This window comes from Acinonyx jubatus, chromosome C1, assembly GCF_027475565.1.
Source record: "Acinonyx jubatus isolate Ajub_Pintada_27869175 chromosome C1, VMU_Ajub_asm_v1.0, whole genome shotgun sequence".
NCBI classification, from domain to species: Eukaryota; Metazoa; Chordata; class Mammalia; order Carnivora; family Felidae; genus Acinonyx; species Acinonyx jubatus.
In genome coordinates this window covers 109,437,696-109,726,053 of record NC_069381.1, presented here as the reverse complement: position 1 = coordinate 109,726,053, position 288,358 = coordinate 109,437,696, and the positions used below count along the sequence as shown (strand labels likewise).

The window sequence follows — 288,358 nt, the reverse complement described above, 5'->3', positions numbered from 1 at the left end:
TATCAACAGAAAATTATGAGGAAATCCTAAAAGACAAAAAACACTTTGAAGAGACAGAGCCACATCAGAACCAGACTCAGGTATGGCAGAGATGTAGAAATTATCAGACTATGAATATAAAATAACTATGATTAATATGCTAAGGGCTGTAATGGAAAAAAGTAGACAACATGAAAGAAGAGATACACAATGTAAACAGAGAGATGGAAACTCTAAGAAAGAATTGGAAGTTAATGCTAGGAATCAAAATCACTGTAAAGAAATGAAGAATGCCAGGTTTACCAATAGACTGGTCACAGCCCAGGAAAGAATCAGTGAGCTTGAAGAAAGGTCAATAGATACTTCCAAAACTGAAATATAAACAGAAATAAGAATGACAAAGAACAGAATAAGAACTATGGGACGATTTTAAAAGGTATAACATATGCATAATGAAAATGCAGGGGAAAAGAAGAAATATTTGAAGCGATAATGACAGAGAACTTTCCAAAATTCATGACAGACACAAAACTACTGATCCGGAGGCTCAGAAAACATCAAGCAGGATAAATACCAAAAAAAAAAAAAAAAAATCTATACCTAGACATATCTTATTCAAACTGCAAAAAATCAAAGACAAAAAGAAAATCTTGAATGAGACAGAGGGGGAAAAACACTTTACCTATAGAGAAGCAAAGATAAGAATTATATCAGACCTCTCTTGAGAAACCATGCAAGCAAGAGGAGTGGTGTGAAACATTTATGGCATTGAAGAAAAAAAAAAGAAACAAAAAACAAGACAACCCACCAACCTGGCTGGCACAGTCAGAGAAGTGTGGGTCATGAGTTCTCACGGGTTGTGAGTGTGAGCCCCACATGGGGTGTAGAGATTACTTACATAAATAAAACCTTTAAAAAAAAGTGAAAGAGAAATAAAGACTTTCTCAGAAAAAAAAAAAATAGAGAATTTGTCACCAGTTGATCTACTTTGCAAAAATCAGTAAACAAAATTCTTCTTCAGAAAGAAAATGATGTAGGTCAGGAACTTGTATCTACATAAAGGAAGAACATTAGAAAAGGGATAAATGAAGATAGAATAAAATATTTTATTTGTATTATTCTGAATTGATCTAATAGATAAATTTATTCAAAAAAAATAGCAACAAAATATCCAGTGGTCACAATTTATAGAGAAGTGAAATAAATGACCGCAATGCTATAAGGGGCAGGAGGGATGATTTAGGAATCCGCAATTATAAAGTACTCTCACTGCCTGTGAATTGGTAGTGTTATTTGAAAAAGACTTGAATTACTTGTAAATGTATATTGCAGATTAAAGGGCAACCACTACAAAAAGTAAATAAAGAACTATGATGATATGCTAAGAAAAGGGAGAAAATGGAATTCTATAAAATGCTCAGTTAAAACCAGAGACATTAGAAAAAAAGTAGAAAAGGAAGAAAGAAAGAAAGAAAGAAAGAAAGAAACTAGGAAGAAAGAAAGAAACAAACTAGGAAGGAAGAAAAAGAGAAAGAAAGAAAAGAAAGAAAGAGAAAGAAAGAAAGAAAGAAAGAAAGAAAGAAAGAAAGAAAGAAAGAAAGAAAAGAAGGAAAAGGAAGGAAGGAAGGAAGGAAGGAAGGAAGGAAGGAAGGAAGGAAGAACAGGGCAAGGAATAGAAGATGGCAGCACACTCCGTAAGACAATACCCCAACCGTAGTTGCTAAATGATGATCACTTAAACATCTATGATCTAACACATCAGGTAAAAGACAGATACATGAGAGTGGATAAAAAGCCACTGCATGTTGTACACAGAAAACTCACATTTAGTGAGTTATCTATCACAATATAGATAGATTGAACTAAAGGGGATGGAGAAAGATATACCATGCTAACACTCAAAAAAGAAAAAAAAAGAGCTGGAGCTATCATATTAATTTCAGACAAAACAGTTCAGAGCAAGAAAAAACTATCAGGAATAAAGAGGAGCATTACATAATAATAAAGGGATCAATTCTCTAAGAAGACAATGATCCTTACTGTGTATGTGCCTAACAACAGAGCATCAAAATACACAAGGTGAAAACTGATAGAACTGCAAGCAGAGACAAATGAACTATTATAGTTGGAGATTTCAACACCCCTCTATCAGTAATTGACAGATCCAACAGACAGAAAGTCAGTAGGGACAGAGTTGAAGTTAAACAGCACCATCAATCAAATTGCAATCTAATTGACATCTTTGGGTGACTTCATCCAACAAGAGAAGAATACACGTTTTTCTCAAACTTACATGGAATATTTACAAAGATAGATATATTCTGGGCTATAAAACACACCTTAATAAATGCAAAAGAATGGAAATAATACAAAGTACACCATCAGACCACAGCAGGATTAAATTAGAAATCAGTACTAGAAAACCCCCCAAATACTCGGAGATTAAACAACACACTTCTAAATAATTCATGGACCAAAATAGTCTCAAGATAAATTTAAAGCTAAATGAAAATAAGCATACAACTCATCAAAAGTTGTGGGACACTGTGAAAGTATGGCATAGAAGGAAATGTATAGCATTGGATTCACATATCAGAAAAGAAAGATTTAAAATCAATACTCTAAGTTTCCACCTTAGGAAACTAGAAAAGCACATTAAATACAAAGCAAGCAGAAGAAAAGAAATAATAAAAATTAGAGCAGAGGGGTGCCTGGCTGGCTTAGTCAGTAGAACATCCAATTGTTATCTCAGGGTCAAGAGTTTGAGCCCCATGTTGAGTGTAGAGATTAGAGCAGAAATTAATGCAATTGAAACCAGGAAATCAATAGAGAAAAGAAACAAAACCAAGAGCTTTGGAAATATCAATAAAATTAATAAACCTCTAGTCATGTTGACTGATAAGTAGAAAGAAGACACAAATTACTAATATCAGGAATAAGGGGGGCCTGGGTGGTTCAATCAGTTAAGCCACCGACTCTTGATTTCAACAGCTCAGGTCATGATGTCATGGTTCGTGAGATCAAGCCCCGTGTCAGGCTCTGTGCTAACAGCATAGATTCTCTCTCCCTCCCTCCCTCCCTCTCTCTCTCTCTCTTTCAGCCCCTCCCCTGCTCACACTCTCTCTCCATCTACACTTAAAAAAAAAGAAGAAACAAAAGAGGAGCCATGGACATGAACAGGACAATAAAGGACTCTTACAAACAATTCTATGCCCATAAACTTGATAACCTGGATGAAATGGACCAATTCCTTGAAAGACACAACCTACCAAATTCACATGAGGAGAAATAGATAATCTAAAGAGGACTATATCTATTAAATAAATTGAATCAATAATTAATAACCTTCAAAAACAGAAAGCACCAGGCCCAGATGGGTCCACTGGTGAATTCTACCAAACATTAAGGAAGAAATCATACCAATATTTTGTAAACTCTGCCAGAAAATAGAAGCAAAGAGAATACATTCTAACTCATTCTCTGAAACAGCATTACCCTAATATAAAAACCAGAAAAACTCATTACAAGAAAAGACATTACTAGAGACCAGGGGCGCCTGGGTGGTGCAGTCGGTTGAGCGTCCGACTTCGGCCAGGTCACGATCTCGCGGTTCGTGAGTTCGAGCCCCGCGTCGGGCTCTGGGCTGATGGCTCAGAGCCTGGAGCCTGTTTCCGATTCTGTGTCTCCCTCTCTCTCTGCCCCTCCCCCGTTCATGCTCTGTCTCTCTCTGTCCCAAAAAAAAAAAAAAGTTGAAAAAAAAAATACCTTATCTTTAAAAAAAAGAAAACTAGAGACCAGTATCTTTCATGAACATAGAAGCAAAAATTCTTAATAAAATATTAATGAATTGATTCTAAGCAATCAAAGAATTATACACCGTAATCAAGGGAGAATGATTCCAGGTATATAAGGCTGGTTCAAGATTTGAAAATCAATTAATGTAATCCATCACATCAACAGGCTAAAGAAGAAAACTCATTATCATATCAATAGGAACATAAAAAGCAGTAGACAATATCCAACACCCATTCATGATAAAAACTTTCAACACTGGAATAGAGGGGGAACTCCTCAGTTTGATAAAGGACATCCACAGCCAACATCATACTTAATAGTGAGAAACTAAATGTTTTGCTGCTAAGATCAGGAATAAGGGAAGGATGCCTGCTCTCGCCACTCCTATTCAACATCATACTAGAAATCCAAGCTAATGCAATATGGTAAGAAAAGGAAATAAAAGGCATAGGGATTGGGAAAGAAGAAATAAACCTGTCTTTGTTTGTAGAGGTCATGACTGTCCATATAGAAAATACCAAAGGATCAAAAGAAACAAACTCCTGGAATGAATAAGAAATTATAGTGGGGTTGCAAGATACAAGGTTAATATATAAGTCTGTTTTCTTATATACGGTTTTCTTATATATACTATAGTATTTCTTATATACTAGCAATGAAGAGTTGGAACTTGAAATTAAAACTCAATACCATTTACATTAGCAAATGAAATATTAAGTATACATCTAATAAAATATGTACAAGATCTATATGAAGAAAACTTACAAAACTCTGATGAAAGCAATCAAAGATCTAAATAAATGGAGAGATATTCCATTACATGGATACGAAGACCCAATATTGTCAATATGTCAGTTCCTCCCAACTTGATCTATAGATTCAGTTCCAATAAAAATCATAGCAAGTTATTTTGTGGCTATTGACAAACTGATTCTAAAGTTTCATGGTGATGCAAAAGACCTGGAATAGCCAATGAAATAGTGAAGAAGAACAAAATTAGAGGAATGGCGCTACCCAACTTTAATACCTACGTAAAGCTACAATAATCAAAACAGTAGGATATTGGTGAAAGAGTAGACAAGTATTTTGATGAAACAGAATGGAGTGCCCAGAAACGGATCCTTACAAAATCCATTGACCTTTGACAGAAGAGCAAAAGCAATACTGGAGAAAGTCTTTCCACAAATGGTGCTGGAACATAAGAACAAGAAATTACTACCAGCAATTTTTTAAAAGGCCCTTCCACCTGGAAATTAAATAACCTATCAAACTCCTTGAGCAAAGGGGAAAATACAAACCAAAATTCTGAAATTTCTTTTTTTTTAATGTTTAATATTTTTGAGACAGAGAGAGACAGAGCATGAGCAGGGAGGGGCAGAAAGAGAGGGAGACACAGAATCCAAAGCAGGCTCCGGGCTCTGAACTGTCAGCACAGAGCCTGATGCAGGGCTCAAACTCACGAACTGTGAGATCATGACCTGATCTGAAGTCGGATGCTTAACCGACTGAGCCACCCAGGTGCCCCCAAAATTCTGAAATTTCTAAAAAAAAAAATTGATAATGAAAACTAAAAGCATACTCCATCAAATTCATTTAAAGCAGTGAGCAGAGGAAAATTTGTAGCCCTGAACATTTTTGTCAATAAAAATGAAAGAATTTCAGTTTGCAGCTCAGAAAGCTGAGAAAGAAGAAGGGAAATAATAAAAGTGAAAGCAGAAATTAATGAGGCAAAGATCCAAGAAACAATAGATCCAATTAGAAAATCCAAAGCCTAGTTTCTTGGGAAAAAATTAACAAAACAGACCAACTGTTATCTATATTTACATAAGAAAAAAAGAAGAAAGAGCAAATACACAAAAATAAGAACTATTAAGTGGGGAATTAGCCATTGAGACAAAAGATATTTTTAAAATACTAAAAGACCATTTCTCAGAATCTCTATGAAAATATTGAAAACCTATATGAAATGTATAACTTCCTATGAAAATACAATTAATCAAAATTGACCCCATTACAGGCAGGCAGTTTAAACGGACTAATTTCCCTAGAAGTACACAAAATTATCAAGGAACTTCCACATTAAGAAAGAACCAAGGGGGTGCCTGGGTGGCTCAGTCGGTTAAACATCTGACTTCAACTCAGGTCATGATCTCACAGCTTGTGAGTTCAAGCTCTGTGCTGACAGCTCGGAGCCTGGAGCCTGCTTCGGATTCTGTGTCTCCCCCTCTCTCTGCCCTCCCATGCTCATGCTCTGTCTCTTTCTATCTCTCAATAATAAATAAACGTTAAAAAAAAGAACAAAGAACAAAGTTTCACAGGGTTATTCTACCAAATCTTCAGCTAGTCCCAGTGCTTTACCAACTTTTCCAGAGCACTGAAAATGAAGGGAAATTTCTTAGCTCTTTTTATAAAAGAGGAATACTGTAAAAACCCAATTAAGATAGTATAAAAAGATTATAAATATCATTCATGAATATTCATGAAAACATTCTAAATAAAATGCTAGTGAATAGAATTCAACACCGCATTATGAAAATAATAATACAACATAACCAAGTGGGATTTATTTCAGGAATACAAGGTTGATTAAATATTAATAAATGAACACACCATATTTATAGATCGATCTAAGGAGACAAATTGCATTTATTTCCACAGCTGCTGAAAAAGTCTTTTACAAAATTCATCACCCAAAATTCATTAAAAAGACTTAAGAAAATAGAAACTTATGGGTACTTTCTTAAGATGTAAGTTGACACATGTGCATGGACACACACACAACTTTTGTGCTACAACCAGGATCTCATTTAGCGGGCAAATGCTAGGAACATTCCATGAAGATCAGGAACAAGGCAACTTTGCCCATGGTCTCCACTGCCACTCAACATTTTACTAGTGATGTTAGCCAGTAAGACAAGACACTCAAGTACAGACATGAGATTTGGAAAAGAAAAATAAAACTATCTCTATTTTGCAGATGATATAAATGTACACAGAAAACCCTGGGGAATCAGTGATAAAACTACCATTTCGATAATTTAGCAGGCCATCATATTATCATATAGAAATCAATAGACTTCAACTATACAAATAATAAGTGGTATCGATATATAATACAGAAAAATCTAATGTATATGTCAAGAAAATTAACAATTCAGGAATAAATATAATAAGAAATAGTTAAAAACTACATGAGGAAAAATTTTAAAACAAGTAGACTTGAACAAATGGAAAGACATTTCTGGTTCTTGAACAAAATGACTCGGTATTATAAAAATGTCAGGTCTCCCAAATAAATAAACATTGAAAAAAATTAAAATAAATAAAAGGGGGCACCTGGGTGGCTCAGTCGGTTAAGCCTCTGACATCGGCTGAGGTCATGATCTCATAGTTTGTGAGTTCGAGCCCCACGTTGGGCTTTGTGCTGACAGCTTGGAGCCTGGAGTCTGCTTTGGATTCTGTGGCGTCTCCTTCTCTCTCTCTGCCCCTCCCATGCTCACACTCTGTCTCTATCTCTCTCAAAAATAAATAAACATTAAAAAAATTGATAAAAATATCAGGTCTCCCTAAATTAATTTATAAATTTAATGCAATCCCAAGAAAGATACTAATAAGTTTTTTTTTAATTTTTTTAATGTTTTTATTTATTGTTGAGACAGAGAGAGACACAGCATGAGCAGGGGAGGGGCACAGAGAGAGGGAGACACAGAATGTGAAGCAGGCTCCAGGCTCTGAGCTGTCAGCACAGAGCCTGATGCGGGGCTCAAACTCACAGACTGTGAGATCATGACTGTGGATGCTTAAGCAACTGAGCCACCCAGGCGCCCCAATAAGTTTTTTTTTAATGGAACTGTATAAGTTGATGCTAAATTTCATATGGAAAAATATATACGTAATTTAAGAATAGCAAGGAAAACACTAAAAGGAAAAGATATAAGGTGACTAGCCCTATAAGTCATTAAAACATGCTGTAAAATTTTTATAATTAGAAAAGTGTAGTGCTAACACATGAATAGACAAGCAAGTCTATCAAAGTTTATCAAGTCTATCATGGAAAAACCAGAAATAATGTCAAGTACATATGGAGCTTTAGTATATGATAAAGGTAGCAACTCAAATCTCTATGGCAAAACCAGGCTTTTTAATAAATGATGTTGGCACAAATAGCCATTTGGAGAAAAAGAGAAGATTGAGTTTTACCCCACATCATATTCAAGAATAAATTCCAGATGGTCAGGATCTAAACGTAAACTAAATCCATACAAGTATTAGAAGAAAAATAAGTGAATTTCTCTTTAGCCTGCATATGGGGAAAGGCTTCTAACTATGACTTGAAATCCAAATACACTAAATCCACTAAAAGATTGATAAATTTGATTAAAACAAAAAACTGTGGTTTTGTATGGCAATGTCACCATAAACGAAGTCATAAGACCATCAATATCCTGGGAGAAAATATTTGCAATATATATTACAGAGTAAGGACCAATATGCCAATATATATAAGTAACTCAAAAATTGAGGAGACAGAAAGGGGGGGGGACAAGGAAAAACTGGCAGAAGACGAGAACAGACCATTAAAAATTTTATATGTGAAAATGAAAAGATTTTCAACCTCATTCCTAAGAGAAAAGTAATTTAAAGCTACACTAAAATACTGCTTCTCACCTATCACATTGACAAAATTTTAAAATTACAATACATTCTGATAGTGAGGCCGTGGATAAAGAAGCATCTCATAGACTGCTGGAGGGAATGTGAATTAGAACAACCATCATAGAGAGTAATTTGGCAGTCTCTAAAAAAACTACACTTGCATTTACCTTTTGAATTAGCAATCCCGATTCTAAGAATTTACCACGTTGATATACTTCCAATGATAAGAAAATACATTGCACAATGTTTATTAGAAGCAATGTTTGCAGCTGTAGAATATTTTTAATAATCTAAATGCCACACATAAGACTGTTGTCTTAGTCTGCTCTGGCTGTTATAAGGAAATACCGTAGACTGGTGGCTCACAGTTCTGGAAGTTGGGAGGGCCAAGATCATGGCGCCAGTGGATTTGATGTCTAGTGAGGACCCACTTGCTGGCTTGCAGATGGCAGCTTCCTGTCTGTATAGTCACACCGCCTTGCCTCTGTGCAAGCTTGTGGAGAGAGGGAGAAAGCGCCTGTGTCTTGCTCTTCTAATAGGGCACTGATCCCATTAGGGGACTCCACCCCCATCTAAATCTAATCATCTCCTAAAGGCCCCACCTTCTAATACCATCACAATGGGGGTTAGGACTTCAATATGAGCATTTTGAGAGGATACAAACATTCAGTCCATAGTATCAGTGGTTAAAAGAACATGGTACCTTCACAAAATAGATTACTGTCAGTTGTTTAAAAAAAAGAGGGGGGGGGATCTCTATGAATTGATATGGTTTTCCAGAATTTATTAAGTTAAAAAAAACAAAAAAGCAGGGGCACCTGGTTGGCTCAGTCGATAGAGAATGTGACTCTTAATCTCAGGATCATGAGTTCAAGCTCCATGTTGGATATAGAAATTACTAAAATAAAAACTGTAAAAAGCAAAGGGCAGAAGATGATCTACAGTATACTACCTATTGTATAAGAAAGAACAAATAATAATAAAGAAGGAAAAAATAAGAAAATATACATGTATTTACTCATTTGAGCAGAAGGAAACACAGCCAAGCTAAAAAGAAAGCTTAGATCAGATGCCTGTTGGACATAGGATGCCTGCATTTTTATATCTGCAGAATTTGTAGCAATGTCCCCTCTCTCATTCCTGGTACTGGTAATTTGTGTCTTCTGCATTTTTTTTTTAATCAGTCTGGCTAACGGTTTATCAATTTTACTGATTTTTTCAAGGAACATGTTTTCAGTTTTGTTGCCTTTCTGCATTGCTTTGTTTCCCATCACATGGATTTTCTGCTTTAAAAAAAATCTTTGTTTTGCTTAGTCTTTTGCTCTTCCTTTTCTAGTTTCTTAAACTGGAAGCTGAGGTCACTGAGTTAAGATCTTTCTTCTTTTCTCTTATAGGTTAATACTATACATTTCCCTCTAAGGACAGGACGGGCTGCATGTCCCAATTTTTGATAGGCTGGCTTCTGTTCTATGTTCTTTTATGTTATGGTCAGTCAGGTGTAGCTACAAGAGAAGACACAGGAGAGGTTCAGGAAGACAAGTTTATGATACTCACAAGTCCTAGACACCTGAGGCACAACATAGCACACCACACAGGGCCATGGGGGGACGTCTTGGTGTGCTCAGCAGGCAGAAAGCGGGGTGGAGGGAGAAGGCTGGGGCTAGAACTCCAGTAAAGGAGTTTCTGTGGGACAGGCAAAGAAGGGCAGGATGAACACTTTAGGAGTGTCCAGTTTGAATAATTTCAGTGGGCTCTGAACTAGAGGGTTGGTCCCTAGTTGCCCACACCTCTACTAAGGTGGCAGAATCTTGCTTCTTGGGGAGTATGAACCAGATAGAGGAGGCCTGGTTCTGGATTGGTTAGTTTGCAAATCAGAGACAGGCTCCTGGCTGGACCTCTTCTGCCTCCAGAACTGGCTAGCCCTAGGAGGGTCAGTCTCTCCCCAGCCAGAAAGGTTTTTAAGACACCAAAACACTGTAATTTAGAGAAATAAAAAATATATAAACAACATGGTTTTCATTTTCACTCAATTCAAAAATACTAAATTCCCTTTTGAGGTTTTAGATTTAGAATTGTTTTACTTGGTTTTCAAATAGCACAGGGGTGGGGAGGTTTCCCAAAGATCATTCTTTTATCGATTTTCAATTTAATTCCACTGTGGTCACAGAACATAGTTGGTATGACTTGAATCGTTTTAAATTAATGGGGACCTGCTGTATGGCCCAGAATTGAATCTGTCCTGGCAAACGGTCTGTCTGTCCTGGCAAACGGTCTGTCTGACCTGGAGAAGAATGTGTATTCTGATCTTAGTGGGTGGCGTTCCAGAAGCGTCAATTAAGTCAACCAGGTGGATGGCGTTGTCTTCTGTCTTAACTGATTTTTGGTCTACTTACTCTATTAATTATTGAGAGAAAGGTATTAACATTTCTGAATACGAGTGTCTTATTCCTGCTTGCGGGTGTATCAGTTTTTGCTCTGTGTATTTAAAAAAAATTTTTTTAATGTTTATTTTTAAGAGAGAGAGAGAGAGACACAGGGTGTGAGCAGAAGAGGGTCAGAGAGAGAGGGAGTCCGAAGCAGGCACCAGGCTCTGAGCTGTCAGCACAGAGCCCAACGTGGGGCTCAAACTCATGAACGGTGAAATCATGACCTGAGCTAAAGTCAGACGCTCAACTGACTAAGCCACCCAGGCGTCCCACCCCATATATTTTTAAACTGTTACTGGGGACCTAAATGTTTAGAGTTATTCCCACTTTATCATTATAGAATGACACTCTTTATCCCGGGTCATAATAGTCTATGCTCTGAAATCCACTTCACCCAATAGTATAGCTACTCCAGCTTTCTTTTGCTTAGTGTTAAGACAATATATATTTTTTTCTCCTTCTTTTACTTTTAACCTATTTGCATCCTAATATTTCAACTTGTAGGCAGCATAGTTGGGTCCTTGTTCTCAGAATCTGACAATGTCTACCTTTTAATTGAGGGCGTTCAGATCATTTTCTGTTTACTCTAGATTTTCCCATCTGCCTCTTATTCCCTTTATCCACTTTTCTTAGGGTGTAGTATTTTTCATGATTCCGTTTTATCTCCTGTGTTGGATTAGAAGCCATAATCCTTTGCCGTGCTATTTTCATGGTTGCTTAAGAGGTTTTTTAACTAATCACAGACTACTTTCAAGTCATATTGTACCACATTATATATAATACAGAAACCTTACAATAGCATATTTCCATCTCTACTCTCCTGGCTTTTGTGCTATTGTTACACATTTTCCTTTGTAAACTCCACAATACATTAGCCTTGCTTTAAACAGTTATTTTTTTATTGTGGTGATAGATAACAAAATTTACCACCTTAACCACATTTAAGTATACAGTTCAATGGCATTAATCACAGTCATGTTGTTGTGCAAGAATGACCATGATCCATCTTTCCAGAACTCGGCAATAAATTCTTTACAAAAAGAGGTGTGAATAATAAGAAAATCTTTTCTATTTACCAATGTCGTTTGCAGTCATGACCTCGCGATTTCATGAGTTCAAGCCCCGCGTTGGGCTCTGTGCTGACAGTGTAGAGACTGCCGGGGATTCTCTCTCTCCCTCCCCCACTCACGCTGTCTCTGTCTCTCTCAAAATAAATAAATAAACTTAAAAAAAGAAAGAACTTCCCTAAACCTGACTCAGAGGCAGGTCAGCTAGTGATAAATTCTTTCTGCTGATATCTTTATCCATGTTCCCTGTACACAAAATGTCCTCTGGTTCCTTTTCGATTTTCTCTTTATCACTGGTTTTAAGCAATTTGCTTTTGATGTATCCTTGGTGTTATTTCCTGTGCTTGGAGTTCATTTTGTTTCTTGGAACTGGGGGCTTACAGTTTTCATCAAGCTTAGAAAAATTTCAGCCATTATTTCTCCAACACTTTTTTTTTTCCTATCTTCCCTTCTCCCACTTCTGCTTCAAGGATTCCAAACGCACGCATATCCGGCTACCTAAAGTCGCCCCACAGCTCACTAATGGCTCTACTCATTTTGTTTCAGTCTTTTTTTTTGTTTCATTTCATTTAAATTAATGTGTTTTCAAGTGCACCAATCTTTCCTTCCACAATATCTGATCTCCAATAATCGCACTGTTTTAGTTGTCAGTTGCAGTTGGGAGAGGCTGAGAATTTTTTAAACCATCAAGAAATGGCTCCTTTTTAAAAACAGTTCTGCCCTCCATTTGCATTTTACTACTTCAGCAGCAAGAAGAAATCAGGCGGCACCTTGAACACTGCTTGCAAATCTTGCAAGCCTAGATCACAAAGTTCGTTAGAACGTCCTGCTCTCCACAAAACCTCAGTTGATAGTGCCACTAAGTTTTGCCACCGTGTAAGAGACCCCCCAATACCTAGCTTCAGGTCATGATCTCGCGGTCAGTAGGTTCAAGCCCCGTGTCGGGCTCTGTGCTGACAACTCGGAGCCTGGAGCCTGCTTCGGATTCTGTCTCCCTCTCTCTCTGCCTGTCCTCTGCTCGCATTCTGTGTCTCTCTCTCTCAAAAATAAACATTAAAAAAAGATATGTAACCAATAGGAAATTTTTTAAATTTAAAATTCAGCGGCTTCAAATGACATTTACTATCTCATACTTTCTGTACCTCAGGAATCCAGGGCCTTAGCTGGGTCCTCTGGCTCAGGGTCTCTCACAGGCTGCCATCAGGGGTAGGTTAGGGCTGTGGTCATCTCAAGGCTCGACTGGTGGAGGATCCATTTCCAAGCTCACTCATACGGTAGTTGGTAGGATTCAGTCCCTCATGGCTCACTGGACTGAGTCCCTCCACTGACCTTCCCACTCAGTTCCATGCCATGTGGAACTCTCCACGGAGCAGCTCGCTTGGTCAGAGCAAACAACCAAGAGGTGCCAGAGACAGTATGGGAACAAGAAAAAGTCAAAGTCTTTTGTCACCTGATCTTGGAAGCAATAGCCGTCTCTTTTGATGGATTTTTTCCATTAGAAGCAAATCTACTTCCAGCTCACATTTAAGGGAGGGGATTGATTACACCCATAGTTTTGTTTTGTTTTTTTCATTTTAGACACTGTAGTTTTAATCTCTAGAAGTTTTCCATGGGATTTTGTTTTATTTTTGAGAGAGGAGAGAGAGAGAGAGAGAGAGAGAGAGAGAGAGATGGCGTGAGTGGAGGAGGGGCAGAGAGAGGGAGACACAGAATCCAAAGCGGGCTCCAGGCTGAGCTGTCAGCACAGAGCCCGATGTGGGGCTTGAACTCACAAACCGTGAGATCATGACCTGAGCCAAAGTCGGGCGCCTAACCAACTGAGCCACCCTAGCGCCCTGCTATTGGATTTTTATATCTTCTGTGTTAACACATTCCATCTTTCTTCTGGCTTTGTGAGCATCTACAGTTACAACTTTTAATGGCCTGTGTCCTAATTGTATCATCTGGGTCATTTCTGGATCCATTTTATTTTCCTTTTCATTAGGGATGTTATTTTATTTGCTCTTTGCTTGCCTGGTAGATTCTGATTGGATGTCAGACATCATGAGTTTTATCAGTTGCAAGGTATTTTTGTATTGCAACAATTAGCTTTGTTCTGGGACTGCCGTTAGGTATGTGCACTTTGATCATTTTGGGTCTCGGTTTTAAACTTTGTTAGGATGGAGGAAGTGTGAATTTGGGTCTAACTTCACACACTACTGAGGCAGAGCCCGGCTGAATGTTCTACTAGATGCCCTGTGATTATGAGGTTTCTCACCCTGGCTGATGGGAACACAAACAACCAGGTCCTGGGTAAAGCTCCCCCAACCCATTCATGTGGTTCCTTATATGTGTATGCTGACCAGTGGTCAGTGGAAGGTCAGGGAACCCTAAGCAAACCTCTCTAGTTCTTTGTGCAGCTGTCCTCTCCGGTTTTGTCCTGCGAATCCCATTTCCCGGGGCTGTGAGAGCTGGCTCAGGGCAAAGGCAGGAGGAAGGCACAGCAGCGTAGGTAGTTGCCAGTAGGTAGTTCACTCACAACTCCCCTCAGGGCACAAGCAGGCAGGGTCACAGTGTTACTTTTAAGTCCATGAACATGAACCCTTTTTTAAAGTTCTCAAGGATTTTTTTTTTTTTTAACTTTTTTAAAGTCCATAAACACTTTTCAGAATCCCATTCAGTACTCCCTGGGCACCTGCCATACACCAGTTACGGAGGAACAGACAGAGTTCAGACATGTAAAAAACAAAGAAAAAAACCACCATAAAGGACATAGCACAGCGGTGGCAAAAAATGGGAGTGGGGAAGATGTGTCTGGCCTTGTCACAGGTAAACAAAGGGTAAACAAGACAAGTCTTGTCTACATCATGTGTGGAAGGGTGGTTCTCTGCTGTAAGCAGTTTTCCAGAACATAAAGGATGGATTTCTTTAACAGTCCCCATTTTCCGGGATCACAGGGCTTGGGGTCAAGGTCCACATTACCAGTAGACATGTTACGGAAAAAGAAAACAGCACCAAGGACAGAAATGTGCAAATACAAGAAGTGCTTGGTATCAGTTGAGTATCTCAAGCATAAAGGTGTGACCAGAGAGAAGAATTTGGAAATAGGCAGTCAGGTTTGATGATCAGGTTTGAGACATCTGGGTGCCAGCCCATCAGGGTGAGTAATTAGCAGGTGTACAGGCCTCAGCACACACAGGCCTGAGCGCAGGCCTCATGTCTGGCTGCTATGGGCCATTTCTGGGGTTTGCGCAGAGCAGCTGGCTGCTGACCAGACTATGAGTGTTTGTCCCCAAAAGGTCAGCTCAGAAAAGTGGAACTCCGGAAAGGTGGCTCTCGCTTCAAAGCACTCCTGACCAAAGACGTATGGTCTTCCCAGGCCCGGCCTGCAGCCGCTTCACAGAGCAGCCACAGCAAAGAGCGCTGCTGCTAAGCCAGAGGTGGGACAGGGACTCCTAATTTAGAGGCCTTTTGTAGCACAGGGTTTCAACACTTCCCAGAGGTGAGCACTGTCACCTATTAGGATGAGCCTCCTTCTCAAATTAACAAGTTTTTCTTCATGACCTATGCATGCCTTGTGTGTGTGTTTTTAATGGAACAATCCTGCTTTTTTTGTCCTTCCTGCTTTTCCTTCATACCAGGAACAAGAGACAAGACATTTCTCGGAAGAAAGAAACTAGCAATTAAAGACCCAAGGGCATTAAACTGCTATAAGAAGAGGTATAAAAATAAGGAGGGGGACAAACCATAAGACACTCTTAAAATGCAAAACTGAGGGCTACTGGAGGGGGTGTGGGTGGGGGGATGAGCTAAATGGACAAGGGGCATTAAGGAGGGCACTTGTTGGGATGAGCACTGGGTGTTATACATAGGGAATGAATCACTGGAACTACTCCTGAAATTGTTATTGTACTATATGCTAACCTGGATGTAAATTAAAAATAGCAACATAACAAAACATAAAAATAATAAAATAAAATAAATTAAATTAAATTTAAATTTAAATTTAAATTAAAACTGCTATTAGAAGAGGAATCCAGCCTACCAACAATATCAAAAGTGGATTTGGGAGAGAAATAAGAGACCCACCAGAGAAGCCGTGTGCACGGTGGCTCCCTAAACATGTGATGGCCCCCGGGTGACCTAGAGGACCTGTACACAGGGGCGCCAAGTGTGGAAGGCACAGAGGCCAAACAGTGACCAGGCAGCACTGCAGCCCACGTGAGCTCCTCCCTCTCTCTGGGCCTCTCCCCTGTCAACACCTCAACACCAAGGAGCAAGTCTTCTGTATCTTGGGATGTGTCTCCCAGTAGCTCCTCAGGGATGCGCCCCATTTTACTCCCTGGTGCCTATTACAAAGGGGGCCTTGATGGAGGTTTGTCACCTAGACATAGCCCCTGCCTGTGACAAGGCATAAGAACACCTGTAATAAAGAATGCTTGGGGCACCTGGGTGGCTGAGTCGGTCAAGCATCTGACTCCTGATTTTGGCTCAGGTCGTGATCTCACCAACCGGGAGACTGAGCCCTGCACTGGGCTCTGCACTGACAGCATGGAGCCTGCTTGGGATTCTCTCTCTCCTCTCCTCTCTCTCTCTCTCTCTCTCTCTCTCTCTCTGCCCCTCCCCTGCTCTTGCTCATGCACTCTCTCAAAATAAATAAATGTCAAAAAAAAAAAAAAAAGAGTTGTTAAATGTTCCATTTATACACCTTAAACATTACAAAGATTTATATACAGAAATGACCACTCGCCAAGATTGAAAAATGGTCTAGGAACCCCCAAAAATATAGTCTCCCAACTTTTTCAAAAAGCCCTGCATGATTCACAAAGACAGAGCCAAGCTCTCGATGCATTTTCCTCAATACAGTTAACAAACACTGCATCTAGATCATGTTGGCCAATGCCAGAGGAAAGATTATGATATGGAAAATCCCTCTCCAGCATTGGTGCTGAGCACCCTGGCTTGACCTGGGTGACCTTGTGGCCATCATTTCCTGAATCGCTTGAAGAGTGGGTGCACGTGCTTCGTGGAAGTCTTGCCCCGTGACGAGTGGTACTCCATGTACACGGTGTCGTCGGCCCCAGACATAGAGCTCATTGTGCCAAAGCGCCGAGACACCTGCGGGAGGACCCAGCCCAAAGTTAGTTTACAAGGGGAAAGACACTCCTTTTAGAACATTTATAATTGTAGTAAGTTTTTCAAAGTTTTGAATATTTTTTTTAGAACATTTATTGACTACTTACTATGTCTCAGGCATTATACTAAACAGTTCACATGCATTTACATGTTATTAACTCATCCAATCCTCCCAATCATTATAATCCTCATTTTACAGATGAAGAAACTGAGGCACAGAGAGATTAAGTAACTTGTCCAAGATTACACAGCTCTTAAAGAGACGGGATTTCAACTCTGGCAGCCAGCTTCAGATTCCCTATTCTTAACCATAATGCTATTCTGCCTCTCTTACTAACAATTTATGAACAGAATTTTTTAACAGTGAGAACAGTGGTCCCCCAACAGCTCAAGACTCCACCATAAGGTTTTGAATCAAGTGGAAAGCCAGAAAGCCCTGGGCTTGAATCTTGGATCTACCTCTCACTGTGGACAAATACTGAATGTCTGCACCTCAATGAACTCATCTATAAAATGGGGACAGCCACATCTGTCTTGACATACATGGTGTGAACAGAAATCATACAGGCAGGGTTTGACCCAGAGCCTTGCACACCACTTGCACCAGATTATAAGCCTGAGGACATACAGGCACCAAGCAATGCCAGCCTGACCTTAGGTGACTCCCTGGTTGGTGGGATTGACCAGGCATTCCAAGGACACAGTGAGAGGCAAGAAGTTTCCCTGAAGCATCCATGAGGGAAGGCTCAGACACCTCCGAGCTGGTCTGGTCCCCTAGTCTCAGGCTAGAGGAAGTGCAGCACCTCCCGGGGGACAGTGTATTTCTTCCTTTACCCCAACCACTGCTCACGTCTTAGCTCTAATATCAATATAGTTTCCAATGTACCTGACTACACCGTACTTTTCTCTTGGAAGAGCCGGATAAGAACTCCCCATAATGGTACTTTCATTAGTTATACCATATTATATAGGGCTGGGCATAGGCAGGCATTCAGTAACTATTTGTAGAATAAATGGAAAGTGCACTATTTTCAGAGAACTCTACATATTTTAATTAATTTTATCTTAGAGGCAGAGACAGAGCACTAGCTGAGGAGAGGGGTGGGGGGGGACAGAGAATCTCAAGCAGGCTCCATGCTCAGCGTGAAGCCTCTATAGGGCTTTGACTTGAGCTAAAATTAAAAGTCAGACGCTCAACCAACCCAGCCACCCAGGTGCTCCTTTTTAATTTTTTTTTATTTAAATTTTCTTTTTATAATGTGAGAGAGAGAGAGAGACAGAGAGACAGAGAGACAGAACTCTACATTTTTCAAGATAAATACTGAAACTAGCTGGGAGAGGATCCTTAGACCCACCTTACTGGACAGCTTACTGGACTAGACCCACCTAAGCTGGACAGCTTAGCTCTATTACTGAGGAGGAAGCCAGAGTTGAATTGGCCTGTGTGCAAGGCCCTGGACAGCGGGCCCAGGCCTGCAACACCCCCTCCTGCAGCCACCTGGGAGCCGGCCTGGGGCCACATTTGCCATCCTGGGCTCCCCCATTCTGTGCACAGAGCAGGGGGCCAGCCACAGACTATGGGCGTGGCCACATGAAACAGCGTGTCTAGAAGGAAGGATGCACCGAAAGGTTAACGGGGGCAATTTCTGTTATTTTCTTTTCCACAGCTTCCTGGTCTTTCCAAGTCTTTATGGAGGTCACACAGGTGTGCACGCGCACCTGCACACGCACAGGGGACGCAGTGCATGTGGGCGCATAAGAACTCTGTCCTTGGGGAGAACTGGCAGGTGGGGCCTCACCCGCTCACTCACCTGGCTGGACCTGGAGCCAAATTCTCCTGCCACCACCTCTTCCTCTGCATCCAGGTCAGTGGCTGCCAGGACCTTCTGTAGGAGCTGTTGTTGCTCTTCCCTCGTGGAAAACGCCAGCTCTTCGTCCTCCATACCAGCCAGCTTTGTGATCACCTATAAAGCCGAAATCAGCAGGCCACATGGCCCCTTCTGTTTTGCTTCCCTCGAACCCAGCTGAGCAGGTGGCTAAAAACGGAGAGCTCCTCTCTGGCATTGCAGAGACCAGCTTCAGAGCCATCTGTAACAGGGAGCTTAACTGATGACTGCGGGGCAGGAGATGGGAAGGAAATTCCAGAGACACCTACTCCCAGAACAGCAAATCCATAATCACTTACAGACGACCAACGGGACCTTGACAACTCTAATGCGCCCCCATGGCAGTATTCCACCTTGCACCAGGTAAAGGAAGGGACCAAAGATGGAGGGCACAGCCTGCCGCCCTCAGGAAGGGTCTTCAGCCCCCTGGGCTTGGCCCATAGGACTTCCAGCAGGACGGCACTTAGAAATGAGAGCATGTTGGGGCGCCTGGGTGGCTTAGTCGGTTGAGCCTCTGACTTCGGCTCAGCTCATGATCTCAGTCTGTCAGTTCGAGTTCCGTGTCAGGCTCTGTGCTGACAGCTCAGAGCCTGGAGCCTGCTTCAGATTCTGTGTCTCCCTCTCTCTCTGCCCCTCCCCTGCTCATGCTCTGTCTCTGTCTCAAAAATAAGTAAAAACATTAAAAAAAAAAAAAAAAAAAAGAAATGAGAGCATGTCAAGGTGGGTTTGCAGCACTTTCTTCTAAGACAGCAAGAGAACGGCATGTAGAGATGTGGTTTTCCCTTCTTTGGAGGTGACTCACTATGAGGCCTACCAATTCCTGAAGAAAGCCAGGACTGATGACGTAGAGAATCTCCCCGCCCCCCCCCCCCCCAAATCTTCTCATAATTTTAATGAGAAAAAAAGGCCTAGAAGTAGGGATCTGGCTGAGCCCTTCAGGAGGCCACAGGCCCAGAGCATAAACATCGGGCGTTTCTGCCCTGGCCTGACCACCCCTCTGGGAAGTCCAGGGTCATGATCACAGGAGCTCTAACCGGGCTGCTCTCAGCAGGCAGCTCTGAAGGCAAGCGGGGCAAAGGCCCCTCCGACCAGCAGACAATCGCAGGTCCAGGTGCCTTTCTGCCAAGGGCACCTTCCAAAAAGCCCAGGACATGACCTGATTTGGCACATGTTCTCTCACTGGACTCTCCAGGGATCAGGACGTATGAACGTTACTATCACCACCTACTTTTCACAGACACATAAAAAGGTCATAATGCAAATCCTTCAAAATACACTCAAGCATCCTGTCCTCTAGCCCAGCATGAGAAATCTGAAATTCTCACTGCTTCCAGCTAAAAAAGGAGGGGTCAGACGGCCCTGACCTCTTATCTACGGTTAATGACAGAAACTGGCCAACCTGAAAAAGACACAAGCGAAAGGATCTGAAAAGGCAGCCTGCAGTCTTCTGAGAACCAAGAATCTGGGAACCTACATGTTCTAGGGGTGTCCTTTTAGTCCCCAGCTTCCAGCACCCTCCATCCACCCCCACAAACAAAAACCTTTAGGGGCACAAAATCGTGACATAACCTTTCCACTTGTGTCAACAGAAGAGAACACAAACATGGCAGCCGGTGGAAGTCAGCCAAAACGTTAGCACCTCCCAAACTGCACAACCGTGGGTTCATAGCGCATGGACACCTGTGCCGTGAGGCCCCTGAGGCTGACTGACAGCACAGCTCGCCCAGTACCCGGCGGGGCGCCCCACTGGAGCCGACCTTGTATCACAAATCAGGTGTGTGAACAACCTGGGAAACCCTGAGCTCCAGTGGACAGCCACTGCTGGTGCAGGAAAGTAATCCCAAGGGGCTCAGGGTGGCACAGTGACGGCCGTAGCTCTGAGGTGTCCCGAGTCCTGCCAGGAAGCACATCTTCCTGCTGACAGCTAACATTCTTCTTCCAAGACAACTGTAAAATCTGAACAAGTAGACACTCCAGACCCCTCACTTCGGAGGCCCCATTCTTTAACCATTCACTGTGGGAAGCCCGGGGCAGGAAGGGATCCTGCACAATATTTTCCCTCAAAGTCCCCGGCAATTCGTGCAGAGATACAGGGAACGTGAGGCGGGGTTTCCAATGCCCTCATGCTCTGTGCCTGCCTAAGCTGTCCCCCAGTGGTGCCGATGGCGGCTCCCCCTTCTCCTGGAGGTGTGGGCACAAAGCAAGCCTCGGTTCTATTCTCACCACGCATTTAATGAATACATACCTTAAAGCTATAACCCTGGTCTACCAAGAACCTCTGCCGCTTGGTTGAGTAAGCCATTTCCTGTGTGTCCTGGGACACCAACGAGTAGAAGAAGGCATTGTACTCCTCTGCCACCATTCCTTAAGGGAGGCAAGGAAAAGACAAACTTCATATGACTTCACTCATGTGGAATTTAAGATACAAAACAGGTGAACATAAGGGAAGGGAAGCAAAAATAAAAACAGGGAGGGGGACAAAACGTAAAAGATTATTAAATATACAGAACACACAGAAGGTTGCTGGAGGGGCTGTGGGAGGGGCGATGGGCTAAATGGACAAGGGGCATTAAGGAGGACACTTGTTGGGATGAGCACTGGGGTTATACATAGGGGATGAATCACTGGAATCTACTCCTGAAATCATTTTTGCACTATATGCTAGCTAACTTGGATGTAATTAATAAAATATATATATATAATAATTAATATTATATATATGTTATATATAAACATAAATAAAATATATTTCTTATAATTAATACTATTTATATATATTATTATTTCATACACACACACATACGCACATATGTTAACATATATAAAAAGAGAGAGGGAAGGAAAAAGGACAACATTAGCTGTTACGATGCCTGGAAGCAAGGCTCCAGGGCTCAAAAGTACGCTGACCCCGCACAATGTGAGAGTTAGGGCGCTGAACCCCTAACCCTGCAGAGCTGAAAACCCACATAATGTCTAATTCCCCCAAAACTTAACTACTAATAGCCTACTGCTGACCAGAAGGTTTACCAGTAATATGGAATACTTGATGAATACGTATTTTGCATGTTATACATATTACATACTATTTTTAGTATAAAGTAAACCAGAGAAAAGAACACATTATTAAGAAAATCGTGAACAAAAGTACACTCCCAGTACTGTAGTTACCCCCACAGCTCAAACTACAGTTCAAGGGCCAACCACAATGCAGTGGGAGAGCTTTGCAGTCAAGGGGCTAATGGCCTGGACTCTGTGTGGGCACTTGCTTCATCAAAATTAAAAATGTTTGGTTAAAGAACACCATTAAGAAAGTGAAAAACAACCCACAGAATGGGAGAAAATATTTACAGAGCATGTATCTGATAAGGAATTTATATCTGGACTATATAAAGAACTATTACAAGCCAATAATGAAAAGACAAATGACCCAATTATAAGAAGAGCAAAGGATCTGAACTGACATTTCTTTTTAAAGAAATTTTAATTGTTTGTTTATTTATTTATTTTGAGAGAGAGAGAGAAAGAGTTCAAGCAGGGGAGGGGCAGAGAGAGAGGGAGAGAGAATCCTAAGCAGACTCCGCACTGATAGCAGAGAGCCCGATGTGGGGCTTGAACCCATGAACCACAAGATCGTTACCTGAGGTGAATTAAGAGTCGGAGGCTTAACTAAGCCACCCACGTGCCCCTGAACAGACCTTTCTCCAAAGAAAACATACAAATGACCAATGAGCCCATGAAAAGCATTGAACATATTAGTCATCAGGAAAATGCAAACCACAACCACAATGAGGTACCACCTGCCACTCCCTCGGATGGCTAGAATCAAAAAAGATCAGGGTGCCTGTGTGGCTCAGAAGGTTTAAGCGTCTGACTTGGCTCAGGCCATGATCTCATGGTTCATGAGTTCAAGTCCCACGTTGGGCTCTGTGCTGACAGCTTGGAGCCTGGGGCCTGCTTGCGATTCTGTCTCCTTCTCTCTGCCCCTCCCCAACTTGCACATGCTCTCTCTCCCTCTCTCTCTCAAAAATAAACAAACATTTAAATAAAAAAAAGTTTTAAAGAAAGGTTATTACAGCTACTGTCAAGGATGTAGAGAAACTGGATTCCTCACACATTGCTGCTAAGAGTGTCAAATGGTGCAGCCGTTCTGGAGGATAGTCTGGTAGTTTACTAAGATGTTCAACAGAGTTACCACATGACTCAACAATCTACTCCTAGTTATACCCAACAGACCTGAAAACATACGCCCACACAAATTTGCACATGACTTTCATAGCAGCAGTATTCCTAAGAGCCAAAAGTGGAAACAACCCAAGTGTCTGTCAATAGAAGAATAAATAAGACATACAATGGAATATTATTCAGCATTAAAAAGGAAGGAAATACTGATACATACTACAATAAAGATGATTCTTGTGAAAACATCATGCTAGTGAAAAAGGCAGTCACAGAAGACCCAGACTGCATGATTCCATACATATGAAATGTCTAGAATGAGCACAATTATCAAGGTAAAAATAGTCGTGATTGCCTGCAGGTGGGGCTGGGAGGCAAGAAGAAAGGAAGAGTTACTGCCAATGGGAAAGGGTTTCTTTCCTGCAGCGATGAGAATATTCTAAACACAGACTGTGGTGATGGTTATACACTTTGCAATTATATTAAGAACCAATGGGGGCGCCTGGGTGGCTCAGTTGGTTAAGCATACAACTTCAGCTCAGGTCGTGATCTCAAGGTTCGTGGGCTCAAGCCCTGTGTCAGGCTCTGTGCTGACAGCTCGGAACCTGGAACCTGCTTCAGATTCTGTGTCTCCCTCTCTCTCTGCCCCTTGCCCACTCACACTCTGTCTCTTCCTCAAAAATAAACGTTTAAAAAAAAAAAAGAACCAATGAACTGGGGCACCTGGGTGGCTCAGTTAAAGTGTCTGACTTCAGCTCAGGTCATGATCTCACAGTTTGTGAGTTTGAGTCCCACGTTGGACTCTCTGCTGTTAGCTCAGAGCCCACTTCGGATCCTCTGTCCCCTTCTCTCTCTACCCCTTCCCTGCTCTCATTCGCTCTCTGTATCTCTCTCTCAAGAATAAACATTAAGAAACAACAAATTAATGAACTATACACTTCCAGTGGACCGACTATACGGTATGTGAATTCTGTCTCAATACAGTTGCTTGAGAAAAAAAAACCCCAAAAAAACAAAAACCCAGGTCAGAAAAAAAACCTAGAGCAGAAGAATGATCACAGAAACTAGGACAGAAAATACTGAAGCCTGTAAAACCTGATCCTTCTGGAAAATCTGCACATTTTGCTTCACAGTCCAAATGTCAGCAGGTTCAATATCTGTGTACTGCCTCTGAATTCAATTGTTTCTTAGTCTTACAAGAGCTCACAGATGCAAAGATAGCAGCCAAATACGTTACATCAAATAGTATTTTTAAAAAAACAAATTCTACTCAAATTCAAAGGGGCTTTAAATTTAGATTTGTTTCTTTTGGGGGGAGGTAATGGGTAAGGCATAAGTTAATGAGATACATTCACATATACTAGCCAGATGATATTCCTGTCAATTTATAAAAGCTATCGTTTCTCCAGCAGCCTTTTACACTGTTCTATTATATATGGCTCCCTCCTCACAAGAGTCCTTCAAGAGTCCTTCAAGAGGACTGTCACTCCCACTCTGGATGGGAAAGCAAGGCTCAGACCGGCAAACTACCTGCCCAAGGTCACCAGGGTGGTCTGGTGCTCAAGTTCATGCTATTTCTACTAACATGCCCTGTCTCCAGTTTAAATACAATCAGCCACCTCTTAAACACATTCTACAACAGTACGATTCCAACATATGCCCCTACCCTTGTTTCCAGTCACCCTAGCAGTCCAGCTGCCCCTAAGGAAAGTGAATTCCCTGAGGACAGGGCCTGTGTCCTGGTCTTAGGGCCTGCCTGGTCCCAGGAGGAGAGACGCGGCCACTCTAAGCGTCAGTCCCTGCCACACCCACCGTTAGGGTCAGGGCCCTCTCACCACAGGTAACAAGCAGAGACTCCGGCCTTGCACCCTCATTCACTAAGCACGACACCCCTGCTGCGAGCTGCCGCCCAAGGCAGGACTCTTCACAGGGTGCGCGCAAAGTATCCCCATGTGGCTGCCGGAGCTGCTCTTTCCAAAGCCCTCCCCAACTCCTGACTCAAGGCCCAGGGTTCAGTTCCAGCTCCCACATGGCACTGGCGGCCCAGTTCTGCTTCCTGCCTTTTATGTCCACAGCACTGCACACTCACACCGCTTCCCTGGCCCCTGATGGCCTACCAACGCGACAGCTCGGCTTTGAGGACACCCAACGCGGAGCAGGCAGCTGCCACGGAGAACGCCCACATAGGAACTCCGAGGCCAGAGAAAGAACATGAGCCACGCTGATCTTGGTCGTTGCTTTGGGACCCCTCCCTGTGGCATCTACTTAGCCGGGTCCCGGCATCCCGGGGTGCCTGCTCACCACCACGGGCACGCAGGCAGCACAGCCCTACCCTCTTCTGAGTCCAAGTGGCTCAAAAGGAAAGACTTGCTGGAGCAGAAGGCGTAAGGCCGCCTTTACCTTTTTTGGCTCGGAGCACTCGCCCCAGCCTCTGGGCCTCCTGCCGCCGGGAGCCACCATGAGATGAGATCTGAATGAGAACATTTGCTTCTGGCAGATCAAACGATGTGTCACCCACCTACAGAAATGAAACAGCGTTGAGTTTGACAAATTTTTTGTTTGTTTGTTTTTTATCTGGGACAAAAAGAAAACAATCAGTTGACCTGGAATTTAAATAAGCTCTAAAGGTAATTGAGAGAGACAAACCCATCCTCTTCCCTCTGCACCAGGGTCCTGTGGATGCAGGCAGGCCTCTAGGACCTTCTGTGAACTCTCCTGAGAGCTGTCCTAAAGAAGCGGGTCAGGACTCCCAGTCCCCACCGGCCATCTCATTTATGCTCCCAGGCCAGGCTGCTAGGGACCAGAGACAAGAGGGCCTATCGACAGAGATTCTTTGTAAAGGATTACTCTTCTTTTTTGCTACAGAAACACGTATGCACAAAACCATCTACACTCGTGACTGGAGGCCAATGAAACCATCAGCACATGTTGGGACACAGGACCTGTCAGGGCCCACTGCCCACACCAGGCTAGATCTGGTCAGGGTAGCGGCCTTGGCTTGAGGGTTCCAACCATGGAGGTTCCCAGCACATATCTAAGTGTGGTACTTACTAACCCAGCTGTGATCAACTTTATTGGCAAACCGCATTTATTTTGAGCTTTGGGCCTGTTCTAATCTGAATGCCTGCTCTACACTGTTCAGCCACAGCTTCCAACAGTATCACCGAGCTGGGCCTTTGTGCATTCGCACCGTGCCTACATCCACCGCCCACCACACCACGGCACACGAACAGCCAGGATGAAGGTTGCCCACAGCCCACAGGAGGCAAAAACTCCACAAAGAGAACCTCATCTAAATGTCCACTTCTGCCAGAATAGGTAATGAAAATTTTCCCCTGGGATAGAGAAAATACAATTTAAAATTCCTATATCCCCAAAAGAAGTGGGGAAAACCTCAGTCAAGCAAAGAGACTTTATAAATTGTCCACAACACATTCAACCCCACAAGTGCTCCTTCTGCTACCCATCAGAAAGCATTCCTGTCACCAGACACTGGAAACATGGGAATGAGAAGTGACACATGACGTCCCTTCAACAAACATGAATTCATGGCCCTCGCAATCACCCAGTGTCCCCTCTAGCCCTGGGCGTGCTGAGGCCTCACCACCACCCTGCAGGGCACACAGACCTTGGATATGAAGATGGTGTTGATTTTGGGGTTGTGCTTGAAATTCTGGAGAATCTGCATCCTCTCTCCCTGGGATGTAGGACCATAGATATAGGGTCTAAAGAAGAATGAGGTGTGTTAGGAGGACCACAGAATCACCCCCCAATTAACATCAGTGGGAAAAGGAATTCTTGCAAGGTTGTTCCCTCCCGGGAAGCCCTCCACCATGCAAGAATATCAGAAGGAGGCCCATAAAAATGAGGGGCTATAGACCCTCAGCCAAGGTTCTGGTCACCACTCTCTTCAGGATTTCCTCCTTCACTTTTTTCCTTGTTTCTGGACTGTGCTTTTTCCTGAATCCATGTCCCTCAATCTAAGCTTAGTGTCTACACAAGCAGTGCTAACACAGCATCCAGGTGGGACTAGGGGCCACTGAGGACACCGCTGGTGTTTCCTGAGAAGCTCTGTCTAGATGCAGGGCTGGCTGGGATGCTGGCCCAGCCAGCCTTGCCTTCCTGTCCCCTGTACAGTCTGACCTCAGCTCCACCAGAGTGCTCACTCGGCCTGCCATTCCAGATACCAACTTGTGCCCACCTTCGGAGCCCAGCTCATAGATGGAGCCCCACCAAAGCAGCATGACTCTGGCCCCTGACCCCTGGGCTGAGGGTGACCAGGCTGCTGCAGAACCAGACCTTCAGACCCTAAGAGAATTTTGAGAGGCAAAGAAGGAAAACCAGGCACCTTCTGCACTTGGGTTTGGGGGAAGATTAAGCTGCCTTGGGGCAACTCCAACTCTTCACTTCTTACTTGTTCAGCCTAATGGCATATTCTTTCAGGGCAAACACATTGTCGGCAAAGACAATAATCTTGTCATTCCTCCTTTCATGAAACTTGATCAGAAACTGGCAAGCTCTGAATTTGTTGGGGTTCATGGTATACAGCAAGATTCGTTTCTTGGTTTTGATTGCCACATACTCCCGGTAAAACTCAGGAGACATCGGGCACCAAACCTGCAACACAGTAAGAATCAAGGGTCAGTTTGCAAATTTAAACATCACACAACTGGAAATTTTTAAAGACCATTAATTTAGCAGAACTAGCTTTAAAACAAATCAAAACAAAATCAAGTACCTAATGTTGAACAAGGACACTCTCATATTTATCTCTTAACACATAGATATAATAATAATAATTATTATTACTATTATTATTAATGTTTTATTTATTTTCGAGAGAGCACAGCAGGGCAGGAGCAGAGAGAGAGAGGGACAGAGGATCTGAAGCAGGCTGTGCACTGACAGCAGCAAGCCCAATGTGAGGCTTTAACTCACAAACCTCGAGATCATGACCTGAGCTGGTCAGATGTTCAACCGACTGAGCCACCCAGGCACCCCAAACACATGGATTTTTAAATGCATCGATATCTGGGGAATTACTTTCACACCAGCTCCAAGTAAGTAAAGGAAACCAGATTCTCAACCAGTGGTCCAAGTAATCCCTCCCGTTTAGACCACACCTCCACACACAAGTCTACACACAGCACTGCTATGGAGAAGCGCACACATACCTCCTAGCTCTGTCTGTTGAATTAGCCAAGCAATGACATCCTAGGAGTAATGAACACACCTAGCACCTAGATCTTGGTTTGTAAATTCCATTCTTTGCTAAAAGGGCACCTTGGAGAAATGGCTGATTTCCAGGGCCAGAATAGGTAGGGAAAGTACCAGATAAACCTAAAATACCTTGCTGTGCCAGAAAGCAAGGAAGTGCTCAAAGAATGGGGACGTGTCAAATGGATACAGGAGCCAGGCTGAAGGGGTCCCACTGGTCACATCTGAGACAATTAGATCCTTCAAATAAGAATGACAGGAACACTCTTTGGGGCCTCCTCTGTGCTAGACCCTTGTGCATGGGCTACTGGCAAGCTTAAGGAAACTCAGACAAATATACTCAAGTGCCATGGGTTTTAAAGGTCTCAAGGCTGTGAACACGCAAAAATGACCCTCTGGAAACTTTGCACTTAACAGGCCACAAAGCCTATCCTGACAGGCTCTGAATTCTGGGGTGTGACCAGTGCCACTTTTGTGTGATCACCACAGACCATTTCTTCATGCTGCAACCACTGTGGACTCAGCTGCTGTCGCTCCATGCCTACCACTGGCCTGAACTTGAATTCATAGGTTTTGCTGCTGTTTTCTGGTTCCCCCTGGGCTGTGTACTGTTACGACTCCGTTAGGATTTCTAGTTCTTTATAGCCAAAGCAATTCTTTTTCCACAGTAAAATCTTTAAAATCGTGCATTTCACAGAACATGAATGGTCCACAGACATAGGAAGCAATACTCAAGGTCATTAGTAAACAGGAAAATACAAATTAAGGTCATAAGGAATACCATTTTCATACTTAGTATGTCAGCAAACAATTAAAAGAAAATAAAACTCAGTATTATGTACTAGAGAAGATGTGGAGTAATCTCACTCACCCGTGATGAGAGTGTCAGCCAGTCCAATACTTTGGAAAACAGTGTTTTCTAGGACACAACTAGTGAAGAGAACAGCCACACAGCCTTTGACCCAGATATGCTACCTCTGGGTGTATGTGCCAGAGCAGTGGCCTTCACAGTTGGATCATTTTAGGCCACAAACTAAACATTCATATGCATGAACAGAGTTGTATTAAACAACATATACTCAAGAACAAAAACAAAAAACAACATCTACCCTTAATGTACTTATGCATTTTGGCAGATTCTATTCTTTCCTGATAATGACCCAATAAAGTAATGTCACTGCCTACTATGGGACCACAGTCCACAGTACAAACAACACTGCTTTAGAAAAAAATGACCCAAGGCCCCAGAAAACAGATATAAAAATATTTGCAGCAACACTATCACAACAGCAAAAAAAAACAGAAACAAAAACAAAACACTAAGCTCCAAATTTATGAAGAATAAATCAGTGGCTTCCTAGGGCTGGGAGCAGAAGCAGGGATTCATGGCAAATGGGCATGAGGGAAATTTCTGGGGTGGTGATGGGGTGGTGGGAAATGCAATTCGAAACTGGAGGGTGAGGACAGCTACATAATTCCTTACACTGACTAAAATCACAGAATTTACTTACTTACAACAGGTGGATGTTATGAAACATCAACTTAACACCTCAATAAAGCTGTTACAAAGACAAACTTAGCAACCCAAGTGTCTGTCAACATTATTTTTAGTGTTGTGTAGTATTTCATCATATATCCTGTTGTGGTATATTTGTACAATGGAATACTGCAGAGCACAGCTACCTGCATCATCAAAAAAGTAATACATTACACAAGGGATAAAAGTACCAAGCAAGGGACAGAAGTCATATGAGAACACACAAAACTAGGTTCTATTTTCATATACAGGAAAACTTTTTTTGAAGGCAACGCTAAACAAAGTAGGTGATGGAAATATACACAAGAGGTAAAATAATAAAGGGAGAGGATGACAAGTTCTGTCGTGGGACAGTGAATCCCCTGGCGGGGGAGGGGAGACACAACTGGAGAGGATTAGGGCCCTCAGAGATTCCAGCAATGCTCTGTTTCGTAGGATGCGTGTTGATTATGAAGAGGCAACTACAGGGTAAGGAAGTTTTCAGCAGAGCAAGTCTACCTGCACAGGTTCCTCACACTCACCGTTACCGAAGAGGCCCCCTTCTGCCCTTGTGGGACAGAGGCCACCTGACCCTAGCCAGTGAGTGACAGTCATTTCAAGTTGCCAGGAAGGATGTTTGCAATTGTTCCTTCTGAGAAGACTTACCTTTGAATGCGTATTTTCAACATTTACCTGTGCAGGTATTCACTGTGGAACAAGACTGGGACAATGTGTTTCCCAATGTGTTTAGAAATGATGTAGGCCACAGGTGCCTTCTGGGGACACCAAAACCAAGAGGCTTTGACCCTGGGGTGGCCTGGATGGTGGCCCACACAGGAGCACCCAGGAACTCCTCAAAGGTGAGGGTGGGCAGGACCATCCAGAGGTGCTCACTCCCAGGGAAAAGGAGGAGTGGATTTGGAGGTCAAACTAGCCTGGATTACCATCCCAACTTGAGCACTTACTGACTGTGTGCCCCTGGAAAGGGGTTTTGTTTCACAAGTCTTTGGAGTGGGTAGAACACTGCCCACCTCACAGGGGGACTGAGGGAACAATATAAAGTGGCAACACTTCTGCTCAAGTCCTGACTGTGTATCTGCCCATGGGGAGGGGACCTGAACCATTTCCCCTTAACCATGGGTGGAATCCCTCTCTCGAGGCCATACCAGGAAGGGGAAAGCTACCTCGGCACACTGGACTTTGGCGATGTAGCCATTGTTCTGCAGCTCCATCCAATTGGCTTCGTAGAGCTTGGGGCCAATCAGAAAATTTAAGTCGACAATTTTGTCATCTTCCCGGACGAGGGTGGCGGTCAAACCCAGCTTGCAGTGGGCCTGCACGATGGTAAGCACCCGTCGGAACATCCTGGCTAGGGAAACAACCAATGCATTCACACTGTCACTTTTTTTAACATTTTTTAAAATGTTTACTTATTTACTTTGAAAAAGAGCACAAGCAGAGGAGAAGTAGAAAGAGACGGAGAGAGAGAAACCCAAGCAGGCTCTGCACTGTCAGCACAAAGTCCAATGTGGGGCTCCATCTCACAAATCATGAGATCATGACTTGGGCCAAAATCAACAGCCAGAGGTTTAACCGACTGAGCCACCCAGGTGCCTCAACACTGTCACTTTTTTAAATGCTCAAGTACCACACACAGCCTTGCGACTTTACACGGGCCTGTGACACTAAGTGGGCTAACCCCGGGTTTCTGAATCATAGGAACCTGGCTCTAGACCAGAATGACTAGGCAAGAACACTTAATCATCACTTTCAGACCTGTCCAAAAGAAGGAAGAAAAAGAGAACAAAAGGGAGAAATGGCTTTAGGGAAGCTCCAAATCAGTGAGCCCCAGGATCCTTCCTTGTAACAGCTAAGCTACCAACAGGAGTGCAAATGGCGATCTGAAACACGATGTAACACTTAAAACACCAGTGAGCTCCAAATGATGCAAGGAATGCATTCATCCCAAAACTTGTACCCAGGATACCAGGAAGATGGCTGGGTGACCATGCGATCAGAGAAACAAAAGGAGCCGGGTCTGCTGGACTTCCTACCATCTTCCCAGAAAGCAGGAGACAACAGGGAGACATGAAACCCCAGGCACCCTCCTTAGGAAACTCCCTTCTCTGAGCTTTCCAATTAGATTCATCTGGTCCACCAGCAACCTCCTGTCTCTGTCTGGAATGTTCTAATTCTGGTTTATCAAATTAAATAAACACATAAATGGGATTAAGATACTAATTTCAAAAAGAACCAATTAATGGATTTCCATGGGCTCATCCTCTAAAAATACTAATACTCCCGGGGCGCCTGGGTGGCTCAGTCAGTTAAGCATCTGACTTCGGCTAAGGTCATGATCTCGCGTTCCTGAGTTCGAGCCCCAAGGTCAGGCTCTGTGCTGACAGCTCAGAGCCTAGAACTTGCTTCAGATTCTGTGTCTCCCTCTCTCTCTGACCCTCCTCTGCTTGCGATCTGTCTCTCTCTCTCTCAAAAATAAGTAATAAAACATTAAAAATTTTTAAAAAATACTAATATTCCAAAAAAAGGTTAAAATGTTTGTGTTTCGCTTATCTTATAATACAATTAAAAGTGAGGTTAGTGATACTGCAGAAACAGAGGTTAACAATCTGAGGAAGGAAGGGTCAGACTGCACCAGAACACAAACCAAAAACGTAAGAACAGTGAGATAGCAGAGGACTGTCTGGGCCCCTAGTAAGTGTCCAGGTCTTCCAAGCTTAAGGTGGTTTGCACATACACTTGAAGACAAAGACCAGCAGCATCGTTATCTCCAAGGACTGTGCTGCTCCAAAAAAAGGGGAGCCAAGAACCGCAGACCAGGCTCCTCGTGTCAGAAGGGCATGGCAGCCAAGGCAATGGAGACAGCAACCTCATGCGAGTGCCAGGGAGGCAGCGCTGGGGACAGCCCAGAGATGCTATCAACCCAAGGGAAGCATGAGTCCACTCCCTGCCTGGATACTCTGCAGCCAGAAAGAAGCCCCCGCTGTGGCTTCTGCCCTACAGACCAGCCACGTCCCACTACCACATTCTCCAACAGCCATAGGGCTGTCAGGAGGAGGAACCCACATATGACACAGTGTACAGATGGTTAAGCTTTTACACAGCTATGTCCCTGTGAAATCACCCAGGTCAAGACAAGTGTTCCTAGCACCTAGAAGCCTCTCCTCTGACCCCGCCTGTCAATACCAACACTCCCCCCTCAAAGGAATCACCATCTCACTTGTCATCCAAACTTTGTATTAATAGAATCACAATACATATTCTGTGGATGTGATTTGTTTTGCTGTACATGTCACAGGTGTCAGTTGTCTCCCACTTCGTCCCTAGTCCAAGCACAGTGCTTGATACATAGTGGGTTCTTAATAAATACTTCCTAAAATAATGAAAGTGGCACAGTGCAGTAAACACTTAATACATGCAAGTCTGCAGTTACCGATATTTTATCAATACAGTGAGTGACACGATAGGACTCTTTTTGGACGATATCTAAAAGAAAACAGCCATCTTTACCTCTTGAGATAAATCTCAAAGATTTATCATTCTACCTCATCCAACGTGGTATACTTGTTTAACAATCAAGAATCTTGCTGTGATTTATTAGAATTCCCTAATTTAACATTGGCTCTCTGGCCCAGTGAGCATGGCCAGGCCAAAGAGCTCACAAGAACACAACTGAACTCAGAATTCTATTTAGAGCTGTTTGGTTTTACTCTCCTACCCAGCCAGAGACAAACTGACCCAGTGAATCAGGAAGAGAAAACACACAGATGGCAAGCATGAAATTTTGTGGGGTACACCCTGTATCCTCATCACCAGACAACCAATCTCAAGCCTGGCTGCCGCCCTCTGAAACCTGGGACCTAGGCTAAAAATGAACATCAACATAAACTAAGTACATACTCAGGTTTCCCAAGTTTCAAACACAGACTCCAAATGAACCACTGCACAGCACTTCCAAACTCATTTGTAGGATGTGATTCTCTAGGTCATCGATTTCCAATCCAATCAGAGCCAGTAACCTCCTGCTCCTTAAATTTTTTTTTTGGAGTTTAGTTTTTAAATTAGCACACAGTAAAAAGTGACCTTTTGCTGTGGGTGGATGGCATTGGTACTCTAAATTTTAACACATGTGAAGATCTGTGTAACCACCACCATGATCAGGATACAGACAAACCCATTACCCCCAAAACACTCCCTCCTGTTCTCCCTTTACAGCCACACCCTGGCACCCACTGATCTGTTCTCCATCACTAGTTTTGTCTTTTCAAAGGCACTATACACCATATAACCTTCCAAGATGGGCTGATTTCGCTCAGCAAGTACCTCTGAGATTTCTCCAAGTTGTTGCATGTAGCAACAGTGTGTTGTTTTGTGGCTGAAAAGAGTTCCAGGGGAGGGACCTTCCCATTTGTCTATCCAGTCACCCGCTGTTGGGCATTTTGGTTGTTTCCAGGTTTTGGAGACTCTGACTAAAGCCCCTATGAACATTCATGTACAGGTTTTTGTGTGAACCTGAGTTTTCATTCTCTAGGACAGATGCCCAGGGGTGGGCCTGATGAGTCACATGGCAATTTTCTAAGAAACTGCCCAACTTTCCACAGTGACTGTACATTTGTACATTTTGTGATTCCTCTGGCGGTGCATGCCAGCTGCTCTGTACTCTCGTCAGTTATTGTCAGTATTTTCCATCGTGGCCACTCTGATGGGTGTGTGGCAGCATCTCGTCGCATGGTATTAATGTGCACTTCCCTCAGGGCTAATGACGCGGAATATCTTTTCAAAGGCTCCTAGGCATCTGTATATTCTCTTTGGTGAAATGTCTACTCTTGTCTTTTGCCCATTTTCTAACATCTCTGCCACCGCCAGAATGTCTAACTGGCAATCAAATGAACGTGCCTAAAGCCGAACCCCTGCACTCTGCAAACCTGTTCCTTCTACAGCTTTCCCCAGTTCTGTAGCTTTCCTTCCAGTTGCTCAAGCCAAAACCCATATGGTCACTTGATTTCTCTTTCTTTCAGGTCTCATGGCCAGCCTGTCAGCTCTGCCCTCACAACACATCCAGAAGTAGATTACCTTTATTCTTAGTGGTTCAAGCCTCTTGGTTGGGCCCATCCAGCTGCTTCCACCCTTGCCTCCTTCTGTTTATTCTCAGCACAGCAGCCAGGGTGGTACTTTCATAGTACATGACAATCAGATCATGTCACCCTTTGCTCAAATCCCTCAAATGGCTTCCCACCCACTCATATAGTACAAGCCCAACACCCTACAGTGACCTACATATAGGATTTGGCCCACACTCTATCCTGCCTGGCCCTCTCTAACCTTGGCTTTGGCTGCTCTCCTCTATGTCCCTCCTGCTGCATAGTCATCTTGCTGCTGTCGGACCGTGTCAAGTACTCTCCCACCTTGGGACTAATGCTGCCCTGTTCCTTCAACCTGAACGACCCCCAATCCCTACGTGGCTTGCTGTGAACATCGATAGGTACCCTCAGACATGCAGGAGGGCTGGAGGGGTTCTCATTAACTGAAAAGAATGATGCTAGGGCCACCTAGGCAGTATTTTGAACACTACGTGAAAATGCCTCTGATTTCATTTCATGCAGAGAAATCCCTAATTTACATTTAACTTACCAGAGCTTCCCCTTCATTTGTTTTATCAATGAATACTGGAATACTATGTGCCAATAAAAGGGCAGATACTACCAATACAATGTTATATGGGTCAACCATCATGCAAAGTAAAAACAGCCACATCTAAGAAAATATATATTATATGAGTCTGGAAAATAAATGAAATATTTACTATTATATATAACATACATTCCTTAAAACATATATGAATTATATATCATATGATTCACATTATGGTATTTCTCGAAAAGGCAGGTCAACTATAGAGACAGGAAGCACTTCCATGGTTCTCTGGGGCTGGAGCTGAAAACACTGACTGTAAATGAGTATGAGGGAGAGGTTCTAAAACTGGATCACGGTCACGGCTGCACAACTCCATAAACCTGTGAAAAATCTTGAATTGTACATTTATAATAGGTAGTTTTTACTGGTGGAAATTGTATCAATATAGCTATTTTTTTTTAAAAAAGACTGCCTGCAACACTTGGAGAAGTTGGTTTTCTGTAACGTATCAAGGATCAATACTTCAATTCAGCCTTCAAATAAAACAAACACCATTACGGCAAGGACTTCAGTGCTGCTGGTCCAGTTTTCACAGCACCATAAGCCAACCAGTTAAGGGTAAACTGAACTACAACAGTAAGATTGAGGAAGAAGGGAAAAGCCATTTTCTGAATGACTACTGTGGGCCAGTGATTCACGAAGCTGTCTGCCACCCACCCTCATGCCCACCCCCCCACATGCTTCGGACTTACTTTAAAACTTTACCCAGCAGACCTTTCTAGCAAGACAGATGAACTACACAGCAGTCTTCCCTCCACCCAACGAATAGAAATCAATTTTTGTCTCTGCAATGAGCAGGTAGCTCGGCTCTCTGCTTACCTGGTATGGTATGTACTTCATCCAGGATCATGAGGCCCCACTCCTGAGTTTTGAGCCACTCCATGACTCGCTCAGCCTCCCAGGACCTTTTGGTGGTGTGGCCCAGCATGGAGTAGGTGCTAATGGCAATGGAGCAGCCGATGGGCTTGTCCTTGGCATCGGAGGTGAAGCGGCAGATCTGGCTGTCATCAATGGTGGACCACATCTTGAACTGGGCTTTCCACTGCTCCACAGACACAGCTGAGTTGCCCAGTACCAGACAGCGCTTTCTCACGGTGCAGGCAGCTGTCACACCAACCAGGGACTTGCCGGCACCTATGTGAAACCAAAGGGCAATGCCACCCAAGGCCAGGTTGCAATGAAAGACAAAGACAGGGGTGCCTGAATGGCTCAGTCGATTAAGCGTCCAACTTTGGCTCAGGTCATGATCTCACGATTCGTGAGTTTGAGCCCCGCATCGGGCTCTGTGCTGACAGCTCAGAGCCTGGAGCCTGCTTCGGATTCTGTGCCTCCCTCTCTCTCTGCCCCTCCCCTGCTCATGCTGGTCTCTCTCTCAAAAGTAAATATTTAAAAAAAAATTTTTGAAGGACACAGACAGAATCCACACACAAATCTGGGTGAATTACTTGCAATAACCCTCACAGCCGATACCATGAGGCACTTCTTGCTCCAAGGTCTGTTTTCTTCTCTATAAAAAGGAGACACGTCCAGCTCACGCACAAATGTGACAATTAAGAGAGACAGGCACCAGGCCCTCCTGTGGCATTTTCCATGAATTTTGTTCTAATGTTGAAATCTCAAAACTCACCAGAGATAAGAGACCCTCTTATTGCTGAAATTGTGAACACGAGGAAATGAAAGCGGAGGTACACGTGGCCCCCGCCACGGGAAGGTGGTGCCTCAGAGGAAAAGTGTGCCTGGCACACAGACCACACCGAGGGCCCAGTACAAGGCAGCTCTTAGACTGCACAACATGCTGGGCTGAGAATTCAGGCATACGGGAGATGTGTACACTACTGGCAAAGACAGAGGCGAAATTCCAGGGCTTCCAAGTTTACGATCTTCCACCATTTGAAGATCAAGATAAAAATCAAGCTATTCCTTTAAACAGCATTTCCTCCTTCACCAGGCATGTGCATCAAAATCACCCAGGGAGATTAAAAAAAAAAAAAAAAAGAATGTGGAGGCACAGGCCTCTCCCCTGGAGATTCTAACCTCCTCAAGTCTGAGGTAGGGCCCCCAGGTGAATGTGCTGTGACCTCTGGCCAAGAACCTCAGCCAGGACCTGACATGACTTAGGACAAATTATATCAGACAGGTGCCAAGGAGGCTATACTCTCCTTTCTTGGATGTGCACACTGTAATAAGCCATCCAGGAACGAGCAAAGCTTCTCTGCTATGAAGTCTCCAAATACACACACTCACAAGCTGATTGCAAAGGATGAGACCCTAACTCCAGTGTATAAGATATCACCTGCCCCTGCAAGTGCAAGCTGGTGCAGCCACTCTGGAAAACAGTATGGAGGTTCCTCAAAAAACTAAAAATAGAACTACCCTATGACCCAGCAATTGCACTACTAGGCATTTATCCATGGGATACAAGTGTGCTGTTTCAAAGGGACACATGCACCCCCACGTTTATAGCAGCACTTTCAACAATAGCCAAAGTATGGAAAGAGCCCAAATGTCCATCGATGGATGAATGGATAAAGAAAATGTGGTGTATATATACAATGGAGTATTACTCGGCAATCAAAAACAATGAAATCTTGCCATTTGCAACTACGTGGATGAAACTGGAGGGTATTATGCTAAGCGAAAATAGTTAGAGAAAGACAAAAATCATATGACTTCACTCATATGAGGACATTAAGAGACAAAACAGATGAACATAAGGAAAGGGAAACAAAAATAACATAAAAACAGAAGAGACTCATAAATATGGAGAACAAACTGAGGGTTACCGGAGGGGTTGTGGGAGGGGGGATGGGCTAAATGGGGAAAGGGCACTAAGGAATCTACTCCTGAAATCATTGTTGCACTATATGCTAACTAATTTGGATGTAAATTTTTTAAAAAAAAAAATAAAATGAAAAAAAAAAAGACAGCACCTGCCCCACATCACTGTCACTGCCCAAGATCTTACACATTGCTTAGTCGATGTGTTTACCATCTGTCTCTACAACCAAAATGAGCTCCCCGAGGTCGGAAGTGTTGTTCCATCCACCACTGTATCCCCACTGCTGAGGTCAAAGCCCTGCAGACAGCAGGCACTCAAATATCTGTTAGGTCACGGATCAGGGCGTCATCTGACCTCAGCTGCTCCCTGGCCAGGTATGATTTAGAGAAGGGCACACAAAGGAGAGCGACAGAAAGCTGGCAGACCATGACAGAAGAGTCTGGCCACCTTCTTCATTCAGGTGTCACTTACCACAAGGAAGAACGATGACCCCTGAGCGGGCACGTCCATTCCCAAACATCTTCCGTAAGCTCTTTTCCTGATAAGGTCTAAGGACGGCTGTGGGTTTCAGGTCAATGTTGATATCAGGGTTAACAGAATCATTCCGGAAGTCATACTCTGCCAACAGGGGGTACTCCAGGTGGATACAACGTTTCTGGAGCTCTTCAATCATTTCCTGGGGAGTGAGCATGGAAGACATTTATAATCTTGTTAAATCCAAAGCATGCTCATAAACTATGCATAATCCAAGGGGGTTAATGGTCAAGAAGACAGCATTTTATGTAGGCTTTTACAATTTCAGGTCTTGATCTGCTTGATATCAAGTAGATATCTGCTTGATAACAGCTGGGTTAAAGCACAGAAAAGCAACTCAAGTTAAGGACACAGACAAAATTAAATCCAATCACCAAAATGCCACCAAAACCACCAAAATGCCCCTCAGACACTTCCCACATCTCCCAGGAACTTGTGAAGACTGACCCAGCAGCCAGAGTCACAGGACACTCAGATCTAACCCCATCAGGAGGAACGATGCCACAGCTCACAGACACCATAAAGGAGAAAGAATTTCAGGAAGACACAGGGATCCCTTCCTCTCACACAGACCGCAGAGTCCATGCAGGGCTGGGCTGCTTGGAGAGGGGTACATTCACTAACCTGCTTGACTTCAAAAGATACTGTCTGGGTCTCTTCTTCTTCTTCCTCATCCTTGTCCATTTGTTCGTAGAAGTCAAACAGGTCTGTGGGGATATCAGATTTTCCCTGTGGGTCCGTCACCCGGGAAGTGGAAGGCCCACCACTGCCCTCAGCAGTCTTGGCGATCTGTAAGAAAGGCAGGATCTGAACCTCTGTGCAACAATGAAACCTTATGCCACCAAGCAAGAGCCAAAGTTGAACAAGCAACTGCAGCTGTAAGAAGACGGGAGGGGTGCCTGGGTGGCTCAGTTGGTTGAGCATCCGACTTCAGCTTAGGTCATGATCTCGTGGTCTGTGAGTTCGAGCCCCGCATCAGGCCCTGTGCTGACAGCTCAGAGCCTGGAGCCTGCTTCGGATTCTGTGTCTCCCTCTCTCTGCCCCTCCCCCGCTCATGCTCTGTCTCTCTCTGTCAAAAATAAATAAACATTAAAAAAAAAAATAGTAAGACAGCAGGGTCCCAAGATGCAAATGCTGAACTGAATGTCCCAATGCTTCCACTACCAAGGGTGACCCAGGAGCCCACTTACAGCCGACTTGCTCGTGAACGTCTCTGTGATGAGCTCCGTGGCCTCCCCATCAGAGTTCCGCAGGCGGCACTCCCGGATCACCGGATCCTGGAGAAGATGCTGGATGACATCAGGGTGGGAGCTTTCAACGAAGTACCTAAAAGAGGGGAGGGAAGGAGGTGACTACTGAGCAGTACACCATTTCCAGAAGGTTCTGTGGCTCATTTGATCAGATGGGTTGGAAATAGTGGCTCTGTGCTTCCCTCAATCTCTTAGTCTCCCATACCCTTGGCCAGATCTGAGCTGCGAGCTACTGGCCAAGATATAACAAATGAGGTTGTGGACAAAATCTGGCTTTGAGGTCAAATAAGGAGTGGCCTGAGCCTCAGCGTCACTGCTCGGGAGTGGGGAACACGGTGGCCAGTAAATGAATTCCCAGTTTTGGTCACTTCCCTTCGCTCATCCCTTCTATCCCCTTACTCAGGGGAGCAGGTGCTGGTGCAGACAGACAGCCCACAGACATCAGCTCCTTGCCACCTGCTCTGCACAGGGCACAAGTGCCTTGGGGGGCTTGTCACAGGATCCCTTACCTGTTGTGCTTCAGGACCAGCTTGACTTTTCCGTAGCTGACAGTACACAGCTGCAAAGAGTGACAACATCCAACAGGCACAATTAGCAATACTCGGCTCACTAGAGACACATTCATTAGTGGGCATGTCTTACTACCTACCAAGTGAAGACTTCAGTTTACCCAATGTGCAATCCTAAAGAAGTCAGGTCTGCCAAAGGTGAGCTTTTTCTTATTAAACTCTACTCTTGAGAGTAAAACCTTGCTTTTGCCTGGCTCTTTCTGATGCACATCTTAATTTATAAAATGCTACGTAAAATCTTTTATTTTCCCTTCCCTTTTCTTCTCCATTCCCACAGGCCCCAACCTAGTCCAATGGTTCATCCAGCCACACCAGCATTATTACAGGTCCCAGCACAAAACTGGCACAGAGCATGTATTTAGTAATTGCTGTGTAAATTAAATGCAAAACCCCCTGGCCTCCTCACCAATGTTCCTATTTCTCCCAACTAGAATGTAAGCTTTGGAGTGCCTGGGTGGCTCATTCAGTTAAGCATCCGACTCTTGATCTCAGCTTAGGTCTTGATCTCACGGTCAGGAGTTCAAGTCTCACACTGGGCTCTGTGCTGGACATGAAGCCTACTTAAAAATAACAATTAAAAAAACAGAATGGAAGCTTCTTGACAGAAGAGACTACAGCTGAAATCTTCTAGGTTCCCAGCAATCTTCAGGACAGAAAGCAGCAGAGGTTGTGTGGTGGCCGTGGAGATCTGCCGCTCAGCTCTCAGGCTGTGACCAGCCCCTGCTGCTGCCCTTCTGGATCCCCTGCTGCATTATACCAACACCTACATTCCTGCAGGCGGTTCCAGGCCAAGACTGAGCACAGCCAGTGTGCTAATGCAGGGTTCATTCCAGCAAGGTGAGGCCCTTCTCCCTGGGCACCTTTCCATATCACAAGAAGACAGAACTCCTACGAGGGCTCCTGTCAGCTTCCCTGAGATCGGATGCATCACTGTACTGACGGTCTGTGGCACTCACCAGATCTGGGGGTCTGAATCCAACTCCCTTAGATCAGCTGAAGGTGACAAAAGCCACTGTCATCTATTCTCAATGGCATTGACCTGTCTCTCAGGACAAACCCAAGCATGTCCAATGCTCTTCATATGGAACCCTATCCACTTCAACATTTGCAAGTTCTTTTTGATTTTCCCTAATGGAAAGTGTTGACTATTGGTCCCGTGCAGGAATTCAGCCTTAGACAGAGTTTACCACTTATATTAGTCTGCTCAGCTGCTGTTCAAAACACCACAGACTGGGTGATTTAACAACAGAAACATTTCTAGAAGTCCTCCATCAAGGTGCCAGTGATTAGTTTCTAGTTACGGCTCTCTTCCTGACTACCTTTTCACTATGTGCCTATATGACCTCTTCCTTGTGCACATGCAAAGAGAGCACCTGAGCTTTCTGGATGACTATTCTTAAAAGGATGCTAATCCTATTGGATCTGGGCCTCACTCTTATGATCCCATTTGACCTTAATTACTTCCTCATTACAAATATAATCACATTAGGGGTTACAGCTTCACATGAATTTTGGAGGGGACACAATTCAGTCTAAAACACCATTCACTTCTGGCTGCATTCCCAAATAACCCTGGCCAGAATGGGCCTGAATTAGTATCCCCAATGTGTTAGTGTTCATTGTATCAGAGCGCTCATGAGAAGTGTGGCCTCAGCAAGAAGAGATCCAGAAGAGAAGCAGCTGTGGGAATCAGTTATGTCTCTCCACACGAGATCTGAATGGCATCTTCATGATGGCCACAGGTTGACAATGGGTAGTACCTGTCCACTATTAACACATTCACAAGGAAGGCAAAAGCGCTGGCCTTAGCTCCCCACTTGCCTTAATAAACTGAATAATTCCATCAGGGACTCCCGTCTTGCTGAGCTTCCTGAGGTATTCAGTGATGTCACTAGTTTGTAGCCCAACACTGACAGCTGCATACAGGGAGTAGGCAGTTAGTTTGTACTCATGCACGTGGGTTGGTCGGCACACTGGCTCTGCAATAGCCACCAGGAAGTCTTGAGCATATTTGTAAACCGGAGAGAAGGCTTCTAAGAAGATGTGGCCATCAGGAGCCTAAGAAACACCAAATGGACATGACAGACAAAACAAAAAACAAAAAAACCAAATGAAGTGTAGAGACTATTAGACTCTTTCCCACACCATTACCCAGAAAAGATAAGCTGCCCAAAAAGGGATCTTTAACACCAAGGATATTTTTGTAAGCCCTCCTTCAGCCAACTGTGGGCCTGTTACTTTAATCAGATCCAAGGAATGGAGAGATTAGAAGAGCAGGTTTCTGAAGTCGGTTTCCACTCTTCTTCACAGGGAAAGCCCACCTTATTGGCTATCTTCAATGTACCTTTAGGTTAGGTTTCAAACAAACGTAGACTATTACCTACTTCGAACTGAGCAACAGAGTGGCCTAGCAAATATATAGCTTCCATTACTTTTTGTAGATGGGTAATTAAAATGTTACACAATAAACAGCATTTGCTCAGTAAATAAAAAAGTATTTCCACGCACGTGGTAGAACTGAAGGGAAGGGGAGAAGGAGGGGCTAGAAACGAAGGCTAGTGTGCCCTGGGTACCTGCTCCTTCTCAGGCTGCTCAAACAGCATGTGTGAAAGCCGTCTCCCAGCCAGCTCTGGAGGGCAGTACCCTGCATTTCCATTTGGGGTCCAAAAACCGAACCAGCTTGGCTCTTCCCTGGCGGAGGGTATGCTTACCACCCAGAGGGGCCTCGAGGTGTGGTCGTCCTTCAGCGGCATCTGCAGCCTGTAGTCCTTGGCTCCATATTCATCAACTTTGGTGCCGGACTCATCCACCTGCTTCCCAGCCGCCGAGGGGACCGCTTCCTGAGAGTCGTTCCCGGGGACGTCGTCGTCATCTTCTTCTTCATCCTCGTAGTGCCGCTTCTTAGACTTCTTCTTATCTGCAGATACGGACACAGAAGTGAGCGCAGCAGGAGCCTAAGGTTCCCTCCGCACTGTTGAGTGACATTTCGAAGGAACCTGGCAGCAGCCGTACTTCATTCACCAACGCCATGCACCCCTAGCCAAGAGCCACCTGCGTGCCGCTGGCGTCCTCTCCCTCCAACGCTTCCCACCCGGCCCACGACGCAAGGCGGCCCAAAGGTCAGGGATCGCCCCCTGCCCAGCAGCTTGTCGCGACAGCATGAACAGGCCGCGAGACACTGCGGGGCCGGCAGCCGCTGAGAAGCCCGGAGCGGCTACGACACAGGACGACGGGGAAGGCGAGCGCAGGCAGGCCCCAGAGCGCCCGCGCCACGTCTCACCGCGGTCTCCCCGGTCTCTTTTGCCCATGGCAGCAACAGCACCACACAGCCGGTGCCGCCGAGTCTCCGCGGCGGCTGCTCCCAACGGGGCTTCCGGTTCACACCGGATGCTCTTCCGGCAAACGCACAGGAAGTCCCGCCTCTGGGCGCCGGGTCGTTGGGTGGGCGAGCTAGCCGGGACACTAAGGGGCGTCTGTTGTGTTCCCGTGTTGCAGGCCCTTTTTCCCCAGCCGTTCTTTCTTGTAGTCAGTCAATGAAATATTTATTGAGCATGTTTATGCGTCCAGGCGCATAAAGCGTCCAGCCACTGTTTTAGTCTTGCGGTAGGGTAGTGAACAAAGTAAAGGCCCTAAATTCTGACAGGGATGTGGGCAGTAAACGCATACGGCGTTCTGTACTCTAAGAAGAAAACAGGGCTCAGAGTAACAGCGCCATTCCAAACAGAGAGACCCCCCCCCCCAATGCCCCTCTGAAGTGTCATTACTTGAGCAACTGGAACAGCCAGACGCTGTCCCCCAAGAGAGGAGCAGTCCGAGCCTAGGACTCGGCCACACAAGTTTGGCGTCTAAGAGGAAGACAAGAGGGGAGTAGTGTGGCTGGAAGAAGGAGAGAGGACCCACTACTGTACATGTAGGTAGTGGTTCTCAAAGTGGGGTCCTCTGGCTGCATCGCCGTCAGACGGAAATTGGTTCAAACAGATGAGAGAGGCACAGATGCAAAGTACCCGGCCCCACCCCAGACCTATTGAATGGTAAAACTCTAGGGGCACAGCAGTCTTGTCATCCACAAGATGAGAACCACTGATATAGAGCCTTATAGGCCATTGCAAAAACTTACAGATTTTATTACAAAATAGGAAACTACTGGAGAGTTTTGAGCAGAGAAATGACAATCTGATTTAATATTAAAAAGTCAGTCTACACTAGCTGCTGTGTTGAAGATAGCCTTTACGAGGTCAAGGGCAATGACTGCAGTACTCCAGTTGAGAAATTGCTGGCTTTACTAGCGTGGTGGGGATAAAGATGAGAAACAGTGGTTCCAGTCTGAATGTATTTTGAAGATAGAGCAGGATTTGCTGACAGACTGGGTATTGAAAGTGACAGAGGAGTAAAGGATAACTCCAAGATTTTTGGCTGCAGCAACTTCAAAATTGAGGAACCTTAAAGAAGGTACAGGTTTGAAGTGCCTGGATGGCTCAGTCAGTTGAGTGACTTTTGATTTTGGCTCAGGTCATGGTCCCAGGGTCATGGGATCAAGCCCCATGGGGCTCCGTGCTGAGCATGAAGCCTGCTTAGGATTCTCTGTTTCCCTTTGCTCCTCTCTCCACCCCACTCCCCCACCCCCGCTCTCTCAGAAGAAAGAAGGTACAGGTTTGAAGGGGGGGGGGGGGGATTGGACATATTGAATGTGTCTGTTTGAGAGCCATAATAAAATACCCCAGGCTGTATGACTTAAACAACAGAAATTTATTTTCTCACAATTCTGGAGGTTGGAAGTCCAAGATCATAGTTCTGCTCTCTTCCTGGCTTGCAGATTACCACCTTCCTCCTTTCTCACTGTGACCTCACCGTGGGGTTGAGGGAAGGGCAAAAACTCTGATGCCTCTTCCTCTTCACATAAGAACAACAGCCTTTCCAGATTAGAGCCCCACGTGTATGACTTCATTTAATTTTATCACTTCCCTACAGGTTCTATCTCTGAATACCATTCACATTAGCAGTTAGGGCTGCGACATACAGATTTTAAGGAGAACACAATTCAGTCTATGGCAGTGTTCTAATAGACAATTGAAGGCAGTTGGATGTAAGCCTGAAGTTCAGGGACCTAGAAACAGAAGTTGGGGAATTGCCAGCATACGGTACTGAAGCTATAGAACTGATTGTGGCTGCCTAGGGAATGAATGTAGGTAAAGAAAAGTTCTAGGAACATTTCACAGTGAAGAGGCTGGAAGGTAGAGAACCGGGGCAACACCAGTCAAGGAGCGCTCAGAGAAGTAGGGAAATGGGGAGTCCTGGAAGTCCTGCTTTCATTTCATGGCATTTCAAGGTGGAGCAAGTGATCAGCTGTGTTAGACGCTGCCAATCAGTTGAGCAAATTGAAGACTGAGATTCAGCCACCGGATTTGTAATGGAGAGATCAGTTCTCAGCTAAATGCCTTTCAGTAAATTGAAGATTGTTTTGGTCCCTGCTCTAAAAGAGTTTCACTCAAGAAGTGGAGGAACCACACCCTACGCTGGATTTTCTGCTTCTCTAGTTTTCATCTGATTACAGTACTACATGCCATGTAAAAATCTTGAAAAAAAGGAAAAGCATAGTGAAAGCTATTTAAATCATATACAATGCCACTCATAGCTATTTACATTTTGGTTTATTTTCTTCCAGGCATTTTTTTTTCTGTGAGTAGGTGTTTTTATACTATGAAGATGTTACATGGACATATGATTGTATATCCTCCTAAAAACTAAGCCTTTTCACCCTTTGTTAGAATGAATGTTTAATGACTATTTAATTTTTCATGTTATCACTTTATCATGATTTATTTAACGAAACCCTAATTTGGGAGCATTAGAATAGTTACAATTTTTCCTATTATATAAATAGTCCTGTAATGAACATCATCAGATATAAATCTTTAACTCTATCTGGGATTGTTTTCCTAAGTCAAATTCAGAGAAATAGAAATATTGGGTTAAACATATGGACTTTTTAAAAGCTCTTACTGCCAAACCTGCTTAATTTTACTGAAGGAGGTGATGGGGAAGAATGGCCAATCTAACATTTTCATAATTAAGAAAATATTTTGTGAACTAATATTTGGCAAAAATATTCAATGGGGGAAGCTTAATCTCTCCAAGAAATGGTGTTGGGGAAACTGGATAACCACGTGCAGAGGAACACCACTCATAAAAATCAGCTCTAAGTGAATTAAAGACTTAAATGTAAAATCTGAGACCTTATAACTCCTAAAAGAAAACATAGGGGGAAAACTCCTTGACATTGCTCTTGGCAACAATTTTTTGGATGTGACACCAAAAGCACAAGTAACAAAAGCAAAAAGAAATAAGTGGGACTACAATAAACTAAAAAGTTTCTGCATGGCAAAAGAAATAACCAAATGAAAAGGCAACTTATGAAATGGGAGAAAATAATTTCAAACTATTTATCTGATAAAGGGTTAATATTCCAAAAAATATAAAGAACTCAATAGCTCAAAAATAAATAATCCAATTTAAAAATGGGCAGTCGAGGAGCACCTGGGTGGTGTGTTAAGTCGGTTAAGCATCCAACTTCAGCTCAGGTCATGATCTCGTGGTTTTTGAGTTCCAGCCCCACGTTGGGCTCTGTGCTGACAGCTCGGAGCCTGGAGTCTGCTTCAGATTCTGTGTCTCCCTCTTTCTCTGGCCCTCCCTGCTCATGTTCTCTCTGGCTGTCTGTCTGTCTCTCTCTCTCTCTCTCTCTCAGAAATAAATAAACATTAAAAAATAAATAAATAAAAATGGGCAGACGAACTGAGTATTTTTCCAAAGAAGACATACAAGTGGCCAACAGACACATGAAAAGATACTCAACATCACTAATCATCAGGGAAATACAAATCAAAACCACAATGAGATATCACCTCCACACCTGTTCGAACACTATAAGATATAACAGATGTTAGGGCGCCTGGGTGGCTCAGTTGGTTAAGCGTCTGACTCTTGATATTGGCTCATGTCACAATATCATGGTTCATGCGATGGAGCCTTGAATCAGGCTCAGCACTGACAGCGTGGAGCCTGCTTAGGATTCCATCTCTCCCTCTCTCTCTCTCTGCCCCTACCCCGCTCTCAAAATAAATAAACTTAAAAAAAAAAAAAAGAGACAACAGATGTTGGCAAACGTGGAGAACAGGGAACGCTGGTGTACTGTTGGTGGGAATATAAATTGGTACCGCCAGTATGTAAAACAGTATGGAGGTTCCTCAAAAATTAAAAATAGAACTCCCATATGATCCAAGAATCTCATTTCTGGGTATCCATCCTAAGGAAATGAAAACAGGGTCTCAAAGAAGTATCTGCACTCCCATGTTCATTGCAGCAGTATTCACTGTAGCCAAGATATGGAAACAACCTAAGCGTCTGGCAATGTATAAATAAAGAAGATGTGGTGCATATATATACAAAATGAAATATTCAGTCATGAGAAAAAGGGAAATCCTCACATTTGCAATAATATGGATGGACTTTGAGGGCATTATGCTAAGTAAGTCAGACAGACAAATACTGTATGGTATCACTTATAAGTAAAATCTAAAAAAAAAAAAAAAATACTGAACTCATAGAAACAGAGTAGAGCGGTGGTTACCAGGGACTGAAGGGTAGAGGAAATGGGGAGATGTTGGTCAAGGAGTAAAATTTTCAGCTAAAGATAAGTAAGTTCTAGGGAGTTAATGTGTAAGATGGCAATTATAGTTGATAATACTGTATTATATGCTTAAAAGTTGCTAGACATTAGATCTTAATGTTCTCACCACACACAAAAGAATAGAAATCATGTGACATGATAGATACTGCTGTGGTGTAATCATATTGCAATATATAAGTGTATCAAGTCAACAGATTGTATACCTGAAACTTACACAATGTTGTATGTAAATTATATCTCGATAAAGCTGGGGAAAATATTTGGTAATAGGCAAAAACACCTACGTTTATCATAAAAATTTAAAAAATTATGTGGAAGCAAAAATAATAACCACTCATAACTCACCCACCACTTGAGTAACATATATATCCTCCCGATATTTTTTCTGTTTTTAAGCAAAAAGTGGGATCATACTATATATCTCATGTAACTTGCTTTCTTTCAGTCAGTAATACATGGTGGAGAGTTCCATTGTATGAATATACTAGTTTATTTGCTCAATATCTGTGATGGTTCATTATGTGTGTCAACTTGGCTGGGTTATGATGTCCAGTTGTTTGGTCAAACACCAGCCTAGATGTTGCTACTAAGGTATTTTTTTTAGATATAATTAACATTTACAAGCAGTAGACTTTAAGTAAAGCAGAATATCCTCAATAACACAGGTGGGCTGCATCCATTCAGTTGAAGACCCCAAGAGCAAAGACAGGTTTCCCAAGGAAAAAGGAATTCTGCCTCCAGACAGCAAAACAGTTTTGCCTCTCTGGAGGACCCTAATACAGATTTTGCTAAAGGGAAATGGGGTGCTGCTGTAACAAATAACCCAAATATGCGACCTGGAGGGTGTTGTGCTAAGTGAAATAAGTCAGACAGAAAAAGACAAATCCCTTATTTTACTTATATGCAGAGTCTAAAAAACAAAACAATTGAACCAACCAAAATAGAAACAGACTCATAAATACAAAGAACAAACTAGTGATTGCCAAAGCGGGGGGTGGGGGGGGCAGCAACATAGTGAAGGGCATTAAGAGGTACAAATTTCCACTTATAAAATAAATAAGCCACAAGGATGAAAAGTCAATAGGGAATACAGTCAACATCGTAATAACTTTGTATGTTGACAGATGGTAACTACACTTATCATGGTGAGCATTTTGTAATGTACAGAATTGTTGAATCACTATGTTGTACACCTGAAACTAATATAAATATATTATATCGGGGTGCCTGGCTGGCTTGGTTGGTAGAGCATGTGACTCTTGATCTCAGAGTTGTGAGTTCAAGCCTCACATTGGGCATGGAGCCTACTTTAAAATTTTTTTAATTTAAAAAAATACATATTTTGTCAACTATACTTCAATTAAATTTTTTTATCAAAATATGGGGGTAGCTTTAGAATTAGGTAATGGTTAGAGGATGGGGGAATCTTGAGATGCAGGATAGAAAAAAACTAGAATGCCTTGAAGAGACTGTTGATAGAAACATAGACATTACATGTGACTCTAGTGAGGCTCAGAGGGAAATGAGGATTATGTTATCGGAAATTATAGGAAAGGTGATCCCTGCTATACAGTGGCAGAGGATTTGGCTGGATTGTGTTCTGTTGGGTGGAAAATAGAACTTGGAAACTATGAATGAAGTTGGATGAAAAGGTCGAAGGTGTGTCCTGGTTTCTCCTGCTGCTAATAGTAAAACGTGAGAGAAAAAGATAAATTGAAGAAAGAATTGTGAAGCAAAAAGAAAGAGGGAAGAATGACTGGAGGGCAGCGCAGAGGGCCCCCAGAACGGGCAGGCCCAGGGTACAAATCTGAGTCTATGGACCACCTCATTGGTTGTGAGGTGGCAGTGTCACCAGCCACTGGGCTCCTCAGGACAGAGCATGGAGATAGCGGCGATTATTCTCCAGTCTTAAAATCTAGTGGAACTTGCTCTGCTAGGTTTCATACTTGCTTGGGACCCATGTCCCCTTTTCCCTTTTGACCTCTCTCTTCTGGAATGGCAATGTCCCTCCTCTGCCTGTCCCACCATTGTGCTCTGAAAGCAGATCACTAGTCTGGTTTCAGAGAGGTTCACACATGGAAAGGAATCTTGCTCCAGCATGAACCCTTACCTGGGGTCTTCTCCATAACTGATGCGGGTGATTTAGATGATGAGATTTGAGTTGGTGGTGTTTAGATGAAATGCTGGGCTTAGAGGTGATGCTAGAATGATGAAGACTTTGGGGGATGTTGGGATTGGCTGGATGTATTTTGCATGTGGGGCAGGTATACATTTTTAGGGGCCACAGGGTAGACTATAATGGGTTTGTATCCACACCCCCTGCCCCCGCCCAACAAAAAGATATGTTGAAGTCCTAATCTCCAGTACCTCAGAATGTGACCTTATACAGAAACAGATCTTTACAAAAGGTAGTCAAGTTAAAATAAGGGCATTAGGGTGGACCCTAAACCAACAGGACCAGTGTCCTTCTAAAAGAGGGAAACATACATACACCCAGGGAGGACATCACATGAAGATACTAGTTACGTTGCCATAAGCCAAGGAATGCCTGGGGCTACCAGAAGCTAGGGAGAAGCAAGGAAAGATTCCCCTACAGGTTTCAGAGGGAGAACGGTCCTGCTGACACCCTGATTCCAGGCTTCTAGCCTCCAGAGCTGACAATACATCTGTTATAAGTCACCCACTCTGTGATACTTTGTTACAATAGCCTCTATTTTTGGGACCTGTAAAGCCTCAATTTTGGGCTTTTATAGACAAATCTTGGCCCATCTGCAACCATTTCCACAGGATTAATTCTTAGAAAATTGCTGGGTGAGAGGATATACAAGATTCTGAGGTTTTTGACTTGCATCACTAAGTTGCCTCTATATGAAGGTATTAATGTAAATGATCTTTAATACTGTGGGAGTATCCATTCCTTACACTCTGGTAGTAAGCTTTGTTTTTGTTTTTAATCACTGTTAATTTCTGATTTCGAGAATTAAAGTGTCCATTAAAAGGCATGCCAGAGCATGTTGGGTAGGACATTACAGATCTATCCAGGGGAAGATTAACTGCAATGTTTTCCAGGTCAGTCTGTGGTTGGTGTCCTAGAGAGTGATCAACTCAGGCAAAGGAGGGACAATTGAGAACACACTGTGTCAAGAACAGATCTGGACAAATCAATCACAGTGGAAATAAATATCAGCTTTATTAACACTCAAAGTGCCATTCATTTATATTCATTCCAAAGTCCAGAAGGTTACTCAGAGTAAGCCTTTGCACCACAATCTTTCAAAAAAAATGAACTAACATGTAAGAAAAAGCAATTTTCATTGTGCTAATTATTGCAGGCCTTCATGCACAAGAAACCTAAACAAAGATGTGAGCCAACAATATACAGATTTCCATATAAACAAAGTCATTGATCACTAACAAAATATAAACATGGTTTCCTTTCACATTAGATTTCAAAAAAAAAAGCTATTTACCAGCAAGAAAAAATAAGTACATAAAAATTGTAAAACTCAGAAATTTTATACATTTTTACAAGCACAATTTCGAATGAACAACACAAAGTCAAAATGTGCATGAAATGTGGCACATACCACACTGTATCTGGCTTCTGGTAGGTTTTTCTAATCATACCGGCTCCTTGTAACATAATACGTTTAGTGACATTCAACTTCAACAGTGGACTTTATTCCTAATACAAATAATTTTTACGTGGTACCGCATATTAAAAACAAGGCTTTCCTTAAGTACAATAACATTGTCAGATTGGAAACTTAATTTCCAATTCTTTTTCTGCCAGTTACTTAAAATACACAGTACACTAAAGACACAACAATGTATGTTCAAACTTTTCTAAACCAATTTATAGTCAATTACAGAGGATCACAATATGTCAATGTACTGTTTTATAAATGCAGTCTGATTTTGCCCAGTAAGAGAAAAACTAAAAGTTTAAATCTTTAGGGTAGAATATAGGAAAATACCCAAAAACAACAGGACAGGCCAACAGCAACTGCAGCTATAAAAAATCTTGACATCTCTTCAAGACAATTTAGTTTCTCACATTTTTTCATAGCTTTGAGGATTCAAAGGCCATTTTGTGGACAGTGTGTTCTTGCTACTGCTTTAAAACCTAGTTTTCCTCTTAATTTGCATTTCACAGAATTCTCACAGGAGAATTCAATTCCCTTCCTTGCAAGAGTATTTTAATTGATATCTAAGTAAATTTGCATCCAATTCTGGAAATACAAATACATTTTAAATGGTTAAAAACAAAATTAAAAAAATATTTTTGATCAGCCAGCTGAAAATATATTCATATAGTAAATAATCTCTCAGAAAGCTTTTATATATATTTAATTATTCTAACTAAACAGTACGCATATAAAACAAGTTCATAAAAATGTAGAAATAAAATGAAAATAAGAAATTACTGGGATATATACATGTGCCTACAGACAGAAAAAGACATCTCCACACACACATCCCCTGATACACAGAGTTACAAGCATACTTTAAACTTAGTCATGATTTTAGAATACATACAAAATCAGAAAGCGATGTTGAACTCCTGAGTTCTCCAACAAAGATAGAACCATAGATAAGTATACTTTGTAAAAGCAAGAAAGTCCATTTAAGTCAGTAATAGCAGTGCAGTTACTGATGGCTACATCTTGAAAGAAGTTAAAACATAAAAGACACAGACAGTAGTTCAATGCACGCATTCGTGATACTCATACATCCATCAACAATTATTGGTCAGAGTAGTAAATCAGTGTACAAATTAAACATTTCCAAAAATGTGCAAAAGTCAACTTTGATAGGAAAAAAACACCTTTGTACATAATTATAAACTGCCCAGCATTCAACTGAGATTAAAAACGTTTACAGAGAGAAACTAATAGATTAAATATAGACAATTTAATGGCTACGTTAAAAAATGTACATTAGGTCAAAGGGTAAATTTACAAATTGATAATCATAGTTTGCAACAATTAAAAGTTTATTCTCAAATTTATCCAAGTTTACTTTTATTTACAATGATACTTGAATAAAAAGAACCATGTGAAATGTAAGAGATGTCAGACATTAAAAGTATTTTTGGTATTAACTCTTATAATATTTCAGAATGCAGGCTAGCAAATTTTAAAACCAATAGCAATAGAAAAAATGTAAACCTTTTACTTACTAATTAAGATTGTATTACAAACAACTGTTTGTTTTTAAAGAAGTATTCTTATCTGTAGACACTGTACTTGCACTTGAACAGGGTATATTGCAAGGGTTTGGCCCACTTTCCTTTGCCCATAAGCCTTTCCAGCTCAAATGTTTCCACTAGCTCTCTCTTCCTATTCCAGGTGGAAAAGTCTTTGGAAAAATTAGAATATGTCAAATCCATTTTGGAGCCTAAGTATCTAATAGAGCTTAAGATGGGACTCTGTTACTTCTCTCTCCCCTCCAAGTAATACATATGCTAAAATCACCACTAGTTACATGTTTTCTTTTTTTTTTTAATTCTAAAAAAATATAAAGGAACACAAAAGTGCTTTTCAGTTTAGTCACAAACTTTACCATTCTCGACTGGCATAAAGGGACTAAGAAATCCTTATCTGGGGACGAATTCTGCACGTATACTGGAGAGCAGGCTCTTCCTTATGTTCCAAAATGTCTATGGCACAAAGCAGACGTCAGCCCATAACCTACTTTTCTTCACAGCTTTCTTAAAAGCCCCTCAAGTCAAACACAAGTTCATAAATGTTAAGACACAAGGAAGAAAGTATGCCACCAACCTGAGGCATCACATGTCAACGTATACGTATATGCATCTATGGTCAAATGACAATAAGATTGGCACATGTACAAGCTCAAGTTTGTAATGTTTATATAGTTCCATAATAGTTGAAGTAAGTTCTGTATGTCTAAATGCAAATACTGAGCACCTGTCTTTTTACTTGAAGGATAGATTGAGATACAAATTCTACAAGTACCTGCTTTATCACAATTATACTATAAGCTTACAGGTGGGCAGAAGTAACAGTGATCATCATTTTGGCTATGTGTGCAGGGAATATAAAAGCTTTGGTTTAAAGTGATTCTGATAATACAGATTGTGAATACAAACAAGGAGTCATCAGGCATAGGGAATAACAGTACTCACTGACTAGATGCCTTTGCCGTTATAAACTAAAGTATCATACTACTATCAATTAAAATGCATAATTATGAAAAATATGAAGACTTACATGAGACTGTATACAGGCAACAAATAAAAATGTATTCTTTTCTTTACTCTAGCTATGACTCCTCCCTCAACTTTCTGAGACTGAACCATGTCTGCTCTATCACCAAGAGAAGATTCTCTAGACTCCCCTGAGAGCTCATCACCATCTACAGCTCTGACAGGTGAGTATGGAGAGATGGTTGGCCCTGATACTTTCCACCTCTATTATGGCATACCGTCCAGACCATGGCAGAAGTCAAAGCAAAGCTAAAGCAACTATGAAGTAGGAACAGTGGCTTCACAGCACGCCTTCTCAGCCAACCAAAAAGAGGTATAAGACAATTTCCTTTTGAATACTTGGTAAGCTAAGGAAGCTTGTTTTCATAATGTCTGGAAGAATTTCTATTCCAAAGAGCTCATGAAGAACTATGCAAAATCAATTATTTTCTATTTCAGAATTATATATAAGCTATTATACACACACACAAATTCAATTTTAATCTACTTTTACCAACCAAAAGCTTGGCAATTTACAATAAATATCTTTATTAAACAATCACTTGTACTAGCTACTTGTGGAAAATATGCTGGCGTTCCTACCTGAAGACAATTACACTCACCCACATCAGTAGGTCATACACTTTTCAGTTGTTCTTCTAAGAACGGAGACTAATCTAGTTGAACATTCATACCTTTCCCTCCTTCCCAGCCCTGCCCCAACTCCCACGTGCACACAGACAGACACACACACAGACACACACACACACACACACACACACACACACACACACACACACACACAGTCTCTCTCTTCACAGAAAAGTAAGAGTTTTTAGTCAAAATGTTAATTAAAAGTAAGGATCAGAACTGCTATCCCTGGATTCCTTGCGCATTGCCCTAAGTCTCATTGCCTTAACATTTGTAAACCATTTAAATCACCTCTTTAGGGCAAAATCAACCATTCTAGCCCTGCTATGAAAATCATCACTAAACCATGATATACAAAGAATTTGGACAGTGCCAATGTGACTGACAGTCAAGTTACCAACCTGCAAAAAAATTTGCTATGTCTCTTTAGAATTAGAATACCTCTTTCTATCCTTATCGTAGGCATTCAGGTCTAGTGGAGACTGCACTTTGTCTATCATAGACTAACGCTAATGTTTCTCTTCTAACATATATAGATGTAAAATATGTACATATATATATGTAAAATAAAAAGAGGTAGAAAAGGGTAGGAGGAAGCAGGCATTAAGAAAGATTTAAGGGTCAATATACAGTCCCAAGGCCAAATGAACTCTTGAAGCCTACTGATTTTGGAAAAACCTTCATTTCGGTGGGTAACTTGAATTATTATTGATATAAAATAAAATTAAGGCATACAGAGAAAAAGGCACTACCAAAAATGAACAATTAAATTGCTTTTCATTAATAGTTAATCAATCTTAAAATTCAAATAAATATGAACATTACATCTGTAAAAAGGCCAAACTTAATATAAAATAATGAGGTCTCAAGACACTGTCCTGATCCTGGCATATGTAACACTGTTGACAGGATTCAATTTCTATCAAATGTTTTGGGTATTTTAATAGTTTAGACTAAAAAAAAAATTTATTTTCTCTTTGAAAGAAAAAGCAGGGAAAAAAACCTATGGAATTTATGCCCCTCATCACAGGAATTGAGTAGGTACTGAACTTTTATACAAGAGGGAGTTCTGAGAAAGAGGCCTCCTGACCCCAGAGGGTCCCTCCAATTTGGGGATACTTTTAATCTCTGTTAATGACATTTTAGTTTGTAACAGCCAGATTACCCAAAATTTCTTTCCCCTCATTTCATAAAAAACAACAGCATTTTAAAACATCACTGCTGGGGGCACCTGGATGGGTTAGCTGGTAAAGTGTCCAACTCTTGATTTCCGATTCGATTTCAACTCAGGCCGTGATCTCATAGTTTGTGAGTTCCAGCCCCACGATGGGCTAAGCAATGACAGTGCGGAGCCCGCTTGCGAAGCTTGCTCTCTCCTCTCTCTGCCCCTCTCCCACTCCCTCTCTCTCAAAATAAATAAGTAAACATTTAAAGAAAAAAGAATTAAAAAAAATCAGTGCTAAACTTTCAGAGTTAGGGTATGCCATAAAATAAGAATCCATTTGCCCATGTTTCCTCCTAGACTGTGACCTACTTAAGGGATAAGTTAATCTAGTACCTGACATAATAAACCACAATTATTGAATAAGCAAGTGAAAAAGACTCACCCTCTTTAAAAGAAATTGATAGATTCCTATATTTGATTGACACCAGGTGACTGTGTATCCAGCTACTGGTCTCTAGACCCCAAATGAAACCATTGGCACAGAGCTCTTCTGTGGGTCAATCTGCATCTGACGAACATCTTGGCTTTTGCACCCAAGCTTGGTCATCCCTATAAACTATTCAGATTTGATTTTCTTAGTGTCTTCACATATCTTATAACAATTCCATCTCAGAAGTACTACAGACCACACCTGACATATATAAAAGCTAAAGCAGCAGAGAGCTATTAACGAAATAATTCCACCTTCTTCATGTACTTTCTATTGGTAATAAAATAAAGCCTCCCTCATGTGAAAGCCAATTCAAGTTTTCATTTTCTTTTATATTTCTGTCTATGCATTAACATTCCAATCTCATAGAAATTATGTAAGGTTGACTGCCTTTGAGAACTTTCTAAGGCATTTTCAAGTTAGAAACATGTTTTATAAATGAGAAAAATTGAAAAATTTTCAAGATATTCATACTGAAAATTTCAAAGTCTGTATACTTTTAAATACATTTTAAAGAATTACCATCAAAATTTCCATTAGTCATTGTGATGTTTTTTAACCCTTTTATTCAGTACAGTTTGTTTGCAATGTAAAAGATCTTGTATTTGGTCCAAGCCTAAGTCATGCCATTTTGAATCTCTCAAGGCCTACGTAGAAAGATATTTCCTGAAAAGCACATATAAGACTGCTAGTGAATCTTCTCCAGCACCAAAAAGTCTGCCACTATCAAAGCAGAACACATTTTAAAGGCACAAAGTCAGCAGTCTGACCATTTTCCAGCCTCAGCAAAGAAATATTACAGTATAGAAGAATCAGTTGTGCATTTAAAAAACAAAATACATTGAATCATCTTTAAAAGTTCAAATTTCATTTGTTGATCCATACCATTATTAGAAAGAAAAAATTGGAGTGTTATATTTAACTGCCCCTAATGGGGGGGGGGGGGCGAGGTTCTTTTCAATTTTTTTTTTTTTTAATTTACTTTTGGTCTTTCACACCTCATCCCACTTCAAGCTTTTTTGTTCTAGTAGTTTTTGTATAATATATTAACTTTTATTGTGGTTTTGGTACCTTTACAACTTGTTTGAAATAAATTCACATCACATTTTATATAGCAATTCTGTAAACTATTAGTCTATTTTAAAGTCTTTACATAAAGAACGATACTTTCCCACATTTTCCTTATAAAACAAAGGTCTTCTGCAGCAGTGTTAAAGCAGTAATTTCTTTTCAGGTGAATTTATTTTCTATGGCACTTAGAGAAGAAAAAAGAGACTGAAGAAAGCAAATGATTTTGCTTTGGGTTTCACAGTCCCCCAAGATTTCTCTCTAAAGAGCATCTGTCTCATATTCTACACTGCTGGTTACCCTGACAGACCAAAAATGAGCCCAAAGGAAATCAAGACTACACAAGACAAAGGAATGAAGGAAAAGCCCACTGGTCCAGATACCATCTTGCTCAAGCAGAAGAGATGCCTTCACTCATAAAAGATAAAGAAATTATAATAGATCCACATCCTTGGTTACTATGTTTATAGCACAAGATTTGGCAGTTGATTTTCCAGGGGAAGGGCCACTAATTCATATTCTTCTTTGTAAGCTGCTTCCTTTGATTATGAGCGTATGGGAGAAACTTTGACAAGCATATTTGTGCTTTGACTTTTTTCTCAGCCTAGCTAGTGGTATTTCAAATATTCCTACAGAAAATGCCAGATAGGACCTTGATATAGGAAACCAAGATCTACCTATCTTCAGAAACAAAGTAATTTAAAAGAGTCCCTAGAAGAGCATACCTTTAAGCAGAAAATAAAATACCAGAGCTCCTTATGAACCCTATAAAAGGCAACACATTTAGGGCCTCCAAAAAGACTATTTTCTAACCTTTAAAAATAAAGCACTTAGCACTTGCTTTAATATGCTGAAAAAATCGCAAGTAGCCAAATTACTGATGTTATTGATATTTTTCAGTAGCATAAGTCCATTAGAGCTAATGGGAGTTTCCCAGCTGCCTCTTTCCACTGGATGCCCTTGCTCTTAGGGGATACGCTATACTAGAAATACCTTAAACCTTCCCATAAAATAGTTAATACTCTTTTCTGATATGCTTTGCTTTTCTCACAATTATGAACTGACTTTTGAGGAAAGAATACATACAGATGGCTGGGTTTAACAGGTTCTGTGTTTAAATTCATTTTGTTTCTACAATGGAAGGTACTGGTTTTGGTGTAATATGCAGCTGGTAAGGAAAGGATTGCTATCTGATGTTTGTTGAGATCACTCACCCTTGACTTAAAGTAGTGGTATCTGCTCTTGTAAAACCCTCATTATGCACTGTGCATCACTTTTTCTCTGAAATTTACTTTTTGCAAGGACCCTGCTCTGCAAATGGCTGTTTTCAGTTTATAACTGGGGCTGGTCTTTGCATCAGGGTTCTCAACTTCAGCACTTTTAACATTTTGGGCAGGATAGTTCTTTACTTGGGGAACAGGGTTGCTGTACTTGTATTGTACAGTGTAGTTTGTTTGGCAGCGTCCCTGGCTTTGGGACACCAGATGCCACTAACATCCTTCTAGTTGTGACAGGAAAAATCATCTCTGGGCACTGCCAAATGCAAAGCAAAAGTAACCTCATCTGACACGTGAGAACCACTATTTTACATGGTAACTATTTTTTGGTGCTTTAGTATTCTGTGATCCCAAGAACAAGGATTTTATCTCATGACACTAGCTGTAACACATGATACTCCAAGTTAAATTCTTAGTTCCCAAAGAATGTTATCCATGGGGAATCAGGAGCTAGAAATAGGGAAATACAGTATACATGATTTTGATTATTTTTTTTTCCCTTAATTTTGGGACTGTCTACCTCTGATAAAGAACACAGTTGCAAATATACTAAACAATATTTAGTTCTTCTTTTCCTTACTTCTTTTGACTGGCAAATGTGGTTTCATCTGCTCGCATGCTGATATAGAGCAATCTTTTTTTGCCGTTTTAATTTGGATTTGCTCACTGACTTCCCATATCTGCTTTAAACTAAAATAGTACCGTTTTTTTTTTGTTTTTTTGTTTTTTTTTAAGCAGAAAGCTATCCCTCAAGGTTTACAGATTCCAGTAACATGGATCTATTATAGTGTATTTGCTTATTATACTGGTTAGAATTAACAAATAAACATACCTCTTAGAGATTCATATTTTCTATCGAGATTCCTACTGAGCAAAAAGCTTGGTAGACAGAGGTTAGGATCTAAAGAATACAGATATAAGAAGGAACCTATATTCTTTAAGTTGAGTACCTACCCTAAACTCAAGTTTAGGGCTCAACCCCACAAATGAGGATCTATTTTAAATACTATCACTAAAAACTACAAATCATACATCATTTTCTTCTCCTTGTTTTTCATGTCTCCCCATCACCACGAATCAATCGGTCAGTGACGCAGGGAAAGACTCTACAATCTTTAGGTATTTTAAATGATTTGTTTGTACTAAAAAGAGTGACTATGTACTAAAGTGCTTTTATCTCTCTGAACCACATCAGTACATTATAAAAAATTAAAAAAAAAAAAAAGGAGTTTCAAGTTCTTGAAAGGGAAAAAAAAGATTAAATATAAAAAATTTAGGTTACTATTATTAAACAAACTTAACCAAGAATCAAGAGAAATACTTTCCCTCTTGTCTTTTTCTCCCCATCTCTCTTTTTTATAAAAAAGAAAAGTGCAGTCAGAGAGAAGGTGAATGAATTGATGGGAGCTGGGTAGAGGCACAGTAGAGGTACCGGCTGCTAGTGATAATGCACAAACATGTGCCTTAATAGTTCATCAGCTGAAGGTCTCAGTTTGGCCTCTATAAAGATCCGTTTGAGGAAATCTCGAGTATAGTCTGAGACATGAGGTGGCAGCTTTGGGTTTGTTGGCTGAGTGGCAATTTTAAAGATGGCAGCCATAGCTTCAAATTCTGCCCAAGGAGGCTTTTCAGTTAGCATTTCCACCACAGTACAGCCCACACTCCTAGAAAAAAAAATTACACAAACAGTATCACCATGAAGGAAAGTCACTTAATGACACGAGAAACAGGACTGAAGTCCATATACATTTAAATACAACTTGACTTCAAGTTTAAAGTTTCATTGAAGGATTATAATTATATAAAACTAAAATTTAAAGGTAAAATCAATGAAAATAAACCACAATAAGGGCTAATTCAAATGGTTAGGCAGAGAACATTATTAATTTTATAATTTTTGCTTGATATTATATAATTCTCTAACCTGATTATTAAATATTACTTTTGTCTTACAAAGGACACAAACATTAGAAATTCTGTTTGCCTTGGGGCACCTGGGTGGCTCAGTTGGTTAAGCGCTGGACTTCAGTTCAGGTCATGATCTCACAGTTCATGAGTTTGAGCACCACATCAGACTCTGTGCTGACGGCTCAGAGCCTGGAGCCTGTTTTGGATTCCATGCCTCCCTCTCTCTCTGCCCCTCCCTCACTTGTGCTCTGTCTCTCAAAAATAAACATACATTAAAAAAAATCTTTTTAATAAAAATAAAAAGAATAAAAAAAAAAAAGAAACTATTTGCCTTTAGGTGCCTAAAATGATTAATCTATTAAACACTTTTCTCAGTGAGAAATAGAAAATAACCATTTTATGTTCTCACTTAAAATTATTAAAAAACTAAAGATTAACTGAATTACAAGATACTAGCAAAAAAGGTTAATAACTTTCAAAGATCTTCAGGGAAATAAAATGAAGGTAGTTTTCTAATGCTGAAATCTGCTTTAGATGAAATCCTGTCTAAAGAAAGGAAAACAGGTTCAAAAACTCCTTTTGTTTAATTATTAAGCCACAAAGAAGCAAAATGAAGGGGCACCTGGGTGGCTCAGTCAGTTGGGTGTCCAGCTTCGGCTCAGGTCATGATCTCACAGCTTGTGAGTTTGAGCCCCCGCATTGGGCTCTGTGCTGACAGCCCAGAGCCTGGAGCCTGCTTCAGATTCTGTGTCTCCCTCTCTCTCTCTCTCTGCCCCTCCCCCGCTCACACTCTGTCTCTCTCTCCTTCAAAAATAAATTAACATTCAAAAAAAAAAAAGCAAAATGAAAATGATAGTAATCCTTGTAATCCTGACATCTGATTTTTAAAAAAAATTTTTAACGTTTCTTTATTATTGAGAGACAGAGACAGAGCATGAGCATGGGAGGGGCCAAGAGAGGGGGAGACACAGAATCCAAAGCAGGTTCCAGGCTCTGAGCTGTGAGCACAGAGCCCGATGTGGGGCTTGAACCCACAAACAGTGCGATCATGACCTGAGCCGAAGTCCAGCGCTTAACGACTGAGTCACCCAGGCACCCTTCCTGACATCTGATTTAAAAGTACAAAAGATTATCTAAGTCTGGCTCAGTAATTTCCATTTTAGGTGGAATTATGTAAGAAGGTAAGTGTTTTCAGGCAAAACTAGCATCAAAACCTACCAGATGTCTGCTTTTCTGCCATAGCCTTCTCCACTAATTACTTCAGGGCTCATCCAGTATGGTGTGCCTGTGACAGACTTCATCCCTGTCCCCGAAAGACAAATGGTTTGAAGGCGTTTGCTGGCCCCAAAATCTCCCAGTTTGACGTTGCCTGTTGAATCTCGCAGAATATTTGCACCTAAAAATACAAAAACATCCTCAATTCATTATTTTTATTGGCTGTTTAAAAATTTTTTTCATTTTTTTTTTTAATGTTTATTTATTTTTGAGACAATGCGAGAGACAGAGTGCAAGCAGCAGAGGGGCAGACAGAGGGAGACACAGAATCCGAAACAGGCTCCAGGCCCTGAGCTGTCAGCCCAGAGCTGGACGCGGGGCTCAAACTCACAAACCGTGAGATCATAACCCGAGCCGAAGTCAGACACTTACCGACTGAGCCACTTCGGCGTCCCTAAAATTTTTAAAAAAACAATGGTAATTACTTAGTAGACTCTTCAGTCTGTCTCCAAAATTAGGCTGCTTTTCGTCTTCCTAGCAGTACCTGGCATGATGCCAGTCACACAGCCAGGGCTCATTAAGGACTTACTGCACAAACACTGAATTTTTAGAGTCAGCTCTGTACACTTCAGGAACTAAAAAGCTTCGCCCACTGAAAAGGACTGGAGTGTGTGGGAGGCAAGGATGACAAAGAAAAAGGGGGAAAGAGTTAAGAATGTGAAGCTCAGAGAAGGATGCAGAAAGCAACAGCAGGCTTTTGGCCCCAGTTTCTCTGAAACAAAGCGAGAAGCCCATGCTACAGCTTCTTTCCCTGAGGAGCTAGCTCCTCCTCAAGGACTTCCTGGGGGACCATCATAATCAACAATTTCTAGCACTTTCCCCACTACTATAATTTAATGTTAGTTGTCTCACATTTTACAGTTTTTCTTAGTACTTACTGGGTTTTGTTTTATACTAATTTTATTTCTCAATTTCTATAAGTTAGCTTTGAGCTGTTTTAAAATTTCACTTTTACAATAAACTTCTAATTGTATTTACTATAAATTGCTCTTGCTCGTGGGGCATGAGATAGTGTTTGCTGAGTTCCACACTGAAAGTTACTCTTCCCCCGTTTCCATACCGCACTCTTTGGAAGAAGCTCACTATGCACAATCCCCAGTTAAGGTGCTCAAGGCTGACCAGCTACATAAATTATTTGTAATTATTCTGCAAGGGACATTTGTCTCCTCTCTCCTATTTATTCATTCAACCCTTCATTTATATAAATACACATATTTTCTTTTGTGTATAAATACACATATTTATTTTATACTCTGAGTTATACTCAAATATGGCATCATGTTTTTGCTCAAGTTGTTCCAGCTTTGACCATTGGGAGCTCTTTGTATTGGCTCCTGTGTCCCCTGGCCATACCCTGAATCACTGTGTTCTTGTTTGTTTTGGGTTTTGTGGGTATTTAAAAGCATTTTCTTACTTTCTGGCACTAAAAGGTGCTCCCGGCTCAACTTGTGTATTTCCTGCACCAGTCCTAGAATCAGTCATTCCTCCAAGGAGCCCTGGTTCCTTTTAGTGGAGAATGGTATCAGAAATCAAGGTCTAGGTGCTATGTTAATTTATTCTTATTCTTTATTCTTCCCTTTATCATTTTAAAATTCAATCTTTCTTCGGGGATTGTAGATCTGGTTTCTGTCTTATATAAATTATTTCTATTCTCATTTTTAGCTTCTTCAATACACATGTTCTTTTTTTTGTTGTTAATTTTTTTTTTTTAATATTCATGAAAGAGAGACAAAGCATGAGCAGAGAAGGGGCAGAGAGAGAGGGAGATACAGAATCTGAAGAAGGCTCTAGGATCTGAGCTGTCAGCACAGGGTCTGATGCGGGGCTCAAACTAACAAACTGTGAGATCATGACCTGAGCTGAAGTCAGACACTTAACCGACTGAGCCACCCAGGCACCCCCATAACATGTTCGTAAATAAGCAATTTATTATATTAACATATCTGTTCTAATCTTTAAGCTTTACTTCAATTTTCATTTTTTAAGTCTTCCATTACCTTAACTATATTGTATTAAAAAAAAACCTCCTTATTTGTCCTTTTATCCTTTTTTTTTAATGGCCTCTAAGAAGGAGAGTGAACAGTAGAGAAAATATGCATTATAGAAGAGAGAGAATGTAAACTGTGCATTTCCCACCATGGACTTCTGTACTTGTCTTTCTGTTCTCCCAGCAAACTCCCCAGCTAGTCAGCAATGACTCCCCAGAGCCTCTCTCCAGAGGAGGGTCCAGGATCCATTCTCTATATGCCATGAGACTAAGCGTGTTATAAGGACACCAGTGATCCTCAAAAACAGCACACTGCCTATTTAACATCTCCCACCACTCAAAACTTGCAGAGATATTCTGTCAAAAAAGCCACTCCCTATAAAATGCTTAGCCAGAGGAAGGACAACAAACCAGCCAGCTTTTACTGTCAATGAGATGGGAAGAACAATCCCAGGCAGGTCACAGACTGGGGGAGCCATGGACACAGACTGGGAAAGCCATGGAGTAATCACCAATGACGAACCAATGTCCATTCTTATGAACGCTGAGGAGAAACTGTGTAGCCAAGCTACCAAAATAACTTTGCAACTTTTTAAAGCTAATTTTAAGTACATTAGAAGTAGGCTTTTAAGGAGACTTTTCAAACACACAAAAGCATACACAAGAATATAGTACCCACAATCTTTCCCCACCAGTATGTATACTGCTAGCTACTCCCCCTCATATTATCTGAAGCAAATTCAACACACCAGGATCAACAAATAGTTTAGTACCTATCTTTAAAATATAAACTCTCATCACACCTAAGAGGATGGACAGTAACTCTTTAATATTATTAAATATATGCTATTTTTAACATTAAAAAAAATCAGAATCCAAATAAGGTCCATACATTGAGACTCACTGATCTATCTTTTAAGTCTTTCCTAATCTAAAGTTCCCTCCAATCCCTTTTTTTCCTTTGTAATTTATGAACAATCTGAACTGTTTGCCTATAGCTTCCTTATGGTCCAGATCTTGCTGTCTCCATCCCAAGGAGTCATTCTACATATGCATCTGTGCTATATGTGTTCTATAATTCGTAGCTGAATCTAGAGGCTTGATCAGATTCAGGTTCAGTTTTGCTTTTTTTTTTTTTTGCAGAACCACTTACATGGATGATGATGTATTATTCTACAAATAGGAAGTACATAATGCTGGACTGGCTTTGTTTTAGTGATGTCAGCAACTGTTCATATTTAGTGCTTACATCTATTAATTCCTTAGTGGTTGCAAAATGATACTATTATTCTTTTCTCATTTGTTAGCCAACACACTTCTATAAAGATGTTTCCTTTCATCCACTATTTGGTCCTCTGTAGTATAGTTTGTAACAGAAAAGCAGAATAAAGGAACCCGATTATAAAATAATGAGCTGGTTCCTAGCAACAATGATCAATTCGTTTTTATCCTAAGTTTCATTATGAACTCATGGATTTAAACTTTAAGAGCAACCAACTATCTTTCCTTTTCCCTCATCATTTAAAAATTGCACAATTAAAAAAAATAAAAGTAAAAATAAAAACTGCACATTATAAAAACTTGGGAAATACAGAAAGTAAAACGTATGAAAAGAAAACAACTATCACTCATCCTGCCATTTTGAAATAATCACTGTTAATTATATGGAAATTGTTCTCCTGGGTTGTACTTTAATCTTGCAAACTTGAGATCACATTGCATATCCAGTTTTATATCTTGCTTTTCTCTTATCAACCTATTTGCCCTGTAATGCTTTTAAATCTGCTTGCTTCCAGCCTCCTCATTTACCGGAATGGCAAGGTTAGAAGAGGACCCACTGAGGGGTAGCTGCCCTCAGGTCCTCTAGCTTTCCTCATTATGAAAACTAAAGAGAAACTGGCTTGAATAGAAGTGATTCCTAATAGAATAATTTGCAATCAAAGAATCTCCCTACGTGGTTCTTGAAGCTATCAGGTTTTGTACTTGACAACTGAGGTGAAAGACTATTTCTTTTTAGATCAGTAGGCAGGTACTCATCCTCCCAGACACACTAGCAAGCTCCACTCCATACCAGCGATCTGGCTTGGGCATTCTGAAGCAGATTCTACTCTGTCACCAGAAACGTGTTAGGAATGTTCCCTTTGGCCTGAATATGGCCATATTTATGATGTAACATATACCAGAAAGAAACTAAATACCCAATAGCTCAAAAAAGTCCCCAGAAAAACCAATAAAAATGTGTTTTTATTATTCACAGTTGACCTTTGAACTACACAAGGGTTAGGGGCACCCCTTGCCCCGGCACAGTTGAACATCCACGTAAAACTTTTGATTCCTCCAAAATTTAACTACTAACAGCCTACTGTTGACTGGAAACCTTACTGATAACATGAAGAGTTAACACATATTCTGCATATTAAATGTATTATATACTGTATTCTTCCAATAAAGTAAACTACAGAAAAGAAAATGTTAAGAAAATCATAAGTAAAATACATTCACAGTACCACAGTTTATAAAAAGAAATTCATGAATAGGTGGACCCACACAGTTCAAACCTGTGTTGTTCAAGGATCAACTGCACATGTGTGTGTGCTTGTTACTGACCGATTAAATAAAGTGATCTTTAAATGTGGGCCACAACCCAGTGTTTACAGAATCAGACCTCTGGATACGCTATGCAGTACAAAGTTGTAGGCACTCTCATAATTTGAAACATCTCTGCCAACTGCTTTTGTCTCACATCATTCACTTCCTTTACGTACCTGCTCCCTGAAAACAGTTGGGTTTCTGAGTTTTAAAAAGAGAGTTTAACTGAGTTACAGATTATCAAAGCTCATCTTGGGCTCTCTTCTTCCCTCTTCTTACGCTCTCCCTAGATAGTGACACCTACCCCCATGGCTTTAAATATGATCTCAACATAAAGCATATCACCATCACAGCTAATTTGAGTGTTTCCTAAATATATGTCTTAAGCATATTATATAAAGTAACTCATTTATAATTCTTACAAAATTCCTATGAGTTGGACACTATTATTATCCTCCTTAAAAATGAGGAACTAAGGCACAGAGAGATTATATGTCTTGACCAAGGTCACAATGATGCCCAAATTTGCACCAGGCCATCTGGTGTCAGAGCCCCTACTCTCAACTGCTATACTCTAATGCCTATGTTCTATATATGTATGTTCCCCTGTATGAAAGGTCTCATTTTTATGATCATTTGAACTTTATTGATTCTGGAACCATGACAGATGAGCTACCCACTTGTGAAGACCTGAACATCGGTCAGAATATCGACAGAGTCAGCAAAAAAGCAGAATTGCTTTCCTAAGATATTTTAAAGGTAGATGTATTAATTTAAATGTTAAATTTCTTAAATCATATCACCTGTTTCATTTAGATTCACAAAAAAAATAACTGTATGCTTAAAAAATACTTCATCACTTACCTTTGATATCTCTATGAACAATCATATTACTGTGCAAATAGTGTACGCCCTCCAGAATCTGACGGGTGTATTTCCTAGTCACATTCTCAGTAAGAGCTCCATATGCTTTTAGTTGGTCCTTAATTGAACCCTAAAAGGGAAAAAAAACAAAAAACAAAAAAACTATGGTATGGTTTGAAATGAAAACCACTATTAAATATTTTTAAAAGGATCTTTAGTTCCTGACTAGGAGGCTTTAGTTGGAGAGTACATTAAGGACATTATATGCCATCTAATTAACATAAATTCTACTACATATCCTGACTCAAACCCTGGAAGAGTATGGTCACAGCTGAAAGAAGCCTTTTAAAAGTATTTTTTGACTGATGCCCTTGTTTCCATGACTATGTTGGTTCTAACGATCTCCTGTTCTTGCAATTGTGTTTTTTAGAATCTTCCTTTTTTGGGAGAGCAGGGTGCCTGGCTAACTCAGTTGGTTAAGCTTCTGACTCTTGATTTCAGCTCAGGTCATGATCTCACAGTCTGCTGGATTGAGCCCTGCACTGGGCTCTACACTCACTGTGCAGAACCTCTTGGGATTCTCTCTCTCCCTCTCTCTCTGTTCCTCCCCCAATCATGCTCTAAATTAAAAACAATAAATAAATAAATAAATTAATTAATTAATAAATAATAAAATCTTGCACTCTTTGCCCTGAATATACTTTTGTTTTTCTCACTTGCTCTTTTCTATATGCTCTACTTGAATCTTATTTGTTTGATATCTGCTAATTTACTTCTCAGGAGAAAGAATGGGCAAGTTTTTCCTTTGTATACATACTCAACATTCTAGTTCAAAATATGTGAAAATATACTAAAGAAGAATTTCAAATTTTCTTATATGCTTTTTAAAGCAAGATGAGGTGCCATTTCTGAGAATGCTGAATCACTGAGGTGAGACACTGGCACTTGAATTCTGAAAAAGCTTCCCTACTGATTGATTCCAATGTGCAAATTTGATGACTAATCACCACTTTAAAAGATAGGAATAAAATGTTTCTTGAAGGATAAAATCTATTCTATATCCAAATGTTTCTGCCTTTCCTTGAGTTTTGGCCAATGGTATACTTTGCCATAGGAAAATAGATTCTTAGACTTTACAGGTTTAACCATTTGCTTGTTTCCACTATTCATCAACAACATCTGGGGGGACCGCAAGATGCAATTCTGCTGACCCAAATTTGCAAACACATTTGTGGAAAGCCTTAGGCAGCCAAGTACCTACACCTACAAGTCAACGTGGCTTTTTGTTCAGTCCACTTATTGTGTCTCTATTTGTAGTAATACCCAAAATAACATAGCTAGAACTGAGCTGTCCAAATAATAAGCCCCCAAATTACTTGTAGGCTGCAAACAAGTGATGGACTTAAGGCTCTTCTGGGCCTTGGGCAGCTGGGCCAGTAGCCTATAGCTGCTAACAGCTCCATCACTGTAGTCTATTTACTCCTGTGTACCAAAAACACAGTTATCTTCTTCGATGTGAACAAGTGGAATTAGTTGCAAAGTACTGTGAGATAAAAACTGTGTGTGTGTGTGTGTGTGTGTGTGTGTGCGCGTGCATGCACGTGTGTGTAACAGAGAAATCAACTGCTAGCTGCTAGTCCAGATACTGAGAATAAAGTTATGGTTCTATTCCAAAAGCAGTTCTAGATCAACTAAGAAACAGAAGGCTACATTTGGGAAAACTGAAAAATGGGATGACAATCTTGGCAAAGTGTGAATCGAGGACACAAAGAGATCATCATGGCAAATTTAATGAGAGAATTATATAGCATCTTTCACAAACTTGGAGATTCAGTTAATAAAATCATATATGTCCAGACCATTATATGCCATGGGCTTGGCATATGTGTAATTCATTTAAGACTGCTGATGAACTATGATTAATTTGGTAACATGATTTCACTGACAACCTATACTTCGAAGAGATAGCTGCCCTTACAAAACCAAGTGAAGTTAATGAGAAGCAGAATCTAACACCTCTTCCTGAATGGTCCTGGTTTAGTCTTAAGATTGCTAAACATATAAGGATCACCTGTCTCCACTTGCGATGTAAATCAGTCCCAGCCAATTAAATGGTTAATTTAAAGTTTATCTATTCTGAGAGAGTGCTCACAAACACACGTGTGGGGGGGGGCAGAGAATCTGCACTGTCGTGCAGAGCCGGACTTGGAGCTCAAGCTCAGGAACCATAAGATCATGACCTAAGCCAAAATGAAGAGTCGGACGCTCAGCCAGCTGAGCCACCCAAGAGCCCGAACCATTTAATCTTATCTTCAACAATCAGGACCTCTATTCATGCTTATTCAGAATTTTCTATTTCCAATTTAAATACTTATTATACAAACAGCAATCAAAATGTGAATAAAAGAGAAAAATCTATCACAATTGCAACATGACACATTTTCATTTTTTAAGTTTCTCCTATCCTTGTCCAAATACAGGTACTCTTAAAACACCATCATCATTATTAAAAATTATTTTATATTCTTTTTCTCTTACTGTAAGTACTTCCTCTAACTTTGCAACATAGCCTTCACAATTTTAACATATTCTCTTGACAGCACCATCGTAATTTAATTCTACCGTGGGCACTCATTTTCCATCACAGACAATACTAAAATAAATATACACAACTTTTTCCTTCTTTTGGATTACTTCTGTAGAATGAATTTCTGTGAAATTACCAGTCCAAAAGTCTTCAAAGTCTTGAAGATTTCTATGGCATTTAAATACATCCCACCAATTTGTTTTCCAAAGGAATTAAAAAAAAAAACCCAACTAATTTATACTATCAACAGAATCTTTGAAAATACAAAGTAGCAATGATGAGTAACAACAGTGTCTCTATAAACAATTATTCATGATGATAAGAAAGTAAAGTTTACTGCTGCTCTTGTGAAACAGGATGATTAAAACCATTACTATTAGATACTGGTCAACAGTTTTACTGATCCATAAGCTCAAACTGTAAATTTGTACATTAAACATATACATTTCTAATAAACAATCCACTTAGAGACCCATAAATCAAATGTTTTTCCTAATATACATTACCTGTTAAAGTACATGAAAGCATGTGTTTAAAAAAACTTTTTAAATGTTTATTCGTTTTTGAGAGAGACAGAGACAGAACACAAGCAGGGGAGGGGCAAAGAGAGAGGGAGATACAGAATCCCAAGCAGGTTCCAGGCTCTGAGCTGTCAGCCCAGAGCCCAACACGGGGCTCAAACCCATGAACTCTGAGATCATTACCTGAGCCAAAGTCAGACACTCAACTAACTGAGCCACCCAGGCGCCCTGAATGCCATGTATTTTTAAAAGAGTAAATGTACCACCATCTTGAAAAACATTAATATTAAAATGTGCCCTACAACCCTACAAATATTAAAAATTACATACTAGGAATAACAGTTTGTAAGTCACATTTTGCAATTTCTATTGAAACTACTGACTCAGGCAATGATTACCAATCCATGTTAAAAACATTAGGTAGATGACTGAAAAGGAACTGGATGTTATTTTTATTTTTATTTTTTAGTTTATTTATTTTGAGAGAGCACATGAGCACGAGTGGGGGAGGGACAGAGAAAGGGAGAGAGAGAGAGAATCCCCAAGCAGGCTCTGCACAGGCACTGAGGAGCCCCACATGAGACTTGCGCTCACCAATTGTGAGATCATGACCTGAGCTGAAACCAAGAGTTGGACAGTCAACTGACTGAACCACCCAGGCACCCCAGGAACTGGATATTCTTATGCGCCATTGCTAATAGCTCACGTTACTTTCTGGTCTTCAGGAATAAACAAAATCTTACACCAGAGAAATCTGGATGTCAATCATCCTAATCTAACACTCAATCTTAGCATCATTAATAGAGGAACAACCAGAAATTGTAGGTCTCCTAATGGGATGCAACATGAAATGCACAGTATCATCTATGATGCATTCTAATAAAAAATGCCACATCTTAAACCTAATTTAGATACTAAATCTAACTTACAGGAAATAAGAAGATAAAGGAACAAATTAAACACCACTATGCGGATACAATTAGAGAAATCTAGGAGGTGAGACTGTCAACAGAGCACCTAGTCTCTTTGTCAAACCTATGTCATGTAAAAATGTTCTAGATTAAAAAAGAAGTAAGGGGCATAACAGTTCAATGTAATGTGCAGTCCTGGGCTGGATCCTGGTTTGTATAAACCAGCTATTATGGTTATTTTAAGATCATTTAGGGAAATCTGAGTGTGGACTGCTATGGTACCTGTAAACCTATTTTAGTATACCTCAGTACTGTCTAAAAAAATGAGTTAATAAATGAAAACAAAATAAAATTACATTACCCAGCAATAATTTAAAACTTTCAAAATTTTCTAAAGTAGTTTAACATATTATAATCAAAGTTTTAGTTTTTCTTTCCTCATTGAAGACGTGAAAGAGAATATGTTTATTTTCATAAGACGTACTAACTTACCCCTGGCATATATTCCATAAATATGGAAAGGGTTTTTTCCTGGGGATCTCTCAAACAGCCATAATACTGAACAATTCGTTCATGCAGCAAGTTTTTCAACAACTGAATTTCACACTCAAGTGCATTTACTTCCTGAAAGACAAAACTCACTTTTAAGTCTTTACAGCATTGCTAGTGAAAGCAAAACATTCGAACTTCATGGACCATCAAGGTGATTTCATTCTGAAATTTTTACTTCCCAAGGAATAAACATTTTATTTTATTTTATCTATTTATTTTATCTAAACAGTAATAGACCTTGAAGGTATACTAAAGCAATACTAAATCCGATCAGGAATATAACTGAGTACTAAAGAGAAAAAAAAGTCACAGTACAAAGTAGTTAAATTACTGATTTGTTTCACAAATAATTTGTATTAAGGGAAAACAAAATATTCTATTGCGTTACATTTATTTAGTAAAAATGCTTCTTATAAATGTGACAAAGTAGCTTGCAGTGATTCTTACCTTGCTGGTCTCAGGGCTATCAGGGTCAAACTGAACTTGCTTAACAGCCAATTCTCTTCCTGTATCGACATCATAACAGAGGTAGACCCTGCCAAATGCTCCCTGGCCAAGAAGTTTGCCCAATCTCCAGTTGGTTGGAGCACGAGGTGCTAAAAAAGAATATTTTCTTAAAATGGAATACCCAGATGGCACACAAATGGTTAAGGACTAAATGAGTAAACTGCATTAGTGACATCCTTAATTGAGTATGTGTGGATATAAGGGAAAATCATTATCATCCAAATTCATAATGATCATCTTTGAAAATTTTTCTCCTCAATTTTCTAAGATTCTAAACCCAAACAAGGTTCATATATCCCCATGCCTTATGTTTTCCAAACAGATTATTTTTCCCTCAATTAAAAATATAATAGTATCTTTCACTCAATCTAAGGTACTGTGGACTGTCAGATGCACCATTCCTAAGCTTTATTGCAGCAATATTTGTAATTAGTCTTCCACCTGCTTACGATGTAGAAAGCTGGACAGAGTATCACTCTCATTCTAACAAGAGAAAATCCTGAGAGCAGCAAGCAGCTGGAGCAGGAGCAAGGGTGGGAATACTACAGAAGATTAAAGATAAGAAGGACAGCAGACCTTCCTTCAATAAGTATACAAGTCAGAAGACAATGGAAAAAAATAGCTTTAAAGTGCTAAAAGGAAAAAAACTGCCCAGCATTCTGTATCAAAAAAAAAAAAAAAAAAAAAAAAAAATATATATATATATATATATATATCAGAAGTAAAGGAGAAAAAAGACCTTTTTCAAACAAACTCTGAAAGAATTCATTGCCAGCAGACTTACATTACAAGAATGGTTTAAAGCAATTCTTCAGGCAGAAGGAATGTGATACCCAACAGAATCCGGAATCTATATAACCTATAGTCTACAAAATCCTGGATTTACAGAAATAAAGTGATGGATATATCAAAGATATTCTTCTCTTATTTCTCTTATTTTTTATCAATTCAAAAACAATAGCTGTCTAAAGGACAAATAGCAACAATGTAGGTCACAGATGTAAAAGTAAAATATGACAACACTAGAACAAAAGGGATGAATGTGAAATATTCAAATGCTGCTGCAATAAATACCTTTGAGCACAAATCTTGGTATGCACTGCTTATGTGATAAAGTCCAAATATTCCACAATCTGGCCTTAGTTACCATTCTAGTCCTTTTCCTACTGTTTCAAGTAAGATACCCTTCACTTTAGCCAAAAATGAACTATTCCCCATTCTCAGAGCATGCCATGACCTCCTACACATATCACCTTCCGAGCTAGTGAATTCCTACTCACATTCAAGATCTAGATTAAATACTATACAATAATCATTTCTCCACACAACATTCTCCCCGTTAGACTACATTTTAGAGGTCATATTTGGAATCTCAGTTGGGTACTCAACAAGGATATGTGGAATGAACGAATAAATGACAGACTGGTAACAATCTTACTAACTAAAGAGAAGGAAAGAATCAGCTGAAGTAATTAGCAGTAACACTGTACTTACACCTTATATTCCAACCACTTTTAGAAATACCCTTTTTACCTTTTTTTGAGAAGTTGGGTCTCACCCTGAGGACTCGTTTGGTATTTATTCCTTTTAATACTGTAAAGTTCTGCAAAGGTTCTGCTAAACATTCACTGTGCCAATTTCTTTTACTTACAACGGCTGGGTGGGCTGATGTCCATTACAGTCAAAGTAGGATTGTCTATGTCACTTCCCCTTCTTCTTACTCGACTATCATCATATTCTGGGGTAAAGATACTGCTTCCACTACTAGTGCTTAAAGAGTGATCAGTAGGACTGAAACTCACAGGAGACCGGAAGCTGGTCCCCTGGGTCCTTCTAGCTCTTGGAAAAGTTTTACGACCTATAAAATCAAAACAGGATTACCTTACAACTTTTATTCATATGCTGTAATTCAAAGTATTTAAAATTTGTAACATGAGGAATAGAAGTCTAAGAAACTAAAATAGCAATGATTATTTGATTACATTTTTAACTTTTGTTTTTAATGTTTATTTTTGGGGGAGAGAGAGAGAGAGAGAGCGCGCGCACAAGCAGGGGAGGGGCAGAGAGAGAGGGAGACACAGAATCCAAAGCAGACTCCAGGCTCTGAAGGGTCTAAGCAGTCAGCACAGAGCCCAATGCGGAGCTCGAACCCATGAACTGGGAGATCATGACCTCAGCTGAAGTCAGATGCTTAACTGACTGAGCCACCCAGGTGCCCCTTGTTTACATGTTTGAAACTTAAGAGTAGTATTTTTTTTTTTTTAAGTTCAAGGAAATAGCCTTTTGAACAATGAATCATTAAGTAAAAAATGAAAATCAAGAGAAAAGGGGGGAAAGAAGCAGAAATGAGAAAAGTGGGGCAAAAACAGGATCTGAATACAAATTCAATGTCTTTTGTAAAAACACACCCCCCCCCCCACATTCATAAAATCACTGCACTCTCTCATTTCTGGATAAAAAGAAAAAAAACGTACTTTATTCTCATTTCCAATTATAAGAACAAAAGTTAGAAAATTTAGTAGTATTTTTTTTTCTTTGAAAAGGACAATGCAAGTATGAATTCCATCATCGAGGAATAATTTTCTAGTTAATATCCATTTTTTCTAAGTTTATTTATTTTGACATAGTATGTGTGCATGTATGAGTGGGGGAGGGGCAGAGAGAGGGAGAGACAATCCCAAGCAGGCTCTGTGCTGTCAGCATGCAACCTGACACAGGGCTTGATCCCACAAACCATGAGATCATGACCTGAGCTGAAACTAAGAGAGTCAGACGCTTAACCAACTGAGCCACCCAGGCACCCCCAATATCATTTTTTAATTACAGTTTTTCTTTTCAGGGAAAGGTAAGTACTATGTGGTAAGCTGGCATAAACCTGTTATCGTTTTAGTTACCTAATTTCTTTCAAAAATTGGGTTTTTTTTTGTTGATGGGGGGGTGGGAGGGAGGGGAGGGTGGGTGATGGGTATTGAGGAGGGCACCTTTTGGGATGAGCACTGGGTGTTGTATGGAAACCAATTTGACAATAAATTTCATATATTGGGGGAAAAAAAACAAAAATTGGGTTTTTTTAATGTTTATTTTGAGAGAGACAGAGAAAGAGAGACAGAGAGACAGAATGGGGGAGGGGCAGAGACAGAGGGAGACACAGAATCCAAAGCAGGCTCCAGTCTCTAGGCTCTGAGCTGTCAGCACAGAGCCTGAGGCGGGGCTCAAACTCATGAACCATGAGATTGTGACCTGAGCCAGTCAGCCGCTCAACTGAGTCACCCAGGTACCCTTCAAAAATGGTTTTAAGCAGAAAAACTAAGTGATTCAGGAAAAAAATTATCTCTAATAGTTTAAATATGAGATTTTAAAAATGTGATTTTGATTTTGATTATTTTTGAGATTTTTAACAAGCTGTTCTTGTAGTCTAGTTACAGAAGCTTACCATCATTATAGTCTTGATGGTGATATGAAACATGATACCTTCTTGGGTATGTGCCTCCTTTTCCAAATTTCTCAAAGATAGGGTTGTCATAGTCTATTGAGACATAAGAAAGTTATGTGTTATAAAAAAGTCAAATATCTCTAATAATAAAAAACACATTTACACATTTTTATTCATTTAAAAAAAAAACAAAACTCCCCTCTCCCTCCCAGCCAAAGCATTGTTTAATGACACAAATATTTAAACATTTAGAATACGGAGAGTCTAACCTGAAAATTCCTGATGATTATCTGGGTAGCTCTGTGCCCTAGGCATTCGTGATTTTGGATAGCTCTCTCTAAAAACAGAAAATGTCATGTTAAATGAAGAGTAAGTATGTAAATAAGACATTTAAAATATCTTTATGCAATATCAGTATCTGTAAGTATGTGTGGAAATTATACATATATATGAGGTGTATATATATATATATAAATATATGAATAAAGGAGCTCACTCTGAAATGTCAACATAACTGAAAAAGAGAGACTTCTTTTTAAACACTTACTTGGTGCAGGGAGGCAAAAGCCTAGCTTTAAAAATTAATCGATAGGGGAGCCTGGGTGGCTCAGTCAGTTGAGCAACCAACTTCGGCTCAGGTCATGATCTCATGGTTTGTGAGTTAGAGCCCCGCATCAGGCTCTGTGCTGACAGCTCAGAGCCTGGAGCCTGCTTCTGATTCTGTGTCTCTCTCTCTCTCTCTCTGCCCCTCCCCCATTCATGCTCTGTCTCTGTCTCAGAAATAAATAAACATAAAATAATTTTTAAAATATATTAACCTATAGGGTATGGCAGTAAAAATGTTAAGTTTTGGAATTACAGATGTTGGCAAACACCTGTGTTTTAATCGTAGCTCTACCATTTAATCAGCAATTGCAATCTTGGCAAATCACCTTTCTGAGATTTTCCACATCTATAAAAATGAGATAATAATTTCCAACTCATCAATGGTGTGTACATATATTGCTTAGGACAGTGTCTTTCAAATATTAAATGCTCAATATATAGCTTCCACATTACTATTTTCCTGAATTTCTTAAATGTTTCAGATATCTATCTTGAGGTAGACATGGGCACAAAGGTTTTATCTATACAGGTAAAAGAAAATTAAATGTGTATTTCCATACAGTATTCATTATTATTTTCAGAATTTGCTTCTAAAAAGAAATCCCAGAGGAGATCAAATAGGTAAAGTACAGACTGTGTGCTACAGGATGACTTTGCCTGCTACATGTGAACACTGTCTTATTGAGACCAGAAGAGAAGGAGCACTTGTAACTAAAAATCCACAGTTGCAACTTCACCCAGCTTATATTTCTGAACAGCCATTTCACACAAAACAAATGTACACTACTTAAATTTTAAATGACAGCCAACATTCTGGGCCACAATTACCAAAAAAGTAAGTTATCTATAACCTGGTGCCAGAATGAACATAATCCTAAACAGGTGAAAACAACTCAAGAAACCTCCAAAACCAAAGGTATTAATGAGAAATTTGATAGAAGTTTCACCAACATAGTTTTATAAGTAAATGTACATTCTAAGTTTGCATTTAGTTTCAAACACAGTTTTGGCAAGCAGAAATACTGATAATATTATAACCAGGTATCATTTTACCCAATAAAGATACTGAGCCCCATGAAGTTAAGGGATTTGTTCAAACTAAAAAAATTCATTTGGCCTAAGTATGGACGAGTATCAATTACATTCCTCTGACATGCTATATATATGCATATGTACCCACATACATTAAAAAATAAAAACTACAATCCATATTACCCATCCAGAGGACTATCAAGTGATGGACAACTTCCAGAGCCAGAATTTTCAGGGCTGCTTAAAGACAATGGGTCCAGCATCTAGAAAAATAAAAAGTTCCTCCATGATTCAATGTGTACAACCAGAAGTTACTGGGTTTTTAAACAGCTTTATTGAGATACAATTCATGTAACATAAAATTCACCTATTTAAAGTGTACAATTTAATGGTTTTCAGTATACTGAGAGTTGTGCAACCCTCACCACTGTCGCAGAACACTTTCAGTACCCACAAGAAGACCCCATATCCAACAGCAGTCACCTCTCCCCAGAGTTACTAATTTTTTAATATTTTAAATGTAGTGGTCCCTTGTAGGTAGGCTACAACTTCAAAATATCCTAAGGGAAAAATATTTTCTCTATAAGATTACTAGCTAAATAAGTAAAAGCTAAAAGATTTCACATAATTTTGCTTACTGAACACTGACTAAAGCCCCACTCAAATTGAGAATAATGACATTGTGGCTGCTACATTATTAAAACATTTACAATGTTTTAAAAAGTTGACAAACCTCAGCTTCACAAAGTTAAATATCTTTAGTTTCACTATATCTTTCTTCTTTTTAAATTTTTTTTATGTTTGTTTATTTTTGAGAGAGACAGAGCATGAGCAGGCGAGGAACAGAGAGAGAGGGAGACACAGAATCTGAAACAGGCTCTATCCAGGCTCTGAGCTGTCAGCACAGAGCCTGACACGGGGCTTGAACTCATGAACTGTGAGATTGTGACCTGAGCTGGAAGTCAGACACTTAACTAACTGAGCCACCCAGGCACCCTTCACTATATCTTTCAAATGTTAATTAAAAATCTGAATGTCAATCCCAGGATTACAAACAAATGCATTCATTTATTTATGGATGGACAAAATAAGAAAACCAGCTTTATTCCAGCTTTGTTTATACATGAATGCACACAGGCACATGTAAGTTAGTGGGCATTATCCTATATTCTTTTACTATTTTGTTCACTTAAGGAAGACATGGGAGAAGAGGTCTCTCCCTCCCTTTCTCTCTCTCCCTCTCTCTCTCTCTCTCTCTCTCTCACACACACACACACACACACAAACACAGGATACCTGCCAAACCACACAAATCCTGACAACATCCCTTTAAGTGAAATGAAAAACCACATCCAACTTTTGCTTACTTGGTCCATGCTCTCTGGAATGAATTCTCCTTCACTGTTGATACTGGTGAATGACCCATTCCGGGCAACCTGGTGTAATTCATCTGGAATGTATCCTGGGGGAGGGGAGCTTCTATCTCTACTAGTGGGACCTCAAAGGAAAAAAAGTTACATGATTTTATAAATATCAACTGGGAACTAATTTTTGTTTCAATTAAATATAAATACAGGATTTCAGTAACTACTGAAATCCAGTTTTTAAAACTTACAAGAACATTCATTTCTATAAATCTTCAAATGTTTTATACCTGTCTAAACTCCCACCCTATTATAATTATTAACCTCACTGTAATATTCATTTATTCTTATTAGATGGTATGTTCTTCTAACTGCTGACAACTGTGTTATGGGGCTGATAATAAAGATTTTTAGATGCCATTGCTTCTGAACTTCCAAGGGTCATTTGTACCTAGATATATGTTACCCTTTAACATAACTTATGGAAGGCATCATAATGTCGTGGAAAGAATGTGGACTTTATACCTCAGTTTAAAATCTCAGTTCTAGTTATTTACCAACTGTATTGTCTTTGGTAAAATTATCCAACCCCCACAAACCTGGTTCCTCACCTGTCAACAGAAGACTAAATCCCTCCTCTCTTAGGGAACAGACTGGTGGTTGCCATAGGGGAGGTGGGCAGAGGGATGGGTGAAATAGGTGAAGAGGGTCAAGAGTACACTTATCTTCATGAGCACTAAGAAACACAGAGAACTGCTGAATCATTCTATCATACACCTGAAACTAACCTAACACTGTATGTTAATTATACTTGAATTTTAAAAATAGGTTAAAGAACTGAATAAAGCCAGCACTTAAGATAAACAAAGAAAAAAAAAAGACAAAATCCCTCCTCTGCAAGGGTGTTGTAATGATAAAATTATTCACACTGAGTATGTGCTAGGCACATCTGGTTCCATAATGTTCTTTCCATTCCCTCTCCTTAATCTTTAAAAACCTAAAGTGAGATTACTTTCTAAGTCACTTAAGCCATATTAGAGTATTTTCAAATTAGAATCCTGAATTTTATTCTCAGGTACTTTAAAATTAGGTTTTATCACAAGCCATATTCCTGGCATTTAAATTTCTTCATAATTCAGAAAAGCAGAAAATCTAATATAGTTCACCTAGTTAATCACATCATTTCTTATGAGACAATAATCCATTTTATTTTTACCTGGTTTTATAGAAATAATGCTATGTTTATTAACACAGCTCTCTTTTCCTCCAAATATTCTGAAATTAAACTATTAAAAAAAAAGATATGGGGAGGTCATGTGGGCATTTAAGTTTTGGTGAGATTGAAAGCAAAAGGCTTTGCCTTATAAAAAGGGGTCACTGTAAGTATATGCTAGCATTTGTGAGTGAGGAGATAGGGAGAAAAAGAACAAAGTGATTACCAAAAGATTTGAACAGAACAGATAACTCTCTGCTTGACTCTAAAATAATCAGTAACTGAACTTTGAGCCAAGGGTTATTTAGGCTTTGTAATAGGTACAATGACATTATCCCTAATATTTTTACTCCTTCCATATACTCTTGTTTATAAAAGATCAATATACTCATTACTAAAAGGAGACAGGGAAGAAAAAAATGCTATGAAAGTCTCTTCATCTCCTTACTAGATAATTCCTTTTTCTTTTTATTTATTTATTTTTATTAAAGTCTAGTTGACACACAATGTTGTAACAGTTTCAGGTGTACAACATAATGATCTGACAGTTCTCATGCTCACCACTCTAAGTATAGTCAGTATCTGTCACCATATATTATTACAATATTATTGACTCCATACTGGGCTTTTCATCTCCATGACTTATCTATTTTATAACTGCAAGTTTGTGCCCCTTAATCCCCTTCACCTATTTGGCCACCCTCCCAATCCCCTGACAATCACCAGTTTGTTCTCTGTATTTAAGAGTCTGATTTTTTGTTTATTCATTTGCTCTGCTTTTCAGATTCTACATATAAATGAAATCATATGGTATCTTTCTCTAAGTTATTTTACTTAACATAACACCCTCTAGGTCCACTGTGTTCTCACAAATGGCGTGATCTCATTCTTTTTGGTGGCTGAGTAATACAGCACTCTATATATACATATCCACATCTTCTTTATCCTTCATCTATCCATGGACACTTAGGTTACATCCATATCTTGGCTTTGTAAATACTAGTATAATAAACATAGGGATGCATATATTGTTTTGAATTAGCTTTTCTTCAAATTTCTTTGAATTTCATTTTACCAGCAGACACATGAAAAGATGCTCAACATCACTCATGATCAGGGAAATGAAAATCAAACCATGATGACATACTACCTTATACCTGTCAGAATGGCTAAATCAACAACCTAAGAAACAAGAGGTATTGATGAGGATGTGGAGAAAAAGGAACCCTCATCAACTGTCAGTGGAAATGTAAATTGATACCTTGGAAACAGTATGGAGGTCCAGCAAAAAAATTAAAAACAGAACTACCATATGACCCAGTAATTCCACTACTGGGTATTTATACCCAAAGAAAACCCTTTTTTCTTAACTTTTATTGGTAATGGGTATGCCAACGCACTCTTGGTTGAGACCTCCACACTAGAATATACTCATCCCAAAGGTAGTTTTTCCTCTAGCTATCTTTTATGAAAATAATTAAAGAGAATAATTATCAATAAATAAGGAAAAAAGATGGTGGTCATATCTATCAAAGCTATTCTAGGTTTAAAGAGGTACCAATAAAAACCAACAATTTTCTCCATTATAATTTCCAGCTTCTTCTTATGCTAGCACTGAACTCAAATAAGAATATTTACTAGTAGGACAAGATTGAGGTACTCAGTAGAGTTTTAATTCAAAATGAACTTAAAATGTCAATTTAAGTAGAGCATTCAGCTTGTTCTAATGCAACTACAGTGACTGGCAATTTTTACTTTAAAATGATACATACTGTAATGTGATAAGAAAAGGGAATGAAGAAAGAAATGTAGGTTTAATAACAGTCATGTTTTCTAGTTTGAAAAGCAAAATGTTCTTTAAAAGTGTTTTCTCAACCTATTGCCACAAGAATCCCATGATTTAAAGATGAGAAGAACATTATTGGTCTCAAGTTAATTAGAGAGATGGAATCTGAATTCAGGTGTTCCTAATGTTCCTTCACCCAAATTCTAAACCATATAAAAATATATCTGAATAAAGATAAACAATTTCTATTTTGCTTGTATATCATCGCTGCTGCTCACATTTCCAGCATTTCTGAAACCAAAAGTAGGACTTAAGTAAGACAGATACTTAGAAGGAAGTAGTTAAGTAGCTTCTTCCTGGGGGGCCAAAACAAAAGATCACTAACGGATATATGGGGGTTGGCCCATATGCCAATTTAATCTCTTCTTGTGTTATTAACAATCCTTTTCTGTTACCAGTCTTGGAGTCCCAACCATATCTCTCATTTTGTCCCACCCTCCTGCTTCCTCCCTCTCCATTCATCTGTTTCACTTCCTCCTCTACTTTTCCCTTTCAAGTCCATACCTCACATACGTTTTCATGTTGTCACATTCACTGCCCTGTTAAAATATATTTATACCAGTGGTTTTTGAGCAATGTAATGCTTTTATCATATAAAAATGCAGATTATTATTAATGTTTTATGCTAACTGAAGAAGATCCACAGAACTGGGGAGTTCAGAGCACCTCTGCCTCACCCTTGTCTCCCTAATAGGCCTCCTTCAAACAGCACACGGGATCCATTCTGCTTTGTACCACAAGCTTAATTTTAATAGTCTATTATTAATGATGAATAATGAATACTAAAAAAAAACAATCTGGAAACTCTTAGCAATGCATTTGATAGTACTGCAATAACTAAAACTTAGAGAAAGGCTTATGAACTTAGTCCATCCATTAATTTTAATATATTGGAATTACTTCTTTTAATTTCTTCTCTCTGGTTATTTTTATAATTAAAATAACTAGAGGTTTTATTTAAATTTGTTAAATATTAAAATATCCTAAGTATATAAGAAAAAATATTTAAGCTTGAGATTGTTAATCTTACAACACTTGATGTAACTTTTGAAGGGACATAAGAAACTAGAACACAGGTACCTGGGAAAAATTACAGAGTACAGGGACAGGCTGCTATTTATCAGGGTTATGTTTAGGTGCTGGCCTACATTAAAGGATGAAGAAGAAACTGAGAAATTGTCCATTTTATGGTTCGAACACTATCATTCTTACCTATTATAGAAAGCCGTTTTTTCCTCTCTGCTCCAAATACTGTGTTATCCAAATCTTCTAGTGATGGCAATGGTTCTAAATTAGCAGCCTATAAGGAAAGGGGATGATTAATACTATTCTTCCCCTTTTGGGGCTTTAAACAGAATCCTTCCCCCCACCAAATACAACCTAGATATTCTACACTGTTTGTAGGTCTTATCAAATCTATTCTTTGAAACTTTATTTCCAGCATAAATTTTCCCAAGTTCTCAGTATTTCTATTAGTTCCATATGTACAGTATATTATACTTACTTATGATTTTGGCTACATGGTTTTGAGGAGCAAGGATATAAAACTATAGCAATTACATTATGTAAGTTTACATTTCATTATATTGAAAATATATCAATGATTATAGAATGTAACTATGTTTCATATTTCACAGGCACAAATCCTATAATCCTTACTGAAAGATGTCTCAATGCATACCTGTGTACTTCCGTTTATTACAAGTAATATCTTGAGGCTCTTCATATGAATACTACGATCCAGCAGCTCCACAGCTTTGTCCAAGTCATCTTGGGTAGTTAATGGAATTACCAACTGAACAGAAGGGAACATAATGAATCATGCAACCATCTCACCGGGTGAAGTCCTTTCAGGACCATCTTCATTACTACGGAATTATAAATTTCAAAATACCCTGGCTCTTTGTCAGTATAATGAAATTCTGAATGAATAGATGTATCTAAATTGTTTCACTCTTCCCATCCTGCCACCACTAAAATCATAAGACTGAATATGGATAAAAAATTTTTTTGCTTTAATCATCATTAAATTCTTCTAAAAAACACATTTAAAGGTTAAAGATTAATTTTCTAGGATATTTCCATAATGTTGCAAAATGTAAAGTATAGTATCTTTACCTCAAAACAGCATTAAGGAGTACACACAAAAACTACATACAATACTATCCTTCATCTGCATTGATGAAACTCTCAGGTTTTTCTCTACAGTAATACTACCACGAATTTGCATTCTCCAGATTTGCATACCTACAGTGAGTATCACCATCCCAAATACAATGAGCATCTGTAGCAGCTGCCATGGAGGGACCACTAACAATGTACCTGCAATCTACAGTCCACCTGGGGCTCCCTCTGATCCTGGTGACTACACCAGCAATAAATCAGCTAAATGGGTCAGCCATCCATAGTAAACTCTAAATGTGGAAATCTGCTTTCATTAGCAGATTGGATCCTCTTATGGATCAGACATTATAAAGGACAAAAAGCCTCTGAAAGGTCTATGAGAAAGCATGATTCACACAACTTAAGGAAATCAAATACTCTTTTCTTTTTTTAAAAAAATGTAAACTTAATCGCTTAGGACAACTGTCAATAATCTTCAAAGTATATTCCATTTCACTGAAAGGACAGAATAAAAATAAATGAACCTATTGCACACTTGTTACCTTGCTCTAATTAAGTACAGTATAGAAGCCATTCAAATGTAAAGGCCTAGTTAGTTTGGGGTCCTTTACAGTATGAATGCCTTGAGGACAGAGGCACTAATAACTGACACAGAGAATGCATGGCAACTACTTGGTAAATACTGTTTAATGCATATCATATGGCAAAAGCATCATCTGTACCCAAACCCACAAGCTGACATGGTGTGCATTCTCTGCAGATTTCTTTATGGAAAAAAGCCATTGTTTTAATAAAGGCTTCCAAACACAAATAATGTGGATTCCAGACTAACGTGATTTCCACCGTACAATCCACTTAAATTTACTTAATAGGTACTTGAAATTATATTCCCAATATCTGTTTGTAGCTACTTTAGTAGTTTTGTACTATTCCAACTTACCTACTATAACCAGGCCTTTTTTTCCTCTATGAGAATTTTTTTTTCTAATAAAAAAAGAATATTAACTGTTTGGTATCACAGAATAAGCATAAATGAAAAAGAATATCCTTTTATTTTCCTATTGATTTTGAACCATATTGGTACATCTTGTTCCTATCTTTTGTATTCTTTTTAATTATATTTTAAGTACTAGAAAACATTTTAAAGCAAAGATGATTTTTTTTCCCAGTTTTTCATTTGAGGGGAAAACCTGAATATTTACTTTTACTATACATTTATTGATAATTGGATCGCTTACTTCTCCAAGACACTGTTGCTTCTGGGGAGAAAAGACACGATTTAAATCACAATAACAAAATATTAACATAAATGATTTTGTTGTTCTTCAGTTTACTAATGTGAAATCTGGGCATTGTGGAGGAGTATATATATTGGCAGCTTGGGCTACTGCCTATGGTTCTCATGTGATCCCTTGTATGTTCTAAAGTCACCTATTACCAATTTTAAAATGAGGACTAAGAGTTAATAACAAATCCCAGCTTATCTAAATTACATTAAATACATTACACAATGTTTTCCTGCTTAGTGAATTCATTTCAGCCTCAGTCATGAAATCTACTTCCCTCTGTCTTAATACTGATACATCAGTTGTGGGTTAATGTGAATCCTTCCCAAAAACTCAAAATTAGGTCCTGAAGCCCATGCAATAGAATCTAAATTTAAAAGAAGTGATTTATTTGCCTGACTTTGCACAGTGACACATGATAATAGTCCATAGAAAGGTTTTCTTCCTCTAACCATCTAAAATGGGAAAGATCTGGGGCACATGGGTGGCTCAGCTGGTTAAGCTTCTGCCTCTTGATTTCAACTCAGATCATGATCTCATGGTTTGTTCAAGATCAAGCCCCTCATCAGGCTCTGCACTGGCAGCGCACAGCCTGCTTGGGATTCTCTCTCTACTCTCTCTTTCTGCCCCTCCACAGCACTTTCTCAAAATAAACACTTAAAAAAGAGAGAAAGATCTTAGAAAATCCACTTTCCTTGCCTGCACACCTTCACATCTATCTCCCGTGGCAACACACACATACACACACACACACACACACACACAACAACACACATGCTTGACACTATTAGATAAAGAGGAACCCAACTAACAGAGCCAACCAATCACAGCTTAAATCTCATTGTTTTGAGTCTGGCAAACTAGAAGTTTACAGAATAATGGTTCTTTTAGAACACAGGGATTTATACTAGAAAAAAAATATCTATAGAACTGGAATAACAAGCAGTATAAATGAGTTTTTTGCTTGTCCATACATCCACAAAACTAATAGACCTTATAAGCTTTTCCCTAGTACCCTCAGTATTGAAGGGCATGCATTGGGTTTGTCATGATGTGAATCAGGACATGGTTAACTCACAGAATCACAGTCTCAAAAGAATCTCTTAGTTGTGAGAAATTTTAAACGTGATCTTACCCTACTTAATGTCTCTTCTACCACATTCCTGCCAAGAGGCCACCCAGATATAATGGCAGAACCACTCACAGAAATCCTTAGAAAGCATGAGAAAAAGAAACTGAAAATGGGAGAAATTTTCCAACTTTTAGAAAAAGGGAGAAGGTTCTTGAAACTACAGATTAGCTTGGTGTCAATCCTTAAGAAAACTCTAGAAAAAATTATATAAACAAATTGGAGAACTCAGGGGGATGAAACAGCAATTCTAGGACCTAGAACAGGTACAATATGAGCCAATTATGTCAAACTGACCTCATTTTTCTTGATAGACCTACTAGACTGCTAGACCAAGACAATATTGTAGACTTAATGTATCTTGGCATTTGAAAGCTTTCCATCATACAATTTTAGGCCAAACAAAAACAAAGATATATCAGGATTCCCCTAAAATCAAAAACAAATATATATCTGGATTCCCCTAAAATCATACCACGAAATAAAGACTCAAGTTCAAGCCTTTGTATGTGGGAAAATGTACCAGGAAACACTGGTACAGAGGAATGGGGAAGACAGGAAAGGGGCCTATAAAGGATGTGTTATCCAGCAAGTTACCATTGTTGTTAAGTGGAACCTACCTATCCCCACCTCCCACACCATCCTTGAGTCTCATTCTCCCATCACCCCCTGGTACCCCATCTGTATTTCTGCCTAGACCCTATGGCTGTACCTCTAAAAAGCCCTCAGACTGGCAGGTGGAAATCAGGCTGGCACAAAAAGAAATAGTTAAGTGCCAAGACAGGGCCAGGCAACAAGAGGTGTTCGTGGCTAAATGAAAACCCAAAAATTATTAAAAAATAAAATATTAAGGTATTACTATAGTATAATACTCATCACTTTGTTCAGGGATACTATTTGTTTGAATATGGATTTTTGCTTTCTCAAAATATGTTCTGCTTTCAGTTGTAAGTGGTTTCTTTAGACAAACTACATTAACATAGTTTTTGTTTTAAATTAATAATGACTCATTTGAAAATCTAGTATTTTCAAATATTTTTATTTGCTCAATGTTTTAACATTTGCAAAGCACTTTTACATGTTCTCTCAAGTTAATTTTTAGTAAGCTCTCCACCATTACTCCATTCGCACTAGTACTTTCCTATTCCTGAAACATAACTAGTCTTTTCCATCTTAGGATCTCTGTAGGTATGCTTCTCAATGGCTCTCTACCAAGAATGTTCTTGCCCTCAAACTTTTTGCAAGTTTGGCTTTTCATACTTCAAGTGACAGTAATTAAATATTACCACCTTAGTTCTTCCTTAGTACCATCTAAACAGAACAGGTACTGCCTGCCCTTGCCTTCATTGTTTTTCATGATATTTTATGCCTGTCCTTCAAAGAACTTAATATATTTGAACAACTCATTATTTAGTTGTCTGCTTCTACCACAAACACAAGCCTATAAACTCCATGAAGCACTGCAATTCATGAATCATGGCATTATGCCTGGCAAATTCAGCAAGTATTTTCTGAGAAAACAACAAATTAACCAATTAAATTGTCCCTGAAATTTTTAAGATTCAAGATCTTGAGATTGCATAGGATCTTAAAGAAACCTCAGGGATTATCTAATCCAATCTGAATTTTAAGGAGGTTCAAAGGGGGATTTTCCAGGGGCGCCTGGGTGGTTCAGTCAGTTAAGTGTCCGACTTCGGCTCAGGTCGTGATCTCACAGTTCATGGGTTTGAGCCCTGCATCGGGCTCTGTGCTGACAGCTTAGAGCCTGGATGGAGCCTGCTTCACTTTCTTTTTCTCCCTCTCTTTCTGCCCTCCCCTGCTTGTATTCTCTCTGTCTCTCTCTCTCAAAAATAAATAAACATTAAAAAAAGGGGGGTGGTCCAGAACACAGAGCTCCTCAGTGCCAGATGAAGCCCTTAAAATCACATGTACATAATGATCTAATCATATCCTAAGCAACTTGAAAATAATCCTTTAAAGTTTTAGCTAAACTGTCTGACTACCAAAGCTCTATTGTCTATACACCCAAATGTAGAGTATGAGAAAAAAAGACAGTTCATCAAAAAGTAGAGTGTACACAATTTCCAAAGAAGACATCCAGATGGCAAACAGACACATGAAAAGATACTCAACATCGCTCATCATCAGGAAAATGCAAACCCAAACCACAATGAGATGCCACCTCAAGCCTGTCAGAATGGCTAAAATTAACAACTCAGGAAACAACAAATGTTGGCGAGGATGTGGAGAAAGGGGAACCCTATTGCACTGTTGGTGGGAATGCAAATTGTTACAGCCACTCTGGAAAAGTGTGGAGGTTCCTCAAAACATTAAAAATAGAACTACCCTACAACCCAGCAATTGCACTACTAGGAATTTATCTAAAAGATACAAAAATGTTGACTTGAGGGGGCACATGCACCTCAGTGTTTATAGCTATTCCACTCATTGCGGAATTTGAGAAAATTTAACAATGAACATAGGGGAAGAGAAGGAAAAAGAAGATAAAAATAGGAGAGGGACACAAACCATAAGAGACTTAAATACAGAGAACAAACTGAGCGTTGGGAGGAGTGGGTTAAATGGGTGATGGGGGCATTAAGGAAGGCACTCTTCAGGATTAAGCACTGGGTGTCATATGTAAGAGATGAATCACTGAATTCTACTACTCCTGAAGCCAACACTATACTGTATGTTAACTTGAGGATAATTAAAAAAAAAAAGTACACAGAGTGAAAATAAAACATAAATAAGCAGCAAACTTCTAAGTAATACGTATATTTCCTCCCTCAATATGTTCTCATTCAATTACTTGCACAGTAGTGTCTTTAAATCTTTCCACAATGGAAAACACACAGTTCAGTTAGTTAAAATTTACAAATTTACGTGTTTTGTTTCTCTAGCATACCATATCCTTATCAATTTCTAAATAAATATTCCTAAAACCATCTCTTAAATGAACATACCACTTTCCAAAATAAGAGCTATTGAAAGTTAAATTGTACATGTTTACCTCATTATTGGTATAATGGAGATCCATAGACTGTCCAAAGGCAGTTTTAGCCTTAGATCTCAGATCTTCCAGTTTAACTGGTCTGGGGAACTGAAGGATTCTATGTGGACAGAATTTTAAGATTATTAAAGAGCAGCTGTAAAATGTTCACTGAAAAAAGTGATTAAAATTAAACCTAACTATGTGACCTCTGTATAATGGAATGCAACAAAACTATTAAAAGAATAAAGTTGTTTGTTCTTTGGAGATTCAAATTTTGATTTCTGTACCTTTATCAACTCAACATTTCTGAGGACCTATATATCATGTAAGCATATCCCCAAAATAAGTATTTTTATAAAATTAAAACTTTTTAATTCTAGTATTTTCTTCCTGTGTCTCAAAAGATTAGCCTGTGCTGACCCTGGGAGCAAGCACCTAAGCTTGGAAATTACTATATTAGACTGTAGTATGGGGGAGGGACCATGTTTGTTCTGCTCACTTTATTCCTTTATGGTCCAATACTTATAGTACTTAATAAATAATGCTCAATGAATGGAAAGAATTGAGAAAATATCCATAAAAGAACAATAGGAAAAAAGCACGTTGGACAAGTGGATGGTATTTGTGGTATATCCAATTTTGTTGACATCTCTGTATAAAACATTTTTACATCTTCAGGTTATATGACTCATGAGCCTGTTTAAAGCCCTTAAAATGGATGCTCTTCCACTAACTGGATTTAATGAGACACCAATAACAGAAGTGAAATCCCATCTTCTCTATCTCCTATTAGGCCTTGTTAACAATTTTGTTGTCAACCACCACCACCACCACCACCACCACCACCACCTCTACCACTGCACTAAGATACAGATACCCAATGGAAGGCTAGGCTTATCCCTCTGCTAATTAATTTACAGCCACCATTCCAATCATCTTCCTCAATGTTACTAATCAAATATATGTCATATGACTGAGGTCTCTTGAGAATAATCAAAATTATGAATGCTAAATCCATGTACATAAGCTTTATATAATATCTGAAGGGACAATACAATTATGATAAGGAGAAATATATTTGATTTCCACTGAGTAAAAATAAAAGGAAATAGTAATATTTAAAGGCTGTATTATCCAAGATTTTTTTATTTCCTAAAATAAAAACATTAATAATTGTTACTAAACTTTAGCCTAAATTTTGACAGACTCTATTTTAAGTCTAAGTACATGTTACACATTACCAAAGGACTATTCCATTCTCAATTTGTAAGCCATCAACTTTCACTAAAGTCCAGAAAAAACTTTTAATGGTTTTTATGACTTATTTGATTAAATCAATAAACTGGCATGTAGTGTTTCTTTGCTTACCTTTTCTCCCCTCTGTGTTCAAATTTGACTCGCACATCATTCTGTAATGAAATGATAAATCATTTCAGAGATCAGATAAAATTTCTACAATTTCTAGATATTTTTTCTTAGTCACTCATTTTTTTTCCCCCTTAGTCACTCATTTAAAAAAAAAAAGCAGGGGGAAAGGAGGTTTCATTTTCAGTGTGAACTCCAATCAATTCATAATGTCTGTCAAAGAGCTGAGTTGAGAACTGTGTTGCTGACTCTGGGCTGAAAGCAAAGAGCACCAAAATCTCTTAGTGATCATGCCTATGAGACCCTTGCTAAACCTATGAGAGGGAAATACAGAGCATTGGATTCCCACTTTTCGTGTTGGACATCTCAAACAAATTTGAGTTACAAAAATCAAAATGATGCTCATTTGTAAACAGAACAGACTACTTTAAATAAAAACAATTTGTTTATCTTAAGTGCTTTAAGAATGGATGAAATATCAGTATTAGAGGGCAGTTACTACATTCAATGAAAACTACCATTTTTAAAAATGCACACCCGTTAGGAAAAATGTATGACAAAAAATATTTGATTCAAAAATGTAAAAGACAAACATTTTAAACAAACCCTCTATAAGATTAGGATATTCAAGGCAAATAATTCATACAATAAAAATATGTGTTTATTAGAATACCTGCTTTTTTGGTGATGACGATTTTGTTTTTCTGGTTTCCTGTAAAGATAATGCCGGTCTACTGGCTTTATGAAGAACAGCCAAATCTTGCATGATTGAGTTCAAAGCTTGCTGATCATCTAGGTATTTTTAAAATAATAGATGCAAAGAATCATAATTTCAATATGTATTTATCATAGACATCAAACACAAATTTGATCATGAAATTTAATGCAAAATGCGTTAATTTAACGCAAAAATGCATCTAGAACATTTTCAATGCTATACTTCTATTATTTTGGTGAAATAAAATTTCCATTATTTAAAAACTGAATACAAGTAACATTAAAACTGCACTAGACTCAAGCACTAGCATCATACTAGATGTTTACACATGAGACATTTATAGGCAAGATAAACTCATTCTGATTCTTCTAATAATGTAACATCCTAGTGTATGGGTGAAAACAGCCCCATCATGACAAATTACTTTCTGTGATTCCTAAATAAAACATCAATAGAATAGCTAAAATTTTAATTAAAGCTAGTAGGGAAAAAATAAATGACTTTCATCATTATTTGGCATTTATGTTCAAAGTACAGAATTCCTTTTAGAGATTTTCATCAGTATTTCAAGTCAGAAACAAAAGGCTTTATCTGTGAATAATAAATGACCTACTGATATTTGTAAGTACTTCCTCACCATAAAGTTCAACAAGACTATATTTAATAGGCTGCTTAAGGATCTCAGCCAGTAACGACTTAAAATGTAACAATGTAAGAAAAATGCATTCCTTTAAAAAAAAAGGGGGGGTGAATCCATAAAACTGAGTGAAAGGATCATGAACTTTTAATTTCTTCCAAATAAATCAAAAATTTCTTTCTAAGACTGTAAGTCTGAGTCTCCTAGTAATACCAATTATATGCTCTCTGGGAAAGTTTGGAGATAATTTAATTGATTTTCACTAGTAAATCACTAGAATTAAACCAATTCTACTAATGATAATCAGCAAATAATCAATAAAGGAATTGAAGGACTTTTACAGATTACATTTTAAGATGTAACCATTTTGGTGAGCAATAATTTATGTTTCAGAGTAGTAATAATTAAAACATGCTTTACCCTGTAAAGAGAAATCATTAAAAAGAATGTGGCAATTCAATGGCTTCATCAGCCTTTCAAACACACAAAATAGCTGACTTTCCTAATGTATTAATTTTTTATAATACTCAATATATTCTGCTCTATGAGACTGCTTGCATATTAAATTTAAATTAAAATTAAAATTAATGCTGCCAAAGGTTTTATCAGTAAATTCCAGGTTTAGAGAAAATTTTATAATCCTTCACAAAATATTCTTTGTAAAATATAATTTCATCACATCACCTTAGCCAAACAGCAACTGAGCCAGCCAGGTATAATGTAATCACAAAGTGTGTTCTGTCCACAGGTCCAAGCCAGAACATGTCATTTATTGATAAAAATAAATCTGCCCTTAGGAAAAAAATAAGCTGAGAATGATCTCAACTGGAATAAAATATTCTCATGTAACCTTCTCGAGAAAGGTAAGCTCTTTAATCCTAACTGGATTTTTAAGTATTTAAGTAATACTTTTAAGTATTCGAGAGAGAAGAACTCGAAAACTTAAAAGTACATATATATGTTCTAATTATTTTCTTCATTAGAGAAAACTTAAACACTTGAATTTAGATATTTTCCCATGTTTAATATCACAATACCAAAATGAACAGATGCCTGGCTTAAATCTCTTATCATATTTACATATACTAATTTCCTTGTTTAAAAAAAATGAGTATGGGGGTGCCTGAGTGGCTCAGCTGGTTAAACATCTGACTTCAGCTCACTCAGGTCATGATCTCACAGTTTGTGAGTTTGAGCCCTACATCGGGCTCTGTGCTGACAGCTCAGAGCTTGGGGCCTGCTTCGGATTATGTGTGTCTCTCTCTCCCCCTCTTCCGTTCGCACTGTCTCTGTCTCCCAAAAAATGAATAAACGTTAAGAAAAAAAATTTTTTTAATAAATAAAAGTAAAAAAAAACCAAGTACGGCTTCCTATCGTAGATGTAAAAAAGTAAGGAGGACCATTTGAATAAAAGTAACTTCTCAGTGAGATGACATGCATATAAAGGGCAATTTAACTGAGTTCCTTCTTTTTCCAGCTTGAAGAAGAATCACATGATATACCTAAGTACCCAATAAGAAACTTACTTTGAGGACGCTGACAAGATGCAAACTAACAAATTCACAAAAGATCATGCAAAGTGGTGAACATCCACTATAAGCACTCTTGTAACAATTCTTAGGCTGCTTTACTCTATCAAGAATCTCTGTGGTGGTCATTGGTACTAGGCAGATATGACAGGTTATAAATTTCTTAAAGATCATGAGTTGACCAAACAGGCAATGAGGATGCCTACAGGAGGAGGCCAGAGTCTGACCAAAGGCACACAGATGAAGCAGTGGGTTTCTGACATGCCGAAAAGACATTTACCTGAACACAAAAACAAATTATTTGGGAAATAATTTCAATAAAATCTTTTATCAGAAAGGTTTAAATTCCTTCTATGCTTATTCATTATGCTTGTAAAATAACTACAGGAGAACATCCTCAATCTAAAATTCAAATACCTATGATTCATACTTTTAAAAATATTCAGTTTTCTGTGAATACCTTTGTATAAGTTTTTAAGCAATGACTATTCCTTGTGTTGTTGCTTACTATAGTGAAGTGTTATTTGAGAAGGATGGTACAACTGGATTTGATTAATACACAGCTCAGACTGCAAGTGAGAACAACCAAAATGAAAAGATGATAGGAGTTCAGTAAAAGATATCCAATTTGGAACTGGAGGTGAAGCTGGGCGGAGAATTTGGGCCACATGATGGCACTACACACATGGTTACAAAAAGAGAAATGAAGAGAAATTTAAAAAGCAGGAAGGTGAAGCTTCGGCTTACACACTTGCCACAAGGAGACACACTGAAAATGTACAGACCCTCCACTAAAGAACATTAACAAATTTAAGCTCTTTAGCCTATACTGTCACATACATGCATGTAAGAGTGAATAATAACGTTTGTTAAACAAGTGATAAGAAAAATGTGACAAAGATAAACATGAACAAGTATATGTCAGAATTAAGAAAATGGGATCAGTCTAGATTTAAAAACTTAGCTTCCAACTACTCAGTCCATTTTTTCCCCATTTAGGATGGGGTGGGTGCCATTTGGTCCATTTATTTCTAGTGTTTCCCTGTCCAATCCTTGCCTCACGTTGGAAACTTCAACAAGGAGAAAAGGGGGAAAAAAAGTAAATAACCTATAACCCACTCCCATACTTTAGGAAAGCCTCCCTTGCCATTAACATTATGATACCACATTACATAGTTGGGTAGTTACAACAATTCATTCTTCAGCATTTATTCAATCTTTACAAGTCAGGTTTCCTTATCTAGTATTCTCTCTGGCCATTAGACTCTAAGTAAATCTCAATCCACTTTAGTAGTTTATTTTGAATGTCCCTACTAGGATATCCTGCATGAAATGGTCATTCCAAATATGTAAGTTAACTGAAAAAGTGCTTTAATCTAAAATCTATTAAATACAAAACATTACAGAAGTCTATTACATCATAAAACTTCTTTATAAAAATGTTTGGTCATATACACAGAGAAAAATTTTTCTTCCCCATTTTATCCTTTAATTATAGATGAAAATTGCCTTTAGTCTGAACTCACCCATCATGGCAACCAGCTCAACAATTTGAAAATTAGGAAAATGGTTCTTCCATCAGCATTCTTTACTGCCTGAGGAGAAAAAAAGATAAACACATTTAATCGTTAAAAAAAATATATATATAATGGCAAAAGGAACTCTGCAGATATGATAAATTAACAAATTTAAGATAAGAGGATTATCCTGGGTTATTTGGCTGGACCTAACATAATCACAGGGATCCTTATAAATAAACAATCAGCAGGAAAGTGTCAGAGTGGTACTGCAAAAGAATAGCTTGACCACTCATTGTTGGCTTTAAAGATGGAATGGGACAGCCATGAGCCAATGAATACAGGCAGCTGCTAGGATGTGGGAAAGGCAAGAAAAATGCATTTTTCTCTACAGCCTCCAGAAGAACCATAGCAATGCTGACACCTTGATTTTGGCCCAGTTAGACTCATTTTAGACTTCTGACTTCCCAAACTGTAAGATGATAAATTTATGTTGTTTTAAGCCACCAAATTTGTGGTAATCTATTATAGCAGTATGTAATGGAACACCCAGTTTCAAGAGCTTGCTAGAGAACTCAACAGACTCAGTGACACAGTAGTACTGACAGCTATAATTTACTATAGCAAAAGGGCACAAAAGCAAAATAAGCTAAAGGAAAGGGCAAACAGGGCAAAGACCAGGGAAGGTGAGGGCTAGCTCCTAAGGATCTTTTTTTAATAAAGTCATATGAGACCTTTAATTCCCCCCAACCCCAGAAATCAGTTATGACAACACCAGGAAAAACTGGAAACTCTGCACTGAGGGTTTTTATTAGGGACTGATCAATACATACCCTCTGCCTAGCATACACCAAAATTCCTAACTCCCGGAAGAAAAGCAGCTATTCAGCACAAACTATACTGTTTGTATAAGCAGTTTAGGCACAGCGAGCATTCTTATCAGTTAGGCAGGTATGGACCAGGTAAGTTCTCAGATGCTAGCCAAGGGTGGATCTTTTAAGCAGTTCTTTCTAAGGATATGCAGTGAGGCCTACCATGTTAACTCTTCTCCACAAGCAACAACAAGAAATACACAGGTTTAAAGAAACTGCACAAAGCAATAATATGAAGTGTTTTGTTGGGCACACAAGATACAATAATATAACTTATATAACAGTAACAGCACAAAGGGGAAGAATGGTGTTATATAAAAGTGTTTGCATACCACAGTAATTAAGATGGTATCAACTCAAACTATAATGATTTTTTGGTTTTTGTTATTTTTTTTTTTGTTTATTTATTTTGAGAGAGAGAAGGAGAGAGAGAAAGCATGCAAGGGCAGGGGAGGGCAGGGGGAGTGGGGAGAGAGAATCCCAAGCAGGCTCCACACTGTCAGCACACAGCCTGATATAAGGCTCAATCCCATGAACTATGAGATCCTGACCTAAACTGAGATCAAGAATAAGATGCTTAATCCACTGAGCTACCCAGGTGCCCCCAAACTACATTGTTTTAAGTTATTAATTTTAATATCCGGAGCAACTGGTAAAAATAAACTTTATAAAAGCAGCAAAAGAAATAAAATTAAATTAGCATACTAGAAAATATCTAACACAAAAGAAAGCAGTAATAGAAAAATGTGTACAAAATGGATACAACACATAAAACACAAATATAAACAAAGTAGCAGATGTAATTCTACCCATATGTAATTACATTAAACATAAGTGGAATGAACAAACCATTTAAAGGATAGAGATTCGCACAGTAGATTAAAAAAACATGATCAGGTGGGACGCCTGGGTGGCTCAGTCAGGTGAGCATCTAACTTCAGCTCAGGTCATGATCTTACAGTTCGTGAGTTTGAGCCCTGCATCGGGCTCTGTACTGACAGCTCAGGCTGAAGCCTGCTTCAGATTCTGTGTCTCCCTCTCTCTCTGTCCCTCTCAGCTTGTACTCTGTCTCTCTCTCTAAAATAAACATTAAAAAAATTAAAAAGGAAAGAGAAGAGAAGAGAAGAGAAGAGAAGAGAAGAGGGAAAAGAAAAGAAAAGAAAAGAAAAGAAAAGAAAAGAAAAGAAAAGAAAAGAAAAGAAAAAACATGATCGGGGCGGGGCGCCTGGGTGGCTCAGTCGGTTAAGTGTCAACTCTTGGTTTCAGCTCAGGTCATGATCTCATGGTTTTGTGAGTTGGAACCCCATGTTGGGATCTGTGCTGGCAGTGCAGAGCTTGCTTGAGATTCTCTCTCTCCCTCTCTCTCTGCCCCTCCCCCATCAGCACTAACATATAAATAAACTTAAAAAAAATAATAACATGATCCAACCATATGCTGTCCACAACTTTAGATTCAAAGACAAAACTGAAAGTAAAAAGATGGAAAAAGATATACCACACAAGCAGTAGTCAGAAAAGATCTACAGTGCTATACTAATAGAAGACAAAAGAGAATACAAAAATTGTTAGAGACAAAGGAGAACACTTATAATGAAAACATGGCCAGTTCATCAATTATAATTACTATAATATAGTATATACTATATTATAGTAATTATAAATACGTATGCACGTAACAATAAACTCAATATACAGGAAGAAGAAAATTACAGAATTGAAAGGAGAAATAGATCATTCAAAAATAATTGCTGCAGATTTCAATGCCCAATTTTCAACAATAGATAAACAGAAAAATCAGTGAGAAAACAAGATTTGAATAACACTATAAAACTTCCACGGAACACTCAACCCCAAAACACATTCTTCAGAAATGCACACAGAACATTTTCCAAAACACACCATGTTAGTCAATAAAACTAATCTCAGTAAGTATAAATGGACTGAAGTTATATGAAGTCTGTTCCCTGACAACAATGCAATGAAATCAGAAACAGAAGGAAATTTGGGAAATTCACAAATATGTGAAAATAAAACACCACACTCCTTAAGAATCGATGGATCAAAAAAGAAATCATGAGGAAATTAGAAAATGCTTTGAGATAAATGCAAATGAAAACAAAATATACTGACACTTACTAGATGTTCCTGAAGTACAACTTAGAGATAAATTTCTAACTGTAAATGTTCATATTGAAAATGAGAAGGATCTCAAATTAGTAACCTAAACTTCTACCTTAAGACCCTAGAGAAAGAAGAGCATTTGAAACCCAAACAAGCAGAAGGAAAGAAACAATAAGGATTAGAGTGGAAAATTAGCAAACATTTAGCTAGACTACCCAAGAAAAAAAAAGACACAAATAACTAAACTGAGGTATTAAAGACAGAGCATTATTACCAACCTTACAGAAATGAAAAGAATAAGATAATACTATGAACAACTGTATTTCCAATAAATTGGGTCACCTGGATGACACAAATTACTAGAAACTACCTAAACCAACTCAAGAAGGATCTGAATTCAATATAAAAATTAATGAGATTGAATTAGAAATGAAAATCTTTCTGCAAATAAAAGTCCAAACCACATGTCTTCAAACATTTAAGAAAAAACTACCACTATTAAAAGAGAGAGAACTAGAGAAAGAGAGAACTGAAGCCAGTATTACTGATTACTGATAAACCAGACAAAAACATTACAAGACAACTAGATCCCCAAGTGAACAGATATAAAAATCCTCAAGAAAATACTAGCAAACCTAATCCAGAACATTAAAAAAAAGGGGGGGGGGATTACACACTGCAAATATGTGGGATATATTCCACAAAAGGTAGGGTTCAGCATACAAAAATCAATGTAATAAATATTAAAAAAGGACCAAAACATCATCTCAATAGACACAGAAAATGCATCTGCCAAAATCTAACTACCTTAAATACTTGAAAGACTAGAAAGATAAGGGAATTTCATCAAGGTGATAAAGGTCATCCATGAAAAACCCCACAGCTAACATCATACTTAATGGCGAAAGACCAGATGCATGCCCCCTTAAGATTAGAAACAGATGGCCAGTCTTACTACTCCTTTTTAATACTGTACTGGATACAGGACTAAAAGCACTCCTGTTTTTATAGAAAAACAAATAACACATAATTTTACTCATATGTGGAAGTTAATAAGCAAAACAAATGAACAAAGGAAAAAAAGAGAGACAAACCAAAAAACAGACTACAGAGAACAAACAGATGGTTACCAGAGGGGAAGTGGGAGGGGATGGATGAAATAGGTGAAGGGAACTAAGAGTACACTTTAAATTCTTTTTTTTAATGTTTATTTATTTGTTTTTGAGAGAGAGTGTGCAAGTGGGGGAGGAACAGAGAAAGAGGGAGAGAGAGAATCCCCAGCAGGCTCTGCACTATCAGCACAGAGCCAGACATGGGGCTTGAACTCACAAACTGTGAGATCATGATCTGAGCGGAAATCAAGAGTCAGATGCTTAAGCAAGTGAGCCACCAAGGCACCCCAAGAGTATACTTCTCTTGATAAGCAAAGAAATATACAGAATTGTTCAATCATTACACCGTACACCTGAAACTCATTTAACACTGCATGTTAACTATACTGGAACTTAAATAAGATTTTTTAAAAGTCACATAAAAAAATAAAATAAATTCCATTTATAGTATCAAAAAGAATAAATTACTTAGGAATATACTTAAGAAAAATAAGTCTTGTATACACTGAAAACTATAAAACATTATTAAAAAAAATTGAAGATCTAAATGTATGGAAAGGCATCCCATGGTCATAGATGAAAGACAATATTGTTAAGATGGGAATATTCCCAAAGTGATCTACAGATTCCATGCAATCTGTATCAAAATTCCATTGGCCTTTTTTTTTTTTTTTTGCAGAAATAGAAAAGCTAATTCTTTTTTAAAAAAATTTTTTAATGTTTATTTATTTTTGAGAGAGAGAGACAGACAGAGGGTGAGAAGGGGAAGGGCAGAGAGAGAGGCAGACACAGAATCCAAAGCAGGCTTCAGGCTCTGAGCTGTCAGCACAGAGCCCAACATGGGACTTGAACTCACAAACTGCAAGATCATTACCTGAGCGGAAGTCAGACACTTAACTGAGCCACCCAGGCGCCCCCAGAAAAGCTGATCCCTAAATTTGTACAATCCCCAGAAAAGCTGATCCTTAAATTTGGAATTACAAGAGGCCCTGAAGAGCCAAAACAATATTGCAAAAGAAAAATAAAGTTAGAATATTCACACACCCTGATTTCAAAGCTTACTACAAAGCTATAGCAATCAAAACAATGGTAATACTGACGTAAGAATAGAGACTGGTGGAATAGAACTGAATCCAGAAATAAACCCAAATATCTACAGTCAAATGATTTTTGACAAGGTTGCCAAGATAACAGTGAAAGAACAGTCTTTATAAAAAAAAAATTTTAATGTTTATTTTTGACAGAGAGAGAGAGAGACAGAGACAGAGACAGAGCATGAGCGGGGGAGGGGCAGAGAGAGAGGGAGGCACAGAATCCGAAGCAGGCTCCAGGCTCTGAGCTGTCAGCACAGAGCCCAAAGGAGGGCTCAAACTCACAGACCGCGAGATCACGACCTGAGCCAAAGTCGGACGCTCAACTGACTGAGCCACCCAGTTCTGGCAGTTCACTGACACTGAACAACTGGATATCCACACGCCAAAGCCTTAAGTTGGACTCCCACCTCATATAGTATGCAAAAAATTAATTCAAAATCGATCAAATACATAAATGTAAAAGCTAAATCCAAAAAAACTCTCAGAAGGGAACAAAGGTATAAATTCTCATGACCTTGGATTAGGCAATAGTTTCTTAAATGTGACCCTACAAGCACAAGCAACAAATGGACTTCCTCAAAATGAAACATTTTTGTGCATCAAAGGACACTCTCAACATAGTGAAAACACAACTCACAGACTGGGAGAAAATATTTGCTAATTATATACTTGATAAGGGTCTAGGATACAAAATATATAAGGTCTCAATAATAAAACAACTAACCCAATTATAAAATGGGCAACAGATTTCAAAAGACATTTCTCCCAGATATAAAATGGCCAATAAGCACTTGAGAAGATGCTTATTATTAACAGTCATCAGGGAAATGCAAATCAAAACCACAATGGCATCCTACTAATTCACACCCAGTAGTATGGCTATAACCAAAATGACAGACAATGACAAGTGTTGGTGAAAATGTGGAAACACTGAAACTATATGAATCACTATTTCAATTCTTAGGTATATATCCAAGAATACTAAAAACATATAACCACACAAAAACGTTTACACTAATATTCAATGCAGCATTACTTAGAAGAGACAAAAAGATAATATAATTTACTCAAGATCATAAAGCTGGGCAAAGTTAGGACCCGAATACCCACTTCTTATTTCTCACTTAAACTTTCTAGAATACTATGTGTCACTCCAGTTCACCTTTCAAGAAAATGGCTAGCATAGGAAATTCTCCTACCATACATATAGACACAGAGAATGTCATAAAATGGTCGAGAAGAATTTATTCAGTATATTGTCTTTCTACAAATTTAAATTCTCAACTGCCTTTTTCAATTTTTAAATTAAAATGTTGAAGACAAATCTTGACTAACCTCCAAAATAAAGTATTCTGAACACAAATTTTTTTCCATTTAAATCAATAACATCTCTTTCAGGAAAAAGTTAATTCCCCAAACCACAAATTAAATAAAAAAGGCATCAGTCTAATGGAAAAGCAGTTCAAGGCTGCATTTATAAAAACAACTATGGGGATGCCTGGGTGGCTCAGTATGTTAAGCATCCTACTCTTAATTTCTGCTCAAGTCATGATCTCATGGTTTGTGGGTTCAAGCCCTGCTTCAGGCTCTGCACTGACAGCGAGGAGCCTACTTGGGATTCTTTCTCTCCCTCTCTCTCTACCCCTCCCCTGCTCACACTCTCTCTCCCAAATAAATAAAACAGTCAATAAATAAACAAACAGTTCAGTACTTTCACCAATATTCTGAGGTTGAAATTAGCAAAAACATCAAAATATATAAAATTAAAGGTACAAGTTAGTAGGAAAAGTTAAACAAAGGTGAATCACATCTGTACCTGAAAGTTCTAATCTACAACCTATTTTAATTTTTGTCATTTTGACATTTATTACCATAGACTGATTTTGCCAGCTTTTCATATTAATTCACAGAAGACATACGCTTTTGTATTTATTTTCATTCAATATCTGTTACAGCTCTGAGATTCTTCCACATCATCTGTATGAGTATTTTGCTCATTTTCATTGCTGTGTAATACTCCATTATGTGACTATATCTCAATTAATTCACCTACTCTACTATTGATGGACATAAAAGTTTCCAGTTTTTGACTATTACAAACATAGGCTCTACAAACCTCCTTGAACATAACTTTTAGTGAACATAAACACATATTTCTGTTGGATATATACCAACAGAAGGAATTGCTAGGTCACTAAGACACACACATAGTTAACTTTAGCATATATGGCCAAACACTTTCTTAGAGTAGCTATCAATCTATATCCTCCCACCAGCAACGTATGAGAGTTCCAGTTCTTCCACCTCCTCACCAACCCTATTAGTCATTCTGGTGACGATATAATATCTCACTAGTTTTAATTTGTACTTACCTCATGGCCAATAATGTTGAGTATCATTTCAGAATGGCATAATGAATTTAAAAAGCATGATCCTATTATACAGCGTCTATAAGATCTAAGGACATGATAGGCTAAAAGTAAAAGGACAGAAAGATATCCCATGCAAATAGTAACCAGGAGAGAGCTAGAGTGGCTACACTAATATCAGACAAAACAGACTAGAAGTCAAAACTGTTATAAGACACAAAAAAGACATTAAATATTGAGAAAATGGTCAATTCATTAAGAAGATATAACAATTATAAACATACATACACCAAACAGCAGAGCTCCAAAATATATGAAGCATGAACAGAATTAAAAAAGAGAAATACATACCTACACAGTAACAATAGAAAACTCAATACCCCACTTTCAATAACAGAGCAACCATTCAGATCAGTAAGGAAATACAGGACTTGAACACTATAGGCCGACTGGACCTACCAGACCGATACAGAATACTCAATCCAAAAACAGTACAATACATAGTCTTCTCAAGTCCACATGGAACATTTTTCTGAATAGATCATATGTTAGGCCACACACACAAAAAATCTTAATAATTTAATAAGATTAAAATCAGACAAAGTATTTTTCCAATCATAGTGAAATGAAACTAGAAATTAACAGCAAAAGGAAAACTGGAAAAGTCATAAAGATGTGGCAATCATACAGTAAATTCTTAACCAATGTTTCAAAGAAGAAATCACAAGGGAAATTAGAAAATATCTTGAAAAAGATGAAAATGAGAACACAACACACCAAAACTCATAGGATATGGCAAAAACAATGCTAAGAGAAATTTAGAGCTATAAATATTTATGTCAAAAAAAATTTCAAAACAACCTAACTCTACATCTTAATTAGTAAAGCAAAAACAAACTAAGCCAAAAGCTTACAGAAGGAAAGAAATAATAAAGGTTAGACCAGAGATTAAAGAGAGAAGAGAAAAACAATAAAGAAAATCAATAAGACCAAGAGCTGGCTCTTTGAAAAGATAAACCATTAGTTAGAATAAGAAAAACAGTGGGGCGCCTGGGTGGCGCAGTCGGTTAAGCATCCGACTTCAGCCAGGTCACGAACTCGCGGTCCGTGAGTTCGAGCCCCGCGTCGGGTTCTGGGCTGATGGCTCAGAGCCTGGAGCCTGTTTCCGATTCTGTGTCTCCCTCTCTCTCTGCCCCTCCCCCGTTCATGCTCTGTCTCTCTCTGTCCCAAAAATAAATAAACATTGAAAAAAAAAATTAAAAAAATAAAATAAGAAAAACAGAAAAGATTCAAATAAATTAAAATCAGAAAGAGAACATTACAGGAATAAAAAGGACCATATCAGAGCAGCATGAACAACTGCATATGAAAAACTATACAACAGAGGTGAAATGGAAAAATTTCTAGAAACATAAAACCTACCAAGAATGAGTAATGATTAGGAAATCTAAACAGACCTATGAGTAGTAAAGATAATGAACCAGTAATCATAAAGTTCCTGACAAGAAAAGCCCAGGACCAGATGGTTGCACTAATGAATTTTATCAAACATCGACACATGGTTTCTTCTGAAACAATTCTTCCAAATTCTGCAACATTCCAAAAAAATTGAAGAGTAAGGAGCATTTCCTAACTCATTGGACGAGGACAACATTACCCTAATACCAAAGCCAAACAAAGACATTTAAAAGAAAACTATTGGACAATTATCTCTTATGAATATTGATGCAAAATTCCTCAACAAAGTACTAGCAGACCAAATTCAGCAGCATATTAAAAGGATTATACACCATAACACAGTGGGATTTATTGCTGAAAGGCAAAGATAGTTCAATATATGAAAAAATCAATGTAACAGGTCACATTAGCATAATGAAGAGGGCAAAAAACACAAGATACACTCAATTGATGCAGAAAAAGCATCTGACAAAATTCAATACCCTTTCATGATAAAAAACACTCAACAAACTACCAATAGGAGGAAACTTCCTAAACGCAATAAAGAGCATATAAGAACAGCCTACACCTAACATCACACTTACTGATGAAAGACTTTTCCTCTAAGATTTACCATCTTCAGATTAGGAACAAGACATAAATGCCCACTTTGCCACCTCAGTTCAACACAATACTGGAAGTTCCAGTGAGAGCAATTAGGCAAGAAAATAAATGATGAGCATCCAGATAGGAATGAAAGAAGTAAAATATCTCTGTTTGAGATGACACGATCTTATATATAGAAATGTCTAAAGATTACACACATACAAACAAATTCACCAAAGTTGCAGGATACAAAATCAATACACAAAAATCAGTTACATCTCATTACATAATGAATAATCTGAAAATGAAATTAAGAAAATAATTCCACTTACAACAGCATCAAAAAGAGTAAGATATCTCGGAATTAACCTAACCAAAGAGGTGAAAAACCTGTACAATGATACACTGCCAGAAACGCTGCCAAAAGAAATTTAAAATATATAAATAAATGGAAACATATCCCATGCTCATGGATTAGAAGACTTAACACCATTAATATGTTGATACTACCAAAGTGACCTACAGATTCAATGCAATCCTTATCAAAATCTCCATGACATTTTTTGCAGAAAAGAAAAATCCACCCAAAAGCTCATATAGAAATCTCAAGGGACTCCAAATAACCAAAGCAATCCTGAAAAAGAACCAGAGAATGTACACTTTCTGATTTCAAAACTTACTACAAAGTTACAGTAATTAAAACAGTGTGGTACTGGTGTAAAAGACACACAGACCAATGAAAAAGAGTCCAGAATTAATCCCTTGCATATATATGGTCAAATGATTTTTGACAAGGATGACAAGACTATTTAATAGAGAAGGACAGTTTTGTAAACATATGGTGATGGGAAAACTGGATATCCTTATGCAAAAAAATGTAGACTGAACCTTACACCAAACACAAAAATTACCTCAAAATAGATCACAAACCTAAATGTAATAGTGAAAACCATAAAACTCTTCAAAGAAAATAGAAAGGAGAAGCTTCATGACGTAGAATTTTTGCAACAATGCCTTAGATGTGACAACAAAAGCACTGTCAACAAAAAGATAGATTACTTGGAATTCATCAAAATTTAAAACTTCTCATGGATGAACCTGGAAGGTATTATGTTAAGTAACATAATCCAGTCATGTAGAATACTACACAATTCTATTTTTATAAGGTATCTAAAACAGTCAAATTCATAGAAGCAGAAAATAAAATAGTGGTTTCCAACGACTGATAGGTGGGAAAAATGGGAAGTTGTTATTTAATGGGTATAAAGTGTCAGTTATTCTACACGCCTACGTTCTAGAGATCTGTTGTACAACACAGTTCCTATAGCTAATGATATGGTATTATACCCTTAAGTATTCCTTCCACTACCAAAGAAAGGAGACATAAGGAATCTTTGGAAAGTGCTGGATATGTCTATCACCTTAATTGTGGTAGTAGCACGGGTACCTGTATATGTCCAAACTAATAAAATTATACAACACCAAATAGATAGTTTTTTTATATCAATTATACCTCATTAAAGCAGTTAAAAAATTTTAAAACTTCTGTGCATCAAAAGACACAGTCAACAATTAAAAGGCAATCCACAGAATGGGAGAAAATATTTAAAAATCATTGATCTGAGAAGAGGTTAATGTCCAGAATAAATTCTCACAATTCAACAACAAAAAACAAATAATGTGATTAAAAAATGAGCACAACAGGGCGCCTGGGTGGCTCAGTCGGTTAAGTGTCTGACTTTGCTCAGGTCATGATCTTGCGGTCTGTGAATTCAAGCCCCACGTCAGGCTCTGTGCTGATGGCTCAGAGCCTAGAGCCTGCTTCAGATTCTGTCTCCCTCTCTCTCTGCCCCTCCCCTGCTCATGCTGTCTCTGTCTCAAAAATAAACACTAAATAAATAAATAAATAAATAATAAAAAATAAATAAATAAAAAATGAGCACAAGACTTGAATAGACATTTCTCCAAAGATGATATACAAATGGCCAATAGAATATGAAAAGATGCTTAACATCACAAATCATTAGGGAAATAAATTCCAACTAAAACCATAATGAAATACCATATCACACCCATTACAATAACTACTATCAAGGGGCACCTGGGTGGCTCAGTTAGTTCAGCATCCAACTCTTGATTTTGCTGCAGGTCATGATCCCAGAGTCATGAGGCCACAGGATCAAGCCAAGACCCGCATCTGCCTCTGGGATGACAGTGCAGACCCTGCTTAGGATTTGCTCTCTCCCTCTCTCTCTGTCCCTCCTCTGCTTGCATGTGGATGTGGTGCACATATTCTTTCTCCTTAAAATAAACAAATGAACTTAAAGCAAAACATAATAAAGGTTGGCAAAGATGTGAAGTAATTGAAACTCTTCTGCACTACTGGTGGGAATGTAAAATGGTGCAGTCACTTAGAAAAACATTATGGCAGTTCTTCAAAAAATAAAAAATTAAGGGGCACCTAGGTGGCTCAGTCAATTCAGCATCCAAATCTGGATTTTGGCTCAGGTCACGATCTCACAGTTTGTGACGATGAGCTCCACATCGGGCTCTGTGCTGATAGAGCAGATCCTGCTTGGGATTCATTCTCTCTTGCTCACTCACTCTCTCTCTCTCTCCCTTCCTTCCCTCTCCCTCTCCCTCTCTCCCTCCTTCACTCTCTCAAAAATAAATCAACTTCCCTATCAAAATAACACCAGCATTCTTCACAGAGCTAGAACAATCCTAAAATTTGTATGGAACCAGAAAAGACTCTGAATAGCCAAAGCAATCCTGAGAAAGAAAACTAAAGCTGGGGCATCACCATCCTGGACCTCAAGATATATTACAAAGCTGTAATGATCGACACAGTATGGCACTGGCACAAGAACAGACACTCACATCAATGGAACAGAATAGAGAATCCAGAAATGGACCCACAAACGTATGGGCAGCTAATATTTCACAAAGCGGGAAAGAATATCCAATGGAATAAAAACAGTCTCTTCAGCAAGTGGTGCTGGGAAAACTGGACAGCGACATGCAGAAAAACGAATCTGGACCTCTTTCTTACACCATACACAAAAATAAACTCAAAATGTATGAAAGACCTAAATGTAAGACAGGAAGCCATCAAAATCCCTAGGGGAAAGCAGACAAAACCTCTTTGATCTTGGCCACAGCAACTTCTTACTCAACATGTCTCTGGAAGCAAGAGAAACAAAAGCAAAAATGAACTACTGGGACCTCATCAAAAAATAAAAAGCTTCTGCACAGCGAAGGAAACAATCAGCAAAACTAAAAGGCAACTGACAGAATGGGAGAAGATATTTGCAAACAACATATCAGATAAAGGGTTAGTATCCAAAATCTACAAAGAACTTATCAGGGGTGCCTGGGTGGCTCAGTCAGTTGAGCCTCCAACTTTGGCTCAGGTCATGATCTCATGGTTCGTGGGTTCAAGCCCCATGTTGGGCTCTGTGCTGACAGCTCAGAGCCTGGAGCCTGCTTCAGATTCTGTGTCTCCCTCTCTCTCTGACCCTCCCCCATTCATGTTCTGTCTGTCTCTGTCTCAAAGATAAATAAACATTTAAAAAAAAAAAAAAAGAACTTATCAAACTCAACACCCAAAAAACAAATAATCCAGTGAAGAAACGGGCAAAAGACATGAATAGACACTTCTCCAAAGAAGACATCCAGATGCCAACAGGCATATGAAAATGCTCAACATCACTCATCGTCAGGGAAATACACATCAAAACCACAATGAGATACCACCTTACACCTGTCAGAATGGCTAACATTAACAACTCAGGCAACAACAGATGTTGGCGAGGATGCAGAGAAAGAGGCTCTCTTTTGCACTGCTGGTGGGAATGCAAACTGGTGCAATCACTCTGGACAACAGTATGGAGGTTCCTCAAAAAATTAAAAATAGAACTACCCTACGACCCAGCAACTGCACTACTAGGTTATTTATCCAAGGGATACAGGTATGCTGCTACGAAAAGGACACATGCACCCCAATGTTTATAGCAGCACTATCAATAATAGCCAAAGTATGGAAAGAGCCCAAATGTCCATCGATGGATGAATGGATAAAGATGTGGTATATACATACAATGGAGTATTACTTGTCAATCAAAAAGAATGAAATCTTGCCATTTGCAACAACATGGATGGAACTAGAGGGTATTATGCTAAGCGAAGTCAGTCAGAGAAGGACAAATATCATATGACTTCACTCAAATGAGGACTTTAAGAGACAACACAGATAAACATAAGGGAAGGGAAACAAAAATAATATAAAAAACAAGGAGGGGAACAAAACATAAGAGACTCTTAAATACAGAGAACAAACTGAGGGTTGCTGGAGGGGTTGTGGGTAGTGGGATGGAATAAATGGATAAGGGGCATTAAGGAAGACACTTGGAATGAGCAGTGGGTGTTATACATAGGGGATTAATCACTGGAGTCTACTCCTTAAATCATTATTGCACTATATTCTAACTAACTTGGATGTAAACTAAAAAAAATAAGTAAATAAACTTAAAAGAATTTAAAAATTAAGTTACCATATTATTTAGCAATTTCACTCCCACAAATCCAGAAATTAACTTCTGGGTATATGCCCAAAAGAATTGAAAGTGGGGACTCAAACAGGTATTTGTATACCCACGTTCACATAAGAGCATTATTCACATGAGGCAAAAAGTAAAAGCAACTCAAGTGTCTAGAGGCAGATGAATGGATAAATAAAACAATGGTATATACATACAAGGAATATGATTCAGCAGTTTAAAAAAAAGATTTTGACATATGCTATAACTTGGATGAAATTTAAGGACATTTTGCTAAGTGAAATAATCCAGTCAACAAAAAGTATAATTCTACTTATAAAAGGTACCTAGAAAAGTCCAATTCATAGAGACAAAGTAGAAGGTGGTTGCCAGGGACTGGGGGAAAAGGAGGAGTTGTTGCTTAATGGGTATGCAGTTGTAGCTTTACAATATAAGAAGAGGTCAGGAGATGGCTAATGGTGATAACTGCATGACAATGCAAATGTACTTAATGTCACTTAACTGTGCACTTAAAAATAATTAAAATGGTAAATTTTATAACAATTCTAAAAATACAAAAAAAAAACCCCTCACTTTTTGCAAAATCCAAACAAGACAAATCTAGAATTTACCGACACTACACTGTGCTTTACTTCAAGTGCCACCATTTACTTTTAAAATATAGGTGTTCTTCACTTTGTCCTTTACGTGATCTACAGCTGACCCTTGAACAACATGGGGCTATGGGCACTGACCCCTCCCCATGCAGTCAAAAATCTGTGTTATAACTTTTGGCTCCCTAAAAACTACTAATAGCCTACTGTTGACTACAGAAGCCTTACCAATAACATGAACAGTAGATTAACACATATTTTGTATGTTACATACACTATATGTTATATTCTTATAATAAAGTAAGCTAGAGAAAAGAAAAAATCAGAAAGGGGGCGCCTGGGTGGTTCAGTCGGTTGAGGGTCTGACTCTTGATTTTGGCTCAGGTCATGATCCCAGGGTCATGGGATCTAGCCTGGAGTCAGGTTCCACGCTAAGCGTGAAGCCTGCTTGAGATTCATTCATTCTCTCTCTCTCTCTCTCTCTCTCTGCCCCTCTTCCCTGCTCATGTGCTCTCGCTCTCTCAAATAAAAAAAATAAACAAAAATGACAATAATAAAAAAAGAAAATCATAAGGAAAATACATTTACAGTACTGTATGGAAAAAATCCACCTATAAGTAGACTCATGTAGTTCAAACTCATGATGTTCAAGAGTCATCTACATTGTACATACTTCCACTTCATGTGCTTTAAGGATCACCACTTAACTGGGGTGCCTGGGTGACTTAGTTAAGCATCCAACTTGCTTTCAGTTCAGATCATGATCTCATGGTTTGAGTTTGAGCCCCACGTGGGGCTCTGTGCTGTCAGCACAGAGCCTACTTGGGATTCTATCTCCCTCTTTCTCTGCCCCTCCCCTACTCGCACACACATGCGCACGCTTTCTTTCTCTCCCTCAAAAATAAACATTAAAAAATTTTCTAAAAAGGACAGCCACTTCATAATTTCTAAAAAGAAAACTTTAGTGTCTGCCTACTATGTGTCATGTATACAGTAGTAAAGAAAACAAAGTCCTTGTACTCTTGGGCTTATACTTTAATGACAAAGATATACAAGTAACTACAAAGTATCAAATGAAGAAACAAACCCAGTGAATGAGTAAATAAGTAAATAAAATCTTCAAAAACTGAGAAGGCACCAGCCATAAAGAGTCAAGGGAAAACTCTCAAGGTTAAAGAATGGCAGTTACAAATGCCGAAAAACCTTGGCATGTTCCAGGAACTATAGGAAGGATTATGTGGTTAATACACAATGACACTTTACCTATTGGTCTTCCTCCCAAAACTCATAAACCGAGTAACATGAGAAAAACATGCCAAAATAAAATTTAAGAGACATGAAATACCTCACCAATATTCCTTGAAACTGCCAAGGTCATTAAAAACAAGGAATGTTTGAGAAACTGTCACAACCTAGAGGAATGAAAGGAATATGCAAACTAAATGTGATGTAGCATCCTAGATGGAATCCTGGGACACAGAAAAAAGACAATAAAATCCAAATAAATGACAGACTACAACCACTGAATAAAAAAAGGAATCTATGAGTCCACAGACACATTATTTTAAAAATAAGTCAATAAATGGGAAAAGAAGGTTTTTTTGGCACTCATAAATTATAATAATTTAATAAAATTATGAAATCACCATTTGGCACCACTAATAGTAATTCAGCAAGAAAAATCAGTAAGTGCTAAAACTCATATGTAAAAATGTGATGAAGAATGAATAAAATAGTCTCAAAATACCTTCCCCCCCAATATTCATCAACTATAAAGAAAAAAAAAAACTACCTTTTTTACTAGCATAGCAACTTGTCAGAAAGCTTAGTCAACTGATCAATATTAAGATCACCAGTAATGGGGGAATTAAAATCATTCACCACCTGACAGGATGCACTGAGAAAAATATCACATCACCTTTGTGATGTTTCTGCCAAAATAAAATAAACTGAAACATGGGGAAGCATCATTAGACAAACTCCAACTGAGAAATATTCTAAAAGTTAACTGCTCTATAAACTTCAAAACTGTCAAGATCATGAAAGTCAAGGAATCATGGAGGAATTGTTCCAGATGAAAAAACACTAGTCACAACAACAAAATACAAATATGACCCTAGATTGAATTATTTTGCTATAAAGAATATTACTGAGACCACCCAACTTTGAATGGCTACAGTGGATTAGATGACACTATTCTATCAATGTTAACTTTTGATGGTTGTATTCTGGATATGTAAGAAAATGTCCTTGTTGACAACAATTACAAATTAGTACTCTGAGGTGATGGGGCCTCATGTTGGCAACACACTCTCAATTGATCAGAAACTTCTTTAGAACCATTTTTGTAACTTCTGGAACTTAAAGTTATTTCTAAAGAAAAAAAAATTCAAAATGAGAAAAAAGTTGAAAAAACATAAACATTACCTATTCCTTCCCAGTCTTTTCCATCTCATCAAAAACAGGAAAAACAAAACTAAACTATTTTTCCAATTGCTCAAAACAAAAATTTTGGAGTATCCTTGATTCTTTTCATTCTCTCACTCTACATTCCAAATCCTGTTAGCTTTTCCTTAAAAATATATCTCTGTCACTACCACTTCATTCCAATGAATTGGCATGATCATCTCTTGCACAGACTACTGCAAAAGCTTCCTATCAACCCAAAATGTTTTCATTTGAATCATTCATACAATTTATTTTCCATACAGCAATGAGAGTTACCCTTTTTAAAAACCCAATGTAATACATTCAGACAATGGAATATTATTCAGTCCTAAAAGAAATAAGCAATCAAGCCATAAAAAGACATGAAGGAACCTTAGACTTATAATACTAAGTAAAAGAAGCCAATCTGAAAGGCTATTGTGTGAGTACAACTATATGATATTCTGAAAAAGGCAGAACTCTGAAGACAGTAAAAAAAAAAAAAAAATTTTTTTTTTGAGAAAAATTAGTGGTAGCATGGGGCGCCTGGGTGGCTCAGTTGGTTGAGCATCTGACTCTTGATCTTGGCTCAGGTCATGATCTCACGGTTCGTGGGTTTGAGCCCTGTATCAAGCTCTATGCTGATGGTGCAGGAGATTGCTTGGGATTCTGTCTTTCCTTCTCTCTGTCCCTCCCCTGCTTGTTGCCTCTCTCTCTCTCTCTCCCTCAAAATAAATAAACTTAAAACAATCTTTCTTTAAATTAGTGGCAGCAAAAAAAAAAAAAAAAACGATGAGTGGTTGCCAGGGTTGGGCAGGGGGAGAGATAGGGATGTGTATCAAGAGCCATCATAATGGATACATGTCATTATACATTTGTGCAAATCCACAGAATGTACAATATGAGTGAAACCTAAAGTGAAGTATGAACATGGGTGATTATAATGTATCAATCTAAGTTCATCAATTATAACAAATACACCACAGCGGTCGGAGATGTGGATAATGGAAGAGAATATGCATAGGGCAGAAAGTATGTGTGAAATCTCTGTACCTTCTCTTCAATTTGGCTATGAGGCTAAAACTGGTCTAAAAAAAAGCCTTAATTAAAAACCAAATCATGACACAAAAACAGACATTCAGATCAATGGAACAGAATACAGAACCCAGAAATGGACTCACAAATGTATGGCCAGCTAACCTTTCACAAAGCAGGAAAGAATATCCAATGGAATAAAAACAGTCTCTTCAGCAAGTGGTGTTGGGAAAACTGGACAGTGACATGCAGAAAAATGAACCTGGACCACTTTCTTACACCATACACAAAAATAAACTCAAAATGGATGAAAGAACTAAATGTCAGACAGGAAGCCATCAAAATCCTCAAGGAGAAAACAGGTAAAAACCTCCTTGACTCTGGCCACAGCAACTTCTTACTCAACATGTCTCCAGACACAAGGGAAACAAAAGCAACAATGAACTATTGGGACCTCATCAAAATAAAAAGCTTCTGCACAGCAAAGGAAACAATCAGCAAAACTAAAAGGCAACTGACAGAATGGGAGAAGATATTTGCAAATGACATATCAGATAAAGGGTTAGTATCCAAAATCTACAAAGAACTTATCAAACACAACACCCAAAAAACAAATAATCCAGTGAAGAAATGGGCAAAAGACATGAATAGACACTTCTCTAAAGAAGACATCCAGATGGCCAACCGACACATGAAAAAATACTCCACATCACTCATCATTAGGGAAATACAAATCAAAACCACAATGAGATACCACCTCACACCTGTCAGAATGGCTAACATTAATGACTCAGGCAACAACAGATGTTGGTGAGGATGTGGACAAAGAGACTCTCTTTTGCACTGCTGGTGGGAATGCAAACTGGTCAGCCACTCTGGAAAACAATATGGAGGTTCCTCAAAAAATTAAAAATAGAACTACCCTACGTCCCAGCAATTGCACTACTAGGTATTTATCCAAGGGACACAGGTGTGCTGTTTCGAAGGGGCAAGTGCACCCCAATGTTTATAGCAGCGCTACTGACAATAGCCAAAGTATGGAAAAGTCCATATAAAGTATGGTCCATTGATGGATGAATGGATAAAGAAGATGTGCTATACATATACAATGGAGTATTACTCGGCAATCAAAAAGAATGAAATCTTGTCATTTGAGGGTATTATGCTAAGCAAAATTAGTCAGAGAAAGACAAATATATGACCACTCATATGAGGACTTTAAGATATAAAACAGATGCACATAAGGGAAGGGAAGCAAAAGTAATATAAAAACAGGGAGAAGGACAAACATAAGAGACTCTTAAATATAGAAAATAGAGGGTTGCTGGAAGGGTTTTGGGAGGGGAGATGGGCTAAGGAGCATTAAGGAATCTACCTCTGAAAGTATTGTTGCACTATATGCTAACTAATTAAAAAAAAAAAACAGAGGGAAAAATAAAGTCAGACCATGTTAATTCTTTCTTTGCTCAGAACTTTTTGGTAGTTTTCCATCAAACACTGAATAAACTCAAGGCTTGCCAAGTTTGCCAAGGCTTACATGTCCTTGCCAAGGCTTACATGTCCATATATAACCTTGTCTTCCTAATCTGCACGCCCCCCCACCCTAGCTTTATTGAGATATAACTAACTTCCCTACTTCTTGACATTATATTATATTATAGTAAAGGTTATACTGGGGGTGGGGGAGGGGATGACACTGCTGGATGATTCCTCTCCAAAAAGAAGGCTGTTTAGATGCTGGTAACTAAAACACAAACATCCACAGTAATGCACTCTCATGATCTCCATCCCCTCCCCCATCCCACACATTTCACCTATCTTCTTTAGAATCCCTTCCTCCACTATCTGGATGTTAAAAATGGTGTTTTTTGAGGTTCCATTCTTACACTACTGCTCTTATTCTATTGGCTCATTTGGGGCAAGAGCAAACTTTCCTATGATTATAACCACCACTACCTACAAGCTAATTGATAACCCTCAAATCTATACATTCAGTCTGTAGCTCACCTCCACATTTCAAATTACAGAAAATAATCTCAAATTTCCATCCAGGGCCACATGCTAAGGATCGCAAAGCAATAAGCTAAAATGGGCACATGATTACTTCCTTCAGTCTCTAGACTGATTATATGAAAAAATTAATTTGATAACCTCTCGTATTTATTACACAAAGCCAAATATATTCCCTGATATAGTGAGATACTGAGAAGATGAAGCTCTCAGCAATCATTCCCTTATTTTATCTTTTACATATGGGATTCCCTCATAAAACTGTCAGATTGGAAAAGCTCATAATTCACACGGCACTGGACAAACCATTTTGAAGGGTTTGGCCTCAACAGTGGAAAAAGTTTTGTGATAGACTAATTGCTGCTCTGGTTCCACCTAACAAAGCTTAACATTAAAAACAAAACACAAAAGAATCTGTTTCCAAGTAACTTACCTAAATCCCAGAACAAAGAGTATTTACAGAAACACAAAAATGCAGGGCCCAAGATTGTAAAATTCATAATATGTGGTATCAAATTCAAAAGTACCAGGTATGAAAAGGAGAAAAACATAACTGAGTCAATACAAACAGACACAGAAACAACACTATGATAAACTCATTAATACAGCTGTCATAGTTACATACCATATGTTCAAGGAAGTAGAGGACAGATGTTAAGTAGACACAAGGAAGATACTTTTTTAATGGATTTTTTACAGATAAAAATATACAATGTCTAAGACAAAAAATATACTGGATAAGATTAACAACAGTAAATCAAACAATGGAGAAAAAATTGGTAAACACATAACCAAAAGATGATTTAATTAATGAAAGAGTAAAAAGAGTGGGTAAAAAATGAACATATCATCAATGAATGATAAGAAAATTTGAAGCAGCTTAATAAACATGTAACTGATATCCTCAGATGAGAACAAGGCAAGACAGAAAGTATATTTGAAGAAATACCAAAATTGTTCCAAATTTAATAGAAACTATAAACCTACAGTTCCATAAATCCCGAAGAACTCCAAGCACAAGAAATATGAAGAGTACTATATCAAAGTAAATCACAAATTACTTAAAAGACACATGGAAACAAGAAGGATGACAGCAGGCTTCTAATCAAGAACAATGTAAGCCCAGAAGACAAGGGAACAACATCTTTAAAATACAGATCATACTCAACTTACAATGGGGTTACGTTCCCATAAATCCATTGTAAGTTGAAAATATTGTAAGTCAAAAATGCATTTACTGTACCTAACCTACTGAACATCAAAGCTTAGTCTGGTGTACCTTAAATATGCTCAGAATACTTACATTAGCCACAGCTGGATAAAATCATCTAACACAAAGCCTATTTTATATTAAAGTGTTCCGTATCTCAGGTAATTTATTAAATAATGTACTGAAAGTAAAAACCAGATGGCTTTATGCGTACACAATGGTTGTAAGCATTTCAATTGTTTTCTCTCATAGTCGTGTGGCTGACCAGGAGTTGTGGCTCGCTGCCTGGTATCAAGAGAGTATCGTACTGCATATAGCTAGCCTGGGAGAACATGACAATTCAAATATCAAACTACAGTTTCTACTGAATGTGTATCATTTTCAAACCACCCAAAAGCCAAAATATCCTAAGTTAGGGATGATCTGTACTGAAAGGAAAAAAAAAAACTGTCAACTAGAATTCTAGAACCCAAAACATATCTTTCAAAAATAAAAGAGAAAAAAGACGTTTGCAGATATTAAATAAAAAAAAAAAATCAGAAGGAAATCATCCCAAGACTGCTCCAAAAGACAAAAAAATGTTAATGGAAGTCATTCAGAGAGAAGGAAAATGCCATCGAATGTAAGTTAGGCATAACACAAAGAAATGAAGAGCACAAGAAATGGTAAATTTGTAGATATACATAAAAGAAATTTTTTTTCCTTTCTCTTTAGAAAGGTAAATGTGGGAGCACCTGTGTGGCTCAGTTGGTTAAGTGTCTGATTCTTGATTTTGGCTCAGGTCATGATTCCACAGTTTGTGAGATCAAGGTCCGCATCAAGCTCTACACTGACAGCACAGAGCCTGCTTGGGATTCTCCCTCTCTTCCTCTCTCTCTCTGCCCCTCCCGTTCATTCTCTCTCTCTCAAAATAAATACATAAACTTTAAAAACAAAAACCAAAACCGTAAATGTGTGGGGTGCCTAGCTGGCTCAGTCTGTATATGTGACTCTTGATCTCAGGGTTGTTGAGTTCAAGCCCCACACTGGGCATGGAGCCTACTTAAAAAACAAAAAGGTAAATTAAAGGCATCACAACAGTAGAACAAAAGCTAGAAAAGGAGGGGAGTGGACAATGGAAGTATACTACTATAAGTTTCTTACAGTCTACATTAAATGATATGTATTTCTTAAAGGCAGACTATGATCATTTAAATATACATACCATAAACTCCAGGTCAAACACTAGAACAGTTTTAAAAAGTTAAAGCTGATTCGTCAACAAAAAAGATAAAATGCAAGAAAAAAAAAATTCATTCCAAAACAACTCAAAAAAGGAGAAAAAAAAGAACCAATAGTACACACACACACACACACACACACACACAAACACAAACAAAACTGCAAAATAGTGGGTTAAATCTCAACCATAGCGATAATCTCATTAAATATAGTCTAAATACCAGAATTAAAAGACAGAGGTTGTCAAATTGGCTTCTAAAGAAAGCAAGATTCAATTGTTTGTTGATGACAAGATACTGACTTCAAATATAATGATGAAAGTTGGTTAGAAGTAAAATGAAAGTAAAAAAAACACACAAACAAAATAAAGCTGAAATGGCTATGTTAATACCAAAATGGATCTTAGAGCAATGAATATTAGCAGGAATAAAGGCATTTATTATGAAGGAGTCAATTTACCAAGAGAATATAACAATACTACACAACTGTGAATTTAAAAGAGCTTCAAAATACATGAATTCAAATCCAAAAGAAATTAAAGGGAAAACAGACAATTCCATAATTATAGTGGGAAATTTTTAACATCCCTCTCTAAATATTGATAGAACAGACAAAAATTAATAAGGCTATAGAAGACCTGAAGAGCACTATTAACCAACTTGATATTTTTAGAACATTCCTTTTCAAGTTTACATGGAAGATTTAACAAGACAGACCTATGTCTGGGTCATGAAACAAGTCTCAATATAGTTAAAACATTAATAAAATAATTTTATCATGACAGATACTATAATTTACTAAATATCTTGATATAATTTCTTTAACATAGGACAAAGTATGTTCTCTGACCACAAATAAAATTAATCGAAGACCAGGAAAATCCCAAGTATTTGGACACTAACATACATTCAAATTAACCCATGGGTCAGGGAAAAAAATCAAAAAGAAAATTAGAAAGTATTTAGAACAGGAGCGCCTGGGTGGCTCAGCCGGTTAAGTGTCCAACTTTGGCTCAGGTCGTGATCTCTCGGCTTGTGAGTTCGAGCCCCTCATTGGGCTCTGTGATGACAGCTTGGAGCCTGGAGCCTGCTTCTGATTCTGTCTCCCTATCTCTCTGCTCCTCTCATGTTCACGCTGTCTCTCCCTTTCTCTCAAAAATAAACATTAAAAAGAAAGTATTTTGAGCTTTCTAAAAGAAAATTTTATAAATGAAAACTTGGAGACTGCACCTAAAGCAATTCTTAGAAGAACACTTTTAGCACAAAAATTTCCTATATTAGAGAAAAGAAAGGTCTCAATGACCTCTGTTTAAATAGATTTTTAAAAGAATAGTACATTAAAGCCAAAATAAGAGAATAAATAAAAATCAGAGTGCAAATAAATGAAACAGTACAGAAAGACATAAGGGAAAGGAAATAAAACAGTTGGTTATTTGAAAAGATCAATAAAATTCTTAAACTACTGGTCAGAATGATCAGTTAAAAAAAAGAAGAGGGATGCCTGGGTGGCTCAATTGGTTAAGCGTCCAACTCTTGATAACAGCTCAGGTCATGATCTTCCAGTTTGTGAGATAGAGTCCTGCATCAGGCTCCATGCTGACAGTGTGGAACCTGCTTTGGATTCTCCCTCTCTCTCCCTCTCTCTCTCTCTCTCTCTCTCTCTCTCTCTGCCCCTCCCCTGCTTGTATATGCTCACTCTCTCTCTTTCTCAAAATAAATAAACATTTAAAAAAGACAGAAGACACAATTCCAATTATCAGAAGAGAGGTGACTATAGATAGATTCTACAAATATTAAAATAACAAAATACTATGATATTTATATCAATAAATTAAAACAACTTAGATGCAATGGATACATTTCTTAAAAGCAGCAAACAACCAAAACTTATTCAAAAAGATAACCTGAATGGTACTGTATCCATTAAAGAAACTTAATCTGTAGTTAAAAATTTTCCAACAAAGACAACTTCAGGCCAACAAGGCTTCACTGGTGAAGTCTACAAATAATTAAGGATGAATTAATATCAATTTTACATGCACCTTTGCAGAATATTTTTTCAATTTTTTTTTTAAGTTTATTTATTCCGAGAGACAGACTCAGAGAGAGAGGGAGAGAGAAATTCCCAAGCAGGCTCTGCACCATCAGTGCAGAGCCCAAAACGGGATTCGATCATGACCTAAGCTGAAATTAAGTCAGATGCTTAACTTACTGAGCCACCTAGGCACCCCTCCTTTGCAGGATATTAAAGAGGAGGAAGTATTTCCCAACCCATCCTGTGAAGACAGCATCTGATCTAACCTAAAATCAAAGACATAATAAGGAAACAAAACACAAACAAAACAACCCTAACACTGATATGCCACACTATCAGAGTTGCAAAAATAGATAAATCAATTTTAGCAAATTGGATCCAAGAACTTTTGAAAACAATACTATATCAAGACAAGTAGTATTTGGGGCTCCTAGATGACTCAGTCAGAAGAGCATGAGACTCTTGATTGTGGGTTCAAGCCCCACATTGCATGTAGACATTACTTATAAAAAAAAAAAAAAGACAAGTAGTATTTATTGCAGGAATGCAGAGTTGGTTTAAACTGGAAAATAAACTAATGTAATTCATTATATTAGCAAACTAAGGGGAAAAAACATACAATCATCTCAACAGACACAGAAAAATGCATTTGACAACACTGAACATCCATTTATGATTTAAAAAAAAAAAAAAAAAGAGTCCTAGCAAAGAATAGAACCATCCTCAACTTGATAAAGGCATGTAGGAAAAACAGCCGTTTTTTTTCACTGATGAAAGACTGAATGCTTTCTTTAAGATCAAAAAAAAAGGCAAATGACAAAGGTACCTAAACGACTCAATGAGAAAAGAATAGTCTTTTCAACACATGGTGCTAGGACGACTGGACAGACACATACAAAAGAATGAAGTTGAGTCCCTGCATTACCAAACACAAAAATTAACCCCAGATGGATCAAAGACATAAACATAAGAGCTAAACCAGGAAAATTCTCATTAAAAAAAACACAGCAATAAATTTTTATGACCTTGGGCTGAGTAAAGGTTTCTTAGATATGACACCAAAAGCACAATCTACAAATGAAAAACTAGATAAATAAGTTATCAAAAGTAAAAACGTTTGAGCTCCAATGGATACCTCAGGTAAGTGAAAAGATGCACAGCAAAGGAAGCCAATAAAATGAAAAGGCAAACTACCAAATGAGAGAAGATATTTGCAAATCATATACTGGTAAGAGATTAATATCCAAAACTGAGTGGACATTTTTCCAAAGAAATACAGATTACCAACTGACACATGAAAAGATGTTCAACATTACTAATTAGTAGGAAAATGCAAATCAAAACCACAGTGAGATATCAACTCACACCTGTTACAATGGGTATCATCAAAAAGACAAGAAATAGGGGTGCCTAGGTGGTTCAGTCAGTTAAGCATCTGACTCTTGGTTTCGGCTCAGGACATGATCTTGCAGTTCATGGGTTCAAGCCCCCACTGGGCTCTGCACTGGTGGCAAAGAGCCTCCTTGGGATTCTCTCTCTCCCTCTTTCTCTCTCTCTCTCTCTCTCTCTTTCTCTCTCTCTCTCTCTCTCTCTCTGCCCCCCTCCCCCCCGCTGGAGTTTTCTTTCTCTCTCCCTCTCTTAAAATAAAGAAAAAAAAAAGACAAGGTATAACAGTGTTGGCAAGGATGTGGAGAAAAGGGAACACTGGTGCACTGTTGACGGGAATGTAAAACTGGTGTAGCCACTATGGGAAACAATATGAAAGTTCTTTGAAAAACACAAAGTTAGAGGGGCGCCTGGGTGGCTCAGTCGGTTAAGCGACCGACTTCGGCTCAGGTCACGATCTCACACTCCGTGAGTTCGAGCCCCGCATCGGGCTCTGTGCTGACCGCTCAGAGCCTGGAGCCTGTTTCAGATTCTGTGTCTCCCTCTCTCTCTGACCCTCCCCCGTTCATGCTCTGTCTCTCTCTGTCTCAAAAATAAATAAACGTTAAAAAAAAAAATTTAAAAAAAAAAAAAGAAAAACACAAAGTTAGAAATACCATATGATCCAGTAATTCTGCTTCTAGGAATTTACTTGAAGAAAATAAAAACCCTAATTTGAAAAGATATATGCATTCTTTTGTTTAATGCAGCATTATTTACTTGTAATAGCCAAGATACAGAAGCAACCTAAGTGCCCACAAATGAATGGATAAAGAAAATGTGATGCATGCAAATGTGTGCACATGCGCGCGCACGCGCACACACACACACACACACACACACACACAAATTACTCATCCATTAAGAATGAAATCTTGCCATTTGCAACAACATGAATGGACCTTGAGGGCATTATCCTATATGAAACAGGTCAGAGAAAGACAAATACATATGATCTTACCTATATGTGGAATCTAAAAAATCCAACAAACAAACAAACCAAACTCATAAATACAGAAAACAAATCAGTAGATGCCAGAGGCTGGAAGTTGAAGGGTAAGTGAAATGGGTAAAAATGGTCAAAAAGTATAAAATTCCAGTGGGGAATTCCCCACTTATTGGGGATCGCATCCCCAAATACGTCTTGGGGATGTAATATATCGCATGGTGACCACAATTAATAATACTGTATTGTATATTAGGAAGTTGTTGAGAATGGATCTTAAAAGTGCTCATCACAAGGGGTGCCTAGGCAGCTCAGTCACTTAAGTGTCCAACTCTTGATTTTGACTTAGGTCATGATGCATGGTTGGTGAGATCAAGCCCCACTGTCAGTGCAGAGCCTGCTTAGAATTCTCTCTCTCCCTCTCTCTGCTCGCACTCACACTTTCTCTCTCTCTCTCTCTCTTTCTCTCTCTCTCTAAATAAACATTTTTTTTAAGTGTGCATCACAAGAAAAAAATATGTGTAACTGTGTGTTTATGGATGTTAACTAGATTTTCTGGTGATCATTTCACAATATTTACAAATATCAAATCATTAAATTAAGTTGTATATCTGAAACTAATATAATGGTATATGTCCATTATATCTCAATTAAAAATAATATAAAAAACAAGGAAAAGAAAACAGCAATGTATAAAAGTTAAGATATGTGCCTGGAGTCCTGCAACTATCAGTGGGGAAACTGAAATCAAACCCCACAATACATCCTTATCCTTTATTACAATGCTATACCATCTCCTACAGACATATTTTGAAAATGCTTATCTAACCTATTAATAAAACTTAAACTTTTACCATAGAGTTAATGCATTTGATTAAAACTGGCATAACATTATTTTTTAAAGCTTGCTCTTCTTTTAAAAGTTTACTTATTTGAGAGAGAAACAGAGAGAAAGAGAGACAGAGAGAGAGACAGAGACAGAGACAGAGAGAGAGAGAGAGAGAAAGGTGTCCCCAAACTGGCCTAACATTCGAAATAAACTTCTCTTACTGAAAACATAAATTAGGAAACTTGTAACTCTCCTCTGAAACACCTAAAATAAACAATTTTTTGTAAAGTAAAGTAAAAAGCCACTGGGTGGCTCAGTCGGCTAAACCTCCTACTCTTTGATTTCAGCTCAGTCATGATCTCACCGTTTGTGGGATCAAGCCCAGTGTCAGGCTCTGAGCTGACAGCATAGAGCCCACTTGGGATTCTCTCTTAGAATTCTCTCTCTCCCCGCCTCTGCTCCTCTCCCCTGTTTGCATACACTCTCTCTCTCAAAATAAACTTTTTAAAAATTAAAAACATAAAATAAAGTAAAAACAAAATTCAAAGAATAGGACAAAAATTTTACAAAGCACTTAAAAAAATTTTTGCAAAGCACCTAGTAAATAACTTGTATTTAAAATATATAAAGAACACTTATAATTCATTAATAAAAAGACAACCCATGTTTTTAATGTGCAAAGGATCTGAATAGGTATTTCTTTAAAGAAGACACAGATATGAACAATAAATATGTGAGAACATGCTCAACATCACTAAGTATTGAGGAGGTGCAAATCAAAAATGCAATGAGATGCCACTTCACATACCCTAGGATGGTTATAATAAAAATCAATACAAGTGTCGACAAGGATGTGAGAAAACTGGAACCTTCACACACTTCTGGAAGAATTGCTAAATAGGTGCAAACACTTTGGAAAACAGACTGACAGTTGCTTGAGAGGTTAAACATAGAGCCCAGCAATTCTACTACCCAAGAGAACTGAAAACATATGTCCATACAAAAATGTGTACAGAAATGTTCCATCCCAAATGCCTATCACTGACGAGTAAACAAATATAGTATATCCACAAAATGCAGTATTATACAGCCATAAGAAGAAATGGAGTACTGATACATCAGACAACATGGATGAATCTTGAAAACATTATGCTGAGTGAAAGAAACCAATCACAAAAAAACACAAATTGTATGACTTCACTTATGATGAAATGCCCAGAATAGGCAAATCTATAGAGTCACAAAGTAAACCAGTGGTTGCTGAGGGCTGAGAAGAAGGGAAGATTGGGGAAAATGGTGAAAGGGTACAGAGTATCTTTTTGTTGTGAAGAAAATGTTCTAAAATTCATTGCAATGCTGGTTGCACAGCTCTGTAAATATTACTAAGGGGTGTATTGTATATGTGAATTACAGGCCAATGACAAGATGCTACACGCAAAGAAAAATCTCCATAAATGGTGGCAGAACAAATAGGATATCTCGGCCCTTATCTCATATACAAAAATTAACTCAGAATGGATCATATATCTGAAATATAAGAGCTAAAAGTACAAAACTATTAGAAAAAAAAACTTTGTGACCTTGAATTTGGCAAAGATTTCATTTTCTTAATAGTATCTTTTGAAGAGCAACAGTACAATTTTAAAGTTTTCTAACTTATTTTTGAGAAAGAAAGAGGGAAAGAGAAAGAGAGGGGGAGCACGAGCAGGGGAGGGGCAGAGAGAGAGAGGGAAACAGAGAATCCCAAGCAGGCTCTGCACTGACAGTGCAGACATGAGACTCAAACTGACAAATCATGAGATCATGACCTCAACCAAAATCAAGAGTCAGACCCTTAACCAACTCAGCCACCCACGTATCCCCAGTATAAATTTTAAAGGAAAAAATGCACTAAACTTAATCAAAATTAGAAACCCCTGATCTTCAAAAGACATGAAGAAAATGAAAATGCAAGACACAGACTAAGAGAATATATGTGCAAAACATATCCAACAAAGGATTTGTATCTAGAATACGTAAAATACTCTTACAACCCATTAAAGAAACACAAACAACCAAATGCAGAAACAACTGGAGATTAGGACATAACATTTCACCAAAAAAGACAGAAATATGGCAAATAAACACATGAAAGATGCTCCAAATCATTAGTCATTATGGAAATACAAATCAAAACCACAATGAGATTCCTAAAACTGGCCATGTGAGGTGTTGGCAAAGATGCTGTGCAACTAAAATGCTCACAACACTGCTGTTGAGAACATCAAATGGTAAAATCACTTTGGAAACAGTCCAGCAGTTTCTTACAAAAGTAAACATACTCTTACCATACTATCGAGTAATCATGCTTCTTGGTGTTTACCCAAAAGAGCTGAAAATTATGTTCACACAAAAACCTGCACATGGACATTTACAGCAACTTGATTCATAATTGCCAAAACCTGGAAGCAACCAAGATGTCCCTCAATAGGTACATGGATAAACAAACTGTGGCATCTCCAAACAATGGAATATTATTTAGTGATTTTAAAAAGAAAAAGAATAAGTGAAAGAAAAGAAAAGAACTATCAAACCACAAAAAGACATGGAGGAACCTCAAACGCATACTGCTAAGTGAAAGAAGCCAATGAGGGTGACTGATTTCAAGAATATGACATTCTGAAAAAGGCAAAACTACAGAGACAGTAAAAAGGTCAGTGGCAGCCAGAGTTTCAGGAAGGAGGGAGGGAGGGATAAATAGGTGGACCACAGGAGATTTTCAGGGCAGTGAAACTGTTCACATTGTGACATGATATTGTATAACGGTAGGTACACTTGTCAAGACCCACATAATAATCAACACAAAGAGTGAACGCTAATACAAACTACAGACTTTAGTCCCACCCATTCCACTCAAGAAATTGTATTTACTCAAGAAAAATGAATGCACTGTCTACGTAAATACTTGTATACAAACGTTCGCAGCAGCTTTATGAATAATAGCCTGAAATTGGAACTTCAAATGTCTATCAACAAGTGACAAAAATCAGATCACTGGTTATCTAGGGACAATGGATAGAAGCAAGATAGTGATTAGATTACAAAAAGGCATGAAGATGGGGGTGATGGATCTTAATCTTCATAATCTTAATAAGAGCAACAATTATACAGGTATATACATATGTCCAAATTTACCGAATTCCATTTTTAAATGTGAGTTTATGTCAATATTTCAGTCAAGCTACAAAAATTTTATTCCATAACACTACAAGCACTGTGACTATGACCATGACTAAGCCAATTTATGTCACACCACAAATCTCAGTACCTTACAGACACCCCTCCTTTGATTTTCAAAAATATTACTCAGCTGGTAGCCCCTTTAATTTGCCAGACTGTAAATGAACTCAGATTCTAAAAAATAAAATTTGGCATTGTTGGTCAAATATATCCTAATTGCAAGTATTCAAAAATTCTGAAGCTGATTTCAAAGAAGAATTTTCTCTAATAATATCAGTCACCTCTGGTTAAGAAGAACTGGATGGCTGGAGAAGAAGACTTTCATTGTGTATCTTTTCATACTTTTTGAGCTTTGCACCATATTATCTACTCAAAACCATACAAAATTCAAATTTAAAGAGAATTTTAAAAGTGTTCCCAAAACATTTTAAGTAATAATACAAATAAAGACAATACACAGCCTCCCAGAATGATTAAATGTTTACCTAGATGCAATAAATTTGGTTAATTCTTAATAACTTATTAGTCACAACTCATAGTTATTTCAAATTGGTTGAATGATCACACCTCATATAAAGTGGTAATCATTTGTAAACAGGCCTGCACATACTTAGAAGACAAAGTCTAATGTCCATCAAGTGGTCCCTGTTGACACGATAATCATCATTATTTAGGATTTGCTGCCTTCCTCCTATTAAGTCCTAAAAGATTTTTTAGTTAAAATGTTTTATCATTTCTTGACTGATATTTCAAAAGAATATGTGCTTTATTTGGTAAACCAAATTTGAGTTTTCACATTTCCTTGGGAAGCAGAATATGATCATAGAATGTTTTAGAATCATAGAGGGATCTGAATTCAAAATCTGACCATTCTAAATGCAGAGCATCCATTTTTATGAAATTAGTAAATTCTGATTTTTCTTTTAAAGTATTATACAGAAACCGAATGTATTTATCATCTGTAACATTACTTCACACTCACTCACATTTTATCTCTCAGTAGGTTATGCTCCCTACAAAAATAAAAACAGCATAGATCAGGGGGCTCAGTCATTTGAGTGTCCGACTTTGGCTCAGGTCATGATCTCACAGTTTGTGGGTTCAACCCTGCATTGGGCTCCTACTCTCAGCGCAGAGCCCACTTCGGATCCTCTGTCTCCCTCTCTCTCTGTCCCTCCCTGCTTGCTCTCTCTCTCTCAAAACTAAACAAACATTTGGAAGCAAACAAACAAACAAACAAACAAACCAGCATAGATCAATGGAATAGAATAGAAAACCCAAAAGTGGACCCACAACTATATGGTCAACTAATCTTCAACATAGCAGGAAAGAATACCCAATGGAAAAAAAGACAGTCTCTTCAACAAATGGTATTTTGAAAACTGGACAGCAACACTGTAAAAGAATGAAATCGAACCAATGCAAAAGAATGAAATGGTTCTTACACCATACACAAAAATAAAATCAAAATGGACTAAAGACCTAAATGTGAGGCAGGAAACCATCAAAATCCTAGAGAACACAGGCAATAACCTCTTTGACGCTGTCCATAGCAACTTCTTACTAGATACATCTCTGGAAATAAGAGGAACAAAAGCAAAAATGAACTGTTGGGACATCATCAAGATAAAAAGCTTCTGCACAGCAAAGAAAACAATCAACAAAACTAAAAGGCCACCTTCAGAATGGGACAAGATATCTGCAAATGACATATCTGATAAAGGGTTAGCATCCAAAATCTATAAAGAACTTACCAAACACAATACCCAAAAAACAAATAATCCAGTTTAAAAATGGGCAGAACACATGAAAAGACATTTTTCCAAAGAAGACATATAGATGGCCAATAGACACATGAAAAGATGCTCAACATCAGGGAAATACAAATCAAAACTACAATGAGATATCACCCTCACACCTGTCAGAATGGCTAAAATTAACAACACAAAAAACAAAAGATGCTGGTGAGGATGTGAAGAAAGCGGAACCCTCTTACACTGTTAGTGGGAATGCAAACTGCATTTCCAGGGTGGAAAACAGTATGAACAGTATGGAAGTTAAGAATAGAACTACTCTAGGGGCACCTGGGTGGCTCAGTAGGTTATGTGTCCGACTTCGGCTCAGGTCACGATCTTGTGGTTCACGAGTTCAAGCCGGGCATCGGGGTCTGTGCTGACAGCTTGGAGCCTGGAGCCTGCTTCCGATTCTGTGTCTCCCTCTCTCTCTGACCCTCCCCCCTTTCATGCTCTGTCTCTCTCTGTCTCAAAAATAAATAAACGTTAAAAAAAAAAATTGAAAAAAAAAAAAAAGAATAGAACTACTCTAGAGTCCAGCAATTGCACTACTAGGTATTTATCCAAAGGATACAAAAATACTGATTCAAAAGGATACATGCACCCCAATGTTTATAGCAATATTATCAGCAATAGCCAAATTATGGAAAGAGTCCAAATGTCCAGCAACTGACGAATGAATTAAGGTAACGTATACACACATACACACACACACACACACACACACAAAAAACACACAAATGGAGTATTACTCAGCCATAAAAAAGAATGAAATCTTGCCATTTGGAACGACATGGATGAAGCTAGAAAGTACTATGCTGAGTGAAGTCAGTCAGAGAGAAACACACACCATATGATTTCACACTTATGTGGAATTTAAGAAACAAAACAGATGAACATAGGGGGGAAAAGGAGACAAACCATGAAACAGACTCTTAACTATAGAGAACAAACAAAGATGCTAGAAGGAGGGCGGGTCAGGGGATGGGTTAAATGTTTGGTGGATATCAAGGTAGGCACTTGTGCGAGCACTGGGTGTTGTATGTAAGTGATGCATCATTAAATTCTACTCCTGAAACTAATATTACACTTTATGTTATTTATAAAAAACTTGAAACTAAACAACAACAACAACAACAACAACAACAACAACAACAAACAGAAAAACAGCAAGCACAGTGGCTAACACTCAAACTGTGCAGCCAAACTGCCTGGGTTTAAAATCCACATCCACCACTCACTAGTTGTGTGATGTTAGGCAAATGACGCAATCTCTCTTTGTCTTAGTTTCCTTATCTGTAATACAAAGATTTTTATTGGTGTATTAGATGTAATACCATCACTGGATTGCCATGGGAATTAAACAAGTTAATGTTTATAAAGTGCTTAGAAGGAGCCTGGCATACAATAATAATTATACAAATGTTTGTTAAAATTAATTTGATATACTTAAGGGGTTTTTTTTCTTACTCTTAAACCATACTGAGAATACTAGGAAATCTATTTTAAATGTGTATGAATCTTAACTTTTTCCTGAATTAGATTATCCTGAAGAGGAGGGTAGCTCCTAAATCAATACTCTAACAAATCTAAGCTTTTCAAAAACTCTCAAATCACTGTAGGCTGATGTAGATACGATATTTGCACCCTGGTTATCATTCCCTGGTATTTCTATCAGCCACTAGAAATAAAAGATTGTAATTGGTTTGCCAAAAACATTAGTCAATGGTTCACTGATAATAATAATAATAATGGCTCTCAGTGCCCATTTCCTTATAATGTAAAATGGGTACAGTACCCACTTCATATGATTATTATAACGTTTGAATCAAGTATTTGTAAAGCACTTAGTAGAATACTAGAGCTTAGTGAATACTCAAAAAATAGCAACTAACATTTACTAAGTTCAGCATCGGAGCCCAGACAATCCTGTTCAGCACCCACTCTAACAGTCTACATTATACTCTCATTGGTTTATCTGTTCCATCAACATGTAACACCTGCCTATTGTGTATGCTCCCTTCACTAGTCACCTGAACTTTTTAAATGATGAACTACCAAATTATATAATACTAATAATGTCTTTTAAAATTCTAAAGTCTTTCCAAAGCATAGAAAGGCAAATACTTATACTTTAATACTGGTATAATAAAATCATGACCAGGTTTATGGTCAAAACAGGATTATATTGAATATACTCATTCTGCTGGTAGGCGCTGAACACTTTCTGTTGCTTATCACATAAATCAAAACTCCCAAATAATATCAAACACAGTACTCCTCCGTCAGAATTCTGAAGTCAGTATACATTGTCAGAATCTCAAACTCCAACATAAAACCCCAAGGCTAGCCATTTTCATCAAACCAATTCCCATAAACCCTTTCATTTCATGCTTTGTAAAAAGGTTGTATATGGGCACCTGGCTGTGTCTTCATTATTGTAAGCTCCTTGAGGACAAGAAATATTACTTACATATCTTTTTTTTTTAATGTTTATTTTTTTTTTGAGAGAGAGAGAGAGAAAGAATGGGAGTGGGAGAGGGACAGGGAGAAAGGGAGAGAATCCCAAGCAGGCTCCATGCTGTCAGCACAGAGCCAGATGTGGAACCTGAACTCACAAACCATGAGATCATGACGTGAGCCAAAGTCCGACACTTAACCGACTAGGCCACCTCGATGCCCATACTCATATATCCCACAGCACCCAATTGTACCTGGCAAGTCCATTAACAAATACCTTAAAATAAAGCAATCTCAAATCTGAGTCTCCTTACAACCACAACATTACACAGCACACATCCGTTTAGTCAATCCAACCCACCTGCCTTTCCCAAAGGACTTAACAGATCCCACCTCCTGGTCCTTGACTTCTGCCTGTCCTTTGAATGCTCATCTCTCCCTCCTCTTTAGGAATTCTTACTCTTAACATCCATATCAGAACAACTTATTCAGAAAACCTACTCCAGTTAACTAAATTGCCACTACGAGCACTTTGCACACAATTTTCCCTATTTCTGGGTATCCAATTTGTAGATTTCTTAAGCTTTTTTGCCAAATGTGGTTTTTGACATATTTTCATTAGGTTAAGCTGACATCTAGGTATGTTTCATTCCTAGTAAATCAAAGAATTACTGCTATCGCTAATTAAATATAGCTTCAGTATTTGGATATTTACATATACTACTTATACTTTTATAGTCAGTGTTATTTACTTATAATGTGCCCATGGTATTTTGTACATATTTTACTGTAATATACTCATATGCACATAGGAGGGGTAACCATATGTCCCAGTTTACAAAGCACAGTACCAGTTTATTTTTGTTGACCCAGGATAATTATTAAGACAGTCTCCTTCCACTCTCCAAAGTAGCCCACTCTGGGTAATAAATTATACGGTCACCCTAATGTGTCTCTCTCCCTTTCACCAGAATGAAGTTTTATAATTATAGAAATAATGACCAGCTGGGGAGCCTGGATGGCTCAGTCGGTTAAGCATCCAACTAACTCTTGACTTTGGCTCAGGTCATGACCTCATGGTTTGGGAGTTCTAGCCCTGCATGGGGCTCTGTCCTGGTAGCGCAGAGCCTGCTTGTGACTCTTCTCTCCCTCGCTCTCTGCCCCTCCCCCACTCGCTCTCTCAGAATAAATAAACTTAAAAAAAAAGAATGACCAGTTTATCTGTTTATCTTCAGTGCTAATGCAGAAAAGGTAATTAAACATTTTAGAAATATTGTGCATGTGAACAACTAAAATGTATTAGATTTTTTAAAGGCCTATTTTACTCATTCCCTCTGACATTCCTAAGGTTTTCAATAAATATTCACTGAATTTTAAAATTAAAATAAAAACCAATATGAATATTTCCATTCAAAAGCTTAATTATATACTAACGGCACAATAAAATACATCATCATTTATAAAACATCCACATAGCCCTTTATATCTGATTATATGGCAGAAAACTGAATGGAATAATATCTTTGAAATGCTGAGGGAAAAATACTGCCAATGTAGATTTTCACTTGCAACTAAAATATCATTCAAGAACAAAAGCTAGGGGTGCCTGGATAGCTCAGTCAGTTAAGTGTCAACCCTTGATTTCAGCTTAGGTATGATCTCAGGGCTCGTCAGTTCGAGTCCTGCATTAGGTTCCGCGCTGACAGCATGGAGCCTGCTTGGGATTTTCTCTCTCCTCTCTCTGCCCCTCCCTGGCATGTTGCACACTCTCTCTCTCTTTCAAAGTTATTTGTTTATTTATTGAGAGAGAGAGAGAGAGAGAGAGAATGCATGAACACAAGTGGGGGAGGAACAGAGAGAGAGGGTGACAGAGGATCTGAAGTGGGCTCTGCGTGGACAGCAGAGAGCCCAATGCAGGGCTTAAACTCAAGAACCATGAGATCATGACCTGAGCCGAAGGCAGACGCTTAACCAACTGAGCCACACAGGCACTCCTCTCTCTTTCAAATAAACAAATAAATAAACTTAAAAAAACAAAAACAAAAAAAACAATGAGACACCAGGGTAGCTCAGTCAGTTAAACGTCCAACTCTTGATTTCAGCTTGGGCCATGGTCTCACGGTTTATGAGTTAGAGACTGAAGCTGGCTCTGCATAGACAGTGAGAAGCCTGCTTGGGATTCTGTCTCTCCCTCTTTCTGCCCCTCTCTTGTTCATGCTCTCTCTCTTTCTCTCTCAAAATAAATAAATAAACTTAAAAAAAAAAAACAAGAGCTAAAGATTTCCAACAAATAAAAATTGTAATTTATCACCAAAGACCCTTAATTGAGAAACTTCTAAAGGATGTACTTCAAGAAAAAAGAAAGTGAGGAGCGCTTGCGTGGCCCCTCTGACCTCAACTCAGGTCATGATCTCATGGTTCCTGAGTTCAAGTCCTCCCTCCCTCCTTCTCTCCCTCTCTCCTCCTCTCTCTCTCTCTGCCCTCCCCCCACCCCTTGTGGGATTCACTCTCTCTCACTACCCCTCTGCCCCTCGCTTACTTGCACACTCCTACTCTCAAAAAAAAAAAAAAGAAAAGAAAAAGGAAAGTGATTCCAGGAGAACAAATGTTAGCAAAAACCTGGCAAACATGATAAACCTAAACAAATATTAATTGTATGAAACAAGATTAAAATGCTTAATTCGAGGGGCACCTGGGTGTAAGCATCTGACTTCAGCTTTTAAATTAAAAAACGTTTTAAATAAATGTTAAAAAAAAAATGCTTAATTCAAGGAACTGAAAAGAACAAGGTAGAATTACAAAACTGAACAACTATAACAAAGGGAGTGATTAAAGTTATTCACCCATAGTGGCCTTCTTCTGGAAATATGTCCCTTTGACCATCCCCACCTCCAACCACCCACTTGATTACCTAATATCACCAAACTAGCACAGTGTGGTCCCACATCCCTCGCCATACTGATGGCCCAGAGGTAGGCAAGTGACCCAAGCAGAAGCAAACACAATCTCTAGAAATTACAAATAGATAACCAAAAGCAAAGAGGAGGAATCAATAGGTACTGAGCTGTACTAATCAAGTGCTACGTGTCTTGCTAATGCCTACCTTTTATTTCTTCTCTATGTCTGAAAGGCTTCCTCTCTTTTTGCTACTTGACCAAACCACCTTTTAAGGACTTGGCTTAGGGGCATCTGGGTAGCTCAGTCCGTTGAGTATCTGACTTTGTTCAGCTCAGGTCATGATCTCACAGTTTGTGGGTTCGAGCCCCACATCAGGCTCTGTGCTGACCGCTTGCTTAGAGCCTGGAGTCTGCTTCAGATTCTGTGTCTCCTTCTCTCTCTGTCCCTCCCTCGCTCACGCTTTGTCTCACTCTGTTTCTCAAAAATAAATAAATGTAAAATTAAACAAAAAATTTTTTTAATTAAAAAAAAAGGACTTGGCTTAAGCCTTCCCTATTCCCCTCACCTGGTCATGAGGGTAACTGACAGAAGTAGAAAATAACTATCCACTGTGCACTGCCAGCGTGCTAAGGCATTTCACATACACTACCACTTAACCTTAATTACACTAGAATGACAGCACATACTGTCTCTCCACTCACCATGACAAAGAATCACCTTTCTTAAAAGATATTACCTCCTACACTAGCTTCCCATTCTATGTTTACATGTGTTCCCTGCAGGTAGACCACAGCATTCTCACATATTAGGAACCATGCCTTCTACTTTGTTCCCCTCATTATCCATCTCTCTTCCATACACTTCTCTCCTCCCCTTTCAAAATATGTACTCTTCCTTTCTCATTACTACTAATTACTACTATTAATAAAGCTACTATTTATAACAGCTTGCACTGTGCTTATACTCTGCTAAATGCTTTACAAACATTTTATTTAATCTTCAGAACACTCCCATATGGAAGATATTATCTCCCCATCTCAGAGAGGTGGGAAAAGCCTTGAATTTAAAGACATGCTCTCTCACAGAATGAACCTAGATCTATAAAATACCATTCTCATCACAATCACATCTGTAGTTCCCCACCCACCCCACGCTCACCTACTGTGCCAGTCTGTACTATGTCCACTTGATTGAGTTTAAACTACATTTCCCAGAATCCTCTTCCCATATGGTTCCAGGTTAGAGTTAGCCAAAGGAGGAAATTACTCCGAAGAGCAGGGTTAGATAGACAGGTGCAGTTGCCAGCAAATTCCATGTCTCTGCTCTCCCCTTGTGCATACAGCCTTTTCCTGATTGCACCTTGCTGACAAAACAGCAACCTCAGGGCTACCACCAAACGCTTGACTAGAAACCACAGGAGAGGCTATGCAGAGGCAACAGCTTTCCATAGACCTTCTACCAGCTCTACTGTGTGATTCTACTCCAGCAGCTGGGCATACCAGACTCCTCAGATTTATCTACAAACTTCGGCCCAAAGTACCACTGTTTCAGGAAGGCTGATTACTGACTTTGATCTGCCAATTCCCCCTTACAGACTCTGATTTCTGAGTTTCTCCCACAACTGTAGAAGCTCTTACACCTTACATAAATTCCTTATCCCATAATATCACAGCACTTCTCCTTCCCTAATTGAACCCTAACTAATGTAACTACTCAAGCCTCCTCCCAATCTAATGACCAATAAATCTCTGCAAACCTTCCTTCTGAGATCTTCCTGCAAAACCAAATCTAGGCCACTTGGTCCTTTCATAGCCTCCATTCAAGCCTTCTTTTATAGTTCTGCACAGCCTATCCTTGCTTCCAAACAGGCTGAAGTGTCCCTTATTCTAAAGAAACAGTATCTCCCTACTTGATCCTCCCGTTTCCAAAAAAGGAAGATTTAAGTGACAGAAAGCACTAGAGCGGGCATCAGATTAGCATGTCAATATTAATTTATTAACTAAGAACAAAGTAAGCTAAGAACACTTCGGGCACTTCCATGTTCTGTTTTGACATGTGAAGATGGAAGAACAAAAAACAAAGATATAGAAGGATTCTGAGAAGAAAAATATTTGCTGATGTGTGGTTTGTCCACTGCGAAATAGGGTAGCTTCATTTTTTTTAAGTTTATTTATTTTGAGGGGGTGGAGGTAGAGTGAACGGGGGAAGGGGAGAGAGACAGGAGGAGAGAGAGAATCTCAAGCAGGCACCATGCTCAGTATGGAGTCTAATGCGGGACTCGATCTCACGACTGCGAGATTATGACCCACACTGAAATCAAGAGTTGGACGCTTAACCCACTGAGCTACCCAGGTGCCCCAGAAGCTTCATTTTTTTATGTAATCATTTTGGGCTTATCCAAGCATATCTCTAAATTATTTAAAATTTTCTAGTGGACATAAAAGAGTGCATGTACAATTTTTCCAATACCTTTCACCTTTTTCCAAAAAGATCTTCCCTCTCTTTTTGGCGAAAGTATTTCCAAAACACATTCCACTAGTCTTGGTTCCTCATTCATAACATGAGAATAATTCAGTTCTGTTATTTTCTAGGACTCAATGTTTACTGGATTTTATCACTAAACTGTCCACAGATGATTCTGGTTTCTATCACATTATTCTGAAGTTACCCATTCACTCTTTCAACAAGCATTTTACTGAAAGCCTACATGTCAAGCACAATGCAAGGTATCTGGTTATGAAATACCTTTAAGAGATGTCATTCTAACAAATTAGTCACACTTAAACACAGCTATTTATCTTCCAAATGCTGCCCTATAACAAATATTCCCTGGACTACTGTCATCTCAACCCCCCAAGCAAGAAAACTTCCATTTCTTTTGAGTCTTTACTATATTCTGTTATGTTGTGGGTCTCACAGAATCACAGACTAGACAGGCTAGTCCTTAAGAAATCACCTGGGGCAACTTTTTCAAATTCAGAAATGTTGAAGTCCCTCTGTCACAGTCTATTTCTAATTAATGTCAGATTTAAGACTGAACTCAGGCTTTCCTACCTACCATCAATATTAAACAAACAGAATGGAATACAGTTTGTGGTACTCTCTTGAGGAAAACTCTAGGCAAGAAATCCCCCTGGCACATCCCTAAGTAAAACTCTCAACAGTACGGAAGTATGCAACAGTTCATGGCTACGAGACATTAACTGCAATGCTGATTAATAACATGGATTACATGATCTCAGACCACATCACTAATCTACTCTTTCCCAAATCACGAGACAAGTTTATATAAGCAGAGACATGGTGGTTTGGGGGTGAAGTCGTTAGAATGCGGTCATCTACTATTTACAGACTAGATGGTTAATATACCATCTCTCAAAGTAGATTTTTATCAACAGTAAGGCAGAGCTACTTCTACATCTTTTGTTTCCTTATAGTGTCTAAGCAACTCAGAAATTTTATATATAGTTTGACATACTGGTCATATTGCACAATATTAGTAATTTTAAAAGGAATCAACAGGCTATGTTTAAATGCCTAAACTGATTCAAAATACATTAAAGCCATCACATAAATCATGACAATCTCTCCTTAAATTAAATCAGGGACATTAATCTCATTACCTTACTGTATTAAAACAAAAAACAAAAACATTTTGTCTTAAAACTCCACAAATACCATTAGAATGTAGCAAGTCAAACCTAATTAGAATAATCACAAACTCATCAAATAATGAGAAATAAGCACTTTTATGTCAAATCTAAAATATGACTTGAAAACATTTAGAGATAGTAATAGCACAAAAACAATTACAAACTGACTTCTTTAGGCTATAGATCTGTTCCCAGTGGCTTATAAAGTATCGATTCACATTTTTCTCATTGGCTCCTATTAATTTTCAAAAATAATTTTCGGGTTGCCTGGGTGGCTCAGTCGGTTAAGTGTCCAACTTCGGCTTAGGCCATGATCTCGCGGCTTGTGAGTTCAAGCCCCACGTCGGGCTCTGTGCTAACAGCTTGGTGCCTGGGACCTGCTTCGGATTCTGTGTCTCCTCCTCTCTGCCCCTCCCAAGCTCATGCTCTCTCCGTGTCTCTCAATAATAAATAAACATTAAAAAGAATTTATTTTTAAATAATTTTCAAACAGTTTTCCACAGCATTGCTTTGGTCGTAGGGCTGTTCACAAATACTTGATGTTCTTCTTCTGATATTTGGAAATACTGAACTTCCCCACCCTGTTCAATTTAGTTACAGCCATGAGACTTCCTCCAGCCAATACACATGGATAGAAGTGGTGAATATTTCTTCCAGGTAAAAGCTTTAAAAGTCTGAGTGTACTTTCACACATTCTATTTTCATTCTATCCTGGTGAGAGAGTATGATTTACAATAAACACATATCTGGTCTTTGTCCTCATTTCTGGCAAAGAGCTCAGAAAAACCAGGTGTCTTTTTTCTTTTTTTAATTGAAGTATAGTTGACACAGAATGTTACCTTGGTTTCAGGTGTACAATATAGTGATTCAACAAGTTTACACTTTATGATATGCTCATCACAGGTATAGCTAGGACAAGTAGGTGTCTTTTGTTATTCATAAGGAATCTCTTTAAGCCACACCTCAGTTTCTGTTAATGGATGACTTCTGAAAAGCACTGATCGAGGGAAGCTGGTTGCCACCGGAACCATGTGATTAGAGGGTTGGAACTTTGAGCTCCTTCCCATGGCTTTTAGGGAGGGGAGAAGGACTAGAGATTAAGCTCAACCACCAAAGGCCAATTATTTAATCAGTCATGCCTAGGTAAGAAACCTCCATTTAAAACCCAAGAAGATGGGTCCTGGGGAGCTTCTGGGGTGGTAGACACCTGGAGGTGCTGGAAGAGTGGTACACTGGGAGAGAGCATGGAAACTCCACAGCCACTTCCTTTCCCCAAACCTTGCCCTATGTATCTCTTTCACCTGCCTGTTCCTGGGTTATGTCCTTTTATAACAAACCAGTAATCTAGTAAGTAAAGTGTTTTCCAGAATTCTGGGAGTTGCTCTAGCAAATTAACTGAACCTAAAGATTCCCAAAGAATGGGAACCTCTGATTTACAGCCAATTGGTCTGAAGCACAGGCAACTACCTACCATGCCACTGAGCCTGAAGGGTGGACAGTCCCCTGCAACGGAGCTCTTAACCTGTGGGATATGACCTTATGTCTAGCTGCTATTACAAAATTGTTTAAGGTATGGAAATGCCTCCCACACATACATATTTGGTGATCAGAAGTGTCAAAAGTATTGAGTGTGAAGAGGTTCAGAATGAGCCTCCTTCAAATATGTCACTTTGGCTTATAGATTACTTTGAACTGAAGTCAATCAAGGTCCAAAAGACTTAGGAAGAGCTTTTTACCTCCCCTTTAACAGCCTAAAGAATTTAGATTGGGGTGAGGGGGAGGGTGCCTGGGTGGCTCAATCGCACTTAAGCATCAGACTTCAGCTCAAGTCATGATCTCAAGGCTCCAGAGTTCAAGCCCTGCATCGATCGGGCTCTGTGCTGACAGCTCAGAGCCTGGAGCCTGCTTCAGATTCTGTGTCTCCCTCTCTCTCTGCTCCTCCCCTGCTCGCGCTCTCTCCCTCAAATATAAACATAGAAAAAAAAAAGAATTTAGATAGGTCTGGTCTATCTGAACTATCACCAAAAATAACTACAAAGAATATGGGGCAAGCATGGTAAACTGGGTGGGGGAAGCTGACAGGGCCTGGAGATCAAATTCCTCAGTGTCCCACCTTCTCCACAAAACATGGCAAACATGTTTACCAAACATTTGTTCTTCCCTTCTTCTCATAAACTGTCTTCCTCCCCTCCCTTTGAAGTCCCAAAAACCTACCCTTTCTCTGCTCAGGATGGCATATAAGCCTCAATTACCAGTCTGCCTGTGGGTCTCCCATCCTTATGGGGCTTCTGTACATATATAATTAAATTTGTTTTTCTCCTGTTTATCAATCTTAAGTCAATCTACCAAATAACCAAGAAGGGTAAAGAAAAAATTTTCCTTCCCAGAAAGCACAAAAGAAAAACCTAGAGTGTTTTTTTTCTTTTACCTATGGCAGCCAGTAATGTTCCAGATAATGACTACTCCCAAGGGAGGTCCCAAAGTGGGATTCAAAGTAAGAATGACAATGTTGAGCAGAAGCACGTCAACTGACCCTCAATGAACACATAGCATGAGCAAAAACTAAATCTTTGTTGTTTTAAGGCCCTGAGTTGGAAACTTATTGTTCATAGCCTATTCAGGATGATAGTCTAAAATTTAATTTTATTTTTTTTAATTTTTTTTTAATGTTTATTTATTTTTGAGACAGAGAGAGACAGAGCATGAATGGGGGAGGGGCAGAGAGAGGGAGACACAGAATCGGAAGCAGGCTCCAGGCTCTGAGCCATCAGCCCAGAGCCCGACGCGGGGCTCGAACTCACGAACCGTGAGACCGTGACCTGAGCCGAAGTCGGACGCTCAACCGACTGAGCCACCCAGGCGCCCCTAAAATTTAATTTTAAAAATCACACTAAAAATTCCTCGTGTTCATTCTACTCAATTCAAGAATTGTTTTTTAAATTTTTTTTATGTTTATTTTCGACAGAGAGAGAGAGAGAGAGAGAGAGCGAGCGAGCGAGCATGAGCGGGGGAGGGGCAGAGAAAAAGGAGACACAGAATCTGAAACAGGCTCCAGGCTCTGAGCTGTCAGCACAGAGCCCGACGGGGGGCTCCAACTCACAGACTGCAAGATCATGACCTGAGCCGAAATTGGACACTCAACCGACTGAGCCACCCAGGCGCCCCATCATTTCAAGAAATTTTATCCCTTCTCTGACCAAGTACATTAAAATCACTCCTATCACTTCTCCTAAATATCAGAAAAATTAACATACTTCCCATACCATTTACTTAAAATAGGCCAGGTTATTCTCATTCCACTGAAAAGTGTATTTACTTCAAACACAGAAATCATTCAGGTTTCCCCAAATATTTATCAGCACGCTCTGATTTAATTCTCTACAATTACGAAGAATGAGAGGTAAGAATAATATCTATATTTGTGGGCACTTTTCAAAAATCATGTTGGCCCTACCCCCAGAAGATTCCAGCGCACACATTTCCAAGGAGAAGGCTTCATGTAAACAATGTGGAGGCAGAGAGAAGGCTAAGGAACTCTTGCTCTAAAAGAGCCATTTAAAATCCCCATCTATACTATGTGACTATCAACAAGCCTCTTAATACCTCAGGGCCTCAATTTCCTAGCTCAAAACCAGGATACTATGGTCTACCACAGTCACGTAAAAGTAATGTATGTAAAGCTTCTGACATGTAACAAACACTCAAATATCTTCCTCCCAAGATATAATTAATGTGTGATATCCTCAACGCCAGAAGATATACCTTTATGAAACAAAAACAGAAAACTAAAGGAGAGATCTGGCTGAAGTGCAAAACAAGGATAAGAGGAAAAAAAGAAATGGGAAAGACCAAGGATTACCAAGATAATAGGAAGTCAACTGCAGAATTAAAATATTCATGAGATGAAAAATATTTTTTTTAAAACACAGTAGAGGGCCAAAGAGCAGAACCGCCAATATGGCTATGGAGATCAAACACAAGCAGCTCTCCTGGAACACAAAGTAAAATAACAGAGATGAAAACATTAAAAGATGATGACAAATATGTAAGATGGAGAATGGAAATCTAAAAACTATACACATTGCCAAAAAACCATAATACAAAGAAAAACCAAAGGATAGATAAAAAAAAAAGAATGAACTGAAATAAACTTGAGATATTATGACTCTTAGCTTTCAATCTACATTCGCTATTTGTTTAAATATCTACATAATACCTACATCCATAAACTCAGAAGGCAAGGTATCAAAATTTCTCTTATCTAACCTCCTTAACAAACCAACTTGGCAAATTAACCAACACTCCACTCTCCCTATAAAACCTTTTGATAAGGGGCGCCTGGGTGGCTCAGTCAAACATCCAACTCTTGGTTTCAGCTCAGGTCATGATCTCACAATGTGAGTTCGAGCCTCCATGTCGGGCTCTACACTGACAGTGCGGAACCTGCTTGGGATTTCTCTCTCTCTGACCCTCCCTGGCTTGCTCCCTCTGAAAATAAATAAATAAATAAATAAATAAAGCCTTCGGATAAAATGTTGAACATGCAATGTTAAATTTATCTTTTACCAAACCAGTACATTTCTGCACCCATCAATTTACCAAGAATCAAATGTGTTTACGCGCTCGTTATACAGTTTAAATATGATATAACCCAAAGAAATTGTGAATGTGAAAACTGTTTCTATGAGAATGAAGTTGAGTGTTTAGAAAGACTCAAAGGCTAGTTTTAAAAAAAAGAAAGTGTTGTTAAAGTGGGCATAGGTGAACAAGCTGTAAGACTCGGAGAAATAACCATACAACTCCAGATGGATCACTTTAACTCAGACTAGTTTACATCTCTGTGTTCAAAAAAAAAAAAAAAAAAAATTTAAAGTAATAATGTGTCACTTAATTCCCCTTATATTAATTTTTTTTTAATTAAACTGACCACCACCAATCTTAATCACATTAAATAGAAGGGCTTCTATAACATCAAAATAGGCATAACCTAAGTGAACTATGGGAAATTTTTACAATACCTGACAATGTTTACTGAACACTTTTTATATGCGAAGCACTGTACTAAACATATTATTTCATTAAACCTAATGACAAACCAATGAGTTACATACTATTCTCGCTATTTTACAGATAAGTGAAGCATAGATAGGATGAACAGCACAGCTGGGACTCCCATTCAGGTCTGACTCCCAAATATATACTCTTAACTGATTACTAATTTTTGCTTCCTTATCTTTTCTATATTTAATTTTTTCAATATATTATAATCACAATCAGTTTACCTGTAAAGTTTACCAATTTTGTTAACTTAATTCAAGTACTACCTCCTCTTCAAGGCCTTCTGAAGTGCCTTCCCCATCCTGATACACAGTTGGGTCTCCATGAATGGGACCGATAGTACTCTGGTAAAGCAATTCCAATTTTCTGGTTGCCCTGATAAAGCAGAGAGGCAGCATGGTGCGATTCTTAAGAGCACAGATTGTGAAGTCAGACTACCCGCATTAAAGTTCCAGCTCCACCATGCACAAAAAGTGTGAATATGGGCAGTTACTTATTGTCTCTGTGGTTCAATTTCCTAATCTGTAATATGGGCATAATAATAACTACTTCCTTAGGTTGTTAATAGGGAATAAGTATCTTTAAAGTAGCACCTAAATCAGTGCATAGAATATAGAACTAGCTTACGTTTGCTAAATAAACAATACCACAAAAGAGAACAAAGAAAACTCAACCAATAAATAAAGAAGCAACATTCTGTAAATGATCAGCGATTTGGTAGGCACCACCTTTTAAGAATCTTAGGACACTGAAAAAGGAGGTCCCTTCTGTCAATTCTCTTTCAATAAATATTTGGCTCCAGGCATGGTGCTGGGTGCCCCCAAATCAACACAACACTGCCTCTGTTCTTGAAGAGCTAACTTCCCAGTGGAGGACACAGACATAATTCTAGAGCAATGTGGTGAGTATGATGGTAGAGAGAGGCAGGTGCAGTGGGCTTGAGAAGCATTCTGAAGTAGTAGTGATGAGGGGACCTAATCTGGGAATTATCCAAAGAATACCGATAAAATCATATCTTAAACAATTATTTTACTTTGTCATTATTAATTACTAAAGTCCACACAAATTACTAACTGCACAAATGGGAAAAATTACCTTTAGAAAAAACTCCCGAAGTTTATAAACCACATAGTGCTTATAAAATTTACGGTACTACGAATCTCAAACAAAACACTCTTGAGCACTTATAAGAAAGGCAATGTGCTAGTTAGAGGAAGGGCTCCCAAAGATTCTACCTGTTAGTTGGGAAGACAAAGTGTAACAAACAAACAAACAAACAAAAGTAAGCAATAATCTAAGGGTTAAGTAACTATAAAGACAACAAGATATGTTACAAAGCAAATACATGATTAACCACCTTAAAAAAATGCAGTCAACAAATGTTCCCAATAAATCCCAGAGATATACAAGGCAAAAAAACCACAAAATTATACAGCCACATTTCTTTCTTTTTTTTTTTTTTAAATGTTTATTTGTTTTTGCGAGAGAGCGGGGCAGGGGCAGAGAGAGAGAGAGGAAAACAGAATCTGAAGCAGGCTCTGGGCGGTCAGCACAAAGCCCCATGTGGGGCTCAAACCCACAAACTGTGAGACCATGACCTGAGCTGAAGTCGGACACTAAACCCAGCCACCCAGGCGCCCCCAGCCACATTTCTTACAAAAGTATATGTGTGTCTAGATACAGAGATATACCTCACACAACACCTTGAGAATAAGGGAAAGGATTCTTTATTTCCATATATAGTTCATCCTACGTGTGGAAAAACTTCACATAAACTGTTTAATGAATTAAATCGTATTTTTAATGAGAAAATGTGTTACTTAAGTAAATCCTATTATGAAACCTTCTTTAAAACAATAACCTAAAAATAAATAAACCAATAACCCACTAAATGTCAATTAGTTGGGAAATAAATTCAATTTCATATTACATACACTTGATTTATTTCTACCTGGCTTAATTAAAATGAGGTTCCCCTCTAAATGTAACCAACACTCCTTATTATCAGAAATTACAGTATTCATAAAGTAAGTCATAGAAATGTAATATACAGCATAGAGAGTACAGCCAATAATATAACTTTGGAAGGCGACAGATGGTAACTAGACTTATTGTGGGGATCATTGTGTAATGTATAAAAATATCAAATAACTATGGTATACACCTAAAGCTAATAGGATACTATGTCAATTATACTTCAATTAAAAAAAACAGAAATTCACAAATGTTTACTAACTTGATCATTATGAAATGAGAACACTGAGTGAAGTTTCAAAAAAAAACATATAATTCTATTATAATTCTTGAACTTCACATAGCGGTATTAGGACTAGAATTTAGATCTTCTGACACTTAATCCAGTGCTCCTTGCATTACACCATAAAAACAGACAGTTTTCTCAAAATGTTTTTTTAAATATTTTTCAATGTTCTATTTTTGAGAGAGACAGAGAGAAAGACAGAGCAAGAGCAGGGGAGGGATAGAGAGAGAGAGGAGACACAGAATCCAAAGCAGACTCGAGGCTGTGAGCTGTCAGCCCAGAGCCTGACGCGGGGCTTGAACTCACAAACCATGAGACCATGACCTGAGCCGAAGTCAGATGCCCAACTGAGCCATCCAGGCACCCCTCAAAATGTTTTTTAATAAATCCATTCTTCCTTTATTATATTTCTGCTTACTTCTGTGCAACAAATATCGGCTAAGAAAAGCTAAAACACAGACTGCTAACTGCAGTGGGGAAAATAGATAGACCTTACCTTCACCCCCATAACCAAGTGATCAAACTCAGCATCACAAATGATGGGACCTGACAACATATGACCTGATGGGAAGCAATATGCAGTACACGGGATCACTGAGGGGTTATTCTTGCCCAAAATATTTAATTTTAAACTAATCAAGCCTTTAAACCTAGCTTACAGTTAACTAATACAGGGAAACTGAATACACTAAATGACACCATAAGAGGGGGGGAAAATCAGACAAAGAAAATGTGACTCATTTTATAAGACAACTGGCTTGATCTCTTTTTAAAAAGCAACCTCATTTTAAAAGGGAGAGGTGAGACTGTTCTAGATTCGAAGAGCTCAAAGAGACTTAACAATCAAATGCAGTGAATAAACCTTGATAGGATCTTGGTTTGGTGTGGCTAGGTGTAAAACACCATAAAAGACCAGTCAGTATAAATAGATTTAAGTATGGATGATGTTAGATTACATTAAGGAACTACCAATAAGAAACTATCAACTAATTATTGATTAGAAAATATGAACTAAAAAAAGTGACAGTAATAGTATTTTGGCTATGTAAGGAAATGTCCATCTTTGGAAGTGTATGCTGACATATTTAGGGGGAAAGTGCCATAATGTTTACAGCTTAGTTTCAAATGGCTGAGCCAAAAATAATACACACATATTTATAGATAAAGCAAATACAGCAAGATGTCAACAAATATTGAATCTAAAGGGTCATGGTATGGATGTTCACGATTAGCAATTTCTCATATGCTTGAAACTTTCATAATAAAAAGTTGGGGGAGTGTGTTGAGGAGCCCGGTGAACTCCAATTCTAGAAGGGGAGAAAAGATCAACCTGAAATCAAAGCTGTGGCAACTGTCAAGAATCAAACATGACTGCAGTTTAATACAGCAACTATTCAATAGTTTACCGCTTTGGTAGCAGTAAGGTGAACTAAAAATGAAAGATTCACCTAAACCACTGCTTAAAAGATTGAGTACATAATGTAATCCAATTTTTAAAAATAAGCCTTTAACGACTAGTCTTTCAAAAGAGACACATGGATATCACAGCTAGATAACGATTCTATAATGATCTCACACTCAACATAATTCAACAGGACTCAACATAGTTTATATTTTAACCAAATAACAATTCAATCTATGAACCAACCACTGTCAACTCTATAATTTAACTTTTTCTCTACAGACAATACAAAATCATTCAACTACAAATTTTTTCAAACTGAAAATACACTGGATAAAATTACAGAGTACTGTAATTGGGCATCAGTACATTTCTCAAACATTCTCAACTGTGCGTGAAGCTTCAACTACTCAAAGGAATTTATCAATATTTGCTCTGTAAAGAGAAACGTAAAGGCTCTTTTCTTATTCACCAACCATAATCAAAGAAATAATACAGGCCAATGCTAAAATGAGAATTTTTAGTTTATAAACATTGATCAGTCACCACATACAAAGGAAAGGGGGAAAAAATCACACCATTACAAGTTTCTATGATATTCTACACACTGAATTTTGACACTCAACTCAGAAATATTGCATAAGACTGCACCAATTACTAAGTATGTTCAGCCATTGCCACATAATTCAGCAACAAGTTTTGCAATAAGGAAATCTCAAGCTAATAACCCAAGTGCGAGTTACCCGTATTTGTCAAGAACAAACTGCACGAGTAACATTGTAACTTTTCAAGAAACATGCAGTGTTACCAATTTTCTTTTTTTAATTATCATCTTCTAATATGTATCAAATAGTCTTCACTATATTGCCTCTTAAGAAGAGTCAAATTTGTTTTCTGTTCAATCCTACCGCAAAAAAAGGGGAAGGTGCCCAGCGCCTTTTTAAAAGTAATTATTTAAAAGCAATAAAATGATTTGGGTAGGTTGCAGCAAAACACATCGAACAGCCTACGTTAGGGGCAAGTAAACTACATTACTCCCAGGAAGAAACTCTCCAGCTCTTCTCATTTTCCTCACATATTTTTTTTTTCAAGACACAAAAATACACTCCTACGGAAAAGACATCATAGTGGAATCAAGGCTTCCCAGATTACCAGTTGCATGACCTTGGGCAAATTCCCTAGCTCCCTGAGACTCAATTCTTTTATCTGTAAAATGGGGAGACACTACCAACCTCATTGTGCTGAGAAGATCAAGTCAGACAATGCAAGACAACTGCCCGGCGCAGTTAGTGCTAGCTAAAGCGAGAAGGAAGAATCAACCCCAATCAAAAGAGAATCACAATGTGACAGTGCAAAGGCAAGCACTTTTTCGCTTACTGCACATATCTGATTCTCCCAAGGGACCAGATGCACTCTTGCTTCTAAAATCCCTGCAGAGTACATGTCTGACAGCTACCCAGCTCAGCAGTCTACTTCGCTCAGATCTGGGATCCAGGACAGGATACAGGGACCCCGAGATCTGCCCAATTGGAGCGGGACCACCACCCAGCGAAACCCCCCGCCCGGGGAGCTGCTCACAGGCAGGCTGCGGCCCCCTTCCCGCGGCCCCCGCCCCACACATACACAGGCACGTACCGGCCGCTCCGCGGGGACGTAGGGAGCCGCAGGCCCGAGGAGGGGCCGCCGCTGCCTCCGAGCCCGCCCCTCCGCCCCCGCGCGGCCTGTCACCGCGCCCCCCCCCCCCGGTCGGGGGAGGCCGCGGGCCCCCGGGGGCCGGAGGGGCGCGCGAGGAGTGTGGTGCGGGCCGAGTCTCTCCTTCACATGGAGCTCACGCCGGGCGGGATGGCGGGCGCGTGGAACGTCGCGGCCGGCCGGGGCCTCTCGGCGCCCTTAGGTACTTTTCGCCGCCGCGGCCCCGAGGCCCGCGCGAAGCTGGGCTGGAAAGGAGGAAGCCGTGGGCCGGGCGCCGCCAGAGGCCGGAGAAGGGGCGGGAGCGGCGACTCCGCGGCTGGAAGTGCCCGGCCTCCCGATCGTCGTCCTAATCGTGGTTGTCGCCGCACGCCGCGCGACCCCTGAACGCCGCACCCAGCGACCGCACCACCTTCCTCAGGCGCCGCCGTTGAGGGTAGCCGGGCCGCCACTACACACGGACCCGTGACGTCGGGCGTAGCGCGGCGCACGTCACGGCCGGCTCGCTCCTGCGCGCACAACCCTCCGCCCGCCGGGAACGGAACCCGCCGCGGGCGCGCGCCCAGCCTACAGCGCCGCGCGGAGGCCAAGGGGAGCGTGCCCGCGCCTGCGCACTGGCTGGCTGCGCCCACGCACGCTCCGCTGCCCCCACCCGTTAGGCATTGCGGGGATTCCCAGTCCGGGTCAGCCCCAGCGCCAGCCCCGCCCCTAGATCACCGCCGCCTTCTCCGAGCCGGGTGCGCCGCGCACGCGCACGCGCGCCGTCATCCTCCGCCTCCGGGAGTCCTCGGCGCCCGAGACTTCCAAGCAAACCCGGGCGAGGGTTTCCTGCGTGGGCTTTGAGCCAGGCGCTGAGCAGCAGGGCAAGGAGAGGCTGCGACCGACTCAGTCTGTGGCATGTCGTTTGCAGGCGAAAAGCCATCTGCCTCTTAATTTTCGGACTTCACTGCAGAATTGTTTTCTGAAGCACTTTAGATATTACTGTCGGCTTGTTAGCTAACTGTAAACCACCACCACCACCACCCCCTCCCCGGAGATTGGCCTTCTAAGTTTTACAGCTGTTCTCTGTTTAGTTCCTGTCACCGTTCTAGGGTCGGCCCAGCAAATACTACTTCCCCAGTTTTAACAGATGTGGAAACAACCCAGAGAGATGAATTGACACTCACCCCTAGATCAAGTGGCAGAATCTGAAACCTAACTCTCTTTCACTGAATCCTTCCCTCGTTCCCCATCGCCCACAGGATAAAACAAATTAATCGCGAGTGAATAACCTGTATGTATCCGACTGATTTTAGCCTTCGCCACCCTGAACCAGAAAGCATCTTTTCCACCCCCTCTCTTCTTTCTCAAGTACCCCTTAACAACTTCCTGTGCCTTTTTTTTTTTTTTTTTTTTTTTTTTTTTACCCTCGCTCTGCATCTACTTGGCTTCTGGGTACATTATGGAGTCCACCTCCTTCCTGCCTATTCCAGACCACATTTCCACTCCCGGAGAGAGATGGGAGCTGCACCCGCCAGGTCCAGAGGTAGGCAACTGCCCCAACTCAGGAGGCCCTAGCTGCTCAAGGGAGCCTGCGTCCGTGGGGCAGGGACTGCGGGAGAGGGTGTGGTGTCATAAAATATCTGGGTCCCCTTCCTGGAATTGTCATTATAGACCCTTTCACAGAGATGTAAAAGGCGCGGGAGCTTAGTTGCTACTGGACAGATGTTTGTAATAGTGAAAACCTCCGAACAACCTAAATGACTATCAGGCTAAGCTGATAATGAATGGTTCGTCTGTCCTGCAGAGAATTAGGCAGCCAACGCAAAGAAGGGCCAATACCAAAAGACCTCAAAACTACGGAGCTCAATAGAAAATCCATTTGCTCCCACTTGTTTAAAAAGTAGAGGATTCTGGGGGCGCTTGGGTGGCTCAGTCAGTTAAATGTCAGACTTCAGCTCAGGTCATGATCTCACGGTTCCTGTGTTGGAGCCCCGCATCGGGCTCTGTACTGATTGCTCAGAGCCTGGAGCCTGCTTCGGATTCTGTGTCTCCCTCTCTCTCTGCCCCCTCCCCTCTCAAAAATAAACATTAAAAAAAAGTAGAGGATTTTTAAGCTTAAGTATGCATAAAATCAAGGTCTTTAAAATTCGTTTTGGTTCTAACATTCTAAGCATGGTATGCCACAGAAAGGAGGCTTTCAGTATTTTTGAGAGCAGGGTTTAAATCCTGTATTGTTTTCCACACTTCCTGGCCTGACCACATAGCAGACATTCAATAAATACCTGTTTACTAAGTAATGTAGAGATTTTTCCTCATACTTCTGCTTACTTCTTCCCTCACCTACTTACCTGGGGACTTCATTCACATCTGGTTCCTTAGAAACACCCTACATGAATATTAATCTTTTTTCTCCATTCTCTCTTTACATTGGTGAGTTTTTCTCTGGCTTAGACATTAAATCTTTGGTACCTTTGGCAATTTTAGTGTATATGATTACAAATTAGGGATCCTGGGGGGTTTTTTTCTTGATGAAATCCTCACTTATTCAGTATTTTTTGCCTTTCTGCTCTGTGCCTGAGATTGCAGTGATAAAGTTGTAGTTTCCACCACTTCTCGGGAACTCTGGAATTGTGTGATGAGGGCAGACCCCTAAGTGGATCAGTATAATACTTAGCAACTTGCCCTGTAGCAGAGCTGTGTATGAGGTGCCCCAGCAGCAGAGAGGAGGACATCACAGGTGTATATAAGGAATGAGGGAAGACTTCAGAGAGGAGGCATGGTGTGTTCGTTTTCTACTGCTGCATAATAAACTGCCTCAGACTTAGTGGCACCTATTTACTATTAGTTCACAGCTCTCTAGGTCAGAGTTTGCACAGCATCACGGCTGGGTTCTGTGTTCGGTATCATGAGGCTGAAATCAGGATATCAGCTGGGCTGAGTTCTTATCTGGAGGCTCTGGGGGAAGACCTGTTTCCGTCTTCATTCTTGTTGTCAGAAGTCAGTTCCTTGTGGTTGTGGGATTGAGGCCCCCATTTCCTCCCAGGCATTCATCCAGGGCCTGCTATCAGCCTCTAGAGCCCACCAGCATTCCTTGCCATGGGACCCCTCCATCCTCAATGCCAGCAACAGAGAATTTCTTGAAAATCAAATCCCCCTCACGTGTTGAATCTCTGACTTCCTCTTTTGTTACCAGCCAGAGAAAACTCTCTGCTTTTTAAAAGTTCATATGATTCGGTCAGGCCCTGCAAGATAATCTGTTCTTAGAAATCAATCTAATCATAGGGGTACAACTCATTATAGTCACAGTACCAGGCCATGTTTACCACGCAGGTCATGTTTACCTGTGGATCTTCAGGGACATAGGAGAATCCTGCCCATCACACACGGTGAGCTGAAACTTGCATCTGGGTAGCTATTTGCTGGAATGGAGGAGGGAGGAATGGGCATTCCGGGCAGAAGGACTCAAGTCTGCACAAGCTTGGAAGAACAGCCCTTGTCCTGGAAAGGGCAAGAATTGCTGGCCTCAGGGTGTTTGGAGAGATGCAGCCAGTGGGTAAATCCAGAGGAGGAAGAGAGCAACCAAATGAGGAAGGAAGAGTGCTCAAGCAGGCTAAGAATCCTAAGTAAGGAGATAAAGGTCTAAACTACAGCAGTGGCTGTGAAAGTGACTTGAGGAGTGTCAGTTGGGATGCATTCAGCTGCAAGGAACAAGGCACCTGGCCCAAAACAGCTTCAACAGTGAAGTTAATTTTTTGATATAACAAAAACCCAATAGAGTGGTCCATAATTGGTTATGGCTGTGATTGTCATGTCTACAGTCATAAGATGACTCCCTCACCTCCAAATATCTTGGCCTCCTACTCAGGAAAGGGAAAGGATTCATATTCTCTCTCCCTCTTTCTCTCTCAGCTTTTAACTTTGGAAACAGGTTTAGATTTACAGACAGATTGAGCGGATAGTACAGACAGCTCCCAGATATGCCCCACCCAATTTCCCCAATTATTAATATTTGATACATTTTTCAGATTAGGGAACCAATATTAATACCTTATCATTAACTAAAATCCATACTTTATTCAGATTTCCATAATTTTTACCTAATGTCCCTTTTCTGTGTCAGAATGCCATCCAGGATCCCCCATTACACTTAGTCCTCCTGTCTCCTTAGCCTCCGCTTGGTTACAATGTCCCTTGTTTTTGATGACCTTCACAGTTCTGAGAAGTAGTGGTCAGATATTTTGTAGAATATTTCTCCACTGTGGTTTGTCTTATGTGTTTCTTATGATTAAAGTAAGGTTTGAATTTGGGGATGAAGATCACAGGGGTAAAGTGCCCTTCTCATCACAGCCTGTCATCAACATGATTTATAAAGGTTAAGGTTGACCTTGATTGCCTGTTTGAAGCCTCATTTCCAGGTTTCTCTATTCTTCCCCCCCGCCCCCCAACTTCTATGTTGTATTCTCTGAAATGAAATCACTGTGCTCCCACCTAAGGAGTGGAGAGTTATGCTTCACCTCCTAGAGTGCAGAATATCTACATAAATTCCTTGGAATTCTCCATGGAAAATGTGTCTCTTCTCCCTCAGTTATTACCTATTCAATCATTTATTTATATTAATATGGGCTCACAGATGTTTATTTTATACTTTAGGTTGTAATCCAATATAACATTATTTAAGTTACTTCCTAACTTTCTGGCATTACCAGATGTGCCAGACTCATCCTGAATGTTTCTTGCCCCAGTCCTAGAATCAGCCATTCTCCAAGGAGCCCTGTTTCCTTCTATTGGAGAATAACATTAGAAACCAAAATCTGAGGCTAGATGTGTTTGGGATTCTCTTCATCAAGGACAATCTCACGTCAGCCCTCCAGCAGAGTACCCCTTTTGTTCTTGCTAACAATCTGCTAATGGTGCCCCCAAGTTCATTCTCCTCTTTCCATGGCAACTGAATTTTAGCTGAGCAATAGACGCCCCCCCCCCAATAATAAAGGGTTTATTTCCCAACCTCCCTTGCAACTAAATGTGGTCATATAACTAAATACTAGTAAAAGGGAAATCAGTGGAAGTGTCCATCCAAGAACTTTCTTGAGAGACCCTTCCTCAAGAGTCTACTGCTTTGACCCCTTTGATCCCTCTGCCTTCATCCCTTTCTCCATCCTGGAATACCTTACAGATCATCTTGAAGAAGGAGAACAAGGGGGCCGTGCAAAGAACTGGTGGAAGCAGAACCCCCATCCTGGTCTGAACCACAGGACTCTGTACTTTCACATAAGAAAGGGGTAAGTCACTGTCACTGGTAGCTGAACCTAGTCCTAGGAGCATTTCATTGACCAGAGCTGAGCCAGCTCCATTTCTGTGTCTGCAAAGGAGTCAGCATTACCATAATGTGGACAGCCCACATGAGGTGTGCCCCAGGGCTGGGCACACTGCCAGACCATGTCTGGCCACAAACCCAGGCTAGAGGTTACCAGGGAGCTGAGGGATGGATGGCTGTTGCATAGCAGCCAATCATGTCTTCCCTGAGAAGCACATGAAAAGTTGGGATTTAGGGAGCCAGAGAAGGACCGTGTGCTATATAAATGATCCATGGTAAGTCTGTTATTTTTTTTTTTAATTTTTATTATTGTCATCATGATCCCCTGGGGTGGACACTCACTTTGCTCTGTCAAAAAGCAAAATGTAATATTAGTAAAGTAAATCTCCTGATAAAAAGTCCACAGTGCTTCTGCAAGCAAAGAAAAGTCATTTCTGGGATTTCAGCTGTTGGGGATTGCCCAAAAAGCTTTCCAAAAGCCTTGGAAAGAGGTCCTATGACAAGATTTCCCACAGAGGTTGGTCTTGAATTTTCTGTGATCTTGGTCATCCCTAATTCTTTCCTTTATCAGTTGCTATTGGGTATATTTCTTTAAAATTATGTTTGTCATATATTTTCTCATTATGTTACACATATTAATGGAAAATGTGGAAAACACAAGGAAGAAAACCCTCTCGTTCCTTCTATAGCTGTTTCCTTCAGTCTTTCCTCCCTGCATAGATCTTTGTTGTGCTGGTATTTTTTTGTTTTTAGGTAAGTTTTTAGATAGATTTTATGGTAGTTTTACTTTATTGTCTGCTTTAATTACAAACATAAATTTGATAGCTGGTATGTATACTTAAATTTTAACTTGTTCTAATTTTTTTAAGTTTATTTCCGAGAGAGAGAGAGAGGAGAGAGAGAGAGAGAGAGAGAGAGCATGACCGGGGGAGGGGCAGAGAGAGATGGGGGAGAGAATACCAGGCAGGCTCCGTGCCATCAGCACAGAGCTGGACATGGGGCTCAGTCTCACAAACTGTGAGATCATGACCTGAGCCAAAATCAAGAGTCAGACACTTAACCGATTGAGCCACCCAGGCACCCCTCTAATTTTTTTTTTTTTTTTTCAGTGAAAGATGTTCATATAATGGATAGAGAGCTAAGGACAGCTTCTTGGCTGCAAGAGAACAGTTAGGGATTTCTTTTTGCCTGTGGTGTTTATGGCAGGATGAGAGATCACATGAGATACCAATGCTAAGGGAAATCTGAGAAGTGCAACTCATTCCTTTCACATTCCCTTAGCCCTTGTCCCAGCTCACTTTCCATGATATGGGGAAATTATGGGTTGCCATTGGGGGAGAACTTCCTGTTTTGGAAAAGGACCAAGAGATGTTTAAATCACATGGGCTTTCTGAATTAGTGCGTTCTAAGACTATAGTAAAGATAATACACCTTTAAAATATCAAATTGTTGACAATAATCAGTTTTTTAGAAGTTGGCCTTTTGCTTGGGGCCTCCTGGTGACCTCTACCCCCTGCAGCACCCCCTAATGGTCAACCCTTGCTTCTGATCTTTGTGTCTTGTTTCTTCCCTTTATCCTGTTTATATTTTCTTCTCTTCCCATTCCTCTTTTTCCTTGTCTCTCTGCACCATGTTTTATTAGGTGTTTTTCACAAACATCCTGAGAAAGACAGGTCAGCAGAATTATTATTCTCATCTGCATATAAGGAAAAAGTAGCAAAGAAAGGTGGGATTGCTGTCACCAGGCTGCTGGGACTCCTCATGGAGCAGGCCTGAGTGGAGGTCATGTGTCCAGCCCTGCCGAGTGCCTGGTGTCTCAGGATCCCTCCCTAAAGCCAGGTCCCAGAGCCCCTCCCTGATTGCCTAATGCCACAGGGCACCACTCCCTGCCTTTCCTTCAGCTGCCTCTCCCAGCACTGGGGCTCTGCCCTCCAGGTTCAGCCTGACCAGTGGTGACACCACTGGCTTCCTTCCCTCCAGGCCTTCCCAGTCTGCTCTCAGAACTGGTTTGCGGGACCCGCCCCTCCCCCAGGTACTCACCGGCAGACACAGGTGAGGAGTTAGTCACCTTCATCCTTCTGGCTCACCACACCCATCAGTCCAGTGTGGTATAGCTCCTTCCACAGCTGGTTCCTACAAGTCTGCTCAAACGGTTGACGTCCTTCATTTGAAGGTCTGGTTCTTCACCATAGGCCAGCCTGTCTGAAGCTGCACTGGAGAAGGTTCAGCATCCTGAAAGGCAGCAGTGCCACTGACTCCTCAGCCCCTCCAGACTGCTGAGGTTGCTCAGACCGGTCTCCGTGGGGTTCCCTGTGCCCTCAGTGGCCAGCCTGCTATGGCCAGGTCTGGTGGCTCTGGCCAGGCTAAACTATGAATACTAGAGTTGGCAGGGACTGATGCCTGCTCCTCTTGGCCTGGCTTGCTCAGTGTCCTCATCTAGAAGACAGAAAAGAGCATCCTGCCCCAGGATTCTGAGAGACACCAGTGGGACAAGTCATGTGGAGACCATTGGAGGGACACCTGGGTGGCTTGGTCAGTTAAGAGTCTGCCTCTTAGATTTGGTTCAGGTCATGACCTCATGGTTGTGAGATCGAGCCCCATGTTGGTCTTGCTTAGGATTCTCTCTCCCTCTCTCTCTGACCCTCCCCAACTTGTGCTCCCCCACCCCTCTTGTGTGCCTACACACATGCTCCTTCTCTCTCAAAAAAGAAAAGAAAAGAAACCCACTGCAAACAGGCAGGCTTGTCCCCACCTGCTGCCCATGAGAGGCCTAGCACCGCACCTGCCCAGTAAGACCAGCAGCCACTTCAGAATGGAGGGTACCCCAAAACAACCAGAAGGTAGTTATTTTCAGGGAGACCAATTCTGAGATGGTGGTCCCACGTTATGAGCCCCCACCTCTAATTCTGGAGTTCACTCAAGGCTCAGATTCTTGTGAGCCAGCTGGTCCATCAGCCTTGGGCATAGCACAGGGTTTGTGGCAGGAGAACTTGGGCAATTTTCTGTCGCCACTGGAGACACAGTGTACCATCCGGAGTCCCTAGACTCTTCCCCTGCCATGCCTGCCCTCATTCTCCCTGACCCTCCACCACCTTCCTTAAGAACCAGCTTCTCATGTTCTCTGCCCTGGAAGTTATTCACACCAAAGGAAGAAAAGCTGAAAGGTGTTACCTCCCCCTGCCCCAGAGGTTTTTAAATTTATGAAATTTATAGACATATTTCTGAGCAGAGAAACTGATTGACTGGTTGACTTGGCTGGGTTTCCCCATCCTGGCACCTACTGTAGATTCCCTTGATGTTGATGCCCAGTTTTGCTGAGCTCTCACTTACAAGTCCAGTGTCATGGCCCTGCCTTTGACCCAGCCCCACTGCCTTGAAACCCTGTAGCCTGAGGAGGCCTGTAAGTGGGACAGCCCAGCAATAACGAGTATCTCTAGCACCCCATTCTTGGTTTCTGAATGCCATTCTCCACTAAAAGGGACCGGGGCTGCCACAGAAGTACGAAAGCCTGGGACATTGTGCATGTGTTAAAAGGACATAGGAGCCAGCTTCAAGAGACTGAATTTGGTCAAATCTGGGACATGTTAAACATTAAAACAGTGATAATTATGGATTATCTCCCATATAATAAAATAATCCATGAGGCATACTGATCTAAACATAAAAGGGGAAGAAGGGAAAGCTCTCCCTAATAGGAAAATGCCAATGACTAATGTAAAAGGAATGGTGGAATCAGGAAATTCATAATGGATATTCAGACCAGTGGATGAAAGCTTGATGAGGAGCAGGATGCTTCCTCTCAAAGTCTCCCCTCTCGAGTAATTAATTAGAAAGAGAAAATAGTAATTTTACAGTGGAGAAGCCTGGCAAACATCTTTACAAAACAAAAACCCTGCAACCCTGCCACTTAGGCTTCTGTAAGTCACCTACTAATGCTTTCTGAGAGTGACCTACGCCCCTGTGTACTCAGCAACTTGTGCTTAGTGTCTGTCTACCTATGCCAGGAGCCTGAATACACCTGGATCCAGCCCAGATACACACTACTACAGTAATTACTGGCCAAAGAACTTTCAACTAAAAAATAAAAAATTAAAATATAAAAATTAAAAAACAAAACATATTTCCTATGGGCGACCACCTGCCATTGGCTGTGAATTTCTGCCAAGGTGCATGAGCTCAAGCAAGTTTCTTAACCCCTCTGAGCTTCAATCTTTCATCTGTTTAATGAACCAGCAGTTCCATTCCTGGAGAAATGAACACACATGTCCACACAAAGTCTTGTACATATATGTTCATTACTGCTTTTTTCATAATAGCTCCAAAATGGAAACAGCCCAAATATTCATTAACTGGTTAGCAGAACAATTGATAATGTTTCAAAAGCATTATGCTAAGTGAAAGAAGACTGTCACCAAAGGACTACATGTTCTGTTATTCCGTGTAAATGAAAGTCTAAGAGGGGAGTCTGCTGGTTCAGTTGGTTGAACATCTGACTCTTGATTTTGGCTCAGGTCATGATCTCAGGGTCCTGGGATCAAGCCCTGACTCGGTCTCCATGCTGAGCATGAAGACTGCTTAAGATTGTCCCTCCCCTTCTCCCTCCCCCTTCTCCTCTCCCTCTCCCTCCCTCTCCCCCTTTTTCCCTCTCTTTCTCTACCTCTCCCTCCCTGTCCCTCCCCCCCATGCCTCCCCCACTCAAATAATGAATGAATGAATGAAATAAAGTCTAGGAAAGGTAAGACTATAGTGGTCAGTGGTTGCCAGAGGTCAAGGGTAGAGGATTGGCTGCAGAGTGGTGGCAGAAATGTTCTGTGGTGAACACTGTGATGTTGGTTACAACATTGTTATACTTTTGTCAGAACTCACTAAATTGTACACGTAAAATTGGTGTCTTTTATTGTGTGTAAATCAAACCTAATAAAACTGATAAAAAATAATACATTACATTGTCATTGTAAGGGTTAATAGGATGATATATACGCAAAGACCAAGTTCATTGCCTGACCACAAGAGGAGTCCTAAAATTATAACTGTTACCCTGTCCACAGTGTTTGGCATAAGCAAGGCCAGTGTGTAGGCAAGGGGCCCTCCCAGGGGAGCCACCCTCTCAAGACATTCTGCAGCTAAACCGAGTAACCAGATGGAATTAAAAAAGCACAGGTTCGAGAAGAGATGCCACGAGACCCACACAGGAGGCTGTCACCACCCTGGGGCCCCTGGAACAGCTGAAGCCCCAAGGAAATGGACACGCACCCCCATCTGAGGAGCCTCCCTCTGCCATCCTTCTGGTTTGGTGTCAGGAAGTCATGTCCTGGCACCACCACCGCCCTTACCCGGCTGGAATGGTAAAAGCCCATCCTGTCTGCTGCCACCGCCCACACCTTCTGCACCTCCCGCCCCCCTGCCTTGCACAGCCTTGTCCCATTCATCGCCCAGGCAGAGCATCCACCCCTAGGAATCCACCCTGCAGTCCACGTTCACTCTGGTCTGGAAGCTGTTAGCGTGAGGACCAAACCTACTGCCCCAGGAGACACTGGAAGGAAGGCGGAGGGGTGAAAGGGAGAAGCAAGAAACAGGCCTCACTGTTACAGCAAGAGACCTAGCTGTATTTAGATATGTTATGTCTTGTTGCTTGGCAACCAGGGCTCAGCCCGTGTACTGGCTAGGGAAGAGGGGGTCTCTTTGTTGGAGCTGCTTGCAGTGACTCATCGCTCCGTGCTCTGGCCCCTAGGACTAGGTTAACAGGCAACGTGGTTTCAGGCTGGGTGCAGGTGGCAGGGCTCTGCTTGCTGTGGAATCAAAGCTTGGAGCAGCACCAGCTCCTCAAAGGAATGTGGGCAGCAGCCAGACCACCACGGGGCTCCTGGTTCCGCTAGCTGGGTATGCTTGGGCAAGTCACTTAACTCTTCCCACCTCAGCCTCTTCATCTTTAAAAGTAGACTATGAGGGGCCCCTGGGTGGCTCAATTGGTTGAGCATCTGACTCTTGATTTCTGCTCAGGTCATGATCCCAGGGTCGTGGGATTGAGCCCTGCATTGGGCTCCACGCACTGAGCGTGGAGCCTGCTTAAGATTCTCTCTCTCTGTGTCCCTCTGCCCCCTCTCCTGCTTGCCCTCTCTCTCTCTAAAACAAATTTAAAAAGTAAAAGGAGACATTAAGAGTGACTTCTGGGGCACCTGGGGGGCTCAGCTGGTTGAATGTCCAACTCTTGGTTTCAGTTCAGGGCATGATCTCACAGTTCATGAGTTCGAGCCCCGTGTCGGGGTCTGTGCTGACAGTGTAGAGCCTCCTTGGGATTCTTTCTCTTGCTGTCTGCCCCTCCCCCCACACGCATGTATGTGTGTGTGCTCGCGCTCTCAAAATAAACTTAAAAAAAAAAGAGTGACTGCTCATTGGGGGTTTACAACAGATTTCAAACACGTTAACTCATCCACACTTATGTCCTCTCTCCACTGGACAATGAGGAAACTATATGTAGTCCAGGGCAAAATTAACCAACTTTCCTAAAGTCACTTAATTTGTACATGGGGGAGGTGGAATTCGAACCCAGGTCTGTGCAGTTCAGTGTGCTATATGTCTTTTCACTGTGGCACCTCACGTCGTGCTCAAGTGCCTTGACAGTGTCAGGGACTGAGTTCCCAGGCTCAGGCCAGTGAGATTCTCCAGGGCAGTTTCTCAGCACAGAGGGTTGGAGAACTCTCTCTGATGTCAGGGCCATGTCTTTAGTTAGAAAAGCGCCCACAGTCCCTGCACCCCAAGTGGGTGTGGGGGGGTACAAAGCCACCTTCGTGCCTCGGCCCACCTGCTCTTGCTGTCAGCAGTACAATAGAAACTGCAGCTTCCCTTTTCTATACCTGGGTCACCTCACAGCGTGTCTTCCAAGCACCACAGTGTCAGATTCTGTGGTTACAGGATCTTCCAAGCACCACCAGTCTCCTGTGGTTACAGGAGTCAGTGTAAAGGATACAAATCTCGCCATACAAATACTGCTTCTCAGAGCACATCCCTGGCCCCTGTTGGCCATAGGATGAAATTTTGACTCCAATGGGTGGCAGACAGAAAAAGCCTCCATCATGGGGCCCCTCCTTGTCATTCCCGTCACACCCTGCACTCCAGGCCCCATATCCTCAACCTGCCCCACCTCGGGGTCATGGCAGGTCCTCTCAGGCCTGTGGGTCCACCAAAGAGTGCCTTCTCCCCTCCTCCTACTCATTCTGCCAGCCTCCCTGCCATGCTCTGCTAAGGCCCTCCTGGCCTGCCCGTGCTGGGAGCTCCCAGGGCCCACTACAGCTCACCGATGCAGGTGATGCAGGTCGTGTCTTCCCCATACAGGGGAGGATGCTGAGGCCTAGGAAGGTGACTCTCCTAGGTCACAACCCCCTCCAACCAGACTGACAGCTCCCATGCTGTCCTCAGTAGCCCCACCCGCACCGGGTACACTTCTTACTGCAAGGTCCTCTCTGTCTGCTCAGCTGGGCTGTTCGTCTATCTGCCGCCCAGCGAAACTGAGAGCACCCTGAGCATAAGGCACTCACACCTTCATCTTGCATGCCCGCCTCTGCCTACTACCTTCTCAGAGCTTTTGCTGAGTCAGTGGTGAATGGACTGATGAAGGACAAAACATTTATTTTATTGCAAAGAGCCTGTGGTCTCCAACGTTAGGAATTGGGGGCTATTGAATAAGGGCAGGAAGTCTCTGGTTCAAGACCCTTAGTCTAATTTCATCCAGCTCTTGACACTTAAAAAATCTGCCCTCATTACTCAGACCTGTTTTCCTCAATAGCTATAAAAATGTAGCGTTGTGTGACAAGTCATAAGTAAATGTCATAAGTAAAAAGTTCATCTTGAAAAGCCATAGCATTTGGGGCACTCAGTTCCCTTCTTAGGGCCAAGTTTCCCCATTTACATGATAAGAGGTTGGCCTGGAGGGGTGGTTTTCAAACTGCAGGTCCCAATCCATTCTTTAGTACGTTGTGAAATCAAACTAGCGGGAAATAACCTGCAAGGAATCGAAAGCAGCTTGTGTCATCCATAACAAGGAATGGATATTGCGTCATGAAATTTCAGGTTGCATATGTGTCTATATGTTAGGACATGTTGTAAACTGTACTTCTTATAGTGGGTAACATGCAACAGAGTTTAAAAGCCACACTCCCACAGTGCCCGGGTGGCTCAGTCGGTTAAGCAGTTAAGCATCTGACTCTTGATTTCAGCTCAGGTCATGGCCTCACGGTTCGTAGGGTTCAAGCCCTACATTGGGCTCTGCGCTGACAGTGTGGAGCCTGCTTGTGATTCTCTCCCCCACCCGCTCTCTCTCTGTCTCTCTCTGCCTCTCCCAAACATGGGCATGCCTTTTCTCTCAAAATAAGTAAATAAACTTAAAAAAATAATCCGCACTCCCTCTGAGACCCAAGGATTTGGGACTGCCAACACAGCCGGCCCCCCTGCAAAGACCCATTGCTGCTGGGTGAACCCCACTGCAACGGTCCAACCACATCCCCTGCATTGTTCTTCAATGTGAGAAAATAGATGCATATAGCCTCTGGTAAAGAAAAGAAAAATGGAAAGTAGGTCTTTTCTATACTACTTTTTAAAAAATTCATAAGAGTACTGATGCAAGGGAGAAAATATCATCCTCTCCCTCCCAACTCCAGGCCCCAGGTGTACAAGCTCTGCCTGGAACTCAGTGTTCCTTGTTTTTAATTGACGTGTAGTTGATACACATGTTACTTTAGTTTCAGATGTACAACATGGTGATTCTGTAAGTCCCCATGTATGCTCACAAGTGTAGCTGCCATCCATCACCATGCACACCGTTACAGGACCATTGAGGATATTCCCTACACTGTACCTGTTATTCCCATGACTTATTCATTTCATAAGTGGAAGTCTGTATCTCCCACTCCTCTTCACCCATTTTGCCCACCCCACCCCCAGCAACCATAAAGTTGTTCCCTGTATTTTGGTTTGTTTTTTTAGATTCCACACATAAGTAAAATCTATCTTATTTGTCTTTCTCTGACTTCCTTCACTTGGCATAATACCCTTTAGATCCATCCATGTTGTTGCAAATGGCAAGATTTCATTCTTTTTTATGGCTGACTAATATTCCATTGTGTATATACCCCATCTTCTTTATCCATTCATCTATCCATGGACACTTGGGATGCTTCCATATCTTGGCTATTGTAAATAATGCTACAATAAACATAGGGATGCATGTATCTTTTTGAATTAGTGTTTTCATTTTCTTTGGGTAAATACCCAGTAGTGGAAATACTGGAGCATATGATAATCCTATTTAAAAAAAATTTTTTTTAAGTTTATTCATTTTGAGAGAGACAGAGTGAGCGGGGGAAGGACAGAGGAAGAGGGAGAGAGAGAATCCCAAGCAGGCTCTACACTCACAGTGCAGAGCCCGATGGAGGGCTTGAATCCACGAAATGTAAGATTATGGCCCGAGCTGAAACCAAAAACCAGACACTTAACAGACTGAGCCACCCAGATGCCCCTGGTAATCCTATTTTAGTTTTTTGAGGAAACTCCACACTGTTTTCCACAACGGCTGCACCAATTTACTTTCCACCAACTGTGCATGAGGCTTCCTTTTTCTCCACATCTTTGCCAACACTTGTTGTTTTTTGTGTTTTTGATTTTAGCCTCAGAAAGGCCGTGATAGCTCACTGTGGTTTTGATTTGCATTTCCCTGATAATGAGTGATGTTGAACACTTTTTCATGTGTCTGTTGGTCATCTGTATTTTTCTTTGGAGAAATGTCTGTTCAGGTTCTCTGTATATTTCTAATCAGATGATTTAGGTTTTTGGTGTTGGGTTATATAAGTTCCTCATATACTTTGAATATTAATCCTTTATCGGATATATCATTTGCAACTATCTTCTCCCATTCAGCAGGTTGCCTTTTCTTGTTTTGTTGATGGTGTCCTTCTGAATCCTTCCTTTTATTTGCATCGAGGCCATGCTTCCCACAGGTGCTCCCAGCCAAGGATTGAGCTCCCTGCCTTGGCTGACTCTGCTCTGGGCTCTCTCTCAACCTCAGTATCTGTTTGTGTCCCCCCTTCTCCCCTCGACCCTGCACGGTTTGCCCTCTCCTTCCAAAGCTGTTCCAAAGGCCAGTTCAGGTTTGCATTTTCATTTAACCAAGTTAAATCTGATTTGTGCCTAGATCCTGCTTTCTGAATACCATTCTTCAGTGTAACAAACCGGGGCTCCTAGAGATTCTAGGGCTATGGCAGGAAAAGTCCCCAATGAGCCTGGAACATGTTGTGCCAAGCAGTAAGGAAGTGCTCAAAGAAGGATGGAGATACATCAAAGAACACAGGGGCCAACTCAGAGGAGCTCTCTATAGCCAAACCTGGTACAATTTGAGCGAAAAATAGTAATAATGGATTATAACCCACAGAATGAAATAAAAATTCAAGACACTATCCCTAAAGCTATAAAAATAATGGACTAGGAGATGCCAAGTGACGTGTGTGCATTTTTTATTACTGTGTACTTCTGGCGACTATAGTTTGAAATACTATTTTTTACCAAGTTTTATAAAAATGCAGAATTTTGTTTACTTTTTTTTAAAGCTATGTTGTTAGCACACAGAACACGTCATTGTTGTTTTGGGGGAAAGGCTTATGTCACTAATAAATACCTCCAAAATTAGATTGATACAGGAAGAAAAACACTTTTCCCTTTTAGTTTTGAGAAACTTCCCTTGGTTCCCGGGAGGAGGGATTCCTTGATGTTGACACATGTAAGCCACCTTGGCACAGACGCCTTGTGGTGTGGAAAAACTAAAATTCATTTTTTATGCCCTCTTCCCTCTCTCCACCTTCAACTTCAATGGGACCCCAAGCAATGGTTCCCAGTGTGTCAGGCAATCTGGACTTTCCAGTGTTACCATGGAGATGGTATCCGTTAAAAGAGTTCCTTTTTTAGTTTGTGGGTCTTAAGATTGATAATTCTGTCATTTTCATTTCATTTCCTGAAAGTCGGGGTCGGCTTGTGAAAAGTTGTTAAACAACATGCTAGATGTGAAATGTCAGCCCTCACTCTGATATTCAGAGCACCAGATGAAGACTTCACAGGGTTGCAGAGAGGCGTTCTGATTTGGGTAGTCCATTGAAGAAGGGAGTCTGAATGTTGTATGCTGTTAACGACTGTCTCCCCACGTCCTGCCTGAAATACCATGATTGTGTATGAAAAGTGTCTTTAATAAAGCTGGATACAGTTTGGCTTGCAATTAAAAAAATAATAATAATGGACTACATAAATGGGGGAAAGCTACAGTTCCTTTTTACAGCAGAATTGCCATTAATAAATGTAGAAAGAACAGTGGAAATAGAAAAATCACTATTTGGTAAAAACCACAGTGATAACCACTGCAAACAAGAATCAAGGGATACTAAAGTTAGTGGGAAAAAGGATGAAGTGGGGCGCCTGGGTGGCTCAGTCGGTTAAGCGGCCGACTTCGGCTCAGGTCATGATCTGACAGTCCGTGAGTTTGAGCCCCACGTCAGGCTCTGTGCTGACCACTCAGAGCCTGGAGCCTGTTTCAGATTCTGTGTCTCCCTCTCTCTGACCCTCCCCCGTTCATGCTCTGTCTCTCTCTGTCTCAAAAATAAGTAAACGTTAAAAAAATTTTCTAAAAAAAAAAGGAAAAGGATGAAGAGAACAGGGTATTTATATACTCATAGAGTATCTCCCCACAGGATGTTGATTAATTACAAAGGAAAACAGTAACTGTGTAGCAGAGAAACCTCAGGAAGACACCAGTTTTACCAAATGATCAAAATTATTATGACCAGTAATTAGACACATCAACACCAGCAGATATGGCATCCTGAGAAGGGTACATCACTTCTGCGGTATTTTTGCCTAAAAATGCTTAACTTCAGTCTAGTAAGGAGAAAACAGTGAGGTTTGTCCTACAAAATAACCCGCCAGAGTGTTGCAGTGGCAAGGAAAGACTGAGGAACTATTCCAGATTGAAGATGAAGGTGACAAGACTGCTATATGCCATGTGGGATTCTGAATGGGATCCTGGACTAGAAACGGGATGCTCATGGGACACTTGGCAAAATTCAAGTCAGATTAGTAGATGAATTCCTAGTATTAGATCATCATTAACCCCCTGGCTCTGGTCCTTCCACTGTGGTTAGATGAGACGTTAACATGAGGGCAGTCTGAGCAAAGGGTGCTATACTGGCAACTTTTTTTTGTAAGTCTAAATTTTCAAAATAGAAAAGACTGCATGCTGGTAGCCAGTGTCAAGAGGGGACAGACTATAGGATGGCAAATAACTTCCAACTAAACTTCTGACATGATCAGTTGTCAGCACTGCCCACTGCTGGGAATGTTAAGTATTCTGAGGCTTCCTTCACTGGGGGGGTGGGGGGGTGGGGGGGGGTGGTGGAATGCTGAGGGTGACCTGAGGAGGTCACCCTCCTCAGGTCACCCTCCTCAGGTGGGGGGGGTGGGGGGGTGGGGAGGACGGAGTGAGAGGAAGATAGAATGCATGAACTTGGTGGTGAGTGCAGCACTGTTACATGTGTTCCGGACACCTTTTTGTAGGCTTGAAATGTTTTTATTTTGAAATGTTTTTATTTTTTTAATGTAGTTTTATTTTCTTTTTGTTTATTTTGAGAGAGAAAGAAAGACCCCACTTGCTCAGGGGCCCTTGGTCAAGAGTAGGGGAGGGACAGAGAGAATCCCAAGCAGGCTCCCCTATCAGCACACAGCCCGACACAAGGGGCTTGATCTGAAAACGTGAGATTTCTAAGCCAAAATCAAGAGCCGTGGCTTAACTGACTGAGCCACCCAGGTGCCCCAACTTGAAATGATTTTAAATAAAAAATTTAAATTAATACGTATGTGACAGAATTCAAACAGCACTTAGGTAGAGTGAAGAGTAAGTCCTTGTCCCCAATTCCTCCCCTCCTCTCCCACCCCCAGGTAAATGCACGTCAGGTAGAAACAAACAGATATGTGTATTTATTGTTCAATAAATGGAAGTTGAGAGCTCTCTCTTAGGTCAAGGGCATCTAGGGGAGTCATGAAGACTGAGAGCCAGGAAGCCTCTGCCAACAGGTGAAGGAGGCCTTTTCTGCTGCTGTGCTTTGTGCTGAAAAAGAGAAAAGACAGCTATGTCTGGATACCATCAAACACGTCTTTCGTATTGCAGCTTGCACCCTATGAGTGAGTCATAAAATTAGTTTAGTGTTTCATGCTCGTTTTTATTTTTTAATTTATTATTTAAATGTTTATTTATTTTTGAGAGAGAAAGAGAGAAAGCAGGGGAGGGGCAGAGAGAGAGAGAGGGAGACAGGAGACAGAATCCCAAGCAGGCTTTACTGTCAGCACAGAGCCTGATGTGGGGCTTGAACCTGCCAACAGCATGATCATGACCTGAGCCGAAATCAAGAGTTGGACACTTGGCTGACTGCGCCACCCAGGCACCCCGTGATGATCATCATTTGTAAAAAAACAGAAGAGAGGAACAGACGATGGTAGGAGTAATCACCTATAATAGGTGAAACTTAACCTTTTTGTGAAACTTTGCTGCAATGTAAAATGTATTTCTTACTGAGGACGGAGGTTTAAAAAAAAAAAATTGCAAAAACCCTGCCTTAAGCCACAACTGGCCTAAAGCCAGAACCTGGATCACCAAGACAGTCAGCCGCAGGCTGAAGGTGATGGGGCTTGTCAGAGTTCCTGGGAGCAACAAGGCAATAAATGTGCAGGCCTGACTTCCCTGAAACTTTGTGTAAGGACTAAGCTGGTTAATGGGTAACCAGGAGCACAAGGCTTAGCTCCAAGCAAGTGTGTGGTCCCAGGGGACCCCATCACACCACATAGGGTAGAGCTCTGAAAGACTGTACAGAAGAATCCTGGGTCCCCAGGCTGCAGGGAGGAGGCCCCTGCCCCAGGGCACAGCAAGTTCAGCGAGGACAGAAGGTGGCCTGAGGCCGGTGAAAGGCTCTCCTGCTGGGTGGACAAACACTGGGGTAAGGCTTAGAGGGCTGGAATGGCTCCCCAGGGTGGGAATCCCCCACCCCCGCCCCAGAATGTGCTCTCCAAGGACAGTGTTGCCTTAATTAAGAGCCAGGGCCTTGAGCACCCCTGGAATGTGGACCGCAAGCGTGTAAAGGTAGACCTAGTAAACACTTAAGGCTTTGGGGGCCATACAGTCTGTCATAATTGCCCAGTACCAATGTCCTGAAAGCAGTCATGGACAGATGTAACACATGAGCGTTGCTGTTCCAGTACAACTTTTCATGGACGCTGAAATTTGACGTTTGAATTTTATATAATTTTCACTTGTTACAAAATACTAATCTCGTCGTATTTTTCAACAATAACAAAATGTACAATCCATTCTTGGTTTCTGAGCTGACCGAGAACAAGGCAGGCCAAATTTGGCCGGCAGGCCAAAGGTGGCGAACCCTTGCTTTGGACATTGCCCTTCCTCCCTTCCTTCTCTCCCTCCTTTCCTCCTTCCCTCCACCCTTTCCCCCTCCTTCCTCCTCCCCATCCTCTTCTCCTCCCTTCCCCTCCCTCCCTCTCCCCCCTTCCCCTCCCGCCACCTTCCTCCCCCCTCCCTCCCTCCCCGCCGCCCTCCTCCCCGCCGCCCTCCTCCCCGCCGCCCTCCTCCCCGCCTCCTCTCTACCTCCCTCCCCTCCCCGCCCCCGCCCTACGGCCCTCACCCCGGCCCAGACGCGGCGCGGTCAGGGGGCGCTGACTCACCGGCTGACTCAGCGGGAGGGCGGCGGGGCCCCGGGCTTGCTGGCGACGAGGTCGGCGGCCGCGCTGGCGACGGGAGAGGACGCCCCGCCGCAGGACGGCCCTTCCGGCTTTGGCTTCCGACCCGCGCGGAGCTCGGCAGAGGATGGCCCGGGGGACCCGGGGCGCCGGGGGATGGCAGGGGCGGGGAGGGAGACCCGGCCGCGCGAGTCCGTTCGGGCCGCCCTCCCGCCCGGAGAGGCCGGCGTGCCGCGCTCCTCCGCTCTTCCCACGCCCGCGACCCGAGGTCCGGCCCCGCCGCCTCCAGGCAGCCTTCCCAGAGGGCCTCTTTGGGGCCAAGTTACCTGGACCACCTCCGTCCTGGCACCTTCGGCCTGGCTCTCGGCCGGCCTGTTATGGGTCTGGCTTCCTCGCCACTGTGAGCCTCTTGGGGATGGCGGCCGGGTCTTAGTAGGCTCTGCATCCCTAGCGTTAAACGGAACTCAGGCGAGGAGGAGGTGGGACGTGTGTTCGCGTGAACAGTTTTAGAGAGCCACGTTGGGGCCCAGCCGTACCAGACTCCTCAACCCGTGATAATCTGTAAAAAATAATTATACGTGTGTATGTATTACTTTAACATAGAAATATGAAAAATAGCTTATTTGGAATCATTTATTAGAATCATAAATATGAAATATGAAAAATCGGTATTTACTGGAAATGATATATCCTATATTATTTACTTTTGTGTTACATAAATGCAATTATTTAGACAGAACAATAGGATTATTAATGGCAATTAATAGTAGGACTACTTTGTGAGAAATACAAAAACAGTTATATGATGTTTTTATTCTCTGATACAGCAATTTATTTTAACTCATTATTGGATACTTAAAATTTGTATTAAGATACATACATGTAAAAGGCTGCATATGGTATGATTCCATGGCATTCTTCTATGATAATTTACAAAAGGCAGAAGTACGGAGACAGTGAAAAACCCCTGCCAGGAGTTGGGGGTGGGGTGGGGGGCGGGGCAGGGAGAAATAGATGAAGCAGAGATGATTTTCAGGCAGTGGAAATACCATGTGTAATACTATAACGATGGACACATGTCATTATGCATTTGTCCAAACCCCTAGAATGTAGCACATCAAGAGGAAACACAAATGTAAACTAAGGACTTTGGCTGATTACGATGTGTTAAGGTAGGTTTGTTAGTTTAACAAATGTACACTCTGGTGGAGATGGTGATGGGGGGGCAGGAAGGCTATGCAGTGGGGGTGGAGAGTTGGGGGGGGTATATGGGAAATCTCTGTACTTTCCCTTCAATTTTGCTATGAACCTAAAACTACTCGACAAAAATAAAGTATTAAAAAAAAAGATACATACATGTAAGACTTTTTAAGAGGAGAATGTAAGTACAGTAGGACTAATTAAACATATTACCAATATTTAACTAAAAATAGCAATGATATTTCTGTCCTATGATGCAGTGGATATTTTTACCTCTTTCTGTTTTCTTGCGGCAGCCTTTAGGAAACCCTTCTTTTATGTAGTGGTCTAACTAGGTATGGCCAAACATCATATGCTTTGACTTGTAGTGCTGCATTTATTAAGCCCACATTACACTAATGCGTGCTGTCAGTCCAGTGTGATGGCATCAAGGTACCGATCCTCTCAACGAAATCATTTGAGCATGGAATACTTTAGATCTTACTAACAACAGCAGGTTTTTAGACTTGTAGGGATTAGCTTCCAGCTCTCCAAAAATGCCCATCCTCTTTGTATCTGTAGGCTGGTTTTGTAGACCAGCTGTTCTGTCAGCCCCTTTGCATCAATAAATTCAACACCTAAAGTTGCATCCTTTTTAAACATTTTGAAGCACCCTGCGTGTCATACAATTACAAAATGTAATTTTGTAATCTCTCTCTCCTTCTCTGTGTGTGAAAATGGTTTTAAAGCAGAGATATTTGATCTTATGATATTAAAGTTGGATTACAAATTCCAGTCTTAGTAAAGAAGTGAGAAAGTCCTGTTTAAATTGGTTGTCCTCTTCCAATGACATTTTGTTTTACTTCCCCAAATCTGAGTCATTTTTTATTACATGAGTTTTTGTTATTTCCTACACAGAACATTGAACACCTCAGGTGCTGTCAGTTCATCCTTTGTCAGGATCCTTCTGGCCTCTTCAAAGATCATCAGTTTTGGAAAGAACCATTTGTAAATTTCCACTTGAATGCAATCCTTTTCTCCATTCTCATTCTCAATATGTTTTCAAATTAGAGGACATTCTTCTTGTCCTACACTTTGAAAATATGATTTGATGGTAGCCTAACTTTTTAAGATCTCTTCCATGACTGGCGGTGATGACAGCCCTCTCATAGGCACATATGTGTAAAGGAGACCGTCTCCTTCCACTTCTAGAACATCAAATAGCTCATTAAGTGCTTTTGCATATTTTGAAGAAACTGAGAAATAACCAAACCTTTCATTGGGAAAGCCTCAATATCATAGGAAGCAAACCACACTCCATTACCCATGTGTGCAGGACATTTGGCAGGTAAGACCTTTTCATTTTCTTTGCTAATGGTTCATAGCCTGAACAGAATTTGCAAAAATTGACATTCGCACCGTCTGTCAAATGTGCAGGGAAGCAGTGCTTCCTTTGTATATCATCAACATTTAAAATTTTTTTCCTGAAGTTTCATTAAAATCTTCCCGGAAATCAAAAAGACCATTTGAAACTCCACTTTTCAAATCAAAGTGCTTAAGAGGTAGGAGAATCTTTCTTTATTGCCATGGTTGGACTCAGTCCTCTGTATACTATGGAAAGCATGATTGTTGCCCTGTAAAGGGGCAACACATCTGTTATCAAAATTTTATCTGTGGTTCACCCACAGGATATTTCAGGTACAGCCTCTGAATGAGGAAATGTAACTTTACTCGGTGTCATAGAACAATCAAAGGAGCAATATATTCATTCATATGGTACGCCCATGCTAATTCAGCAGCCACTATTTTTTTTTTTTTTTTAATTTGAGGGGGAGAGGGGGCAGAGGGAGAGAAAGAGAGAATCCCAAGCAGGCTCCACACTCAGCTCGGAGCCTGATCCAGGGCTCCATCCCACAACCCTGGGATCATGACCTAAGCTGAAACCACGAGTTGGATGCTCAACCGACTGAGCCACCCAGGTGCCCCAAGCAGCCACTATTTTCAATTGAGAATTGAGGTCTTTGGGGGAGACCAAAAAAAAAAAAAAAAAAAAAAAAAACCAAAAAACCTCTTTTGATTAATTTAGAATTACTTGCCTGTTTCCTTGAGGACCTGTGAGAATCATCTTTTACATTCCTTTGTCCACCATGCTCACTCCCAAATTCTTCTCTCCATTTGGTGCAGTATGCCCTTTTTGATGATTTACCTCCCTTATCCAGCTGCCATTAAAATAACACAATCTCTTAGCTTTCCAAATAACCGTGACGTCTGGTTCATGCTGGCATTGATATTGTAATCATTCTCATTTTCATTATCTGAACTCTTAAAAAAAAATATGGTCACGATATTCACCACGTCAAGATCAAACTAGCACTGTCTAGATACACAGCATGATAGTTAACTCACAGGCAGAGCGGATGTCTGTGCTCCCAGTTACAGTGCACTTAGGTCATCACCAGGGTGGTGTGATAATAGGTGATGCGTGATCATTAACCGCAGGTCGCGGAGGTCACGGTTGTCCTCGTCAGCAGCAGATACTGGGGGAGTCCTGGGTCCATTTGGTACAACAACCAGTATCACCTTCAGCCCCTCTTTTTTGTGGTCACCTTTGCATTTTGTACCTTTTCCCTAACCTTCTGTATCTGTCACTGAAAACTGGGACTTTTCTCATCCCAGGGAAGAGTTTACCAGATGTAGGACTTCTGGTGCTAAAATCGGGACAGTCCCAGACAAACTGGTATGGCTGGTCACCCCAGCACATGCTTGTCGAATCAGGAAATAAGTCTAAGATAAATACTGTATGATCTCACTTACATGTAGAATCTAAAAAAACTGAACTCAAAGATTAAAAAAACAGATTATTGGTTACCAGAGGTGGGGGTGAGGGGTACAGTGGTCAAATGGTACAAACTTCCAGCTATAAATAAGTTCTGGGGATGTAATGTGTAACATGGTAACCATAGCTAATCATTCTGTATTGTATTTATGAAAGTCACGAAGGCAGTAGGTTTAAAAAATTCTCATCACAAGAAAAAAAATTATATCCATGTGAGGTGATGGACGTCAACTAAACTTACTGTGGTGATCATTTTGCAATGTATACATATATTAAATCATATTGTATGCCTTTATCTAATATAATGTTATATGTTAGTTTTATCTCAATAAAACTGAACAAAGTCTCAATAAAAAAAATCAATTGTATTTCTATATGCCAGTAGCACACAGTTTTGAATTGAAATATGTAAAATGCCATTTGTGATAGCATTTTTAAAAACACAAAATAAGTAGTGATAAATTTAACAAAATATGTTCAGGGTCTATATGCTAAAAGCTACCAAACACTGGTGAGAGAAATTAACAAAGACCTAAGTAAATGGGGACAAATACGACACTAATAGATCAGAAGACCATGCTTAAGATGTCTGTTCTCCCCGGATTGTTCTATAGAATCAACTCAATCCATTCAAAATCCCAGCAAGCTATTTTTTTTAATTATTTTTTTTAATGCTTAGCATCATTAGTGATCGGGGAAATGAAATGAAATACTACCACACACCAGTAGAATGACTAAAAATAACAAAATTAAACCAAAAGCTGACTACGCCAAGTTCTGGGAAGGATGCAGAACTAGAACACTCATATTTTGCTTGTGGGAACACGAAATGGTATGGCCACTTTATTTAACAGTATTTTTAAAATTTATTGATTTATTCTTGAGAGAGATGGGAGGGAGGGGCAGAGGGAGAGAGAGAGAGAAAATCCCAAGCAGGCTCTGTGGAGCCCAACGCGGGGCTTGAACTCACAAACTAGGAGATCCTGACCTGAGCGGAAATCAAGAGTCAAACGTAACCAACTGAGCCGCCCAGGTGCTCCTGTTTTTGTTTTTTTAGTAAGAGTAAACATGTACTTACACATAACTCAGCAGTCCCATTTATACATATTTGCCCAAGAAAAATGCAAACAACTCAGCAGTCCCATTTATACATATTTGCCCAAGAAAAACGCAAACATAGCCACACTAAGTCCTCTACATGAATGTTCTAGAAGTTTTATTAATAACAGCTAAGAACTCACTAAGGAATCTACTCCTGAAATCATTGTTGCACTATATGCTAACAAATTTGGATGTAAATTAAGAAAAATAAATAATAGCCAAGAAGTGGTGAATGGGTAACCAACTGTGGTATATCCATATAATGGAAACTACTCAGCTACAGAAACTAGTGATACCCATATCCACATGGAAGAGTCTCAAAAGCTTTATTTTATGTTGAGTGATAGAAGCCAGTCGTAAAGTCTACATACTGTAGGACTCCATTTATATGCCATTCTAGAAAAAACAACAGAGTCCAGATCAGGGGTTGCCAGAGGCTGCTGGTGGGGCACAGGGGAATTTTCAGGGTGACAGAAATGTCCCATATCATAATTGTGGTGGTTACACTATTACATACATTTGTCAAAACAAACAGAACGGGGGTGCCTGGGAGGTTCAGTCGGTTAAGCGACCGACTTTGGCTCAGCTCATGATCTTGCGATTCGTGAGGTCAAGGCCTTTGCCGGGATCTGTGCAGATAGCTCAGAGCCTGGAGCCTGCTTCGGATTCTGTGTCTCCCCATCTCCTTGCCCCTTCCCCACTTGCACTGTCTCTCTCTCAAAAATAAATAAATGTTTAAAAAAATTATAAAAAGCTAACTTTATTGTATGAAAATTATTCCTCAAACTTTTTTTTTTTTTTTTTTTAAAGAATCTGTGAGTCATTGTGCCATTGACATCAGGCTGCATCCATCCATCTCCACTTGTTAAAGGGGAGCTCCCCAGGGCCTGTCCAGTTTCTCTCTTCCCTGCCTGACCTGGGCTGAGCCCTGAGCAGCTCCAAGGCTTTCCTGCTGGAGGGAAGGGATAAGACGCCAGGGAGCTGGCGAGAGCCTGCAGCAGTCCCATGAGCCTCCATCCCGCCCCTCTGGTCAGGAGGGGTAGCTCAGGTTGGGTTCTGCCACCCATGCAGGTCAGAGAGTCAGAGCCAGTGCTCTGGAAGAGTACACCCCAGCCCCGGGGAGATTGGGGCCTCTGGATGCTCTGAGCCCATCGCTGCTGAGCTGCCCCACACAGGGCAGCTGTCCCTGCCTCTCCCTGTCCTGCCTCTCCTGCCCCACCTCCTGCACACCTTCACGGGCACTTATCAACAGGGACACCCACTTTCCCCAGGGTTCTGATCCTCACAAGCTTCACGTGACACCTCCCTGTCTCTCTAGGATACTGGGGGGAGCCAAGAGAGGACATTGGTGTTGACTGATCACCAAAGTCTCTGTCCACCTTGTAGAAAATATTTAATTCAATCCTCATACCAACCACCTGAGGTGCACACTAGTCTTGGCCTCATTTTACGGATGTGGAAATTGAGGCTGAGGGAGCCAAGATGAAGTTTAAACCCGAATGCGCCTGACCCCGAGGATGACCTTGCTGGAGGCCATCTCATGGTTTTGCGCCACACACCCCCCCACCCCGCCCTGCCCCGCCCCACACACCTTTGCTTCTTATGTCTCTGCCTGTGTCCTCACAAATGCAGCGAATACCCTGCCAACGGAGGTCCTTCCTCGCTCTCTCATTCACGGCTGTGATGCTGTGGCATCTGGAGTCAGCCTGACTTCGGGCCAACAGGGGTGACTCACACCTGGGAAGGAACACCCCGGCGGCGACAAGGCAAATCGGCAGTGCCCCCCAAGCCAGGCGAGGCAGCCCCTTGGAACAGCGGCCTGGACCCTCCTTCGGGACCAGAGGAGCGGCCCGGATGGAAACCGGTTTCCTGGAGCACTGACCCCTGGCTTCGTGGCAGCACTCCTCAAGTGATGGCGGCCTTTCAGCCAGCACAACTCAGGGACTAGCTGATGGTGGGGACCCTTCCCCTTCCAGGGAGGTCGTCCGGGTCCCCTGCGCTGCCAGCCAGCGAGGAGCCCAGGAGGCAGGCTCCCCCACCGCGGTGCCCCAGCAGGCGGACAAGCCTGAAGAACCTCCTGCCCTTCTCTGGGCAGCCTTCGGGGCCTCCGCAGGTCCCTGCATCCTTCACTTGTCCCACCGCAGCTGCCTTGGCTCTCCGGGGAGCCAGGGCTTTGGGCCTCCGGGTGGGTGGGGCTGTGAGCACAGCAGGCAGGGGCCCTTATCCACGTTCAGGACCAGCGTGGGCGCCCTAGGTAGGCTTCACCCGGCAATGACCGTCTTCGCTAGCTGGGGCGGGGGGGTGGGGGGGGGGGACAAGTGGCAGGTGAGGAGTCTGGTGGGGCAGGGAAGGAGGGGGGGGTCTCAGTGAACACCCACTGTGCCTGGCGCTAGGGGGCAGCAGGAAGCGGAGTGGAGGAGAGGCCAGCCTAGAACAGTGTGCACTTAGAAGGGCGACACCAGAGCAAGGACGGGGCGCGCTCCACCCTCTCATGTGGTCAAGCATATGGTCTCCGTGCTTCCTGCTGAGTCCTGAGGACCGCGTGTCCCCTTTTCAAAGCAGCTGCCACAGACCCTCCCACATGGCCACTGGCTCTCCACTCCCACAGGTTCCCTTCCAAGTTCTACTCCCTCCTCCTCCTCCCCCTCCCTTCCACCCCTCCCCATGCCAGCACCTCCCCTGCTGTTTGTCTCCTTGCCCCCTCTCCCTCTCCTCCTGAGGGCCCTTCCTCCATTACCAGGGTCCTGCCAGTCCTGTGACCTCCAGCTGAAGCCCCACCTCTTCCAGCAGCCTTCCCTGGCCACCCCAGCTTGTGCCGGTTTCCCCTCACCCCGTTCTTTGCCTTCTCAAGCGGCTGTGTGGGCAGCACGAGGGCTTGTAGCCCCACAGCCCAGGCATGGTGCTGCACCCACCTAGGTGGCCTCCCATGGTAGGATCCAGAGCTGCCCCAGTCAATTTAAGGGAAGTTAAGGAAAGAGGGGGGTTTCCTAGGAGAGGAGAGGACCCTCAAGAGCCTAAAGCCAGGATGTGCCCACTCAGGAGGTAGGGGCCTCGCCTTGCTGCTCCCTCAGCTTCCTGGGTGTCTAAGGTCTCCTGTCTCTGCCTCTCTCACTCATCTGTATCTTCCTCCTCCTCAGCTTCCTCTGCTTTAGGCCCAGACACAGACGCCCAGGCCAGTGCTCACAGTGGAACGAGAGTTCGGAGACCCTACTCCTGGGACGGAGGTAGAGAATCTGATCGACCCCCGAGTCAGGTGACTTTCCTGTGCAGTCCCAGAGGTCAACGGGGGCAGGGTCACATGCCCCCTGCAGGGGCTCCAGCTTTGAGGGGTGTGGTCAAGTCCTCCGGTAGCCAGTTGGATATGGGAGAAATGGGTGCATGTCCCATATGGTGCATGCAGGGAAGCAAGATGCCTAATAAATGTTGGAAGGCTTAAGGACCAGCGCCAGGGCTCTTTCCCAGCATCCTAACAGCCTTTCTGGGACCCAGTCTGTTTTTCTCACTTGTTTACAAAAGCAGCCAAGAGGTGCCAAGAAGACCTGAGTCTACTCCAGGTCTGCCACTTAGCAGCTTGGTGAATTTGGGCAACAAATAAGAGATTTCTGAGTGTCCTCATCTGCAAAGGAGAGATTATAAGAGTAGCCATGTGCCATTGTAGGGGGCAGCTATAGGGGTGACTGGAGCTGAGGGTCTAGCCCAGTGCCTGGCACTCACGTGGTAGGGACCCTGAGAGGCTTATCTTTTCAGCACGAAAATTGGAAATCGGGATAGTGTATCACTATGTAATTGACAGTGTTTTTTTCCCCCTTTTATACTAGCACATAAAATAGGTGCATCTTACAGTTAATGGCATCCCAGATTTGGTGAAATATGGGATCATTACCAATTGCGCTGGTCTGGGGAAAACTGCAATATATCTGGGTAAAAGTGTCCCCATCTGCAACATAAGGACAAGGTCCCTGCTTTAGGCAGCCACTGTGAGGCCAAAATGAGACCACATCTGGAGACAGCTTGACAAGGGCTCCCTCCCTCCTGGTTGACACCAATTGGTGGACAAAGGTGGGCTTTGGGCAAACCAGGCCATCCTGAGCTGGGAGCCTGTTTGTTTATCTGTGGAGGGGGTGGCCTCAGCACTGAGGGCCAAGCAAATATTTGTGGTTATGGATTAACTCGAGGTCCAGACTGTCATGGCGGCAGGACGGCGACCTTGCAATTTCTCCCTGGCCCACCCCAGTAAGTCCCCTTCGAGGCAGGTCTGTGAGGGGGGTGGAGGAGGGATGGGCAGATGTGAAGTCTGAATCCTCCAGCCAGGGTTCGAGAGGCTGGCTAGAGCTTGGGCTAATGGGAAATCAGGGCTCTGCCACAAGGCCGGCCTGGGCGCTTGCTGGCATTCCTCAGGCCTGGGCGCCACAGTTCCAAGGGGCCTTCTTCCCAGACTCTGAGGCAAGGAGAAGTCGTCAGAGGGCCTCCAGGGATGAAGGACATCGTCAGGGGCAGCTTGGAGCCCAGGAGCTGTCCTCCCCCACCTCACCCCCACCTCTAAACCTAGGGAGTGGGGGAGGTTGCGGATGGGGCAGGCAGGCCTACCCCTGGGGCTTGGAGGCAGTGGAGGGCTCGCTCCTAGGTTTCCAGCTGGCAGGGCTACTTCTGGGGCTTTGTAGGGCACCCGGTAGTTTGGGGCAGGGGCTAGGATTCTAGGCCTGGGGCCAGGTCCTAGCTCTGCTGTGTCCTGGCTGCGGGTTTTAAGTAAGCTACTTCACTCGTCTAAGCCGATATTTACTGAGCGTTTGCTGTGTACAAACCCTGTCTTTAGAGCATTTTATTTAATTCTCACAGTAACCCCAATAAGGCAGAAATGACAGCTTTTCTAACCATTTTACAAATGAGGAAACTGAGACAAGGAGCAGTTAGGTATCCTGCCCAGTATTGCTGTCCCGGAGCTGGGATTTGCACCAAGTGGTCTGACTTGGTGGCCTGGCTTCTGAACCATGTACCAATTGCTGGGAAAACACCACGAATGTCCAATAAATGTTAGCCTGGCCATCAGATCAGCAACGGCACCACCCCCTAACCCTCACCAAAGAACAGGACAAGGAAGGGCAGGAACATTCTGGGTTCAGCTGCCATGGCCCTTTTGTGCTGAGTCACCTTTGATCTTCCCCAGGACTCCATGCCCTTTCTTCCTTTTCTCTTCATCCCTCAGACTCTGGGGAAATGCTGTGACCTTAGCCCCACATAGGCAAGGACACTGAGGTGCCAGTGGTTCTCTGTCTAGGGAACAGGGACCCACCCCCCCCAGCCTCAGTCCTTGCATTCAGCTGCCATTTGGGGGGCCGGCCAGCAGGCAGAGCAGGGCTGGTGGGGCTTCTGGAAGCTCAGGAGTCCTCCTCAGACAGGTGTCAGCAACTTCAGAATGTGGCAACTCTCAAGCCTCTTCCTGTTGGTGACCATCTGGGGAACTTCCGCCACACCAGCTCCTCCTGGTAAGGCCACGCTACTCCCTCCCTGGGACCCTCCGGGTCTTCACAGGCCCTCTTGGGCCGCACAAGGCCCTCACACCGCACAGCATCTCCTCTGGGCCTCATGGGGAGGTGAGAGGCACACATGGGGAGGAAGTGACTGACAGTCCCCTGCAGGCCAGCTATTGGAACCCAGCAGCTACTCCCTGGCGGGTGGAGGCTGCGGGGTGTGGGGGGGAGCTGTGACAGCAGACTACTGTTGTGACGCAGTTAGCCCTGGGGGTCATGTCCCAAAGCTCCTTCCTCCAGCCTGGGAGTAGGCCACAGAGTCCCCCGGGGCCTTTCCCCTCCACCCAAGTACTTGCTCCCTCAACAGCCAAAGCCAGGCCTGGCCACCTCCCCACCCAGCTGCAGGGCGGCCTCTCCTCCAAGGCAGTGACCTGAGAGGTGACAGCCCTGCCCCACCCCTCCCTCAGCCCCCACAGCCAACAGGAGGAAACCAGGGCACCTCCTGAGGCCTGAGAGGGAATGAGTTGCCAGTGTCGCCCTCGCCCCAGGCACACCAGCTACTGTTGGCATTTGTGCCTGTTCTTGAGCTGCTCATCTGCCTGGGTCGGGGGGTGGGGGTGGGGGGGTTCACTCTCACCTGTGGTCCACTTGGCTTCTCTATCCAGACTCTGATGCCTTCCTTTCCTGGCCTTTGCATCAGCCCCTCTGGCCTCTCTTCCTCACTTCCCTGACCTGGTCCTTCCATCCCAGCTGTCCCCAACAGACACCTCTCAGAGCTCTGGAGACAGGTCTGCAGTCCTCCAGTGGTGCCTGCCTGAGGGGAAGGCTGGGAAGTGCTCCTCCCTGCTAGGGAGGTCAAGGAGGAGCAGGGAAGGAGGAGGGACAGCATCAACACAGGGTTGCACAGGGGTACTCAGAAAGCAATGCCACCGACTGAACTTTGCAGTCTTGGTAATAACAGCAGCATGTAGCACTGGGTGCTCAGTTCTGTGTCAGGCCCTGTGCCATCTGACACCATTATTCCTCATGTTTGCATGAATAAACTGAGGGTTAGAGAGGCAAAGCCACCCGCTCAAGGTCACACATGGAGCTCAGGCTGGGTCCCAAGGGAGGGCTGCCTGGCTCAGCACACGAGTGGCCAAGTCCTCTGTCCTCCAAGGCCGGCCATCTGCTGCCTGTGGAGGAAGAGGGCAGAGGAGAAGGGGTCTTAAGTCTGGAGGGTCCGAGACAAAACCCCTCCTGGCTTCACTGGGCTCCCTGCAGTGCGGCCCCTACCCCAGCACCCACCCACCTCAGGCCCCTCCACCAAAGTGAGCTCCCCCTCCTCCCAAACCAGACTCAGTGTTCTCCAGCAGAGAGCTCTCCCACCGGGTGCTGCGGATCCGCAAGCGAGCCAACACTTTCCTGGAGGAGCTCCGGGCCGGCAGCCTGGAGCGGGAGTGCGTGGAGGAGATCTGTGACTTGGAGGAGGCCCAGGAGATTTTCCAAAATGTGGATGACACAGTAAGGCTGCAGCGCTGGCTGAAGAGGGCGGGTAGGCTGGTGGCCGGCGGGGGCCTGCAGGATGAGCAAGCTGGGGCTCCACTGCTGAGGCCCTCTTGGGAGTCGGGGAAGCCTTAGGCTGGGACAACAGTCCCACTGCAGGAAGTTCAGCCCACTCTCTGGCCACTCGCCACTGGCCACTACTGCCTCGCCTGTTCTCTGTGGCCAAAATGCCACCTTCTCTGCTTCCAGCCACGCACCTGCCCATCAGGGTGTCTGTTCTGATGTCTGTTCACATGCACTTGCTCTGTGCCTCAGTTCAAATTCTCAAGGGGCTAAATGTGATTGCTCAGGGGATCTGAGGGAAGAGCCCATGTCCTCTCTGGCTCCCAGGGCTCTGTGGTGGCCCTAAGGTAGAAGGATGGATTGGTAAGAGAGGTGGCTATCTGATACAGGACTCAGACCCTCCATCCCCAACGGCCTACTTGAACTACTAGGACAAAGAGTTGTGCTGCCACCAGGGGGCCCCTTCTGAGCTGTCTGTAGGGCCTTCCCAGGCTGAGGGGGAGCTCTGGTCTGCCCCTTTGGCTGCTACCTCGTGGCCTAGATCCTCACGGCCTCTTTTCCCAAATGGCTTCCTCGGCTGACGCCCAAAGGACTTTCTGCAGCCACCATCTGAGCAGATCACATCCCTCCCATGGCTCTCCCACCTCACCCTAAGATCTCCCAGGCCCCACAGAGCACAGCCACTGCTGCAGGGGCCTGCTGGTGTTAGGCATCCTGCAGTGGATCTCAGGTGTGGTGGCCCCAGACCAGCAGCAGCAGCAGGGACTTGGTTAGACCAGCAGACCTTCCGAACCAGCAATCAGCATCTAACCCAGAAGGTCTCAACTTTGAGAAGCTGGCTTAGGGAAAGACCATGAGCATGAGAAGTCCAGAAAAGCCTAAAGGAGTGATGGGGGCAGGAAGGAGGCTGAGCAGCCTGCTGAGGGATTTGGGGTCCCTTCCCCTACAGAGGCTGTTGTGGTAGCAGACAGTCCAGAGAGCAGGCTTCCAGACGCAAAGGGGGTAGGGTGGGGTGAATGGGAGGTGGGGTGGAGATGGCAAAGGAGGTGCAGGCAAGGAGGAGTGTGGCCCTACCCTGGCTGGCCACCGGCCCGACAAGCCTTTCCCTCCCCTGCCCCACCTGGGTGGGACCCGGGAGGGGACCCGCGGGCTCCCCAGGCACACACGGGCTGACGGCCCCTCATGCTGCCCCTTCTCTCCACAGCTGGCCTTCTGGGCCAAGTACATCGGTGAGTGCGCTCTCCATCCCAGGCCGCTGTGCCCGTGCCCCCTCGGGTTCTTTGGGCCGCAGGAGGGACGGGGACGGGCTGGCGGCACCAGTGACACCCCTTCGCCGTGTCGCAGACGAGGACCAGTGCGCGGCCCCACCCCCTGATCACCCGTGCGACAGCCCGTGTTGCGGGCACGGCAATTGCATCGACGGCATCAGCGCCTTCCGCTGTGACTGCGACCCGGGCTGGGAGGGCCGCTTCTGCCTATACGGTGAGAGGGCCGGCCGCGGTAGGGGGCGGGGAGGGGGGGCGGGGATATGGGCGAGCGGTCGGGCCCCGCGGGGCGGGGAGGGAGTGGGGGCGGGAAAAGGGAGCGGGGGGGGGGGGGCCGGTCGCGCCGCGCCACCGTGCCCTCCCGGCGCCCCCTCCCTTGTCCGCGCAGAGGTGAGCTTCTCCAACTGCTCGCTGGACAACGGCGGCTGCGCGCACTACTGCCTGGAGGAGGAGGGCGGGCGCCGCTGCAGCTGCGCGCCGGGCTACAAGCTGGGGGACGACCACCTGCAGTGCGAGCCCACGGGTGAGCCCCCCAACCCGGGGAGGGGGCGGCCCGGGGAGGCTTCGGGGGAGCCAGCGAGGAAATGCGCCACCCCTGCTCCGGGTGCTCGGTCCTGGGGTCCGTCCCAGATTTGGGGGGTGCCCCCACCTGCTCTTTTCCTCACTTACCTGCCTCCCTCCAGGTACCCCTGCTCACCTTGGGGACAATTTCCTGGAGGAGCATGAGCCCATAAGTCACTCATCTCCCAAACTGTGAGCGGATGTAGGGGGCCAGGCCTCTGGCATCTTCCTCCACTACTCCTGCTAGCTTTATTTTCTTTTTCTTTCTTTCTTCCTTCCTTCCTTCCTTCCTTTCTTTTTTTCTTTTTCTCTTTCTTTCTTTCTTTTAATTTAATTTATTTTTTTAATTTACATCCACGTTACTTAGCATATAGTGCAACAATGATTTCAGGTAGTGCAACAATGATTTCAGGAGTAGATTCCTTTAATGCCCCTTACCCATTTAGCCCATCCCCCTTCCCACAACCCCTCCAGTAACCCTCTGTTCTCCATATTTAAGAGTCTCTTATGTTTTGTCTCCCTCCCTCTTTTTATATTATTTTTGCTTCCCTTCCCTTATGTTCATCTGTTTTGTATCTTAAAGTCCTCATAGAGTGAAGTCATATATTTGTCTTTCTCTGACTTATTTCGCTTAGCATAATACCCTCTAATTCCATCCATGTTGTTGCAAATGGCAAGATTTCATTCTTTTTGATTGTTGAGTAATTCTCCTTTGTGTATATATACCACATCTTCTTTATCCATTCATCCATTGATGGATATTTGGACTCTTTCCATACTTTGGCTATTGTCAATAGCGCTGCTATAAACATTGGGGTGCATGTGCCGCTTCAAAACAGCACTCCTGTATCCTTAGGATAAATACCTAGTAGTGCAATGGCTGCGTCATAGGGTAGTTCTAATTTTTTGAGGAACCTCCATACTGTTTTCCAGAGTGGCTGCACCAGTTTGCATTCCCACCAGAAGTGCAAAAGAGTTCTCCTTTCTCCACATCCTCACGAACATCTGTCGTTTCCTGAGTTGTTAATGTTAGCATTCTGACAGGTGTGAGGTGGTAACTCATTGTGGTTTTGATTTGTATTTCCCTGATGATGAGTGATGTTGAGCATGTTTTCATGTGTCGGTTGGCCATCTGGATGTCTTCTTTGGAGAAGTGTCTACTCATGTCTTTTGCCCATTTCTTCACTGGATTATTTGTTTTTTGGGTGTTGGGTTTGATAAATTCTTTATAGATTTTTGGATACTAACCCTTTATCTGATATGTTGTTTGCAAATATCTTCTCCCATTCTGTCAGTTGCCTTTTAGTTTTGCTGATTATTTCCTTTACTGTGCAGAAGCTTTTTATTTTGATGAGGTCCCACTGGCTTTATTTTCTAAAGACACCTTGTCCAGTCTGGCATCCCATTTCCCCTTATACCTCTGGCTTCTCCTTCTTATACATTTTATCAACTTTGTATATGTACAAGGAAGTGAGAGTTTTACAACTGGTATAATGAATTCCAGCAGGTTGCTCCTCACCATGGGTCTTGTGTCATTCGACCTACAGTGCCCTAGGTGCACCCATATCTTCGGCCTCAGGGCACATTTCCTTAGTTATTTCTTTGATAATCTCCCTGCTGCTTTCTCTGTTCTCTCTATTTGGACATCCTATTATTCAGGTCTTTTTCCTCTGGGTTGCTCTTTTCATTTTATTATCCTTCTATTTTCCATTTCTTTGACTTTGTGTTCTTCCAGGGAGTGTTCCACAACATTATATTCCAATCCATTTACTTAGAAGAAATGTCTCACTTTTTATTTTGAAATAGAGATTCACAGGAACTTACAAGGAAATGCCTGGTGGACCTGGTGGCCTGTGGGTGTTCCTTTGAGGCCATTGGAAAGCCCAGGTCACCTGGCAGAATCCCTACTGCCCAGCCCCTCAGGTGTTTAGGCCATTTCCTGAGAGGAATCCCCCAGGTTCATGTTTTGGTGGGTCCAGCCTGCTGTCCAGCCCCCTGGAGTAGAGCAGGGAAGAGTCCAGCCCCCTGGAATGGAGCAGGGAAGCTGCAGATGTCTGGGTAACTCCCTCTGGTCAGTCTTGCACATCACTCTTTCCTGTGGCTCTGCACAGTCTCTGGTTCCCCCTGTGCAGAGAATACCCCTATGGACTTCTGCAGGCTTGGAGAAGAGAGTCAAGCCACTGGGGGGTTGGCACAGAGGTCTAGGGCTTTAGTAGTTTCCTTTCCAAACTCAGCATTTCAGTCTGCAGTTCTACCTATACTGTGTTATTCGGAAGCACTGAGGCAGGGGGCGGTGGTGTTTGGTAATAAAAGCAGTCAGCTCCTAGAATCCCCTATTACTGGCTGAGATTTTTGCTTTCTCAGATAGTCAGCTGCCATGTCTGGTTTCTGGAATTTTGTTGCTGCTGTCTCCATTCTCTGTCACTATGCAATCCCCCTGCTGATGGTTGCCCATTGCTCCTACAAGTCTAAATCTCTCAGCCTGGCATGCATGGTCCATCATGAGCAGACTCTGGCAGCCCTCCCAGCCCTCCATGCTCCATCACATGCTCTCTCCCCTTGGCAGAGGACCTCACGACTGTGCTCAGAGCTACTTTGGGGGCTCTCCAGGAACGCCCACCACTTCCTCCCCATAATCTCTTACCTGTGTTAAGAGCTTGGTGGCATCCCAGCATGAGACTTTACTTATGTATCTCAGGGATTACTCCCAGTGGCCCTGGGAATTCTGAGAAGTTTAACAACCTGACCAAGGACACACGGATGGGTAGTGATGCTGCTTGATCTGACTCTTGCCAGAGTCAAACAGAGGGGATTTTCAAGTTACTGTAACTGGGTCCCTAAGCATCACATATGCCTTTACCCCTACAATGGGGCAAACTAGGCTGCAGGCAGGAAGTTGACAAAGGTGGGGGAGCAGTCTCAGGGAGCAGTACCCGGCAGGAGCTCACCAGCTTCCCCTACTTCAGTGAAGTTCCCCTGTGGGAGGCCAGGGAGGCGAATGGAGAAGAAGCGCAAGACTGTGAAACGTGACACAAGCCAAGCTGACCAAATAGATCCAAGGCTCGTCAATGGGAAGCTATCCGGATGGGGGGAGAGCCCCTGGCAGGTGAGAGGAGAAGCAGCCTCTTGGGTGAGGAATCACAGATCCCCTGCTGGGAGTTCCCCCACTCAGGATGCCCAGATGGGAAGGGGAAATGCTGCTTTCGCTTGGGGTGGGGGGCTGTGCTAATGGCGGAGCCATTTCAGGGAAAGCTGGGGGGAAAGCTGGAGGTACTTGATGGGGGATAGCAGCCAGGGCTGGATGGGCTGAGCACAGGGGCATGTGGTGGACGTACAGGAAGGCAAGCCATCATTTTACTAAAGAGCCAGAAAGATAATGCACTGCCAGTGGCATTTTAGGCGGAGGCCCAGGGTGTTTTGCTTGGAGAGGTGAGAGATGGGAGAGGAGAGGTGAGAGAGGTGTTTTGCTTGGGAGAGAGGTGGGAGGGATGGTTGACCCTGAATACCGCTCCAGCCTCACCGTGGGTGCTAACACTTACTTGGTCCCAGGCATTGGATGGCACAGAAATCAATAAGCAGGGGATTGGCAGGCCTTGGGGAGCTCAAAGATTCTGGGAGGGTCAGGCTCCTAAACACAGCGACTCAATGGGACCAAAGCCAGGATGGCCAGTGGGACAGGACCTGATGGAACCCCAAGGGATCCCCGTTCAGGCTTCAAAGGCTCCTCAGGGGACTTGAGTCCCAGCCTGAGCCCCAAGGGTGAGTAGAACTCTCTGGGTGCTGTGGAGAATAACTACAGCAACAGCATGGGCAAAGGTGGGGAGAGGCCCTACCACAGGCCAACTCTGTAAAACAGGCAGAAATAGAAAATGCCAGCAAAGGGCCGTGGGTCTGTGCCTGTGTGACCAGGGAACAGGAAAGATCCACTTTTGCAGCCAGCACCTCAGGCTTGAGAACCACGGCTGTGCTGCGCGCCATGGGCCCTGGCCTGGAGCTGTCAGGGGTAGTTGTGGTGATGTCACTGCCCACTCCCATTCCAGGTGATCCTGCTGGACTCAAAGAAGAAGCTGGCCTGCGGGGCGGTGCTCATCCACACGTCCTGGGTGCTGACAGCGGCCCACTGCATGGAGGACTCTAAGAAGCTCATGGTCAGGCTCGGTACGGACTGGGGCTGGGCAGGAGGGGCCTCGGAGGCCTCCAGGAGGTGTGGTGCCAGCAGCCTCGCCAGGTTTGGGGACCCTGATCCTCAGGGTGCTTGAACAAGAGGCTGCTTGAGCTCCACGGAAGGTGTCTGGGGAGAAGAGACCTCAGTGCTCCCCTGACCAAGCCACTCCCCTGGTGGGATTTGAGACGCAGTGACACCTGGTATATGGCAGGTGGGGATTCTCTTCAAATCTGGTGCCCAGGTGCTTACACACATGTGTTTGCAAAGTGAGGGGGGCGTCTCACACACACATACACACACACACACACACCTCTTCACTCCCACTCACATGGAGCAGGCTGTGTGGACGTCCAGTGCTGTCGGGTACAGACACCCACAAGGGATCTACATGGCCTGGATCCAGGGCCATGCTTCACACAGACTGATAAGCTGATGGAGTTGAGTGGCAGAGACTCTGGCATCTGCCACAGCAAGGCAGCTGCAGTGGTCCCCAGGGCCCTGAGTCTGGGCCCCACTCTGTACCAGTTTCTGAAGGGGCTCTCCACTGTCCATGCGGAAAAAAGAAGGAAAAGCTGTATTGAGAATGACCAATTCACGTTCCCTGCAATAAACTGCCACACAACCAATGGCCAGTGGCCTCCAGTGGCACTGGGCTTAGAATCTCCAACTCCCCTGCCCCTGCCCCTCCAGGAGCCATCAGCCTTGCTGGGGAGGATCTTGTCTCTGGTGTGTGATCCGATCTTTCTTCCCCGGCAGAGCCTGTGTCCTGTTGGTTCTTCCCTCTGGGTCTTGTGTCTTGCTGTTCTTGCCCTGTCAGCTCCCCCCCCAGTTGCTTGTTGCTGCGTTGCTCTCAGGCCAGCAGTGCTGGCAGGAGAGGCTTGTCTCTGCACCACAGTAGCTCCACACACCCTTTGTGGCTCCTCTCTGTGTCCCTGGCCTCCCTGCTCACTGCCCACGGCCGCCAGGCCTCCCTGCCCCATCGAGTGAAGCCTCAATTCCAACCAGCCTTCCACCCCTTTAAGACGACACCTGGCAGGGATGTGAGATTTGTGGCGCCCATGGCAGTGCCTGGGATGCGTGACGTCCGCTCCAGCTGTGGACCCTGGTGCTGCCCCCAACCACTCCAACTGCCCCCCTTGCCCCATAGGGGAGTATGACCTGCGGCGCAGGGAGAAGTGGGAGTTGGACCTGGACATCAAGGAGGTCCTCATGCATCCCAACTACAGCAGAAGCACCTCAGACAATGACATCGCACTGCTCCGCCTGGCCCAGCCCGCCATCCTCTCACAGACCATCGTGCCCATCTGCCTCCCTGACAGTGGCCTTGCGGAGCGCGAGCTCACCCAGGCTGGCCAGGAGACGGTGGTGACTGGCTGGGGCCATCGCAGCGAGGCCAAGAGAAACCGCACCTTCGTCCTCAACTTCATCAAGGTCCCCGTGGTCCCTCAAAACGAGTGCATCAATGCCATGCACAACATGATCTCTGAGAACATGCTGTGCGCGGGCATCCTTGGGGACTCACAGGATGCCTGTGAGGGCGACAGTGGGGGGCCTATGGTTGCATCCTTCCGCGGCACCTCGTTCCTGGTGGGCTTGGTGAGCTGGGGCGAGGGCTGTGGGCGCCTCCACAATTATGGCGTTTACACTAAAGTCAGCCGCTACCTTGACTGGATCCACAGCCACATTAGAGCTGAGGAGGCCTCGCTTGAGGGCCAGGTGCCTTAGCTTCCCTCAGGCTTGTGTCTGGAGCCCAGAGGCCACTCGTGGAATGGGGTGGGTGGGGGGGGCTGGATGGCTGAATGCAACAGTTGAGACATTAAAGGGGACATGTAACAAGCACACCAGCTATAGTTCTGTCTCTCTTTGCATCCCTTTTCTGGGCTGTTCTGAAGGAAGTAACATTTGTGGAACATCTACTGCATGTCCCACACTTTATGAACACAGTCTTTTTCAGCTCTGTTGGGTGGGGAAGAGCTGAGCCAAATTTGGTGGGGTCTGAGGCTGATAACATTTGGGGGAGGAGCTCTCTTTATGAAAAAGAATAAAAAATGTGACCATAAAACTGTGGGAGCCCCTCCCAGGGCCTTGGAAGGAGACTGCACAAAGCAGAGATCTAGAAGTCAGAGCTTTACAGTACACCCAACAATGAAGGCAGAGGTTTTAAGCTCATATTACAGAGGGGAAAACTGAAGTTTAGGAGGGGTTACATGGTGGAATCAGGATTCAGATCTAGGCCTGACTCCCAACCCCCCTGTGCCCCTGTGTGTTCTCCACTGTTCTTGGAGGGCAGCTGTGTTGAGCACTTGCTGGGTATGGAGGCCATTATCAGCCCAGTGGGGGAAGTAGCCAGAGACTCAGAAGGTGTTGGTTCAGCTCAGAATGAGCTCACAGCTGAGGAAGCTGTTTAAGAACAATTTCGCAAAGGGGCGCCTGGGTGGCTCAGTTGGTTGAGTGTCTGGTTTTTTATTTCAGTTCAGGTCATGATCCCGGGGTCATGGGATCCATCCCTGTATCAGGCTCTGCACTGAGTGTGGAGCCTGCTTAAGATCCTCTCTCTCTCTCTCTCTCTCTCTCTCTCTCTCTCCCCCTCTGCCCCTCTACCCTACTTGTGTGCGTGCACTTTCTCTCCCTCAAAAAAAAAAAAAAAATTCACATGAGCATGAATAGTAGTAAGTAGGTGGCTCTGTGTTGAGCCAGCTTTATAGGCATAACTGGATGAGACAGAGAAATAAGTAAGGATGTACTTGATAAAGAGGGACAGAGGTGAGACGAAGCTGAGACAATTGGCCTAAAGTCATGCAACGAGTCTAACTCTTTGTGTAGCTGTGGCCAAGCTATTCTCTTCTCTGGGCATCGGTAAAATAAAGGGATTAAATGACAACATTAAATGGTTGTCAATCCTGGCTGTACGTTTGAGCCTCCTGGGGAATTTTTACAAACATCCAGTTGCCCCCTCAGAGATTCTGGTTTAACTGATTTAGAGTGGGGGACCCTGACATTGATAATTTAAAAACTCCCCAGCTTATTTAAAAGTGTAGCTGGGGTTGAAAGCCACCGGACCAGATGGCCTTTAAGGGCCATTTTTGCTTGGATAGGCCCTAGTTCTGAGCCTCAGTACCAATGACAATGAAGACCAGCAATCTGAAAAAGGACAGCACAAGTGAGTCAATAGTGAAGGAGGCCCTGACTTGTGGTTATACCCAGCTTGTCAGAGCCACAGCTGCTTATTATAGACCAGAGACCCCAGGAGGCGTGCCTGAGAAGGGGCCTGCAGGATCCATCTCCTAACAGATACAGCAAAGGGGTAGTAGATGGGACATCTAGGGAGTGGGAGGAACCCAGGCCCAGGGCTGGAACCACCTCCTGATGAATGCATTGAGCCAGCATCCCTGACACTCACAGTGGGATGTAGTGGATTGGGAGTGACAGCGTGCTGGACGTCTTTGCCCCAGGCAAGCTTCCGGTGAAGCCAGTTAACTAGTATGGTAGCTTGGGTGAGGAAGCTCTGATATGACCCGAGGAGCTCTACTGATCTGCTCCCTAGTGAAACTCGTGAAAATTATAAAAACAAATATCTAAAATCTCTGGGAATGGTCCTAAGGGCAAACAAAACAAGAACAAAGATACAGCTTTTAAATCAATGCAAGAAAACTTGATCTGTCCAACAGAAAGCAAAGGAGAATAAAAATAAATAAGCAGCACACATAAATCCATTGCATTTCTGTGTAATAACAATGACTATGTGAAAATCAAAATTAAAACCACAATACCACTTCCAAGCACCCTAAAAAAAATGAAGTACTTCGATATAAGTTAAACTTACAACTATGGCCACCTGACTTTTGACAAAGCTGCAAAAGCAATTCGATTGAGGAAAAAGAGCCTTTTCACAGGAAGCTGGTACAGTGGGGCATCCATAGGCCAAAAAATGAAACTGAATCTGAGTTTCACACCTTGTACGAAAACTAACTCAAAATGGACATGAACTATAAAGTGAGACAAGAAGAAAGTATAGTAAATGGAAACTATGGAATAAGATGGAAATAACAATAAGTGTAATTAGGTTAAGCTTATCAAGTAAAAGAGAGAACTCTCAAATTAAAAAAAAATCAATCTGACCATATATTATTTACACACAACTTAAAAACACTGAAAGACTGAACATATATAATAATAGAAAGTCCATATGATTTTGAACAAAAAGCTAAGATAGTGATTTTCATAATGGATAAAATTGAAACCAAGGGGAAAATATCTTAAACACCAATGATGGACATTAAATACTGATGAAAGAGTCAATCGTGTAATCATCATAGTATGTGCCTCTAACAATATAACCTCAAAATATATAAACCAACAACTGACAGAAGTTCAGGAAAAAAGAAACAATTGTATTGGAGATTTTAAAACTCTCTCAGAAACCAATAAATTAAACAGATTAAAAAATAAGTGGCTATGTAGAATACCTGGGCAATAAAATTAATAAGCTTGAGTGATTCTTTTTTAGCATATGAGGAACACTTATAAAAATATACTGGGCCAGAAGGAAACCTGACTAAATTCCAAGGGCTCACTATGATCTAGAACCTCCCCTCTAGCCAAAAGGCAATGCAAATATAAATTCACAAAAAATGTTTTAAAATCTTGTACATTTTCAAACTAACATATTAGTAAAAAAAAAAATCATTAAAAAAATGAAGAAATAGTAAGATTGAATGCTAAATTGTGGGACACATCTAAAGCAAGGCATAGAGGGAAATTATATCTTCAAATATACTTATCAAGAAACAAAAGTTAACAGAGAGAGATTTTAACAAATTGCCTTGTGTGATAATGGAGGCCTGGCTGGTCCAAAATCTGATGGGACAGACTGCAGGCTGGAGGCTCAGGGAAAAATTGCAGATCGAAATTTTTTTTTTAAATGTTTATTTATTTTTGAGACAGAGAGAGACAGTGTGAGTGGCGGAGAGGCAGAGAGAGAAAGAGAGAGAGAGAGAGACAGAATCCAAAGCAGGCTCCAGGCTCTGAGCTGTCAGCACAGAGCCTGATGTGGGGCTTGAACTCACAAGCTTTGAGATCACAACCTGAGCTGAAGTCAGCTGCTCAACCCAAAGCAGGCTCCAGGCTCTGAGCTGTCAGCACAGAGCCTGATGTGGGGCTTGAACTCACAAGCTTTGAGATCACAACCTGAGCTGAAGTCAGCTGCTCAACCGACTGAGCCACCCAGGCGCCCCAAGAATTGCAGATCTAGTCCAAGGACCATCTGCTGGCAGAATTCCTTTTTGCACAGGAAAGGTCAGTCTTGGTCCTTTTAAGGCCTTTGACTGATTGAATGAGGCTCACCCACATTATGGAGGGTAATCTGCTTTACTCAATCTACCAATTTAAATGTTACTTGCATCTAAAAATGTCCTTCAAAGAAAATATTCAGAATGATGTTTGACTAAATATCTGAGCACTATGGTCCAGCCAGGTTGACCCATAAAATTAACCACCAACAAAAGGTTGAACTGGGCCCCTGACCCTGAAATTCAAATGTTGAAATCATAATTCCCCACAACCTCTGAAGGTAACCTTATTTGAAAACAGGGTCATTGCAGATGTAATTAAGGTGAGGCAATACAGGGATAGGGTGGACCCTTGATATGACTGGTGTTACTATAAAAAGAGAGAAATTTGAATATAGACACACCAAGAGGGAAAACAATGTGATCACACAAGGAGAATGCCAGTTGAACACAAAGTCAGACATCAGGGTGATGTGCGTACAAGCCAAGGAACCCCAAAGATTGCCAGCAAGCCACCATAAGCTAGGGGAGAAGCATAGATTCTCCTCATAGCCAACAGAAGGAACCAACCCCACAGACACTTTAATCTGGGACTTCTAGGCTCTAAACTGTGAGACAGTGCATTTCTGTGCTTAGGCAGCTTGGTTTGTGGTACTTTGTTTCAGTAGCCTTGGCAAACTAATAAATACAGCAAGTGACACAAGAATTCTACTTGAGATAGAGCTGGAAAAAGGAACACAAACCCAAAGGAATAAGAGGGAAGGAAATACGGATAAAGGAGCAGAAATCTGTGTAGTAACAAGGAGAAATGGAGAAAAGGAGATGGGAAACAAAAGTGAAACTGCAGCCCTGAAAAGACTACCTCTAGCAAGGTAGATGTGGAAAGTGCACATCAAAAAGATAAGAATGAAGAGAGAGGACCAGGGGTTCCATTTCAAGATGGCATGGAGGAAGATACTGAAGTCACTCTTTTCCATGTATGCCCTGAATCTATAGCTACCTACGGAAACATTTCCTCTGGGAAAAATAAACAAACACACACACAAAAAACAAACCAAAACTAGCTGAATGACTCTGGTGCATCACCCAAATAAGAAAAAAAAAATCCACATCAAAGTGGGTAGGAGAAGCTGAGACACAGTCTTGCCATTAATCCCACCCCTGGTGCAACAACTCACAATCGGGAGGGAACTCAAAACCCTGAGCTTCTCCCTGAGGACTGAAGGGTCTGAACTCCACGCCAGGCATCCCAACATTTAGGACCAGCCCTTGAGAGATAAGCCTCCAAAACATCTAGCTTTGAAAGCCAATGTGGCTTGGGTCCATAAGACTCACAAGGCTATAGCAAACTACGAAACCATTCTTAAAGGGCTCTCATGCACTGATTCATCCACCCCAGAGCCCAGCACAAAGGCAGCTGACTGAAAAATGCCCAGACTTTCTGTAAAAGAGGTGTATTTGCTTATTCTAAAGCACTGGCCTGAGGGGCAGACGTCTAATTTAACACATACCTAGGGGCTTGCTGAAATACTTTCCAAAGACAGAGGCCAATGGGCACCGTCTTTGTACTCTCCCTCTGCCTTGCTCCAGCTCACCATTGTCTCCCCAAAAGGAGCCTGTACCCTCATTTGGCACCCTGATTTTTGCAGCTGCTGCCCAGAAGACACCTCTAGATCACCTGGCTCTGATGGCCAGTGGGGCTTATGCTCATGGGTCCTACAGAGAGTTCTCGGCTAGTGTCCTCCCCCCGGGCACAGCATAGAGACACTAGAATGAAACATATACCCAGCCTTTCTGTGAAAGAGGACCATTACAGGTGTCGAAGCTTCAGCCTAAAGGTCAGGCTTTGGTTTGGCACATATCAAGGAGCCTACTGAGGTGTTCTCTGAGGACAGAGGCTGGTGGGTACCATCTTTTTGCTTTCCTTCTGTCTCATTCTGGGCTGTTGGTATCTGTGAAAGTCCTAACTGCTTACTTCTATGGATGTATCCTGATGCGTAGGCTTTTAATTAAACATATATCTAGGGGCTGAATGCAATCCTTTCCAGAGACAAAGGAAGACAACATGTCTCTTCTTTATGCTTTCCCTCTGTTCAGCCCTGGGTTGTACATGACTTTGAGAAAGGAACTTGTATACAAGTCAGATGTCCTGGCTTTTTTGTCTGCTACCCAGAAGATATATCCCTCGACAGCATGGCTCTGGTGGGCAGTGGGGCTTGTGTTCATGGGTTCAATGGGATAGTAGCAAAAAAAGAAAAGCTCTTAACTGGCTATCAACCCAGGGCTCAGCACAAAGGAAGCAGATAGAAATGACCATCTCCTAGTCTTCCCCTGAAAAAAGGCATATTTGCAAACATTAAAAGCTGCTTCCTGTGGGTCTGGCTTCCAACAACCTGAATCTATGTGCTGACTGAAATCCTTGCCTTTGGAACTCTGACAGTCTTGGTACACCCTCAACTACTGGGAGCCACTAAAAATAAAGTAGGCTGCTTAGATAATTACAGAGGTTTGAGAGACAATTAAGATCTAGGGCAGGGTCAAATGATAAGGTTCATCTCCCACACAAAGCCACTCCTTCAAGGCTGGGAGAGGCAGCTGTTATGTTTAATGCATAAAAGCCAACAAAGAGTGAAGTAAAAAACCAACAAAGAGCAAAGTAAAATGAAGAAACAGAGGGGGGTGCCTGGGTGGCTCAGTCATTTAAGTGCCCAAATTTGGCTCAGGTCATGATCTCACAGCTTATGAGTTTGAGCCCAGCATCAGGCTCTCTGCTGTCCCCCTCTCTCTCTGCCCCTCCCTGGCTTGTTCTCTTTCTCTCAAAATAAATAAATAAATAAACTTTAAAAAAAAAAGAAAAAAGAAATAGGAATATGTTCTAAATGAAAGGACAAGATAAAACCTCAGAAAAATACATTAATGAAATGGAGATAAGTGATTTATCTGATAAAGAGTTCAAAATAATGGTCATAAAGATTCTCACGGAACTTGGGACAAAAGTAGAAGAACAAAGTGAGAACTTCAAGAAAGAGAGAAATTTTAAAAAAGTACCAAACAGAAGTCATAGAGCTACAGAATACAATAACCGTCCTGAAAAATACACTACAGGGGCTCAACAGCAAACTGGATGATGCAGAAGAAAGGGTCAATGAATCAAAGGCAAGGTAAGGAACTCAGCCAATCCAAACAGGAAAAAGAAAAAAGAGTGAAAAAGAACAAAGACAGCTTAAGGGATCTATGGGACAACATCAAGAGGAACAACATTTGCATTATAGGGGTCCCAGAAGGAGAAGAGAGAGAGAGAGACAGAGAGAGAATGAGGCAGAAAACATATTTGAAGAAATAAAGGCTGAAAAGTTTCCTAATCTGGGAGAAGAAACAGACATCCAGGTCCAGGAAGCCTAGAACTTCAAAAGAAGATAAATCCAAAAAGATCCACAACAAGACATATTACAATTAAAGTGTCAAAAGTTAACAATAGAGAGAGAATCTTAAGAGCAGTAAGAGAAAAACAACTTGTTAAGTATAATGGAACCCCTATAAAACTACAAGCAGATTTTTCATCAGAAACATTGCAGGCCACATGGCAGTGGCACGATATATTCAAAGTGCTGAGCGTTAAAAACTGCCAACCAAGAGGGGTGCCTGGGTGGCTCAGTCAGTTAAGCATCTGACTTTGGCTCAGGTCATGATCTCATGGTTTGTTAGTTTGAGCCCCACATCAGGCTCTGCGCTGACATTGCAGAGCCTGCTTGGGATTCTCTCCCTCCCTCTCTCTCTCTGCTCCTTCCCCACACTTGCACTCTCTCTCTCTCTCTAAATAAGTAAATAAACTTAAAAAAAAAAAAAACCACTGCCAACCAAGAATACTCTATCTGGAAAAGTTGTCCTTCACAATTGAAGGAGAGATAGTTTTCCACACATGCAAAAGCTAAAGGAATTCATCCCATTCGACTAGCCTTATAGGGACATTTTTTAGGTGAAAAGGATTTCTTTAAGCTGGAACAAAAGGGCACTAATTAGTAACAGGAAAGTATATAAAGGTAAAAATCTCACTGGTAAAGTTAAATATATAGTAAAATTTGGAATAATGTAAAAGTGGTGAGTTAATCACTTAAAGCTACTCTAAAGGTTAAAAGACAAAAGTAGTAAAAATATAATTTCAATAATTAGTTAATGGATATACAAGATAAAAAAAGATGTGAATTGTGACCACCCCCCCAACGTAAAATGTGGTGGATGGGTGAGTAAAAAAGTAGAGCTTTAGAATGCATTCAACCTCAAGTTGTTATCAACTTAAAATATGTTGTAACAAATACAATTTGTTTTATGTAAGCCTTATGGTAACCACAAAACTCAAACCTACAGTAGATACACAAAAGGTAAAGAGAAAAGAATCTAAGCATACCACTACAGAAAATGATCAAGTTACAAAGGAAAAGAGCAAAAGAAGAAAGGAACAAAGGAATTACAAACCAGCCAGAAAACAATTAACAAAATGAAAGTAAGTACATACCTTTCATTAATTACTTTAAATATAAATGAACTAAATTCTCCAATAAAAAGACATAAAATGACTGAATGAATTAAAAAACCAGACCGATATCTATGCTGTCTACAAGAAATTCATTTCAGCTTTAGGGGCACACACATAGACTGAAAGTGAAGAGCTGGAAAAACATATTCTACACAAATGGAAACCAAAAGAAAGCTGGGGTAGTTTTATCAGACAAAATAGACTCTAAGGTAAAGACTGTATTAAGAGACAAAAAAAAATTACATAAAAATAAAGGAGTCAATCCAACAAGAGGATATAACATTTGTAAATATTTATTCACCAGCATCAGAGCACCTAAATATATAAAGCAAAGGGGCGCCTGGGTGGCTTAGTTGGTTAAGTGTCTGACTTCAGCTCAGGTAATGATCTTACTGTTTGTGAGTTTGAGCCCCGCATCGGGCTCTGTGCTGACAGTTTAGAACCTGGAGCCTGCTTCAGATTCTGTGTCTCATTCTCTCTCGGCCCCTCCCCAGCTCATGCTCTGTCTCTCTCTCTCAAAAATAAATAAACATTAAACAAAGTATATATATATGTATATATAATAGCAAAAATTAATAGAACTAAAGGGAGAAATAGACAGCAATGCAATAATAGTAGAGAACTTTAATACCCCACTTTCATTGATGTGATAGATCCTCCCAATAGAATGTCAATAAGAAAACAATGGCCTTAAATGAAATGTTAAACCAGATGAATTTAACAGACATATGTAGAACATTCCATCCAAATGCAACAGAATACACATTCTTCTCAAGTGCACATGGTACATTCTCCAGGATAGATTATATGCCAGGACTCAAAATAAATCTTAATAAATTTAAGAAGATTGAAATCATATCAAGCATCTTTTTTGACCACAATGGTAGAAGACTAGGAATCAACTATAAGAAGAGGTCTGGAAAATTCACAAAAATGTGGAGATTAAACAATATGATACTGAACAACCAAGGAGTCAAAGAAGAAATCAAGAGAAAGAAAAAAATACCTTGACTCGAATGAAAATGGAAATACAACATACCAAAACTTATGGAATGCAGAAAAAACAGTCTTAAGAGGGAAGTTCACAGTGATAAATACCTACCTCAACAAACAAGAAAGAGCTCAACCAACCTAACTTTACACCTTAAAAACTAAAAAAAGAACAAGCCCAAAGTTAGTAGAAGGAAGGAAATAACAAAGATCAGAAAGGAAATAAATAAAAGAGAGTAAAAAGACTATTGAAAGGGTAAATGAAACTAAGAACTATGTCTTTGAAAAGATAAATTCAACAAATATTTAGCTAGACTGCCAAAGAAAAAGAGAGGACTCAAATAAATATAAACAGAAATGAAAGAGAAGACATTACAACCAATACCACAGAAACACAAAGGATAAGAGACTACTGTGAACAATTAGATGCCAGCAAATTGGACAATCTAGAAGAAGTGTATAAATTCCTGGAAACACACAACTTCCAAAGACTGAATCATGAAGAAATAGAAAGTCTGAACAGACCAATTTTTTTAAAGTTTATTTATTTATTTTGAGAGAGACAGAGAACACAAGTGGGGGAGGGGCAGAGTAGTTGGGGGATGGGGACAGAGGATCGGAAGCAGGCTCTGTGCTGACAGCAATGAGCCTGATGTGGGGCTCAAATCCGCGAACCGCGGGATCATGACCTGAGCCAAAGTCAGATGCTCAACTGCTGAGCCACCCAAGCACCCCAGAAAGATTGAACAGACCAATTACCCATAAGAAGATTGAGTCAGGGGGCACTCGGATGACTAGTCAGTTGAGTGTCTGACTTCAGCTCAGGTCATGACCTCACGGTTCATGAGTTTGAGCCTTGCATCCGGCTCACTGCTGTGAGCATGGAGCCTGCTTCAGATCCTCTATCCAGTCTCTCTCTGCCCCTCCCCTGCTCATGCTGGCTCTCTCTCTCTGAAAAATAAATAAACATTAAAAAAAAAAAAAAGAAGGGGCGCCTGGGTGGTTCAGTTGGTTAAACATCCGACTTCAGCTCAGGTCATGATCTCACGGTTCCTGAGTTCTATCCCCGCGTCAGGCTCTGTGCTGACAGAGCCTGGAGTGTGCTTCTAATTCTGCGTCTCCCTCTTTCTCTGCCCCTTCCCCGCTCATGCTCTGTCTCTCTCAAAAAATAAAATAAACATTTAAAAAAGAAGAAGAAGAAGATGTTTGAGTCAGTACTCAAAAACCTCCCTGAGTCTGGGTGGCTCAGTCGGTTAAGCGTCTGACTCTTGATCTCAGCTGAGGTCTTAATCTCTGGGTTGTGAGTTCAATCCCTGCATTGGGCTCCGTGCTGGGCAGGGAGCCTACTTAAAAAGAAAAACAAAAACAAAACAAAACAAGTCCCAACAAGGTTTAGGACCAGATGGCTTCACCAGTGAATTCTACCAAACATTCAAAGAAGAATCAATACCAATCCTTCTCAAACTTCCAAAAACTAGAAGAGGAAAAAATACTTCCAAACTCATTTTATGAGGCCAGCATTACCCTGATACTAAAACCAGACAGGGACAAGAAGAAAATTATAGGCCAGTATCCCTGATTAACATAGATGCAAAAATATTCAAGAAAATACTAGCAAATCAAATTCAACAATACATTAAAAGGATCACATACAGCGATCAAGTAGAATTTATGCCAGAAATGTAAGGAAGTTTCGACCTCTGCAAATCAATGTGATACATTAATTACATTAGCAAAATGAAGGATCAAAATCATATGATCATCTCAATAGACACAAAAGAAAAGAACATTTGACAAAATTCAACATCCATTTATTGTAAAAATTCTCATCAAAGTGGGTATGGAGGAAATGTATCTCAATATCTCAATGTAATAAAGAACATATATGACAAGCCCACAGCTAACATCACACTCAGTGATAAAAACCTGAGAGCTTTTCCTCTAAGATCAGGAAAAAGACACAGATATCCACTCTCTCCACTTTTATTCAGTGTAATACTGGAAGTCCTAGCCACAGAATGAAGTAATAAAAAGAAATAAAAGTCATCCAATTTTGCAAAGGAAGAAGTAAAACTGCCACTATATCCAGGTGACATGATATACATAGAAAATGCTGAAGACTCCACGAAAAAAATGTTAGAACTAATCAACAAATCAGTAAATTTGCACAATACAAAATCAATATACAAAAATGTATTTCATTTCTATATATTACAGTGAACTACCAGAAAGAGAAATTAAGAAAACAACCCCATTTACAATTATGCCCCAAAGAATATTTCTCAGGATAAATATAACCAAGGAGCTGAAAGACCTGTACACTGAAAATGATAAGACATTGACAAAAAAAGTGAAGAAGATACAAATAAATGGAAAGCTGTTCAATGATTTAAATGAATTGATTTAAAGAATTAATATTGTTAAAATGTCCATATTACCCAAGGAAATCTCCAGATTCAGTGCAATTCCTATCAAATTCCAATGGCATTTTTTCACAGAAATAGAAAAAAAAAGCAATTCTAAAATTTGTATGGAACAACAGAAGACCTCAAATTGCCAAAGCAATCTTGAGGAAGAAGAACAAAGCTGGAGACATCATAATTTCTGATTTCAAACTACATTACAAAGTTATATAATCAAAAAAGTACATATCTGTCATAAAAAAAATGTCAGTGGAACAGAATAGAGAGCCCAGAAATAAAACCATGCATACATGATTAATTTACAAGGCGGCTAGAGTATGCAGTGGAGAAAGGACAGTCTCTTCAATAAATTGTACTGAGAAAATTGGAGACCCACAAACACAAGAATGAAACTGGACCACTATCTTACACTATACACAGATATTAATGCACAATAGATTACAGACTTTTTTTAATTTTGATTTTTTGAATTTACATCCAAGTTAGTTAGCATATAGTACAACAATGATTTCAGGGGTAGATTCTTTAATGCCCTTTACCCAGTTAGCCCATCCCCCCTCCCACAACCCCTCCTGTAACCCTCAGTTTGTTCTCCATATTTATGAGTCTCTTCTGTTTTGTCCCCCTCCCTGTTTTTATATTATTTTTGTTTCCCTTCCCTTGTGTTCATCTGTTCTGTGTCTTAAAGCCCTCATATGAGTGAAATCATATGATATTTGTCTTTCTCTGACTAATTTCACCTAGCATAATACCCTCCAGTTCCATCCACATAGTTGCAAATGGTAAGATTTCATTCTTTTTGATTGCCGAGTAATACTCCATTGTATGTATGTATATATATATATATATATATAGCCACATCTTCTTTATCCATTCATCCGTCGATGGAAATCTGGGGTCTCTCCATACTTTGGCTATTGTTGATAGTGCTGCTATAAACATTGGGGTGCATATGCCCCTTCGAAACAGCACACCTGTGTCCCTTGGATAAATACCTAGTAGTGCAATTGCTGGGACGTAGGGTAGTTCTATTTTTAATTTTTTGAGGAACCTCCATACTGTTTTCCAGAGTGGCTGACCAGTTTGCATTCCCACCAGCAGTGCAAAAGAGAGTCTCTTTGTCCACATCCTCACCAACATCTGTTGTTGCCTGAGTCATTAATGTTAGCCATTCTGACAGGTGTGAGGTGGTATCTCATTGTGGTTTTGATTTGTATTTCCCTAATGATGAGTGATGTGGAGTATTTTTTCATGTGTCGGTTGGCCATCTGGATGTCTTCTTTAGAGAAGTGTCTATTCATGTCTTTTGCCCATTTCTTCACTGGATTATTTGTTTTTTGGGTGTTGTGTTTGATAAGTTCTTTGTAGATTTTGGATACTAACCCTTTATCTGATATGTCATTTGCAAATATCTTCTCCCATTCTGTCAGTTGCCTTTTAGTTTTGCTGATTGTTTCCTTTGCTGTGCAGAAGCTTTTTATTTTGATGAGGTCCCAATAGTTCATTGTTGCTTTTGTTTCCCTTGTGTCTGGAGACATGTTGAGTAAGAAGTTGCTGTGGCCAGAGTCAAGGAGGTTTTTACCTGTTTTCTCCTTGAGGATTTTGATGGCTTCCTGTCTGACATTTAGTTCTTTCATCCATTTTGAGTTTATTTTTGTGTGTGGCGTAAGATAGTAGTCCAGGTTCATTTTTCTGCATGTCGCTGTCCAGTTTTCCCAACACCACTTGCTGAAGAGACTGTCTTTATTCCATTGGATAGTCCTTCTTGCTTTGTCAAAGATTAGTTGGGCATATATTCGTGAGTCCATTTCTGGGTTCTCTATTCTGTTCCATTGATCTCAGTGTCTGTTTTTGTGCCAACAATGGATTAAAGTCTTAAATGTAAGACCTGAAACCATAAATCTCCCAGAAGAAAACATAGTAAATTACTTGACCTGAGTCTTAGTGATGATATTTCAAATTGGACACCAAAAGTAAAGGTAGCAAAACCAAAAATAAACAAGTGAGAGAGACTACATAAAACTAAAAGCATCTGCACAGCAAAGGAAACCAACAAAATGAAAAGACAACCACTGAATGGGAGAAAATACTTGCTAATTATATATCTGATTAGTGATCAATGGCCAAAGTATATAAAGAGTTCATATAATTCAACAGCAAAAAACCCAATCTGATTAAAAATAGGCAGAGGCTCCGACAAGACCTTTTCCCATAGAAGACATACTGATGGCCAACAGGTTTGTGAAAAGGTGCTCAACATCCCTAATCATCAGGGAAATACAAATCAAAACCACAATGAGATAACATCTCATACCTGTTAGAATGGCCAGTATCAAAGAGACAAGAAATAGTGTTGACAAACACGTGGAGAAAAGGGAACCCTCGTGTACCATTGGTGGGAATGCAAACTGGTGCAGCCACTGTGGAAGACAGCATGGAGTTTCCTCAAAAAATCAAAAACAGAAATACCATATGCTCCAATAATTTCACTTATGGGTATTTATCTGAAGGAAAGAAAACACCATCTTGAAAAGATGTCTACACCACCATGTTTTTTGCAGCATTATTTATAACAGCCAAGATCCAGAAGCAATCTTAATGTCCCTCAGTGGATGAATAGATAAAGAAGACATGATACACACACACACACACACACACACACACACACACACACACACACACTGGGATATTATTCAGCTATAAAAAGAAGGAAATCTTGCCACTTGTGCAACCTGAATGAACTCTGAGGTTACTATGCTAAGTGAAATAAGTCAGACAGAGAAATATAAATACCATAGTTTCTCAATTATATGTGGAATCTAAAAAAACTAATTAACCAACAAACCAAAACACCAAACTCATAGACCCAGAGAAAAGATTGGTGGCTGCCACAGAAGATTTGGGAGTGGGAAAAATGGGTGAAGGGGTTCAAAAGGCACAAACTTCCAGTTATAAAATAAGTAAGTCTTGAGGATGTAATGTTCAACATGGTGACTATAGTTAATAATACTGTATTGTATATTTGAAAGCTGCTAAGAAAGTAAATCTTGAATGTTGTCATCACACAAAAAAGCAACATTTGTAACTAAGTGTGGTGATGGATGTTGACTAGACTTATTGGGGTGATTATTTTAAAATATATACAAATATTAAATTGTTATCTTGTATATCTGAAACAAATATAATATTAAGTGTCAATTATATCTCAAAAAAATAAAATCACATAATAAAACAGAAAGGAGAGGGAATTAGGAACTGTTTTGTCATAAGCTAATAAATTTGAAAACATAAATGAAATAGATACATTCCTGGGGCGCCTGGGTGGCTCAGCATCTGACTTTGGCTCAGGTCATGATCTCAAAGTTCGTGAGTTTGAGCCCTGTGTCAGGCTCTGTGCCGACAGTTCAGAGCCTGGAGCCTGTTTCAAATTCTGTGTCTCCCTCTGTTTCTGCACGCTCCCATCCTGGCTAGCGTTCTGTCTCTCTTTGAATAAAAACGTAAAAACAATAAAAAAAAATTCCTGAAAACACAGCAGAAAACTGAAGTGGTACTGAAAACCATCTCTTGTCCCCTTCCAAAGCCTCAGCCACATGTTGTTTGTGTGAGTTCTACCAAACTCGTAAAGAACAGGCAGTTCCCATCTTAAACAAGTTTCTCCTACGAAATGAACAAAAAGAACAAAACACAGCAACAGCTGCCCAGCTCATTTTATATTTATTGCCATGGATAGCTCCCAGTTGATGCCTAAGGCTTGCTGCCTGACCCTGAACTTTCATTTCCTCGTCTAAGAACTTGGGTTCATATTCACTACATCCCTAGTGGTTGTGAGGATCAAACAAAATAAAAACAGGCAGTGCCTGCAGCCTGGAGTAAAGTCCTCAGTGAGTTCCTCCCTCTCCTTCTTTCCTTACTCCTTCACACAAAGTCCAGGACTGAGGGTCACAGTAATTAATACCTCCTCAGAGATGGGAGAGAGCTGTACAGGCTAGAGTCATCTATGAAAGTGGAAAAGTTCAGTTCTCCAGTGGAAGAAGCAGCCATGTGCACAGACTTCTGGCTCTGGGGCTGCTGGGGTAAGGGGTTGGGGTTTCTGCCTCCTGAAGAGCCCCCCACCCAGCTGACACAGGGGGCAGAGCAGGGGTGGAAGGACAGATGGGAAACTGCTAACTAAACTGAGGCCAAGAGGACCAGGGAGAGCTGGTGGGTGGGGGGGAGGTCGTGGGGTGGTGGGGCTGGTGAGCTGGTGGGCACAGGTTCAGGAGTAGCTGGGCCAAGTCCCAGGGAATGCCAGGAGAGGCTAAGCAGGGAGCTGGGCTCCAGGGAAGAGATGGCTGGCCAGACCCCTCTGTCTCAGGGAGGCTGAAGGCTGAGAGCAGGAATAAGAGTGGTCGTATTGATCATCCTCACTCAGCTGACCATGTGATGGTGGTTGTCTCACAGCAACTAGAGGTGGGAGCTGCTGACTGTCTCCATATTGATGAGAAGGAAAGAGGCTCAGAGGGACTCCCTCAGTTGTCCCTAATGGAAGAGTTGGGTGGAATTTGTGGTAGGCTTCAAAGTCCCTGTTCTGTCCTCTGTGACAATGAGCGAGGTTGCAGGTGAGGGAGAGGAGTCAGGTACAGTTGGGCAATGGCAGGACCTAGGCTCTGTCAATATTTGGATAGGTCAATCATTAGCCAACTTCAGCCTTGTCCCTTGGCAGTCTCCACTGGAGCAGGTGCAGGGCTAGGCCTGGCCCAGGCTGCAGCCCTAATGGAAACTCCAGGGGGCTCAGCCAGGATTGGATATGGCAGGGCAGGCAGGGGGCAGCGCCTACCCTCTCTGCTCAGGATGTTTCCCATGGTAGGTGGTTCCTCACCTGTTCCCAAATGGGGCTGCAGTTCAGTCTCTGGGGCCAAACAGACACTTAGGTCACTGAAATAGTTGAAGTGAGTTTTAAAAGAATCTATCAAGAAAGAAAAAAGGCATTGAACATAGTCATCATGGGGGCGTCTGGCTGGCTTAGTTGGTAGAGCGTGCGACTCTTGATCTCAGGGTTATAAGTTTGAGCCCCACGTTAGGTGTGGAGATTACTTAAAAATAAAATCTTAAAAAAAAAAAAAGAATGTAGTCATCATGGGAAAGTCAGAATTGTGATGGACTTTATTGCACTTATTTTGTGGTTCAGCATGATTTTTACTTTAAATTATGTACGTGGGGAGGAGGAACACACCATAATCTTTCTAGTTCTCAGAAGTTCTTAAATCAGACTCTGTTTACCTGGACCTGTGCTAAGGACCAGGGATTTTTCTAGCCCCTTTATATGCACTGTTTGATTTAATCCTCTAAGCGCTCTTAAAAGATGCATGCTGTCGTTCTCCCACTTTACCCAGATGAGGAAAACTGAAGCTCAGAGGGATAAAACTTCTTCCCAAACACATATGGTGAGTATGGAGAGAATGAGGATCTGCCCCTAAGTTTGTTGGCCTCCAGGCAAGGATTCTTAATGTCAGTCCTAGAGAGACCTCAGCAGAGCCAGGAATTAACAGGGTGAGAGAGCAAGTGAGGGTGTTCCCAGGTTCTGGCAGAGGCTGGAGCTGAATGGGGCTGGCTATGGCAACACAGGGTTCTAAAGACTGACACATCGCTGTTGTGGGGTCTCCACAGAGCCCTGCTTCTGTTACCAAGTGGGATGCAGATGGAGGGACAGCAGCTCTCCCAACACAAGGTGCAGGTGCTAGAGCTGGTTTGCAGTAACTGGATAGTAACAAGCCTAACCTGACTCCAGAGAATCTATGCTATTTGGGGGCCAGTTACCTCAGCCCATTAGGCCACAGTACTCATTAGCTGTCCCTCATTTGGAAGGCAAGCAAACCCAGATCACACAGCAAGCTGGTGGGAGAGCTAGGCCCGAAGCCCAGGTCCTCTGGTTTCTAGTCCTTTCCCCTGCACCCACCACCGCCCGCCCCGCCATGCAATGTGCACAAGGGTCAGAGTGTGGGCACTAAGGGTCCCACAGAACCCCTCATCAGCATGAGAGCGTTGCACACGTTTACAAAATTCATGCATGTGGTTAAACAATCACATGGTAGAGGACCTCATATGAGTAGTCAGTCGGCCATCCCCTCTCTCCACATTTCTTTCTTGCTTTCTCTCTATGCTGATTTGAGGAGTTTCTATCAATCTGTCTTCAAGCTCACTAATGTGTCTTCTCCTGTGGCCAATCTCTGTGAAAGCTGTGCAATGAGTTATTAATTTCAGATATCAAAGTTTCAGTTCCAGAGGGTCCACATGATTTGTCTTTGCATATTCCATTTCTCCGAGAAAATCTCCACCTTTCCACCCATTTGGCCCACTGTTTTCTCTGTCTTCTTTAATACATTGTGGGTGTGCAAATATTGGCTCTTTTCTTCTTGATTATTGGTTACATTTTTTTCTTCTTTGTCTTATAATTTTTATAGAATGCAGAAACTCATTTAAAAAGGAATTAGAGCAACCAAAGATTATATATTTTTTCCTACCAGAAAATGTTTCCTCTTTCTGGTTCAATCAAGAACTAAGCTGGTAACAGCTGGTTTTTCAGCAGAAACCACAGGCTAGAAAAGAGTGGCATGATACATTAAAAGTACTGAAAGGGAAAAAAATTACAACCAAGAATACTCTATCTAGCAAGGTTATCATTCAGACTAGAAGGAGAGATAGCTTCCCTGGCAAATGAAAGAGTTAAAGAAGTTGATCACCACTAAACCAGTCTCATAAGAAATGTTAAAGGAAATTCTTTAAGTGGAAGAAAAAGGCTGTTACACTAGAAGTAAGAGGAAAGGAAAAAAGGAAAAAATTTCACAGGTAAAAGTAAACGTACAGTAAAGATGGTAGGTTAATCACTTATAAAAGCCAGTATGGAGGTTAAAACACAAAAGTAGTAAGATTAATTATATCTATAAAAATTAGTCATGGGATACACAAAATAAAAAGATGTAAAGCATGATACCATACACATAAAATGTGTGTGTGTGTGTGTGTGTGTGTGTAAAAATTTAGTGATTTTAGAGTGTCCTTGAACTTAAGGGACCATCAACTTAATATAGACTGTTACACACATAAAATGTTGTATATGAAACCAATGGTAACCACAAATAAAAAACCTACAATAGACACACAAAAAATAAAGAGAAACGAATCCAAGCAATAACACTAAAGAAAGCCATCAAGCCACAAGAGAAGAGAGCAAGAGAAGAAGAAACAGAGAAGAACTACAAAGACAACCAGAAAAACAATGAACAAAATGGCAATAAATCCTTTAAGTGTAAATGGACTAGGGACACCTGGGTGGTTCAGTCGGTTAAGCGCCCAGCTCTTGACTTCAGCTCAGGTCATGTCTCACGGTTCATGGGTTTGAACCGCGTCAGGCTCCATGTTGAGCGTGGAGCCTGCTTGGGATTCTCTCTCTCTCTCTCTCTCTCTCTCTCTCTCTCTCTCACTCTCTCTCTCTCTGTCTCTGTCTCTCTGTCCCTGTATGTCTCTCTCCTCTCACCCTCTCTTGCCCCATGCTCTTTCTCTCTCAAATAAATAAACTTAAAAAAATGTAAATCGACTAAATGCTCAAATCAAAAGACATAGGGTGACTAAATGGATTTTAAAAAGTAAACAAGACCCACATATTTGTGACCTTCAAGAGACTCACTTCAGACCTAGACAGTACAAACTACAATAGAAAAATATATACAATACAGATGGAGGCAAAAAAGAAAAAAAAAACTGGGGTAGCAATACTTATGTTGGACAAGATAGACTTTAAAATAAAGACTATAGCAAGAGATAAAGAAGGACAATACATAATGATAAAGGGGTCAATCCACCAAGAAAATAATAACTATTGTAAATATCTATACACTCCTATCTATCTATAAGAGCACCTGAATACATAAAGCAAATACAAATAAATACATAAAGCAAATATTAACAGACATAAAGGAAGAAATTGACAGTAATACAGTGTACTAGGGGACTTTAACACCCCACTTGTATCAATGGATAGATTATCCAGACAGAAAATCAACAACAACAAAAAAAAAAAAACAGTGGTTTTGAATAGCATGTTACAGTTGTGAATGGGATCAGTTTCTTTATTTCTCTTTCTGTTGCTTCATTATTGGTGTATAAAAATGCAACCGATTTCTGTACATTAATTTTGTACCCTGCGACTTTTCTGAATTCGTGTATCAGTTCTAGTAGACTTTTGGTGGAGTCTGTTGGGTTTTCCATGTAGAGTATCATGTCGTCTGTGAAAAGTGAAAGTGTGACTTCCTCTTTGCCAATTTTGATGTCTTTTATTTCATTTTGTTGTCTGATTGCTGATGCTAGGACTTCCAATACTATGTTAAACAACAGTGGTGAGAGTGGACATCCCTGTCATGTTCCTAATCTCAGGGGGAAAGCTCTCAGTTTTTCCCCATTGAAAATGCTATTAGCTGTGGGCTTTTCACATATGGCTTTTATGATGTTTAAGTATGTTCCTTCTATCCCAGCTTTCTTGAGAACCATAAAATACCTAGGAATAAACCTAACCAAAGATGTAAAAGATCTGTATGCTGAAAACTATAGAAAGCTTATGAAGGAAATTGAAGAAGATACAAAGAAATGGAAAAACATTCCGTGCTCATGGATTGGAAGAATAAATATTGTCAAAATGTCAATACTACCCAAATCAATCTACACATTCAATGCAATCCCAATCAAAATTGCACCAGCATTCTTCTCAAAGCTAGAAAAAACAATCCTAAAATTTGTATGGAACCACAAAAGACCCCAAATAGCCAAAGTAATATTAAAGAAGAAAACCAAAATGGGAGGCATTACAATCCCAGACTTTAGCCTCTACTACAAAGCTGTAATCATCAAGACAGTATGGTATTGGCACAAAAACAGACACATAGACCAGTGGAATAGAATAGAGACCCCAGAATTGGACCCACAAAAGTATGGCCAACTAATCTTTGACAAAGCAGGAAAGAACATCCAATGGAAAAAAGACAGTCTCTTTAACAAATGGTGCTGGGAGAACTGGACAGCAACATACAGAAGATTGAAACTAGACCACTTTCTCACACCATTCACAAAAATAAACTCAAAATGGATAAAGGACCTGAATGTGAGACAGGAAACCATCAAAACCCTAGAGGAGAAAGCAGGAAAAGACCTCTCTGACCTCAGCCGTAGCAATTTCTTACTCGACATATCCCCAAAGGCAAGGGAATTAAAAGCAAAAATGAACTATTGGGACCTCATCAAGATAAAAAGCTTCTGCACTGCAAAGGAAACAATCAACAAAACTAAAAGGCAACTGATGGAATGGGAGAAGATATTTGCAAATGACATATTGGATAAAGGGCTAGTATCTAAAATCTATAAAGAACTCACCAAACTCCACACCTGAAAAACAAATACTCCAGTGAAGAAATGGGCTGAAGACATGAATAGACACTTTTCCAAAGAAGATATCCAGATGGCTAACAGACACATGAAAAGATGCTCAACGTCACTCATCATCAGGGAAATACAAATCAAAAGTACAATGAGATATCACCTCACACCAGTCAGAGTGGCCAAAATGAACAAATCAGGAGACTATAGATGCTGGAAAGGATGTGGAGAAATGGAAACCCTCTTTCACCGTTGGTGGGAATGCAAACTGGTGCAGCCACTCTGGAAAACAGTGTAGAGGTTCCTCAAAAACTTAAAAATAGAACTACCCTATGACCCAGCAATAGTACTGCTAGCAATCTACCCAAAGGATACAGGAGTGCTGATGCATAGGGGCACATGTACCCCAATGTTTATAGCAGCACTTTCAACAATAGCTAAATTATGGAAAGAGCCTAAATGTCCATCAACTGACTAATGGATAAAGAAGATGTGGTTTATATATACAACGGAATACTACTTGGCAATGAGAAAGAATGCAATCCTGCCATTTCCAACGACATGGATGGAATTGGAGGGTATTATGCTAAGTGAAATAATCAGGCAGAGAAAGACAGCTACCATATGTTTTCACTCATATGTGGATCTTGAGAAACTTAACACAAGACCATGGGGGAGGGGAAGGGGGAAAAAAGAAGTTACAGAGAGGGAGGGAGGCAAACCATAAGAGACTCTTAAGGACTGAGGACAAACTAAAGGTAGATGGGGGGTGGGAGAGAGGGGAAAGTGGGTGATGGGCAGGGAGAAGGGCACTTGTTGGGATGAGCACTGGGTGTTGTATGGAAACCAATTTGAAAATAAGTTATATTTTTAAAAAAACGAATAGCATATTATACCAAATAAACCTGACAGATACATACAGAACATCCCACCCAAAACAAATAAAATACACATTATTTTCAAGTACACATGAAACATTCCCCAGGATTTACCACATTAACCCACAAAACAAGTCTCCATAAATTTAAGAAGACTGTATTTAAGAAGAAGTATCTTTTCCAACCACAACAGTATGAAACTAGAAATTGAATACCAAAAATAATCTGGAAAGAATAAAAAAACATGGGCTAAACAACATGCTAATAAATGATGAATGTGTCAACTAAGAAATCAAAGAGGAAACCAACAAATACATGGAGACAACTGAAAATAAAGACACAACAGTCCAGTATCTTTGGGACAGAGCAAAAGTAAAGTTCTAAGAGGGAAGCAATACAGGTCTACCTCAAGAAACAAGAAAAATCTCAAATAAACAACCTAATCATACACCTAAAGGAGCTAGAAAAAGAAGAAAAAACAAAGTCCAAAGCTAGTAGAAAGAAGGGAACAATAAATATTAGGCCAGAAATAATGAAATAAAGACGAAAAACACAGTAGAAAAGACCAATGAAAAACCAAGAGCTGTTTTTTGGAAAGATAAACAGAATTGATCAACTCTTAGCTAGATTCATGAAGAAAAAGAGGGTACTCAAACAAATAAAATCAGAAATAAAAGAGGAAAAATAATGGACACCACAGAAACACAAAAGATTATAAGAGAATAGTATGAAAAATTATATGCCAACAAATTGGACAACCTAGAAGAAATGGATAAATTCCTAGAAACATACCATCTTCCAAAACCCAATCAGGAAGAAATAGAAAATTTGAACAGACCAATTACTAGTAATGAAATTGAAATAGTAATAATAAAAAAAACTCCCAACAAACAAAAGTCGAGGACCAGAGGGCTTTACTGATGAATTCTACCAACATTTAAAGAAGAATTTATACCTATTCTTTTCAAACTATTCTGAAAAATAGCAGAGGAAGGAAATCTTCCAAATTCATTCTGAGACCAGACTTACCCTAATATGAAAACCAGAAAAAGACACTACAGAAAAGGAAAACCACAGGCCAACATCTCTGATTAACATAGATGCAAACATCCTCAACAAAATATTTGCAAACCAAATTCAATAATACATTTAAAAAGTCATCCACTACAAACAAATGGGATTTATTCAAGGTTACAAGAGTGGTTCAATATTCACAAATCAATTAATGTGATACATCACATTAATAAGACAACGGGGAGGGGTGCCTGGGTGGCTCAGTCGGTTAAGCGTCTGACTTCAGCTCAGGTCATGATCTCGCAGTTCATGGGTTCGGGCTCTGTGCTGACAGCTCAGATCCTGGAGCCTGCTTCGGATTCTGTGTCTCCCTCTCTCTCTGCCCCTTTCCCTCTCTCTCTCCCTCTCTCTCTCTCTTTCTCCCTCCCTCCCTCAAAAATAAATGGATAAAACATTGAAAAAAATAAGAGAAGAGAAAAAACCATATGATCACCTCAATAAATTCAAAAGAAATATTTGACAAAATACAATATACATTCATGATTTAAAAAAAAAACCTCTCAATATAATAATAGTCACAAAGGGGCGCCTGGGTGGCTTGTGAGTTCAAGCCCCTCATAGAGATCTGCACTCTCAGTGCTTGGGCTTGTCTCTCTCTCCCTCTCTCTCTGCCCCTCTTGTGCATGCTCCCTCTCTCTCTCTCAAAAAAAAAACAAAAAAACAAAAAAAAACTTTAAAAAGATAATAAAAAATATTAAAAAAAATTAAAATAATGGCCATATATGAAAAACCCATAGCTAACAACATACTTAATGGTGAAAAACTGAAATCCTTTCCTCTAAGGTCAGGAATAAGACAAGGATGTCCACACTCAACACTTTTATTCAGTATAGTATTAGAAGTCTTGGCTGCAGCAATTAGATGAAAAAAAAATTATAAAGGCATCCATATTGGTAAAGAAGGAGTAAAACTGTTACTATTTGCAGATTACATGATACTATATATAGAAAGCCCTAAAGACTCCACCAAAAATCTATTAGAACTGATCAACGAGTTCAGTAAAGTTTCAGGATAAAAAATTAATGTACAGAAATCTGTTCCATTTCCATACACTAATAATGAGGTAACAGAGAAATTAAGAAAACAATTCCATTTAAAATTATACCAAAAAAAAAAAAAACCCAACCCACCTAAGAAGAAAGTAAATGAAGGAGGTGAAACACCTATACTCTGAAAACTGTAAGACATTGAGGAAAGAAACTGAAGATGACCAGAACAAATTAAAAAGGTATGCCATGACCATGGGTTGGAATAATTAATATAATTAAAATGTCCATACATTGTCCATACCCAAAGCAATCTACAGATCAGTGCAATCCCTATCAATACAAAGAGCATTTTTCACAGAACTAAAGCAAATAATTATAAAATTTGTATACAGAGTATTATGCTATGTGAAATAAGTCAGTCAGAGAAAGACAAATACCATATTATTTTACTCAGATGTGGAATTTAAGAAACAAAACAAATGAGAAAAAAGGAACAAAAAAGAGAGGCAACCCAAGAAACAACTACAGAGAACAAACTGATGGTTACCAGAGGGGAGGTTGGTGGGGGGATGGGTGAAATAGGTGATGGGGATTAAGGATGCACTTGTGATGAGCACCAGGTGATGTATGGAATTAACGAATCACTATATTGTACACCTGAAATTCATATAACATTGTGTGTCAACTAACAGGAATTAAAGCAAAAACTAAAAAAAAATAAAATAAAAACATTAATAGACTTTTTAAGGAGTTCAATTTTACAGAAAAATTGAATAGAAGACACAGGGAGTTCCCATATATTCCTCCCCCCTCCTCCAGTTTCCCCTCTTATTAACATCTTGCATTGGTGTGGTACATTTGTTGCAACTGATGAATCAATATTGATACAGTATTATTAACTAAAGTCCATAGTTTACCTTAAAGTTCAGTCTTTGTTGTTGTACATTGTATGGGTCTAGACAAATGTATAATGACATGTATTCAACATTACAGTATCCTAGAAAATCGTTTCACTGCCCTAAAATGCCCCCGTGGTTCACCAACTCATCCCTCCCTCCTTTCCTCCAGGCCTTAGCAACCACTAATGTTTTTACTGTCTCCATATTTTTGCCTCTCCCAAAATGTCATACACTTGGAATCATACAGTATGCAACCTTTTCAAATTGGCTTCTTTCACTAAGCAATATGCATTTCTTGGTAGCTCATTTCTTTTTGTTAATGAAGGATATTCGACTATCTGGAAGTCCCATGGTTTGTTTATTCATTCACCTACTAAAGGACTTCTTGGTTGCTTCCAAGTTTTGGTAATTATAAATAAAGCTGCCAAAAAATCTGTGTGCACATTTCTGTGTGAATATAAATTAATGTTTGGGAAAATACCAAGGAACACAATTGCTGAATTATATGGTGAGATTATGTTTAGTTTACAAGGAACTGCTGAACCGTCTCACAAAGTGGCCATACCAGTTCACATTCCCAGCAACCATAAATGAGAATTCCTGTTGCTGCACATCCTCATCAGCAACTGGTGTTCTCAGTGTTTTAGATTTTTGCCATTCTAGTAAGTGTATAGTGGTATCTTGCTGTTATTTTAGTTTGCAATTCCCTATTTACATGTAATGTTGTGCAGCTTTCAAACGCTTATTTGCCATCTGTGTATCTTCTTTGATGGGGTGTCTGTTCAGATCTTTTGCCCATTTAAATTTTTTTTTAGATTCATTTATTTTTGATAGAGACAGAGCATGAGCAGGGGAGGGGCAGAAAGAGGGGGACACAAAATCTGAAGCAGGCTCCAGGCTCTGAGCTGTCAGCACAGAGCCCAATGTGGGGCTCGAACTCACAAACCGCGAGATCAGGACCTGAGCTGAAGTCGGATGCTTAACCGACTGAGCCACCCAGGTTGATCTTTTGCCCATTTTAAAACTTGGATTGTTGAGTTTATATACATCTATCTCTCTATCTATCTATCTATCTATCTATCATCTATCTATTATCTATCTTTCATCTATTATCTATCATCTATCTATCATCTATTGATCTATCTATATATCATCTATCTATCATCTATCATCTATCTATAATCTATCTATCTATCTATCATCTGTCTATCAATCTATCTATGATACCTGCCTTTTATTGAATATGTGTCTTTCAAAGATTTTCTCCCAGGCCGTGGATTTCTGTTTCATTTTGTCAGCAGTGTCTCTTGTACAGCAGTCTTTCATTTTAATGCAGTCTAAGTTATTGGTTATTTTTTTCATGGAGTATGCTTTTGGCATTGTATATTAAAATTCATCCCAAACCCAAGTTCACCTACATTGTCTCCTAAATTATCTTCTAAAAGTCTTACAGTTTTGAGTTTCTCATTTTGGTCTATGGTCCATTTTGATTAATTTTCATAAAAGATGTATGGTCTATGTCTAGGTTCATTTTTTAAAAATATGGATGTCCAGTTGTTCCAGGACCATTTATTGAAAAAGATTATCCTTTACCCATCCAACTCCCTTTGCTCCTTTGTCAGCAATAAGTAGACTGTATTTGTGTGGGTCTATTTCTGGACTCTTGGCTCTCTTCCATTGCTTGTTTGTTCACTACCACACTTTATAGCTTTATAGTAATTATTAAAGCCAAATAGTGATGACCTCCAATTTTGTTTTTTTCTTTCAGTATTGTATAGGCTATTCTGAGTTTTTTGCCTCTCCGTATAAATTTTAGAATCCATTTGCCAATATCCATAAAATGTCTTGCTGGGATTTTTATTAGGATTGTGCTTAAGGTACAGACCAAGTTGGTAAGAACAGACATCTTGACAATATTGAGTCTTCCTATTCATGTAATGGAATGTCTCTTCATTTCTTTCATGAGAATTTTATAGTTTTTCTCATACAGATCTTATACATACCTACATGTTAGATGTATACATAAATGTTTCATTTTGGGAGGTGTTAATGTCAATGACAACTGTGTTTTAAATTTGCAATCCCAGTTGTTCAGTGCTGGTATAAAAGAAAGCAATTGACTTTTGTATATTAACTTTGTATCCTGTGACCTTTATTCATTCAAGGAGGGTTTTTGTTGTTGTTGATTCCTTGGAGTTTTCTAGAGAGAGTCACGTCATCTGTGAACAAAGAAAGTTTTACTTCTTTCTTCCCAATCTGTATTTTCTTTTCTTGTCTTATTGCAGTTACTAGGACTTCCAGTATGATGCTGAATACCAGTAGTGAGGTTAGACATCTTTGCCTTGTTTCTGATCTTAATGGGAAAGCATCATTTCCCAAAACTAAATGTAATGTTAGCTTAGGTTTTTTGTAGATATTCTTTATCAAGCTGAGTAAGTTCTCCTCTACTGCTGGTTTACTGGGAGTTTTTATCATAAGTGGGTATTGGATTTGTAAAGTATTCCCTCATCTAGTGATATGATCATGTGATTTTTCTTCTTTAAAATGCTGATGTGATGAATAGCATTAATTGATTTTGCAATGTTGAAGCTGGTTTGCATACCCAGAATCAATCCCTGTTAGTTGTGATGTGTAATTCTTTTTATGCATTGTTGGATTTGACTTACTAATATTTCGTCGAGAATTTTTGCATCTATTTCATGGGAAATATTGGTCTGTAGTTTTCTATTCTTGTAATATCTTCTATCTCATAAAACAACTTGGGAAACATTCCATCCTCTTCTATTTTTGGAATATATTATATACAAATGATGTAATTTGTTTCTTAAATGTATGGTAGAATTCAACAGTGAACCCATGTGGGTTTGGTGCTTTCTGTTTTGGAAGGATAGTAATTACTAATTCAATTTCTTTTAAATATTGTCCTATTTGGATTATATATTTCTCTTTGTGTGAGTTATGGAAGATTGTGTCTTAATTGGTCCATTTCATCTAGGTTGTCAAATTTGTGAGCATAGAGCTGTTCCTAACATTTCTTCATTACCCTTTTAATGACCTTGGGATCAGTAAGTATGGCTCCTCTTTCATTTATGATATTAGTTATATGTGGCTTCTCTCGGTCTTCCTATGTTAACCTGGCTAGATATTTATCAATTTTACTGATCTTCTAAGAACAAGGTTTTGATTTTGTTGATTTTCTCTATGGACTTTCTATTTCATCAATTTCAATCAATTTCAATCAATTTCATTGATTTCTGCTCCAATTTTTATTATTTCTTTCCTTCTGCTTACTTTTTATTTAATTTGTTCTCCTTTTTCTAGTTTTGTAAGGTTTGGAAACATTGATTTTAGGTCTTTCTTTTTTTTAATTTTTATTTTATTTATTTTTGAGAGAGAGAGAGCATGAGCCAGGGAGGGGCAGAGACAATGGAACAGAGGATCTAAAGTGACTCCGCATTGACAGCAGCAAACCTGATGCAGGGCTCGAACCCACAAACCTTGAGGTCATGACCTGAGCCAAAGTGGGTTGCTCAACCAACTGAGCCACCCAGGTGCCCCAATTTTAGGTCTTTCTTATTTTCTAATATGTGCATTCAGTGCTGTAAATTTCCCTCTAATACCATTTTTGCTGTATCCTACAAATTTTGATGAGTTGAATTTTCATTTTCATTTAATTGAAAATATTTGTAATTTCTCTTGAAATTTATGTGGTATTTAGAAGTGTGCTGTTAATATCCAAATAATTTGGGGTTTTCCAGATATCTTTCTGTTATTAATTTCTAGTTTAATTCCCTCATGGTCTGAGAGCAGGCATTGTATGATTTCTATTCTTTCAAATTCTATTCTTAAGGGGTGTTTTATGGCCAAGAATGAGATTGATCTTAGTGAAAATCCCAGGTGAGCTTGAGGAGAATGTGTACTCTGCTGTCATTGGATAAGTATTCTATAGATGTCAATTAGGTCCAGTTAATTAATGGTACTATTCATGCCCTTACTGATTTTATGCCTGCTGGATCTGTCAATTATGAATAGAAGGAATTTGAAAAGTGAGTAAGAGTGAATTCCTCTATTTCTCTTTGCATGTATATCAGTTTTTCCTTCACATATTTTGATGCTCTGTTGTTAGGTGCAAACATGTTAACTATTGTCATGTCTTTTTAAAGAATTGACTCCTGTATCATTATGTAAGCCTCTCTTTATCCCTTATAATTTTTTTTTTTTTGCTTTAAGGTCTGTTTTATCTAAAATTAATATAGCTACTCCAGCTTTCTTTGGATTAGTCTTGACATAGTATGTCTTTCTTCATCCCTTTACTTTTAATCTGTGTCTTTATTTGTAAAGTAGACATTGTTTTCTATTCATTGCCCTTAGTTCTCTGTTTCTTTTTCCTTTAAAATATTTTTTTTGTCTTCTGTAGTTTTAATTGAACATTTTACATGATTCCCCCTTTTCCTCCTCTCTTTGCATATCAATTAGACTTTCTTGGAAAGATATATATATTTATTGCCGTTTTACTATTTGTTTTGCCCTCGAGTCTGGAGATTTTCTCTGATCCTTTCTTGTCTTTGTCACTTTTGTTTTTTCCTTTCCACTCAAAGAGTCCCCTTTAATATTTCTTGCAGGGCTGGTTTAGTGGTCAGAAACAACTTTAGTTTTTATTTGTCTGGGAAAGCTTTTTTATCATGTTTCCCTTGAGTTTGTAATATGCCTTTACATCTAATCCAAATCCTCTTTCAAATATTACTATAGCATTTCATGGAAAGTGCAATTACTTTACCAATTCATCTCTCTCATCTTTTATACCATTTTAGTTATTTGTTTCACTTATCCATAAGCTTTAATCACTATTATTATTTGGAACAAACTGTTACCTGTTAGATCAGTTGAGAATAAAAAAAATTAAATGATTTTAATCTTTTAATATAGATAAGAAATAACAAGTGTTGGCAAGGATGTGGAAAAAAGGGAACCCGTGTGCACTACTGTTGGGAATGTAAATTAGTACAGCCACTCTGGAAACCAGTATGGAGGTTCCTCAAAAAATTAAAAATAGAAATACCAGACGATCCAGTAATTCCACTGCTGGGTACTTACCAAGAGAACAAAAACAGTCATTTGCAAAGATACATGCACTCCTATTGCAGCAGTATTTACAACAGCCAACACGTGCAAGCAACCTAGCTGTCCACTGATAGATGAATGGATAAAGTAGATTTGGTGTATATATACAATGGAATGTTAACCACAAAAAAGAATGAAATATTGTCATTCATAACAACATGGATGGACCTAGAGTGTATCATTCTAACGAAATCACTCAGAGAAAGACAAATACCATATGGCTTCACTTATATGTGGAATCTAAAAAACAAAACAAACACACATACATAAAACAGAAATAGTCTCATAAATACAGGGAACAAACTGGTGGGGGTTGCTGGAGGGGAGGAGGTCAGGGATGGGCAAAATAGGTGAAGAGGATTAAGAGGCACAAACACCCAGTTATGAAATAAATAGGTCATGAGGATGAACAGTACAGCATGGGCAATATAGTCGGTGACACTGAAATGACACCGAAATGACTGTACAGTGACTGATGGTAACTACACGCATCAGGGCAAGCACTGTGCAATGAATGTATAGACTTGTCAAGTCACTATGCTGGACACCTGAAACTAATATAACACTGTATGTCAACCATACTCCAATTTTAAAAATAAAATGAAAGATTTCACTTTACCTTGATTTATCTCTTCCCTCCCTTTATGCAGATTTGAGTTTCTGACTTACATATTTTTCCTTCTTGCTGAAGAAGTTCACTTAACATTTCTCATGAGGCAAGTCTACTGGTGACAATTTCTGTCCGTTTCTTCTCTGAGGAAGTCTTTATTTCTCCTTCATCTTACAAGGACAATTTGCTGAGTACAGAGTTCTAGGTTGGCAGCTCTTCTCCTTCAACAGTTTAAATATTTCATACCACTCTCTTCCTGCTTGCATGGTTTCTGAAGAGAAGTTTGATGTAATTCCTACCCTCGTTTCTGTGTAGGCAAGGTGTTTTCCCCCTCTGGTTTCTTTCAAGATTGTCTCCTTGTGTTTGACTTCTGCAGTTTGAAATGTTATGCCTAGATGTAGATTTTCTGGTATTTATCATCCTTGATGTTCTGTATCTGAGATTTGATGCCTGAGATTAATTTTAGAAAATTCTCAATCATTATTATTTCAACTATGTCTTGTTTCTTTCTTATTTTGGTATTCCCATGATGCATATTTTACCCCTTCTGGAATTTTCTCACAGCTCTTGGATATTCTGTTCCGTCTTTTTCATTCTTGTTTCTCTTTGCATTTCAGTTTTGCAAGTTTCTATTGACATATCTTTAAGCTGACTGAATCTTTTCTGGGTTAGTGTCCAGTGTATTGATGAGTTCATTGAAGGCATTCTTCATTTCTGTTATAGTGTTTTTTAAAAAAAAAATTTTAATGTTTATATTTTTTTGAGAGAGAAAGAGAAAGAACGTGAGCAGGGGAGGGGCAGAGAGAGAGGGAGACACAGAATCAGAAGCAGGCTCTAGTTTCTGAGCTGTCAGCACAGAGCCTGATGTGGGGCTCGAACTCAGGAGCCTTTGGGCCATGAGATCATGACCTGAGCCCAAGTCGGCTGCTTAACCAACTGAACCACCCAGGCACCTCATCTGTTATAGTGTTTTTTGATTTCTAGTACATCCACTTGTTTCCATCTATCTGCTTGTTTTGCCCGTTTATTCTTGCATGTTGTCCACTTTTTCCTTTCAAGATCATAGTGTATGAGCCATAGTTGCCTTAAATTCCCAGTTTGGCAGTTTCAGTATCTCTGCTATAACGGAGTCTTGTTCTGATCCTTGCTCTGTCTCTTCAAAATATGTTTCTTGTCTTTTAGTACAACTTGTAATTTTTTTGTGTGTTGGAAGCCAACATGATGTATTGGGTAAAAATGAACTGAGGTAAAAAAAAAATGAACTGAGGTTAAGTAGGGTTTTATGTGAGGTTTTACATATATGTGGCTATAGGTTAGGCTGTATTTATTGTTTGTTATGGATATCAAAGGATAACATTTCCTCTGGTGTCTTTGCTTTTGTCCTCTGCTGTCTTTGAGCTTCTCTAGAGCCTTCCTCTTAAATTAGGTCTGAGGGGCACCTGGGTGGCTCAGTCAGTTAAGTATCTGACTCTTTGATTTTGTCTCAGGTCATGATCTCACAGTCGTGAGATCAAGCCCCACGTTGGGCTCCAGGCTGAGTGCTAAGCATGGAGCCTGCTTGGGATTCTCTCTCCCTCTCTCTCTGTCCTTCCCCCCCACCACACACACACATAAGCTCTCTCAAATAAATAAATAAATAAATAATAGGTCTGAGACATGTAGCTTTTTTAGTTGTGTCCCCCTGTTATTATACAGGAGCCTTATTGACATGGGTGTGAGGTGTGAGGTGTGACAGGGAAGTGTTCTACAGTCCATGATTAAGTCTCAATCTTTTCATAAGCCTGAGCCCCTGGGCTATCACCTTCACAAGTGCTTTTCAGTTGTTTGTTTCCTTCTTAGATGAGACAGGAAGGCTAGAGGAGGCTGGAGTTGGATATTTCCCTTCCCTCAGGTCGGTTAAGCTCTGGTAAAACAGAAGGCAGGCCTTAAGATGAAAAGAATGCTCTGAGTGTATTTCAGAATGGCTGTTTTCCCTCTCCCCGTGCCAGAAGCATGAAGGGATTTTTCTCTGACTCTAATTGTGAGAACTTGGTAGCTCTTCTGGGGATAAAACTCATATAAGTATGGGGGACCTTGAAAGACTGTTCTTCTTGGAGTTTTTAACTCTCAAACTTGTCCACACCAAGCTTCTAGCCTAGTTTAGGTTTCCCACCCTGGTACTCTTTTCCATGGAGTCTCTTCTCCTATAGGTGTGATTGTCTTTATCTGCCTCTTTGCCTCTCAAATTTTGGGGGCAGCACTTGTGATCTTGAAACTCTGATACATCTAAGAACAGTTGTTGATTTTCAGTTGCTCATCCTTTTTTCTTGTGGTGAGGTCGGTCGTGATGACTCTTTCAAGCTCCTTACATGCCAGACTGAAACATGACAGTGTTTTTGAAGAGCAAAAGTTTTTAATTCTGACGAAGTCAAATTTATTGATTTTTTTTTTTTTATAATCTGATTTTTATGTTATGTCTAAAAATATTTGCTGGGGCACCTGAGTGGCTCAGTTTGTTAAGTATCCAACTCTTGATTTCAGCTGAGGTCATGATCTCACAGTTTGTGGGACTGGGCCCCACATCAGGCTCTGTGCTGACAGTGTGGAGCCTGCTTAGGACTCTCTCTCTCCCTCTTTCTTTCTCTGCCCTCCCCCCACTTGCTCTCTCTTTCTCTTTCTCAAAATAAATAAAATAAACATTAAAAAAAAACCTTTGGTGGGGCACCTGGGTGGCTCAGTTTGTTAAGGGTCCAACTTCAGCTCAGGTCATGATCTCACAACTCGTGAGTTCAAGTCCTGCATCAGGCTCTGTGCTGACATGACAGCTCAGAGCCTGGAGCCTGCTTTGGATTCTCCGTCTCTCTGCCCCTCTCTCGCTCACACACACACTCTCTCTCTCTCTCAAATATAAACATTAAAAAAAATTTTTTTAAATCTTTGCCAAACTCAAGTTTGCTAAGATTTTCTCCTAGAAGTTTTAATAGTTTTAATCTGTTTTGAGTTATTTTTTGCATATGGTGTGAGGTAAGGTTAGAGGCTTCATTTTTTTGCATATCCAGTTGTTGAAAAGATTTCTTGTAAAAATTTCTTTTTTGAAAAGATTATCCTTTCTCACTGAAGTGTCTCAAGCATCTTTGGCAAAAGTCATGTGTGTGTGAGTCTACAGACTGTCCCCTTGATCTCTTTGTCTCTCTTTGTGTCTGTACCATGGCTTTGATTCTGGAGCTTTATAATAAGTCCTTAAACGGTGTAATCAATGTAAGTTATCCAAAATTCAACACTCCTTTGCAAAGTTGTTTTGGCTAGTCTAGGTCCTTTTCATTTCTATATAAATTTTAGAATCCACTTGTCAAATTTTGCAAAAAAGTCTGCTGATATTTTTATTGGTATTGCAATAAATTTACAGATCAATTTGAAGAGTTTATACCTTAGAAACAGTGAGTCTTCTAAAACGTGAACATAGATCTCTCAATTTATTTAGGTCTTAGTTTCTCCTATCAATTGTAGCTTTCAATGTATAAGATTTACACATCTTTTGTCAAAGTTATTCATAAACATTCAATAATTTCAATGCTATTTTAAAAATGAATTTAAAAACTCAATTTCCAGGGGCACCTGGGTGGTTGAGTCGGTTAAATGTGCGACTCTTGATTTTGGCTGGGGTCATGATCTCACGCTTCATGAGGGATTCTCTCTCTCTTCCTCTCTCTCTCTGCCTCCCCCCACCCCCCGGCCAGCCCTCAATTCCCAAGTGTTTGTTCCTACTATGAAGATATATGATTGAATTTTGATTTTGATATTGGGTCCTGCAACTATGCTAAACTTACTCATTAGTTGTGGTTTTTTTTTTTTATTTTTTAGTTCTATGGTTTTATTAACTCAAATATGACATGCACATTAGCTATCTATTCATTTTCTTCACTGCATAGCCTGACATTGGGATTGGTGATTCTGATGGCCAGCTGCACTGCTCTTTCTACAGTAGCTTTGTGATTCTTAGAGGAGACATTGTGAGAAATCCCTGCACAGTAAGATTTGCTGCACATCAGCAGTACTTCAGACTCCTTGACGTTGTGGACTAGAAACTTCTGGAAGCCACTGGGCAGCATGCATTTTGTTTTCTTGTTGTTCCCATAACTCTTTTTAACTATCTTCTGCTTCATCAGAGGTCTGAGGGTGGCCATAATCCTGGCAGTAGTTGGCTGCCACTTGCACAGATGACACCAAGGAAGCGCCAAACTTACTCATTAGTTCTAAAAGCTTTTCTGTAGATTCCATGAAACGTTCTACATAAATAATCACATTGGTTTTGAATGAAGACCATTTATCCTTCTTTTCCATACCATATAAGTGACTAAAAATCTTAACTTACTACACTGACTAGGATCTCCAGCACAATGTTGAATAGAAATGGTAAGAGCAAACATCCTTGCCTTGTTGTTAATCTTAGTGAAAAGTATTCAGTCTTTCACCGTTAAGTAGGGTGTCAGCTATAGGTTTTTTAATAGATGTTCTTTATCAGGTTAAAATTTTTCCCTTCTTTTTCCTAATTTGATGAGAGGTTATTGGGAATGGATGGTGGATTTTGTCAAATGTTTTTTCTGCATACATGAGAATATCATGGTTGTTCTATTTTAGTCTATTTTAATATGGTGATTTACATCGATTTTGAAATGCCAACCATCCTTGCATTCCTGGGATAAATTACATAATGTACTATCTTCCTACACATTGTTAGATTCAATTTATTAAAACTTTGATAGTTCATGAGAGGTGATTTTCAATTTTGTCTTCTTTTCGTGTCTTTCTTTCTGGTTTTAGTAACAGCATAATGCTATGTCACATAATAAGTTTGCAAGTGTTCCTTCCCCTTCAATTTTCTGATAAAGTATGTGTAGAATTAACATTATTTCTTTCCTTAAATGTTTACTAGATTTTGAGCCTGGAGTTTTCTCTGTGGGAAGGTTTTTAGCTATAAATTCAATTTAAAAAACAGCTATAGGGCTATTCAGGTTGTCTATTTCTTCTTGAGTTCGTTTTGGTGGTTTTTATTTTATAAGGAATTTGTCTAAGTTGTTGAATTTATTGGTATAAAGTTGTTCATAATATTCCCTTTCTATTCTTTTAATATATATAAAATAGTGCTGTTCCCTCTGTCATTTCTGACATTGTTGATCTGTGTCTTTTCTGTTTCCTGATCAGGCTGTTCTACATAAATGAGCCAAAGATAACTTCTATAGATTAACCCTATATTCTTTACTATAGCAGGCTGGGACCTGTTAGCTCAAAATTCTCCTGGTGCCAAACTCAAATTTTATACATTCGGTTGTGTTTTTTGTTTTTATTTATTGTTGAGAGAGAAACAGAAGGCAAGTGGGGGAGAGGCAGAGAGAGAGAGGGAGACACAGAATCTGAAGCAGGTTCCAGGCTCTGAGCTGTCAGCACAGAGCCCTATGTGGGGCTCAAACTCATGGACCTTGAGATCATGACCTGAGTGGAACTCAGATGCTTAACCAACTGAGCCACGCAGGTGCCCCTACACATCCAGTTGTTTTAAATATAGACCAAATGAACAGATTTTTACCTCTTTAGAGCCTGCCTGCTTTGCATACCCCAGGATACAGCACCCAGCATCTGCTAGCCACAGATAAAATACTCCTGAAAGTCTCTGATCCAGATACCCTCCATTGTGCTGCTGAGCAACACCCTGTAGACACCTAAATCCTCTCTTCCATCCTCTTCCTCAGGAATTTTCTTGACCTCCCCCTTTCTGGGAGGTGCTCCATGTACAGAAGACTCTGGATGGCCTCATGTGGTGAGGGAATTCCCCATACACCACCCTGTCAGTTGTCCAAATAAAGCTCATTGTGTGCTATTGCTACTTCATGGTCATTTCTTTTTTCTTCTTTAACCTCCAAGTCTCTTGAACTCACTACAAGTGGTGATTTAAAAGGGGGAGGGGGGCCTGGGTGGCTCAATCAGTTGAGTGTCCAGCTCTTGGTTTTGGCTCAGGTCTGATCTCACGATTCGTGGGATCAAGTCCTGCATCAGGCTCTGCATTGCCGGTAAGAAGCCTGCTTGGAATTCTCTCCCTCTCTCTCTCTCTCTGCCCCTCCTTTGCTCATGTGCTCTGTTTCTTTCATTCTCAAAATAAACAAATAAACTTAAAAAAATGAGGGGAGAGAATTTTGGAAATCAAAAAATTGATATGGGGTCTACCCAGTCAGTAGGACAATCAATTGGCAAAAAGATCATGGACAGCATTAGATGCTTGGGAGTCAAAATTTGGAACAGCTCCACATCAATTTGGTGTGGCATTGCTGTGTCATATTGTATTCTATATTTTTTGTACTCTCTCCCAGTGCCTCATCATCTTGGACAAATGGTACCACCGATATTTGAGTGATCTTGTGGCATTGGAACAGACTTTTGGGGCCAGAGGCCCTGAGCGGCCCCAAGAGGGAGGTCAGGCCACCCAGCTGGTCTTCCCCTAGGCAAGCACTGGACAATATAAGACTTTTGGGCCTGAATAATTAAAAAAAAGTTGGAACACAGCCTCTGGAGAAAGGGTGGGCTAATTCTGACTCCACAACAGGCTGTAGCAAGAGGGGCTCCCCATAGCAGGCTAGTGATTTAGGGAACTCCTGAGATGGGAGAGAGACAGGTAAAAGTGGATGAGATCAAGGTGTCAGGGTGAGGCTGGTCTCCTTTGTACATGGTGGGGATACACCTTCGTAAAGAGCTAGCGTGCATCTGCTGCTCCTGTCTGCAATGGCCAACCAGTAGGCTGAGCTGGCTAGAGCATTACTTAACATGACAAAATGCAAGGAAGTTTATATTCCTGCCCCTCCCGGGACTCCAAAGTAGGTGGTTGTCCTAGGTGCTCCAAACCATGAGGCAAGACACTTGTTGGGCTCTGTTTGCTGCTGCTTTTCATGGGTACACTGTTTCTTCAGAATGCCACTGGCCAGATAGGCAGGAGCTGGAACTCCAAGGGAGAGGACCTAAGGGAGGATTCTGGAGAAGATGACTGGTGCCCCCTAGAGGAAAAGGCAGCACAATACCACCATGATAGTCAAAAAGGAACCAAATAAACTATCTGGGGAGGATTAGGGCAGTTAGTGGAGATGTTGGCATCTCAGAGTTAAGTAATCCTCATCCTGGTATTCCCAATGTAAAGGCTGGCTTTTGCCTCATGACCAATCAATGGACTTTGCCAATGCATATAGCTTTCCCTGGTTTTAATTTTTTTATTTCTTTTTTTAAGTTTATTTGTTTTGAGAGAGAGAAAGAGAGAGAGAAAATCCCAAGCAGGCTCCACACTGTCAGCCTTGAGCCTGACACAGGGCTTGAATCTACGAACCGTGAGATCATGACCTGAGCCAAAATCAAGAGTCCAAATGCTCAACCGACTGAGCCACTCAGGTTCGCACTGTATTTAAAAAAAAATTACCTCATTCTTAAACTTTAAAAGATGACTGAATACTGAACTACACTATTTATACATGCATATTTGCATGGTGTTAAAAGTATTTTTTTTTTATGGTGAGTTGGGATAGCGATAAGCTGGTGGAAAGGAAGAGAGAGTATTCTGATGGGTAAGAGGCATACAGAAGTCTTCTAGGGTCCTGACAATGCTCTATTTCTCGATCTGGACAAAAATTCATTTAGCTGAACATTTGTGCTTCATACTTTTTTTTTTGTACATGCGTTATTTATTTTCCACAATAAGAAAATTTAAAGGAAAAAATGTGAACTAAGACTCACTGAGTATTTGAAGAAAACCCTTGATATGAAAGTAAAAAAAACCAAATAAAGAGAAAATCAGACTCCAGAGGAAAGAGAAATTCAGGAAATGAAGAGAACTTAAAAAGAAAAAGTTAATTTGGTCAAAGAAATTCTTTGAAAAATTACATCCTCAAACAAGAACAAAATGTAATAAAAAATGACACAGAGACCCAAAAATAGACAAAAGATCTAAATAGACACCTCACCAAAGAAGACATACAGGTGGCAGATAAGCATATGAAGGGACTAACATCATATGCCATTGGGGAATTTCAAATTCAAACAACAGTGAAGGGGCGCCTGGGTGGCTCAGTCAGTTAAGTGCCTGGCTCTTGACTTCAGTTCAGGTCATGTCATGATCTCATGGTGTGTGGGATCGAGCCCCGTGTCAGGCTCTGTGCTGGCAGTGCGGAGCCTGTTTGGGATTTTCTCTCTCCTTCTCTCCCTGCCCCTCCTTCACATGTGCTCTCTGTCTCTCTCAAAATAAGTAAATAAACTTTTTAAAAATTAAAAAAATAATAAAACGAGATGCCATTACAGTCCTATTAGAATAGCTAGAATCCAAAGCACTGACCATACCAAATGCTGTCAAGGATGTGGAGGAACAGGAAATTTCATTCACTGCTGGATGGAATGCAAAATAGTGCAGCAGCTGTGGAAGGTAGATTGGCAGTTTTTTACAAAGCTAACCATAGCCTTATCACACGATCTAGCAACTGTGCTCCTAGATATTTACCCAACTGATTTGTTATGTCCAAACAAAACCTAGACAAAAATGTTTATAGCACCTTTATTTATAACTGCCAAAAAGTAGAAACAACTAAGACATCCTTTAATGGGTAAACAAATTAACAAATTATGCTATGTCCATAAATGGAATATTATCTGGTGTTTTAAAAATGAGCTATCAAGCCCCCAGAAGATATGGATGAATCTTAAGTGCATAGTGCTAATTGAAATCAGTCTGAAATGCTACTTACTGAACGAGTCCAACTAAGGAGGTTAAATGGATGAAACACAAGGGATTTTTTAGGGCTATGAAACTAGTCTATATAATACTGAAATGATGGATACATGATATTATTCATTTGTCAAAACCCCATAGGGCTTTACAGTACAAAGAGTGGTGGGGAAAATCCTATGATGGAATGTAGAGTGTGACAAAAAAAAAAATCTTATGTATTACTAATGTATGAAACAACCTCACTGAAGTGGGGGTGGGGTAAAGGTGCTGATCTACATCTTTGGAAATGAGTGGAGTCTGTAAGACTAAAGGCAAAAAGGACTGCATATAAGTACCATACTCTTGTTGATAAAGTTGTTTCATATAGGTAAATGAGTTAGCAATTCTGATATGGTTCTGTGTGTCTAGAATTGAATAGTAAATGGATGGCAGAGGGTAGAAGCCAGGTTTCTCACTGGTGCAGTGTGAGTTTACAGATAAGGAAGGGGAGAGGCTAGAATAATCCATATGGTAATAGAGTCAAAAACACCAGTATGAACTCATGTATGAACTTAACACAGATACAGATGGTTACATACAGAAATATTTAGAGATGTGTTTATATACACAGGCCAGTAGACACACACACACACACACACACACACACATAATCCTTGCTCTGACAGCAGAGAAGACCCAGACGCAACAACACCCCAGTAGCAACAAGCATACCTAGTGCCCAGGTCTTGGTTTCTAATACCATCCTCCAATAATAAGCACCAGGGATCCTTGGAGAAATGAATGAGTCTACGATTGGGGAAGAAAATACACAAGAAGAGCCTGGAACATCTTATAGTTCCAGAAAGGAAGGAATTGTTCAACAAATAACACACACACACACAGACCCACACCACACCACACCACACCATATACTGATGGGGCTATGTCAAAGGGACACAGGAGCCAACTAAAAGAGCTCCCAATGGCCCAAACTGGATCAATATGAACAACAAAATAAAGAAGTACTGGATTACAACCCAAAATATAAAATAAATACTCTGGAGTCTACACTGACATTAATAAATGGTTAGATAAATTTAAAAATAGGGGATACAAATCTCCTGTGCAGAAAAATCACAATTTCTGTACATACTCTGCCCTCAGAAAATGGAGTATAATTCCCTACTCCTTAAGGACAGGCTGGAGATGGTCTTTTCCTGCCCAAAAGTAAGTGTACTTTTAGAACGGGGGGGAAGAATAACTTCACAATGGAGAAATCTGACAAACACTATAGCAGCCAGGTGACCAAAATGATAATATATTGCCTTGATATGATGGGATGAAAATGTGCTTTTGTTCCATGGCCTTCCTCCCGCAAACCAGTAACAACAGTCTAACCACGAAGAAAACACCAAATTCCAATACAGGAGCAGTTTACAAAACACCTGACCAGCATTCCTCAAAACTGTCAAGGTCATCAAAAACCAGGAAAGCTTGAGAAACGGTATCAGTCAAGAGGAGCTTAAGGACACATGATGACTAAAAGCCATGTGGTATCCTGGATGGGATCCTGGAGCAGGAAAGGACATTGGATAAAAACTAAGGAAATCTGAATAAAGTATGGACTTTAGTAGTTAAGGATAATGTATCAAAATTGGTTCATTAAATGTAACAAATGTGCCACACTAATGTAAGACGTCAATAAACTGAGTGTAGAGTATGCAGGAATTGTCTGTACTATCTTCTCAGTTTTTCTGTAAATCTAAAATGGTTTTTGAAAATAGTTTACTTACAAAAAATAAAATAGAGAACAAGAAAAAGATATTAGAAATAAAAAATAATTACCAAGAGTAAAGAGTTGAAAAATAAAGTTGAGGAAATCTCAACATTCATAAGGAGATAAAATGCATAAACATAATGTCCAGCATCTGACTAACAGGCATACCAGAGAGAACAGAAAAAAAAAAATTAAAGAGTGTAAGTCACTGAAGAAATAATAGAAGAAAATGTTCCAGAAATGAGGAGATAGTCTTCAAATTGAAAGAGTCTTTCAAGTGACAAGCAAATGAACAGAAAAGGACCCACATCTATACACACCCTTGTGAACTTTGAGATCAAAGACAAATAATCTAGAAAACTTCTAGAGAGTTTTTTTTAAAGGTCACCTTTAAAAAAAGAAATAAGCAAATTTCTTTTCAGCAGCACTGGATACTAGAAAAGATTGATATGGTCTTCAAAAATTTGAGGGAAAATAATTTTGTATCTTGAATTCTAAAACTTGCCAAATAATGAACCAAATTTGAAGGCAAACTGGGGCACCTTGGTGGCTCAGTTGGTTAAGTGCCTGCCTTCAGCTCACATCATGATTTCATGGTTCCTGTGTTTGAGCCCCGCATTGGGCTCTTTGCTGTCAGCGCAGGGCCTGCTTCAGATCCTCTCTGTCCCCCTCTCTCTCGGCAAATTAAAGATGTGCAGGTCTCAAAGTTTTCTTTCCATGATCTTTTCTTAAAGAAGTTTCTATACTCTGGCAAAATAACCCAAGAACAAGAAAAATGTAGGATCCAAAATATAATGGAACTTTCAAGGGAGACTAGGGTATTATATAAAGCTTTAATATAAGGGAAGCAAATAGAACAATAACACAACTTTTAGTAGTATCAAAAGAACTCCATTAATAACAGGAAATATCTGTCAAAACAATAAAGATAAGTGAATTTAATTAATTAAAAGAAAAATTTCAGATCACAAAGTAAAACTCAGTATTGTGCTGTACAGAAAGCAAAATGACACCAAAAGCACAAGAAACAAAAGAAAAAAATAAACTGGATTCCATCAAAATTAAAAACTTGTATGCTTTAAAATTAAAAGACAATACATAGAACATTTTTGTAAATCACATATCTGATAAGCAACTGATATCTAGAGTGTATAAAGAACTATTATAACTCCATAGAAAGACAAACAACCCAATTAAAAATGTGCAAATGATCTGAATAGACATTTCTCCAAAGAAGATATACAAATGGTCAATGAGTCTCAAATATTGAAAAGATTTTCAATATTATTAGCTATCAGGAAAATGCAAATCAAAAGCATTAAAAAGACAGATAATAACAACTCTTGGCAAGGATATGGAAAATTTGAAGTCCTCATACATTGTTGGTGGGAATGTGAAATTGTACAGCCGCTGTAGAAAACAATCTGGTAGTTCCTCAATAAATTATATGATCTAGCAATTCTACTCCTATGTTATCTATCCAAGAGACATAAAAGTACAAGTCCACACAAAAACCTGTATACAAATGTTCATAACAATATTATTCATAATAGCCAAACAGTGGAAACAACCAAAATATCCATACACTCTTGAATAAATAAAACGTGATATACCCATTTAACAGAGTATTTGTCAATTAAAGAAATGAAGTGTTGACACTTGTGAGTATAAAAGATTTTATTTCTTATTTTTAAGTTTCTTTAGAAGATAATGAGAGGTGCCTGGTGGCTCATTTGGTTAAGTGTCCAACTCTTGATTGCAGCTTAGATCATGATCTCATGGTTCCTGGGACTGGGCCCCACATCGGGCTCTGTGCTGAGAGCACAGAGCTTGCTTGGGATCTTCTCCCTCTCTCTCTGCCGGCCCCCTCTCTAAAAATAAATATTTTAAAAAAGATAATGAGTTATTTAAGGCAGTATAATAATAATATATTGTGTGCTGTTATGGGTTGAGAATTACATTCCTCAAACTCATATCTTGAAGTGCTAACCCCTAATACCTCCAAATCTAACCTTATCTGGAAATAAGATCATTGCAGATGCAATTAGTTAAGTTAGGATGAGGTCTTACTGGATGGAGTGTGTCCCTAATCCCTAGGGTGGGTCTTTAATCCAATATAACTGGCATCCCTATAAAAAGGGGAAATTTAGACAAAGGCACACATACAGGGAGAAGACACGCCAGAGTGAAGGTACTACTGAAAGCTGGGAGAGAGGCCTGGACCAGATGCTTCCCTAGCGCCTTCAGAAGGAGTATGGCCCTGTCCACACTTTCATCTTGACTTCTAGCCTCCAGAACTGTGAAATGATAAATTTCTGTGGTTTAAGCCACTCAGTTTGTAGTACTTTGTTATGGCAATCTTACTAAACTGATATATGGACTTAAGAACACGTAAAAATAAAATATATGAAAACAATAGCACAAAGGCTGAGGGAAGAGAAATAGAAGTATATGGTTAGAGTGCCATGCATCAGCAGACTGTCACAAATTAAGGATATATACTTTAAAGCGTAAAGAAGTGCCTTAAAAAGGTTATGGCTGATAAATCAACAAAGGGGATAAAATGGAATTACAAGGGGCACCTGGGTGGCTTGGTTGAGTGTCTCACTTGGTCTCAGGTCAGGATCTTACAGTTTGTGAGCTTGAACCCCACATCAGGCTCGCTGCTGTCAGCCCAGAGTCTGCTTCGGATCCTCTGTCCCCTGCTCTCTCTGCCCCTCCCCTGCTCATGCTCTCTCTCAAAAATGAATAAACATTTTAAAAAATGGAATTACAAAAATATATTCAATTAATCTACAACAAGCTCCCCTCAAAGAGGAAAAATAACAGATGAGATAAACAGTTACATAATAAATAGCAATATAGATTTAAATCTAGTCATATCAAGCATCACATTAAACATGAAGGTCTAAATATTCAAATTAAAAAGACAGAGATTGTCAGATTGGATAAAAAACAAGGCTCAAATTGCCTACAAGAAGCCTACTTTATTTATTTATTTATTTATTTATTTATTTATTTGTTTATTTATTCATTCATTCATTCTCAAGTTAGCCACCAGACACTCCAGGTGGCTATATTAATAACAGAACAAGTAGTTTTTTTGTTTTTTTTTAAATGTTTTATTTATTTTTGAGACAGAGAGAGACAGAGCATGAATGGGGGAGGGTCAGAGAGAGGGAGACACAGAATCTGAAACAGGCTCCAGGCTCCGAGCTGTCAGCACAGAGCCCGACGCGGGCTCGAACTCACAGACCGCGAGATCATGACATGAGCTGAAGTCGGCCGCTTAACCGACTGAGCCACCCCGGTGCCCCCAGAACAAGTAGTTTTCAAAGCAAAGAATATAACCAGGAATAAAAAGAACCACTTCATAATGATAAAGAGAAAAGCCAATTTCTCAAGAGGACATAATAATCCTGAACATAAATTCACCTATAATAATAGAGCTTCAAAATACATGAAACAAACATTTATAGAACTTAAAGGAGTAATAAACACATCCATAATTACAGTCAGATTTCAATACCCTTTCTCAATATTTGACAGAACAAGTAGAATAAAAGTCAGCAGATATACAAAACTAGAATACTACAATACTACGAATTGACCTAATTGATTTGTGGAATACTCTTCTAAATTCAGCAAAATACACATTGTATTCAAGTGCACACAAAATACTTACCATAATAGGGGTGCCTGGGTGGCCCAGTTGGTTAAGTGTCTGACTCTTGATTTTGGCTCAGGTCATGACCTCACAGTTGGTTAAGATCAAGCTCCACATTGTCAGCTGTCAGCATAGAGCCTGCTTGGATTCTCTCCCTCTCCTCTCTCTCTCTCTGCTTCTTCCCCTGCTTTCATGTACTCTCTTTCTCTCCATCAAAATAAATAAACATTAAAAAAAGAAAAAAACACCATAATAGACCCTATTCCATGGCCACAAAGCAGCTAAAAATTGTAAAGTTATTCATCTCATACAAAGTGTGTTCTCTGACTACAATGGCATTATAAGTCAATGACAGAAATGTATAAAATTCCCAAATATTGAAAACTAAATAACACAGTTCTAAATAATACGTGAATTAAAAAAAAATGAATTCAAAGGGAAAAGAGAAAGTATTTAGACTTGAATGAAAATGGAAACAAAATATACCAAATTTGTGGAATGTGTCGGAAGCAGTGTTTAGAGGGAAATTTATAACACTAAATCCCACAGAGGTTTCCATCCAATAAATAGATGGAAAAGAAGAAAGATCTCAAATCTACGATTGCTGTTTCACCTGAGAAAACTAGATAAAGAAGGGCAAATGAAATAGAAATTAAGAAGAATAAAGGAAATAATAAATATTAGAGCAGAAACTAAATAGAAAACAGAAAAACAATAGAGAAAAATAGTAAAACTCAAAACTGGTTGATAAATGTATAAATGCCTAGGCATTTGGGGGTTGATCACAGAAAACGATATGACCACTAGGTGGCAGTAGCACACAATGAGCTTTATTTGGATGACATCTGGCCAGGTTGGCATGATGAAGGAAATCCCTCAGAGCATGAAACTGTCCATCCAGAAGGGGAGGGAGAGCAGGGAGCAAGCTTGTGTGTCTAGAGGATGTCACTCAGTCACAACACTGAGAGCCTCTGGGACATGAAGCTCTGAAGGGCAGCACCAGTGTGGAGTCTTTTATAGCTACTGGGTTTATTTTATCTATGGCTAGCAGATGTTAGGTGTACTTTCCTGGGGTATGCAAAGCAGACAGACTGCAAATGGCTAAAAAATCTGCTTGTCTGAGCTATTTTTAAAACTACTGTATGTGTAAAATTTGAGTTTTCCATCAGCAGGCTTTTGAGCTAACAGGTCCTAGGCCACTATGAATAAGCTAAAAACGTAAGGCCAATATACAAGAGGTTATCTTTGGCTCATAATATAACAATCCATCCCTCAGACCCATGTTGCTTTATAATTTTAGTTGTATGTTAATTCATAATGCCTGAGTTTGGAGCCCATAATAAAGATTTTAAAGCCCCAGAATCCTGTGAGAGTAAAAACTAGAATTTCAAAGCCTGTTTGCAGCTAGTCTGTAAGGAGAATAAGGTCAGAAAAGGAGATTTTGACTTGTTCCATTTGTTTAGTCCATAGAGTGTTATTATGGCCTCTATGATGCATGCCTCTGGCTATCTTTAAAACACGTAGCAAGATGTGCTAAATATGCAGACCTCACTCCCTTCAGCAGCCAATAAGTCATCTAGGACTATGTGTTGATATATACCTGTCCTTGCCAGGAACTTAGGTAAGGAAAGTACACAGCAATACAGTAGGGGTTAAAGTCAGGGGTCATCTGCACCCAGCAGTAGAGGAATCTGACGGTCTTCTGGGTATTGTCCAAATGGTGTTGCCCACTCTGGCAGTAAGAGTTCCATCTGATGGGTGTCAGTTACAGATCCAGACTTGTCCTCAGTGTCTTTCGTGGAGCAAAGTACTTGAGTGGCAGATGACAGTGCCTTTCTCTCCAGATGGTGGTAGCTAAATGCTAGATGATAAGTGGGCACAGGCTCAGGACAGTCACAGAGCTGGTTCATGTCAGGTTCTCATCCCACATTTTGCTGAAGTCCTGATCAAATAGTTAGTCTTTTAGTTCCCAACCAGGAGTTGGTAAAAATAGAAATCTTAGGAAAATGTTTGTCAAGGGCATATGCTATGGCTAGAAGTATTGCACTCGGCTCGGCCCATTGGATGTTTTGGTCTCTCCCCCATACAGAATTTGGAGTGTCTGAATATGGGCCATAGGCTGAGATTGCCCACTGTTTGGCCTTTTTATGCCCTGTGCTCACTCCATTGGTAAAGAGATCATTGACTTTCTCGTTTTGTGAGTGGGGCTGCCCTACCTCTTATCCCCATTGAGCAAGGGATGAGACATCGCTGGGGACTTTGGCATGTTAATCTAGTGGCAGGGTATGTGGCCATGTCCTCATGGAGTCACGACACCCCATAGGGCCAGGTTAAGTTTGATCCCGTAGTAGCATTTCCATCTTAATAAAGTTGCAGCTTTAACTTTACAGGAAGCTTTTTTCCACTGTCCAGAACATAACAAGAATCTCCCCCCATAAGTATCTGGCTCTGCTCCAGCGTGGGCTTCCGTTCTGGTGAGTACCCAGTATGCCACCCATGTTGCCTCTCTAGGGGCAAACACCTGTAGGTTGAGTCTGGGAGCTGCTGGCACTAAAAGCCCATGGGTAAGCATGGACCTGTTCATTTGGTCCAGAGACTTCAGGAGGCAAATTTTGGGGTGGCCAAAGCTTCTAGTTTTAAGTCTTGCCTTCAGTTTATAGTGCTTGTTATTATGGCTCAGGTCTCCAGTGGAAAATGGAAAGCTATGGACGACTGCACAGATGGGGGCCAGCAAATACTGAAGGTGAGGAACATGTTGGTTCTCCTTTTCCGACATGGGAGGTTTCAGGGCTGGCAGCCTGTCTCTCCCCAGGGTATTTGTTAGTCAGCGAAGGCTGCCCTAACAAAGTACATGAACTGGGCGGCTTAAACAACAGACATTTATCGTCTCACCATTCTGGAGGCTGGAAATCCAAGATCAAGGGGTCAGCAGGGCTGGTTCTGTTCGTGCTTCACTCCTACTTCCTGAAGCTTTGCTGGCAAGCGTTGGTGTCACCCTCATTTTTGTCTTCATTTTCACAGGGTGTTCTCCCTGTATGTGCATCTGTTTCCCAATTTCCCCTTTTTGTGAGGACACCAGTCCCACTAAAATAAGGACCCACCCTACTTTAGTATGACCTAATCTTAACTAATTACACCAGCAATAACCCTTATTTCCAAAAAAGGTCACATTGTGGAGTCCTGGGGGTTAGAACTTCAATGTATGAATTTGGAGGGAACACAGTTCATTTTTTTTTAATTTTATATTTTATTTTTTTAAAGTTTACATCCAAATTAGTTAGCATATAGTGCAACAATGATTTCAGGAGTAGATTCCTTAGTGCCCCTTACCCATTTAGCCCATCCCCCCCTCCCACAACCCTTCCCGTAACCCTCAGTTTGTTCTCCATATTTATGAGTGTCTTCTGTTTTGTCCTCCTCCCTGTTTTTATATTATTTGTTTCCCTTCCCTTATGTTCATCAAAGTCCTCATATGAGTGAAGTCATATGATTTTTGTCTTTCTCTGACTAATTTCACTCAGCATAATGCCCTCCAGTTCCATCCACGTAGTTGCAAATGGCAAGATTTCATTCTTTTTGATTGCCAAGTAATACTCCATTGTATGTATATACCACATCTTCTTTATCCATTCATCCATCGATGGACATTTGGGTTCTTTCCATACTTTGACTATTGTTGATAGTGCTGTTATAAACATGGGGGTGCATGTGTCCCTTCGAAACAGCACACCTGTATCCCATGGATAAATGCCTAGTAGTGCAATTGCTGGGTCGTAGGGTAGTTCTATTTTTATTTTTTTGAGGAACATCATACTGTTTTCCAGAGTGGCTGTACCAGCTTGCATTCCCGGAACACAGTTCAATTCATAACAACCAGATGGCCATGGGTGAAAGACCCTCCCTGCCCCACCTTTCCTCTCCCTCTCCTCTCTTCCCTTTCTTTCTCCCTCAATTTATCTTCTCCCTCTCTCCTTCCCTTCCTCCCTCTCTCTCCCTCCAGAAGTCCAACTATTAGCGCTGGCTAAGGAAGTGAATGGAAAATGATTTAAAGTGAGAGAGCTGACAAATAGGCACGTCAGAGCGAGGAGCAGGGCCAGTTTACCGGCCACCACAGTGTTTAAGAATCTGGGGAGTCCCAAAGGCCTTCCCTGGGCATTTCTTCAATAGTCTGTGCCTCTCTGTAGAGGGAAGTCCTTGAAAGCCATACCCTCAGGAGAGCTTCATGAGAGGGAAGAAAAAGGTGCAGAACAGTGTGCCTGCTGGGCCCCCATTTGCTGTTTTGAAAGGGACCATATATAGCCACATTCCACTCTCCTTGAGGAGAGTTGGAAACTGTAGACTGCCTCTGTGTGGTAGGGAGATTTTTTCACTTTTATTCTTTGAGATGTTTCTTTTTTAAGCATGGGCAGGTTTCACTTTCCAATTAAAAAATAACAGTAACGAGTGAGTGGTAATGAACCAAGTCGCGCCTCTGGAGGCCTCTGCCCACACTGCTGGAAGGCCTCTTGTGCATGCGTTTGCATGGGTTACAAGAAACACAATGTTTTTGACTGGAAAGATAATTATCTTAATTCACCAGCCATGTCAATCAGCAGATTTGCCTCTGAATACCTTCTCAGTCTTCCCCCAAACCTGCTCTTTCTTGAAAGTTTCTTACCATTATGGGCATTCAAAAGACTCAGAAGCTAATGTCAAGATTTGTTGAATAGTTTGAACAATGGCAAGTGCCCAATTTTGGAATAAGAATGTGCCTTCTCAGGGTGGCAATATTCACAAGATGAACACCGATACTTGAGCATTTCCCATGTACCAAGCAATGCCCATGCACGATCCTATTTCCTTCTAACAACCTCTCTACAAGGGGGTGGGGTGCGCCACCATCATCCCCACAGGGACCAATCGGTAGAGTTACTCAGGTGAAGTCAAACAGTGAGTGTGCTGGCGGAGCCAGGATTTGAGACTAGGTCTGGGCAAACTCCAGAGCCTGAGCACATAATCCTCAGCTGCTAGCTGAGGTAAAGGAAATGTGAAGCCACATATCACCAAATCCAATGTTAAATTAAGCAGTGAGACTGAAACACAGAGGAAACTGAAAAATCACAATGAGGTAGCCCTACCTATTAAGCTACCTACTGTGTGCTGGGCATCCTTCTGAGCACTTGCGCCCCTATGACCTCTCTGTGCAGTGGGCATCGATGCCCTCAGGAGGAGGAAACCAAAGCTTAGTGAGCTAAAGTGACTTTTGCCCTAGACCACACAGCCCACAGGTGGCAGAAGGGGAATAGGACTTGGGGTCATATGACCCCAAAGCACCCTTTCTTGGCACATCCATCCTTGTTCCCGTTCCTCCACTGAAAGTGATCTCAACAAATTCCTGAATGAGCAGATGAATGACAATTCCTGAATGACAAGAAAACCACCATGAAGAGTCCCACCTCAATAACGCACGGCCCTACACTGCCTGAGCTGGGAGGTGGTCTGAGGCAAAGTCATTCTTCCCCTCTGCCTTCCCAACCAGAACCTGGGACACTGCTGACCAAGGAGGGGAGAACAAAGATAGTGAGTGGCTGGGGCTCTCCGTCTGACCTTGGCCCTCTCCCCTGGGTCCTCCTGTGTGCACATGGGCACTTGGCCAAGGTGTTTTGTGCTAGCTACCACTCTGAAGAGAAGGAAGACCTCCCTCAGGGGTGATGGTCAGGAGACCTGGCCAGATTCACCTGGACACTTAGCGAGTGCTGTGAGCTGCAGGCATGGCTGGGCTGAAATGGGTCCATATCAAGCTTCCAGTCACATTTGATGGATAAGAGAGCTCACTGTGGCTGTGAATCCAGGTGGGGTTGTGGAAGCCACTAGAAAAAAAAAACAGCTAGGTTGACTGAAGGGGCTTCTAACCTGCCATCTTGCTCAGACATCTATAGAAAAAAATGCTGTAAGGAGAATCCATGCTCTCAGACACTTTTTTTTTTAAGCCAAGAAAATTTCAAAAGCTTTCCTGAATGGTTTAGACATGTGTCTGATGATTTCACAAGAGAGGATCTGAAAACAATGTAGATACCCACCCAAAGATGTCAAGTACTGAGACAATGCCTAGCATTCATGGCTGGTGTTCCCAAAGGTCCCACTCCAAGTCTCCTGCCTCTCTTTCTTGGCACTTAAAGAAATACCCAGTAGCTGATGTCTGCCAGCTTTGTGACTCCACTCCACTCAGAGCACCAGCCACGTACATCCAGACTGGCATTGTGCATCTCCTTGCTCAGGGAGCCCCAGGAACTTTAGATCACCCTCACTCGCCATTTTCGCCACTCCCGTTGGGCTTGCCCGTCTACGATCTGTCCTCATTAATGGTTCCCTACCCTCCTATCCATCCAGGCTTAGCCTCTTCCTTCTCCAACTCTAATGGCCAAACAGAACAAGTTCTAACAGTTCTCTCTCCAAAGATGTTTCAATCTGTTGTGTCCCCTTTGTTCTCAGTTACTATCCAACTCAGAGACTCCGTCTCCCATCAGCACTACTATGACCACATGGTCGATCCCCTGCTTCAACCATGCAATTCATCCTTCAGATCAAGCATATTCAGAAGACTAATACAGTAGCAAGAGCAAGTTACTCCGGAAGGAGGAAAGAGAAAGGAATCGGGAGGCCCAGGTAAGAAAACCTGTGGCCTATAAGTCCACCTTCAAACTGTGGCACACTCCTACCTCATCTTGTCTCACATTTCCTGGAATCATTGTAATTTCCTGGATACACCTGGGGGGGTTCCAATCCTTGTGATACATTGCTTCTTCTGCTCACGATGTCTTCCTTGCTTGTCTGCCCAGCACGTAGTTAAAGCCTGAGATCTGGAACCAGAAAAAGCCAGATTTGAACCTCAGCTCCAACTACTAGCTCTATGACCTTTGTCCTGAGCCTCTTTCTGCATCCCTAATATAAAGGTCATATCAGCATTTATGTCATAAAACTGTTAACAGCCTTAAATGATATTACTCAAATTGTTTAGTGGAGAGGCATGGCACACAGTAAGCACTCAATAAATGTTATCCATCATAATCATCCTTGTCCCTCAGAAGTCAACTCCACACCATCTCCTGCATGAAGTTTTTCTTGATCTCTTCTAGTTGTGCCCCCAGTAAACCCACCATAATGCATTTATAATTAAGTTTGCTTTCCTGGGTCCCTCCTCACATTGTGACCTAATTAAGGGCAGAAGCTAGCTGGTTCATCTTTGGTCCTCTGCTATTGAGAGAATCTGGCACCTATAGGGCTCAGTGTTTGTTGAATGAATTGGTTAACGAATGAAGAAAAGAGGAAGTAGGGACTATTCATTAGCCAAATTTACTGTGTACTTCATGACAGACTTTGTTCTGGTTGCTGGGGATACATCAGTAAATAGAACAGATGGATTTCCTGCCCTCATGGAGCTCCCACTCTAAGGAGGAGGATATACTCAACAACAAACAAGTCAATATATAGTAAGTTGGATGGTGCAAAGCGCTCCCGGGAAAATAAAGCGAGGGGCAGGTGCTTTCTCCTATAAGAAAAGTTAGGCAAGGTGTCATCAATAAGATGACATTTTAACAGAGATCAAAGGAAGTGAGGGAGCAAGGTTGGTGGATATTTGAGGAGACAGGGCAAGAAAGTGTGATGCAGACAGAGAACAGCTGGGTGCATATGAATAAAGGGAAGCTGGCCAGAACACCATTTTATTCATCTGTAAAATAGGGACAATATCATCTCAAAGAATTAAGTACCATTGATGTCAAAATGTGAAGTGCCATATATTAGTTCAGCTCAACACACCGAATGGTGACAACAATATGGACATGGTTCTTGTCCCCTGGGACCCCATGGCCTCTTTGACTTGGTCCTCCTTCCCCCTGACATGGGTTTCAAAAGAGGTCAGCTTGGAATGGCTGTCCGTAACTACACTGGTCATCCACAGGTAAGTTCTTCGAGAGACCAGTGCTTCCCTCACCTGTGCTGGTCTCACACAGAACTGGTCTGAAGAACTCTATTTCTCTGCTATCTCTAGCCAAAAAAAGTAACTTCTTGTTCAAAACATACAAGAAACAAGAGAATTACAAAGAAATCACTTCTCAAAACTCAAAGGGCGGGCAATCAAATAAACCTCTCTCCTTTTCTCTCCTCTCAAACCGTGAGCACTGATTTCCCTCACCCACGGAGATCCTCACATATTGGAGACCAAACTCCATGTTCCTTTATTTTCAATCCACTTTTTAACATGTCATCATAAAACATTTATGAAGTTTTATTTAAAGCCTCACTCACTGCTCTCTAGTCAAATAAACCTAAGGAATGACTCGCTGCCCTAGGGCCTGATAAGCTTTGAGCCTCCCTCCATGCATCTGTCATGGAAAGAACCTTCAGGCACAGGTCTTTGTAAGAACTGAGCTAGTCCTGGGGAGCACAGATCCAAACCCTCCTCCCCCAGAGTGAGTGGTGTTTTCCCTAGTTGTTCCTTCATATCCTTCTTTTAATTCAAATCCTGCTTTGAGGCAGCAAGAATGTTTTTTAAAAATCTTATAGTAAATCCTTTTACAAACGGTCATCTCCAAGTTTTGGTCAAATCTTTACATTTATGTACTGAGCTTGCTTAAAATGAGGCATACTAGTAATACTGTGATACAGCCCACCACTTTCTTTAAAAAAAACCAATGAACATATGAAATGCCTATCTGTAGCTCAACATACCAAAATCAGCCAACTTGAGACACATGCATTTTTGTAACATTTCTAGCCCATGTCTACACTAGGCAATTCCACCTCTCAGGACTTCTCGAACATCTCAGCAATCCTTTTATATACAGGTAACCGACCTCACTTAACTCCACACTACACGTACCTGTTCCACAGTGCATGAGATGGGAAAGCGGCTACCTCTACGGCAGGAGGGGAAGATCATAACAGAGACCATATGGAGCCTGGCCTGACAATCTCTAAGAGGAAGAGTAGTATGCAGGTGGGTGAGAAGTCAATTTGGAAACAATGGTTAATCTAATCCCCTCCAAAACAAAACAAAATTGCAGAGCATTTTACTAGTAAAGGGGTCCCTCTCTGGTTCCCAGGGCACAATCTTGGCAGGCCAGAAGGCAGTCGGATGATATAATTAAAATGCTGCAAGAAAAAACCCCCATCAACCGAGAATTCTGTATCTGGCAAAAACTATCCTTCCAAAATGAGGGAGAAATTAACACATTCCCAGACAAACAAGTGCTGTGGAAATTCACTACCAATAGACAAGCTCCACAAGAAATGCTTAAGGTGGTCCCCCAAATTGAAAGGATACTAGTAAGTAATTCGAAGCCATACAAAAATGTAAATCTTTCCAGTAGAGCTAATTACACGGATAAATATAAAACTTAGTTTTATAATTATCATAACTTCTTTTACAGGATTTAAAATATAAAAGCATAAAAAATAACTAGAAGTCTGTTAGTGGGTACACAATATATATAAATGTGATTTATGATTTCAGTAACATAAAAAGGGCTAGACTATAAAGTAGCTTTTGCATGTGATCGAAATTACAGTTTAAAAATATTTGTAGCTTAGTATGTTATATGTAATTACCATAACTACAAAGAAAATGTCTATAAACACATCCCTACACACTGAAAACTACAAAATGTTGCTCAAAGAAATGAAAGAGAATATACAGATCCTGTGTTCATAGACTGGAAGACTTAATATTGTTAAAACGTCCAGCACTACCCAAAGTGATCTATGGAACCAGTGCAGTCCCTATGAACACCCCAATGACGTTTATCGAAGAAATAGAATAATCCATCCTAAGTTTCATATGAAATCTCAAGGGACCCCAAATGGTCAAAACAATCTTGAAGAACAAATTTAGAAGACTCACACTTTAGGATTTGCTACAAACCTATAGTAATCACAACAGTGCCATGCTCTCTTTCCCTCAGTCATGTGGAGGCAGAGGATTGGGTGCACTCAAAATTGGGCTCCACCCATAACCCACCTCCATGACTGAGGAAGTCATTGCTGCTGGAAGTGTAATGGAGGTTAACACTGTTTTACAAGAGGTGCTGAAGACCACCCTCATCCATGACGGCCTAGCATGTGGAATTCGTGAAGCTGCCAAAGCCTTAGACAAGGGCCAAACCCACCTTTGTGTGCTTATATCCAACTGTGATGAGCCCATGTGTGTCAAGTTGGTGGAGGCCCTTTGTGCTGAACACCAAAATCAACCTAATTAAGGTTATAAGAAATTAGGGGAATGGGTAGGCCTCTGTAAAACTGACAGAGGGAAAACCCCATTAAGTGGTTGGTTGCTGTTCTGTGGTGCTTAAGGACTACGGCAAACAGTTGCAGGCCAAGGATGTCACCAAGGGATACTTCAAATGTGAGAAAAAAACCAAAACTTGGTTCTTGTTGCAAAAAACGCCACAAAAAAGTGTCACTCTGGCACAAAGGCAGACATAGCCTGATGGAATTGAGCCCAGAAATGACTTTTGACAAGGGAACCAAGGCCATTCAATGAGAATAAAGAATGATTGATGGGGGGTGGGAGGGGGTGGGTGGGTGATGGGTATTGAGGAGGGCACCTTTTGGGATGAGCATTGGGTGTTGTATGGAAACCAATTTGACAATAAACTTTATATATTGAAAAAAAATAAAATTAAAAAAAGAATAAAGAATGAAATGGGGAAAATATTTGCAAATTATTTATCTGATAAGGAGTTATTATCCACAATATATAAGGAATTCCAACAACTCAACAGCTTATTTAAAAAATGGGCAAAATATTTGAATAAGTAGTTCTCCAAAGAAGGTATCAAAAGCACTAAAATAAGATGTTCAATATCACTAATCATCAGAATACAAATCAAAAACACAATGATGTACCACCTCACACCCATTAGGATGGCTACTATTAAAACACACACACACACACACACACACACACACACCAAAAATAAGTGTTGGTGTGGTGGTGGACAAATTGGAATCCTTTGCACTATTGGTAGGAATGTAAAATGGTGCAGCCATTATGGAAAACATAATGGCAGTTCCTTAAGATTAGAATTACCATAAGATCCAACAATTCTACCTCTGGGTAGAATTCCTTCAAAGAATTGAAAGCAGAGTCTCAAAGAAATATTTGCACACCCATGTTCATGGCAGCATTATTAACAACAAAAGGTAAAAGCAACCCAAATGTCCATGAACAGATGATGAATGGATAAGCTAACTATGGTATCTACATACAAGAGTATTTATTATTCAGCCTTAAAATGGAAGAAAATGCTGATACATTTCAACATGAATGAACCTTGAGAACATTGTGCTAAGTGAATACACCAGTCAAAAAGGATAAATAATGTATGATTCCATTTATATAAGAGTCATAGTCAAAATCATAGACAAAGTAGAACAGTGATTGCCAGTGCTGGGCGGGGGGGGGGGGGGGGTGGTTAATGGAGAGAATGTGGAGTTACTATTCAATGGGTAGTTTCACTTTATTAACATGAAAAGATTTCTGGAGATGAAAGGAAGCGGTTATTGCAAACAAGAGTGAACAATGTCACTAACTGTACACTTAAGATGGTCCTTTAAGATGTCAGATTTTATGTGTATTTTACATATTTACAATTAACTTAGAATAATTATAATTAGTCAACAATTCTTTTAACTGGAAACAAAATGATTGTTTCACTCCATTCAAATGGTCAAAGTTACCACCACCAAACACTGGGACAAACTCAAGGTCCTGTGGAGAGAAATATGCTTAACTATTTGGGAAGCAAGAAGCAAGCTGTCAGCAAGTTACTCAGATGTATAAATTAATGTTACAAATGTTCACAATTGGTTAAATATAGGTGAAGGGCATACTGGGAGTTTATTTTGCCAATCTTGCCACATAATGGTTAGCTGGAAATATTTCCAACATTAAAAAAAAAAAAGCCACTGTTAGGCCAGGTTTGGCAATTTCTAAAATAACCCATTGACCAAGGCTCATTTATACAGAAACAATCTTCTTCCATATAAGACAAATTCCGCATCATTTTGAATTCCTCAGGCATGATTGTCACTTTACACCTGGCACCAACAGTTTTACCCTACATGGGAGAAACCATCAGGTAACTGGAGCTTACCCCATCAAATAGCAAAATGCTATATTGGTAAACTTTAAATCTTTTTTTTTAGAAAGTATGACTCTTACCTTTCTTGTTTAGAATTTTTAATAACCAGGGTCAACATGGGCTTCAGTAGGTGGTTGTGCTTTTTTTTTTTTGCTCTCACAAGTTTTTTTGAGGCCATTTATATGAAGCAAATGGGTAGTATAGAAAGCAATTGTTTCCATCTAGTGGTTAGCAAGCACCTAGTAATATCTTTACGTACCTGCCTTTTATAGCTCACTATTCCATCTGTGCTTCTAAGCTTGTTGAAAGCAAATGCAGAGATTCTGAGAGATTCTTCTGAGTAAAATGCATACACTGCATGTTATTTTGTCTGTTCAAAAGCTTTTATGGTGAGGTTTTCATGTTTTTTTGAAAATCCAGGTTGTCAGAAACCCTATTCCAATTTGTATGAGTAGAATTTCTACAATTAAAATGAATTACTGGTGGGGCGCCTGGGTGGCTCAGTCGGTTAAGCGTCCAACTTCAGCTCAGGTCACGATCTCAGGGTTTGGGAGTTTGAGCCCACGTCAGGCCCTGTGCTGATAGCTCAGAGCCTGGAGCCTGCTTCGGATTCCGTGTCTCCCTCTCTCTCTGCCTCTCCCCCACTTGTGCTCTGTCTCTCTCTCAAAAATAAATAAAATGTAAAAAATAAAAAAGAATTACTGGTTCTTGGGTTTAGTCATTTTGACTAATTAAAGATTCTTCATAATTAAATCTAGAGACTACTAAAGTAAGTTCAAAGTATCACAAAAACAAAATACAGCCACAAACTATAATTATCTATCCCAACTGCCCAACTGCCATCAGTAACTGGCACAGTAATTTTCAGTTATATCCACATTTCCTCTAACGGCGGTATTTCTCACCCTGTTTTTCATTATAGCACCCTTCCCAGGAGAAAACATCTATGTAAATTAATTAAAATCAAGTAATTAAAGTTTCCCTAACAAGACAAACAGTAAGAAATAAGATTTTGTTGGTATTTCCTTTCAACCCCAACTAGGGTACTGCGATTCAATTCTGACGCTAACCACTTGGGAGTTAGCACTGCACTCCCCAAGGTTTAAGGGCTCAGTCTTCCACAATACTGCCCCCATTTTGGGTGCCAGCAGCAAGTGGGTCCATGCCCACTTTTAACTAACTGGTTACAAATCTGGGGGTTTCCATGAACCCCCCAGAACCATTTGCTAAAATGACCACCAGAACTCAGGAAAGCACTATGTTTATGATCATTTTTATTACAAAGGAAGACCAACGAAATGAAGACACACAGGGCAAGTTCTGGGAGGAGACAGCTTCCACACACTCTCCTTGTGGAATGAAGGCACATCACCATCTCAGCTCAGTGTGCTCACCCATCAGGAAGCCCCAGTGAGCTTCCGGGTCAAGAGTTCTTAACTGGGGTTTCACTATGCAGGCGCATGATCGATGACCTCATTGAGCACGTGACTGGACTCAATCCCCTCACGCCAATCATGCATCAGGCCTGCCCAAAGTCTCAACCCTCAAATTACATGATGGATCTTTCTGGTAACAGCCCCCACCCTAAAGCTATCTAGGGGCCTACCATGAGCCACCTCATTAGCGTCACAAAGACATTCCTACCACCCACACGGTTTAGAAGCTCCTTGTTAGGAACCCAAGATAGAGACCAGACAAATTCCTTAAATTCCTTATTATGCCACACTCAGGTAGGCTGAACATGGACAGTTTACAAACCACTGTAATATTTAAGACTTTTTTCCCTCACCAAAAACCAATTTTCACCCCCCCCCCAAGAATGGATCCTCTAAGACAATAAAGAGACAGCCCCCCAAAACCAGAATGGAACTTTATTGTGTAAAGTTTATAGAAGTATGAGTAGTAGTCTTCTGTACAAAGTACACAACAGTTTTAAATACAAGTGAGAGAAATGCAAGTCCTATGACATTTGATACAAGCAGAAGCATTTACAGAAACACTAAAAAAAAAAAAAAAATTTAAAATATCCTCTTCTTTCTCCAAAGAGTCCATTGCGCATTTCTTAGAGATGGGGACACATCCCAGGCAAGGTCACAATGGCATTTTATTGCCCTCGATGCTGATTTTCACTGCGTGTGCAGATCTGCTTTTTTTCCTGATATCTGTGAACTTTCTCATCTGTTTATCCAGTCGACTGATACCCTTCTTGGAGGTCCCCTGAAACTAAGAGTGGGGTAAAAATTAAAGAGCAAATTATTGAAATACACAAATCCAGTTTTGCCTTTCACCTCCGTTTGTCTGAAAGTTAAAAAGGGCTCTTATCTCTGGAATAATCATAATCTGCTTTGGTGACCTCAGGAATAGAGCAAGCGTTAGCAATGTACACGTTAAACTCTCTCAATGAAGAGTAACGAACTGTGCCTTATTTTAAAATTTTGCCTCAGTCCATAGATATCTAGATGGAAGAGGGATGATTTAAACTATGATCCCCCCTGCAATTCCATCAAATTAGATTCTGACTGTATGCTTTTCCCTTTCAAAGGTCAGCATGGAGCTGACAGCTTGTCATATTCACCTTCAAACAGTGCCGGCATGAAGAATGACTGATCTTCTGAGGCAAGGAAAGTCACCTGAGAAAAAGCATGAAGCCTGATGAACAAGGTTAGAGGATGAGTAAAGCGAACCCGTCAGGCGGTGGAGCTCTTGTTTCAGACTTGAAGTGAATCTCTGCTTGGCCTCAGCAGGTTCTGTAGCCCTGGGCAAATCTGGCCCCTGGTCTGTACTTTCGGGACTGCCAGGAGAGGTAAATGAGGTAATACTGTCAAATACTAGCACACAGTCAGTGCTCAAAATAAGTATCAGCTGTTACCATCATTACCACTACTTTGGGACGGATCAGATTTATGATAAGTATACTGGATACAAGAAGAAAAGTAAATTAAGCCTTGGATCCAAGGGGCTTACCACTTCTTGCATCTGTTCCTGCTAGCCTCTTAGTTTTAAGATTTGGTTTTGGTTATTTTTTTCATAATTTGAAACAACTACGTGTCTTGAAGAGATGCAGTCTCCAGAAATCGATACTGTTAGAAATGCTGAGAAGGTCTGCCACTTCTATCAAAGATCAGAGCCAATTCTTCTTGTTGACTAGTGTTACTGACAATTCTGATCTTTAAGAATGTTGAGTGGTTTATAAAGAGAGGAGTTTTTCTAATTCTTCTCCCCAGATGTTTACTACTGAATCATCTGTGCAGCTCAATTCTGAGACTGCTAAAAGAAGGGAGGGCCCAGAAGACACTCTGGGGGTGGGGCCAGTGTGGGGATGTTCCTTTGAGCTGGGGAGCCCCCCAAGTCTCACTCCACCTCTAGACTCAGCGTGTACCTCACACAGGAGCTCCTGTCAGTCTTGAACAGGAGCCATGTAGATCATCCACCCTAGATTTTCTGAAACAATCCCACATCCAAATATTATTTTATATCAATTTAACACTTGGCACTAGGACTCTGAGTTAGCATAAATATTCATTACCAGATGAGAAACAACTACGCTTCTCTCACGCTATCAAATCCCCAGATTTCCTAGACGGTCCTAGATATGTGACCTCCTTTCAGACAATGTGCCCTGATTCTTAGTAGTTAGTCCACATCAGAAGCCTTACCTGCTCAGATCCGCACCAATTACTCAACTCCCAGCAGCTGTACACACCAGCCAATACTGTCTCCCAGGACCCTGACAATCTGAGCCCTCTAGCCTCCTCAAATGGGACATACCCAGGTGACACGAATCCACTCCTACCTAGTCCTGTAACTTTTAAGACTTGTGGCTGGCAGATGCCTAGTTTCCCCAAGCCTGGAAACACACAGGATATAGTACCTAACATGCCAAATTCAGTGATCTCTCTCCTGATTCAATTCTGTACCACTTCCTTAGGACAGTAAAAGTGTATGCTGCACTGTTTTATCAGAGAAAAACCAAAAGCAGCTTAAAAGATCAGCAAGATAGGTTTGCTTTAAAAAATTATGGTACGACTGTATTTGGACACAATATTAAGTCACTGAAGAATGTTTACTCAAATGAATGTTTACCGTGTTAAGTAAAACACAAATCCAACAAAGTATAAAATAACAATTTTGCATAAAATTTGAAAACAAAAATACCAAAGCACAAAACCAGCAATGTTTATGTACAATATAAAGAGGACAAAAAGGAAATAACCCAAAATGTTAATATTAAGGTGTGGTGGAATTACAACTGACAGTAATTTTATTTGTGCTTTCTGCATTTAAAAGGTTATAAAAAAACATACATTGCTTTTTGTCATTTTAGTGTTATCTTAAAAGCACTCCATGGAATAAATTAACATATAAACATACAATGTAGTATAGGTTGCTGCATTATTTAGGAGTGAAAAATCAGAAACCACAGAGGAATAAATAAACAAATTATATATTCACATGATAGGCTATTAGGCATCCATTATAAGTGATAAAACTATAAGGTGGTTTAACGAGGAGAAGTGACCAAAATTATATACAGAATAATTGTAATTATATGAAAGTATCAATAGAAAAAAAGGGCAAAAATGGTATCAAACTGCTTTTGAATTGTGGGCAATTTCCCTTTCTAATCTCAAATTTTTCTATAATTACAACCAGAAAAAAACCAACTTTGAAACATTACTGGAAATACATTTAACACATCAAACTGTTAATAGTGGGGACTCTGAGGAAGAGCAGGGTTTTGGGGATGGGTTATTCTATAGTCTTTTATATTCACTTATGTAATTTCAAAGATAAAAATGACATTTAAAACAACGAGCATTTCATTTGAAAGCCATTTACTCACTCCAATTTTCTTCTTGGAAAATACGTTTTCTAATAGTACTCTTTGTGTCTCTGTGGTTCGTGAAAGCCCTGAGTGAATCTGTAAGGATTCATCCTGAACTGGGGAAACGGTATCAGGTGGTTTAAGGACAACATCCTAAAATGTAACATGAAACCACCAGCTTTCTGGATCATGCCGTATTTGTTTTCTGACAGAACTCTATCAGCCAGACTCAGGCCTAGGTAAATACTGGCACATTATGACCTGGGGGGTGTGGGATGAAGGACAGGAATTCAGCTTAAGTTTCCCTCTCCTCCTGCTGGTCACTTCTCTCTTCCCGCCTCTCCGTCACATACTGGGAGAGGAGGGCACATGCCCTTCAAAACACCAACAGGCTTCCAAAGAAGAGTGGCCACTGAGACTCTGTATTATAATTTCTTTGCCAGATTGTGGTTCTCAATTCTCAAAAGTAAGTATATTGGGGAGGAAAAACTACCAGGGAGAGGGATAGAAAGAGGGAAAGACAGTGAAAACCAGGTAAAAGAAAGAGGGGTGGCTGAGGGAGAGAAGGGAGGTCAGGGGACGTTTTTATGGGTAAAAGTACAAAAAAGGGGAGGGAAGTTATGAAAAAGTTCTTGGCTCTGAAGCAGTAGTGCTCTTCTATCTTCCAGCTATTCTCAGTAAGAAAGAAAGGGTGTGCTTTGTTTTGACTGCAGCTGAACAGCAAAAACGAACGCGCACAGAGGTGAGTGTAGTCCGTGAAAAGAGCTGCCCAAGCAGGGGTCCCAGAGAAGTCACAAGAAGGCAACACACTCAGACTCTTCAGAGCACCCTGCCACAAGGCACTGCTGTTAACCTCAGAGCACAGCAGGGAGTGAGTCTGGCTGCAGGAACGGTCCCAACTCTTTCATTTCTGACCATCAATCAAATTTATCTCCTAAGTGTTCAGTGCAAGGCTTTATGCACTGGGCCCTCAAATGCACACAGACAATGTGGGAAAAAGCCACCTCCCTTCCACTAAGAAGCTACATTCACATTCACATGCCTGTAATGCAGACCGCTATGATCCTGGACCCTAAAAAAGCATTTTCAATAAAAATGGGTAAGAGGAAGACCAAATGCTCATCAGGGACTTAATTATATATGAATTCCTGGGGTACCAATAAAGGAAGGGACTTCCATATCCATTTCTAAACATTCAGTAGGACTTGAAAGTCACAAAGTGTTTGTTAAGTTCATTACTTCAGTAACTAAAAGTGGGCCAGGCCTTTTCTGGTTAAGAAAGCACACGCACACTTGTTTTCACTCTAGCTGCTGACAATTCAAGCCCATGCACAGAGCATGCTTCCTTGGGGATACCTCCCGGATACACTCTGGTAGGGCCAGGACTACAGGGGCATCCTGTTGCCTTCAATGCTGAACTTGACAGCACGGTGCACTTTGCTGAGTCGTTTCTGTTCTGCAAATCGCCTCTTATGCTTTTCCAATCGGCTTAGGCCCTTTTTAAGAATACCAGGCTAGAAAGAGTGGTTTGAATGGAGAATAAAAAGAGATTACTGAAGAGCAATGTAGATCACGGAGTAGTATTTACAATGATGACAGAGGAAGTATCTGCCCTAAATATTTCACAACAGAATTACTTAAAACAGCTGAAGAGAAAGGGCGGGGAGGTTGGGGGTGGGGGAAGACTGCAGAAGCAGGGGAGTTGTTTCTCATGGCTCTAAAAAAATGACTGCATGAAAACACTCTAGGCTTCAAGATTCAGTTGAAACAAAGGGATTAATGAGAAGAAACTTCCTGGCTGGATAATGTTGCTTTAAGTCTGAAGTAAAGCTCACAAGCAATGAATGATCTGGCTAGCTAAGAGGCCAGAAAACAGCTCTCTTTAAATGAGATAAACCTAAGAGCTGTTAAGAGTTATTACACACGGAGTAAAAAGACAAAACAGTAACGTGCACTTGAGATCCAGGTTGGCATTTCCCTGCTTGCTTACCCTGGATGACTCCATTTCCACATTCCACTTAGGTCTGACAACGTAGTCCTTGTTTGAGGGCATGGGGACCCTCGCACGGGCACAGAATCCAGGATCTCCAGGTCTGAGAGCTCTGAGGACAGGAAGAAGAGCATGCTGTCATGCAGCACCCCCCACAGCTGGGCCCAGCTGATTTAACTGCACAGGTGCCTCAAACCTCTCTGCCTCCCCAGGTCACCCAAAGTGCCCTCTTTGCTGTCTTAAGCTGGGCTCACTATCACTCACATTTACTCTAAGAATTCTTCCACTTTCCTCCCAAAGCTGAATTCCTCTGCATTTTCAGGATTCCTTCTAGCCTCTCCTCAGCTTCACAGTCAAGCCTCACTCCTTTCCAAGGTTGCTTCCCACACCAGAACCCTAAATTCCAATTCTCTAGTCCAGTGGAGCTCCTCAAGGTTCACTTGTCACGTGAAAACTCAAACAGCCAAAATGATCCCTCAAGATGGAGTATGCCTATAAAGCAGTTTACGTGGTTTTGTATATGCAATATAGTAATTTTTGTTTCTTGTCTTTAAAAGTTGAAATAATTATAGGTTTACATGTGGTTTAAGAAATAATACAGAAGGATCTAGTGTCTCTCCCAATGATAACAACATGCAAAACTATGCTACAAGAACACAACTGGGGCACCTGGGTGGCTCAGTTGGTTGGGCATCTGCCTCTTGATCTTGGCCCAGGTCAAATCTCACAGGCATGAGATTGAGCCCTGCACTGATGGCACAGAGCCTGTTTGGGATTCTCTCCCCCTCTCCCTGCCCCTCTCTCGCTTGCGTGCTCTCTCAAAATAAATACTTAAAAAAAAAAACCAACAATGACAAAAAAGAACACAACTAGGGTATTGATGTTGATACAGTCCACCAGTTTTTATTTACATTTTGCCATTTTTACTTACGCTTATTTGTATGTTAGTGTATTTACAATTTTATCACATGTGCAGGTTCATGTATTCACCACAAGGGACTGTCCTGGTGCCCTTTTATAAAAACACATCCACCTCTCTACCCCATCTGCCCAGCCTCTAACCCCTGGTGACCACGAATCTACTCTTCATTTCTGTGATTTTTGCATTTCAACAATGTTATATAAATGGAATACACTATGTAATCTTTAGAAACTAGCTTCATCCACTAACATAACCCCCTTGAGGACCCATCCAAGTTGTTACATCTGTCAATATTTTGTTCCTTTAAATGCTGGGTGGTATTCTATAGTATGGATGTACCACAGCTTAACCACTCACTTCCTGAAGGACATCTGGGTTGTTTCCAGTTTTGACTATTATGAATAAAGCTGTTTGCTCATCTATGGGTTTCTGTGCAAACACAAGTGTTCATTTCTCTGGGAAAATGCCCAGGAGTTTGTAAGTGCTGGGTCATACCGTGGCTGCATGTTTAACTTTATAAGAAACTGCCAAACTGTTTCCCAGAGTAGCTGTATCATTTTACCCACAGCAATGTATGAGTTGAGCTACTTTCTCAGCAGCCATGCCAGCATCTGATGGTGTGACGTACAGTTACTTTTTATGTACACATTTGAGACTAAATTAAGACTAGCATCCTTCAAAACTAAGGCCTATTTGTAAATGTCTGGGCATTCAAATCACTCAACTTTTAGGTAACCGTCCATCCCTAGGGGTAAATGGAGAATGGGTGTGGATAGGTTGGTGTGGGAGAGAAGGACAAAAAAATTCTAAATTGTTTCTATTCTCTTGTACGGAGTTTAATCTGTTCTTTTTTTTTTTTTTTTTTTTTAGTTTAATCTATTCTTAACATCAAGCTTCTACAATCTTCAAAAACGTGAATAAATTAAGTGGCTAGCCAAAGAAAATTCTCATAACCTATTACCCCCTGAAGCTGGCGTCTGTCCCATCATCAAACCTATCCCTAAACCAACAACACCAGCACCCTCCAGCCCCTCTCGCTCTCCTCTTGCAATCTGGGTGCTGCCTCACTGCCAACACTCACTGTACAAGCCCCTCTGCATCTGCCAACTTCCCATGCCCCTTGCCACTGCCCCTTTCTAGCATGGCCTCCTCCCTTCCCTAGGGTCCTCTCCAACATGCATGACAAGTGTACTCACTTGCCTTCACTGGCTACACCCCTTTCCAAAGTGGCACAGTTTATGGTTTATTTTCTACCCTATACTTTCTTGATTCAACGACTTTGTCTGTGGAGATGACGATCAAATCTATTATGTCTCCAGCTCCAAATCCAAGTTTCAGACCCATGATATTTATAGGAATATCCATCCCATTAGGTATCTCCCGTTAACTACACTCAATCCAGAACGCACCTATGTCCTCAAAATCTGTTCTTCCTCTCCGTTTGAGCAAATGGTTATATCACTGTCTCAGTTACTTGCAGTAAAATTGTGGTTGGTGTCTTCAACTCTAGCCAAACTCCCCACCCACAGAGTCACAAACTCTTGGCAATTCTGCCCCTGCTAATAATAAGTCTTCTAACCTTCTGCTTCCCCAATACCACCTTAGTTGAACTCTTTCACTGCCTTCAGTTCCTCTGCCTTCCAACCCACCCTACACCACGATGCCGGCAGCATCAGCACTCCAAATCCAATCTGACAATTTCCCGTCTCTGCTCACTTTCTACAGAATCACAGAAGTAAAAATTCCTCACCTTCAAAATTTGGCCCACATCTACACTTCCAACCTTATCTTCCACCATCTCAGGCACCAGACTACTACCCAACCACTTCAGTCTACTTGCCATCCCTTAAATGGGCCTTGCACAATAACCCCATATCTTCATGTAAGCTCTGCCCTTTGCCTATAATCCCTCTACAGACATTTTTATGAGCATGGACTATCTTTAATTCAATTTTGTATTCCCACAGCTTAACAGAGTCTAGCATGGAGCAAGCAGCAACAAAATCTTTACTGAATGAACTATTTCTCAATCTTCTATCCTCCAGAGTACCAGTGTATTTGGGGATATTCAATAAATGCTAAACTGAAAATCATCCCCCACCAATGTGAACATAACATGGTCCCCTTTGTAATCTTTCTTAAAACAAAGCAGCAAGCAGAAGATTTTCTACATGATGTCTAAGAAGAAAATACAATAAGAAAACTTACTTTTCTTCTCCTGTCAGCACCTTTTCCAGGTCTCTTCGGGGTGTCTGGCCACCAGTGCTGTGAAAAAAGTAATCCATGAGATACCAGGAAGGTCCGAATCATTTAACAAAAGAACAGCAAAGCCAACTTTTAGACCACAGGTAGTTCCCTTACACCGGATCTGGGATTACTTCTAATCTTGTGGAAGTACTACTCTTTTTAATGATCATTTGTATACCAGGTTTCATCATGGGTAAGTAGTAATTGCCATTTTTGTCACTTATAACCCTGCCATCCTGGATGCAACTATATCCGGTTTGTTGATACAAAATGAACCAGTAACAATTTTTTTCTAAGAATTTGAAAATGGGCCTGAGAAAGGGAAAGGTTTTTTTGTACAAGCAACCTTTGAAACTGTGGCAGATGCCACATTCCACCAGATGGAACCAAAAAAGGAGGGAGTGTGGGCCTTCATGGTAGAGTACCACATTTAAACTAAAAGGGTGTGATCTACACAGACATATCAAGGTGACAGAAAAGACAAAATGCTATCATCTTGCAGGATTCTTATTGATCTTATTTACAAAACAACGGCATTACTGCAATAATATTTACTCTGCTTACTCATACCTGTTCATTCTCCGTCGTTGAGGCATTTGTTCTAGATCTCTCTGCTCTCTTTCTTCTCTTGTCATACCTTTGTAGTTTGAGGTAAGACCAAATATAGGCCGAGACCATTCATCTGTCACAAGGAAAAATCGATTGTTTAGACCACAAAACAGCATTTCTGCTACCATTCCCTGAAACAATCACACCCCAGCGTGATGTGACATTCCAGGCATTTAGAATATTCTTTCCCTAAACATACCATTGTTTCAAGACCATTTCAGGATATATGCAGCACATAATACCAGTATAATCACCAGCTTCAGCTGATTCAGAAAATTCAGGGTAAAAAAGTCATTCTATAACCACTACAGAGGTTTACAAAAAGTTAACACCTGACTCGCTCTGATAGTCATCACTAGCAGTGCTGACATTTCATTGCCTAATTTCTAACAATTTACTGAAAATAGAAAATCTTCAAATTCTTCCACGTTCCTATTTTAACCAAAAACAAGTCAAATTGTCAAATGGTCTACATCTTCAAAAATTGCATTTTAATAGTGCAGTGCAGAATCTAGATTTCATGAAATCTAAGAAAGCTGCTACAGGGACGTGACCATGAAGAAAACTACTACATGCCCACTGTTTAGTCATTGAAAGTCCAGAAGTGCCAACTGACGTTTTTGTCCTCAACATAATGTTCCACTTAATACACTATCAAAACAAGCAGGAAACTTCACACACAGAAGATAGGTATTATCAAGTAAGAAGGAAGCAGGGGGTCTCAGGGGGCCTATGTATCTTTATATACACAGACCCACCGACCCCACTACTGGGTTCAGAATCACTGTTACAATAAGTCATGGGTATCACTGGAAATACTCTGTTTCTCTAAGCAGAGGGCAAAATCAGAGTTGAGAACTAATGCATAAAAGTTCTCATACAATAGTGCACTACAAATTATTAACAAGATCAAAAATGTAACATTTCTCTGATTTATAACAAAAAATAAATTTCTCTCAAAAAGTTTTGATAATCTCAGAAGTTGAGGAGAAAAATAATTACTGTATTCACATAGAGGAGTAGTTATTTTTTGATATACCCTTGAAGTTTAAAACATTCCTTTCCAACACAGAGCACAGGAAGAGTTAAGGAGAACGATGAAAACACACATGGTTTCATTCTTAAAACTGAAAGATTTCATAAATGATATGGTAACAGATTAGATGAATTTCATCCAGACTCCTGGATTTCTCTGGTATCATTACATAGAACATGCAAAAGGCTTTGGAGATCATTATAAAAGTTAACAACAATAGCATTAGTGGCTAACATTTCTTGAGGACTTACTATGTGCTAAGCACCATGCTTTATATATATCCTCTCATGTAACTTTTACTTAAGTGAATACATAATTATTTTACAGAGGAGGAAACCAAGGCTTAGAGCTTAAATCACTTGCCTAAGGATATGCAGTAAGGATTTGAACCCAGGTATGACTGACTCTAGGGCCTGTACACTAACCCCTCTCTATACATGCTCTTGATCCAGGCTTAGACAACTTTTCACTTGCTATCTTTAATATCGACAGCATACTTAAATCTGCTGAGAAACATTTTAAGTCTAAGGGTTAAAAAAAAAACCTGGTACCTATAAGAAATAACCAAAAAATTTTCTATTCTACTTTATGAACTCATTTTAAATGAATCTTGACAAAAATATAGTTATATATACATGTCTTTCTGATATACACAAACACAACAAACAAAAAGCAAAATGTACATACTGATTAATTTCCCTGCCATATCCTTGTTGGACCTTGATTCCTTGGGGTGTTTATAGAGATACATCACTGCTCGTCCAATCCCACTATGCTTCAGGGTCTCCTGGCTCACACTAGGTAGCTGGGGAACATAAACACATACATACACATTAATCACTCAGAAGCTGGGAGTCCTGCCAATCTACTCTAGAGGACCTCCAAGGTCTGGTTCATTCACAACAGAGTAACAAAAAATCCATTTTCAGGATCTGCAGACATTGAACACAAAGATACTCTGTGTTCACATCAAAAGTTGAGAGTTCCGTATTATACTGAGTCAAAGTAAAACTTAATGTGAGAAAATGTATACTAACCACACTCAGAGGTTAGTAGTTTAAAACAAGAGTCAATACAGGCCTCTGAATCAGTCTGAACCCAAGCATAGCCATCTGCTAGTTATGTGACCTTGGACAAGTCATTTAACTTCTCCGAGTCTTAATTTCCTCATCTGTAGAATGAAGACAATACACCTACCTTGCAGGTTTGTCGTGAGGAATAAATGAACCAAAACATGTATGAACACCTGGCACAAAGGAAGTTCCTTGGGAATTCCTTCAGAAGTTAAGTAGCCTGCCCAAGGTGTCACAGCCACATAAAGGCAGCCCAGCTCAAGACTCACATGCAAGTTTATCTGACTGAAGTTGGTGCCTGTTCTACTTCAAGTGCCTCCCCAGAACATGTCCACTACTGTATGATTACTCTCAGATAAACAACCACAACTCCAAGATCTTTTTCTTTCAATTCTATAGTTACATGAAATTTTAAAAGGCCTTCCTTTTTATGCTCATTTTATTTGATATGTTCCTACTAAACACATATACAAGAAACCCCTGTTCCGACAGACTATGTCAGATAGATTGTATAAGAACATACGGTAAAACACAGAGATTGTAATTATACAAACCACAACAGACAATTAGAGGAGCATACAGTCAAATTATCCGCCTCTAACCTCTTGTAGAATCTTCAACAGCTCCTCTCGAATCTTTAGTGCTGGCAAACTCCTATCCGGTAGAGGGGAGAGCCATTCTTTGATGGCAGACATCACACCACTGTCAATAAATGTTTCTTTAAGGTCTTGCCTGCAGTAATTAAAAAAAAAAGTCAAGTCTATGAACCTTGGTTGCACTGTAGCTTTCTCTGGATTTTCTTATATGTTTAGTGAAATTTCCAAAACCTACTTTATTTATTTATTTATTTATTTATTTATCTATCTATCTATTTTATTTTTTTAATGTTTGTTTATTTTTGAGACAGAGAGAGACAGAGCATGAACAGGGGAGGGGCAGAGAGAGAGGGAGACACAGAATCCGAAGCAGGCTCCAGGCTCTGAGCTGGCAGCACAGAGCCCAACGCGGGGCTCGAACTCATGGACCATGAGATCATGACCTGAGCCGAAGTCAGACGCTTAATCAACTGAGCCACCCAGGCGCCCCCAAAAACTACTTTTAAAGTTACTCATATACATTATTTCATCCTATTTCAAAAGCAGTATGAAATGTAGTTCCTACTTTAAAAACAGATTTGAGAGGCAAAGATCATTTGTTAAAAACATGAATTATACAAGATAGGTTAATGTTGATATGAATGGTACAGACAGTAAGCTCCAATTATTACAACTGAAAAAAATAATAATAACGTTTAGAGATTCTCAAACTAGTTAGGTGATAGAGAACCCAGAACTGTGCTATTCTTTGCAGGACACCAAGGAGAATATTATTCTCTTAGCAGAAAAAAAAAAATCCCAAAGAAATACAAATATTTAAATTCCATTTTATGTACAGAATCAATTACTCTATTGACATATTATGACAATATTACATATATGAAATCTGCAACAGAAAACTGCTTCTTGGGATTAAGGCAGCAATTTTCTAGTGGAAAGTTCTAGCCTATGCTGTTGGCTATGGTTAGGTTCAAGCAGAAAACAAAGTGAGTCAGGAATATGAGTACACCAATGGAAGAGCTTCATGACAAGGATCTACCATAAAAAGGTCCTTATTCCAGAAGGACCAGTGACATACTTCATGATAATAACTGGTCATATAAGACTCTACAATATATGTTTCAAGTAGTCCCTCAGAATCTGCTCTGCTCTCCGCCACACCGGTAAAGGAGATGCAACTTTACCAGACTCAAGATAAGACAGTCTATAAAGAATGAAGGCAGTAGTTTATGTGCTTTTCTTTCCTTAGTATCAGTTTGCCATTTTTCTGTTTGTATCAGGGAGCAAAGGTTAAAGATCTGTGAGGAAGTAACATGATTCAGGAGATTCTATTCATTACTATTTTTCTGTGAATTGATAGAAGACAGTCATTCTTTAACATCTCTAGAACACTGGTACATAGTTTGAATATTATTCCATTAAAAGGAAAAAAATTTTTCAAGAAAACACAATACTTACTTCTTAAGGTGCATGACCACAGTCGGCAATAATGTTAATTTTTTCAGTGCTGGCTTTTTTTGATTGTTCAACTGTCTGTCTTCCTATCCAGGAAGAAAAAGATTTTTCAAACAGCAGTATTTATTGGCTTCACCCCTAGCATAGAGCCCAAGGCAGGGCTTGAATTCATGACCCTGAGATCAAGACCTGAGCTGAGATCAAGAGCTGGATGCTTTACCTGACTGAGCCACCCAGGTGCCCCCTAAACTTTAAAATAAGGCAGCAATTTCGCGAGGTAACAATTTTTTCTACAAGAAAGGATAATATGCTTTTTTGTAGAACCCCAAATTCTGTCAAACCTACAAAACTATCAGAGTAATTAGCCTGACAAATTACAAATTTAGGGGAACAATGTTACTGTTCTTGTTTACTTGGATGCTTTCTCCTATTTGAATTACAGAAAATTTCAAATTCTACCAACACGGGAAACAAGATAATATACTATCAATACATTTATTTCAACAATTGAACACCCATGTTCAGTCTTATTTCAGCTACACGATCGCCAGCTACTTTTTCTTTCCCTTCCCTGAAAAGGCCACACAACAAATCAAGCGAGGAAAGGCAAGAGGGGGCTGGCAGGGGTCCATCTCACCTCGGCAGCTTCATTCATCTTGACGATCATGGCACTCACTACGTCATCGGCGTCACTGATGAAAGTACCGCCATCACGATTCCGTCTGCGCTTGCCGCTCATGCTCTTCTTCCGCTGCAACATCATCTCGAAATCCGACAGAAAGTCCATACTAAGCAGCAACACAAAATCAAGTGAAATACAAACCCCCTTTATACATATTTCCTTTTGTCACAGTTAATAACCACCAACTTTCTTAATTCTAACTCCATGAAATGCTGCTTTCTTCTAAAGCGCAAGTACTTATTAGAATTTGGCACCTTTCAAGATACCAGACTTCTCTGAATACAGATTCCAACCGTCTCACAAAAGTATGTGAAATTCAATCGACTAATATTTTGTAGCTAAAACTTTACCTTATTGCCCCTGGGATCCCAAAGTCAGCTTTTCTCTCAAAAAAAAAAAAAAAAAAAAAAAAAAATGTATTCTAATTATTAGGTTATTTTTCAGTAAGTCAAGAGCTTACTTGGTGAAGGTGACACTATATAACCCCACAAATCAAGACAGCTGAGCACAGGGCAAATGAAAAAAATAACAAAAGTAAACATTTTCAGACAGCACTGTATATAGAGAAGTAAAAGAAAAATGGAACAGGTTCTTTCCTACACTTAATAAGGAACCAAAATAAGAAAAAACAACGTTTGATAGGTTCTAACCTTCATTTTTTAAGTTCTCTTTAACAAATTAAAAAAATAAAATAAAACAAACTTACTGTTTTCCTCTCTTTATGTTATCATCAGAATCTGAATCTTCTGCTTCTTTTACCTGGGTTTCACTTTTTTCCTCTTCCAAATCTTCTTGGTTAAAACCCTAAAGGCCAGGTAAATTTGCCAGGGTTATCACAACTTTCTTACAGATTTTCTTCTGTATAACTGCTCTTAAATGTTTTGCCTTTTTTTTTTTAATGTTTTGCCTTTTTAAAGTAATACATTCACAAAGAACAAAAATTAAACAGGTATCAAAAAGCATATAGCAAAAAAACTGACTCCCACGCTAGACGGTAGTGTTACTAGTTTTCTTAGGTCTCCTTCCAGAAATAGGCTAAGCCTACACTGACATACCTATTTGTACACATATGTATTTACTATCTCCTTTTATTATATAAATGGCAGCATACTCTACACACTGGGTACAGTACAATGTTCTGCACTTTCCACATTTAACAACACAATCTGGAGACCAATTCATATTGGCATAAAGTATTCTCATTTTTAAGGCTTTACACTATTTCATCCTATGACTGCAACTATAATTTGTTTATACGTTTTGCCACTGACATTTAGGTATATGTATTTGAAATTTTGTGAAATACCAAACTTTCCACAGAAGTTACGCTAATTAACTCTCCTTCCAGCAAAGCATAAATACACCTGTTTCCCCAGCTTCTCACTACTACAGGTTATCAAATATTAATAGGTGCCAATATCTGGACTGAAAACTAAAAGGCATCTTTCTTTGCATGAATAAGGGTGAGCCTTTTTTTTTCATGTTTAAAAGCCATTTGTAATTCTTTCTCTATGGAACTCCCAATATCCTATGTCCATTTCCTGTTGGAGCTTTGTCTTATTGGTATGGAAAGGCTCTTTAAAAATTAGGGAAATTAGCACCTGGGTGGCTCAGTCCGTTAACCATCTGACTTAGCTCAGATTATGATCTCACGGTTTGTGAGTTTGAGCCCCAGGTTGGGCTTGGTGCTGATAGCGCAGAGCCTGGAGCCTGCTTCAAAATCTCTGTGTCCTTCTCTCTCTCTCTCTCTCTACACCTTCCCCACTTGTGCTCTTTGTCTCTCTCTCAAAAATAAATAAACATTTAAAAAAATAAAATAAAATAAAAATTATGGAAATTAGCCCTCTGTAAATGACAGGGACAGCACAATCCTCACATTTGCAGTTTTGTTTTGTTTATGGTAATGTTTTCCAGGCATAATATTTTATTTTTATGGTCAGTCTTTTCTTTATAGCTTCTAACTTTCACGTCATACTTAGAAAGACCTTTCCAATGGTTCACCTAGTATGCTGTTTTTCTCACTGAACTCAACCTATAACCAAGCTGATCGTTAACTCTCCAAACTAGAGAAACACATCTTATTCTTGTAAAATGCTGCTTAACTTAGTATGAGCTCCACAAGAGCAATGTCCACGCAATCTGGCATACAGGTTCCCAAATATTTGTTGAATGAATTCTTCCTAGTTTCCTTAGCTTCACTCTGCTATCTTGCTACCATCTTAGACTCTAAATTCATCTAGTTTCACTCTCTTACTTTAGTAATTAATGATGTTTCAATGCAAGACCTGTTTAACAAACATGTCTTTTTTCTTTAATCTTTTTTTTTTGAGCGAGAGACTGCCAGTAGAGGAGAGGGGTAGTGGGAGAGACAGAGAATCTTTTAAGCAGGTTCCATGCTCAGCACGGAGCCCAATGTAGGGCTCGATCCCATGACCCTAGGATCATGATCCAAGCTGAAATCCAGAGTCATATGCTCAACCAACTGAGCCACCCAGGCAGCCTGACAAGGACATCTTAAATTTCTGGGTGGCAAGGATATTTTGTTTCATTTTGTAATGAAGTTCCAATTTCACTGCTTTGTACTCAGAAAACATTGGCTATACTTTGTAATTTTTGCAAAAGCTTGGTTTAAAATTTATATGGGAATGGGAAAAAGTAAAAGCCAAGGCAATCTTGAGGAATAACAAGCTTAGAGGACATATACAACCAAATATAATCAGTTCTATATTAACAGTACAAGGATAAAGAGACCAAGAAAACAGAGAAGATACTGCTGAGACAGACTGGAAATCATAGACACTACATGTAATGACAAAGATAGCACTACAGAGGAGCAGGAAAGGATGATCTGGGTCAACTGGATATTCCAAATGGGGTGGGGGGGGATATACCTTGACTTTTTTTTTTTAAACATTTTATTTATTTATTTAAAAAAATTTTTTTAACGTTTATTTATTATTGAGAGATAGACACAGAGCATGAGTAGGAGAGGGGTAGAGAGAGGGGGAAACACAGAATCTGAAGTAGGCTCCAGGCTCTGAGCTGTCAGCACAGAGCCCAACACGGGGCTCAAACTCACAAACTGCGAGATCATGACCCAAGCCGAAGTCAATCGCTTAACCAACTGAGCCACCCAGGCGCCCCTAAAACATTTTATTTTTAAGTAATCTCTATATCCAACATGGGGCTCAAATTTACGACCCCGAGATTAAGAGTCGCATACTCCACAGACTGAGCCAGCCAGGGACCCCTTGACTTCTATCTCGTACACACCCATTATCCATTACAGGTGAATTGTACAACTAAATGTGAAAGGTTAAAACAAGCTTCTAGAGAATAATTCAAAGAGAATATCTTTACGACCTTAGGGATAAGCAAAACTTTCTTGGAATTCAAAAAGTTTCACCATAAAGGAAAAGACATGCAAAGTTGATTTACATTAAAATTAAAAACTTGTTCATCAAAAGACTCCATTAAGGATGTGAAAAGGCAAGACAAAGAATAGGAAATAATTTTAACTTTTACAATCATCAATCTTTTATATTTGTATTCATATCCAGATTACATAAAAAGACACTCTTCTGTGGCTTTTTGGTCTGCTTGTTCTATTGGCTACATTCCACTCAGAAAACAGATTTGTGTATTTCTCTTTGCAGCTGTCAACTTTTGTTGTGTATATACATTTCAGCTGTCGTAGTATATATACACAATTTTAAAAACTTTTTCTTATGAAGTGACCCTCTTTATCTCAAATGTTTTTCTGCCTTGATCAAGGTCTGTCTCTCTGATATCCATATCCTGTGCCAGTTTTCTTCTGATTAGTGTTCATAGAGTATCTTTTTCCATTCTTTTATTTTCAACTTTTATCTTCTGTTTCATATGAATCTTGAAATGAGTATATAGCTATTTTGTAAAATCCAGTCTGACCATCTCTGTGCTTTAATTGGAGCACTTGATACATTTCAACTGAATATAATCAGAGATGTTAGTTATCAAAGCTTAAATCTGCTACCTTTACCATATACTACTTTCCAATCGTCCCCTGTTCTATACCTCTTTTTTTTTTTCTCTTGCCTTCTTTTGGATTAGCTTTTACTATTCCATCTTTTCCTCCTTAGGTTGGAGGCTACACATTCTATTAGTCGTCTTAGTGGTTGCTTCAGAGATTACAATGCAAAGTCTACGGACATCCTTTTACATATCTGTAAAGACCATGTCCATTCCCAATTTGTTACTGCTGTCACACGTTTGAAATTTTATACATATTTTAATCTACACTAGACAGAACTTTTTTTTGTAGCATCAATACTCATTTAGATTTACCCACATACTTTTGTTGCTTTTTTCCTCCCTGAGTCCTTGACCTTCCACCTGAGATTTTCTGCCTTTCATATCTCCTTCCATTGGTATCCTGGTAAGATGAACTAGGAGGGAATCTTCATTCCTGACAAATATTTTTGCTGACTATAACAGAACACTGAGTTTGAAATTATTGGATTCTACTGTTTCTACTAAGAAGTCAGCTGTTACAGTCTAATCTTTGCCTCTCTGAATGTAATATTTTCCCCCTCTGGCTACTTTTAATATTTCCCAGTCTTTTTTGGTTTCTTGCAATTCTACTATGATGTATTTAGGTGTAGGTTTCATCATATCATTGCATTTATCCTGCTCATAATTTGTACTTCTAGAATCTCTAGCTTTATGTATCATTTCCTTTACTGCTTCTGCCACATACATTTTTTTCCTCTCCTAAGATTCAACCTATGTTAAACCTTCTCATGTATAATTTACACTTTATTCTTTTACATATCTTAATTCTTCATTCTAAATAGCTCCTTCTAACCTATCATCCATCAGTTCACTCCTTTTCGAATAAATCTAATCTGTTGTTAAACTCATCCATGGAATTAATTTCAGTTACTGTAATTTTACAGTTTCAGAATTTCTACTCAGTTCTCATTGTTTGCTCTGACAAAATTTCTTACCTTTTACCTCCCTGAAGAGCTTTTTTTTAAGGCAACATCTAAAATTCTTATTATCTAGAGCCTCAAGGTCTATTTCTATTGTCTGATGTCACCATTGTTTCTTTTTAACGTTATTGACAATTAGGTACCACATTGCATATCTGATAAACTACAGAAAAAATGAGGCCTGTGATGATGCTACCTTTGTCCTGAAGGGATTTGTTTACATATGTCAGGTGCCTGAGAGCAGTAGGCAAGAGTTAAGAGCAAGAGGTTTTCAAGGGTCTCCTAATCTCAGCAGGCTCTGACCTCCAAATACTGTCTCTTGAGCCCAGAAACCGTCAAAAATATGACCACCCAGGGGCACCTGGGTGGCTCAGTTGGTTAAACATCCAACTTCGGCTCAGATCATGATTTCGCGATTCGTGAGTTTGAGGGCCACAATGGGCTCTTTGCTGACAGTTCAGAGCCTGGAGCCTGCTTCAGATTCTGTGTCTCCTCCTCTCTCTGCCCTTTCCCACTCTCTCTCTCTCAAATATAAACAAACATTAAAAAAAAATTCTTTTTAAAATATGACTAGCCTCTCAGCATGAACAGGCAAACATCCCAGAAAAAGCATTTTAAATGCTGAGCTTATCTCTTTTCTTTTTTAACTGTTCATTTTTAAAATTATTTTTTGTCATTTTTTTATTCTCAAGTTAGTTAACATACAGTGTAGTCTTGGTTTCAGGAGCAGAACCCAGTGATTCATCTCTTACATAAGACACCCAGTCCGAGCTTACCTGTTTAGGTATCTGTCTTTTGCTAGCTTTGGGCTTAGTAATTCTTTGTTACCTTATTCCTCTGCTGATGAGATTTTTAAGTATTTTATCTAGCTTTTCTAGTTGTCCTTAGCAGAAAGATTGGTCCAAATTACCTAGCCTACCATAGCTAGAATCACAAGTTCCATAAGTACTGTGAATCCTTCTCTTCAGCATTATAATGTACCTTCTGTCATCTCTTAACATGTTCCTTCCAATTAATTCAATTTTGCCTGTTACTTTCCTTCTATGCCTCTGTATACACTTTTATTCCACTTTCTGAATCCTTTCTTCTCGATTTTTCTGAATACACACTTTTTTTTTTTTTTCTTTAAAACATTATTGAGAGAGCGCAAGCAGGGGAGGGGCAGAGAGGGGCACGGGGGATCTGAAGCAGGGTCTGCATTGACAGGCTGACAGCAATGATCCTGAACTCACAAACCTCAAGATCATGAGCTGTGCTGAAGTCCGATGCTCGACTGAGCTACTCAGGTGCCTTTACATACCTGTTTATTTCTACTTATTGGAATTACCTATTTGGGAACCACTGTCACAGAAATAGAAAGAGCATATTTAAAGAAATATCTCCATCTTATACTTACTGTAAATTCTTCTTCCTCTTCATCACCAGATTCTCCAAATATGTCTGCAATAAGATTTCTAGAAGAGAAGGAAATCATTTGCTTTCTTCTCATTTACACAGGAACCACAAAATCTTTTTCTAACAAGATACAATTTACGTATCATAAAATGTGCAGATCTTAAGTGTCCGTTTCAGTGGGTTTTGAGAAAAGACAACATTCACATAGCCATTACCATAATCAAAATATAGAACAACTTGATCTCTCCAGAAAGTTCATCCCTTTCCAGTCAATACCCTACATGAACATCTTAAAGCCAACCACCATTCTGATTGCCGTCATCACAGATTAATTTTGTCTGCTCTTGAACTTCACATGAGTGGAATCAGACATGTCCTCTTTTTCTTTCACTTAATATTCTGAGATTCATCTATGTTATAGTACATAACAATAGTTCAGGAACTGAAATCCTGAATCCCCCAAAATCATGCAATCGGGCAGGATATACTGTATCACCTCCCAATAAAATTTTAATACAAGTTTAAAAAACTTAAAAGACAAACCCCTCTCTACCACCTCACATGAACCCTTGAAAACTCACGTTATGCTGTCACTTACTCTTCTTCGTTCCCCGACTCACTATCACTCCCAAACAGATCCTTCTCTTCGTTCTTCTTATCAGACAATTCTTCTTTTCCTGCTTCTTCTTCACTGTCAGAAGCTAGAGTCTTCTCTCTCTTGCCTGGTTTATCTGATACAACATCACTGTCAGAGTCATCTGCATCAGAGACAACCCGACTCTTCTTTGCTGCTGTGAAAAAAAAGTTCAAAATATCCTTAATCTTATTTGTCACGATCATGGTATTACTAAGAATAACAGGTGCTTTTAAAATGGCAGTACTCAGCAAAAATCAAAGGTCTCCTAACACACAGCTTAGAATAATAATTAAAAAGAAAAATAACTAGGGGCACCTGGCTGGCTCAGTCAGAGGAGCAAGAGACTCTTGACCCGAGTCATGAGCTGGAGCCCCATGCTGGGTGCAGAAATTAAATAAATACTTCATTTAAAAAGAACGGTACTAAAAGGTTCAGAGTCATATTACAATTATCTGTTATTGTTTAGGAAAAAGGGGCCAGAAGATGAAGAACGAAACTGTCAACATAAAAGTGGGTATCAATAGGCACCTTTCCTTTGGGGGAACAGAAAAACTGAAGACTGCAATGATATGCAGAATTAGAGTCCCTTCTATTTTGCTGAGTATTAGCAGCACTGAAAAGGTTTAGATATTCTTTTATGGAATCCCCTTACTTCCTGATCATCACTGGTCGGTTTGGAATTTCTCATCTCCCCCAGTAAACTAGCTGGCACATGTGTGAGGCTCTTTTTCCTTCTCCTATAACTGCCAGGTCATAAGGAAATATGTCTTCTCCCCACTCAAAAGTAAGTTTCATAAAAAAGTAATCAAGGGGCGCCTGGGTGGCTCAGTCGTTAAGTGTTCAACTCTTGATTTCGGCTCAGGTCATGATTTCAAAGGTCATGATTTCTCACTCGTGAGGTTGAGTCCTACATCAGGCTCTGCGCTGACAGTGCAGAGCCTGCTTTGGATTCTCTCCCTCCCTTTCTCTCTGCCCCTCCCCTGCTCATGCTCTCTTAAAATAAACAAACATTAAAAAAAAGTAATGAAGTGAAAACTATTATCCATGAAAATAGGGGCCCAGCTAGCAAAGACTGGAAAGAGACACGGAGTCTCTAAATACAGTCCCTCACAAACTTCCTTGTATTTGGCAACTATTTGACGATGTTTAACAAGACAGGTACCCATGGAAGCTCAGTCACTATCTACATGGGATCTAACGGATTAACTGTCAGATCCACAGCCAAGTCTGCACCCAGCTGGGTTTGCACATAAACAGATTTCTTTGAAATATTACTCTTCCCCACAGAAAACTATCTTTCATGTTCCCATGGAAACTCCATTAGTTTACTGTTTTGAACCAGTAAGACCTTAACCAATGCTCCTAAAACAACTCAAAGCCAATTTAACACTAAGATCGGCCCCTGAAAACCAAGCAAAACTAGTGTCCTAGTGATATTTTAGAATATCAAGTTGAATGAGATAGTAGAGATCTAACATTTCAGAAACACACAGAGCTTCGCAGTCACAAGCTCAGACAAGAATGAAAACTATGCACAAACAGTTAAAAAAAGGAAGCATCCTTACATGCTTTCTCTTCATCTTCACTGTCAGAAAGCACAGCAGCTTTTCGCTTTGCTACTTTCTCCTCTTCCCCGACTTTTTCTTCATCTTCGTCACTGTCAATTTTTGGCCTTTTGGGTTCCTCCTCCTCACTGTCTGAACTCTGGATCCTTTTTCTGTCTATATGGCTATCTGAACGAAAGGAGTCCTTCTGCATTTCTGCATCCTCTCCCTTGTTCTCCCCATCGCTGTCCTCATCCGACTCTGGCTTCTCTTTGTGCCTGGAGGCATCCTCAGTTTCTGAATCACTGGCGGGTCCCTTCTGAGGCTCCTCGCTCTCAGAGTCACTGACTCGGGGCTTGGGAAGCTCCTCGTTTTCTGAATCACTGGCCTGGTTCCTTGGGGGGTCCTCACTTTCCGAATCACTGACACGGGGTTTGGGAAGCTCCTCATTTTCTGAGTCGCTGGCTTGGTGCCGTGGGGGTCCCTCACTTTCCGAGTCACTGACACGGGGTTTGGGAAGCTCCTCATTTTCTGAGTCGCTGGCTTGGTGCCGTGGTGGGTCCTCACTTTCTGAGTCACTGACACGGGGTTTGGGAAGCTCCTCATTTTCCGAGTCGCTGGCCTGAGTCCTCTGAGGCTCCTCACTCTCTGAGTCACTGACCCGAGGCTTAGGAAGCTCCTCACTTTCCGAATCACTAATTCTAGGCTTGGGAAGCTCCTCGTTTTCGGAATCACTGGCCTGGTGCTGTGGGGGCTCCTCACTCTCGGAGTCACTGATTTGAGGTTTTAGAACATCCTCTGTTTCAGAGTCACTAGCAGGACTTTTGGGGAGCTCTTCCATCTCTGAATCACTGGCAGGATGCTTTCTAACATCTTCATTTTCTGAATCAGTTGCGTGCCCATTAAGAAGGTCCTCATTTTCCGAATCACTGACAGGTAGCTTCCTGGTCTCCTCACTCTCAGAGTCACTCGCACGCTGATGAGTGTCCTCATTTTCAGAATCACTTGCAACAGGCTCTGCATGCTCCTCAGATTCAGAGTCACTGTCCTTTTGCCTTTGAAGCTCCTCACTTTCAGAGTCACTGGCATTAAGGTTTGAGGGGTCATCATTCTCAGAATCCGTCACATGATGTCTTTTGTTGAGGCCATCCTCTCGATCACTAGGTTCATTCTAAAATATCAAGGGCGAAAAAATTAGTAAAGTGCAAGAAAAACGTTTAGTAGAGAAATTGTAAAATTTCTCAACATTTTTTCAAATACAGGAATATGCACACGTCAAAAAAAATTCTTGTTCCACACCTATATAGAAACACCCCACTTTAAAGAAGACCATCTACCTGTGAAATGGCTAACATGGTTTAGATCCCATAATGGGAAAAGATAACCAGTTTTCAGCAAAACAAACGTGTAAAGCATGCCACCAGATTACTATACAGGAGGCTTATATCCTGAAAAGCTAGCCAAAAAAAAAAAAAAAAAAAGCCTGACTTTTCCACATAATTCTAGCTCCTGAAAATGTATTTTTCACAGAAATACAAGCAAACATGTACCCAACTTCTTTTTTTTTTTTTTTAATATTTAATACTAAGAGAGAGAGAAAGGGGTGGGGGGAGGGAGAGAGGGAAGGGGTGAGCAGCAGAGAGAGGGAGACACAGAACCTTGAAGCAGGCTCCAGGCTCCGAGCTGTCAGCACAGAGACCAATGCAGGGCTTGGACCCACAAGCCATGAGATCAGACCTGAACTGAAGTCAGACGCTCAACCAACTGAGCCACCCAGGCGCCCCTACATGTACCCAAGTTCTTCTTAAAAGAAACATTCTTGGGTTCTATAAAGTTAAAATTATTTTAAGAAAAAAAACTATGAAACTTTAAGGGTAAAATGATATGCAGGGCATATTCTCCCAGGAGAATCTGAACAAACAAGGAGAGGGGTAGTTAGTTCACACCGACTAAGCACCTAGTAACAGCCCAACTCCCAGGCGGCTCTCTCCTGCTAGTTCATTTACTTCTCACAACAGTACTTTTCACAATAACAAAACTGAGGCTTGGAGCAGCCTGGGTCATACACCTAGTAATCCTGGTACAAAAGTTTAAGGTTTAGGAAAAACGTGATATAACTATAGCAACATAATGTTAAGAGAAATAATCTGAGAACAGAGAGTATGAACTTGATATATGTATATTAGAACTACATTTTTCCAAATGTAAAGAACAAGATATAAAATTATATATACACCAAAATACTAGTAACTGGGATCTGGGAGATTTTTTTCTCATCTAGTATTTGAACTTTCAATAACATGGTGATTAATATTCTGTTTTAAAAAGTGAAAGTGTTTCTGTGACTTTTCCCCATTAAAAATGTTCTGAGCCAAATATTTCTCTTTAGAATATATGACTGACATTGCCTGAAATTACCAGAGATGAGTTTTCAAGGAGCAAAGAATTTTTAATAATGTTTATGCCCACCAGCATGCTATGAAATAATTCAGTGACAAGATAAATGGCAAGAAAAAGTCTTCAGAAAACTTGTCCTTTAACTTGCCTCCAGCTCATTTAAAGTATGCTGTGATAGACTACAAAACATTATACAACAAGCTTTGAAGCCTAAGTTTGAGGGGGTTTTTTCTGTCCATATTTTAGGACCATCTCGACAGCACAGCATTCCAAATAAACAATAATTGCTGAACATATTTATTCAAATAAAACATGTGCAGGAAACTTTCTAAAATCATAAACTTTTCAAGTTTCCTACAGGCACTTTTCTTTAGCACTGGGCATTCAGCACAGCACTGGATTCCTTCCCAGCCATACATCCTATTATCCCATTAAAATAGGTGTTTATAAAATGTGATATAAGGACAGGAAAAGTAACACAGACTCTTGCACTACAGTACAATACTCCATATATTGCTAAAAGTCTACTTGAAAAACTATCTTAATGGTCTTTAACTATGAAAATATAATTTAGAATGTTAAGTCCTAAGAAGGCAGGCATTTTTGTCCTGTTTTCTTCATTGAGGTATCTTCAGAGCACAGAATGGATTCTGGTATATATACACCAAGTGGGAATACATCTGACCCTTGAACAACATGGGAGAGGAATGTCAGAGGTGCTGACCGCCCCCCCCCCACAGTTGAAATTTGTAACTACTGACTTCCCAAAACTTAACTAATTAGCCTACTGCTGCCTAGAAGCCTTACTAATAACTTAAACTGTCAATTACTACATATTTTTAGTATGTTATATATTTTGTATACTATTTCTTATAATAAAGTAAGCTAGAAAAAGTGCTATTAAAGAAAATCGTTAAGGGGGAGCTTGGGTGGCTCAGTCAGTTAAGCATCTGACTCTTGATCTCAGTCAGCTTGGGCCTTGATCTCAGGATCGTAGTTCAAACCCCACAGTGGGCTCCGTACTAGGTGTAAAGCTTACTTAAAAAAAATAATACTAAAAACTAAAAAACTAAAAAAAAAAGAAAATCATAAGGAAGAGAAAATACATTTAAGCACTGTATTTATTAAAAACAAAAACATAGGGGCGCCTGGGTAGCTCAGTCAGTTAAGTGTCCGACTTCAGCTGGGGTCATGATCTCGCAGTTTGAGAGTCCGAGTCCAACATCGGGCTCTGTGCTAACAGCTGGAACCTGGAGCATGCTTCAGACTCTGTCTCCCTCTCTCTCCGCCCCTCCCATGCTCATGCTCTATCTTTGTCTCTCAATAATAAATAAATGTTAAAAAAAAAAAATTAAAAAAAAAATAACAAAACACATATAGGGGTCCCTGGGTGACTTAGTCCGTTGAGCATCTGACTTCAGCTCAGGTCATGATCTCATGGTCCATAAGTTCAAGCCCCACACTGGGCTCTATGTTGACAGCTCAGAGCCTGGGGTCTGCTTCAGATTCTGTGTCTCCCTCTCTCTGCTCCCCGCCCCCCCCTCAACTAGTGCCTCTGTCTGTGTTTCTCTAAGGTAAATAAACATTAAAAAAAATTTTTAAACACACACACACACCCAAGTGGTGCCACGCACTTTAAACCCATGTTGTCCAAGGGCCAACTATAATTTAAAGTGAGGAATAATTAACTATGTGCAAGGTGCTAGGAGTCAAGGATGAACATGTCTCAGTGCCTGAAGCTGCTTTCTATGAACCAGCCAAATGTATCATAACAACATAAAGTAGTATGTGCTGTCATGAAGGTATGCACAATATTGTGAAAGCCTACAGGAAGTGATCTATAGGAGACTGGGCTTTAGTAAGTATGCACACAAAAGTATTTACAACTAGTTTGTAATGACAGAGTTAAAAAAAAAATTAACGAGATTATTGAGGGAAAGCAAGACATACAGGCACCAGAAGAGGCCACTAAAGCAGGAGGCAAAGGGAAAACTATAACCGGCTTTCGAAATGCTTTCATGACATACCTATGACAGAATTCTAACAGTTTGTTTGTGTGTGACTCAATTTATTTTCGCTGTAAGCAACAGAAACCATCTCTGGCTTATCTTCAGAAAAAAAGAACAAAAGAACAATATTCCCAGAATGTAAGTGCAACTGACTAAAGACTCAGAAAGGGTAGGAACCAAGGCAGCTCAGAGAGCTTAGAAAAGGAAACTTGAGGACTTTTCTGCTAGCGCACAATCAATACCATGATTCACTCTAACCATGCCAAACTTCTGTGTCTGGGCTCTAAATTTTAACCTCCCAGGACAGATGATCCAATTGGCCATGGCAACATCAGATGTTGTGACTCAGTGTTCACTGGGTTACAGCCACAGCAGGGACACAGTATTGGGAGCCGATGCCAGAGAGGGAAGAGATACCATGAACTGGACAGTCATCCTCAAACTTACCTGCTGCACTCTACCCTGGATTTCTAGACACACGGTGTATACATTCTAAAACAAGCAACCATGACAAGGACATTACATACATTAAGGTTTGTGAAACATGAATTCTCATCAATTTTTGAGGAGTTTCATAAAAACTGGGTGTCTATTCATTATATGTAACATGGTGAAGACAAAAAAGTGAGAAATTACTGCAGTAAGAAAGTGCTAGTCGACAGACTCAAGTTAGAGAATTCACTTAGGCAATGACATCACAGGATTTAGGAAAAGAATCCATTAGAAATGATACAATTATGCTTAAAAGTCATCAAGACAATATTCAATATTTTTAGACTGGTTTCAACAATTAGTGTAAGTTGCAAATTTCAAAAATCCAAAATACAGTTCTTTAAAAGTCAGGTATGAATATAACAAATCAATAGTAGAAATTGCCATTTAAATGCCATGTTCTTAATAATTTAAAAAATTCCCTAATTGCTAATTGCCAGGGAAACTGACCACTCTGAGGTTTCTCAGAAGCTTTAGAAATGTCTATAATACCTCATACCTCCTGCTTACAATCGTTCACACTGTAGATCCAAATAATTACCCATAATGAATGATGTGGTCGTTTGTCTCAGCATACAAATAGTAACCACACTCGTTATGGACCGAGGCCACAATACTCCAATATGCGTGCACAGAGATGATTAACGTTTTAAAATTACAAAGTAAATGATAAAACTGCCATAAAGCAAATATCAATTTGTAAATTTCAAAGTATATAAACGTTAAATAGAAATCCTTGTAAAGAACTAAACTGAGGATACTTGTTTCTTTCTTATCCATTGGAAGAGTCAAATAAAACTGTTGAACATGCATACTAAACTACCAATATAAATTGGTAAAACATTCCAACACCAAGTCACACAGTAAAATATCATGAGGAAATTTCTACAGATTTTCAAAACCATGTTTCACTGGCTCTTAGTTCCAGAAGATACATCTGAAGTCCCCATCTTGGGAATTTGTCAATACATATCACCTTTATTAGTGTGTGAAAGAAACTAAGAAATCCGGCAACAAAATTACACAATGCTGTTAATCCAGTGTAGCTCCTGGAGTGCCGCAAGGCTTTGACTTTGAGAAAACTCCAATTTTACAGCTAGCATTATAATAAAATATAACTATATACCAGTGTCCTTTGTCTGTCAAAAAATGGTTGACCTTAGAATCAGATAATCAACAAAAGCACTCCTCATGACAAGTGGAAAAAGCAAATTGTACACAAAGCTTAAAAGTTCATAATGATGAAGCAAACTCCTACTCGAGTACTGCCTTCCTCCCCAGGCTCACTTCTGCCCTCTCTCCAACATCAACCAACTGCACCAGCAGTTCCCAAACTTTAGTGTATGTAAGAATCATTTAGGGAGCTTTGGTGAAAAACATACAGATCTTTGTGCTTCTCACCTCCAGATATTAATCCAGTAAGTCTGAAGAAGAGGTCAAAGAATCTGCATTTTGACATCTAATCCCAGTGATTGTAAATGCATGTTAAAATTCTACTGCAGGCACATGGAACTACTAATTTCACTACTGCTACCTTCATGTCTTTACAAATACTGTTCCCCTTGCCTCGAATATTTCCCTCCCACCTTGTCCTTATGATACCTCAAAACCAGGCAAAAACAGCCTCTTCCTGAAGCCTCTCTAGACAGAATGGGCTGTGTGCCACGTAACGAAACAGTTAAGAACACAGACTCCAGAGTCAGAAAGATCTGGGGTCCAAACCCTAGCTCGGCCATTTTCTACTCCGTCCTCTAGGGAATTTTCTTAACTTCTCAAAGCCTCAGTGTTCTCAATCTGATGGAGTTAAGGATGGTATCTATACTAAGAGAGCTGTTTTGAGGATCAAAAGAATGAAAAGTGGTTAGCACAGTGCCTCTGAACTCTCGATAAATGCTACTAGCCATTCATATCAAAATACCTGATTATTTAATTACAAAATATTCACCCTTCAAGACTCAGCCCAAACAGATCATCTGAAATGGCTGAGCTACTTAGCTATTCTTTCCTTCATACCCCCATAGCATCTTCTACCTTTACATCAATGAAAGATGATGTTTACACAATTATCTTTATAACACACTGACCTTAAGATCGGAGACCCATTTTTTAAAAAAAATCTCTTACTTTCAGTATACACAAGACACTCACACTCACCAAAATGAAACAGAAACCCCATAAAATAATGCTTAACAGGAAAGAACCAACACAAAATTTGTTTCTCCTTAGCTTGGTAGACTAAATGACAAAGCCTGAAACTAACACAAAGAAAGGAAAGGAAAGTATAGATGGAATCTAAAGAACTGGTAAGAAACAGGGTAAACAAGTACAGCAATGGCCAAAAAGAATCTTCTAGCTGCTCTGATGTACTCCCTATAGGAATGCTTTTCTCATATTAGCACAACTTCTCTGTGGAAGGATCCAAACAGTAGCATACTGCCATCTTTATTCAATTCAACATGAGACTTGGCTAATGTGGCTGTCCCCCAACTTCAACAGTAGATGGATATGGGCCCACTATGGTTTGCCTACAGTTAGAAAGCAATGAGAAACTAGGCTCCATTTCCAAAATTCTTCAATAGTCCCACATTCTATTTCTGTGTGTGAGACCCTCTTCTACCTTTCTACACAGATGAAATCTGTAGGTTTCTGGATATTAAAATACACATTTCCTTCAATGTACTTTTCATGGAACAGAAACCAGCTGACTACAAGCCACAAAGCTAATTTCATGTTGTCCAAGAGAATATTCAAGTAAAACAACAAAAATCAGAACTAGCAACTAGTTATAACTAGGTCACATTTGTACTCATATTTCTTTATTAAAAAATTGTGATTTTGGTGTTAACTATTCAAAGAGATTTTTTTTTTAACTTTCCCCTTTCTGCTATCTGCTAGAGCACAAAAGGTGGGTGAAGATTCTGAGTTTTCAAAGTGCTCTACAAAGAACAAATATTCTTGATGAAAATTCCACTGATGCTTACATTCCTCTTAGGAACCTAGTCAAAAAAGATGTTAGTAAGTCATAACTGAATTCTATCAAACACTTAAATAGGAATACATACCAATCCTTCTCAAACTCCTCTAAAAAGGAAAAGAGGAGGTTGAGGGAACACTTCCAAACTCATTTTAAGAGGCTAGCATTACCCTGATACCAAAACCAAAGATACTACAAGAAAAGAAAATTACTGGCCAATATTCCTGATGAACACAGGTGCAAAGATCCTTAACAAAACACGAGTAAACCAAATTCAACAGTACACCATGACCAAATGGTTATTTATTCCAGACATGCAAGGATAGTTCAACAAATCAATCAACACACTACACCATGTTAACAAAATGAAGGCTAAAAATCATATGGCCATCTCAGTAGTTGCAGAAAAACTATTTGACAAAATCCAACATCCACTTATGATAAAAACTCTCAACAAACTGGTAAAGAGGGAACATATCTCAACATAATAAAGGTCATATATAACAGGCTCACAGATGACATCCTACTCAACGAGAAAAGCTGAAAGCATTTTTTCTAAGATCAGGAACAGGACAAGAATGCTCATTCTCGACACTTTTATTCCAAAGTGGTGCAAGTCCTAGCCCCAGTAATTAGGTAAGAAAAAGAAATAAAAGCATCCAAATCAGAAACGAAGAAGCAAAACTGCCATCATTTGCAGATAACATATACAGAAGACCACCAAAAAACTGTTAAAACTAGTCAACGATTTTAGTGAAGCTGCAGGATACAAAATCAATATACAAAATCTGGTGCATGTCTGTAAGCTAACAACAAAACCTCAAAAGGAGAAATAAAAACTAATCTCATTAATAATACATCAAAATGAATAAAATACCCAGGAATAAATTTAACCCAAGACATGAAAGACCCAAACACTGAGTACCATTAGACACTGATGAAAGAAACTGAAGACAAAAATGGAAAGATTTGTGCTCATGAATTTGAAAAGTTAATAGTGTTAAAATGCTCATAGTACCCAAAGCAATCTACAGACTCAATGCAATCTCTGTCAAAATTGCAATGGCATTTTTCACAGAAATACAACAAACAATCCTAAAATTTATATGGAACAAAAGAATAGCCAAACAGGCAAAACAATCTTGAGATAAAACAAGGCAGGAGGTGTCACCCTCCCTGACTTCAATCTGTATTACAAAGCTACAATAATCCAAACAGTATGGTTTTGGCATAAAAAGATACACAGATCAGCAGAACAGAAAAGAGAGCCCAGCAATAAATCCACAAATACATGGTCAATTAATTTATGACAAAGACACCAAGAATACCCAATAAATGACAGTCTCTTTAATAAACGGTACTGGAATGGGCCCCTGGGTGGCTCAGTTGGTTAAGTGTCCATCTCTTGATTTCGGCTCAGGTCATGATCTCATGGTTCGGTTCATGAGATCGAGCCCTACATTGGGCTCTGTGCTGACAGTTTGGAGCCTGTTTGGTATTCTTTCTCTCCCCCTCTCTGTGCCCCTCCCCTGCTCACACACACCTCCCCCCCCCCGACTCCCAAATAAAGAAATAAACATTTTTTAAAAAATTAAAATAAATGGTCCTGGGAAAACTGGACCCCTATCTTTCACCATACATAAATTTCCATTTAAAATGGATTGAAGACTTAAATTTAAGATTGTACACCATAAAACTCCTAGAAAAAAAATAGAGGATAGGCTTCTTGACATCAGCCTTTGTGATGATTTTTTGGATTTGACACCAAGAGCAACAATGAACAAGTGGGACTACATCAAACTAAGAAACTTCTGCATAAGAAAAAAAACTATCAACAAAATGAGAAAACAACCTAAGGAACTGAATAAAATACATGCAAAACATATATCTGAGAGGTGCCTGGTGTCGACTCTTTATCTTGGGGTCGTTGAGTTCAAGCTACCTGTTGGGTATAGAGCCTACATAAAAAACCACATATCTGATATATACAAAGAACTGACACAACTCAACAGCAAAAAATACCCAATCCAATTAAAAAATAGGCAGAAGAGCTAAATATTTTTCTAAAGAAGACATACAAATGGTCAGCAAGTTCATGAAGAGGAGCTCAATATCACTAATCATTAAGGAAATGTACATCAAAACCACAATGATATATCACCTCACACCTATTACAATGAATGTCATAAAAAGACAAGATATAACAAGTGCTGGCAAGGATGTACATTCTTGGTGGGAACATAAGTTGGTGCAGCCACTATGGGAAACATTATGGTGGTTCCTCAAAAAACAGACCACATGATCTAGCAACCCCACCTCTGGACATATATCCAAAAGAAATGAAAGAAAAGAAGATACTGAAGAGATACCTGCACTCCTACATTTACTGCTACATTATTCACTAGAGCCAAAATATGGAAACCATCTAAGTGTCCATTAACAGATAAATGGATACCGGAGCACCTGGTGGCTCAGTGGATTAAACATCCATCCAGACTCTTGATTTTGGCTCAGGTCTTGATATCACAGTTGTGAGACTGAGCCCTGCACTGGGGTCTGCACTGAGTGTGGAAGATTCTCTTTGCCTCACCTTCTGCCCTCCCCAACTAACTAGTGGCTCTCAAAAAAACAAACAGAAGAACGGATAAAGAAAATATATATAAATATATATTATATACGTATGTATATACACACCATGGGATATTCAGCCACAGGAAAGAAGGAAAAACTGCCACTCGTGACAACATAGGTGGCCCTTGAAGGTGTTATGCTAAGTAAAATAAGTTAGAGAAAGATAATCATTGCATGGTATCACTTGTATGTGGAATCTTTAAAAAAAAAAAAAAAAGTCATACTCAGAGAAACAAGGTAGGAAAGTAGTTGTCAAAGGTTCAGTGAGCAAGTGGAATGGGGAGATAAAAGAATACAAACTTTCAGCTATAAGATGAATAAGATCTGGGGATCTAACACGTAACATGGTGACTGTAACTGAGGACTCCATCCTGTAACTGAAATCTGCTATTGTAGAACTTAAACGTACTCACCAAAATAAAGATAAATATGTGAATGACAAATATGTTAAAAAAGACATGACTACAGAAAAAACACAGTAAAATGGCAGACTCCAACTCCCTTAAAAACATTAGATTGTAAACGGATTAAACAAGCCAATCAAAAGATAGAAACTGGATTTAAAAAAAGATCCAACTACATGTTGTCTACAGGAGACACTGCAGAATCAAAGACAGATTGTACATTCTTCTCAAGTGCACATGAAACATTCTCCAGGACAAACCATACACCAGGCCACGAAACAAACCTCAATGAATTTAAAAAGATAGATATTATTATACAGAGTAGCTCTCATACCACAATGCAATCAGAGTAGGAAAAATGGTAGCAATCTGAATATGAAAATAAAACAATTCCACTTACCAAAAATTAAAGAGAATAACACACTTAGGAATAAATTTTAAAAAGAAACACAACATTTGTACACTGAAAATTACAATGCAGTGTCAAAAGAAACTGAAATTTAAAACACCCTATATTCATGGATCTACATTGTCAAGATGACAACACTACCCAAACCCATCAACTCAATGCAATCCCTAATAGGACCCCAGCTCCCTTCCCTGCAGAAATTGACAAGCTGATTCTAAAATACATATGTAATGGGAAGCCTGGGTGGCTCAGTCGGTTAAGTGTCCAACTTCGGCCCAGGTCATGATCTAACAGTTCCGTTGGTTCAAGCCCCACGTTGGGCTCTGTGCTGACAGCTTAGAGCCTGGAGCTTGCTTCAGATTTGGTGTTTCCCTCTCTCTCTCTCTCAAAAATAAACATTAATAAAAAAAATTTTTTTAAATAAAATACATATGTAATTGCAAGGGACCCAGAAGAGACAAAATGTTAGAAAAGAACAAAGTAGCATTCACACTCCTTGATTTCAAAACTTACTCAAGGTACTATGGTATTGGTGTAAGTACAGACACAGATATGAATGAATTAGAACTGGAGATCCAGAAATAAACCCTTACATCCATGGCCAACTAATTTTTTTTTTTAATGTTTATTTTAGAGAGAGAGAGAGAGAGAGAGAGAGAGAGAGAGCGCGCGCGCGCCTGAGTGGAGGTGGGGCAGAAAGAGAGGGAGACACAGAATTGTAAGCAGGCTACAGGCTCCAAGCTGCAAGCACAAGCCCCACATGGGGCTCAAACTCACAAACCACGAGATCATGACCTGAGCCGAAATCGGACGCTTAACCAACTGAGCCACCCAGGAGCCCCTATAGCCAACTGATTTTTGACAAGGGCACCAAGACCATTCAATGAGGAAAGAAAATTCTCTTCAACAAATAGTGCTGAGACAACTAGACATCCATATGCAAAAGAATGGAACCTGACCCTTACCTCATAGAATATACAAAAATTAACTCAAAATCAACCAAAGATCTGTAAGAGCTAAAGTTATAAAACTCTTAAAACATAGGGGTAAATCTTCATGACCTTGGATTTGGCAAAGAATGTTTAGACATGCCACTAAAAACACAAGCAATACAAGGAAAAAAAACCCATAAATAGAACTTCATTAAAATAAGAAACTTTTGTGTGTGAAAGCACACTAAAGTGAAAAGGTAACTCACGTAACAGGAAAAAATATCTGCATATCAGTCACCTAATAAGGGACTGTATCCACTATTTAAAGAACTCTTACAGCTCAGTAAGAATAAAAATTGCTCAACTAAAAAATGAATGAGGGATCTGAATGGACATTTCTCCAAGAAGATCCACCTACATAGACACTGAACATCATTACTCTTCAGAGAAATGCAAATTAAAACCACAATGAGATAATACTGCATATCCACTAAGATGTCTATTACCAAGGAGTCAGGTAATAACAAGAGTTGGTAAGGATACAGAGAAATCAGAACCTTCATACACTACTGGTGGGAATGTAAAATGGTGCAGCCAACCTGGAAAACAGCTTGAAGGGTTCTTCAACTGAGAATAAAATTACCATATGGCCCAGTAATTCCACTCCTAGGAACATACCCAAGAGAAATAACATATGTCCACACAAAAACTTCTACATAAATGTTTACAGAAGCACTTCACCTAATAGCCAAAAGGTAAAAACTTAAATGTCCACCAACTGACAAATGGATAAACAAATGTGGTTTATCTATATAAGGGAATGTTATCACAAAAAGTACCAATACATGCTACTATATATATATATACATATGTGTGTGTGTGTGTGTATATATATATATATATATATGGATATGCTATATACATATACCCAACATATATGGTTTACAACAAACCTTGAAAATACCATGTTTAGTAAAAGAGCCAATCACAAAAGACTGCATATTATATATTTTCATTCATATGAAATGTCCAGAACAGGGAAGAATGGGGGCAGGGAGTGATAAGCAGGTAACAGCTATAGGGTTTCATTTTCAAGTGATAAAAATACTCTAAAATGGACTACGGTGATGGCTGCACTACTGTGAATATACTAAAGACCCTTGAATTGCATATTTTGAATGGGTGAACTGTATGGTATGTAAATTTATCTCAATAAGTGGTTTTTAAAAAAAGACAAGTGATAGTTTTCAAGATCAGAGGATGCAGAAAAAACCAAAATGAACAAAATACCAAGATTTTTAAAATAGGGTAAGTATTCCTGATTTTTCCTTTATTTTTTTTTTTAATGTTTGTTTATTTTTCAGAGAGAGAGCAAGAGAGGACAAGTGGGAGAGGGGCAGAGAGAAAAGAGAGGGACACAGAATCCAAAGCAGGCTCCAGGCTGAGCTGTCAGTGCAGAGCCTGATGCAGGGCTCAAACCCATGAACCATGAGATCATGACCTGAGCCAAAGTCGGGTGCTTAACCAGCTGAGCCACCCAGGAGCCCCCGATTTTTCCTTTTGTCTCAGGATCTTCTTTAAGCTTTAATATAGTTCCCAAATTTTTAACATGCACATTTATTTAGAATCCAGTTGATTACAAAAAAGTAGTTGAAGATGCTTAAAGGTAAGCCTACATTACATTTATAACTAAAGCACGAAGCCATGAGCCAATCTTCTCATGCTAGTTTCCAAAGTGGAAACCTTAATGAGAAGCTACACACTAAATAAACTGTAACAATGTTTACATTATCAAGTAGTTTCTACGTATCAATCAATACATTATTAGAATTTAGTCTAAATGCGTAGGAGCATACAAAAAACTGAGGGGCATCATAACCACTAAAAAACTAAACATAACTAAAAGATAAGCCTTTCTCCCAGTCCATTTAGCCTCTCATCTTGAGTGCCCCCTACTTACCCCGCCCCTCTGGCTCCTTGGTGTTCCTTGAAGACATCAAGCACATTCACAGCTTAGGGTCTTTGCCTGGAATGCTGTGTGTGTGTGTGTGTGTGTGTGTGTGTGTGTGTTCCTCTACACAGCCATGTGGATATTCCTTTACCACCCTTCACGCCTTGATCTGAAAGTCACTTTCTTAATAAGGCTTACATGTACCTCCCTATTTAACAACAAAACCTGCCTTCTATTCTGGCACCCTTCACCTTGCTCTAACATTCTTCTTTCTCCACAGCACTTATCATCTCTTAACAAACATTTTTAAAAAATGAATACTGTTTAAAGTTTTTATTTTGAAAGAGAGAGAGCACACATGCACACACAAGGCGAGGGGCAGAGAGAGAATCCCAAGCAGGCTCTGCACTGTCAGCACGGAGCTTTGACATAGGGCACGATCCCATGAACCATGAGATCATGACCTGAGCCAAAATCAAGAGTCAGATGCTTAACCAACTGAGCCACCCAGGTGCCCCCAAAATGAATACTGTTTAATGTCTTTCTCCCCCTACTGAAAAATAAATCTAAGAAGAGAAGCATTTTGGTGATGATGAGACCTCATTTAGTCCCAGGTAGGTCAAAAGAGCCTGACACATAATGGGTGCTCAATAAATATTTGTTAGATATATAAATACACTAATGACATTATTAAAGGACAGAATCAATAATACAATCTCAAAACTCGACAATTTTCCATTCTTCTGTAATCAAGCAAAATATATGCCAAATGAACTCCTTAAAAAAAAAAAAATTTGGTCATCTTATCATTCCCATGAGTTTCAGTTTGTGTTTAACAAAAACTTATAACAAACTTATTGTAAACTGTCTCAACTTTATTAACACTGTATAGTACAGACTGTATAACTAGGGAAGCAAATTAAATAGTTTTAAAAATATTTATTAGGCCAAATATATTGAAATGCTACATGTAAGATCCAATACAACTCTGTATTATGCAAAAACAGCTTTTTAAATTATATTTGCTTGTCAAATGCATTCTATGCTGGAAAAGTTCAGATTGAGAAAGTCAAATCCCAATAGGTGATGAAAACCCCATTAATTTTCTATTTCAACTGGCATCTCTTCAGCTTGTAAATGCTCACTGCCCCCCCTAACACATCATTTTGGGAATGGGGAGGCCTAGTCAAATATCAAAGGCCCTGGCTCATTTTCTGAATCAATATGCACATTTGAAAACTGCCTAATATCTAAAAGGGGATCCAATCAGAAATTATTTCCCTGTGATTTCCTACCAAACCAGACTATCCCTGTTTATTTTTAAAGCAGTTCTCTATTAATTTAAAACCCTTTACTCCCAGGGTTTGAAGCCTATACCACGTGACAGGAGCTCTACAACTCCTAAATAAAACATGTCTCACAGAATGCAAGGGAAAAGCCTCCCCAAAGATGTTGTTTAGCCAATACCTCTGAATGACGTTCTACACTTCCAGTGTCTGATCCAGAGTGTTGCTCATTTACATCATCCTCAACGTCTGACCCTGAATCCCGTTCATCCTGTACTGGGGTAGCGCCACCATCATCTGCTTAAAAATAAAACAAAAACCCACTTAAGGTGTAAGATGGAGAACATCTACAACCGAAATGAACACAATGCATCAAGAGTAATGTAAGAGCAAAGGTTACCACTGATGAAGCATAACTAATGAGACTAATGTTGAGAACAAAGCAGAAGTATAATGCTTACATAAACACCATCAGAACGTGTATTGTGACGCATGTGGCAGCAGAAAATACGTCATAAAAGAAACGTGAGGCTGAAGAAACATCACTAAGGGCCAAATCAACAACCTCTAAATAACAGTGTGCTCTTTGACTATTTCAACTTTATGTTAAAAACTGACTCTATTCTCTCCACAGCCTTTACTTACCACCTTCTAATGTACTACACGACTTACCAAGTTATTTTGTTTAATGTGGGTCTTTCCTCACTTGAATGAAAGGGCCAAAAGAGCAAGGAGTTTGGTTCACTGCTGAATCCCTGGAGCCCAGAACACTGCCTGGTACAGTACAGTAAATATTTATTTATGAATGAAGAGCACAAGGAACTCCAGTACAGAAACAGTATAAACTCCTTAAAGTAACGCATACACTGTGCTATTGCAAAATGGTAAAAATGAGTTGCTACCTACCTTTACCCAATACTTTAAAAACAGAGTAAAATTGTATTGTGAGAGGGATTTAGGGCTGTTGGAGAATATGGGAAGACTCGGTTAGAAGTTTAATAAAAATAAACAAAACTTTAAAAATGAAACAGTCAACTACAGGAAAACCAAAAAAGTTGTATAAGAATGAAATCACTATCATACTAATGAGCTACTCTACTTGGCTAAAGACTAAAGAATATTTACAGTCAAATTACAAACAATAATTCTGAAATGTAACGAACAATTATGCTACACTAGTGAGAGTGTGGGGAAGAGGGCACATAAGAGGCTAAAATCCTGTCCTAGCACAATAAGAAATCATTATGGAATACCTAAAAATGATGCAACAAGAAAGAGCACAAGTTAAGAATATGGAGATAAATATTTTTTAAAGTATGAAAAATCAGGGAACTGTTAATTTTTTTCAAGTCTTCTATAGCACTTAGTTCATATACATGTATTACATGTACTTCCTTACTTGAAAAATAATTTAAAAGTAATTTAGAACGAACTGAAAACACCAGGCAAACATTTTAGGCAAAACAGCAGTGCGTGCCTGGAAACGCGTTTGTAGTCCTACTACTATGCGCTATCATACGTATGGAATCGAAGCGAACTCGAAACAGAAAAGAGATTATTAACATTTAGATATTCAGGCACTCCTGACAGAGAATACCTAATGGAACCTGGATGCAAAGTGAAAGGAAACATAACGTTCTTCCCCACTAGATAACTGCCTTATTTGTCTTTCGATCTCCGGTGCCTAGCACAGTGTTAGCAAAGGGGGTGCCCAGTGTTTACCGAATAAACAGGACGAGGAAGGAGATCAAACTTAAGTGAGGACAAAGAGGAAAGATCTCAAGTGAAGTAAAGGCACAAAATCACCAGTGAGTGCCAGTCGTACACGCCTGACCCTAAAATACTTATACAACTCAAACAAAGGTCTTACGTTTTCCTTACTTGGAAACCAATGTTGCAAGCGAGATTAAGCTAGCCCTAACTCCAAGTGAGAAGTCTAGGAAAGATCCCGCACCCCCCAACGAACCGCTCCCTTCAATTCTCGCAAGACGCAACTCCCGAAAAAAAGAAAAAAAAAAAAAAATCCCCTAACAGGAGAGACCTTCCCTAGGATAGGCACACAGAAGCGGTTTTTGTATGAAAGTAGCTTCCCAGTTTCAGCAAAAACCTTCGCCGATTCAGAAGACGGCTCTCCGTCTAGAATCCCCTCTCCAAGGTTCTAACTTCGGGGTCGCAGCAGTCCGACGGGCTCTTTGAGCTTCACCTCACTGTCCTCGGAGGGCTCCGTCGGGGAGGGAACCTCTCCAGGGCCTCCCTCCCCTACCCCACGGGGGTGAGAGATCAAGCCCCGCGGAATAACCACTTCGACCCCCCAGCCCTGTCCCCCAAGTCCCTGCCCCACCTGACTGGTCGCCGCTGTAATATTCCGAATCCATGGCAGGCGGGCTCTCGGCGGGGAGTGTCCGCGCCCCGCGCCGCCCCCGTCACCTCCTTCCTGGCGGTGTGAACCCCAATGGCGCGGCCCAGTGCTCAGAGGTTCCCGCTCGACTAGAGGGTTTCGAGGATGAGGAGAATAAAACCGCAGCAGCAGCAGTCGCAAACACTAAAAGCCGCGACACAAGAGGCCGCACCCGGCAGGCCAGCAGGCGTGCGGCTCGGCGATCTACTTCCCAGAAACACCTCTGGGGCCAAAATGGCGTCTGCCCACGACCCTCAAAGGGATGCAGCGCGCAGGCGTCGTCCCCTGCCATCTGGCCAATGAAAAGACGCAACGGTAATGACGCACAGCGTGGCCGGAAAGGAGACTCCTGGGTAAATTGAGCGGGCGCTCTGGCTTCAGTTAAATACCTTCCTTTAGAGGGATCGGGTCTGTCCCCCGCGGAGATGTTAATGTTACTTTATTGGTTCTCTTTTCGCGCGCCTTGGTTCAGGATCTTCTGAGTTACGCTTTTGGAAAATGAAGACACGCTACAATTACATCTGCATCCTACGGCCAAATAATCAGGGTTCCCGTCATGCAGCGAGGCGCTTGATTCCCGCCCTTAGTACGGGAAGGAAGTGGCACGTTGCTTTCTGGGACTTGTAGTTCAAAGCCTAGGGAGCTCTGGTGCGTTACTAACTGGCGTGATGGAAAGGGCCGACTTGCAAGTCATCTTTTTTTTTTCCTTTCTTGTATCTTTAACGACTCAGTTTCCGTCTTAAGAAGCCATTTGGTCAACAATAGGAAGTACAAGTTTTTGCTTCCAGATAGGTCCCCTGATAAACGACATTGTTAAATTTACTTGAGTCCCATGCCCTTGGTGAATAGCAATGGTTAAGAAACTTCCTGACTTATCAGTTATCTCGCAACCGCTTACTGTGAAGAACCACTCTTCTGCCTATGACCTAGATAAAACTCACGCTCCACTCTTTCCTGACCCTTTGTTCACCTTTGACAAGGCCAGGTAAAGCCCTCCCCTTTTGTCTGAGCCTGCTCATAAGGTCAGACTCAGACCCCGCAACTTCCTGTTCTCTGTTTCATGAATATTTTGCTGAGATTAGAATTCTGCCCTCCCCCCTGAAACTACCTAGACACAGAGATAAGCACTTTTCTGTTCACCTGACTGGAACTTCTGCTTGTAAATCAATCTCAAGTATACATCATCCCACTTTTCTTCCTATGAAAATCTAAGGCAGAAACAACCTGTGTAGACATTGTGATTTTCATATCTGGAGTGCTCTCCCTATCACAATCTGAATAAAATCCATTTCCTTGTTTGTTTTTGCCTTAGACAAAGCAGAGAATGTTCCTGCCTTTTGATTAGAAGAGGGCCAGTAGAGGTAAGCAAAGATTCCCCAGAAGGTGTAGACCTGCATACATTGGATCTTTTGTTAGCAAAGCATACATCTTAGACTGGATTTCTAGGTATGCCTAGCTTGTTGTAAGGCCTCATGTGGTGCCCTGGAAAGTCCATCTCCTACCCTGGGCTTGAGAGATGTGGATTCTCCCATGCCAGCTCTGCTATAAGTGCTCAAAGTACTCTTACTCACGACACATTCCTGCTTTGATAATCCTTGAACCCTTTGTTAGCCAGTAAGAAGATGCTGGCAGAACCCAGTTCTAGGCTCCAGAAATGGACATGGAAAGGGAAGGAAGAGAGAGGAGTGGTTTCTCCCTAGAAATTCTTATTTTCTTGTAAGAGTTCATCCCTTTCCCTGGGTAATAGAAACAGCTTTGAAATCTAAGTC

At 40.5% G+C, this 288,358-nt stretch overlaps 4 protein-coding genes, 1 long non-coding RNA gene and 1 pseudogene across 20 annotated transcripts; 3 read left to right on the top strand and 3 right to left on the bottom strand.

Annotated features, from left to right (window-relative positions):
• Positions 1–16,585: 16,585 nt before the first annotated feature.
• Positions 16,586–44,105, bottom strand: ERCC3 (ERCC excision repair 3, TFIIH core complex helicase subunit). The gene is made up of 15 exons (XM_015062501.3): positions 43,958–44,105; positions 43,389–43,594; positions 42,499–42,735; positions 40,618–40,667; positions 40,049–40,184; positions 39,483–39,647; positions 38,796–39,000; positions 36,365–36,679; positions 31,018–31,202; positions 27,515–27,717; positions 26,729–26,825; positions 25,501–25,618; positions 21,170–21,288; positions 18,850–19,002; positions 16,586–17,020 (listed from the first exon to the last, which is right to left on the bottom strand). Exons 1-15 carry the CDS (start codon positions 43,983–43,985, stop codon positions 16,889–16,891), a joined length of 2,349 nt encoding a protein of 782 aa, XP_014917987.1. The 5' UTR covers positions 43,986–44,105; the 3' UTR covers positions 16,586–16,888.
• Positions 44,106–51,526: 7,421 nt separating this feature from the next.
• On the bottom strand, positions 51,527–148,136 carry MAP3K2 (mitogen-activated protein kinase kinase kinase 2). The gene is made up of 17 exons (XM_015062500.3): positions 147,997–148,136; positions 95,728–95,796; positions 91,991–92,109; positions 91,321–91,361; positions 89,971–90,070; positions 84,100–84,213; positions 83,631–83,718; positions 79,363–79,493; positions 78,179–78,258; positions 76,627–76,694; positions 76,358–76,450; positions 74,576–74,782; positions 72,865–73,013; positions 72,358–72,489; positions 67,847–67,976; positions 62,350–62,527; positions 51,527–60,887 (listed from the first exon to the last, which is right to left on the bottom strand). The coding sequence occupies exons 2-17, from the start codon at positions 95,732–95,734 to the stop codon at positions 60,662–60,664; spliced, it is 1,863 nt and encodes a 620-aa protein (XP_014917986.1). The 5' UTR covers positions 95,735–95,796; positions 147,997–148,136; the 3' UTR covers positions 51,527–60,661.
• Positions 148,137–148,589: 453 nt separating this feature from the next.
• LOC113598273 (uncharacterized) lies at positions 148,590–165,739 on the top strand. Its single transcript, XR_003418947.2, has 3 exons — positions 148,590–149,575; positions 153,206–153,311; positions 163,530–165,739. It is a non-coding gene; the product is annotated as an uncharacterized LOC113598273 (long non-coding RNA).
• Positions 165,740–177,321: 11,582 nt separating this feature from the next.
• On the top strand, positions 177,322–188,036 carry PROC (protein C, inactivator of coagulation factors Va and VIIIa). Of its 8 annotated transcripts, XM_027056054.2 has the most exons (10): positions 177,338–177,467; positions 178,631–178,717; positions 179,368–179,490; positions 180,039–180,205; positions 181,455–181,479; positions 181,595–181,732; positions 181,904–182,038; positions 185,043–185,182; positions 186,117–186,234; positions 187,389–188,035. In XM_027056054.2, the coding sequence occupies exons 1-10, from the start codon at positions 177,422–177,424 to the stop codon at positions 187,964–187,966; spliced, it is 1,557 nt and encodes a 518-aa protein (XP_026911855.1). In that variant the 5' UTR covers positions 177,338–177,421; the 3' UTR covers positions 187,967–188,035. The 8 variants fall into 8 exon arrangements, with proteins under 8 accessions (XP_053070832.1, XP_053070834.1, XP_053070831.1 ...); XM_053214857.1 differs by having other exon boundaries at positions 177,322–177,467; positions 178,627–178,717; positions 181,595–182,038; XM_053214856.1 differs by having other exon boundaries at positions 177,332–177,467; positions 181,595–182,038; positions 187,389–188,036.
• A 54,568-nt stretch (positions 188,037–242,604) lies between these two features.
• Positions 242,605–243,064, top strand: LOC128311836 (40S ribosomal protein S12-like; annotated as a pseudogene).
• Positions 243,065–246,577: 3,513 nt separating this feature from the next.
• Positions 246,578–286,856, bottom strand: IWS1 (interacts with SUPT6H, CTD assembly factor 1). 9 transcript variants are annotated; one of them, XR_008295256.1, is made up of 16 exons: positions 286,533–286,856; positions 284,373–284,491; positions 268,728–269,877; positions 267,124–267,316; positions 266,527–266,584; positions 260,867–260,964; positions 260,116–260,266; positions 259,482–259,564; positions 258,030–258,159; positions 257,042–257,159; positions 255,280–255,391; positions 254,671–254,727; positions 251,541–251,652; positions 250,907–251,064; positions 247,301–247,355; positions 246,795–246,948 (listed from the first exon to the last, which is right to left on the bottom strand). XR_008295256.1 is itself a non-coding variant. In XM_027056059.2 (15 exons), exons 1-15 carry the CDS (start codon positions 286,564–286,566, stop codon positions 246,908–246,910), a joined length of 2,511 nt encoding a protein of 836 aa, XP_026911860.1. In that variant the 5' UTR covers positions 286,567–286,856; the 3' UTR covers positions 246,578–246,907. The 9 variants fall into 9 exon arrangements, 7 of the variants coding, with proteins under 7 accessions (XP_026911860.1, XP_014917985.1, XP_053070829.1 ...); XM_027056059.2 differs by lacking the exon at positions 250,907–251,064 and having other exon boundaries at positions 246,578–246,948; XM_015062498.3 differs by lacking the exon at positions 247,301–247,355.
• Between the last annotated feature and the right edge of the window lie 1,502 nt (positions 286,857–288,358).

Excerpts from the sequence above, each read along its gene's own strand:
- ERCC3 (XM_015062501.3), bottom strand. The coding sequence starts at position 43,985 with ATGGGCAAAAGAGACCGGGGAGACCGCG. Across the intron at positions 39,648-40,048 it reads CGTTCACGAGCAAGTCGGCT|ATCGCCAAGACTGCTGAGGG; the intron begins GTAAGTGGGCTC and ends CCTTTCTTACAG. Across the intron at positions 25,619-26,728 it reads ACACCATCTTCATATCCAAG|GTGGGTGACACATCGTTTGA; the intron begins GTCTGTGTGCCC and ends TCATTTCTGTAG.
- MAP3K2 (XM_015062500.3), bottom strand. Across the intron at positions 91,362-91,990 it reads CGTCATCACCAAAAAAGCAG|AATGATGTGCGAGTCAAATT; the intron begins GTATTCTAATAA and ends ATTTCATTACAG. Across the intron at positions 78,259-79,362 it reads TTCCAGAGAGCATGGACCAA|ATGCTGGACCCATTGTCTTT; the intron begins GTAAGCAAAAGT and ends TTATTTTTCTAG.
- PROC (XM_053214856.1), top strand. The coding sequence starts at position 177,422 with ATGGCGGCAGGACGGCGACCTTGCAATTTCTCCCTGGCCCACCCCA. Across the intron at positions 185,183-186,116 it reads GGGGGGAGAGCCCCTGGCAG|GTGATCCTGCTGGACTCAAA; the intron begins GTGAGAGGAGAA and ends CTCCCATTCCAG. Across the intron at positions 186,235-187,388 it reads GAAGCTCATGGTCAGGCTCG|GGGAGTATGACCTGCGGCGC; the intron begins GTACGGACTGGG and ends CTTGCCCCATAG.
- IWS1 (XM_015062494.3), bottom strand. The coding sequence starts at position 286,566 with ATGGATTCGGAATATTACAGCGGCGACCAGTCAG. Across the intron at positions 269,878-284,372 it reads GTGTAGAACGTCATTCAGAG|AATGAACCTAGTGATCGAGA; the intron begins GTATTGGCTAAA and ends TTGATATTTTAG. Across the intron at positions 258,160-259,481 it reads GTGGTCATGCACCTTAAGAA|GCAAGACCTTAAAGAAACAT; the intron begins GTAAGTATTGTG and ends TAATTACTGCAG.